Consider the following 288,358-nt stretch of genomic DNA (forward strand, 5'->3'; position numbering starts at 1 on the left):
TTCCATTTGTATCCTGAAATACAAATTTTAAGAGAAAAAATTTTGTAAAAACATTTTAAATGATTCTCTGAAAGAAATGACTGCTTCTTTGTCCAGAAAAACAAACCAAAACAGACCAATAAAAAACACAACATTTTACAACTGGATGGTGATTGCGGATTGGAGGGCAGGGAGCATGCGTGGAGGTGAATAGAGTATAAGGAGGATAAATGGTAGTGAAAAAATTACAATTAAAGTAAATTATTAAGAAAGAATATTGTAAATGCAATAAATACATAAATAAAGTCCTTGTCTAATCTGGAAAAATTAATAAAAATAAAATGATAGAAAATAAAGAGTTTCCTACTTATACCTCCTATAAGGAGGCAGGAAGAAGCACCTCGAGAGGATAATCAAGAGAAAAACAACCAAAAAAAAAAAAACCCAATATCGTAATTTGGAATATTACAAGGCTAGATAGGCAAGAAGAAGTGACTGGTTGTAGAAAATGTCCACCGGATTTCTAAGTGTGCTATAATTACACTTCAATAACTAAAAATCTTCAGTAAATGAGCTTTACACATAAAAACTTGCAAAGCAAGAGGGTCGAGGCAGAGTGAAGGATGGTAATTCAGTTCCCATAGCTCTGCACTTGTATATGTCTTTAAAATTCTTCCTTGAGTCCCATTCCTTTCTGATGTTTTCATTTCCAAAGAGGATTCCCATTTATGTCCAGTAGGCTAAAGAAAAATGTTGGCAAAGCATGCTTGATCACTTGTTTAATTCCAGAAACAATTTCCCTCTGTCTTTCAGATGTATATATATCATTCAGATACACACACACACACACACACACACACACATATCTGGTTGAATTTGTGATAAAGTTATTGCATTTCTTTTATAGAAGGTCATCTCATATTGTGTGTCTTTAATATTCTAATATTGGTGATACAATAAACGTACTATAAAACTAGGCTCTGACCAATAGTCCATGAACCTATGTAAAGATAAATTTCAGTTAATTTAAGACAAATTTGTCTCTCTACAGAAACAGTGACAGGATTCGTCAACCCTGGCTTTCAGTCCAATAGCATAAGCTGCCTACAGTTTATTATCACTATGGGTATGGTTATACCATGGGGGAACTATGGCTTCATCAGTAGACGATTAATCACCTCAGTGGGAGCAGAGTGAGCCAGCAGTTTAGGTAAACAGCAGGTGGAGCCAGATTGCAGGTTGCCACACCTTTTGTGAAGTTTAAGGTCTTTAGGGCAGAGTTTCTCTTGCTCAGAATACATATTTCCATTTCAAAACTTGGAAGACATTGATTTCAATGAAGCATATACATTTCACATTATACAGGGAAGCATATCCTTTGCTGAGACAGTCTGTGCACACCAGTTGTCAAAAGTAATGATCTAGAAATGGCTTCTGTGTATGTGCACCATTTGGCATCTGCAGAAAGTTTTAGTCTAAAACCCAGAAACCAAAATTACCAGAAGACTTTTATTGCCAAGAATTTCACACTTGATATTAAGATACCTGTTACTCCATCGAACCTGAAGGAGAAAGCACCCAAATTAAAGAATTGCCTTCTGGTTGCTTAAACTGTGTTCAAAGCTTCTAATTAGAGGCAACCTCATTTAAATTTGCCAAATGTTTACATTAGGTACTTCAATGGAGTTCCTTGGTGGGGAATATGCTTTCTCCAATATCCAAAGAGGCCAGTTCTCTACAAGGCATCATTTTCTGGAGTTTAAAAGGATAAAGCCAACTGCTGAACCCTTAAGACTGTTAAAGTCTTTGAGGCGCTAACATTTGGTTCCCAAGAAAGTCTCTAAAGTGCCAGAAACTTGAATTTTGTCCTCATGCAATGTCTTTTAAACTTTGAGCTAAGTTTGAACAGGAAAAAAATAATTTTCAAATGAAAGATTTCTAAAGTCATCATGAAAAATACAATTTGGATGTACAATGACCCTTCCTATTGTTCCACTCCAATGAAGTTTATTTAATTTGTGGAACACTCCCGGACTTTATCTCCACTTTAACATTCTTTCCTCAGAAAATTGAGTGGTTTATTTGATTGAAAAAACTTGAGTAACTTTTTGGTTAGAAAACCTTAGAAAAGTAAACTGAGCTATCCTGACTCAACAACTTCAACAAATTAAGAAGCTATCGGAACTCTTAAGGCAAAAGGTACTCTTTACTATCTTTTTTATAATAATTTTAAAATTGAATAATAATCATCATAATTATTCTTTTTTAATGTAGTTAAAATGGTTAAAATAGAAAAAGAATATTTGAGAGAAATCAGATTGGCATACTCAACTGAAAACTCCTTCAGAATCATGACTACAGTAGGAAAAACAGTCAACCATTCATTGTTTCAAAAAACATTTATTGATGGTGTATTGTTTGCCTGGTTTTGTTTACAAAACTGGAAAACCAGCTCCACTGCTGTAATGGAGCCAAACTTCTAACAGTAAAAATCAATAAAGAAAGGACACCTACCTATACACTATAAAATGCTAGGTAGTGATAAGACTAAATACGTAGTGAAGATGGAGCCATACAGTGAGTGTGTGGAGGGGGCTGGGGAAAGATAATGAATGGAAATTGTTCTTCAATAGATATAAAGTTTCTGACCTGCAACATGATTATATTATTATTATTATTATTATTATTATTACTACATGCAGTAATTCCAGAGATCTATTGTCTAACATTGTGCCTACAGTTAAGAATATTATTCTGTGCACTTAAAATTTTATTAAGAGAGTACGTTTCATGTCATCTTCTCACTAAAAGTTAAGAAAATAAAAACAAAAAACAAAGAAAGAAAAATATTCAAATGCCCATAGCACAACAGATACATAGCTTGTAGCCTACTATCTGTGGCAAGCTGCATACTTTGGCTCTCTCTGATCCAGTTGTTTGCTTACGAAGAGTTGGTTGTGTTATTCTTACATTTGTTCATGTCAGTTGTACTTTTATTGCAATTATTCAATTTAAATTTTACAGCATTATCCAGAATGGCCCCATGTCAAATAATTGCTGAATAAATGTACATTTATAAGTTTAAAGCTTAAATAAAACATTTAAATTATCTATACATTATTTTAAGTTTCTATATTATTTTAAATAGCCTTTTAAGTTATATTGCTGGCTACTAGTCCCAAATAAGGATTCTGCTAAGTAGTATCACTTTGTCATTTCTCTGATTATTTGCTGTCAGTGATTTTTTCTGTTGTATTCTTAGAATTCTGCCTATCTCCAGTATCCTAGTCAATCTGTACAATTTTCTACAAGTATTAAGACTTTTCATATGAACTAACATTTAGGAGTGACAAGCCTTCCAAGACTGACCACCAACTAGATAGCTAGACTCTGCTAAGATGGCCTAGGCTACAGATACCAGAATGGGAATGGAAAACAAAAATAGTACAGTATCTCTGTTTTGCCCAAGTCCTGTGGTAAACAGAAAAATATTTACATTTAAGAGAAATAAATGTGGCCTCTGATCAGGTGTATTATTTCTGAGGTTAGGTTAAGTGAATATCAGATTTAATACAAAAGTGAGGAGGGGAAAAAAAGTCAAGCTGTAAGAGAAAGCAAGTGAGCCAGGAAGAGTCAGGTCCAATTTAATTATGTAACCTGACAGCTAACTCTGTGTGTGGGCTCCTCGCTGCAGGGGTCGCGTTCTCTCAGATAGTCCTTCCTGCCCAGGCAAAAGGCATCGGCGAAACACAGTTCCAGTGACTTTACAGTTTGAAAACAGTAAAATAGCTGAAGATGGTGTGTTGAACAAAATAAAATATCACTTCTTATTGTTTTCCTAAAAAGGAGTTTCTATATTAAAAATATGCACCTCAGGCTTATACATTTTAATTTTTAATTTTCTTAAATAAAATATCCTGAAGTCGAATTAACATGTTCAACTTTGTCATATCTTCTGCCCTAAGAAATTAAATGTAGGAACCTGTATGTTTCATCTTATCAAGCATTACCATTTAGGATAGAAATTTTTTTTTAAGTTGTTCTTCTTGTTACTAAACCAAACATATAAAATAAACATGTTTTTTTAGTAATACAAGATTTGAAAAATATCACATTATTTCTAAAAGTAAACCAAATTATGCAAGCAATATCATGATATGTCACCAAACAAAAGAGGATTCAAGTAAATTATATATGTAATGAATTTATATTTTCTAAATAAAATTCAGGGCAGTGTGTTATTTAATGAGAAAATGGTTTTTATTTAGAAACACTATATATTTATTATGAATAAAATTCTACTTACTATTGGTACACATAAGCAAAAGAATTTAAGGGAAGGAACCTAGGTTTTAAATATTTGTATGAGGAATCTCCCTACTGTTTTCCATCAAAGCTACACCAATACACATTCCACCAGAAGTAAACGAGTATTCCCTTTTCTCCACATCCTGATCAACACAGAATGGTGGTTAATCAATAAATGAAGGATAGAGCTACCATACGACCCAGCAAGACTTCTTCTGGGTATCTACCCCCAAAATCTGAAAACACTAATTTACAAAGATAGAAGTAATCTATAGTAATCTATAGAAGTAATCTATAATCATTGCAGCATTATTCACAGTGGTCAAGAAATGGGAACAACCTGTGTCCTTCAATCAATGATTAGATAAAGATACGGTGACACATATACACAAAGAAATACTACTTAGCCATAAAAAGATAAAATATTACCATTTGGAGCAATATAGATTCATTTTAAGAGTACCACGTTAAATAAATAAGTCCTGAAAGGGACAAGAATCATATAATTTCAGAACCATAAGTGGGATATTTTAAAAAAGCAAAAAAAAAACAAACAAAACAAAACAAAAAACTAATAGACACAGGCAACGGTATGGTGAGTGATAGAAGGAGACTAGACCTTGGTGGCATGCAATGCAATATACAAATGAGGTATTATACAAATCAAACATATAATTTTATTCATAAATGTTGCCCCAGTAAAGTTAAATGTAAAAATGTCTGCTTGCATTCTGATGTCATATTAGAAAATAGAAAATCTTTAAATAGAATTCCATCACCCTTAATTTACACAAAGGTCAGTATGTTGTAGCATCCATCCATGATTTTAGCACCATGATTTTCAACCAATATGCTGTGGCAGAAAACAGTTTCACAGAAGCAGTGACAGCCAGATCTTCAGGCTGTCATCGTGGAAAAGACTAGATAAGAAAGCAGAGAGTTTTAAAAGGCATCTTCAGCTAAGGATGAAACCACGACTCAATTCAAATATCTAGATAACACATATTTTCTTTTTCTGTAGTTCTAGGTCCATAAAGTAAACAATGTTGGGAGCAATTTATTATTACTATTGTCCCACCAAAATATTACAATACCAAAAAAAAGTTAATTGAATGTCTACCATTTGGGTTTCATAATATCCTCCTAGAAATTTCAGATATTTCCAGAATGGTAGAGTTAGAGAATTGTGGAGTATGCATGGTTTACTTGAAAATTTCATTCATAGTAAAATAGTACTTATACAGTATTTAACTCAATAGTAGCTAAATTTAATTTCCAATTTAGAATCAACTTTCACCTAATCAGTATAGGGTTGTAAAAAACTTTATATATACATATGTATATATACACATACACACATAATTGTATATATTTATGTGTGTAGAGATATGTAAATATGTATATAAAAATAGTGCTTCAAACTCACGATGTCTGTGTTATATGTGTCAATGTGTGTATATTTATTACTTTTTAACCTGATACAATTTGGTTTTTGCATTTGTGGCATTGGTACCTACTAGTATTTGTATACAGAAAGTGTATGTGGGGAGGAAATACTATCATTTGAAATTATATATACAAAATCATAAGTCTAGGTGAAATAATTAGGCTATAATTCTATCTATACTCTCATTTCTATATAGTACCGTGCTTCCTCTTTCTTGGCCCAATATATAATTGTCCCAACTCTTCTCTTCAAATTTGTTCTCTGAAACTCACATTAACTTTATTCAAGAAAGATATTTTCAAATCATTCTTCACATTTCACAATAAATTTAGAAAAATATGTAGAAAGAGAAGATTTATTGATCAAGTATTTTCATGCTCAAAATACATATCTTTTTAATGCTCAGTGACCTCTGAAATTTTTACTGGACTCCTTCAAAACCAGATTGCCAATGCTGGGTTAACAATGGTGGATAATGCTGCCGAATCTCAGGACCTGAGCAAGATCATGGTAGACATCTGGGCCCCAAATGACTAGCTGGTTCAGAAGAACCAAAAGGAGCTACGCAAGTACTAGTACTAGAAGACCAAGGAGAGCAACATTTACTGATTCTCCCTGGATCTCTCACATTCATATGTCATCTAAATAGATGCACTGACTGCCTTTTGCCTTGCATTCTTTTCACAAATATCCGTATATTGGATAACCTTGTAGCTAGAGATAGTTCCTGTTAGAACAAAGGGCAGGCAGGGTCACCGTCTAGTAAAATAAAGATAATGTGTTCCTATAAAGCAAAAGCAGACAAGGTTACCACACCATATAAAGCATTTTGACTCCCTAAACTCACCATTTCTTTCCTGTAACTCCTACATGAGCACGTGTCATCTAGGCTTCGTCACATAGACCAGAGCGAATGCAATTTTGGCAAACCAGTACAGAAGTCATTGTGACTCTAAACTACTGTCATTGCTGTGAATGTAAAACAGTCCTTTATGCCTGTTCGAGAAACCATGTGTTTCTTATTAGCACCCATGAAACCAGCATTTTTGAAACTTGACAATTTGCAAGTAGGGTACATTCTTAGATATCTCATAGTTCTTTACAGTCTCCACCACTTGGAACCCACTGCCTCGCCCGATGTAGTCGCGGTTCGCTTTTCCAGCCGGACCCTTCGCTCTCAGTATTCTCCTCCAGTCTGCCTCACCATAATTACCTGCTTGTACTTTTACACCCCTGCTACTCTGACCTACTTTCATTTTGTCTCTTCTTGTAAATTATTTCTTTTTCCTAATACACTCTTTTACTCTACTCATTAGAATTTCATTTGATAGATTCACCTTTTAAGTTCTCCCAAATGTCTATTATATTTTTCAACATATTGACCATTTGGCATTCTATTTGGACAAATGAGCATTTTGGAATGCCTTCCCCATATTTTGGAAAATTTTGAGTTATAAGCATGTAATTTGGCAAGACTGGGACCTATAATTCACTTTTTCAGCATTGTGTATAACTATACTAATCATATATACCTAATTCAGAAGTTAGTGAACCTGAAAAATTAGCTCACATGGAGGTTCTATCCTAATGGAGCAGCAGCAGGGCTATTCAGCTTTCAGAGTCAGCAGCGACAGCAATATTAGCGGCAGGGTCCAGATTTCAGTATCAGTAATGGAGTGTTAATGTTCATGCTCACTGACAATAGAAATGTGTCATCAGCAAACATCCCATAGTGTAATTTGGGATATATATCTCTCTCCCAAATAATTCTCTAGTGTTTAATTTTGATTTTCAAGACAACCTAGATATTCACTAAATGGAAACATTTTTGAATATGTAATTTCTGTTTAAATTTTACAGAGTAATTTCTATTGTATTCAATAAAGAAGAGTGACTGATAAAATTTGTACCAAGAATACTGCAGGTAAAAGACTTCCACAGAAAAGGGGAATGGATGAAAGATCATTATATCTGCTTGACTCCAATAACAACAAAACTGCTTTTTTTCACAGAAGAGTATTGTGGACCCATTTCATATCGGGTTAAGCAGTTAAATGTTCACATATGTCATTATAAAGATGAGTGAAATGAAGGCAAGTCTTTGGGAACTAGATATCAACTGATATGGAACATTAACAAAGACATAAATAATTCAAAACTAAAAAAATCAAGCTGGTTTTTTTCAAATATACAGAACGTACACAAAGAAAAGTTGAAATATAAGCTCTGAATTCCTAGCTCAAAACAAATTCAAAGCCAAAGAGATTCTCTCCTGAAAGAATCTTATTTATTTCAGAAATAGCATTCACAGAGCCAAATTTTACACTAAGGAATTGTTTTTGAGGGCTGCCATATTAGGTCAGTTTAATTTCCAGCCTCATTGAATTTACTACATGAAAGTTAAGTCATTTATCAGTAAAGATGAGACTTGACCATTGTAAAGGGTCATAAGAAAAGATTCATGGGACTTAAACCCAGGACCCCCACTGATCACATTTTGCCAGCTAAAGCAGTTCTGTGCGTTGATCCTTCGAATTGTTTGATGCAGACATTTCTGCATTGTTTTAGAATGCTGAACTCATCACACCTGAGGCAGCTAACATGCAAGGAGAATCCAAATAACATTATTTTGCCTCCTGCTAATGTTTCATTTTCTCTAGACATATAAGAAGAATAAGACCAGAACATACTCTTAGGGACCAATTGCAAAGTCAAATCCTGGAAAAGACGGCTTACTCACAAAAAAGAAGAATTGGAAGATTTTTTTACTGTGTATGTGTGTATGGGTATGCTAAAGACATAACATGAACTTACGTATAAAATTTATGAATTTCCAATAAGCTTAACAGGGAAGCAAAAATAATTTTAGATTAGACTAAATATTGATTTGGATGCTGCTGCAGACAGCCTCTTTTGATGAATAAAACCTGCACACTTCTCTGAAGCGTTGCCCTTGGGCAATACAAATCATACAGCCCAGGGCTCCTAGGAATTATAATCCTCCCCACCCCAGGTTTTAGCCACTGACATACTGTGAATTGGGTGGACAGTCCTGGACTCTTGCCTCAAATTGGAACAAGTTCAAAGGCTTGACATATTGCTGAACATTTTAGCATCCCAATATTCTTGGGAGCACTAGAACATCTCTTCCAAGATAGAGTATCAGTTGTTAAACTCCTTACCACTAAAAAGTAAATACAAACATATTGGCTTCTGTAGTTTGAAGGCAATATATTCTACACTTGGAAATGTCCTCAAATCCTTTTGTCAAGTGACATGAATGTCTGTGGATTTAAAATAGAGTCCGATCCAGGGGCAAGCAGAATGTAACTTTGTCCTTGTGATTCATCTGGTACCATAGTAATAGGGTTATCCATGACAGAACTTCTCACATAGTGTCCCCAGAAACTTTAGTGTGAAGCTATAAAATTCTGAAAGTAGAGACTGAGTATCTGGCCATGGGTTGTAAATGACCTTGCAACTTGACCTTCCTATAATAAGCTATTTGCTTTCAGATTCACTACATCAGTGAGTTGCTGAGTAGGCATAGTAGCATCCATCAGAAGACAAAAGTCATAGATTTGGTGCTAGGCTTAGGTAAGATATACAAACAGGCAGTCTAAGTACTCATGTTAATTATCACTGTAGCCATACCTATTGTCTCATGGGATATTCTTTATTGGAGCTGAGGGTAGAATAATAACACTAGAAGCAATTCATGAATAAATTAGCTTGCTATGCTGGTATGGAATAAAAGTGGGCTGCTGCTTTGCTACTGACATATTTAGACGTGACACTGACCCTAGTAATCCATTTGATGTGAATAAAAAGTGTCCTGAGTTAAGAATACAGAGGGCTTCATGTAAATTTACAAATGGCTTGGCTAGTGGGTCCAGGGACTAGAAGTAATATTTTAAATTGTGGATGAGAAGTTTGGAGAAGAAACATAGGGACAGACCTTTAAAACAACATGCAAATGTTGTAGATGCCTTTGTGTTATACATTAACATGTGCCACAAAGCATCCACTGTAGAAAAAGTACTGAAAAAAAAAAGGTTGGTGACAATATCCATTGGGATCTTATTGTCCTGTTAAAACAATACCATGCTTGGAATGGAATACACACCATTGGGAATGGGGAGGAGGTAAGGGTCCTGGTCTTGCATACCATACGTTTTGGTCAGGGGAGTTAGCACTGACAGGCATGAGGAGAAGAACTGGGGGTGGGATATGCCAGACCAGGAACTTCAGGTTCCTAAAGTTGCCTAAGCCCTCTCCTCAACGCCATGTGGGTATATTCTCTTTTCCACTAGTATGATTATCTGATTGCTGTCTTTGTTCCTTCCACTTCCAAGGAGGACCTTATAGCACATATAGAAGTCCTTACTACTACTCTTCACGACAGCATAGATGGAACTGGAGAGCATTATGCTAAGTGAAATAAGCCAGGGGGTGAAAGACAAATACCATATGATCTCACCTCTAAGTGGACCCTAATCAACAAAACAAACAAGCAAGGAAAGTATAACCAGCAACATTGGGAAAAAAAAAGAAACCAACAGAAACAATAGGGAAGGAGGGAGGGGGTAGCTGGGAAAGGAAGGGGGAGGGTCAAATCAGAAAACATGTATGAAGGACACATGGACAGAGCCACGGTGTGGGGGGGGATTGAGGGAGGGAGGTTGGGGTGGGAGGGGCAGGGGAAAGTGGTGGTGGGTAAATGGAGACAAACGTATTTGAACAATAAAAAAAAGAAGTCCTTACTAAATTCACCCAGGTAAACCCTTAAATGTAATCCAACGAAACATGTGCTTACTGAATACTGAAATGTCTCAATTAGAAAAGCTGGCCTCCAAAGTAATATTGCCTTGGACACATTGTTTCTCAAAGAGCCAACTCTGTCATCATCCAAATGGAATATTGCATGTTCATACCTGGTGAATCTGCTAATGTATCATCTTTATTAAATCACTTGAGGACACAGTGAATGTTCTGAGTGGTTTGACCCCAAGCCTGGAGGACTTAATTAATTAGCAGTTTGGATCATGAGGTTCTTGGTGAAAAAATTGTGACATTTTATGAATCCATCTTAATCTGTGTTTTCTCTTGCAGGTGTCTATATTGTTGCTATCAATATTGTGGCCATGTATTCTCTAAACTAGCCTCCTCCATGCTTATGAAGCCACTTGCTAACCACTCAAAGCATATTGCAGAAGAGCAGGAGAGTGTAAGAGTCCAAGAGCTGGTCATCAGGAGAAGGTCACTGAGAGAACATGACCACCAATTGACCTGAGAGCTGGACTCAGACAATTGGAGGCTCCTCACCTAATCCTGCTTTTGGAATGTATGTTCTGCCCACAAATCCCACGAGTGGAAGCTGTTTCCAAGGACCCAGTCCTGAGAGAGTATGTGCTGTCAAGACCATGTGGACTGTATAGGCCTCTAAGTAAATGTTTAAGATTTTAGCAGGTGGATATGGAAATCTACTGGTTTTGTGGTGCCCAAGACAAGACTCATATGTAAGCTCCCTTGTTTATTCAGCCTGCCACTCCTGTTCTGGAGTGCTATCCCTCTTTCTCTGGTCTCTTTTTTCTTTGGTCTCTTCTTCCTCTTCACATACAGGGACCAGATTTCATCAGGGAAACTCCTGAGGTTGCAAACTAACAATTATGCACACCTACGATTTACAGAAACAGTTCATATGGACTCCTTTAAAATTTTCACCATGTTTTGGCACCTTTGACATATAGTCACTTGATATCAACTGTTCTCACTAGCTTTTTGATATTGAAATATTCTGCTTAAAAAGCTAGAAAGTCATAGAGGAATATCCTATTACTTTAAAGTAAAGCCATGTCATCTACTGAAAGTACCTATTCTATTTTGGAGAAACCATTCTTAGCTTATTACTGAGCTACAGAAAGGACTAAATGACTGACAAAGGACACCAGGATTTGAACTGAGTTGTCCATCTTGAACTTGGTGCTATATTATATATCAGGCTATAAAATAGTGTATTATTAGCAGCATTTCATTATCAAGTTGAAGTAATATACATGGGGCACAGCCAGTGTCCTGAAAGTGAAATTAAGTTCCACAAAATGCAGCTCACACTTTTCAGGCACTTTCTTCTGCCAGGTGTCCCATTTCCAAAGCTCACACCCTCCACTTCTGGGGCATATTTTTTTATGATCATTTAACTGAGAAGAAACATTTTTTTCAAATATGGTTACAAGTACAAGATGGTTCTGCATTACTTGGTGACATAGTTGAAACTGAATTTTTGGATATAATAATTGCACTAAAGGTAATTAAACTTGGGGAGGTAAAGACAGCAAGGAAGATAATTTCATTTTTTTATAGGATAAACCTTACCTGTCTTTTGGTTTGGAAGAAAAGATAATCTAGGTAAAGATTTATAGAATTGTATGGGGAAAGACTAATACTTAGGGATTTTTGACAAAAGCTATTATGGGATTAGTTAAAAAGACATTTTTAGAAAAGACTGGCACATTAAGTCAAATGTGAAAACAGGTGTGGCTGAATGTAAACGTCTGCCTAACACTTTCTATCAGAGCAATGAGACAATCCACTCTGTGAAGTCAGTCTTTCTGTGTTTCTTAATGCTTTTGAAATGGATGTGCAAACAGGTTGACCTTGCTGTCATGTGCCCATCAATGCAATTTTCTTTCAGCAATACCGATCAGGCTACCAGTCTTGTTGAGTGCTCGGTATTGCCAACAGGCAAAGAGAAACTAGCCATTTCATTGTGTCGATAGCTAATGAAGGCCAATTGATTCCATGAGATCTTGTCCTTCATGGAAAGTAAAACAGACACTTTTGTATTGTATTGTATTTGTATTGTTCTGTATTGTATTGCATTGTAATTTGTCTTCCCTGCTCACTATTCACTTGTCTAGGTCACTCATTCATCTACCAAAAAGTCATATTCACCACACATTTTATATATAACTTTTATTTCTAAAATACTAATTTTATTGTAGAGAATTATGGGTAATTTTCCTGGGATTTTCTGATTTTAGCTCATACTATATCACCAACAAGGAGCTGTGTTTATAGATAGGAAAAAATGTTAAAAACACTTGTAAATTTGAGATCATATACTACAAGATATGGCTCATGTTCTGAACCAGGAAATAGTATGTATGCTTCACTATTTCTGTGATGGGAAAAATATCAAATGGTTCCCCTGAATATTACAGCTGATGAAAGACAAATATTTTTTACTGTGCATTTACTCCATTATAGTCTCTATCAGATTGTCTTTATAAAGTAAGTATTATGTATTTAAACTAACTTCCCCTTTTTCCTGCACCTCTTTTGAGCACAAGGTAAACATACTTTTATATTTTGAGGATTAGTTAACTCTTAGTTAATTAAGAACACTCTCTCTTTGTGTTCTAATGACTTTATTGTCATGTTGTTGCGTCAGTTTGGGTGAGTTTATGCTGGCATGCTAAGGGGTGGACCATATTGAATAACTCCCAATGTAAGTGGTTGAACAAAAGTTATACATAGCTCCCCTCTGTTTGGTCACAGTTTAACTTATGAGATCCCATGACTTTCAAAAGTAGAAACCAGAAGCTCACTTTTTAAATTTTTAGCCGAGTCTCACTTAGATACTTTTTCATGGAACTCCTGTTCAGAAACTACTGTAATGTAGAAACAGGTCCTTCATTGACTTTATTCCAATGACTATGGCAGCAGGAATATGATATTTAGTGCTGTCCCTGAACGATGCTCACTATCGTCAGTGCTCAGAAGGAACAGTGAAGGGACTTTACTGTAATAGTCCTGTGATGCAATTTAAACAGCATTCCTGGCTGTGTAACTGCCAAACTTCAGTTTGCGGTGTTTTCTTGAAAATTTCCAAGTGACTTAATGCCACTGAATACATTTCTTGTTATTTTCAATTCAGAAATCATAATAAAGACTTACATATAAGTCGCAACACCATAAAAGTCCTAAAGGAGAACATTGGCAGGAAACTCTCAGATATCCCACACAGCAGTTTTTTCACTGATATGTCTCCTAAAGCAAGGGACATAAAGGAAAGAATAAACAAGTGGGACCTCATCAAAATAAGAAGCTTCTGCACGGCAAAAGAAAACATCAGCAAAATGAAAAGGGAGCCAACCGTATGGGAAAATATATTCGCTAATGATACATCAGATAGAGGTTTGATCTCCAAGATATATAAAGAACTCACTCGAAAATGGAACTGCCTTTTGATCCAGGGATTCCCCTGCTGAGACTATACCCTAAGAACACCAAAACGCCAATACAAAAGAACCTATGCACCCCAATGTTCATAGCAACACAATTTACAATAGCCAAGTGTTGGAAGCAACCTAAATGCCCATCGGTAGATGACTGGATCAAAAAATCATGGTACATATACACAATGGAATACTACGCAGCAGAAAGAAAAAAAGAACTAATAAACTTCGCGACAGCATGGATGGAACTGGAGAGTATTATGCTAAGCGAAATAAGCCAGGGGGCGAAAGACAAATACCATACGATCTCACCTATAAGGGGAACCTAACCAACAATACAAAGATGCAAGGAAAATAAGACCAGCAACACTGAAAGGAAAAGAAACCAACAGAGACAAAAGGGAAGGAGGGAGGGGGTCAGGAACAAGGAAGGGAAGGGGAAAGTCAAGGAACATATAGCAAGGACTCATGAACAAAACCAAAGGGAAAGAGCTGAGGAAGGGAAGGAGGGAGGGGGCATGGGAAAGTGGTGGGGGGTAGGCAGAGACAAATGTATTTGAACAAATAAATAAAAAAAAGAAATCAAAATAGCATCACTCTTTTATACCCCATCAAACACATTCCCCCACTACTAAAATCCCCATACTGTACCCTGTCATAATTTCCTATCTCTATCTCCATCTCCTCAGCTAGAATAGAAATTTCACAAGGGCAGGAACTAAATCTAATATTTTGGGGAAACATTTAATTTAATCACTTAATAAAGAGACTGGAAAAAATTGGGCTCTGAAAAAAATATTAAGTGAGGTAAATTATAAAGTTACAAACTTGCATATAAATATTAAATTATTACATGATTTGATTTAAATTTGCTTCACCATAATATCATGATGTGTTTTCTAATGGATAATTCTTATCCAATAATATAGACATTTCTAGTAGAATGTAATTTAAATGTTTCTGTAAACATTGTATTCAGCACAATTTTCTCTAAAATAAAGAGGATTTAATGGGGAAATTGGTTTAGGGGAAGACCACAAAAGAATAAATGTAAATTTGTAACCAGAGCACTAAGAAAAACTAAACAACCTTAATAACATTTTTTTAAATTAAGTGTACAATATAATCTTATTAATGGATGTCACCCAAATAAATGTAATACATTTCCTCTTAAAATTTTAAAACATTAAAATTCTAAAAAACAAACAAGTACCTTAACACACAAAGGACTTTACCTTCAGAAAACAGATGAAACAATTTGAGATTTCTGAGTTGTGGAGAATAAAAGCTCAAAAACTCCCAAAGATTGTATAGTGTCATAAAATTCTAGGACAAAGCTTAAGGCCAGTGTGGGCACAATAGAAGGAATACAGGTGACTGGATATATGACTGTATCCTGCTGCTGCTTGTTGCACTTAGTTGTTTAATGACTGCATTCAGCTAATGTTATTTAATAGCCCAAACATTAGTGAATTAGCAAAAATAACATGAATCAATGCAAACTTTGCACTATACTGACTTCTGACTTTATAGTGACCAGTCACATTCAGTTGTAATAATAACAATATTCAATTACCACTTGATACTGTATAATGTGTAAATTATATGACAAAATTAATATCTTAAAAGTGTTAAAATATCTTATAATGAGCACAATTTTAAATTATTCAAATGACTTTCACTTATGGAGTGCCTACTATGTTCCAATTATTTTACTGGAAACTTTTAGTATATAATTAATTCCCAAACCAAACATGTATATTTACTATTGCCAACAGAAGCTATTTTCAGACTTGAGGCAATTTCTCATCCTGCAAGTTACTTAGCATCCTATTTTCATGCATCAGACACAGAAAGGTAGAATGGACTGGGCAGAGCACTTTAGAATTTTTTTCCAGGCTCTGCTAACACCAAATAACAATGTTCTTACTCCATTTATTCTGAAGCAGGGACATATTTGGACCTGATTATTTGAGTATTAGAAATACCCAAATCTAAGTATCCATCATGTAGACTAACGGCAGACTGGGTACTTATAGAGGCAAAATGATTACCACCCTTTACACTTGCTCTTATTGAGATACCATTTTGTCCAGTTTGTTGATAGTTTGAATTTATAAATTTTGCAGTGGTATCTCTTTGAACCTAAATATCAACCTGTTTATGATTTTACAGTTACTTTTATTTCCCTGTTATATGTTCTGATATATGAAATGCTATACTTCCTGAAACATAAAATGTAATATTTTCTGAAAATATAAAATGTATTTTCTGGAATATTAAAAATTTATGTCTCTGCTTTCCTTTCAGGGATTCAGACTTTTAGATCCACACTCCAAACACATCACTTCCATTAACACTATAAAATCTAGAGCAGAAGAGTAAAATTGCACCTACTGGTAGAAACAAGAAAGTAAAGTACTACCTTCACCTAAGTGTCATGGACAACCAAAAATAATTTCTGATATAAGGTAAGGCTAATGTAAGGCTTGTCTGAGCATCATGACCCATGGGCCTTGTGGTGGCAAAGGTTTTAGTTTGAATATTCCTCTCGAGTTATTAGTTGCATGGTCTGAAAGCCCATAGCCGTTGGTGGGGTGCTTCGGAACGTCATGGGGCAGAGGAGCAGAGCAGAAGTCATAGCAGCAGCTGCTTTTTAGACATTTTGTATAAGGACTATTTTGGAAATAAGTGTATTTCTTCTCTTGGCTTCAGTGAGTGGAAGTACTGCATCACATGCTGCACCAGTTCAGGGTGAGAATTTTCTAGTAAATGTTTCTGATACACCACCACCAATGGAAAAATGTCGACAATGTGTTTAAACTCTCACAATTTCATTGTCCTTATCTGTTAAAGCCAGTAATTATTTAATAATTTTGATTGTATCTTACATTGTGTTAGAACGCCCAGTATTAGAACACACACACATCTATATAGTTTTCCTCTCCTTTCTTTCTTATTCATCCTCCTATTATCTATTCTGTTGGCTTGCACTACAATGCCAATACCTTCCTGTAAATTAAATAATGTCCCTTTGCTATTTATCAACCAAATATATAATCCATTCCTAAAATATACCAGGCTTTGTGCTCTTTATCTCTCAAAATGGATAATTTGCTTAAGATAAAGTCACTTTTAAATTCCAGATAGGTGGAAAAATCAATAAAAGCAAACTTAAGACTAATAGGAACAGGTGAGTTATATTAACACAGATCTTCATGTGCTGCTCCTATTGAAGGAAATGGCTTTTGACCCTGGGTGCATGTTTGAATCTCCTGATAAATATTAAAAATGTCATTGCCTGGCCACATCATCAGAAATTCTAAATTAATTAACTGGAATGGAGCCCAGTGATTCCTATAATTTAAATCTTAGTATTTTATTCAAAGAGGCCTCAGGTTTGAGAATTACTAGGCCATTAACAAGGTATTAATATAATTCTTAATTACTGAAATATCACAGAGGTTCAGGCATGCTTGTTAAATTCTGTGAGGCAATTTTCTAAGGTGTCTCCTGACTTCTGTGCCCTGGTGTACACATTCAGCATATTCCCTTCCTCTTGAGTGTGGGCAGAACTTGTGAATATTATGGGATTTCTCACTCACTTGAATTGGTTGCATTAAATGAGACTCCAATTTAGGAAACTGGATGAAGATATTTCAAACAAATGAGATTCTCCTTCTAGCTTAGAAAACAAAAACAAGATGCCATGTTTTAAGAGAGGCTAGATCCTGAAGATAATTTCCAGGAGCTATGAGCAAACCCTCACCAGCAGCACCTCCTCCCTCTCTCCCAAAAAGAGACAGGACTTCCGACTTACAGCTGCAAGAAACTGAATTCAGCCAACGACTTGAATCAGTTTCAAAGAAGAGCCTGAGGCTTACATGTGGCCACAGGCGTGGGCACCAACTTCACTTCTGCCTGGGGAGACTCTGACCTAAAGACTCGGTTAACGCTTGCCTGGGTCCTGACTTACGGCAACTCAGATTAATCAATTTGTGCTGTTTGAGCTGCTAAGTGTGTAGTGATTTGTTAACCTAATGCAAGTAAAGTAGTTAAGTGAAATGTGACCATATTTTATTGTGCATTGTTTTAGTATGATGTCTTCTTGATCTTTAGTAGACTAATCAAATCAAAGATACTAAAGCAGCACTAACAACTTCTGTGAAATTCAGCATGTATATACATATATATGCACCTATACAAACATATGGGTACGTATCACTATATATAAAAGTAATAAAAATAAAACATTTATTTTCTTTTTTAATTCATTGAATTTAGAGAGAGGAAGGGGGAGAGAGAGAGAGAAATATTGATTTATTGTTCCACTTATTTATGCATTCATTGGTTGATTCTCATATGTGCCTGAACCTGGGACCAAACTCACAACCTCGGCATGTCGAGGTGATGCACTAGCTTACTAAGCTCTCTGGCCAGGGCAAAACATTTATTTTCTTTAGTTTACGCCCTTTAGTTTCACAATAATATCTAGACTTATATAATTTAATAACTATGAAATGAATTCCATAATACATGTTATCATTCAAGGGCTTTTTGATTTCAAGAGATGTGGTTTGCTAACTCAGCACGGTATTTTGAGCGCATTCTGCATTTCAGGAATCCACAGTGCATACATGGATGGACTTAAATATTTGTATACATCCTCTGATAGCTTCTGCAAAATTTTCATATGTGTGTGTTTTGTATATACATTAATGTATATGAGGGAGAAGAAAAAGAGATTCATTACATTTCATATTTTAAACATCATCATTGTAGAGAAATTTTTGGTAACAAAATCTATGACAGTTTAGCTTTACTGAGATTTTAGAATTTAGACTTCAATCATTAATTGCTACAAAAATTATTTGCATGACTTAATTTCCAATCTCTTTTTAAATTTTAATGAATTCAAAAGCATTTATAAGCATTCATGGTCACAGAGAAGTTTTTTAAAATGTACTATTAAAATGATTGTTATTTCCATTCAACCCATTAAAATATTTGCATTTACAATACTAACATTATTGTTTATAAATGTTCTATTAATCATTGTACATAGTTACTGCCATACAAAAGTGCTTAAAATAAGATTAATCTGTTTTTATATAATTTATAATAGCTAAATAAATAAGACATTAAAATATAGGTATTATTTACTTATTTCTTAACTCTAAAACACTTTAAAATTGTAGATTTGATACTTTTTACTTCTCTTCCTGATTAGTGGAAGGGAACTAATATTTTATTTGCACTGCAATTGTGCCAGGACCTTCCAAGTGAGGGCAAAGTTAGTTTGAGCTTGTTCCAAAAAATAGCACAAAAATTCAATATAATGAAAGCATAAGCGTACTTAGGGATATAATAGAAACATAAAACAAAGAATGTTTTTTGGAACCATCTTACAAAAGATTTTAAGTGGAGGGATAAAAAATCTGGGTTTAGTTAAGTCAGTGGTTAGAGACCATCAAGAAAAACTTAGCAGGGCAACAATAGGATTAGCACTGTGTTTTAGAAAGATAAAACTAAGAGCTAAGCAAGGGATGAATTTGGAGCATGAGAAGATTAGAAGAATTAGCCAGTCAGCAAACTTTCACTAGAACAAGGAGATTTACAATAGTGGGAGAGAAAAATGACATTTTATGATTGCACAATGATTCATAATTTGATTTCTTTCTCATTGTGTCATTTGATTTGCTAAGCAAGCTCATTAAGCAGGAAAGGACAGATTCCAAAAAATACAATTTTATTACACTCCCATAGTGTGAAAGAATAAGTGAATTACTTATCTGTAAAGAATTGATAAATGTTTTTCTTTTTAAATCTAGATGCATTTTTTCTCAAAAGAAATAATGTATAAGCAAATATTTAATAAATGGCAAATGATTGTTCATGAGATAAACAATTGTCAATGTTGTCAAAAGGGAGGGGAGAGGGCAAACTTCTGTGAAGTGGGAGAATGCTTACACTGAAACAGAAAGTCCCTGTGAAGAGTTTACGGTGAGTAGAGGAGATCACTTAGTTTTCTTTTGCTTTTTTTTGTAATAAGGAAGAAAGATAAAAATATGTTATATTTGTTGCAGTTAGGTCTTCACTTCAAATATTTTAGTCATGGATTGCCAAATCACATAAGACTATGTACAAGGGAAGCATGTCCAAATGGTCAACTACCCATGGCAAAAGGCAAACATCATCACTGCAATATAAAACCACTTGGAATATGTCAGGGTTTTCATCACATTGCATGGCTGTCTCTAGATAGATAGGTAGATAGATGATAGATAATAGATGCATAGATGATAAATAACAGATAGACTACTCATGACAAAAAAGCAAGTATCACTACAACAAGATGAAAGCAAGTGCAATATTACATATAGAAAGGTAGGTATGTAAACATACATATATGTTTACATAAACACACACCATATATTATTTTTTAATAAAATTAAATCAGAGAGTTCCAAATCCACTCAGAATGCAAAATCCAGAAGAGAATTGAAATTTAAATATAATCTAGAAAGTTATGCATTCTAAATTAATGAAATGAATGAATCAATCAATCCATTCTAAATGAATGAAATGCAAATCCACTCAGAACACGGATGTCCAAAGGAGAATGGAAATGCAAATATAATTTACATACTGTCTGATTCCATTTGAAAAACCTATGAGGACAGTTACCAGGTTAGTGGTTTCAGGGTGGGTGTGGAAGAAGAAAATAACAAAAAGTAATACAGAGAATATTGCAATGATTGAAATGTTCTTTATCTTCATTGTGGTGGTATTTATATAACTTTACATATTTGTCAAAACAGTACATTTAATAAAGATTAATTTTACTGTGTGTGAATAATACGCTCTGCAACCCTAATTTGAAGGAAAAACATAAATGTTATATAGACTCCTTTTGAAGGAAACCAGGTAAAAATGAGGTGAAAACATTTTTTAGAAATTCAACAAAAGTAAACATCCTGAACCTCCAGCTTTCGCTCTTCATGCGAACATAACTGGCATTGATGAGCATCAATTTGACTACTGCTGATGGATTAGGAACTAACAGTTATCTTTCATAAATATTCTATATAACAACAAATACTCTGAGAAGTTTTCAACTTCTACTGGTAATGAACAACAAATTATTACCAGTCCATTACCCCAAAGTACAATGGAAATCTTGCTTTGTGGTAATGTTGAAGAATGAATGGTAGATGTCTATGTTTACCTTATTTCTGGATCAGAAGCATCTTGCTTTACATATTCATTTGTCATCTTCAAATACCAAGAGGTAAATCTGCCAATATTCTATGCCAGGCACTATTCTCAGTGCCTCCATAGCTAGTAAGCCATTTTTATTCCTAACAAGAAGCTTTGAAGGAGAGGTCACTCTCATCAGCTGGAGTTTCCAGTTGAGGAAACCAAGGCAGAGATTGGTAAAGTGAGTTGCCTAAAGCCTCCTATCTTGAGGTGACTCCATCTGCATTTGATCCCAAGGAGACTGGTCCCAGAGGCCACATATGCCTATTCTGCATCTTCTCGCTGTGTCATTGGCAGAGAGTATATATCCCTTTGTGGTGCAGACCACGGTAAACCATGTTTAGCCCCTGGGATATGGTTGTAGAAAAATCAGAGAACATTAAAGTTTTAGATATACTTGGTTGGGATATGGTTGTAGAAAAATCAGAGAACATTAAAGTTTTAGATATACTCCTCATTCCCCTACACACAAGAAAAATCTCATAAATAGGTTTGGGATGCCTCTTCTGCACCACAAAAAGACAGACTGTTTCTTTTGATACTAAATAACCAATACTAACTAATGCATGTGGCACATCAGAAGCTTAGGGCTTTGTCTCAGCTATATTCACTATATCCATACCACCCTAGGACAATGTCTGGCTCAAATGAAATGTTCCATAAATAGTTCATAATGGTTCTTTTTGATTTTCACTGTCAAGTATTAGTTTTTCAGGTTGTTATCTGTGCATCTCTTTTGTTAAAGTAATCAGATTAGAACCAAGACATGCTAAGCCCTGTGTCAGGAAACCAAACTAAGTTTCTGTGCTCGGTAGCCCAGAAAAGGAAAGCCTAGGTCAACCAATCTGAACTTGCCTGCTCAGCAAAAGTTACCTAACCTGGCTCCCAAACTTCCCCTTGCAACATAAAAGGAAAGTAATCTGCTTTAAACCAATCAGCAAATGCCCACTATACCTTCATTTTTTTCTTCTTTCTTTTGTCCGTAAAACCTTCTTGCTTTATACAGCTCATCAGAGAGTTCCTTCCTTCTGACAGATTGGATGCTGCCCAGTTCATGAATTTTGAATAAATGTGTACTAGATCAATAAGTTATCTGTGAAAAAAATTTATTTCAACACTTATAACTTGGTCTTCTGTCATCACATGGGTGTATACTTATTCCTGGTGAGATCTCCTTACTGATTAAGATGGAGTTGGAAAAATATCAATGAATTTCAAAAATTTCATAGAGTTACCATTATTGTATTATAGCAAAACGCACTGTGCTAGTTGCACTGCAACATATTCCTATTTCACAAACATTTAGAATTTTATTAGTGAAAAATCATACTCTAATTGCTCGTTTTTTTAATATTGATTATCCTCTTTATTGATATGCTGAGAAATAGGTAGAGAAAAAGATAAAAATATTCTTGTTCTCTCCTGGGGATGTGACAAAATTATACTCCCTAATCTATTTAAAGTTACGCATGTTCATGGTGACTCACGCATTTCAGTACATAGAGACTGAAAGTAATATATGCAATTTTAAGGTGGAGATTTTTAAAACAGAGAACAAATCACCGTAGTCTCATTATCCTCTTTTCAGTGTCCTTTAAGTTGTGTTGAGTCTGAAGTTTCAACCTTCTGCATCCCTGAGGTCCAAGCATGGTGTCTACAAGTAGAGGCTGTCTTGAAACTCCACACCGGACTTATACAACAAGAGAGAGATTACCTGTATTTTGTTATGTTCCTGAGATTTGGGAGTTGTCACCACAGCCTCTGATGACACAATAAGCACATTCTATTCTGTATTTAATAAAATAGTGTCTACTATTTAAAAAACATCTCCTTCATCCGGTTCTCCTGCCCTCTACCCCCAAATGAGGTTGGTCAAAAGTAACAAACTTCCAGCTATAAGATACATAAGTAGTGGGGGTGTGATATACAACGTGATGACTATAGTTAACACTGGTGTATGGGATATTTGAAAGGTTTTAAGAGAGTGAATCCTAACAGTTCTCATCACAAGAAAAAGAAAAACACTTTTTCTCTTCTTTTTCCTATCTATATGAGATGGTAGGTGTTAACTAAACCTATTGTGTTTCATTTCACAAATTGTGTTAATCATTTCACAAAATATGTAATTCAAGTCATAATGCTACACACCTTAAACTTAACACAGTGTTGTATGTCAACTATGTCTCAGTAAAACTAGAAAAATAGATAGAGTAAAACACATTTTTAAAAATCTCATGCCAGGCCCTGTGTTAGACTACTTACATACCTTAGCCCAGGAATGTTAAATAATCGACATAACACGTATGTGCAATGTGTGTACTTTTATCACAATCATGTGCATTGCCTGGGCACTTACAGTGATTTCACTGTTGTGAAAACTGAAGCTCGTGAGAGTTCTGTGTCTGCCCAAGGCTCTGCACCTAACGGTCTGCCTGACTTCAAAGTCAGAGCTTTTGCACTCTGCATACTGCTCCCTGGCTCACCTCATCCTTCTGCCATTTGTCTTCAACTTGAGACAAGTTTTCAGTTTCTTTTAGAGTGAACTTTGAAAGGAAAACAAATTGCTTACACTGTGCCTCTAAGGAGTGACAGACTGTCCATTGAGAAGACTATCAGATATGGAGACGAAGCAGTTCATTAGTGGTAGCCATGGCTCTGTAATAAGTAGAGAGTTGCTTCTGGAAGTGACAAGAAAAGATGACAATAAATATTTTCAGTTTCTAAAAACAGGCAGAGGAGAATTATCAGATTTTGAAAGTCAAAAATCAAATGTTGTTCCCCAAATGGATATTAAAACTTTAATATTCCCCTAACTTCAAGTAATTAAAATCCAACATAACAGTATACTTTATGACAATGAATGCATTTTTAAAACTAACTTGCAATAAAATAACGTAAAATGTATAAAAGAAAAAATACATAGAGGCATAAATTTGTTGCGAAAATATATACACACTGTGGTGAGATGAATATTTGCCCCAGAGTTATGTTGGCATTCTAATTCTCAAACGGGTAAGTATTATCTCATATAGCACAAGAGAAAATATGATCTTACATGGGAAAAAATGAGATTATATTAGGATGTTGAGAGGAGTTTACACTGGGTTATCAAGAAGTGTCCTAAACGCACATTTTGATACTGACACGTAGAAGAGAAAACTATGGAGAGATGGGAGCAGAGACTGGGATGATGTGACCACAAATCCAGGGATGCCAGCAGCCACCAGAGCCTGGAAGAAGAAAGGAATGAAATATCTTCTAGAGCTTCTAGAAGGAGTGTCACCTCAATACGTTGGTTTGGAATCCGGCCTCCAGAAACGTGAGAGGATAAATTTCTGTTGTCTCTAAGCCACGGAGCATGTGGTAACTTGTTGCAGCAGTCACAGAAAATGCATATAGATTTTAGTTCACATACAACCTCCCAGAGCCTATGAATACACTGTGTAACATGACAAGGGCAATTAAAGGTGCAGTTAGAATTAAGGTTGCTAATTAGTTGACATTGAGATGAGGAGAGTATCTTGAATTTCTGTGAGTCCAATGCAATTACAAGGGTTTTTGTAATTTGTAATTGAAAGAGGCAGTATGAGTATTAGAATAATGAATGCAGCTTGAGAAAAAGAGCCATTTTTAAATGCACAGTTCAATGGTACCAAGCACATACACTCATGATGTTGCACAACCGTCACCACCATCCATCTAGAGAACTCTTCATTTTGCAAAGCTGAAGCTCTGCTCCCGTTCAGCAGTAACTCCCCATTCTACCTTATTTTTTATTTTGTTCTTTACATATATTGTTAGGTCCACGCTACTAATATTTTATTAAGAATGCTTGTGTCTATATTCACGAGAATCATTAGCCTGTAGTTTTATTTCCTTGTACTCTCACTCTCTGCTTTTGGTATTAGGATCATCTAATTGTGAAATGAGAGGACAAGTCGTTCCTTTCCTTTCATTATCTGGAAGACATTGTATAGAACTGGCGCTATTTTTCTTTAAATGTTTGTTAGACTTAACTAATGAAAATCCTTTGCCTACATCCCTTCAGTTGTTTTTTTTGTTTTAAATTGCACTTATTTTAATATAATAAGGCATGTTTAGAATATCTCATTTTCAGTAAGTTTTAGTAGTTTGAGTCTTACAAAACTTCATTAACTTATTCAAAATTATGGATTTTATGGGTATAGAGTTATTCATAATCTTCTCCTATTTTCTTTGTAATGGTTGTGGAGTAAGTTGTATGGTCCCTTCAACTGTTATTTTTTTTTGTTGTTTTTCTTTGTTCTTGGGTAGCCTAGCTAGAGTTTTATCTATTTTATTTATCTTTCATAGAAAACTTTTTTGTTTCAGTTATCTCTGTTGTTTTAATTTTATTGATATCTGCTTTGATATTTCTATCTGATCAATTTAGGTTTAATGTGTTCTATTTCCCTAGGTAGAAACTAGTTTATTAATTTGAGATTTTTTTTTAATATATATCTTCAGTGCTATAAATGTCTTTCTGAGCAGTATTTTGGATGCATACCACAGATTTTTGTATATATTATATTTTTATATTTTTAGTTAAATTTTATTAATTTTTCTTAAGATTTCTTCTTGACATGGGAGTAATTTACAAATTATTATTTAGTTTTCTCTGTAACTGATTTCTAGTGTAATTCCATTTATTCCTGAGAATGTACACATCTCGATTTCTGTTAATTAAAATTGTTAGGGTTTTTTTATTGCTTAGAAAATTCAGGTAATGACAGTCATGGCAGAATTCTTTGTAAGAGTAAGTGACTAACTAGAGATTAATAAAAAGTAAGTATCTGTCAGACTATGCATTCTTTTTTAAAAAGTTTATCCTTTATGTGTTAGTATGAATGGCCATTGACTTTCAAGATATTTTTTCAAGAAAAAAAGGAGTAGCGGTGCGTGTATGACATATTTTGTGTATAAATAAGAGGTATGTGTATTACACATGCATAAAATATTTCTAAAAGAAAATACAATAAATTAATCAATTATGTTCTTATCTAGAGGTGAAAAGAGTAGGTGAGAAGACAGAGATAGGAAAGGGACTAGAACAGTGGCAGGAACTTTCTTGTGATTGCACTTCCATCTCTCTGTTTAATATATGCATGTATTACATATTCTAACATACAATGTGTTTTTACAGTGTCAGAAAATAATTTTGAATCATTTGTCTAATATATATAATATTTCCACCTTTGCTCTATGCATATATGTTAACTCATTCAACCAGTCAATTTCTTTAAAAAATGATATAGATACATTATTTTCACTTTACAAGCAAAGAACTTGAAAGTAGTACAGCAAGGGTTCTGATTTAAGCAGTTAGATTTCACAGTCCAAGTTTTTAGCCACTGTACTTTGGTTAATGCATAAAAAATTCTTATGTATGTTTAACATAATAAAAAAATTACTGTATCTACTTACTCATCATAATCTCAAGCAAAATTGTGAAAGTCTTAGAAGATTTGTTAAACCCACCTCCATTCCACTGAATATAAATGTGCTTTGGAAGCAGCTGTCCTACAAGACACGACACTTCCTAGGCCAACCTGAATGCAGATGGATCCAGGAGACCAGCTCTTGCTAATGGAAAGTGGGTCAAAAGAATGGTTTTCACTTCAACGCTGAAGTGGTTAAAAGCAACTGTGCCTTTTCTATTTTGTTTTTTTCCTCTGAAAGCTGAATATTGACGCTTAGTTGACTTTGATAGTCACATGTGAAGATGGCATCCTTCCAATGGGTCTCTACAAGAATTTGTAAAGCAAAAATTATTCACCCTCAAATCAGTCCAAAACTTCTATTTTGACCTTTTAATAAACTCCCACATATTAATCCATTGAAGTTTGAAGTGTGTTAAGAATCGCCTGTGTTATCCTTCCTATGGTAGATATTGTTACCACTTCCCAGAGCAAGCGGCAAAGAAGTATTTATCAAAGGCTTAGAGATGAATACCCTGTGAATTTGCTAAAACTGTTTCTTGCAATAATGCAAAAAACAGACCTAGCTTTCAAGGTACCTGTAGCTAAGGGGAACACTGAAATCACAAAGATAATAGAGTGCTGATAGTTTTGCTAGATTCTGAAAACTTTTGCATTTTAATGTTAAAACATGTGTCTCTCTTATGCAAATTAATACATAAATGATGAATGGTGTCAATATAATACAGAAGACACATAGGGTAATAATTTTTATTCTCTAGCATGTTAATATTTTGAACCACCTAGTGATAGCCACTGACTGTGCAGTATATTAACAATGCTGAACACAACAGAAAAGAAAAAATTTTCATTATACCCTTCAGCCCATTTTCTTCCTCCTCACTCACTCAGTTTGGCCATGTGGTACATACTGAAAGTTCTTGTTACATGGAATGGGAAATATTTGTATATTTGTCACATTCAGGTTACTTACTTCTTACTTGTGTCTATTTCCATCAGGCTACATTTACCAAATCTTTTTTAAAATCTGTGTGTGTGTGTATGTGTGTGTGTGTGTATCAAAGATAATATACATCTCCATTCTTACTTTACATTTTTTAAATTATTCTTGTTTTCCAAGAAATTTTGAAATTATCATTACCACTGCTTTGATTATAAAACTATTTAGATTTAGACCATCTTTTCTGCAAAATTTCTTTCATCCCTTCACTTAAATTTGGAAAATATTTTTTTCAGAAATCTATTATGCAGCACTGTAACAAAAATATTTGTGCAAGACAAGAAAACTCAGAAAGATAATTGTTATACTCATGAGCATTGAAATGAAGGAGAGTCTTAAAGCTGGAAAATTCAAAGGTTTGAAAAAGCAAAAGTCTTGTAGATTCCAACAGTTTGATATAACTCTAAAAAATTCTCTGAACAACAAAACTTTATTCAGAATTTTCACATATAAACTGCCCAAATTTCAGACTTAGGCTGCTATCTTTCTATCCTATCTTGTTTTTTCAGGCCTCAAATTAAGCTCGCAATAATAAATGAATGTGAGGCTTTGGAAAAGCAAGAGGGAAAAGAAATCAGTTTTAGTGATTATGCCAAGAAAAGAACTCTGGGTATGGTTATATAGACATGGAACCAGCAAATAAACAGAAGCTCATAAATATATGAGCAAAAATATATCGGTAATGAAATTCCTATCTTAAAACCACCATTTTTTTTGTGAGAATGTCAAAATAACTATAGGTCCTCAAACTTGAGCAGGGAGCAATTGGCACAGTCAGAAATAATCAACAAGGAAGTTGCTTCCCAAATAGCAAATAGGGACCATGGATAACAAGTACGTCCCAGAGAGCCAATCATATTCTAATAAAGAGACTTTCTTTTCTTTGGGGCAACGGATTTGATTATTTGATGCATAGGATTTATCCACTCTGAACAAAAAGTAGCATGCGTCTTCCATGTTTTTCATTTGGATTGAAAATTGTTCACTACAGTTGTTTTATCCCTTTACCTCCTTTTTTTGGGGGGGTACGGTGGGGGTTGTATTTTAGTTCAGAGTTTGCTACATCATAGAAGAGCCTGTCTAGAAGTGACAGATGTGTCAGAAGATTTTAGACTGTGTGCATGATGCAGTGAGAGAATGAGATTTCAGGCTGTTTCCTTTGAGAGAGCTTGAGCTGGCTCTAGGCACAAAAGGACAAGCACGCTGGTATGTCTGTACCATTAGGGGAAATTAAAGCTGACTCTTACAGCCCACAAAAAATTGTAATCTCTTGACTGTAGGCTATATTTACTGCTTGTAAATGGCTAACCTAATAGGAACTACTTTGCCCAGCTCCACTTTACTCTCCTCACACCCCTGCATCTAGGTGGGGTTAAAGGACTACGCTGCTGTAAGGAAACATCTGCGGAAGTGGTGTTTCACGTCTAAGCTGAGACTGTTGGGATATGTTCGTCCGAGGCACCCTCCCTTTACTGCTCCATCAGCTGAGTATCCATAAAGCCCCCTGCTGGCGCAGAATTCACCCTTTCCCTCTTTGCTGAAAACCCAGAGAGCCTCATAGGACTGTAATCTGGGCAATTAAAGGGTTGCTGTATTAAACAATTTAAAGGTAGGCATCTCTTTTCACAGTAGCTAGCATTGCATAACTGATAGAATGATTATAATGATAACACTTAATATTTTGGTTTTATTATCTTCATATAAGGACAAGAATCTATATTATAGTTTTATACCACTCCTATCAATTTATAGTGCTAGGCTAATCCCAAATATAGCAGGGTCAGCATAATAGGCATTTTTTAAGGGCTATAATGTTGTATATACATGTGTATGTGTGTAGGTAAGAGGGAGAGTGTCTTATTATTCTGTATCATATGTCAAAAGTGGCACAAATGAAAAAGTTTTTATTATTTGTATTTAATCCAGAGACATTTGATTGATTGCTGTGATGAGCTAAATTGCACTGGGACTTCGGTACAAGGAAATGATACACATCTGTGGCCAGCTTATAAATGGTAGCAGCTATAAAAATTTCATTTGTCTCTTGAAGGTTTGAATGTTATTAAATTAAGGAGTTCTTAGCTATTATTTAAAAGAATTATAATCAGTCAAGTGGGTACAGGTGATTTAACAGTGATCTTTTGAAGATTTGTAGCTCAGAATTTATGTGTGCAAAATAGCCAGGCAAAATTATTATGTCAATCACAATACTTTTTCCTGCATCTTTACAAAAGGAACTATGAATGTCTCCATCATCCATCTATCTATTTATCTATCTATCTATCTACCTACCTATCAATCTACCTATCTACCCATCTATCCATCCATCATCTATCTATTATCTGTAATCTATATTTTGTTCTTCAAGTTTAAAGAAAATCACTTCACCTTAGATATCGTTAAGATACTTTATATTTCCTAGATGTATATATAAATACCAGACACAATCTTTTTTATGTTTTACACTTGTATGAAGTAAGAATTATAAGACTATATAGAATAAAACATTTTCCTGGAGAGCCACTAAGTTAAGTACGAGATATAAATTTCAGTTTCCTTGTTTCAAGAAGAATCACCTTCAACAAAAAACAAAAAAAAATCAATTGATCTTTGTACTCAAGTTCTGGTTTATATATTTGTATGGAATCAAACAGTTACCACCAGTCACACAGACTAAAATTTGAAGGCATTTGAAAATAAAATATTATTTCTGAGAATAGAATAACATAGGTAAATTGGTTCACTGGTATTTAATAGACTAAAAACTGAAATGTTCATTTTAAATTCCTGACATTAATCTTATATAAATACAACAGAAAAAAACATTTAAATTTGATTTTATTTTCTTGCCTCTCAAGCTGTTAACCATTTGATTGACAATCAATCAACAATTTTCTTGCATATTTTTTTAAAACATGTTTATATTTTTAAAAATGTGTTTATTTTGGATGATCTTTCATTTGGTTTAATCTGAGGAAAGTAGAGTCAGAGAAAATTGTATCTACCTTTTCAGTTTTTAACTGTCATGGGTATATTATTATCTATTACAGCAAGGAAGACATAAAAATTTAAGAAGCTCTTTAAAGAGTGCATACAATTATATTTATTTCTTTTTCTTCAAGTATAGTTGTATGGATCCATTGTTAACTATACTCTGTATGTCCAAGAGGAAATATGAAAAAGAAAGGATGATTCTAAGGATGGAGCCATGAGCCCGAGGATAAACCTATAAAATGCAGAAGTTTATTACTAGACCTGGAAGGAAACTTAACACTGTTAGCCCAGCCTGATTTCAAAATTGTTGGACAAGTGACTACTCTTTTCCTTTCATTGTTTCCAATTCTGAAAGGGACTTGCCTACAACTTTTATCCTTTGCATCTCTTACCACAGAATTTTAGGAGCTGATGATTTGTTTTCTAGTTTTATAGCCCACAGATGGGGTAACGTTTTATTTCAAGGGATAATCATAGTTTGGACTATGAATGTTGCTATAATGGTTTGAGAGTTTTTGGTGTGTTGTGTTGGGATGAATTCTTTTTATAATTAATGGACATAAATCTTTAGAGTCCAGAAGGCATCCCCAAATATGTCCACATTCTAATTTCCTAAATCTGTGAATATGTTACCTCATGAGACACAAAATAATTTAAAAACATAATTAAGAATCTTGAGAGGGAGAGATTATTCTTGATGATGCAGTGGGCCAAATAAAATCATAAGTGCTCCATAAGAAAGAGAGATTCAAGAAGATAGAAGTGGCCATGAGCGAAGAATGTAGGTGACCACTAAAATTGAGAAAATGAGAGGAAACAAATACTTCCCTAGAGAATCCAGCAAAAGTGTAGCTCTGCCTATATCTTGATTTTAGGACTTCTAAACTTCAGAATTGTTAGATAATATATTTGTATTGTGTTAAGCTTCAATTTTTATGGTGATTTTATAGCAGCAATAAGAGACTATCAGGTTTAAGAGATATTTATTCCTTCAAAACCATAAATAAAATTCCTTTAATTTTGCCTAGACAACTAATTGTTTTACCTTTCACATTTAAGTATATTATCCACCTCAAATTATATAGAAAATCAAATAACCCAGAATTATGTTATTTCTCCACTCAACTGTAATAGTGACTTAATTGGAAATGGTACTATATATCGCTGATGTGTTTCTGGACTCTATTTTGTTTTATTGGTCCATACTTCTTTCCTCACACTGTATTAATTAATACAGCCTCGTCTCTGATAGGAATTGTTCTCCAGCTTTTATTTTATGACTCACATTTGTCTTAGTTATTCTAAGGCATTTGCATTTTCATATTATATATAATGGGGAAAATAGACAATTTTTTAAAAATACTGCCTAATCCAAGACACTTCAAAATATTCTTCTTGAGACATAAAGTTCTGTAATACAGAAGAAATGATAAGCAAAGAAGATGATAAGCAAGTGGCTGATTCTAAGTAAACATCAACTATATTAAACAACAATATATAAAAACAAAATAAACTAAAATTTATCACAACAATATAACACATACAGGGGGAATCTAATCTAACTTGACTGATAGATCTAATGCTAGATATTATGAATCCCTTATCATTTGATATGCTAAGCATACCTAATAAATTTAAAAGCTAAATAAAATAGCAATAAGAGAAAGCACCACTTTCTAACAAGTAGAGCTAAAAAGTTAATGTAAATAATAATTTAAGTAAAGGGAATAAAAGAAATAGAGAAATAAGTTGAAATAAAATAAAGAGAAAGTAGAAATATAAGATACAGAAAAATAAAAGAAGATAAATGACTTAAATCCATAGATGATTGACACCTGGTAAGCATTGATCTAGGCTACAGTAGGCAACTTTTGGTTTAAACCTTACATATTTTCAAATATTGTAGTTCCTCAACACAATATTTCACATTCCCTAAACCTCAGTGTCTATTATTTAAGCTTCTGATGTGAAAAATACCTTTCTGATATACATGAGATTATTATGGTATAATATTTTGGCCAACAGTTTATTTTTTGCCTAATAGTCCAACAGCTACAATATTTTTGTTTGTTCCATATTTGGTGACTCATATAAATCTTTAGATGTTAAGAGGAAGAACAAACTTTACTAGTTAGAAAATAATGTTGTGAGTACAAAGCATCATGGAAATAGAGAAAAATACATCAAAATAGAATCCTGTCTTAAAAACAAAAAAACAAAAGCTAAGATCAAGTTGGAAAAGTAAAGTGTATGTATTATAAAATAAAGATATGCTATGTGATCAGAATTCTATTATATAAAAAACCCTAAATGTTATGTAGTCCAATATCATTGTTTAGGCAGTTATGGGTAATTTCTATTACTAAATTCAAAGTATACAACACATCATAGGTTGCAAGTTTTATGCCTATTTTGAGATCACTCTTGTTGAAATATAATTGACAAGAACTAGGTCAACCATTAGAACACCGCGTATTTTACCTTATAAGACATTTAAGGACTAGGAAAAATGTCTTTGAATTTCTAGCACAGTTAGTCATATAAAGTGTTTTATAGATATGTACTTTTTTAATAAAAATATATGTATCATCCTAGATCTAAATAAAAGTTTCAAATCAGATTTTCAATTGAAATTCTCAAGATCTTATATAGTGATTTTCATAAACTTTTTTTTTCTGAATTGATTAGAACATAAAACATAACAGAACATTTAAAATGCCTGATCTACTTTCTCTGGTGGACACTGATGTCTCTCCAGAAAAAAATTTAAAATTTTTAAATTTATGGAATAATTTTCAATATAAATACATCATTTATTTTTGCAAAACAGCACAAAAATGTAGTGAACAAAAAGCAAATATATTTACAAGTATGCCAATGCTTCTTGAAGTTAAACTGTTGAACAATATCAAAATAGTATCTATTTTGTTTAAAAATATGTCTTTTTTATTTTTCTTTTATTTTAGAGAGAGGGAAAGGGAGGGAGAGAACCATCAATGTGAGAAAGAAGCATCAATTGGTTGGTTGCCTTCGGTAAGTGCCCTGACTGGGGACCATACCTGCAACCCAGGCATATGTCCTGATGAGGGATTGAACCAGTGACACTCCAGTTTTTGCAGGACTATGCCCAACCAGCTGAGCCATGCTGGCTGGGGCAAAATATGTCATTACTTTAACCAACATGTCTTGGTAGATGAAACATTATATAATTTTGTGAAAATAATCCAAAAAGACTCATGTAAAACTCAATTGATTGTAAGGATCAGAGAGTTTCCATTTTTTTCCCTCTTGATACCCACATTTTGTTTTACCATCAAGGGAAGTATTCTGTACTTGCATGTGTGAAACACCCACAAATGTTTATGCTTATGAAATTTCAGTTTCAGTCATCACAATGTCCCATTTGGATATTTCTACAGAGGAAACAACATATGCTGTAGCATTGTTTTCCTGATTAGCCTGTCTTCTACTATGCATTAGGTCCCTTTCTTAACATACTGTGGCTCCTGAAATAGTCAGTTGCGTTATACAAAGTCCTGGAGAGCAAAATGTATATGTATTTCAAATTTGTTTCCATAGAACTTCTTGTTTCTATGGAGACTGTCTTGTTTCCCCTTAGGTTTACTCATCAATAGTTTTTCCAATGGAATTAATTAGGATGGAGAAATCCAAGATAGCAGAAGAGTAAGTAGAAGCTACAATAACCTGGTTCCGTGACTAATCTGGAATGACAACTAAATTACAGAGAAATCATCCAGAATAATCAACTGAACACTAGCTGGAGAGAAGCCTTATAACCATGGACAGACATAAGAAACCACTTCATCACAATGTGACTGGTAGGGAGTGCAGGAGGGATGCAAGAGGGCTGGCTGGGCTCCCATGGGTGGCAGCTGAAGTTCCAGAGGGATATTTCAGTGGCTTGGAGGTTCCCCCTGAGAAGTGTGGCTCTCAACTCCGAGCCAAGCTCCACAGCCTATAGTACCAGAGCCGGAAAGGACCCAGATAATATTCAGTTGGGAAAAGTAGCAGGGTTTGTCTCTGCCAGAGAGAGACAGCTAGAGACTCAGAAAGCCCCTTAAAGTGCCATAGCACAAAATTTCATATGCAGCCAGTTCTCTGGGCTCTAGCAGTGGGAAGGCAGAGTGGACTAGAAATGTTTAAAGAGAACCTGGGTTTGGTGGTTCTGGGGAGAGAACTGAGGGAACAGCTGTCAGGATCCCTGTGCTGGGTTATTCACAATACTACAGAAGCCATCTTTCTCAGGCAGAGCACTCCTCTCCAAGTGGCATCAGCCTGAGGGGAAGCAATAGCCTTACCCACAGGAATTACTCTGCCCTACATTGTGGTGATTAAACCTGACAGCTGAATACATACTAATGAGTTTAAAACGGATCAGTTTGATGGATGATTACTTTAACATATAAGGAAAAAATACAAAAAAAGCAGTCAAAATGGGAAGAAAAAGAAATAGACCCTGAATGAAAGAACAAGAGAATTCTCCAGAATAACTAGATGAAATGGAGGTAAGAAATTTATCAGATAGAGAGCTTAAAGTAATGATTTTAAAGATACTCAACAGCACGAAAAAAAGACACAGAAACCATTAAGAAAAGGATCAATCAGAAATAAAGAATGCAATACTTGAGATAAATAATACACTGGAAGGAATAAGCAGTAGGTTAGATGAAGCAGAGGACTGAATCAGTGTTCTGGAAGACGAGGTATAAAAAAAAAAAAATCAGGCAGAGAAACAAAAAGAAAAAATAATTTTAAAAAATGAGAACTTAAGAAACACCTTGGACAACATGATGTGTAACAATATCTGCATCATGGGAATACCAGTAGGAGAAGAGAGCAAGCAAGGGATCAAGAACCTATTTGAAGAAATAATGACCAAAAAGCTCCATAATCTGATGAAAGAAAAAGTCACACAAGTCCAGAAGCGCAGAGAGTCCCAAACAAGTTGGACCCAAAAAGGCCTACACTGAAGCACATCATAATTAAAATGACAAGGCTTAAAGCCAACGAGAGAATACTAAAAGCCACACAAAAAAAGTAGGTAGTTAACTACAAGGGAGCACCGATTACACTGTCATCAAATTACTCAACAAAAACATTTCAAGCCAGAAAGGAGTGGCACAAAATATTCAAGGTAATGAAAAGCAAGGACTTACAACCAAGGCTACTTTACCCAGCAAAGCTATCATTTAAAATCAAAAGAGAAATAAGGAGCTTGCCAGACAAGAAAAAGATAAAAGAGTTTGTTAACACCAAACCAGTACTGCAACAAATGTTAAAGGCCTTGCTTTAAGAAGAAGGGAAAAAAACAGAGTCTAACAATAAAATGGCACTACATATGTATCTATCAATAATCACCTTGAATGTAAAGGGCTTAAATTCTCCAACCAAAAGACATAGGGTAGCTGAATGGATAATAAAACAAGACCCATGTATATGCTATCTCCAAAAGACCCACCTCAGACTGAAAGATACACACAGACTAAAAGTAGAGGGTTGGAAAAAGATATTTCATGCAAATGGAAAAGACAAAAAGCTGGGGTAGCAGTACTCACCATATTTTGCTGTGTATAATGCACACCCATGTTTTTTGCATTATACATTGGAATTAGTACTACCCATATATAATGTGGATCCTTATTTTTCCCTCAAAAAATTTTGGTAAAAAAGTGATCATTATACATGGCAAAATACAATATATCTAACAAAATATCTTTAAATCTAAGGCTATAGTAAGAGACAAACAAGGACACAAACATAATGATAAAGGGAACAATCCAACAAGAGTATAACCCTAGTAGTATGGCCTACCCGACAAAGAAGCACCTAAATATATAAAGCAAATCTTAATGGACATAATAGAAGAACAATCAACAGAAATACAGTTATAGTTGAGGACTTTAACATCCTGTTGACTTCAATGGATAGATCTTCCAGACAAATAATCAATAAGGAGACAGTAGCTTTAAAAGACACTAGATCAAATGGATTTAATTAATACCTTCAGAGCTTTTCACCCCAAAACACAAGAATATACATACTTTTCAAGTGCACATGGTACATTTTCTATGATAGACCACTTACTAGGACAAAAAACAAGTCTCAATAAATTTAAGAAGACTGAAATTATTTCATGCATCTTCCCTAACCATAATGCTATAAAACTAGAAATCAATCAAAAGAACACTAAAAACCACACAAAGACATGGAGACTAAGTAAAATATTATTACACAATGAATGGATCAACAACAAGATCAAGGAAAATAAAATAAATAAAAATGAGGACACAGCAATCCAAAATATGTGAGACACTGGGAAAGCAATCTTAAGAGGAAAATTCATAGCATTACAGGCATTATCTCAAAAACCAAGAAAAAGCTCCATTGAACAATCTAACTTCACAGTGAAGGGAACTTGAAAAGGAACAACAAGGCAAGCGCAAAGTGAGTAGAATGAAGTAAATAATTAAGATCTGAACAGAAATAAATGAAATAGAGTCCAAAAAATGATACAAAAGATCAATGAGTCCAAGGGCTAGTTCTTTGAAAAGCTAAACAAGATTGACAAACTTTAACCAGATTCATAAAGAAAAAAAAAGGAGGAATCAAGGTGGCAGAGGAGTGAGTGGAAGTCACACTGACCTTCTCCCAGTATCAACCAGGAATTACAACTAAATTGTGGAGAAATCACCTGGAACAAACATCTGAACAATAGCGAAAGAGAAGCCTTGTAACCTCGGTGACAGAAGAATTGGCTTTAGCGCAATCTAACTGGTAAGGAGTGTGGTAGAGACAAGAGCGACAACACCAGAAGGATATTGAAATGGCCAGGTGGATCCCCCTGAGAAGAGCGGTGTCTAAACCAAAAGTGGAGATATCTAGCCTACAGCACCAGAGCCCAAAAAGTACACAGAAAACAGCCAGCTGCGAAAAAAGGCATGGTTGCTCTCTGCCAGAAACTGGCAGCTGAAGATGCAAAGAACCGTTTAAAGGGCCAACACACACATTTTTATTTGCAGCCACTTACCCTGGTCTCCGGCAAAGGGCGGGGGAGCAGAATGGGCTAGAGACACCTGTGGAGAGACTGCGGAAGGAGGCTTTGGGGAGAGAACTGAGAGAGTAGCCGGCGGGATCCCAGTGCTGACTCTTCCCCTCATACAGCAGCAGCGTGAGAGGACCCAATAACCCCACCCCCAGGAGGAACTTCACCCTGCCCTGAGCAGTCTAAGGTGCTCTGCTGAGTGCAGAGCGAATAGATTAACAGCTGAAGGAGACAGCCACAAACAGTAGATTACCAGGAGTCTCAAACTGGCTGCCTAAGGTCAGACAGGGACAAAATCTAACACCATCAGAGGCAGATCCAGAAAGTAAAAACAGAGGTCTCCTACCATAGCAGTTCATACCACAAAGTCAGGAAATCAAGACAGATCAACTTAAGAAGCAGAAGCCAAAAAGAAGAGTCTCACAAATAATGGGAAGACAAAGAAACACCTCCGAGTCAAAGGGAAAGGAGGAATCCCCAGAAAGAGAATTAATGAAATAGAGGCAAGTAAACTATTAGATATTGAGTTCCAAACAACGATTCTAAGGAAGCTCAATGAGCTCAGTGGGCTCAGAGAGAATAACAAAAAGCTACAGGGAAACTACAAGGCATTTACTTCAAACTATATCAGCATGAAGAAGAACATAGAAACTATCAATAAGAGACAAGAAGAAATGAAGAATACAATTTCTGAATTGAAGAACACAGTAGAAGGAATCCAAAGCAGGCTAGATGAAGCTGAGGACTGAATCAGTAAGCTGGAGGATAAGGTAGAAAAAAGCTCCCCGAAAAAGCAAGAAAATGAAAAAAGACTCAAAAAGAATGAAGAGGCATTTTGGGAAATGGAGGACAACCTGAAATGTAATAATATCCGTATAATAGGGATACCAGGAGGAGAAGAGGATGAGGAAGGGATAGAGAACCTGTTCGAAAAAGTAATGATGGAAAACTTCCCTAGTTGGAGGAGAGAAAAAGTCACGCAAGCCCAGGAAGCACAGAGGGTCCCATTCAAGAGGCACCCAAGGAGGCCCACTCCAAGACACATCATCATTAAAATGGCAAACATCAAAGACAGTCAGAGAATCCTAAAGGCAGCAATGGAGAAAGAGGTAGTAACATATAAGGGAGCCCAGACATGGTTAGAAGCTGACTTCTCAACAGAAACACTGCAAACCAGAAGGGAGTGGCAAGAAATATTCCATGTAATGAAAAGCAAAGGCCTGTAACCAAGACTGCTCTACCCAGTAAGGCTCTCAATTAGAATGTAAGGTGAAATAAGGATTTTCCCAGATAAAAGATGGCTAAAAGAATATACCTCCACCAAATCAGCACTGCAAAATATGTTACAGGGACTGTTTTTAAGATGAAGAAAAAGAGTCTATGAATACTCAGTTCTTTTCACAGTTGCTGATACTTGATATTACCAATATTTTTTAATATGTATTAATCTGATTGTGACAATGATGTGTTATTTTCATTGTTCCTTTATTATTTGTTGAAACTACACCTGTTTTTGTATATTTCTTGCCTCTTTCTATTATTTTTAAAAAGCTTTAAATGACTTTTTTGGTATTCTTTACCCATTAAATGTTTGTAGAATTTTTTTCCCTAAAAAAGACAAAACAAAACAAACCATTAACCTTTTTTTAGATGTGTTGCAAATACTTTCCTATTCTATTACTTGTCCTTTGACTTTTTTATATGTATATTACTGTACAATCTTAAATGTTTAATGTAGTCATATTGTCAATATTTTACTTTATAGTTTCTGGGTTTGAATATTTTACTTCAGGGTAAGAAAATATTAGTTTGTATTTTCTCCTAAAACTCCTTAGATTCTACATATTGATTTTTAACTCTCCTGAATATTTCTAGTATAATGTGTGAAATAGGGCTCTATATTTGTTTTATTTCAACTAATAGTGGTCCATGCACCTTATTTGTTGAATGAGCCTTATTTTACCCATTGATTTGAAATATAAATTTAATCATATATTACATTGTTAGATATATACATTTGTCTCTAGAATGCTCATTATATTTCAATGATCTACTTGATTATTTCTGTGCTGGTGTCATCTTGGTTTAACTGCTGCACTTTATAATCATTTTAAATTTTTTAATATTTTATAATTAACTTTGACATTTAAAAAAATAAAATCAATATGCATTTGAAAGAAAGAAAGAAGAAAGAGAAAGAGAGAGAAAGATGGAACTCCTACCTTTTATGTCCATATGGATAGAACTGGAGAATATTAAGCTAAGTAAAATAAGCCAGTTGATGAAAGACAAATACCATATGATTTCACCTATAAGTGGACTATATTCAACAAAATAAAGTAAAGAACAAAATAAACCACAGACACGGAAACATGGAGCAGACTGAAAGTGACCAGAAGGGATGCGGAAAGAGAACAATGGTAGAAAGTAGGGGAAGGGACTAGACAAAGAACATGTATGAATGACCCAAGGACATGGACAACAGAGTGGGAATTGACTGTGGGAGCAGGGGGTGGGGGTGGGATGGGTGGAGGAGGGTAAAGGGAGAAAAATTGAGACAACTGTAATAGAATAAACATGATTTATAAATTAAAAAAGAAAGGAAGATAAGAGAACAGACCCAAATAAATAAAATCAGAAATGAAAGATGACAAATAACAACTGACACCAAAGAAATACAAAGGATTGTAAAAAAGTATTATGACCAATTTTATGCCACCAAACTGGACAACCAGGATGGAACAGATGAGTTCCTAGAAACATACAACCTTCCAAAAATGTGAGGAAGAATCAGAGAACTGAATAGACAGATTACACCTAATGAAATTGGAGCAGTAATAAAAAATTCCCAACAAACAAAACCCTGGACCAGATGATTTCACAGGTGAAATTCACCAAACATTCTGAGAAGAACTGCACCTCCCTTTCTCAGGGTATTTCATAAAATTCAAGAGGAGGGAAGGCTGCCAAGCTCATTTTACAAGGCCAGCATTATTCTAATTCCAAAACCAGATATAGACACTACAAAGAAAAAAAAGTATAGGCCAATATTACTGATGAACATAATTGCTAAAATCCTCAACAAAATATAAGCAAACCAAATACAGGATGCATGAAAAAGATCATACACCATGATCTAGTGGGATTTATTCTGGGAATGCAAGGTTGGTACAAATTTCACAAATCAATAGATGTGATTCACCACACAAACAAAATGAAGGATGAAAACCACATGACCATATCAACAGATGCAGAAAAGTGATAAAATCCAGCACTCATTTATGATAAAGTAGGAATAGAGAGAATATTCCTAAACATAATTAAGGCCACATATGGCAAACCCACTGCCAGCATCATACTCAGTGGACAAAAACAAGTGTTCCCCTTAAGGCTGGGAATAAGACAGTGCCGTCTGCTTTTATCTCTTTTATGCAAAATAGTACTGGAAGTTTTAGTACAGCAATAAGACAAGAGGAAGGAATAAAAGGCATCCAAATTGAAAAAGAAGAAGTAAAACTGTATTTGTTTGCAGGTGACATAATACTGTATGTAGAGACCCCAAAGATTCCACCAAAAAACTAGTAAAACTAACAAATGAATTCAGCAAAGTAGCAGGATAAAAATTAATATTCAGAAATCAGTTGCAGTTTTACATGCCATTAACAAACTAACATAAAGGGAAATTAAGAAAACAATCCCATTCACAATTGCTTCAAAAAGAATAAAATACCTAGGAATAAACCTAACCAAGGATGTAAAAAACCTGTACTTGGAAAATTATTAGAGACTGAAGAAATGAATTGAAGAAAGTACAAATAAGTGGGAGCACACACCCTGTTGATTCATAGGGAGAATTAACATCATGAAAATGCCCATACTACTCAAAACAATCTATAGATTCAATGCTACTCTTATCAAGATTCCAATGACTTATTTCACAGAACTACAACAAATATTTCAAAAATTTATAGGGAACCACAAAAGGCCCCTAACAGCAACAGCAATTCTGAGAAAAAAAGAACAAAGTTGGAGGAATCACGCTACCTAATGTCAAACTATACTATAATGCCATAGTAATCAAAACAGCTAGTACTGGCGTAAAAACAGATACATAGGTCAATGGAACAGAATAGAGAGCCCAGAAATAAATCCACACCTTTACAGTCTATTAATATTCAACAGAGCAAGCAAATGCATATAATGGGCTAAAGATATATATTCAATAAATGGTGTTGGGAAAATTGGACAGATACATGCAGAGAAATGAAACTAGACCATCTTCTTACACCACACAAAAGAATAAATTCAAAGTAGATCAAATAATTAACTGTTATACCCGGAAACCATAAAAATCCCCAAAGAAAACATAGACAGCAAAATCTTGGGCATTACTCATACAAATTTTTATCAGATATATCTCCCCAGGCAAAGAAAACAAAAGAAAAAAATAAATGAATGGGACTTGATCAAACTAAAAATTTTCTGCACAGCAATGGAAGATATCAACAAAATAAAAAGACAACCCACAGAACGGGAAAACATATTTACCAATACATCTGATAAAAGGTTAATATCCAAAATTTATAAAGTAATTACAAAACTCAGCACCATAAAAACAAACAACCCAATTATAATTGGGCAAAGGACCTGAACAGACATTTCTCCAAAGAGGGCATATAAATGACCAATAGACATACGAAAAGATGCTCAATGTCACTAATCATCAGAGAAATGCAAATTAAAACCACAATGAGATATCATGTCACACCTGTCAGGATGATTATCATCAATAAATAAAAAAAAACGAGAAGTGCTGGCTGCTTGCTGGAGAGGATGTGGAGAAAGGGGGGCTCTTTTGAACTGTTAGTGGGAACACAGGCTGATACAGCCACTATGGAAAGCAATATGGAAATAACTCAAAAAATTAAAAATGGATCTGCTTTTTGGCCCAGTGATCCCACATCTGGGTATATATCCAAGGAATCCAAAACATTAAATCAAAGAACATAAGCACCCATATGTTCATTAGAATGTTATTTATAATTGCCCAGCTATGGAAGCAGCCCAAGTGTTCATCAATAAATGAGTGGATAAAAAAACTATGGGTCAGTTACACAATGGAACTCTACTCAGCCATAAAAAAAAAAAAATTGCCCTTTGCAACAGTATAGACGGACCTGGAGAATATTATGCTAAGTGAAATAAGCCTGTCAGAGAAAGACAAATACCATATGATGTCACCCATATGTGGAACCTAATGAACAAACTAAAATAACAAACAAAAGAGAGACAAGCTCATAGATGGAGAACAGACAACAGCTAGAGGGGGGTGGAGGGATTGAACAAAAAGGAAAAAGGACTCATGGACATGGACAACTGTGTGGTGATTGCTGGGAGCTAGAGGGTATCAGGGGACTAAATAGTAATGGAAAAAATATAATAAATGTTAAATTAAAAAGGAGACCATAAGGAAGGGAAAAATGCATGTACATTATTTCCTGAAAAAAATGTATGTCATAAGTGGACCCAAAGAGTTCAAAATGGTGTTGTTCAAAGGTCAACTGTATCAACTGTATGTGTAATCATAAGTAGATTGCTAAAGAAATGTTAAACTGTGACTTTTAATAATACAAGATGAAAATTATAGGTAATTATGTCTGATGAATTTTTTGAAATGCTCCATATATTTGGATTTTGAGGTTTGGAATAAGAAGAGTTTCCTCCTGCAAATACTGCTATAAAAGCTCTCTATCAAGTGGAAAAAAAGTAACAAGGATATGTTTTTACTGTAACTTGATATTCTTATATTACACTGGAAATGACTTACATTTGGCTATATTCTTCACTGTCATTAAGCTTCAAATTTCAATATCAAAAAGTCATATAAAATTAGTAATATTTATATTTAAGATATAATATAGACCCAGACTAATGCTATGTCAACTAAAATACTTTCCTACACATAATTTTTCACAGACAGAGGTGAAAAAAACTTTTCATAGACAACATAAAAACAAAGTACACACCTATCTTCATTACCAAACAGACTAGAGAAACAATAATTGATGATCTAGGATAAACTAGTTGATTATGAAAAGACTTATTTTCAAGTCTACTTGTTATGAGAGTTTCAGTTTGTTGTTGTCAAGAAATGTGATAATCATTGACCACATCAGAACACAGAACACTTTTAAAAACAGAGTTATAAAAATTACACAAAGGAAATGGGCAAAATAATTTTTAAAATCTTAGGCACATGAATTATGTGCCTGTTTTAGCTCTGTATCTCAAATAAAATTATAAAACAAAGTATTCTATTGCCATCCATTTTTTTGTCAACTTGAAATGCCTTATTTGACATTGCTATAGGTGCAAATTTAATTTATCTACCAGGAGCAAATTCTAGGATTATTTTTAAAAATAAGATTTTTCTGTTCCATTCTGATTTGTTCTAAACTCCAGTTACGGAGCTATAGTTGGCCTCCCACATCTATGAGCTGTGTATCTTAAGATTCAACCAACTGCAAAATGAAAAAAAAATTTTTTAAGTATGTTGTTGCTGATGTGTAGTTAGGCCTATTAAGGTTGTGTCTTTACTGATATGTAGGGACTTTTTATTTTGTAATTGTTTCCTTATTCTTTGAATGATTATTACTTAAGAAAATACCAAAAATCACCAACCCAGAAAGCATGCTTAAATACAGTGCATGCTGGGGGTCAGAATAATGAAAATGCAGAATATTATATCTGACCTATAACAATTTTCTCACCATTTTTGTGTCTCAGAGGAAGCCAGAAGACCAGGTAGTCTTAGGATGATGATCTAATATCAGACAGTCAGATTCCGTAATAGTACTACCTGCCAGAGTTAAGGGTTTTTAACTGTAACCTTCCTAAAGATGAAAACTGGAGAACCTATAAGTGCCTAGCACTTATAAATGAGCAAAGAATACTTCACCTACACTGTGTATTGGCAAAGGTAGATGTTGTATTAAGAATTATATATTCAAAGTACAATAAAAATAAACATTTTAAAGATTATTTAATCCTGTGAAAAATAATCAATGCATGTAAACTAACATGTGAAAAGGTATCCTCTGAGAAGTTATTTTCCTCTAAAAAACAACTAGAGAATGTGTTTTCTGTTATTTTCCTCACAAATTTAAAAAAAGACACTAAACAAAACAAGTATATTTCATACATGAGCCCTACAAAATCATAGGTAATTGAGAGAGAGAATACGTGTTACCAATTTTTGATACACATACAAAATGTTGTTGATGTGTAAAGAACCACAAAACCACTACAGCCAGCTTTGTAGTTCAGTGTTGACAGAACCCAACTCTGGAGTCCAGTGCCCAGGTTCAAATGTCATTTGTCAGCTGCATGAAGACCTTCAGTAAGCCACTTTACTATGAATTCGAAGAGAATTCAGGTAATGAATAGGTCAGTAATACAAGGTCTGTCCAGAAAAAGTCCAACCATTGTTAATATAGCAAGAACAGTTTGTGTGACATCAACATAACCTGGCAGCCAAGGAGAGTGGACTGGAGTGCACATACATGGACAACGATGACTTCACTGTACCAGTCATTGGGGGCGGTAGATGCTGCTGAGTAAGCATGTGTACTACGTGGCTGTTGCATTCTAAACAACAGTGAGTAGAGCAACAAATCTGCATCAGATTTTGCATTAAGCTTGAACATTCCTCTACAGAAGCTATTATAATGATTCAGATGCAGATATGGACAACTCGTGATTAGCAGCTTCATCACAATAATGCACCCACTTGTGCATGACGTCTTGTGCAGCGTTTTTTGGCAAAACATCAAATCACCCAGGTGACTCCGTCCCCCTACAGCCCAGATTTGGCACCTTGTGACTTCTGGCTTTTCCCAAAACTAAAATCACCTTTGAAAAGGAAGAGATTTCAGACTGTCAAGATTCAGGAAAAGAATGGGGCAGACAATGGCAACTGGGAGAACTGTGTGAGGTCCCCAAGTGTCTACTTTGAAGGGGACTGAGGCCTCATTGTCCTATGTACAATGTTTCTTGTATCCTGTGTTTTCTTCAGGAAATGTCTCTATTTTTCATATTACATGTCTGGGTACCTCCTGGAAAGTCCTCATATTAAACTTTGAACTATAAAATTGTGACTATTTCCTCTTCTATGCTTTATGGTATTATTTACCAGATTTAATCATTACCATAACTTAAAAAACTTCAGTGAGTTCTCCATCCATCAGCTGAGATATACATGGGAATAGAGACACAGAAGGAAGAAGCATAGGTCTCCAAAAGTAAGTAAGTTCGTCAAATGTTTCAACCTAATCTGCTTATGTGATATTCATCAATTTACTTGTCTTTCTCCAAAATAAATCAAATTCATTTTCACAAGATATTTTTGAGCCAAGCAGTTCTCCTCTCCCAAAATACTATCTTTGATGGTCTGTAATGTTGTTGGAGATATCTTGATGACCATGATTATTTGCCTTTGCCACCAGGACACAGAAAAAATTGTGCAGGTTACAGTAAATTTTACATCTACAGATTCTTTTAAAAGAATCTAAAGCCAATTTGTAATGTTATGCTTCCTTTTGTTTGTTTTAATGAGTAATCAATGATTTCCTGTATTGCTTTGTTTAGTGTAAGTCTAGAACTCACGCCTAGCCATAGAGTATTTTTTTCTTATTATGTACATCTTCATTTTTTCCATGTATTTGTCTTGATCATTATTGTCAATGACATACTCATAGCACTTTCTACATGTATATTATTCATTCCTTATCCTTCAGAATCCTCCTACTGAGTAATTTGTTTCATTTAATCATTTTCCATCAGTAATTTATTTTACTTTCAATGCAATCATAATCATAGGCTTCTTCTTAGTGCTTTCATCCCTGTCACTGCATCTATACTTTTTAAAAATGATAGAATAAATAATTTCTGTCAAGTCTCTCAAACATTAGCAAAGCACAGCAAGTACTCTAAGGAATAACAAACAGTTAGATGGCTGAGACAAAAATGATCATGAAACATCACTAATATTTGTCAGCAGTGCATAGAAAACATATTTTGTTCTGAATTTAAGCTTGGTTTGAATGCAGAAGAGTCAGTAAAGTATATGCTTAGAAATCATGGGAGATATCTGCCCTATTATTTATGTATTACCTATACTTTGTGATCTCTTTCTTCCTGCCGCCTTCCAGTCATTGATTTCCATGCCTATCTAACTGAAATGGTTTACTATCTCCAAATTTATATGTAAATTTTGGCTCTATTTTAGTTAATTGTCAAACTGTACTAGTTCTGACCTCGCATCAGCATGACCTGTGTAACTTTTATCTTTGCCTAAATCAGCAATATCATATAGCAGTATTAACTACAGCCCCATGTTATACATTACATCCTTTAGTATTTCTTTTTCTGATTTTTTGTACATTACATACCCATGCCTTTTTGATTTTATAACTAGAAGTTTGTATCATAAATATTTTCATATCAGATATTGTATAGACAGCAATATACCATATATACTCATCCTTGTTTTGAAATCACTCTACCATTAATTCTGTTTTCAATGTATTTATAAAGGAGTACTCATATCACCATATCATACTGAAATATTTTGACATCTGTAATTCAACATAATTAGTTTCCTTTGTAATCCCCTATATTTCATAGATTTAAAATAAACATACACATTCTGAAAAGGAGTCCATTATGCCTTAGCAGTCTCCCAAAAGGATCAATGTAACACAAAATGATGAAGGACCACTGATTTAAAGAATCAATTTAAAAAGATCCTAATAAGCCAAGAACAAAGCATGTGTTTATATCTTCAAAGAAAAATGTTTTTTTTAAATAAAACTTTCAGCCATAGCATATGCAATTTTTTTTTGATAAAAGATTTGACAGAATCTATGGTTGGTTTTTATTTCATGGAAAACGTCACTTGTAAATATTAATATATCTACTCACTCTGAATTTCTTATGTCTTCCAAAGTACTATTTTAAGAGTTACAATCGCCTTTCCTCCCAATTATACTGCATCATCTCATTTCCTTAGGTAATGTTGAATTCCAGAAGATATACCTTATTTCTCACCTCACTTTTTCCCTAAGGCAGTGTACATAACTTGAATGCTAACCTCTAAATTAGGTTTCTCAGAGGATAACTGTTATTTCCACACTGGAAAATGTTATAAAGTGATTTGTGAGCTATAACAAATATAAAGTACCATGTTAACTTTCCAAAATTTTTCACTTTTTCATAATACAAGTATTAAAACATTCCCAAATAAAATGTGTATTAAAATGTATGCTCCTTTTCCATTTAGAGATATTAAAATAAAAGTAATGCATATTCAGAATAGTATTTTAAACATAGAAAACATTGTTAGAATTTTCAGTTTGGAATGTATCATTTATACCAGTGGTTCCCAAATGAGGAGAGCCTGCCCTCTTTTAAGGTATATTTGCAATGTCTGGATATATTTTTGGTTGTCTTGTCTGAGAGCGAGTAGCATCATAGTGTGTAGAGGTCAGAGATTCTGCTCTATTTGAGTTACTCAAGTATTTTTTGTGACTGTTTTTTTCCTGACAATCTGACCTAAGATAGACATTTCTCAAAACAATGCCCTCATATTTTTTCTATTTTTTATCTTTCTATTCTTTAAACATTAATATTTGACTTTTAGTGAAACCCTTAAAATAAATGTTTTTTTTCTAATAAATGTAAATTCAGCATTTGTTTGTTTTTGTTATTGGTATTAACCAAGAGATATGCTAGTATGAAAACCAGGTCACTGGGAGAGATGCAGGTATTGAACCTCTGGGAAATAATGGGACTCTGGAATTTTTTTAAAAGGCCTAAGCATAAATCAGGTCTGATGAAATGAAACAGCTAATTAAATTATTCTCTGTACTTACCTAGAATCAAACAAAGATTGAAGTCTAAGTTTGGGGGAAATTCTGTGTGAGGTACAGTAGAAGAGATGATGGATGAATGCAGACCTGCATCATGAAATGGCATTTTTGAAAGACATTGGATAGCTTCAGAGAGAAAATAGCATCCTAGAATCCTTAGATTCTTGAGTGAATGTCTATTTTTATTTGAATTTTTTACTGGAATTAGTATTTCCTCTGTGGGCAAAATATTTTAAAATAGACACCTGCATATATATTTCCCATGAGGTCTATGAAAATTTGTGCATATGTAGGGCCAAATTAAATTACACATGGGTTTTTGACTTTAGGGAGAGTAAGCACCCTCTCACCCCCCGTGTTAGTTCTTAAGAGTTGACTCTACTTAGAAACTTGAGTTCTTATGATCCTTTAAATCACTGTCACTACAAACATAAAACAAAAACATCAAATAATGTAACAGGGTGGAGGAATATCTATGCCGATTTCAAGCCTTTGCCCAAGGTAACCAGAGATTCACAAATCTTCAGTAATTCGTCCCCACATGGTAAAACTTTAAAAATTACAACAACATGATTGTACCTTTGGCTTTTGTTAAAGGTGATTTCTCTTTCATAGTCATAAGGGACATTAGACTTTCTGGAGAAGCATTTATCGGGTTTTCACAAAAAATTTCTATTTGTTTCAGAAAGATATTTTGAAACTTTTATAATCTATGATCTGTTTCCTCATATATAATCCTATCTTGTTTTTTGTCACTTTTCCTTTCAAACCTTCATTTCCCGAAATCCGAATTTTCACATGGGAGATCGTGTTGTATTCACACTGTCTCTCCTTTTCCTGGCTGTGTCAGCTCATGTTGGCGCCCCTCTCCCCGCCTGTGCCCTTTCCAGGACACTTTTATCAATGCCACTTGGCAAAGACATTTCCCATCAATCCCCAGACTTTTTTCTTCCCTCTCTGAGATGGTAGTTGTTTTCTGGTCCTGGTCCCTTAAGCAACAGCCTGCCTTGACCCAATGATGCCGCAATACACAAAGGAGACAGTCCCAGCGAGGGGTTGTGGGAATGTCCGCATGCAGTTCTGGGAGCAGGGAAAGGTGAGGAGAAGCAGGTCTGTGTGTGGAACCTGTGCTAAGTGGCCAGGCCCTGGAGCACCCAGCTCTAATGTCCTCTGTGTGGCTGAAGCCTCATGTTTGGGTGTGTTATACAGTCAGAGATCCTGAGAGAGTAGTCCTTAGGCCAAAGAAGTGCAGAGCAAGGCAGGGCAGGAGTCCGGAGACAGTATCTGGAGCGGAGGTGGGCTAGCCTCCCTGCAGACAGCGGGAGGGGGCGGGGACAAAGATGTGCAGGTGCGTTTTGGCCAGTATGCGACTCTCTCTGTCTTTTTCCTTTAGAGCTGTGACGCCTGCTTGCCTTTCTTCCTGAGGATGAGGGAACACTTGGGAGAAGGGGACGGAGAATGAGGGGGAGATGGAAGGGAACTCAGTTGAAAGAGGTTCAGAGCTGCTGGAGTGACAAGGCTCCGGGTGTGGAGATCGTATTCCAGAGGGAAAGTGACCAGCAGCCTAGGAGGTGGGGTTCACTTCAAGGTTCAAGATCAGGAAGCCTAGGCCTGGCAGCCCCTCATTGATCCTGTCAGAAATGGTAGCCAGCCTCAACACAATCTCAGGTTTGGTGTGGACGGGTTTAACATTTCCCTCAGCCTGACTAAACCTCAGACAGGCACCCTCCTATCCTAAGACCCCTGACCTGCCTGTCACCTGGCTCTTAGAGAATCCACAGTGGTCCTTTCCCTCTCTGTGTTTAGAGCATTCATTTCAGAAAACCTGTTTTTGCAAATTCTTTTGCTGCCCACTTGAGATCTAAATCCTGTGCATTTTTGGTTTTGACAGGTTACGGTTTTGTGGACATATTTTTGGCATGAGCCCTCATTGTTAGTAGGGATCTTCTGCCTCTTGGTCTTTTTTCTTACAATCACTTTATATAGGATGCAATTGCAATCCTTTTCTGTTTCTTACGTTTAGCTGTTATGAATTGTTTTGCACTTTCAGCAGAGATTGGAGAACAGAATTGCTTTCCTAGCTTCAGGGACTCAGAGTTTCCTTTTCAATTGTTTTTAAGAAGTGATAAAAAAAATATATATCTAGCACATTTTGCAGTTTGCCTCCTCTGATTTACTCTCACACTTTTTATCTGCTCTATCTCTTGTCTTTCCTCCATTGTCTCTGTCCTGTCGAATTTAGGTTATACTCCTAACAATATTTCAAGGCAGGCATTTGTCTTCAAAGGGAGCTTTTGTTTGCTAGTTTCCAGAATTCACATCCCATAGTCAGTATCTGCTCTTTCCGAATCTCTGGTTCTACTTTACAAGGCATGTAAATCGGAGCTTGCAAAATTGTGTTATTTGCATAGTTGTGCTTAGATTCTGCCACACACTCTTCAGTGACACCTTGTGGAATATATTCAGGGCCCGCAGTCCCCAACACCATCAGAGTCCTGTTGCTGTCTTTCTGATCCTTCAAGCTAAGGATCTGGTATCAGTCAGACTCTGACGGAGGGAGCTTTGTGCATGTCACACATATTTATGATTTCTGGGTATTATGAATTGAACTGTGTCCCCTTAAAAAGAAAAATGTTCGAGTCCTGCCCCTCACCACCTGTAAATATGATCTTATTTGGAAAACAAGAAAAGGTCATCAGGATGGGCCTTAATCCAATATGATCATTGTCCTTATAAAAAGGGAAAATTTTGTACTTACAGACACACACACACATAAGGAGAATACCATGCAAAGAGGAAGGGAGAAGATGGCTATCTATAATCAAGGAATGACTGTGACTACCAGAAGCTAAGAGAGGGGACTGAATTTATAGCCTTGGACACAGGGTTAAAAAATCTTGCTGCAAATTGAAATATCATCTCAAATGTTATTAATTTTATTCATTAACTGCTACATATAATAGGTGGCATTATCAGATATTTTGTAATTAGGAAATTTTTTTCAGGTATCAATAATTTTATAGTAAGTTGCTTAGAAATTTTCTTCTGCTATGTAATATACAGTCAACCAAGTACTGTAATGTTATAAAGATAATTTCATTGTAAACCTTTTTCATTTTACTTATTTATTAATATTCATATGGACATTAGAAGATATTACCAAGAATAGACAAACATCTGTAGATATAGACTAGCATACACAAATCTAACAATAGCAAATGTAGTCTGTGTGACACCTCAAATATAGGAGCTGGCACAGTGAGAGCAAAAAATAATTTCTTGTCTACAACCTACAGAATTGGCTAGAATCTTTATTAGACCCTGTCAAGAATAAATAAGCTGACATGTACTCTTTTCACTCAAAATGACTAAAAGCCATAGGGGAAAACATTATTACAAGAATAAATTATTTAAACTTTGGAATGGTATCAGAAAATATTACCAATTTTTACTTCCAAAACACCATAAAATATTGTCATTAGAAGGATAAAAATAAGTATTTGAATGTCAGTATTTGGACTGGCTCTCTGTTTCTACTTACTTACGCAGAGAGTGGAGCAAAACTAAGTTTACTGTTGTGAGCATGCACCACAAAGTTTATTCTTGTATTACTGTTTATTCATTATTGTATTATTTTCCATATGAACAAGTGTAAAAGTAGTTTTCCTCACCCTATACTTTTCATTTAGTCACCCAAGGGAGAAATACTACAACAATTTAAGAGAAAAACAATTTTTGTGTGTAACTGTTAATATCTCCAATGTAAGTGAACAGATTCTAAGCCATCACAAAAAGCCATTAAAAGCAAACAATTTTACAGATTTTTTTATGGGCTTTGCACATGGGTGTATGGGAATGGATACTACTTTTACAATGTTGTTTTAGGAAAAATATGTCCAATATTTGTGTAGAATCATTTATCCAAAATAATTTCGATATAATTTAAACTACATTAAATTTTGCCCAACTGTTCATGAAATAAAGGGATCTAGTTTTATCTAATAAGGTATTTTACACACTTCAAAGTGAAAACTGAAACATTTGAATTCTTTATGTAAATAGAATATGCAAACTATTTGGTGATGTTATATATCATAAAAAAGGCATCGATTATTATATAAAATAATTTTTAGTTTTGTGATATATAAAATAAAATAACATCACTGAATTAGTTTTGTCTGTTGTCATAAAAATTGATATTCTGGTGAAATCCGCTATGGAATTTGTAATTCTATTAATTAAGCTCGATTGTTTTTTGTTGTGTTTTTTTTAAATATAAGACAAAATTTTCTTTCCTTGCCCCGCCCCCCGTTTTGGTCCTGCAAACCACTTGGTCTGTAGTTTAATCTCTCTGTCTCCAATAAACTCCTTAACTTCCTTCCAATTGCCTATCCACCACAGCTTCCACTGTGATTGAAGGTGTCTTTAGGGGTGAACTTCTCTACATTCTATTGCAAATAATATTAGTTATTTGGGAAAATAATGGGAATTTTTTACGACTTCCTTCTCCTCTCTGGCAAACAACTCAAGATCTGGGGACAAGACAGTACTATCTTTCTTTTTGTGCGACACCACTCCTTTAGGAGCTTAGGGCTCAGTAAAAGAGGAGCCCAGGAGCCACAGGCCTTGATTGCCCAGAAAGGACAACTGATGCAGCCTCCACACACACGGAGTGGATCTGCAGAACTCTGCAGGCTGTCATACCAGAAGTGGGATCTCATTTTTATACATTTGCCTTCAGATGGGCTATTATTAGTCATATACTTCAAAGCCAAAGATATTCTATATATGAACTATATTATTGAGATGAATATAATTGCAGATTTCTTATGCAGCCTGAGTGACATTTTTGTTTTTATATGATTTCTTCTAGTTATGAATGTGGAGTTTTCAAAATATTAACAACTTCTTAGAATTTTCACAAACAGATTGAAAAGTACCAATGAGAGTATTTTGGGGACTTACCATCTTTTTAAGGTTTGTTCATAATCACAGGCAATCCCAGACTAAGTAGGTAGTAATTCAGATCATTAATGAGAGAAAACAGGTTTTGAAGCATGCCTAATTTCTCTGAATATATAATTTTCATTTCTTTGAAATACTAGAAACTTAATACTTTAAGGACATAAATAAAATTATGATATCTAATGAATGCCTCAGGATAGTTATTTCAGATACAAATTTATAGTCTGGTTAAACAATCCTGGTAAGTACCTTTTAATAACAATCTTAAAGCTTCTGGTTAGCTATCTTTGTTATGATATGTATTGCGTCAGCAACATAAGCGTTCATTACCTGTGTGCCGCCCAGATTATATCTTGGTTATTTTGGTTTCCTTTGTGCCCTTTCAGAAACTGTTATTATTCCCAATTGTGTCTTGGGAATTGAAGTGTGAACTGTATAGTGACCAAGACAAAAAAAGCAGGATACAAACTCACTGGTTATTATGGTGAAAATAAAAAGATTAATGGAATACTAATACCCCCTCTACATATAAACATCCAGATTCTAAATAATTTGAGTCTCTTTTTGCTGTAAAATTTCTAACCACTTTGCACTTCCATTGCACAGTGTAATAAACATAGACTTTTTATACGCCACTGAAATCAGACAGTACTCCACATGATCTCAAAATGTTGTCTATGTGAAGTTAGTGGCATTTTGTATAGAATATGATATAAAGAGGATTTGCAATGTTTAGATTTTTGTCTAAATTTCCACCATTTGAAATAAAACAAATAATAATCTTCATAGGAATCCTGCAATAACTATATCATATTCTAAAAGGTTTCCCCTTTCTTTAAATAATTATGCTGTTTAATTGGTCTTAGACTAAAATGATTTGCGGGAATATTTATATTTGTTTCCTTTTTTATTGTTATTTTTATTGTAATTCTAACTCACAAAGATTGATTAGGATTCAGAAGCATTTTGCTATGGTATAAAATTACTGCCTGGAAGAATAACATGAAATATTTAACATAAAATAACATCATAAATGTAAAATGGTCAACAGAACCCCAGGGTCTGCAGAAATAATAAAGTTTATGGCCTCGAAAAGTTGCCATGTCACATCAAAAAATGTAAATACAGACATAATTATAAAAATGTGGAAAAACAAACTTAATTGACTTGGAGATTCATTCACTCCAGATCTTACCAACTTTCCTGTCATCCATTTAAATAGTGGCATAAAGGCCACAAAAATTTCATATAACTTTCAAAACAACATCACTTGTTGCTCTCTAAGAAAATAATTTTAGTGTCATACAGAATAGGTATGCAATAATATTTGTGAGTTTAAAATTGGTGAATTTTATTTCAAAATGCAGAGAAGAGATCATAAATACTGAGGCATAATGGAAAGTTGCATCCCTAGTTTAGTAAAAAAATTATATTGCACTTGCTCTGAAGCTTGTAAAAAATAGTGGCAAATGTTATGACAAATTTTAGGCACTGAGAAAAAACAGTAGGAGCTGTTGGCAAAATTTTTTTATCAGACAACATGTTGGGCATCACCCAACTACTATCACATTTGTCTGGCTGTAGATTTTTTTCTTTACACTTGGATGAAACCAATTATGTACAGGATATGACTCAGCTCTTGGCACTTTGGTAATGCATATATAAAAAAGACATGGTCACCAGATCTTGATCCATTCATCACTGAAGTGTGATGCTATAGGACAGAGGTTTCTTTAAGTCATTATATTGTGAACTGTAATATAGGATAGAAAAATGCTTATTAGGATGAATATCAATGCAATTATAGTTTGTATACAGCACATAGAAAAATTATACATACATGAAATATTACATACTATCTTGGTCACAGAGTAATGATGTTGCTTAAAAATAGCTTGACTTTTCCCTTGTTATCTTTTTATGAATTAAGCTTTCAATCAACTTAAAAATATCTTGTCTGATTGTATTAAAAACATTAATTAAATGGATAATCGGCACAGGAAACATGCAGAACACTATTTTACTGCTACCTGGTATGGTGAAAGCTTCAATTACTACACTATGAATCAAAGCTTACTCATCTCTATATTGAGAAAATACTAGAAATTAATGGGGTTGCTCTGAAGAATGAAGTGTGGACTGTATAATGACCAGAATATTACGATATGAAATTTCCTGGTAATAAAAATTCACACATGTATTCATATCTATTTACATATGCATAGACATATATGTCTATGTCTATGTATAGACACATATTCATAAGCTTATTTTTATTTATTTGCTTATTTGTTTGTTTATTTATTCATGTGTTTTTTTAGAAGGAGCGCACCAAATTAGAGGTCATGGGGATGGCCATACCTTCAAAAGATAAACCAAACCACATATTTCACTCCTTATATAAGAAAGTTCTTTCTCTTCCATCTCATTTTTCCTTTAAAGCTTCCTCTGTAGTTCTAGTGACCCATCTGGAGACGTGAACGTGTGCCTTGCGGATGCCCCACCTTCAGCATTGACAGCATGTCCCTAGTAGCAGATTCCATGCCCCCCCTGTGAGGCTACCCTCAGTGCTGCCTGCAAGGCCATGAAGGGTTTCCAGGTTTCTCTTGCTTAGGCCTTTGCTCTGATACTCCCTGATGTGGGTCCCTGAGTGTGGGCAATTCGCTGCATGCGGGGGACTAGGAGTTGATTGAGTGCCAAAGGAGTCTTGCCCATTGACCAAGAAGGTGGCAGAGGGAGGATTTTACACTGAGCGTGCAAAAAGCCAGCAAGATAATTGGGTAGAAGAAAAGCCCTCCTCCCCACTTCCAGTATCAGACTAGGGTGGGACCAGTGGAAGGTAGGCACATATGCCATAAAAGTCAAAGTAGTAACAGGAGGTGGTGCTGGACCAAAGAGGCCTATCCGTCTAGCCTGAAGAAAGAACAGACTTGCTGGGAGGCGGGCCCACCTGAAGCATGAGAAAACACCTTGTCTGTCCCTCACCCAAGCTAATGTAGACCCAGGGGACAAAGAAACACTCTTTCTTGATCACTCTTCCACTTGACCTGGAGTAACACGGTGTATTCACCTCTTCTCTCCATGGGCCACAAGGTCTTAGTAGCCATATTGCCCATAGCTTCTAAGAGGAAGTCTCTCTTTATCTCATCCACCTGGTGACACACTTGCCAGTGCGTTCATGCGATCTTGCAGCCTCAGTAGCTTCATAGACTGTGGCTGTGCAGGCTCCACACGGAGACTCCGGGGGTCCGGGGCGGGGAGGGCGCTGCTGAAACTGACAGCAGCTGGAAAGGAGCTAAGCTGCAGGGGTGATCACTTAGCAGCCACTTGCTGGCCACATAGGACCATATTTAAATTGGAACATGAATCCTGCACACTGCCTTCTGTCTTGGTTTGCGGAGGGGATGGGTTTTGTGAAAGGCCACTATTCTCTGAGTTTATTTAAATAAAACTCTGTCCTTTTAGCACCAGCATCTGTCTCCCAGTTTTGCTTTTGCGGGGACAGGCAACTGAACCTTCGCTTTTTTGTTCGGTAACAGTTCCTTAACAATGGTCATTTCTTTTTTTCAATTTGTCCCTTTTTAAAAAATCGGGGCATCATTGTGTTTCATTTCTTGTTATCTGTTTTGAATTTTGAGTTCACCCCCTACGGATTATCTTTCTCTGTTTTGGTCTTTAGTAATGTGATCCACTAGCTTTTTCTGCCTAAACCTATAAACATTTGAGGCATCTGCCCTGGCTCCAGTCTCTGAGCAGACACAACCTTACCTTTCTGGGATGAGCCTTCTGCTTTTGTTCAGTTTTGGTGAGCATAAAAGCCTTTATCTTGCTCTCATTATTAGTTATTCAGAGGAGCCCACAGCTACATACAAATATTGCATGTTCTACTAGATAACTCTTCTCATTAGTTTATAATTCCAGAAGGAAAAAGGGAAACAGTGTTAAAAATATGAATTCTTAAGTGATTCTGATATTTTTGTTTAATTGTACAACAGTATTCTGTAATATATAATATGGAAAATATTTATATAGTCAGGAAATGATAGTGCAGGATGACAACTAGAAATCACTCAAGGCTTCTCTATTATTATCAAAGGAAGAATATTTGGAATGCATTACATATCATTTCCAAGGCTGCAGAGAAGGCTAGTAGTAAAAGAACTAGATTCAATGGCATGACCTTAGATGATAGGCATCTCTGTCTCACACATAAATATTTTTGCAAAGTCTATAAAACATGAATCTAATCCCTTATAACTTTCATTTTATTTAACTAATATGATATCTAGACTTTTGCTCTCAATGATCTTTATGTCTTTACATGACCTTATCATTTATAATAAAGGCTGGTTTCTCATTTCATCACTTATCCAAACCCGTTCTCCTGGTTCCTTTCTTAGTTTTGCACCCTTATACATTCAAATGTTTTTCTAAATTAATAAAAAAAACTTATATCTTCAAAAATAATTAAATGTTAACATTTATGTGGTGGTTACTTTCTTCATATTTTGTTTAAATATTAAAATGCCTTATTATTTTTCTTAATATCTGATGCTTTCTTCTGAAATTAAATTTTTACATTAGCTATTAAAAGCAGCTTGTACATTTAAGATGCGCATGTGATATTTTCTTTTTTACATTTAGCCTTTTTAATTTTTTAAATTTTTATTTCTTTTTTAATTAAATTTATTGGGGTAATAGTGGTTAATAAGATTATATGTTTCAAGTGTAGATTTCTATGTTACATGACCTGTATATTGCATTGTGTCACCACCCAATGTAAAATAATATTCCATCACCATATATTTGACCCTTTTTACCTCTTTTTACCCCACTCCCCTTCCTTCTGGCAACTACTATACTATTGTGTGTGTCTATGAGTTTCAATTTTATACCCCACATATAGTCCTCAGCTTTTTCTTAACAAAATAGAATCAAGCTCCGTCTATGTTGTTGTCAATATAATTTTTATTTTCCAAATATACCTCAACAAATCTTAGGGGAAAATGAAAGGTCTATATAAGCATGACACATGAGCAACACTATGTGTTGTGCAACCCCATTTAAAAAATACATGTATGTTTCCCTAGCTGGTATGACTCAGTGGCTTGAGTGCTGGCCTGCAAACCAAATGGTCACCAGTTTGATTCCCAGTCAGGGCCTGGGCCTGGGTTGCAGGCCAGGTCCTCGGTGGGGGGCACGTGAGAGGCAACCACACATTGATATTTCTCCCCCTCTCTTTCTCCCACCCTGCCCCTCTATAAAAATAAATAAATAAAATCTTTAAAAATAAATAAGTAAATAATACACATGTGAACATGTACATATATACAATGTGTATTTGTGTATATGCACACAGTATTGGAAAGGAAAGCATTTTAGCAGACACAGAATGTTAGCAGTAGGGCCTCTTGGGAGGGCATCAGGAGAGGGGCAGAGGAAGGAGGAAATGTCACTTTCTAATTCCACACTTCCTCTATTGATTATTTTGACAATGAATAGATATACTTTTGTAATACATAAAAGGAGAAATGTAATATTCTTCTAGATATTTCAAAACTATACATTGTTCTAGGAAAAACTCATAACTAAATAAAATCAACTTGTTTAATCAAGCAAGTGTATATTCTACCATATGCTATTAGTGCCCAGCCTCTGTAGCCTGGGTATGCTTTGCTGCTATGTTTTCTTACTGCAAACATCTGGACCTGTACCTGAGGATTTTCTCTGGGCTGAGTCCGGGCTAAGAGTTCAGGGAAGGTAATGTCCCTGGAAGCAGCTCTCTGCCTCTGATAGAATTGAGTTGTTAGATAAATATCCCAGGTTTACATCCCTTGCTGAGGTGACTGTGAGGCATGTTCTGAACCATCTCCTGGAGGTCCCCATCATTGGGGAGCCCGAGATGCTCCCAGGGGTCACTTGCTCATCAAAATCCTACCCAAGGACTTATTTCTCGCATCTGGTCACACTCACTAAACATATTGCTTTCTGAGACTCCCTCCCAAATAAATCACTACCTTCTAATTCTTGTCTCAGAGCCAACTCTAGGGAAGTCAAATCTTAGGCACGTGTGTGTATATGAGACAGGTCTCATACACATACACATGCACACATATAGATGTAAGAAACATACTTGTATAATGGCTTAAAATCTACAGTCTAACTGGCATGGAGAGTTGAAAGAAGTAAACATCCTCCTAATATATTAATTCTAAATACTGAAGTTTTTGTTTAAATAATTCAATAAATTTAATAATTTCTAAGATTCTTTGATAATGTCAATTAGTTTTCATTTGGGTTCTCTGCTAAAAATCAGATATTTCAGCTAAGTATTGATTTCTGCTGTATGTTTTAAAACAGCATATATGTATATTTTAGTGTGTAATGAGGTTGGGTATTAGAAGATCATAAAGAAGAATTGTTATTCTGTAGAAGTGCTGTGTTGCTGAACTGTTATTGTGCAGTGAAGAAGGCATTTCAAAAACAAATGCTTTCTCAAAAAAGTGGACAGTTCCTGATTATTTTCTAAGCTTTCCATTTGAAAAGTTATATTTCACTTTGATATAATGACAATAAATCACTGGAGACAGTTGAAAGTATAACACTTAAAAAATAAAAGTGCTATGGATAGTATACAAAGTCAGATAGCATGTCTTGTGAATATATATGAAAATATGTCCAGAAAAATATTTTAGATAGTGTGTTTGTTAAATAATTATTGAGCAGTTTATATAAATTAATGTCTGTAATTATTTGAACTTTAATTTTATATTCATAACCCTTATCTTTTTTTCCTTGTGATGTGATATTTGTGAAAGTTAAACCCGGGAAATAAATTTATCTAATCAGAGATCTAACACTATGTAAATACTTATTCTTTTTATATATCCTTCATTGAGCCTGTAACTTTTGGTAGAGAAATCCATTTTTCGTATCTAAAACATTCTTGTTTTAATACTATCTTTATTTTCTTGGAAATGAACACAAACAAATTGCCAACATAAACTATTTGTTATCACCTTCTTCTGTTCATATTCCCAATTAATGCTTTGTATTACTACTTAAATCTGCATTCTATATTTTTTTCTAAACTTATTCTAAAACTTTTTACTTTTTATGGCTAAAATACATTTAAGTTGGTACAGATTAGTTTCATTAAATTGCTTAGTATTTTTAGCTATGGTGTTTTAAACTAGAATGGAACATAATTAGCCAGGTTTTGATGCTATTTTAGTAAATTTCCAAGTTATACTCAGTTTTTTATGATAGGTCTCATTTGCAGTAGTAACTGTGCTGAAAGTATTTGCCCAGATGAGGATTTTTCTATATTTTCACTAAACATCTAGAAAATTGCAATGAAAATCTCTCTTAACATTGATATAAGAGAAAGGCAATTTATTATCTAACTCTTAGTAAAAGATACACTAAATAAAAAAGTGAATGGAGATACAGGAATGAAAAGAATAATGATATATTTGTGTTTGGATCCTTAAAAAAGTCTAGTTCTGTCCTTGCAAAAGAATAGAGCATGCGTTCTTTCCCACTGTTCTCTTTTCTCATGCTAACAAGAACACCAGGCATCCACCCTCAAGGTCAGACGAGGTGCATTAAGGCAGCCAGTAAAATATCCTCAAATGGTCCCTGTACTCTAAATAGTCACAAAACAAAATGTCAGAAAGCATAAAGACAAGAAATTCTTATGGCATGCTGAAATTTTGAAGTCAAAAACTCTGCAAGTACTTGGAAGGGGTTAGAGAGAAAGTGGTGGTTGTTTTAACGGCAAAGCCAGGGACAAACCTCAAAGTCCTGCGACTGGTATATATACTTTTTCATTTGATCCACCAAGTCACAGTGACTAAGAAATGGTCAGTGGTTGGATAGATAAAGAAGGACCTTATATAGTACAGAATAACAGTGCTCATAATCAAATCACTGAAATCTAACGGAAACTAAACTATTTCAAACTATTTTTGACTGCTTTCTTTATGTTAGGAGTACTTTTGGTTCATTTAAAACAAAGGCTGAATTATACATTTCCAAAGACACAGATAACGCTTGCTGTTATTCTACTAATTTTACTGCCTCAGTGGTTTCAGTCCTTTGTCTATGATTCCCATCATCTTTTTGAGACTGAGTTATTTTTCTCTCTGTAATCCAAAGTAGACATCCCTCACAACAGATCTGGGGTAAATACAAAATATTTGCTGGTAATCACTCATTAAATACCAGATTTGTATGGATTCCAAACTTTTTATAGGTTCTCTAAAGGAAAAGAGACAGCAGTGATCAATATCAATCAAAACTCCATCACTCACTTGCAGAAGATTAAATTGTAGGACCTTCTGTGTTACTTAGGATCAGCATTCAACAGCAAGTTGCCACAATTTTTATATAGTGATTTCTTTTTTGTTTGTTTGTTTTATACCTTCAATGTTTATTTTTATTCACTTACATTGTTATTATATTTAGTCAGCACTCATTTTTGCATGTCAGATCTTCTGTCTTAATTTTTCTTCTTTGAGGACATCCTCTAAATGTTATTTTAATATTTTTTTAATTTATTTTTTCAAATACATTTGTCTCTGCCTACCCTCCACCACTTTCCCTTGCCCCCTCCCTCCCTCCCTCCTTCCCTGAACTCTTCCCCTTTGGTTTTGTCCATGAGTCCATGCTGTATGTTCCTTGACTTTCCCATTCCCTTCCTTTTCCCCCACCCCCCGCTTCCCTCTTGTCTCTGTTGGTTTCTTTTCCTTTCAGTGTTGCTGGTCTTATTTTCTTTGCATCTTTGTATTGTTGGTTAGGTTCCACTTATAGGTGAGATCATATGGTATTTGTCTTTCGCCCCCTGGCTTATTTCGCTTAGCATAATACTCTCCAGTTCCATCCATGCTGTCGCGAAGTTTAGTACTTCTTTTTTTCTTTCTTCTGCATAGTATTCCATTGTGTAAATGTACCATACTTTTTTGATCCAGTCATCTACTGATAGGCATTTAGGTTGCTTCCAACACTTGGCTATTGTAAATTGTGCTGCTATGAACATTGGGGTGCATAGGTTCTTTTGAATTGGCGTTTTGGGATTCTTAAGGTATAGTCCCAGCAGGGGAATCCCTGGATCAAAAGGCAGTTCCATTTTCAGCTTTTTGAGGAAATTCCACACTGCTTTCCACAGTGGCTGCACCAGTCTGCATTCCCACCAACAGTGGACTAGGGTTCCCTTTTCTCCACAGCCTCGCCAGCACCTGTTGTTTGTGGATCTGTTTATGATGGCCATTCTGACAGGTGTGAGGTGGTACCTCATGGTGGTTTTGATCTGCATTTCTCTGATGGCTAGTGATGCTGAGCATCCTTTCAAATGTCTCTGGGCCCTCTGTATCTCCTCCTTGGAAAAGCGTCTGCCCAGGTCCTTTGCCCATTTTTTTATTGGATCGTTTGTCTTCTTGGAGTGGAGTCGAGTGAGTTCTTCACATATCTTGGAGATCAAACCTCTATCTGATGTATCATTAGCGAATATATTTTCCCATACGGTTGGCTCCCTTTTCATTTTGATGATGTTTTCTTTATCCATGCAGAAGCTTCTTATTTTGATGAGGTCCCACTTGTTTATTCTTTCCTTTATGTCCCTTGCTTTAGGAGACATATCAGTGAAAAAATTGCTGCATGGGATATCTGAGAGTTTCCTGTCAATGTTCTCCTCTAGGACTTTTATGGTGTTGCGACTTATATTTAAGTCCTTTATCCATCTTGAGTTTATTTTTGTGTATGGTGTCAGCTGATGATCCAATTTCAATTTTTTGCATGTAGCCGTCCAGCTCTCCCAACACCATTTGTTGAAGAGGCTATTATTGCTCCATTTTATGCTTCTGCCCCCTTCATCAAATATTAGATGCCCATATAGACCTGGGCTTCTTTCCGAACTTTCTATTCTGTTCCACTGGTCTATGGATCTGTTCTTGTGCCAGTACCAGATTGTTTTGAGTATAGTGGCTTTGTAGTATAGTTTGATGTCTGGTATTGTGATCCCTCCTACTTTGTTTTCCTTTCTCAAAATTGCTGCAGCTATTCGGGGTCATTTATGGTTCCATGTAAATTTTTGAAGCATTCGATAATGTGCAGCACCCATTTATGATCAAAACACTCAGAAATATGGGAATAAAGGGGGCATTCCTCAACGTAATAAAGGCCATATATGAAAAACCTACAGACAACATCATACTCAACGGGCAAAAACTGAAAGCTTTCCCACTAAGATTGAGATGTCTGCTTTCACTGTTTCTTTTCAACATCGTATTGGAAGTCCTAGCCACAGTGGTCAGACAAGAAAAAGAAAGAAAAGGCATCCAAATAGAGAAGGAGGAAGTAAAGCTATCATTGTTTGCAGATGACATGATAGTGTACATAGAAAACCCTGTAGACTCTACCAAAAAACTACTCAACTTAATAAGTGAATTTGGCAGAACAGCAGGACACAAAGTCAATATTCAGATATCAAATGCATTTTTGTACACCAGCAATGAAATAGAAGAAGAAATCAGAAAAACAATACCATTCGATATAGCAAGAAGAAAAATAAAGTACCTAGGAATAAATTTAACCAAAGAGGTAAAAGACCTGTACGCAGAAAACTATACAACATTGAAGAAAGAAATTAAGGAAGGTACAAATAAATGGAAGCATATACTGTGCTCATGGATTGGAAGAATTAATATCATCAAAATGTCCATACTACCCAAAGCAATTTAGAGATTCAATGCAATCCCTATTAAAATACCAATCACATATTTCACAGAAATAGAACAGACATTTCAAAAATTTATATAATGATTTCTCAAAGAACAATGAAAGTACTTCATGTTCTATTTGTTACACGAATTATAAATTCATACAAGTATTAGAGAAAGTTAGACCTGGATGTCTGAGACTTACTAGAAGACAATGAGCAGCAGTCATGTTAACGTACTCCCATCTTTTTCAAAGAAACTGGGGAAAAGCCACTAACTGTGTTGTGAATGGCAAGATTCAAAGCCCATGAAAAAGGATTTAACAAGTGGTTTTAAAAGCAACTTGTTTTTTACTTTACCTACATATCCACATTTATTAATATTTAAGTGAGATTTAAAGCTACATAAAATTTTAAACTTTTGTACTTTGCATTTTAAACATTATAATATCAATATTTTGTTACAAAATGATACTTAACACATAGTATCTAAATTCAGCCTGATATTCCAGTTTATGAACATATAATAACTAGTTTTAACTAATTTCCTATTGTTGAAAATGTCTGATTTTATTATTACTGTGGTGAATATTTCTAGATGTAATATGTTCTTAGTATGAACAAATAAAAGAATTATTGAGGCAAAAGTATCATAAAGTTTTATGTATATTGGCATATTTTTTCATGAAAACTGAGAAAATGGGGGAATTTCCATTTTATCTAATTTTCCTGTAAAATATCATTTTGTATATTTACCTCCCCTGGTCTGTCTTTTTTTTCTTCAATCAACTCTATGTTGAGTTGGCTCTGCCATTTAGATCATCATCATCATCACCATTATCATAATGTGACTGCTAGATGTCAGACATTGTATTAAGTGGTCTTTATTTATTAATGCATTTAAACCCTATTTTAAAAATGGGGAAACTGAGACACCGGTATCTAGTAAGTTTTCCAAGTTTCCCTAATAAACAAAGAGCAAAATTTAGGTGCAAAAACAAAGCAACTAGCTTTAGATATGATATTTGATTAAAACACTGCATGGTCTCTTAGTAAAGCCTCAATACTTGAGTACATTTATGTTTTGTGGGAAACTGTGAGCACTGCTGGAATATGCAAGGGATTGACATACAAATAAGGTTACATGATTCTGCAAAGTGCTTGTTGGATGGTGTGAGGCAGAGCAGCAGAGCTTGGGAGGAAGCCAGCTACCCAGAGAGGACAGCTAGATCTGGGCCAGAACTCATCTGCTTACCCATTGATGTCAGTTATGCCTATGGGCTGGACAATAAGCTAATTTCTTACTTTGAGCCACTTATTGGTCTAAATATGTCTGGGACTCCAAATACAGAATACAGGTGTATAAAACACAAACAAACTAACCATTACAGAAAAACCTCTAAAGATTGTGGACCCAGAATATTTAACATGTATTTTTTAAACATTTTCAGAAATAAATGCTTCTGTATTCTATATACCATTTAAAATACAGAAAATACTGAACTATGTATAAGTACTTGTCAATTCCTAAAATAATATCATAGTTAGAAAAGTAACATGCATTTAATAAATCATATGTTAATAGAATGACACAGTTTACTTTAGCCACAAGAGAATTTTTGGATAGGTTAAGAGGCAACCAAGGTTTTGAATAGTTAAGCTAGAAAGAGGTAAAACCTTCTCAAAATAACATCTAGGTACATATGGTTACATTTTAGGCATCAATCATAGGCAAAAGTTAAAGTGATTCTAAATTTCGTCTATAAAAATAAATTTGTCAAGATGTCATTTCTTCTCAATTTGATCTATAGTTACAATTCAGTTCCAATGAAAATCCCAGCAAGTTATTTTGTGAATATTGTTAAACTGATTATAAAGTTTACATAAAGAAGCAAAAATTCAGAATAGCCAACATTATATTGAAGGAGAAAAACAGTCAAAGAGCAAATACAACCCCATTTCAAGATTTACTCTACAGCTACAGTAATCAAGAAAATGTAGTAATGGTGAAAGAATAGACAAATACATCATTGTAAGAGAACAGAGAGCCTGGAAATAGATCTTTTACAAAGGAGCAAAGGCATTGTAATGGAGAAGAGATAGTCTTTTCAAAGAAGACTGGAACAACTGGAAAGACTGGTACTGGAACTACTGAACATCCAGATGTAAATGAATCTAGATGGAGATCTTAGCATCTTTTACAAAGTCAACCCACATTACCATAGGTAAAACTCTTAGAATATAACATTGGAGAAAAATCTAAATGACATTGGATTTAGTAATGTCTTTTTAGGTACAATATCAAAGCTAGATCCATAAAAGGAAGAACTGATAAGCTGTACTTCATTAAAATTAAGCAAATTTTCTCTAAAAAATATGCTGTCAACAGAATGAGAAGACAAGTTGCAGAATGGGAGAAAATACTTGCAATGGACTTATTTGATATAGTATGATTATCCAAAATATACCAAACACTCAACAGCAGGAAAATAGACAACCTAATTAAAAATAGACCAAAGACCTTAACAGACACCTCGCCAGGAAGTAATGCAGAGAACTAACAAGCATAGGAAAAGATGCTTCACATGTTACTAGATGAGGGGAACCCCATATTATAGAGTTCTCCTGGCCACAGATGAAATGAGTCCTCCTAGACACAATCTGTCTGGTGGAAAAGGAGGTGGTGATTCCCTCAAGTGGAGAATGCGCCGGAACTCTTCCCTGAAGAGGCTTTTATTGGGGTCAGTATGTACAAGGGTATACAGAATGCATACAAAGCTTATCAATCACTACCTAAAGGCTATAGTTACAGAAAACTGATATAGTTTATAGATAATAATTGAAGGAACACAAAGATTTGTGTCAGGTAAGGGTCTGTTAGACATGCTGATGCCTAGATGGTTGTTAAGGCATGGCCCATGAATTCACGAATTCACTCCTTCTGTTTGGAGCTTACACATCCAGTTTATATTAACAAAGCTATACAAAGCAAAGCAAGCTTCAAAGAGTACAATCCATTCTTCAGGCCTGATTTCCCACAGGAAACCTCAGTGCTAGTATCAGATCATGTCTGCCTCCTGCATTCCTGGTGTTCCAGTCAAGACATACAGGCCTCTTTCAAGGCCTTGTTTGTGCAGGGCTATAGTCTCCGATATCACACAAAGTGGTCCTCAACAATTAGGGAATTGCACATTAAAACAATGAAATACTACAACACACCTATCAGAATGTCCAAAATCTGGAATACTGCCAAATACCAAACTCTGGCAAGGATATGGAACAAGAAGAAGCCTGAAACACTAATTCAAAAGAACATGTACCTCCCTATGTTTATTGTAACCTTATTTACAATAGCAAAGACTTAGAAGCAGCCCAAGTGACCATCAGCAAATGAGTTGATAAAAAATGTGGTACATTTACACAACGAAATACTACTCACCCCCCCAAAAAGGAGGAAACCTTACCTTTTGCAACAGCGTAGATGGATCTGAAGTATATTATGTTAAGTGAAATAAGTCAGTGAGAGAAAGATGAATACTGTATATTTTTACTTATATGTGGAATCTAATGGACAAAATAAATAAACAAAATGGAAACAGATTTATAAAGACAGAGAACAGACTGACAGATGACAAAGGAGAGGGATGGTTCAGGGACTGCATGAAAAAACTGAAGGAATTACAGGAAAAAAATCCATATAGACACAGACAACATTATAGTGATTAGCAGAGGAAAAGGGAGTGAGGGGAGGTAGAAGAGGGTTAAAGGGAGATAAATGGTGTTGGAAAGAGATTAACTTCGGGTGGTGAACAGACTAAAGAATATATAGATAATGTATTAAAGAATTCTACACCTGAAACCTATATAATTTTATTAATATAACTACAATAAATTCAATAAAAGTTAAAACTTTAAATTAAAAAAAACTCTCACTTATTGCTAGTAGAAATGAAAAATGGTACGTCCACTTTGAAGAGAGTTTGGAGTTTTCTTTAAAATATGAAACATATTTAACCAAATTATTTAGCAATCTGCTCCTTCATGTTCTTCTGAGAAAGTTGAAAATTTATGTTCATGAAAAACCTGCACACTGATATTTATAGCAGCATAACTGCCAAAACAAGGAAGCAATGAATATGTTCCTTCAGTATGTGAATGAACGAATAAACTGTGGTACAACTATCCAGTAGAATATTACCCATCGCTAATATTAAGAAATGAGCTATCAAGCCATGAAAAGACATGAAGGAAACTTAAACTGATATTAGTAAGTAAAAGTAGCTCATTTTAAATGGCTAAATGCTGTATGCTTCCAAGAATATGATGGTCCAGAAAAAGCAAGACTATGGAGACAGTGAAAAGATCAATGATTTCCAAGGGTTAGTGGAAAAAGAGGATGAATAGGCACAGCACAGAGAATTTTCAGGGTAATAAAACTATTCTGTATGACACTATAATGACAGATATATAAGCTGTATGTTTGCATGAGCATATGTTTGCAATATAGCCTTTCCAATAGGTCAGCCAGGAAATTGCTTGACTAGATGCCTACTAAGCAACCCAGCACAAAGGATTAGACTAGAGTCGCACACAGTAACTGTGCTATTCACTCAGTTTTTGTTAAATGTGAGTTCACTAAAAGTAGAACATCAACATGCATTAATATCCTACTCACACTCTAACAATGTAAGAGAAATATAACACACATACACAGAGCAACCAATGAGGGATAACAAAACCTAGTCCTAGAGTCTCAGCCTGCAGATTCAGGAGACAGCACGGTAGGCAAGGGAGTTGTCAGCATCTTGCAAGGAAAGATCTCTATAACCAGGTGGGCAGCATGGTAGGCAAAGTCCTCAGTCCAACAGGGAAGAGCCCTGGATGGCAGATGCCAAGGGAGATCAGCATGGCTTGGAGCAGCACTCTGGTGTGTGGAGCTCAGCTGTCTCAGCAGGGGTCTGGAGCCTGCCTCAGTTATACCTCGAGAGTGGTGGACTCTGCCCTTCTGGGTCTCTTGATAAATGTCTTTGCACCTCTGATGGCAAATGTGAAATTTCCCCAGGAGCCTGTCTATGGGTGGTCCCACTCTGCAGACACAGCTGTCCTGATCACATGTGCAGATAATTTAGGCATGTCTCCTTGCCAGATGTGTCTAGCATAACTTAGATAGTTTCCTTCTTAAACAAAAGTGCCATGGCTGACTGGCAGCCATCTTGGTTGACATGAGTAACTCCATTTTATTTTCTAATACATTATGCTATCTTGACCAGACCAATGTCATTTTATTGGTCCTGCTCTCCACATTAACACCAATAGTGAATTCTACTGAATGGACATTGAGTGGTAATGATGTTTCAATGTATCTTTTTTTATCTTTTAATATATTTTTATTGTTGACACTATTGCATATGTCCCCCATTTTCCCTCTTTGCCCACCTCCACTCAGCCTCTGCCACCTCTTCCCTCTGGTCATCACCACACTGTTGTCTGTGACTAATAAATGTATCACTCTGGTGCAGGATGTTGATAGCGTCGTGTGTGGTGGAGGCTGGGCAGGGGATACATAGAAACTATTTTTCCCTCATTTTCATTGTAAATCTAAAAGTGACCTAATATAAAATCTGCTTTTAAAAAGTAATCAAAAATAGACATTTTTAAATAAAATGATTTAAGAAATGTGATTAACCCTGATATATATTTACATTTACAGATACATAATAATGAGAAAAAAGAATCATGACATAAGAAAAGTAACAAACATTAATGAAAAATTTTATGAAACAGATTAAAATAATTTTCTATGTTGAGTATGGGATAAAAGCAGGTTTTAAATCACTAATACATGACATATATTTTCAGTAAAAAACTTACTCCATCAAATTTGTTAGTGATAGAAAAGGTATTGATGTACTCTGCAGTATTCACCAAATATCAAAGTATTCACCAAAAACTAATAAAAGAACACTATAGACTTGAAAGTTGAAAGACATACTAACTTAGGTAACAATAACAACACAGGTGAATATTTATTTTATGTAAAACAGGGATCTTCAAATATAAAATATTAGGTTGGCCAAAAATCTGTATTTGTTTTCCATAAAATAAAAGACACATTTTTATTTTTACCAATGTCTTTATTGATTTGGATATTATGTGTATGTTGGCTATCTCATGTGTGGTGCAATGTTGCTTGTTCTCAAGTAATATCTTGATTTATCTTGATAGTCTGTCACTATCAACTTCAACTATTCTACTTCATCATGGAGGCTCATCCCCCGAGAAATCTCCAGCACAAAACTTTGCAAACCACTTTTGACTCGTTCAATCAGTCACAAGACCTTCTCCATACACTACACAAATATTTTTGTGTTTCAGCTACATGTTTACCTTTATTGAAATAATAAACCATAATGTGCCAAAAATGTTGCATATTTTCTTCATCTTCAATATTAAAATGGCTACACAAAAATTCACCAGTTTAGATTTTTTAATTAACTGCATGCTGATATGACAGCTGTCACAATACAATCAGACAAAATTGTTTTGCATGAAGTTAAAGACAACTAAGCACTACTAGAACCATTTATGGAAAAAAACAGACTCTTTGGCCAACATGATATTTACTCTTCGAAATTATAAAAATAGAACATAAGATGTCTAATTTTAAAAAGCTTATATTTTATGAAATGTATTGGGCTGACATTGCATAATGAAATTATACAGGTTTCAAGTGTACAATTCTTTGATACATTATCTATATATTGCATTTTATATTCACTACCCAAAGTCAAATCGTCTATCATTGTATATCTGACTCATTTTACCCTATTCCACCTCTGGTAACAACCATACTGTTGTCTGTGTTTATGAGATTTTGTTCGTTTCTTTCTCTTATTTGTTTTTTTATTGCTTTCAGTTCCTCACATGAGGGAAATCATATGGTCCTTGAATTTTTTTTGACTTATTTTGCTTAGCATAATATTCTCAAGATCGATCCATGTGGTCCCAAAAGGCAGTATTTCATCTTTTCTTATGGCTGAGTAGTATTCAATTGTATGTATATACCACATCCTCTTTATCTAATCATCTATCAAAGGACCTTTTGGTTGTTTCCATGTCTTTGCCACTGTAAATAATGTTGTAATTAATGTAAGGGTACATATATTTTTATGAATAAATGTTTTCAAATTTTTCATTCTCAGATTCCAGCCTTTTTCTCCCAAGAAATGGCTCTTTAACCTCACAGTCATTATCAATTTCTTGTTCAAAGTTAAGAAATTCTTCATTAAATGTAACACTCATGGTGTTATTTTCTATAAATGCATTTTATGACAAGAAATATAATAAATAAAGAATTATTTTCAGAATTATCAGATAGTCCATGGTTTGACTGTATCCTTTATTTATACTTTATTTCTTACTGCTTTATTTAATAAGTATGTAGTTCCAACTCTATTATTTACTTAGGGTTCAATTATGCTGGAAATACCAAATTGGCTCATTGACCTCTCAGGTAATGCTAGCTAATATTGGGGGACAATAAAGAGATTGTCAAACCAAGTGTCTATAAGTGGTCTCTCTATGTAGCTAGCTTCTCACAGCATGGCTGCTATATACAAGGAAGAAAATGGAGGCTGCTATTAAAGGTTATACCCCGTCCTAGCAAAGCAATTTTTGATAAAACAGTTACAAGATCCAGAAAGATACAAATGCCTGAGAGAGGAAATGCATCTCTTAACAAGGAAAGTAGCAAAATCACATTGAAGAAATGCACATGATATGCACATCTTTGGAAAATACAATATTTCACAACCTACCATTTGACTACAAAAATTCTCATCACTCTCATGTACAACATATTCTCACCCCAACTCCCAAGACTCTTACACTGTCATCTTATTTGCTGTGGTTTAAACGTCCATGTTCCTCTCAAAATTCACATGTTAAAATCTTAATGCTCAAAGCAATGGTGTTAGAAGGTAGGGCCTTTATAGGTAATTAGGTCATAAAATGGAGCCCTCATAAATGGAATTAGTGCCCTTATAAAAGAGAACCCTCCAAACTCCCCAACCCCTTCTGCTATGTGAGGACACAGCAAAAAGGTGGTCATCAATGAATCAGGAGTGGGTCCTTGCCAGACACCAGATTTGCTTATGCTTTGTGCTTGACCTCCCTAGCCTCCAGAACTCTGAGAAAAATAAATGTCGGTTGTTTATAAGCCATCCATGCTATGGTTTTATTATAGCAACTCAAACAGATTAAGACAGTTATTATGACATCAACTTTAACTCCAGAATCTTGAAATTTAAATCACATCTTGTTATGAGTAAAGCTTCCTCAAATGCACTTGTGAACAACAACAAAAAAAACATTGTAAATGAAAGGAATGAGAAATAAGGCTGTCCCCAGCACCTGCAACATTATGGTAGCACGGGGAAAGTTAACTGTAAGGGACATCGGGGTTTTTTTTTTGTTTTGTTTATTTGTTTTTTTTTAAGAGGAAGAATGGAAGAGACATGTCAATCACCATGCATAGTAATCCTGAAATCTAGCTCAGCGTATATTGCTAGATTCTTGATTAGGAACTAGTCCTGCTTTGCGTGAGTTTTCTTCCTGCCTCTAGATTTCATTCTTTGAGCTTTTTCCTGCACTCTGAATCACTCTTTCTTTCATTCAGAAATGGCCTATATTGATAGTTGAATAGCTTTTTAGCCCTCTTCTTACTTGAAGAAAGTTGTGGATCCCAAGTTTGCTTTCAATTGTGACCACCCTTTGTATTTTTCATTTCACACTATGGTGCTTCTGTTAGCACAATTCTCTTCAAAACTATGGATTTCCTAAGGAGCTTCTGGTAGTTTACTAAGTTAAACAAAATGTCAACCCCCTCCCCAAATCTTTAAAACACAGGCCCTTTCTACATTGAGCTGTAAACCATGGTGGTGTGGGACCTCTGTAATATTTTTAGAAACCACTTTGTAAATTCTGATGAGTATATTAGACATACCTTTAAGATGCTTTAGAAGTCACTTTATTCATCAGAGACAGTATAGGAAGTGTGCATTAAATTACTATACTTCAATGAAAATTTGCTTAGTTTAGGTTTACAAAGAACTACATTACATACTTAGTGAAGGGTCTCACAGCTACACCCTTGATTTTAAAATTACTCTGAAGCCATTTTACAAATAGACCTTGGATGTGCATTTTTACCTGAGATCATGTTTTACCTTAGAAACATTTAGGTGGGGGGAAAGACACTCCTAGTCCCTCTATATGTCCTCTAAAATATACTTACCTTCTGAAAGGTTCTGTAGTTTATCTCCAACTGCATCTTTTCAGATACTGCTACAACAAATCAGTTGGCTTGAACAATCTCTTTAGATGATTTCACAAGTTCATAAATTTTATTTTTTTCCTGCTGTTGCAGGCAATAATTTTGCTAAAATTTCTGCCCCTACAGATGCACATTACCACCTCTCCAGCCTCTCATCTCAGTGTCCTTTTAGCTTCTATCTGTCTTCCTGGGGTCATCCTTGCTTCTGCTAGTCGTCTGGTGCCAAAGTCATTGCAAGTATTTTAGATTATTTTTATGGCAAAGTCATTGTTTTCAAGGTGTCCTTTTATTCGTTTGCTTGCCCTTGTGGTTTATTACTGAAAGTTTTGAGAATCTATTATGTATCCTAGTTATTACAAAATTTTTCCAATGGTTTCGGGAAAATATGTTTATAACTCACTCTGCTGGGCAATAACTGAGCCCTTTCCATCTGAAGACCTTGTAAATCTAGAAAATACAATACAGTTTCTGCAGTGAGTTTCTTCTTTTCAATTTTTATGTTTTTCTCTTTCTATAATACATGCTATACAGTTGTTGAAATGTCAACATTGATTGATTATCTTATATTTTTCCAGTACTTTTAATCTTTGTCATTTGATTCTATGCTCTGGGAAATTTACCCACTATAGCTTCAAAACTTCCATTTTTTTTCATATTGTTCTCTCTTTGACAGTTGTATTTTTAAGCTGAGTTTTTTCTTAGGCTTCTGTTTCTATTACTTCCTTTTAAATTGCATTTATTTCTGATTATATTAACTTATTCCTTCTTTTCTGCTTTTCAGCCTAGTATTTTTCTTTCATGTTTCAGATTTTTCTGTTTTCTGTTCATCCTTAATAGTATAGTAGTTGTTAAAATTGAGAAAATCTTCATTCACTGTCCTCATGTTCCTAGTCATGAACTTTGGGGCAGTTTCTGAACAAGGTCAGCTTCGATGAAGTGTCTCTGTGTTGATAAATGTTTTAAATAGTTTGTGTAAAATGAATTAAAATGACAGAGTTCCAGTTCTGGGTTTAGTTCCCCAAAGACCTCCCACGCTTCTGCTGTCAGCCTTGTAGCCTCAACTAACTGCCATGGGACACGCTGAGGCTTGCCTAGGAGAGAACGAGAGGGCACTGTGCTGAGATGTTTTGTACTGGCTGACAGCCTGCCAGGTCCTAGAAGGTAAACACAGAAGAGTGACTGAGACTAGCTAATACCATAAGAACCACTCAGCTGAGTCCACCTTAAATTGCAGAACTGCATAAACTGACCTATAGAAATTCCATCAGTTTAAGCCACTAAATTAGGTAGTTGTATTTTGCCGTAAAATTGAAATTAAGCAGTCTCCTGAACACCATCCACACCCTTATAAATAGGTTCTGTTAATAAATTCCCTATCAGATGGTGTTTTCTTGTAACATCAATTCCTTCCTGTTCCCTGATTGACATTTATGAGTCATTGGTAAAATTCTTAGGAGATATTTCACAAAATGCAAAGGGGCCGTTAAATCCCTCAGCGTCACAGTATTCATCTCCTTTTATCTAGATCAACTGTTTCATAAAATAGTTTCTCATTGTTCGTATGATTTTCAAAATACAACTACTCCTTACTTTCCTGGCTAGTAAGTAGAAATATGTTTAGCTATTTTAGGTTCACTACCTAATACTCTCATTTTGTATATCAGATGATTTTGAGTAAATTCTCCGACTGATTGAATTCAGGTATATTGACAGCACTGAGGTTTTAGATAGGGTTTAAGTCTTGGTACAGTGAAGAATACTGGAAAAGACTCCAATTATCCTCACTGGAACACATCATGTCTCATTTTCTCATCTTTCTATATTTATGAAGAAACAATTTTCCTAGCACAAATTGTACAGCACATCAAAAATCAATAGTATGTTATGTAATCTTTTAAAAGATGACAAGTAAACAAACCAATTTATTACTATTCATTCAACAGACACCAAGAGTGATGACTTATGATATTATTCAGTTAAGACTTCTAAAATGCAAATACCGGTAGTGGCAGCATGCATATACAAAGTGTTCTCAACTAAATTTATCTACTTTTATAAGTTAGTAATTGAAAAAGGGCATTTTGAAAGGATATTATGTTTATCTTTTATTTAATTTTAAGAATTCTGCTCAATGGATCATTTCTGTCTTCAAAAAGTCAATTGAAATCTTTCATAAAAATGCCATTTGGCTATTCAACAAAGAATCACATTGAGGGAAATCGCAAAATACTTATTTAAGACCTGACTCATCAGGATTTATATATGCAAAGATTTTATTGACCTCAAAGTCAATGGAACTTCAGGCAGAAATTTTGCCTGAGCAAACACAGCTGAATCAGGACCCAAATGAATTAATTTAGTGCCTATCTGCAATATAGTTTGGCAATCTTCCAAAATGATTATGTAAGTTGAAAGAAGTCTAGTTTATAAATGTAAAACTAAAGTGCTTGCTATTTCTCCTTAGCAATATAAAGAGAAATATACAGCTATATTTAAGGATTGCAGAAAATCTGTAACATAGAATAACTTTATCCAATGATTAAATTAAACCCAGTGTTTCAACTTTAGCTTAAGGTTTTGATTGGTGATGTCATTAAAGGATTTGGTTGGTTCCTAAAGGATATGAATTTAAGGATATACTTATGGTTCCTAAGGGGGGGGAAATAAAAACAGAAATGGAGAATAAAGCAGGAGCATATTATAATAGTTATCATGATAAAAGATTGAGAGAACAAATGAAGAACTTGGAAATGGACAGGGTGCCAGAAATATATGAAATTATTTAAACTAAAACACAAGGCAGTATAGGTCATTGGGGTGTAACAGCTAATGAGAGCTAACATTTACTGAGCACTTAAAATGAGTCATACATCTTCTAAGGACTTTATTTGCATTGACTCAGTTAATATTCACATTGAACTTATGAATTATGTGGTATTAATAACCTCAATTACAAATGAGGGAACTGAACTATAAGGCATTAAGAACTTGTCCAAAATTTTTTAAGAAGTCATTATGAAAGTCAAGATTTAAATCAAAGCGTATGACTATAGAGCTCATATCTTAATGAGTATATTATATTCCCTCTCTCAAACATAAGTCCCTATTTGGCACATGATGAATGAGAAATAGACCAAGAATTAAAGAATAATCTAGAAAAGGCCTTCAAGTAAACATTTTAATGATTTGGACCAGACCTGCTAGTAATTATGTTAATGGTATTTAATAATGGAAAAGGGATTTCTATCTACAAAATTACTTTATCAGAACACATCTGATAACTTCAGATTATAGATAAACATAACATTTATGAATGTATGGTGTATGGCTGGCTAGAGAATAAAACATGTCATATAACTTACGTGATTTAAGGAGTATAAATCAAGATGTGCCAAAATTGGGAAGGTTACCTTTGTGATCAATGTTCCACATAAATTGCTCTCATCCTGAAACTAAGAAGTACCCTGATGCAATAGAAAAGAAATGATTTGGGGAGTTCTCAAGGAAAACAATATTTTGCCTGTTTTCCATTTTGTACTATCATTTATATTATTAGGAAAATATGGGGCTGGGTAACTTCTTTGATTCATGTACTCTATTTTAGCAATTCAGCCATTATACTGACACTTGCTAACAATAGAACTGTAACTTAGAACTATAAATCAGTATCTATGGCAGTTTTTAGTTTATAAAAAAGGGAGAAAATGGCAAGAGTTTTTATGGCTGTATAGTTAGCTATGTATCTTTTGAATGAAGAGGTGAAAATCTTGAAGCAAGTTAAAAAATTGTGTATTACCAATACATTGTGAAGGTAATGGATATATCTTGGAGAAACTGATAAGTCAATAAACACAGAATATCAAGTGAAAAGAAAGTGACAAATATGCTTAGATTGGTGTTGTGAGAATCTCTGTTGAAATCTAGAACAGAAAGTAGGAAGAAAAGAAAATTGAATTCTCCCACTCCTGGAAATCTTTCTAATGCCATCATTATATAGTGTAACAAAGGGTCTGTAGTTTTATACATATAGTTAAATGAAAACAAGAAGAGAAAATATTTAATAAGGTTGATTTGAAACTCCTCACATGGTATGATAATGGCAGAAACCAAATTGGTGAGAAAGGGTCATGAATTTAGCCTTAAACATTACTCAATTAAATCCCTTCATTAATACATAGAAGATGTGTCAAATAAATACTGATGAGAGAAAAAGATTCATACAGGAATTGTGCCCTGGCTGGTGTGGCTCAGTAGACTGAGCACAAGATGCAAAGCACAGGGTGGCCAGTTCAATTCCCAGTCAGGGCATATGCCTGGGTTGCGGGCCAGGTCCCCAGTGCGGGGCACACGTGAGGCAACCACACATTGATGTTTCTCTCCCTCTCTTTCTCCCTCCCTTCCCCTCTCTCTAAAAATAAACAAAATCTTTAAAAAAATGGAATTGTTGTGATGAACATGTTTTGTTTTACATCAGATTAAATCTGGTCATTGTTTAGGTGTTAATGAATTGTGTTTGGCAGAAAATGTTAAAAGACTAGTTGTAAGAAAATGTCAAAGAAATATGAGGTAAGAAAATATTCATCATGATTAGAGGCTGGAATGGAAAGAAAAAGTGAGAAATAATCCTGAAATGACCCTCTTACTGCTGGGAACACACAGGGAGATGAAGGGCTTTATATTTTCTATATAAACATACTAATATCTTAGGTCAAAGTTGTTCAAAACCTTGTGAACTTGATAATGGTATTTTACAGAGGAAAAAAGAATGTCTATCTACAAAACATTTTGGCAGGATACACCAGTTCTCCCTAGATTGTACATCATAAACCTAGAATATATAGGAGAATGGGAGCAGTCAAGTAAGGAATTAACACAGTCAGATGTTTCAGAATAGAAGTGGGTTTCTTAGTGAACCATGGTACTTAATTTGTGGCTCAAAATTTAACCTGTTATTCCAAAATAAAAATATGTCCCAATTTATGAGAAAACTGATACTTTATTAGCTATCTCTAATTGTTTCATTCTTCTTTATAGAAAATACTTTGTCTATGTTTAATGTCACTTGCATATTTTACCAATCTATACCATTTTCTTTTTAAAACTTGTTTTGATCCACCTAACTACAATATTACACAATGTAAAGTGTTAATCAGCCCTATTAATAATCTCTCATTTCTTTATAGTCTTGATATCATGGGGCAAAAAAGATTAACCCCTTTTAAATATTTCTTGTGCTTTTATTTCCATATTCTAAGCAATATGATTGTCTTTATTTTCATTTCTGATTTTTATATACTACCCTTACTTTTGACTATGAAAAAAATTGATTTTGTTCCTTCTCCTAGCTCCGCATCCTCATCACGTGCATCACATAAATCTCTTCCTAAGATTGAAATTGATCACAGTTATTAAGTCAATTTGTTTATTTTACTATAATCTTTAATTACTCACAGATAAACCATATAGTATGTTATGATTAAATTAAATTTACTCACATATTTTTCATTATCTGTAGCCAAGAAATTGTTTTTAATTGTCTAAATCCTGTTTATTGATCACTACTACTTTCTCCAAACTTTTTCAGTATATTGAAATACCTTTTCTTCTTGGAGAAATCTCTCCCGGAATCTGCATCCATCTGTTGCTGGACTGAGCCCAGTTTTTATCCCTGAATTTTTACCATCACCCACCTGGAAATTGCCCTTGCTTGTACAGGTAGTATACATCCTTCAGCGGTTCCTTAGAAAGATGATATGGAAGGTAAAATTATTGAGATCTTGAACACTTGAAAATACATTTACCTTTATACCAGATTGATGAGTTAGCTGGTTTGTGAATTTCTTATTTCCTTTTTCACTCAAAAATTTTGCAGCATTTTTTCACTTGCTTTTTGGGACAATTGCTAACTATGTAACACTTAACCTAGTTTTGTGACATTGATTAAGTGCTAATTCCCAAATAAACATACACTTTTTTTTCCTTTCTGAAATGTTTCAAGGCCTATTCTTATCCTTGTTGTCTGAATTTTCTCAGACGGAAATATAAGATAAGGCATTATCTCTTATTCTAGAAATCCATATTCTTTAAGTCTGAACACTTTATTTTCATAGTATTATAATTATTTACCATTAGCATTTTCTATGACTTGTATTCTGGGAACTCTTACCTGTCTTTTATTAGACATACTTCACTGATCCTCTAAATTTCCTATTTTTGCCTACACATTTTAACATTTAAATAAAACATTTCTGAGATATTTGAAATTTGTGCCAAACATGATATTATATTTTTGAACATTTGTTATCACATATATTTCACTGCTGAAGAAATATTTTTATACCTATTACTGTAGCATACTTTATTTTTTGTTAATGATTAGCACTCACTTATCTGAAAACATTTAAAAAATAACTAGGTTAAAAAAATGTTTTCACAAACTCGTATCTAGTTTGAAATACTTCCTGACCTCTCGTTGTTCACCAATTGATTTACTAAACCAAATTCTCAAAACTTATCTTCTTTGAGCAATGTATTTTAATTATGCTATTTTCTTAATAGTACTCAAAATATCCCTTACTTTAAAAAGTTGTTTTTCAGTTTTTTTATTGTTGTTCAATTACAGTTGTCCCCATTTTCCCCCATTACTCTCCCTTGCCCAACTGTTCCCTTTCAATCCTCCCCCCGCCTCCGCCCACCCATCATCTTTCTCCATGGCTCTTTTATACACGTTCCTTGGTGACCCTTCCTTTTCTTTCTTCCATTATCCCCCTCCTCCCTCCCCTCTGGTTACTGTCAGTTTTCTTTCTTTCTTTCTTCCTTTTTTTCTTTCTTCCTTCCTTCCTTCCTTCCTTCCTTCCTTCCTTCCTTCCTTCCTTCTTTCCTTCCTTCCTTCTTTCCTTCCTTCCTTCTTTCCTTCCTTCCTTCCTTTCTTTCTTTCTGTCTTCTTCTTTCTTTCCTTTCCTGAAATTAAGTAGACACAAATTTTCTTCATGAACTTACTTCCCTTAACTTTGCATAAAATATGGTTATGGGTAAAAATTAATTGAATGTAGTATATGTGTGTACTTTTGTGTTTGTGTAGGTTGTGTGTCTATTGTTAATACAACATTATTTTTGGTATTTTAAATATCAGGTACTTAGAGGTGTCTGAGAAAAATAAACAGTGAATATTAAGGTATAGTTCTATTTATACATAAACAAAATTATCACCAAGAAATAAAAAATTAAAGACAGCATGAAATAAATATACAGTGTCTACTGTAGAGATAACTGAGAATTCTGTGTGTGAAAAAAAGTAGAAAAGAGGAAATGTTTTCTTTGTAAGTATCTATATATGTTCACATATTATAAGTTTCAGTTTATATTTTAACAATATAGGAAGAGGAAAGAATGTAAGGTAAAAAACCATGGGTTGAAAATTTTGCTGACCCTGGTATCCGCTAAGTTGTCTAGGTCTGGGAAAAATGGATGCTTATCAGGTAAAACAAGACAGTTGCTATAAATCAAATCCTGTCAGGATTAAGTCTTAGACGTCAGATCATGTTTATCAGACATGGTTACAGACCAAAGTCTGTGTTGTAGGTTAATACAAAAATTTTGTGAAATATCTCACACACAGCAGGAGCTTAAAAATGAACTAGAGGTAGCTATTCCTATGAATCCATGGATTCTGTCTGACAGAAATATGTAAGCATTTGGTTTACTCCCAGGGTCTCTCTTCATTTCGTGTATTTTCTTCTTCTTATAGACAACTCTTGTTGTTGTTTTCTATTCACTTATTCTTCTGCTGAGATGTTATTTTTTTATGTTGCTCATTGTAAGTACAAGTGTAACTGTTAGCAAACTTTTATATATAACAAAATGTGTACATTTCATGTATATTATACTGTACATATACTGGGCACACATAACTATTATATCAGCTATTATAACATGACACATGTCTATTAATTGCATATATAATTCATATATATAATTACGTATACAATCCCCAGGTATATGAATTATATATGTAATATATGAGACCTGTCTGGGAAAAACCCAGCCATTGTTAATATAATGGAGATGGTTTGCACATCGATGTAACCTGGCTGCCAAAGAGAGTTGACTGGAAGGTGCGTGCAGGAACAGTGACCATAGCTATTGCCTTCTGAATCATCCCAATAGTTTCCTTGGAAGAATATTCAAGCTTAATGCAAAATTTGATACTGATTCATTGTTCTACTCACTCAGTCATTTTGAATACACTGGCTACACAGTACACCTGCTCACTCAATGATGTTGACGGCCCCCACTGACTAGTAAAACAAAGTTGCCACTGTTCATGCATGTGCATTCCAATCCACTCACCTTGGCTGCCAGTTACATCAATGTTGCACAAACCATTGTTGTTCTATTAATAATGGTTGGACTTTTTCCAGACAGGCCTTGTATACCTAAATTTATTCATTTGCTTTTTCTTTTTTAATATATTTTAACATAACCTATATTGTAAATATTTTAGTACAGAATGAGCTTTTTGATATAATATATCACTTTAATGGTATGTAATAAATTATTAAAAATTATATTTTTGTGGTATGCAGTCTGCTTAAAGTTTTATCCTGTCTCTCTGTTGAATGAGTTCCAATTTCTGCCTCTGTTTACTTGTGGTATAGGCAATTCTCTATTAATTATAACAGGGCATTCGCTCCCTTAACTCCAGTGAGTATGAGCTCGCTAATATTTATCAGTGATTTCCCCTGCTAAATTTGTATCTTAATTCTCTCTGTGACATTTGACAGAGTTCAACCTTTTCTTCTCAAAGTTTCTAATCCTTTGACTTTGATGACACCATTCTTACTCAGCTTTCTTCTGTGTGTGCTCTTTCTCCATTTATTCCATGAAATCTTTTTCTATCATCTGTGATTTAAAGGTTGATGTTCAAGTTATCTCTTTAGACCTTTGCCGTTTTTTATTTCTATACACTTCCTGGGTAATATTATCTGAATGACATTAACTACTTTCATGTCTTCAATTGCAAGATGGTACCATGTTGACTCTCAAATCTCTCTTCCGATTTTTTTTTAACACCCCTTATTTAAGCCCTCACTCATTGGACAACATCTATAAGCCTTTATCATTAAACTTTTCTTTTAAATTCCTGTAACCTGTTCTTATTGTTATATTCCCTGCTTGATAAATATCTGTTGACACAAACTACTTTTGATATCTTTAATTCATTTCCAGTAGGTAATATCTCAGTGGTGTCCCTTAAGCATGTCCAATCCTCTCCGTTATTGTTACCAGCACAGACTCATCAAGCCATGAGCAGTAGTGGATGAGAAACCTCCATGGGTGAGGTGCCTGGTGACAGGCCGCGGTCCCTGATGGCAGCAGTGCCCACCGTGTCTTAGTGCAGCCTCCAGGCAAACAAAGACAATCCAAATATAAACAAACATCAACTCTCTACTCAGACCATCTATAGCAACAGTGTCAGCCTTCAGGATCTGTGTTTTTGCAGATATTCAAAACCAGTTAAGAGACTGTAAAGCTTTATATTGGTAAAGAGAGGATTTCAGGTATGCTTTGTTTAAAAGTTGACATGGTGAAGGTGGAGACAGACTACTCTTAGCTGGAAGTATTATGTCTTATGTGATTGGTTTTGTGAAGTTTCACATTCTACAAATGCTATCCCACTCAATCCATTCATAAAGGTTATCCATATATCTCCTTTCCTGAAATCCACATTAGAGGTTTTCAATCTTATATTGTCTCAAACACTGACAACAAGTAATTACAGACACTTAATTCTATTACCCTTCCTTCACAGAAAAATTAAACAGCCAGATACACTACTCACAGTTCTGTTCATTAGAAGGATTTGCCTTTATCCCTTTACATCAGAGACACACTTGACTTGTGTCGTTGAGTTATCAGCTTTCTATATACATGTGGTGTCAGGTTTTATGACACATCATTTACAAACCAGTCATGCTGTTTTTCTTCTTCAAATCCAAAGACTTCTAAGGAGGCCAAAGGTAATAGAGAAGACGAAGAGTCATGGTAAGTGACACTCATGTAACTTATTTGCATTTAAGGACATGATGCTAAAGATTCTGGAGATCAAGCTCATACATCACTTCTGAAAACAAGTACTGGCACCCAGGGCCAATTGCATCATTAAGTGGGCTAGGTAACCTCCAGTTTAAAATGGACAATCTGAACTTGCAGTCATTTGGGACCCCATTGTTACTTCTTTTGTCTCTGTTATAAAACAATAGGAAATGAGTTTCTGTTTTTGTTTTCTTTTGTATTCTTCCAAACCAAAAATAAAATTCCTGTTTAAAAAAACAAACAAACAAAAAATAATGTAGCATTGACTACAGTAGCCATAACAAGCTGTGAAAGAAAACCTCAGCCTGAAACATCAGTGATTTATGATTTTAGCTTAGTAAAATATGCACTTAAAATTCAAGATTAAAGTTCATAATTTATACGTATTCAAAATTCTTCTTTACAAAAATAAAATCTTCTATTAAATGCAGTAAAAAAAAAGAAGACAGAATCTTCTTCGAAGTTTTATTAGAGCCTTAGTTTGAATCACACAAGCATGGCAAAAATCCACCAACAATGAACATAGCTTTGCCACATATTCTTATTCTTACATTTGGGATATGAAAACAAGGATATTATGTACCTTATCCAAAAATTTAGTATGAATTTTATGCACTCATTGGCTCACTTTCTGATCTGACATTTGCTTATAAAAGCATGGAAACCTGGCTTTCACACCTCAATAAAAACCGTGCCTGTGAAAGCACAACTAACCAGTTTGTTGCTAAGGGTAGTTGCCAGGGCCTACATTATAAAACTGTAGATGCCATTAATCATCCCTTAGCTATCCTTATAGAATTCTTTCACTTTACGAATTTTCCCTTGTTGTGTCTTTAATCATTTCCCTTAGACTCTTCTTAATTTATATCAGCCCTTCAGATCTCTTTTTCAAGTTCCAGAATCTGTCTTCTATTTTTTCTACTTTCTCATTTCAGTCATTTATATAAAGTTGTACCGAATTTTTCTGTGTCATCTTTAAGTGCTTCCCCCGTTTTGGCCTTTATTCCATTTACTCATAGTAAAAGCTGGTAGTGATCTTTGAGTATTCTCTTTCACTTACCCCTAAATCAAAAAAAAAAACCCCAAAAAATCACGAAGTTCATTTCCTATTCTTTACCACCATTTAATACTCCGTTGTTGGTACCTTGCTTAATTCATCAAGTCTTTTTTTAAAGATTATTTTACTACCTTCCTGAGGATTGTTTTTTGTTTGTGGGCAAACTATGTCTAATCCATTTATTCACTATCTAATCAAGGAATCTTCTAAAGAAAAAATCTAATGAAGTCACTCTACACAATATAAGCTCATGATTGGTTCCCTATTAAACTCATAACATCATAACATTTTACCATGCATTAGAATGATGTGAAACTTATTACCCTAACAAGAATGCTTTTGTGAGTAAAAGGAATATATAATCATTTACAAGATTCATTGATTTATAACAGATAGAAACCACAGCTCTTCTGGACTATCTAGAAAATTTTATCATTCCAATAACTATATAATTTTACATGGATTCTTTTTAATATATGAGAGTGGAGCAGAGAGAAATTAAGGCCTTACGTCAACAGTAAATCTCTCTATGCCAATGTTCTCATGATTTGACTTAAAAGTGCTCACTCCTCTACAGATAAAATGACATTATATCCCCTAAACCTTACTCGATAAAGTTGAATATTAACTGAAGGTAGCACAAACACCCAAAATACAGAATCAGAAAATAAGGCATAATTAATTAAATGAATGTATTCATCTATTGGCAAAATTTATAGATGCATTTCATAAACTAATATCTAATATCCTAAAATCACATATTAAACAACAGCGCTATTTTAGTAATTTATCAAGATACTATTTGCTACTCATCCAACAAAAAAAAAAAATCCAGATTTCATTTGAAGTTATTATTTTGAAATAACCTAAACCACCTTGGATTTATTAAAACAAATATAAATCTTTGAGCTGTGCCCAGAAGCTAAAATAAAACCAACTCCCAATGTACAATAAGATTAAAAATAATAATAATACATAAACTCTTTCAAATCAATAAGAAAAGACATGTACTATAATAAAAGATGTGGGCAGAAGACATCCACATAAAATGAGAGTCAAACAAGAAAGCAAATACAAAAATACTCACTAGCAATAAAAAAAAAAACTGTAAAGTAAACTCTTGATGAAAAATGTTTCACTTATGATTTTGGTATGATTTAGAAACGCTAATATATGATTGATAAATTATTGTTGGGATAGAAATTGAAAGAACATTTTAGAAATTTTAAAAAGGTTTAAAAAGCCATAAAAATGGAATTGCTGAAGTTAAGCAACATATTTTTCTCTTTTAAAAAGAAGTAGTTTTAGTAGTCTTAAGACTCCTATTTTAGGTATCTCACTTAGCACTCACTAACTAAACTACATGTTATTAAATACTTCATTTTCAAAGAGGATGGTAAAGACTAAATAGTGTCTCTGACCTTAGAAGTAAAATAAATTATTTATCATTCATAGTGAAAATTAAGATTGTTTTCTTAAAAGGCAGAGTTGCGTAGCATTATCTGTAAACTATATGAGCAAAATAAGTAAATACATAAATAAAACTTAAGATTTCAATATTAACAGAAGGTCTCAATATTAATAGTTTGTACTTTTAAATGGCTTACAAAAGCATTTAAAAAGTACATTCAACAACTCTCTTCTCTTAAAGGAACCCCAATATAACAGTCTAAATTATCAAATTATTTTGAAACATAGCATATGCAAATCCATTTAAGGAATTTTTAAATAAGCACTAGTGAAGTATATAAGAAATCTTGGATAATTATGGACACTTTTTCAGGTTTGCTTAATAACTCTGCATTTCTACAACATAATTGATAATTTTAAACTTTCTCTGTTTCAAGTAAAATTTTATGAAATATGAGATAGTTTTTTTCTGAGGCGTCTATCCATGATAGGTAAGATTTCTTTTCCAGAATTTGCAAGGCTAGAGATTATATGACATCACAACTATATAAAATGAATTCTTTTCAATTACACTAGTGTGAGAGTTGTAATCATTTATTATACAAAGACCTTTATCTACATTTACATGTACTGATTTTTGCTATTACCCCAAATCTAGTTTTACCTAATAATGTTAGTAGTCTGGATTTCAGCTTAACAATTTTATAAATACTTGAGCTGTTAAAAATCATTTTTGAAAAAATATGCATTCCGAAGATGGCGGAGGAGTGAATGGGAGTCACGCTGACCTCCTCCCAAGACCAAACTGGAATTGCGACTAAATAGTGGAGTAATGACCTGGAAAACAATGGAACGATAGTGGGAGAGGAGCCTTGGTGCCGCGGACAGTGGATTCGACTCTCACACATCCCAACGGGTGAGAAGTGCAGTGGAGGCTCGAGAGGGTGGGCTGGGTGCCCATGGGCACTGGCACCAGACGGACATTGAAATGGCCAGTTAGCTTCCCCCGAGAAGAACGGGGTCTGAATCATAAACAGGGACCCCTAAACTACAGCAGCTAAAACCAAGAAAATACAGACAAAACGCAACCCCGAAAAGCTTAGGGGCACTCTCTGCCAGAGACAGGTGGCTGGGGATGCAAAGAGACTTTTTTTTCCCTTTTTTTAAATTTTTTAATTTATTTTTTCAAATACATTTGTCTCTGCCTACCCCCCACTACTGCAAAGAGACATTTAAAGGGCCAACGCAGAAATTGCAGTGGCAGCCACCCTCCTTGATCTCTGGGTAGAGGCTGCAACGGGGTGGGCTGGTGCCTGGGAAAAGACAGGTGAGGAAAACTTTGTGAAGAGAACTGACAGGGCGGCCAGTGGAGCCCCGGTGATGGCACGCCTCCCACTCTGCAGCTACCATCTCGCACAGGCATAAGGGAGTCAGTTAACCTGCCTTTTGTGCGCTCCGCACGCAGCTTGTGCGTGTGTCAGCTGGGGGTGCTGAGTGCAGACTGGATGGGAGAACCTTGAGGAGAGACTGGAGATGGCGGCATTGGGGAAAGAACGGGAGGAGGAACCGGGGAGTCCCGACTCCCTCCCGGTTCTGTAGTCACCATTGTGGGCTGGAAAGGCGCGACCCAAAAGAGGCAGAAGAGGGGCGCACAGCAACCAGACTGCCCGCCATTGAAACGCAGTCCACACAGGGGGTGGATCCGTGGCCAAAGGGGTAACAGAACTGCCCGGAGACCCCTGAGGAGAGACTGGAGACAGAGCTGTTGGGGAAAGAACGGGAGGAAGAACCGGGGAGTCCCGACTCCTTCTCCTTGCCGTAGTCTCCATTGTGCGGGAAGAGGCCACACTCCCAAAGAGCCAAAAGCTGAAAAGCACACATAGACACTCCAAAACCACCCAGTGCAGGCGCTCACACTTGCGCCGAGTGGCCGGCGAGGGTGTTTGTGACCCACGCAGACTGGCGAACGCTTGCACCGGCCAGCAAGACCTCCCACAAATTGGCACCCATACAGCCTGCGAGGGAGTGCACGGAGCGGCAAGGGCAGGCGTAAATTGACCCACCTGGCCCACGATTGCAGAGTGTCTCACAGAATTAGTAGATCCCGGGCCGAAGGGGTCACAGAGCTGCCCAGAGTCCGTGGAGGATAGACCAGAGACAGGATTAACCAGAGAATCCTGGAGCTGACTTCCTCCCATTTCCGTAGTCCCCATTAGGTGAGGGCAAGCAACGCACCCAAAGAGCCAAAAGCAGGGAAAACATACAATAGAAGACCCTAAACTGACCAGTGCTAGGGAGCTCGCTGGCCAGGGGGGCCAGACGAGTATGCGAAGTCGCGAATAAGCCCCATGATCTAGGGCAAGCATACGCGAGCCCAGGCAGGTGGGGGATCCTGCCGCACAGGGGAGCGCGCTCCAGGAGCCGGCATGAAAGTGTACAGCGATCCCAAAAAATAGTCCATTCCTGACCGAAAGGGGTCACAGAGCTGCCCCAAGCAGGCGTCAGACACAGACAGTAGACTCCTGGGAGGCTCAAAAAAACAACCCAAGGTTATATAGGGTCAACAACTGACATCATCAGAGGCAGGTCCAGAAAGAAAAGTAAAGGGAAAAATAAATAAATAGATAAATAAAAAGACCCACCTACTACCATAGAAGTTTAATCCACAAAGTCAGGGAATCAAGACAGCCCAATTGAAGCAGAAGCAAAAATAAATAAATAAATAAGTAAATTACTTAACACACTCTCACAAAAATGGGAAGAAAAAGAAGTTAGTACCCAAATGAGTGGAAAAGGGAACTCCCCACAGAGAGAGCTAAATGAAATAGAGGCAAGGGAACTATCAGATACTGAATTCAAAACAATGGTTCTAAGGAAGCTCAATGAGCTCAGCCAGCTCAAAGATAACTATGAGAAACTGCAGAGAAACTATCAGGATCTTACAGCAAAGTATTATCAACCTGGAAAAAGACATAGAAACTATCAAGAAGACACAAGAGGATATGAAGAATACCATTTCTGAATTGAAGAACACAGTAGAAGGAATCAAAAGCAGGCTGGATGAAGCCGAGGATCGAATCAGTGAGATGGAGGATAAGGTAGAAAAAAGCTCCCAGAAAGAACAAGAAATGGAAAAAAGACTCAAAAGAATGAAGAGGCATTTAGGGAAATGCAGGACAACCTGAAACACAATAATATCCGTATAATAGGGATACCAGAAGGAGAAGAAGAAGAGCAAGGGATAGAGAACCTCCTCAAAAAAGTAATGATGGAAAATTTCCCTAATTTGAGGAGAGAAAGGCTCTCATGGATCCAGGAGGCACAGAGGACCCCACTCAAGAGGGACTCAAGGAGGTCCACTCCCAGACACATCATCATTAAAATGGCAACTATCAGAGACAAAGAGAGAATCCTCAAGGCAGCAAGGGAGAAGGAGAAAGTAACATACAAGGGGGCCCCAATACGCCTAGGAGCTGACTTCTCAACAGAAACACTACAAGCCAAAAGGGAATGGCAACAAATATTCCAAGTCATGAAAAGCAAGGGCCTACAGCCAAGGCTGCTCTACCCAGCAAGGCTCTCAATTAAAACAGAAGGGGAAATACGGAGTTTCCCAGACAAGAGAAGGCTAAAAGAATACATCTCTACCAAACCAGCACTCCCAGATATGCTAAGGGGACTGGTTTAAGAAGATGAAGAAAAAGAATGAAACAGAGAGGAACACAAGTACAAAGAGAAAAGATGAGTAAGTTTCTATCAGTAACATCTCTCAATGTGAATGGACTAAATGCCCCGATCAAAAGACACAGGGTAGCTGAATGGATAAGAAACCATGACCCACACATATGCTGCCTACAGGAGACCCACCTCAAAGCAAGAGACCTACACAGATTGAAAGTAAAAGGATGGAAAAAAATATTCCAAGCAAATGGGCAAGAGAAGAAAGCAGGGGTTGCAATACTTGTATCAGACAAAGTAGATTTCAAAACAAAGGCCATAAAGAGAGACCCAGAGGGGCACTTTATAATACTTAAAGGAAAAATCTATCAAGAAGACATAAACATTGTAAACATATATGCTCCCAATATAGGATCCCCCAAGTTTATAAGGAAATTGTTGGATGACTTCAAAAAAGATATAGACAGCAACACACTGATAATAGGGGATTTCAACACCCCACTGTCAAAAATGGACAGATCTTCCAAACAAAACATTAATAAACATATTGTGGCGCTGAATGACATACTGAATCAAAGAGACTTAACTGACATATATAGAACCTTACATCCCAAAGAAGAAAAATACACATTCTTTTCAAATGCTCATGGCAGTTTTTCAAAGATAGACCACATAATAGGACACAAAGCAAACCTCAGCAAATTTAGGAAAATTGAAATAATACCAAACTTTCTCTCAGACCACAAGGCCTTGAAACTCGAAATCAACCTCAAAGAGAAACTTCAAAAACTTGCAAACTCATGGAGACTGAACAGTACACTATTAAACAATGAATGGATCAATAATGAGATAAGAGAAGAAATCACAAAATTTCTGGAAACAAATGAAAATGAACAGACAACAGTCCAAAACCTATGGGACACAGCAAAAGCGGTCCTGAGAGGGAAGTTCATAGCAATACAGGCTTACCTAAAAGAGAAAGAAACATTTCAAATAAAAGACCTAATACTACAACTTCAAGAACTGGAGAAACAACAACAGATACATCCCAGAGCAAGTAGAAGGAAGGAAATAGTCAAGATTAGAGCGGAACTGAATGACATAGAGACGAAAAGAACAATTCAGAGGATCAACCAATCCAGAAGCTGGTTCTTTGAAAAGATAAATAAAATTGACAAGCCTTTAAGCAGACTCATCAAGAATAAAAGGGAGAGGATCCAAATTAATAATATCAGAAATGAAAGAGGAGAAATAACAACGGATACCACAGATATACAAAGGATCGTCAGAAACTATTATGAACAATTATATGCCAAGGAATTTGAAAATCTTGATGAAATGGACAAATTTTTAGAAAAGTATAATCTTCCAACACTGAAGGAGGAAGAAACAGAAACCTTGAACAGTCCGATAACAGCTGGGGAAATTGAAGCAGTAATCAAGAAACTCCCGGCACACAAAAGCCCAGGGCCCGAGGGTTTCACTGAGAATTTTACAAAACATTTAAGGAAGAGCTAACCCCTGTCCTTCTCAGACTATTCCAAAAAATCCAAGAGGAGGGAAGACTCCCAGACTCTTTCTATAAGGCCAGCATCACCCTGATCCCAAAACCATTAAAAGACCCTACAAAGAAAGAAAACTACAGGCCAATTTCGCTGATGAACATAGATGCTAAAATCCTCAACAAATTATTGGCAAACCGCATCCAGCAATACACTAAGAAGATTATCCACCACGATCAAGTGGGATTCATCCCAGGGATGCAGGGATGGTTCAATATATGCGAATCAGTAAACGTGATACATCACATAAATAAAAGAAAAGACAAAAACCACATGATCTTCTCGATAGACACAGAAAAAGCATTCGATAAGGTACAGCACCCATTTATGATCAAAACACTCAGCAAAATGGGAATAAATGGGGCATTCCTCAACGTAATAAAGGCCATATATGAAAAACCTACAGACAACATCATACTCAACGGGCAAAAACTGAAGGCTTTCCCACTAAGATTGGGAACACGACAAGGATGTCCGCTCTCACCACTTCTTTGCAACATCGTATTGGAAGTCCTATCCACAGCAGTCAGACGAGAAAAAGAGATAAAAGGCATCCAAATAGGAAAGGAGGAAGTAAAAATATCATTGTTTGCAGATGACATGATAGTGTACATAGAAAACCCTGTAGACTCTACCAAAAAAAACTCCTCAACCTAATAAGTGAATTTGGCAAAACAGCAGGATACAAAGTCAATATTCAGAAATCAAACACATTTTTGTACACCAGCAATGAAATAGAAGAAGAAATCAGAAAAACAATACTATTCAATATAGTAAGAAGAAAAATAAAGTATCTAGGAATAAATTTAACCAAAGAGGTAAAAGACCTGTACACAGAAAACTATACAACATTGAAGAAAGAAATTAAGGAAGACACAAATAAATGGAAGCATATACTGTGCTCATGGATTGGAAGAATTAATATCATCAAAATGTCCATACTACCCAAAGCAATTTATAGATTCAACGCAATCCCTATTAAGATACCAATGACATATTTCACAGAAATAGAGCAGACATTTCAAAAATTTAGATGGAACCATAAACAACCCCTAATAGCTGCAGCAATTTTGAGATCGAAAAACAAAGTAGGAGGGATCACAATACCGGACATCAAACTATACTACAAAGCCACTATACTCAAAACAATCTGGTACTGGCACAAGAACATATCCATTACCAGTGGAACAGAAGAGGAAGCCCAGAAATAATCCCAGGTTATATGGGCATCTAATATTTGATGAAGTGGGCAGAAGCATAAAATGGAGCAATAATAGCCTCTTCAACAAATGGTGTTGGGAGAGCTGGACGGCTACACGCAAAAAATTGAAATTGGATCATCAGCTGACACCATACACAAAAATAAACTCAAGATGGATAAAAGACTTAAATATAAGTCGCAACACCATCAAAGTCCTAGAGGAGAACATTGGCAGGAAACTCTCAGATATCCCACACAGCAATTTTTTCACTGATATGTCTCCTAAAGCAAGGGACATAAAGGAAAGAATAAACAAGTGGGACCTCATCAAAATAAGAAGCTTCTGCACAGCAAACGAAAACATCAGCAAAATGAAAAGGGAGCCAACCCCATGGGAAAATATATTCGCTAATGATACATCAGATAGAGGTTTGATCTCCAAGATATATAAAGAACTCACTCGACTCCACTCCAAGAAGACAAACGATCCAATCAAAAAATGGGCAAAGGACCTGGGCAGATGCTTTTCCAAGGAGGAGATACAGAGGGCCCAGAGGCATTTGAAAGGATGCTCGGCATCACTAGCCATCAGAGAAATGCAGATCAAAACCACCATGAGGTACCACCTCACACCGGTCAGAATGGCCATCATAAACAGATCCACAAGCAACAGGTGCTGGCAAGGCTGTGGAGAAAAGGGAACCCTAGTCCACTGTTGGTGGGAATGCAGACTGGTGCAGCCACTATGGAAAGCAGTGTGGAATTTCCTCAAAAAGCTGAAAATGGAACTGCCTTTTGATCCAGCGATTCCCCTGCTGGGACTATACCCTAAGAACACCAAAACGCCAATGCAAGAGAACCTATGCACCCCAATGTTCATAGCAGCACAATTTACAATAGCCAAGTGTTGGAAGCAACCTAAATGCCCATTGGTAGATGATTGGATCAAAAATTATGGTACATTTACACAATGGAATACTATGCAGCAGAAAGAAAAAATGAACTAATAAACTTCGCAACAGCATGGATGGAACTGGAGAGTATTATGCTAAGCGAAATAAGCCAGAGGGCGAAAGACAAATACCATATGATCTCACCTATAAGTGGAACCTAACCAACAATACAAAGATGCAAGGAAAATAAAACCAGCAACACTGAAAGGAAAAGAAATCAACAGAGACAAGAGGGAAGGGGCGGGGGGCGGGGAAAAGGAAGGGAAGGGGAAAGTCAAGGAACATATAGCAAGGACTCATGGACAAAACCAAAGGGGAAGAGTTGAGGGAGGGAAGGAGAGAGGGGGCAAGGGAAAGTGGTAGGAGGTAGGCAGAGATAAATGTATTTGAAAAAATAAATTAAAAAAATAAAATAAAATAAAAAAATGCATTCCTTTTCATAAAGACTGTGAGTTTACAGATAATAGAAAAATTATAAAAATTAATGTGATACTTTATAATGCTTTAAACACATTGTAATTAAGAATCCGTTCAAGGCTAACAGGTTTTTAACATAGCTTAGTAGTGTGCATTCAATCTCAAAATAGGTTATTACTTTTTTCCTTTTAATTGAATTTATAGGGGTGACATTGGTTAACAAATTTATACAGGTTTGAGACGGACAATTCTACAATACATCATCCGCACACTGTACTGTTTGTTCAACACCCCAGTCAAGTACCCAACCATCACCATATATCTCCCTTTTACTCTCCTCCCTCTCCCCACCCTCTCCTGACAATCACCACACTGTTGTCCCTGTCCATGAGTAATTTCTCTTTTTTTATCTTGTTTTGTTCAGTCCCTTCACCCACACAACACCTCCCCAACAGCTGTCAGCCTGCTCTTTGTCAATGAGTTTGTCATTATTTTGCTTGTTAGTTCATTTCTGTTCATTACATTCCACATATGAGTGAAAACCTATCTTACTTGTCTTTCTCTCACTGGCTTGTTTCACTTAGCCTATGTTCTCTAGCTCCAGCCATGCTGTTACAAAGGGTAAGATTTTCTTCTTTTTTTATGGCTGAGTATATTCCATTGCACAAATGTGCCACAGCTTTTTTATCCACTAATCCACTGGTAGACACTTGGGCAGCTTCCAAATCTTGGTTATTGGAAATAATGCTGCAATAAACATAGGGGTACATATATAAGAGTGAATCTAAAAAAATGAAATTATCTTTTGGAAGGGGGCTCCTGGTAGGCTTCCTTTACTAGGTGAGTGTTCTAGGAACCCACCTGTATCAGTCTAGTAGCTGGCATTGATGTGAGAGGTGGCGTTGGGCTTCAGTAAGTTTTTTTAAGACTCTTTCAACATGTTTGCACATTTCATGATGGGTAATTTACAAGCACAATTGCACACATTGCGCTGAGTGTTCAGCAGTTTTTGGCCAAAAATGGCATGATCCCATGCCCTACTCTCCTCATTCACCCAGTCTCACCCTGAGCAACACTTTTGTTTCCCTGGATGAAAAAGTCCTCAAAGGGAAACATTTTGCTGATGTGGAAGAGGTGAAACAAAAAATGGCAGAAATGCTAAGAGGCATCAAAATCCACTGTTTTGAGTAGTGGAAAAAATATCTCGATAGGTGTATTACATCAAATGGAGACTACTTGGAAGGTAACTGAAGTTTAAACATGTAAGAGTAAGTACTCAACTTTATAAATAAATTGTTTTTGAGGATCTTTTCCTCATATTCTTTTGAATTTTTGTTTCAGATTTCTTGGGATTAATTCTCAGAAGTGGAATTGCTAGGTCATGAGGCAGATCCATTTTTAATTTTCTGAGGTAACTCCATACTGGTTTCCACAGTGGCTGCATCAATCTGCATTCCCACTCACGGTGCACAAGGGTTCCCCTGTCTTCAATTCTTGCCAACACTTGTTGTTTGTTGATATGTTGATGATATCCATTCTGACAGGTGATTTCCCACTGTTACAATTTTCCATGGACTCTGACTAATATGTATCTTTTAAATGAACAGAATGTTAGTATAAGAATCCTTGGAACTAGATTCAAAAGATACAGACTCAGGCTTTCAGGCACCCCAGACCTGGGAGATTTGCTGACCTTCATCCAGGAAGCCAGGATGATGTGAAGCCAGGATGACGTGCACCCAGGATGACGAAACCAGGATGATGCACTGGACCATCATTTGCCTTTATCGGAATGGGCTGTGCTTGTCTGCACGTAGAGAACTTTTCAACTCCTCTCCTTGATCTCTTAGTCTGTTCCCCTCTCCCTCCTTATAAAAACCTCTGTCTCCACTGAGAGGTGGAGATGGGATTTGAGACATGAATCCCCCATCTTCCAGGTGGCTAGCATCTGAAAATAAACCACTTTGCTTTACATCGGCACCTGACTATTGAACTTTGGCTTCTGTAGCGGCAGGCAGGCTGACTTGTATTTCTGTTAGAAACTTAGAGTTACATAACCTACAAATTAATGCACTGAAAATGTATATAATAAGCCCTAGCTACTGTGGCTCCCTGGATTGAGCGCCAGCCTGCAGACCAAAGCGTTGTTGGTTCTATTCCCAGTGTAGGGAACGTGCCTGGGTTACAGGCCAGGTCCCAGCAGGGGACGTGGGAGATGCAACCACACGTTGATGTTTCTCTTCTTCCCTCCTTTCCTCTCTCTAAAAATATAATAAATAAATAAAATCTTTTTTCTTTAAATGTATATAATAAAACTGTACAACATACAAGGCATTTTATGTTTTTTGTTTGAAAAATAGACTAATTTTCAAAGTAAAAAATATGTAGGTCAAATCATTTCTTTCATTATAAATAATTTAAATGTTGAAGCATTTCTTTTTGTTTTTAAATAAAAATTTGTTTTTGCTAAATGCAAAACCTGAACTATTAATGGAAGACATTTGCAAGCTATCACTCAAATATGTAGCTGAACAACAGTAAATTAAAAAAAAATAAAAAGAATCCTGAAACACTAATTCAAAAATGCATCCCTATGTTCATAGCAATACTATTTACAATAGCTAAGTGTTGGAAACAGCCCAAGTGCCCATCAGTACATGAATGATTAAAAAACTGTGCTACATTTACACAATGGAATACTATGCAACAGAAAGAAAGAAGCCCTACCTTTTGTATATACAGTTCTTGAAATAGTTAAAATGTGTTTAATTTTAAATTATTTTTAGAGTTAATTATCATAGGAATTCATATACCCATATATACACATTAAACATACATTATTTTTTAATTTTTTATTTTTTATTGTTCAGTTAGAGTTGTCCCATCTTTTTCACCATTTCTCACCCCTCCCCCAGCCCCCTACTCCCACAGCCAATCCCCTCCATTGTCCGTGCCATGAGTCCTCATTCTATTCTTGTTCTTTGGATTGGCCCCCCTTCTTTCCTCCGTTACTCTCTTCCCCCCTCACCTCTGGCCACTGTCAGCATGTTCCTCATTTCCCTCTCTCTGATTCTATTTTGCTTATTTGCTTGTTTGGTTGATTAAGTCCCACTTATAGATGAAATCATATGGTATTTGTTTTTCACCCCCTGGCTTAACACATACACCAAACCAAACACATAATTTAGAATCTTAAAAATTCTATTTATCTAAAAAATGTTACCCTAAAATCAAGCTTTGACTACAATACTAAATCAAATAAAACAAAAATTAAAATAAAATAAATTCTTTCATGAAACCTATTATTAATTAACTGATAAAAAATATGTTATATTTTAAGAATACAAAATAATATTTGCATGATACTTTTTATTTATTTTCAAAGAACAAACTATATAAGAAATAATATCTATCATGTATTATCTGATGAGATTAAGAGCTTCACACACATTAATTTATTAAATAATAACAAAAAATTACTCAATTCTGTGATGCATTTAATAAGGGAGATATTAAAAAGTTTATCCAAGATTATGCAACTAGAAAATAGCTGATGAAAAAGTTGAGTGGAGACATTTCCACATGGAGCCTGAGGTCTTTGAACACTTTTCCTGTATAGAGTTCCATCAACACCAACTAGGATTTTTCCTACTATAAACCCAAATAATCTAGTAGTACTCTATAGGATAATCTATGGATTAGATCAAATATATATTACCTTTAAAGATGAATGATTTTATTAAATAAAAAGGGCTACCAAAAAACCCAGAATATATTTATTAAAAAGTTATATATCTAGTCTCATATGTTTAAACTTCAGTCACCTTCCAAGTACTCTCCATTTGATGCAATACACTTATCAATACATTTTTTCCACTGCTCAAAACAGTTTTTGAACTATCAGTTTTGATATTTTTCAGTGCTTCTGCTCTTTTTTGTTTCATCCCTTCCACATGGGCAAAATGTTTCCTTTTGAGGGCTTTTGTCACCTGGGGAAATAAACAAACAAACAAAAAACATCAATCAAGGCAAAATCAGGTAAATAAGAAGGGTGGGGTACTGGGGTCATGGTCAAAAATTGCTGAATACTCAGCACAGTGTGGGCAGGTGTGCTGGTAAATCACCCATCATGAAATGGGCAAACATGTTGTGAAAGTCTTCAGAAAAAAATTCGCTGAGGCCAAAGAGCCCATCACAACAATGCCAGCTGTAACCCCAAAACAGATGGCCTCCATGAATACTCACCTAGTAGGGGAAGGCTGCACTGTAAGGGGCCCACTCTTCAGATGATAATTCCTTTTTGGGGGGCCCCCCTCATATAGTTTTAAAGTTTCAAGTACATAATAAATGTAATTAATTATTAAAATTCTGTATAATTAGACTAATAAAAAAGCAATATTTTTTTGTAATTAAAGCAGGGGTTCTATACATGATTTATTTATTTTTCAAAAAGAAGTTTTGGACTTCCAGTTCCACATGCAATGAGCTTGGAAGTCATGCTCAATCCTAACAAGGAAAGTCTGAAGAGAAGGAAAATCAGCAGCTCTTCTTGGATCAAAGAGAGGTTATGACACAGGGCAAACAGCTGCAGCAAAGACTGTAGTGACAGACATGTGAACACACAGTGCCTTAACATATCAAAACAGAGATTCACTAGTAGAAACCTACTCTTAGAAAACCAGAACTATAATTCATGAATTGCTGTACCTGACTCTGAAAGATAAAATCTCCTGGGGAGAATAGATGTATGGGGGCCCCAAGACTCCGAGGTGTGCCTCTAGGAGCTCTGCCAGTTTTGCATACTAAATATCAAAAAACAAATCCATGTGGCTTCCTGAAAAAGGAGGGTGAAGGGAACCATTTCGACCTATATGAGAGCACTCTTTTCTTAATAAGGCTGGCCCTCTGAGGAAACTAGTTAACTACAGACTAATCTGCTAGGACCTTATCAGAGCCTAACTGAGGGGGTAGAAATATTCAGTTGTAGCTGCAGGTAGCCATGCTGCCCAACTAAAGAGACAGAGGGTGAGGGAAAGAAAATGGGAAAGTCTGAGCCATAAGATATACCAACAGAGTACATGAAAACCAAAAAGAAAGAGAACAGACTGAGAAAACAGAATAGACTATCCAAAGACTGTGGGACAACTATAACAGATGTAACATACTCATAAAAGGAACATCAAAAGAAGAAGAAGGAGTGAAAGGAATACAGAAGTAAAGGTGTTCTCAGACCAATTTCCAACATGGGGGTTGGTTTAACCACAGCATTAAATAATTCTTGAATACTACCTGGGTGCCCTACCATTCAACACAATTCTGACACTGTTCACCCAGAGATAGTACCAGATTCCATAAGTTAAAGGTTAAGTCCCACAAGACTGCCCTTCACTTCAGCTGCCAATCACAAGCCCCAGTGCTTCTGGTTCACCTGTGCTTCTGACCAAATGGCTATAGCAGAGGTGTTCTCACCACCCTCTCCTTTGTTTGATTAATTTGCTAGAGCATCTCACAGAACTCAGAGAAACATTTCATTTTACCAGATTATTCATTTATTATAATATAATATAATTCAGAAATGGCCATATGGAAGAGATGCATAAATTTAACCTATTAAAGCATCCATTCTAAGTCTAAAATCTTATCTAAATATCATCAGTTCAGTATTTTTCATCTGAGTAAATCTAAATAATTTACAACACACATGGGTGACATTCTGGGTATGATACATTTTGGGGCAAATTACATCTCAAGCTGTGGATCTAAGAAACTAGAAAAGGTTTTCCCCCCAAATTTTTCCCCCCAAAATGCAAGGATAGGAAATATAGGGAGCATTTTATAACCATTACCATTTCTAAAGGTGCAAAACTTAAAAATGTAAGGAATCACTATTCCCAAGCAATTTCAAAATCGAGCTAGTTAAATGCTATTAACTTTGAAGGTATGGAGATAACCTTTTGTGGTAATAGGCTTTGCCCACTAGACCTAACAATTTGCCATTTGAGGCCTTTTTCTTGTTTCTTAAAGACAGTACATGTTTGTATTTGAATAACTCTCTTAACCCATTTCTTGCCTATAGAATTTTGAAAGTTTGACGTCCTTCCCCTTTTTTTCCATCTCTATCCCTTTCAGTTCAAACTGGGAAACATTTCAAAAACCTCATGACCTTCTATGTATGTCACAGGGATTCATGTCATTAGACAAGAACATCATCCACAGATCTTTCCAGTATAATCTTGTCTTCATTTCTGGCTTTTGCTGAGAAAGTTGAGTGGATCCATTAGGCACATGCCTAATCTCTTCATTACCAGCAAAAATTTGTCACACCAACCCTTGGTTTCTCTACCCAGTATATTTTGCTAACAGTTGATCTCTAATTTTAACCTCTTCTGCAATCAAGATAGGCTGAAAATTTACAAAACCATCAAATCCTGGTTGTTTTTTTCTTAAAGAACTCTTTATCTCTTTTCTCTCATATTTTAACAAAACCAATATGAGAAAACTTGGTCATTATGTCAACACTCTTCTTAGAACTTAGAACATTTAAAATCCAAGTTCAACATTTTTAGGTTCTGGTGTACACACCAACATAGAACACAATTTAGCTAAAGTTTCTACTAATGTATGTTATATATTGTTTTAGTTTCCAAAAAATATAGCCCACCTTTCCTTTTAAGCTCTCATAGTCAGTGCCTTTAACTTTCATATTTTACCAGTGTTTCATTTGTGATGATATATAAATTCTCTAAGATAATGTAAGCTTTCCATACTCTAATCCTCATTGTTTTACTTCCGCAATTTCAGTCACTTTTTACAATAGCACCCCTCTTTCTGGTAACAAAATCTGTATTCATTTTAAATGTACTGTAACAAATTACCATAAATTTAATGGCTTGAAATAATGGAAATGGTTTATCTTATAGTTCTGGATTTCAGTTGTCCAATTTCATTTTTAGTGGGCGTCAGTTAGGCCATGTTCCCTTTAAAGTCTGCACAGGAGAACCTGTGTCTTGTGTCTTCAAACTTTTGATGGCTGCTGGCATTATTTGGTTTGAGGTCACATCATTAGAGACAGCCAACCCATTAAATTATGAGCTAAATAAAAATAGTTGTTTTTTAAATGTTTTGTTGTTATATGTATTAACTCATTTATTACATACTGCAAATTTTTCAAACAGCAGAGTTTCTACAGATGTTTTTTAATTCCTTAAAATGTCTGATGGCAGACATTTTTTACTTAGTGTTCATTTTTGTTAGGCATGTAAGGGGCAAGATACGTTGCCTGATTTCAATTTTTGACACCATTTTTCTCAAGGAAGTACTATATCACCTCACTTGGTTGAAATGCTACAAAATAATTCCAAGTCCAGAGAGAAAAAGCTAACTTTATAAGTTCAGATGGTTTGTTTTACATCAAAAATTAACTGACAAAGTTTTTTAATGGTAGAAATGAATTCTAATTTAGTCAATGTAGACCCAACCTTCATCTACTTGAGAAAAAAAATCAACATCATCTTCCAATGGTGAAAAGTCAACATTAGAAAATACATGGTATTTTTCATATGTCTATGTTTTTCTCCATTGGGTAAAAAATAACTTTTTCTAATCTTCTATAAATAAGTATCTAGATTTCAATTCAATTTACTCTTCTGAAAATAAGAAGGTTTAATTGCCAATTCCCTTTACTACAGAGACTCTGATATTTAACATGTATATAAATTTATAAAATGCATATATTATTTTATTATAATTCCATGGGTATTTATACTCATTGGGGTTCTAATGTTAAAATCTAGTCTTGAGTCACAGTCTTTAATTTCTAGTATGTTATTGCAGCCACTATACCTAGGATTTTATTGTTCAGTATAAGAACATTGAACAAAAGTATAGCATCCTTCTATTTTTCATGGAAATGAACTTGTCTTTAAAAAAAGATTTAAGGTGTAGTTTTTATTGTGAAGTCCACTAAATTGTCAAAGATGGATTAAAAATTGGTTATTTATTCAATTTCTAGAATAGTCTCTCGTTTTTGTGCCTCAAGGCCGCTATAGCATATAGTTGTAAAAAGAAATGTTCTCAATCTAAAATTGTAGAAACTCCTAAATGCAGTATGTCTTTAAAAGATAGATGTATTTTGGTTCCATTTGGAAGCAAGCTACTATTTTCTAAATATTGTGTTTAGTCTCCATTTCCATGTTGAAAAGCTCCCAGGTACTTTTGAAAGAGTGTTTCTGCTGCTTATGATATTAGAGCCTATTTCAAACCTTTTTACAAAGAAAAATATAGCACACTGAAAAGTGATAAGAAAAATCCTTGAATCTCAATGCATTATTCCATTTTTAGTCCCGTAGAACACTTTTCTAAAATAAAATACATTTTTCTTTCCACGTATTTCTAAACATGTTAGTTATTTGCTTTTCATTTATTTTACCTCTTTCTGGGTAGTCTTCAAATAGCTGATGAAATATCACTCAGAAAGAAATGAGTACGCATTTTCATAAGGTAAACTGAGGTAAATTCAGAATTATTAATTTTAAGTTGAATCGGCTAATGCTTCAGTCATTCTTTAATTGATCTCATAGAAAAAAATTTTAAGCTACTAAAAATGTAATTTATGTTTAAAAAAGAGCAATACTTTTTTTTGGTATTTTCTATTTTATGCTACTTTGCGCAACTCATTCTTGTTTTAATGGCATTCATTAAGATAAAATCCATATACCATAAAGTTATTTTTCTCTTTTTACTTTCAAGATTCTCTTTGATTCTTGGTAGTTTGTCTATGATGTGTTTTGCTCTGTACCCCTTTACTAAAATACATTGAGATATGATCGACATATGAAAAGCTATACATATTTAATGTATGCAACTTGATGAGTTTGGAGATAAGTATACATCTATGAAAACATCACAGTCTATACCCAAAACATATCTACCACCTCCAAAATATCCTCTGTTATTATTTCATAGTTCCTCCGTACCTTAAATCTTCTCTTGCTTTCTTCTTTTGTGATTTTATAATTTTCTATAGTGGTATGCTTTCATTCCTTTATCTTTATTTTTTATGTATTTACTACATGTTGCTTCTCAGTGGTTACCATGAAGTTTACATGAAACATATCAGGACTACAATAACTTTTTTTAAGCTGATAGAATATCAACTTAAATCACATACAAAAAACCTACTTTCATGTCTCTCACTGTCCAACGTTTTTTCTATTGATATCATAATCTACATATTTTATATGTAAATTATATATAAACACAATATTTTATGTTGTGTTAATTATTGCAGCTTTAGTCATGTTTAATACTTTTGGGTTTTAACTTTTATCTTAGAGTTAAAAGTGATTTACACACCATCATTACAGTATTAAATTATTATGACTTTGATTGTATATTCACCTTAACAATGAGTTTTATATTTCCCTATGTTTTCACATTGTTTCTTAGCATCCTTTTATTTCAATTTGAAGCACTCTCTTCAGCATTTCTTTTGAAATGTGGCTTGTAGTAATAAACTCCCTCAGCTTTTGTTTGTCTGGAATGCCTCATTTATGAAGGATGTCTTTGATGGGTATAGTATTCTTGGTTGTCAGATTTTTCTTTGAGCACTTTGAATATATCAGCTCACTTCTTCCTTGCATACAAGATTTATTCACATAAACCCACTGATAGTCTAAGAGTTTTCTCTTGTATTTGAGGAGTCTCTTTTCCCTTTGCTGATTTCAAAATCCTGTCTTTGACGTTTGACAATTTGATTATAATGTGACTTCTGTTCATCTTTTCTGCATTAATCTTGATTTTCATCCTTTGAGTTTCATATATTTGAATCAGTGATATGAAAGAAATTCCTAAAAACAAAATCTTTCAATGAGCTTCTTACACAAATAATGACAGTTTTCTAAGGATGTGCCTTCTGGGTGGTCAAAATCCATTCTGTCCTTTCAGGTGCCTCTTCTCTAGAGAAGAAACACCTGTTACAAAGGATAATGTTATGACAATCAAGCTGAATTAATAAAAAACCAGAATCTAGGTTAAAGGCCTAAGCCTAATGCAAGGTCATAACCTTTATGAAGGAGGGTTGGGTGCAGCACAGATGAGGCTTATACAAGGAAGTCCTCTGGCACCAGCACTTCTGGAGTAGTGGTATGATTCCAGAAAAAGATGTACTAAATATGTTGTAAGTGAAGGTTCTAAAACCTGGAGTAACAAGCATGAAACAAATGTCACACCAATAGTAGATGGTTCAGATTTTAGTTCTCTTATTTGGTATAGGAAAAATATTAACTGCAGATTTGATTTCAAAATCTTTGTGTCATGGTGATAATTGGAAATGATTCTTTCATTCAAGCATAATTTTCTGGTATTGCAGGTACTGTACTAGTAATTTGCCATGCAGATACAAATGTGTCATTAAGGTAGTTTCACAAAAAAACTAATATTCTAGGTGAAGAAATGTGCATATACAATTTCTACAGAATGAGATAAAAGTATTGCTAAAGTTTTACTGAGAATTGTCAGAGAGCTGAGCAAAAGGAAGTCTGAGAGGGCTCTAGGAACTTTGCAAAATTAGCAGTTTCAGATTTCCTAATTTCCCATGAGACATATTCAAATATCATAGACTAAACTGTCTCATCTATGCATTGTATTGTTCTGCAGAAACATTTAAGATGTTATTTCTGAGAAAATTTCATCCATGTAGGATTTTTGTTCATTCTAATGGGTTTTCTACGTCACAGATGACGCTAATTCTCATGTCGGAACATCTTTGTTCTCTTCATCTAGTGTGATTCATCTAATTGCTTTGATCTCAGACTTTTTCCTCTGCATTGACATAATTTTAATAGTTCTTTGCTTCACTGTGTCAGTGGTTCCTTTTTCAATGCATCTGCTCTGTTTTGTCCTATTTGGAATACATTTATTGTTTTGCATTATTGTAATTTTGTCTCCACTGCTATCCAGTCTCTATGGTCATCTTACTGGGTTGTGAAATCATCAGGGCTTTACACTTTTGTTTTATAAATCAATGCTCTTACTAAGTGCTTATAAGTCACTTGTAGAAAATTTTCTTCTATTTATTTGGTGATACAGTCTTAGCTAAAACAGTTTCTTGTCTTTTGCAAATTATACTTTTTAATTTTCTTATTCTAATGTTTACATTTTTGTCAAACCTCTTCTTTCCATCTTTTTGATATATTTTTCCTAGAATTTGGCAAAATTCCCCTTTTTTCCCTACTCCCTTAGCTAAATTCTGCTTTTACTCACCTCTGAAAATATTGCCTGTTCACTTTCACTGTGTAGACAGTGTCTGTGAGGAAGAGCGGATGGATGGCTCAGCCCTATGCAAACACTCATAACAGAATTGGTTTTTAATGTATCATGTAACATTTGTTGTTCTTCAAAGCAGTTTTTTCAAACATTAATGTCATAGAAATTACATGAGGACCTTGCAAAAATGTCGAAGGGTGCCCATGGTTCGACATTTGTTACAATCTCCCAGAAGATGCCAGTGTCCCTACGTGATGGTCATACTTTGAGTCACAAGGACCTAAAGGATTCACCACACTAACAAATGCAAAATCTAATTCTATTAGTGAGACAATTTATTAATTAAATGTATTCAATGCTTTTTCAATTTATTTAGGATGCTTGGAATTTAGGCTTTTATCAGGAAATTTCAACCCCAAGTGGTCCTCTCAGTCAATGCATATCTCATTCATAGGCATTTTCATTCTCTGCCATCCAGAGATGGAAAAGATGACAATATTCTCTAAGGCATTCCAAACAACTTGGGGTCATTTGTGAGGATTTTCAAGGTTAAGACATCATTCTAATAGCTCACTTTGGGTGGAGAGTTGAGGAAGAACAATATTAGGCTTCCTTTAACTTGGTTTTTTACTTTGATTTCCATCTTGTGAAGATTAAAATATGAGATTGTGGCATTCCTCTCATTTGTTATTTTCTAAATACTAAATTCTACTTTATTTATTTAGTCAAATAGTTAATCTTATCAAATACTAGCAGACAATATTTCAGTAAACAAACTCCATTCTAAATCTCCTATTGAAAAAGATCAAAATTACTTTTTCATGTCTTCAATGTTCAATGGCTAGGAGTATTTTCCTATTTTATGAGGTTACTACTATCTCCTTAATAGTCAATTAAGAAATTTCAATTTTCAATCAGTTAATTATTTTATATTATTTTTTGTAAACATTCAATTATTTTTAAGGAATATATTTCTAAAAATGAAACCTGAGTCAAATATAAACACATAGAAGAAAACTTAACTACTATTCAATTACCTTGCAATGATGTTCTTCTATTGCACATTTAAATAATAAGTAAATAAGCATCCAATTATCATAAGTGTGTCAGAATTATATATTATCCAACTTTACCTTGTGATGATATAAAAAGTAAAAAATGATATATTCTGTTTTAGGTTTTTTATCTATTTGTAATAAAATTTTAATGATTGCATATGACCATTGGCCATGTGTATTATTATTATAGGAAGTGTCTGTTGATTATATTTACTAGCATCAGTTTGTTTGGTTTTTTTACCTATTGTTTTAGGAGGTTATTTAAATTTCAAAATATTAAATCTTTACCTATTTATATGCATTAAATACATTTTCTCAAACATATTTAATGATATATCAAAACTCAGTGTAACTAAATCAGAAACTCAGCATTAAGAATTGAATAAATATATAATTTTTAAAACATGTTGCTTCTTTCTCAAAATATTCTATATCACAGGATCACACAATGAACATTTTATGTGACTATATCACCCAATATATGCCACTAAGAGTTGAGCATCATAAACTGTTACAATAATATATGGTGATATGGAAATCATTTCATAAAATTCACATAGATAAATATACAGTTCTAGCTCTTCTTTTATAAATTATACAGTTCTGGACACTTTACTTAGCTTACTCAGTGCAATGTAGCCTACATTCATAGAAATACCCCTATTTTTTTTCCCACAGTGTATTAGTCTGCTTGGGCTGCCATAACAAAATAATATAAATTGAGTGGCTTAAGCAGCAAACATTTATTTTCCTCACAGTTCTGGAGGCATGAAGTACACATCAAGGTGCCAGCAAATTCTGTTTCTGATGATTGTTCTCTTTCTGACTTGAAGATGGCCATCTTCTTCCTATGTTTTCATATGGCTTTTTCTCTGTATTAATGGAGAGATAAAGAGAAATAGCAATAGACAGAGAGACTATGTTCACCAATATCTTTTTATATCATAACACTAATCCTATCAGGGCCTTACCCTTATGTCTTCATTTGATTGTAATTATTTCCTCAGAGGCCCCATCTCCAAATACAGCTATGCTGGGGATTACGGTGTCAATGTATGAATTGGGGAAAATGCTAATGTTCAGTCCATAACATGGAGTCCCAGAAAGTGTTCAAATGCATTTATAACCTTTTAAAGATAAATTAGCCTTAGATGATACATACAAGCAACTTTCTCTGTTGCATTATCCAAGTGACATCAATGAAAATAAAAGACACAAATGCGGAACTGCAGACAGAAAAGTATTAACATTTTTGCTTCTCACAAAATTGCTAAAGTGTGGAATATTACCTGAGAGTTCAGTAAACTTTTTGTAACAAAAGCTACAGAGAAAAATTAGTTGGACTTTCACATTTGCAGGTGTTCATTTTACATATTGATTGTTGCCAGTGAGTTAGATATACTTCATTCAAAATTGAAAACATTCCTTTAATTATTTGTTAAAAACATTTTTAGGCAGATGTGTTGAGACTTTTCAAAGTGTCCCTGAATGTTAAGCATGCCTTGCTTTATACAAGTGAACAATGGCAATAGATTCAGGATAAGAGAAAACAAGAGGATCCTTTCTCCTTTTTCTATTATATATTTTTTTCTTTTCCTGAGTGAAAGGCATTCATAAGTCTATTCTTCATTCTAAGTGTTAAAATAACAACGTCAATCACACACACACTGAAACAAAATGTTAAGAGCAGACTACACAGGAGGAAATTTTTTCGTTTAAGACTACCTTATTTATTTATTCTATAGGCCATTCTCCTCATAAAGTAGAAGGTAAAATGAGAAAAGCTGTGTGTTTTACTGAGGAGATATTGGAAAATGGATGCAGAAATGTCAAAGGACATATTTTAAAGCAGGTTTTAACATGGACATTATATTTTTTTTCCAATTTAAAGAAATGGAATGAAATCATTTTTCCTTGCAAAAATATGCATTCTGCACTAATAATAAATTCTTAAAAAATGATCATTCCCAAGAAAACATCAATTTTTTTTCCTATTCAGTTGTATTTTCCATTAGAAAACAAATTTTGTAACACGACCTTGAAGTTAATTATTTTTCATGAAGAAATCTAGAAGGCTCAGTAGATATTCCACATAAAATAATGGATTAAAATCCCCTGAAAATTACTTTGTAGTTAGTAATTTTGCTAGTCAGTTACCCATTGTCTTTCAACTTCAAATCCATCCCTTATACTCTGCTCTGAGATGCTGGAGCTCTGACTTCAGAAGCTGTATTTCTCAGTCCATTTACCCATGCCAATGTCGATGGGAGACACTGGAGAGAGGGATGAAAGAAGGGAGGAAAAAAACGCCTCCTGTTTATTTGTTCTTATTTTCTTTGTGTTTTATTTTCTCCTTTCAAGTCAGTATTGCTCCAAAAGAGAGAGTTGCTCCAACTCCAGCTGCTTTTCCAGTCCTGCTTTTAGCCTCGTTATCCTTCATTTTGGGCATCAACAACGGCTAAGAAGTGTCTGTCTCTTCTTCAGAGATCTGAACACCAACACCACACACAGGGCCTCACCAATGATTCCTGCTTTCTTCTGTTGCTGCCTCTTCCTCCATTTCTGTTTTCATCAGTTACTGTCTCTGGTTGAGCTCAGTTCTCCCTGTTTGTTCTTTTGCTTCTCCAGTTTCTATACAATCATTTCGCTCTTTGAAATCCCGCTGTTTAAAAATCCTTAGTATGATTTCTCTTCTCCTGAAGGAACGATGGCTGCTATAGTACCTTAGACTCAAAGGTTTTGGTACCAGTATAATCTTTGGAGTTACCAGTAAAATGTTTTGGGGTAGTAACAAAATCTAGGAGAGAGACCAATTGTGCTGACTTCACAGTATACCAAGAGAGTTTTCCAAAAACTTTCTATACATCATGATCTTTAAATTTTCTTTAATTATAGGAGGTATTCTAAACCATTTTGAGTATAAGTTTAGGATGTTCTATTATTAATTAGGTCAAAACAAATAATAAATTAAAAATTTGCCTATTTGACCTCCATTTCAAGTTTCCTCACATACTGCATTGTGTTGCAGCAATTCTAGTCAATGTTTGCAGATGCTGGTAGCACTCCTGATATTGACCTTTTGAAATTATTGAAAAACTAAAGCAAAATAAATCTTCTTCCTGGAAGTTCTAAACAGACCCCTACTTTCAAATGACCTTATTTGATGCCTGATTTTCTCACCTTGCCTGTGACCAGTCAGGGCCTCCCACTCAGCAGAAAGCAGATCGTTTATTTTCTTAGCAGGAGATCTCCCCCAAGTCATTAATGATTCATATAGGTCATGTTTACAAGGGGCAAATGTTTCCAAATTTGCTGCATCATAAAGCAGCAACTCTCGTTTTTCATAAATATACTCCTAGAGATTCATGTTTAAGACAATAAAGAGTGATCATTTACTTTCTATGCCTTTTTGATTTATTAGATGACAAAAAAGTGAAAGGAAGAAACATAAATTAAGAAGAATTAGAACCCTAAAATAATGACCAGAGTCAAGCATCCATAAATGTGCTACAGAAAACCAGGGGAGGTTTTTTTCGTTTTATTGATTTTTAATTGACAAATAAAATTATAAGATGGTTAAAGTATGCAAAATATTTTTGAAAGAAAAAAGTCTATGGGGCCTCTTCCCATTGAATTAACACATCGATCACTTCACAACTTTACCTTACAAAATACAGTGTTGACATCTGTAGTCACCATATTATACATCCACAGACGGTATTTCATCCAACTGAAAGTTTGTGTCCTTTTACCAACCTCTCCCTATTTCCAATTTCCCACACCAAGCCCCTGACAACTACTTTCCTACTCTGTTTCAGGGAGTTTATATTTATATATATATTCCACATATAAGTGATACCATCCAGTATCTCTCTTTATCTGACTTATTTCACTTCGTATAATGTTCTCCAAGTTCATCCATGTTGTCAGAGATGACAGGGTTTCTTTCTTTTCTTTTCTTTTTCTTTTTTTGAGGCTGAAAAATATTCCATTGTAGGTATTTAACACATTTTATTTATTCATTCATCCATTGGCCAACACTTAGCTTGGTTTTCCATACCTTGGTTATTGTGTAATAATGCTGCAATGAACTTGTTAATGCAGTTACCTCTTTAATATAATGGTTTCATTTCCCTTGGATATACCCAGAAGTGGAAATGCTGTAACATAGAGTAGTGGTAATTTAATTTTTTGAGGAACCTCCAATGTTCTCCATATTGGCTGCACCAATTTACATTCTCACCACCAGAATGAGTGATTCCCTTTTATCCAAATTCTCTCCAACATTTGTTATCTTTTGTTTTTTTTGATGGTAACCATTCTAACAGGTGTGAGGTGATCTCTCATTGTGGTTATTGTTTGTATTTCTTTAATGATTAGTGATATTGAACACTTTTTCATGTATCTGTTAGCCACTTGAAAGTCTACTTTGGAAAAATGTGTATTCAGTCCATTTTCCCATTTGATAAGCAGGTTATATATTTTTTGCTTCCTATTAAGTTGCATGAGCTCTTTATATATTTTGGATATCAATCCTTATTGAATTATTTGAGTTTGTAAATATTTTCTTCCATTCCCAGGTTGACTTTTCATTTTATTGATGGTTTCTTTTGTTGAATAGAAACTTTTTTATTTGCTGAAGTCCCACTTGTTTATTTTAGCATTTGTTGCTTTTATTTTTGGTGTCAAATCCAAAAAAATCATTATTAAGATCAATGATGTTTTCTCTTATGTTTTCTTTTAGAACATTCACATTTTCAGGTTCTACATTCAAGACTTTAATTGATTTTAAGCTGATACTTATGTCTGGTATAAGATAGGCACCAAGCTTCATCCTGTTCTATTTGGTTATGTAGTTTTGTGAACACAATTTATTGATGAGACTGTGCTTTCCCCATTTTGTATTTTTGTCTTTTCTTGTGAATTAATTAACTACAGAAGCATGGTATGCCTCTGGGTCTTTATTCTCTTCCATTGATCTATGTCTATTTTTATGCCAATACCATATAGTTTGATTCCTATAGCTTTGTAACATAGTTTGGAATCAGAAATTGTTATGCCTCCAATTTTGTTCTTTTCAAGATTACTTTGGCTATTTAGGGTCTTTTGTGACCCTAAATAATTAAATTAAAATAAAAATAAAAAATTATTTTATATAATAAAATAATAGGAATAAAAAATTAAGATTGGTTTATTTTGGCTTTTAAAAAATATTATTGGAATTTTGATAGATATCAAATTAACTCTGTCAATCTCTTTGGGAAATATGGAGATTTTAACAATACCAATTATTTCAATTCATGAATCCATGAGAAAAGAATATGTTTCTACTTATTTGTGTCTTCTTCAGTTTGTCACATTAATGCCTTATAGATTTCAGAGTATAGATTTTTCACATCCTTGGATAAATGTATCCACAAATATTTTATTCTTTTTAATGCCATTGTAAACATAACTGTGTTTTTAATTTCTCTTCCTGCTAGCACATTGTCACTGTATAGAAATGCAACCAATATTTTAATATTGATTTTCTACTCTGCAACTTTACTGAATTCATTAATCAGTTCTAAACATTTTTATTGGAGTCTTTAGTGTTTTCTATATATACTATATGACCTTCAAATAGAGACTTTTACACCTTCTTTTCCAATTTGAATGTCTTCTATTTATTTTCCTTGATTAACTGCCCTGGAAGTTGCAAAAGCTTGGTCACAGACATGTGCACCGGTTCCTAGTAGATACTGGTAATTTGGAGCTGGCTAGAGGAAGATGGCCCAAGGGGTGTTTGCCAGATTCCTGGTTTCTGAAGAGGAGTGCAGCCTTCCCTTAAATGTGTGCTAAACTAGAAGCCTGAACCTTCAGACAGCAGGATTCAAAGTACACAGGTGGTCCACTCTCAGGGAAGGATTAGGAGATAGGCGACTTTCCCGGCTTCTTTGCCTTGAGAAGCTGGGGTAATAGCTATGGCAAGTGTTCATGCATCTGTTAACAACTGCTTCTTTATTTGCTATAGTTTGGTGGATTTGATGGACATAAGGCTTGTTGACTTTCAGAGCTAGATGTTATAGGGACCTACTCTTTAGGTAAGAGTCTTAAAAGCTGGGTCACTAAACATGCAGTACGCTTCTCCTCTCAGGGAGAAGCTGGGTGTTGGAAGTTCCCTCCCAATTATATAGCACTGTACTGTGGAGTAAGAGTGTGTATGGTAAGAGTGTGTCTCTGCCTTTTCTACCAATTTTTATGTGGGTGTTTTCTTATTTACCCAGTATGTGTGAGTCACTCAGTTCATTTCTGAATTTTTTAATAGGTTGTTATTGTGTATGTAGCTGTACATTCTGTGTTTTATTGGAGAAGGGGAGTTCAGGAGCTTCTTGTATTGCCATCTTTGTCAACCTCTTCATTAAAAACTCAGGGAAGATTTTAATATGCTTGAGTATGCAGATTGAAGACAAAGTTGTATCAAGCACCAAAAAGAAATAATATGACTATGTTCTTTACTAATTTCTTATTTTTCTTTTATTTTTATAACTTCCTCCTTTTATACACATTAAAGACATTTAATTCAAGCACCAACTCCAAAATATTATCACTGTCAATCAGACTTTAATCTTAATTTTTATATTTCATAGAAAAATGTTCATTATAGAAAAATCTGCAACTAAATCTTATTAATGTTTATATCCATTTTTCTACACTTTAGCTGTGTGCCTATTTTTTACAATAAAAATGTGTCCCCTTGCATACTTTTTTCAAAATATTTATACAAAAGTTAACTTCTCTCATATTTCTAACTTCTTCTTCCTAATTAATCAATGTCCACAGACAAGTATCAGTGTGTCAACAGCTACTGTAAAGCTCTTGAATTCCACACAAATAAAAATAAATATGTTTTAATATATTCTGTTCATTTCAAATTGCTGGTAATTCCAAGCAATGTTGTTTCATACATGTTTAAATCAATAGATTTTATATTGATCTGTGTACTTTGGGGCATTGGTTTTCAAAACTGTGTTTGCTAAGTAAATTATATTTGTATCTATAATTATAATGTATAGTATTAAATTAATTTATTAAAACCTGTAGTACTTGCACTTGCCAAAATTTTTACTGATCAGCCTAAATTAGGCCATTGCTTTTGTAATGATTTGGGGGTGTGAGGGTAGCTTTCCTGAGGCTTCCATATATGCCCTGGCCATCATTGTTTAGCTCATATTTGGCCTAACTAGCAGTCATTGCAGTGCCTTTGAAGGAACATTTGACTATGGCCATAGATCATCTTTTCTTAGTTTGGATTTGTTGTTTATGTACGTCATGCCTCTACCAAAAACCACATATGAGTGTCTTATATCAACCATTTTTATAAAAACTGATGATTGTGTTCTACACATTTTTTTCTGTTCAAAGAATATGCTTTAGAGGGAAATGATTAATTCTATGGGAAAATGCTCATGGGATCCATTGTACTTGTTATGTACTATATCATAGAGAAGCAGTGGATTTTAAGATATATAGAAACGGCTTCTAGAAAACTGGAGTTAATACTGTGTAAGTGTAGTTGCCATCCAAAAAGATGCAATATATGCTCTCAAACAATAACAAGTGTTATGAACCTTCTCCAATTGGCATAACACAGACTTCTGGGCATTAATGAAAAAAAATTCAATGTTGAAAGTTTTTTTTTTAAATTCTGAATGAAAGGCAGTATTAAATTATATATCAAGAAAATATGCAAAATAGATAAATTGCATCAATAAGCTTATATATATCATTAGAGGAAGTGTATCTAGAAACTGAGCACTTATAGATATTTGAAAAATATTATTTCAGAGTAAATTTTCTATCTTTGATTTAAAAAGTAACATGTTGATTGATAAAGCTGACACAAAAGAATTATATGGAAGAATATAAATGAACACTTGATGTAGAGATAACAACTGATTTTTTTTTCTTTTGCTATTTTTTCACACTAAATATGTTTTGTCTGAGAGGCACTTTATCAGTTAATAATACATTAGTAATATATTCTTTTCATAAGAATTTTGAAAGTATTTCATGTTCCAATATTTCAATAAATAAATTTAACCATTTCATCATTTTTGACAGATATGCATTTGCACTACTATATATATTATTTTGTTGTCTGCCTATAACTGTACAATTGAAAATTTATAAATTGTTTTCTTGAGATAAATTAGTTAATTAAAACAAGAAGTATTCTATGTGAAAGTACCCAAATATGTTCTCAGCTGTTGAGCTACTTTTGTGTTGTTACTGTTCTCATACAAACATTTTAGACATTATGACTAAGAAGGTACAATTTATGATCTTATATGCAGTGTGTATTTCAAATGAGGAGACAATAAGCTGCAACCTTTTATACCACAGGAGAGTTTGTAGCATGACAGCCTAATAATTACTCTATTTTATTACCTAATTATTTTGTAAACAATATTGTGTCTGTCATAATCCGTTAACCCAATTTTTCTTATTAAAAAAGTGGTATATATTATTATTTTATTAATGGCCAGATTGTCACAGTAATAAACCTTTTGTCTCAGGCTATTAAGGAGCCAATTTTTGCTTTGTTAAAAATATTTTTATAGGCATCAAAATCAAAAGGCACAATAAGATATCTTCAAAATGGTATTGAAATGTTTTCCAAGTACATTCTAATCAGTAAACATGTGAAGAACTATCTGACATGTTAACTGTCACTGCCAGCAGGTCACTGGGGAATTTAATCACAGAGGCAGAACTTGCAAGAATGTGTGATGATGTTCAAGTGTTATATAAGCCCAATTATTGACCATAATTGAGCAGCTGCCAAAGGCTTCATGATTCTATCTAATATTTGGAAATGACTTCTAAAGAGCAGATTGGCTCTCAATTCTCTTAGCATCCCCAGGTATTAAATCTCTGTTTTAAATCATCTGAAGAAGCACCTGCACAAATAATCTCATTCCCCAAAAGAAATGTCTTCACTGGATTTCAATTTAACTTTGTTTCCTCAGCCACTGTTGAGTCCATGCAAGAGTCATTCATTTTTAACAGTGTATTAGTGTCAATTTAAGAACTAAATTTGAGGATAATACTGAAAATGTTATGCAAGGCTATTACATGAAACTCACAACCTCATTAATAGTGTGTTAAGTTTCAGGGAAAAATTTGTGTTTTGAGATTCATGTTGTGCTTTATTTTGTCAAATCACAAACTTTTTCTGTGGATATATGATGTTCCCATGGTTTACAAAATATATTCAAAACATATTCTCATTTATTCTCACTAAAACATAATGAGGTAGAAAGGTCAGATACACTGTCCCTAGTCACATAAAAGCAAACAAAAAAAATTAAAGTATGATACAATGAGTTAACATGACTTCTGCTGTCATGAGGGTCTGAACTGAAACAAGATTTCAAATATTTTATTATACTATACAAAGTCTGTCCATAAAGTATCCAGCCATGTGCTATGAAATATAAAGACATTTATTGATGGAGATACAAGATACAAGAAACATTGTACATAGGAATATGGTATTTCAGTCCCCTTCAAAGTAGGTTCCTTGAGACCTCACACAGTTCTCCCAGCATCTCTTCCAGTGTTCAAAACACTGCAAAATCCTTTGTTGGAACAGCCATTGGCTGCTCCATCATATTTTCCTGAACCTCATCAATGGTCTGAATTCTCTTCCCTTTCATAGGTGATTTTAGTTTTGAGAGAAGCCAGAAGTCATATGGTGCCAAATCTGGGCTGTAGGGGAGCTGAGTCTCCTGGGTGATTTGATGTTTTGCCAAAAAACTCTGCAGGAGATATGTTGCATGAATAGGCACATTGTTGTAATGAAGCTGCTAATCACCAGTTGACCATAGTTGCGGGCGTTTTCATCATATTGTATCTCTCAATGAGGGAGAACATTGACGTATTACTCCTTATTAATTGTTTCACTTGGAGGGGTGTATTCATGATGGACAGCACCTTCCCAATCCAAAAACACAGTTAACATGGTCTTGATCTTGCTGTGACTTTGCCACACTTTCTTCAAGAGTGGAGAACCAGGAGACTTCCATTGGGATAAACTGGGTCTTTGTTTCTGGATCATAGTGGTAGACCCACTATTTATCTCTAGTTACTTGAGAATACCTGGTTCATTGGTAGCGGTTCCAATCAAGTTGTTAGCAACTGCAGCACAATGTTTCTCCTGCTCTGATAGCAGAAGCCATAGAATGAATTTTGCCACTACATGTTTCATGCTAAGATCCTGCTTCAAAATCTCAGACACAGTAGTTTTTTGAACTCCCAAATCAACTTCTAGTTCTTGCACTGTCTTTTGCCAATCTTTGTTGATTACAATTCCCACATGTTCAACATTCTCAGGTGTTCTGCTTATTGCAAGCCTTCGAGAACATGGATTACTTTCAAGTTTCTCAACCATCTTTGAAGCATTTATGTCACACTTTTATTTGCACTGCAAAGCCTTCTGAATCATCTGAATAGTTTCTGCAGAGGAATGCTCAAGCTTAATGCAAAATGTAATGCAGATTCATTGCTCTACTCACTCAGTGACTTTGAATACAATGGCCACACAGTACACATGCTCATTCAACAGCGTCTACTGCCCCCACTGACTAGTACAATGAAGTCAACATTGTTCATGCATGTGCATTCCACTCCACTCTCCTTGGCTTCCAGGTTATATGGATGTTGCCCAAACCATTCTTGTTATATTAACAATGTCTGGACTTTTTCTGGACAGATTTCTTATTTATGCTTTCAGAAAAATTTTGTATCATTTTGTAACTATGAAGAGAAGTGAAAAAATTACTATTCAAGATTAAAGTTAATTTGTTTCAAATAGCTATGTGTCTCCTATATTTGTGTTTCATTTTCAAAATCCTCCATTAAATTTTAAATTATTTTAAATTATTAGTAATTCAATGAATTTATAAACATATTGAATCAGATATTTGTTTTTCTGATGAAAGAGAGAGATATGAAGAATGCAAATATGGCTTCATAATTTAATTTTCTCAACATTTTCTTAAATGCATATAAATGCTGATCACTTCTTATGAAACACCCCTTGCTTTCTTTCCAATTATATATGGAAGAATGTAGATGAAATGTATCTGTATCAAGAAAAATTTTGTAAGTGAAGTAGAAATGTTAGACAAAAACATCTTTCTTGTGACATATAAGATTTTTCACACTTGCTTGAAGAAAAATATCACCTGGAATCTTTGTGGTTCATTAAATATACCAATTATGAAATCCCATCTGGAGGGCCCAACTTAGGCTACGTGGAAGTTCCTAATTAACAAGGTTTCAGTGACTGGAAGGTCCCAGTTAAGTTTCACAAAAAGTATTTAGGAAGTTTGCAAACAATGCTCTTGAGTGATGGTGAGCATAGGGAGGGTCAGCCACACATCACAAGTATGAGCTCCCACATGCTGCTCACCTGATTTCTAGGATTTCTTTCCAAGCACAAGACAAATGAGTGAACAAAGCAAAAACAAACAAACCCTGCACTTATGTATAACCACATGGATTATTATGAACATTGGAAAACACAGTAGCCAGCAACAGCTAGAAAGGTCTTAAGTAGGTGAAAACACTTTTTTTCCCCTCAGGAAGATAGACTTAATTTAATTTTGATATATGATAGCATGATAAAAAGTTACATGGATGCATGTATGGAAAATTCTTTTTTTTTTTATACTTTTCTCAGGGACAAAATTCCTTCTAAATGTATCTGAGTATGGTACCACTTTTGATCTCCCCCACCTCCAGCCCTGTGAGCATGTGGGTACTTCTTTGGCATATGGTTCTTCTTAAAATGCCATACCATAAGGATGACATCCCATTGCCATAGCAATGGGAAGTAAACTATTTGCAGTACAGTTCTGACCTGATCATTAGTTCTACTTGATCTGATTCCCACCATAATCTTGATAATATTTATTATTGCTCTTATTTTTGAAGGGAGGGATGAGGAAAAGGATTATTCCTTTCTCCTCTAAATACCTTCTCCTCCCTCTCCATATGGATTTTCCCCCTTTTTTAGAGAGTTTAACTTGAATTTACAGATTTAATTTTAGTTTTAATTCTTAAACATTTTTTCCCTGCTTTACTATAGATTTATCATCTAAGCAATATGTTGCACTCCATAAATGGAAATGCATGAGCTGTGAAACATAGCAGGAAATAAGTAGAGTACTATGGGAAACCCAGAAAAATTTGTTAAAAAAATCATGTGTGCCTAGGCCTTACTTAAACAACGTTTGCTTGGCTTTACTAGCCTGGTAATATATTAAATCCCCCTAGCATTAAGTCTAAAACTTGGATATAGATTATTTCTGTTCATTATCACTGCCTGGTATTTCTAACTGCTCTTAGTTAAAAAATGAAGCTGTGAAATTAAGGCTTAGTTTATGGAAACATACAGACTTGTTTTCTAAAATACTAAAAAAGAAACAGATAAGTTTTCTGTTCAATAAGATAGCTATTAGTAAGTAAAAACAAATAAGGAGTACTAGAAGTAATCAGAAATAAACTTGAATTTATTTGTCGTTTGGTAAAGGAAAGCCAGGTTATTCAGAAATTAGCTCATCAAATCTCTGTCAACAGAATATGAAGGGTTGTATAAGTAGATATGTACATTGCAAGATTATAATCTCTTTTAATGAGTGATTAAGTACAAGTTTTATATTACTCAGGTTCTAAAGTGTCTGTGATCAGTTATGCAGAATTCTAACAAGCCTGGAATCATTTACCGTGCATACGTGTCCACTATAAATCTAGGAAGACTTTTTTTTAAAAGTGATGTGGTAGAACCTGATGGGCTTCACAGAAATCAAATCACCCAATAACTATTGAGGGCTTTAAAACCTTCCAAAGCCAGGGAAACATAAAGGAGGGCAAAAAATAGCCTGTGCTTGGTCAACCCCTAAGATGGTCTTGTGGCCACAGGCCTGCAATGATAAGAAAGCATTTAACTCAAAATGAATTATGTCAAAGAGGAATCAGTTAGAAGACCTCCTTAAAATGTTTCTATAGAAGAAAAATAAAGGAGATCAAATTGCCAACTCAAATCATTGCTTGGAATCTAAAGCCATAGACAAAGTCATCGGATTGCCCTTCTAAAAAAAATCCACACTATAATTTATCTTCTGTATTTGTGTCCTTTTATGTTGTTCAATCATTTTCCCTTTCTACATGCGAAATTTTTAAATGTTATTATCCACTTTTTTCTTTCTCGGTCACATGCTATATATATGTTGGGAGGTTTAATTTTCATTTAGGGCTCTTGGGTGCTATACTAAAGATATCAGCATCCTCTGTAATGGAGGAAGGAAACCAGCTTGTACTTAAAGCCAATGTCATGAATGCACATGATTGTTCTTTTCTTCCTTTGGGGAGTTTATGAGAGTCACTTTAAGTGCAATGATTGTGGATTTTGTATTAGTTTCCTAGGGCTGCCATAACAAATTACCACAAAGTGACTTACAAAAAGAGAACTGCATTGTCTCATAATACTGGAGGCTAGAGATATGAAATCAATGCATTGGCAGAATAATATTCTCTCTTCAAAGTCTCTAGGAGAGGCTCCTTCCTTGCCTCTTGCTAACTTCTGCTAGGTGCCAGCAATCCTTGGCATTCTTCAGCTTATAGATACATCACTTCAGTCTCTACAAAGGGAACATGTACATTTTGCACATGTTCCCTTTGTCTGTGTGTCTGTGTCTTTGTGTGCAAAGTTTCCTCTTTATAAAAGGACAGCAGTCATGGGATTAGGGCCTACCTAAATTAATCCTCTTAACTTGATCACTTCTGCAAAGATAGTGTTTCCAGATAGAGTCACAGTTGCAGGTACATAGGGTGAAGGGATTAAGAAATACAAACTGGTAGTCACAAAACAGGTGTTGTGAAATACAGCATAGAGAACATAATCAATAATATTGTCATAACTAGACTTAGTCAAATCCACTCAAAAATTATATAAATGTCTAACTCCTATGTTGTACACCTAAACCTAATATAAAATAATATTGAATGTCAGCTGTAATTTAAAATTTTAAAAATAAAGAACATCTTTTCATGGGCACAATTCAACTCACAACTTTCTTTTTTAATAGACTGAAAAATCTATGTATGTGAGATGACAAGAAATATTACAGTATAATGGAAATCTCTTCTTTTAGCCTATTTCACTCTCTATCTCTTTTCAATACAGCCTTACAATCTCCAGCCAGCAGAATCTAGTTTGGCTGCCCCTCTCTAAACTACCTGATAAAGAATTGGTCAAAAAGTTCCATTCACATCAGCCAAATTTTGTGTTTCTTCATTAATAGCTTTGGTTCAATGATAAAAATGTTACCGAACAATTGGACCCGTGGGGAGGGGGGCCCAGATGCTATTACCGAAACGACACGCCCCTGCCCTGGGGTCCCTCGGTTGTAGGTCCTTTGCCCCCCGCCATTGGAATTATGGCTCCGGATGGCAGAGTTTGGTGAAAAGGAAAAGGAACTATTTATTCAAAAATTACAGGTTTGATTAATGGTCGTTTTTAAATCTCAAAATCCCTTTAAAACAACCACCAACACACACACAGTCCTGCCTTTCCCCTTTTGCCCTTCAGGCCAGTCAGGCGCATTGTCCTTCAGAAGAAAAAGAACAGAAGTCCGGGGCTCGGTTGGGCAGGCCTCTTGCAGTTCTCAGCACCATCCACTGCGATGCCGCAATCTCCAGTTCTTAACCCAAAACCATGTGGCACCTTCTCATGGCCCACAAGCCAGAGTCCTTTCTCCCCTTTTTTCCCCCTGTGGCCTTCCCGTTGTTCCTCAGAATCTGTGTTCCTCTGCCTCTCCCGTAGTCCCTGTCTCTCCTCCTCCTCTTAAGTCTTTCAGACCTTCCTGATTAGCTTTGGTGATATGCAAAATAACCTTCTTTGCATTTGAGGAATGAAGTTATCCTGTTATTGACATGCAAAATGACTCAATGGCCCTGTTCCAGGTCTCCCATTCCCCATGGCAACCTGCCTTGGGGTGGGGGGAATATATTTTTCTTGGACACCCTAATTTCTGGACCCCATTACAAATACTCTTTGGGGGGGCTCTGGATGCACCCCATTAAAAATAATAAATATGCAAGCCAATATAGAGTATTATCTTTTTTTTTCAATTTTCAGCCAAAAAAATAAAGGAGACAATTCAACTCAATCTTGGAAGAATAGGAATGTACAAGTTGGAATGTTTGAGGTCATTTTTCCCTAAACAAGCAAAATCTCCTGTCAATATTAGGGAAAAATGAGGCAAGAGGCAATTCTGTAATGGTAGCATAAAGACCTCTCAAAATCCATTCATTCATAAAAGTGTCAACGTAAGAAGTACTCACACCTGTAGACAATTTTTGGCAAGTTTATTTGAGCCAAACTGAAAATTGCTGGGAAGCAAAATCTAAGTGGATTGAGAAACATTCCAGAGAATAGTAGTTTAGCACCTTATTTTATACCTTACAATCAAAGGAGGAAACATTAGGCGGTTACCTGAAATCCACGGGTGATAGGTTAGGGAGACAAAAGAACTGGATAAAAGGTAAAATGATAGACACAAACTTCTCTTACATAGGTGCATAAAGGATAATTAACAGTCAACAATTAACATGATAATAACAAGGGATTTGTGGTCTCAGCTTGTGCCCAAGAGGCTTGGGGGAAAAAAAGGAAGTTACCTTGACATTCGGAAGATATGTTACCATAGATGCAAAAAGACAACAAATTTAGTTAAGGTAAAGATTGACCTTTGTTACGGAAAAATACTGGCCTTGGACAAGATTACTTGCCCTGAACTGCTTTTAATTAATAAGTTTTAATTTCAGATCATCTTTTGTAGTTGCTTCAGGTCTTTGCGTTTGTAAGGCTGCCTCTCTGACCTGACCTGCTCCGAGCTTGTCAGGTTAATGTGCAGCCCCTTTTCTTCCATAAAAGCACCAAGATCAGGAGCAGAAGAAAAGACATCTAGTTGTTTGAATATACAGAAACAATTTATATTAAAATTAAACTCTAGATCACTCTGATTACCCATTCACCACTCCCTCCAAAGAATTTTTCAAGCTGTAAACAATCTGGGGGCAGATTTTATTTGGCTTATATAAAGGCAATTTTTCTCATAGGGATTAATATTAATGATTAACATTCATTTCCTCTAAAGTTACATTTCATTTATAAATAATTCTCTGTCTTACTAATGACATGTTAAATAATTTGCTTGATGTACATCATTAGGTCTTTGAGGCTGCACAATAACATAAAATTATTTTTAAAATATGGAGGAATTGAGCAAAAAAGAAACAGGACTCACAGACATGGACAAGAGGGTGGTGATTGCTGGGGGAGGGGCCATAAGGAAACTAAATGGTAATGGGAAAATATAATAAAGATTATATATTTAAAATATTTTGTAATAAGCACTGCTTTACAAGTTTTATTCTTTGCTTAATTTTTTTCATTATTCATTCTTTTTAGAATCAAACTATAACTAATATATATAATTATATTACTTTCAGGTATACAACATAATTCAGTATTTGTGTATATTGTGAAACTATCACAGTGATAATTCTAGTTAACATCCATCACTGTACATACTTATAATATTTTCTTATAATGAAAACTTTTAAGATCTATTCTCTTAGCAACTTTAAAATATGCAACACAGTATTCTTATATTTACCATGCTGTACAGTACACCCGCACAACGTTTACTTTATAATCGGAAGTTACTTTTAACCCCTTTCACCCATTTCTCCCAACCCCTGCCCCTGCTTCTGACTACCACTAACCTGCTCCATGTATTTATAAAGACATTATTCATTCTTGACATCTTCTTTGTTTGTTTGTTGCTTTATGCTGTCACAGTTGTTCCCAGTTTTTCTCCTTTTTCCCACCTTCTCCCATTTCCCTACTCCAGTTCCCTGCAATACAATTGTTCCCAACAATACCATATTATTGTTGTCCATGCCCACGGGCTGTGCATAAATGTTCTTTGGTTAATGCCTTCACTATCTTTCATCCCATGTCACTCTGCTTCCTTTCTGGCAGCTTTCAATCTGTTTAATGTATCAAAGCTTCTGTTACTACTTTGTTCATTAGTTTATTGTGTTCATTAGAGTCCACATATAAGTGAGACCATGTGGTATTTTTCTTTCATTGATTGGCTTAATTCACTTAGCATAATTTTCTTCAGGTCAACCCATGCTGTTGCAAAAGGTAAGAGTTTCTTCTTTTTACTGCTGCATAATATTCTATTGTGTAAATGTACCACAGTTTTTTATCCAGTCATCTACTGATTGGTGTTTAGATCGTTTCCAAGTCTTGGCTATTAAAATCTCAGATAGTCAATGTAGAAATGTTTTTGCTGATATATCTCCTAAGCCACGAGAAACAAAGTAGAAAATAAACAAATCTCACTACATCAAATTAAAAACCTTCTGTACAGCTAAAGAAATTATCAGCAAGAAGAATAAGGAACCCACTGTATGGGAGAACATTTTCACCAATGATACATCTGGCAAGGGTTTAATCTCCAAAATATACAAAGAACTAATACAACTTAATGCCAGGAAAACAAACAACCCAGTTAAGAAATGGGCAAAAGACACTTTTCTAAAGAGGACATACAGAGGACCTATAGACGTATGAGAAAATGCTCAACATCACTAATCATCAGAAAAATGCAAACTAAAACCTCAATGAGATATCCCCTCACATGTGTCAGTGTGGCTACCATCATTAAGTCAACAAGCAAGTGTTGGTGAGGATGTGGAGAACAGGGATCTGATAGTGGGAATACAGTCTGGAGCCTCCACTGTGAAAATAACATGGGTTATCCTTAAAAAATTAAAATGGAACTCCTTTGTGACACAGCATTTCCACTTCTGGAAATATACCCCAAAGATCATGAAATACCAATACAAAAAATTATATGCAACCCTATGTTGATATCCTTTATTAAAATTTTTCAATTACAGTTGACATTCAATATTATATTAGTTTCGGGTGTGTAGTATAGTGGTTATTTTTATAACATACGAGGTGATCCCCCCTCCAATAAGCCTAGTGCCCCTCTGACATCATCCATAATTACTACAATACTATTGACTATATTCACTATGCTGTACTTCATACCCCCATGAGTATTTTGTGACTAATCGTTAATAAAAGTATGTAAGTTTCAGTTTACAATCAACATCTTAACAGGGATAATTACACTAAAGATTTTGACTGCAAGCACGTTTATAAAAACACACTATCAAGGAAATGTGACTTATTTGATTGCATGATGGAAATTTTAAGTTGTTAAAGATATGTCGTAGATAATAAATCTTTGGAAATTATCAATGTATATAGGTGAAATACATATATATGAGAGAGAGAAATAGAGATTCTATAATTTACCATAGGTTTTGGGTTACATTTTGTCATTTCTCGATAGAGAATTGTTGAGTATCTTATAAAATTAATTTCAATTAGCTAGTGTTAATAACTTCCGTCCTTGTTTTTCCTGTCTGAATTCTGAACCGTTCCATAAACCCCAGAAGAAAGATATAATGAAATCAAAATGTGAGCTTTATGACTCATAGAGCTGTTGCCTTGGTGTTGAGTAACAGGGACTTCCTTACACTACATCCTAATTCTCATCGCCCTTATTAAGTCATATATAGATTGCGGACTTTACCACTAAATTTGTAACATGGCAGAGGGTAGATCAAAACTCATGCTCAGTGAAGGCTGACACATCATAAAGACAACAAAGGTGGGAGGACATGAGGTCTGCTAGTACATCTTCCAGTGGCACCAATCATGGAAGTTGCTCATGCCTCCTTTATGAAAGACAGAGTGAACAAGGGGACTCTAGTAGACATTTCAATGTCTTTCCATATGGAGTAGGATGTGTCCTTGTCAACTGAAGCTCAAAGGAAACACTTTCTAAGCAAAGCAGGAAGGTTAAAAAAAAAAAAGAAATAAGAGAAACAAGACATGTGGTGATAACAGAATTGTTTCTTGTTAGAAGAGAATTTTGAGAAGAACGATAGGATACCTTAAGGATTAAGCAAGGGAATTGCTCCAATGCGAAATCTGTGTAATTCTATTATGAGAACAAAAACATAAATTGAATATTTTTATAGATTTTGTCTAAAATAGTTTTAGAGTCAATAGTTCCTTTTATGGGCCTCAATTTTTAAAAAATGACTCCAGTATTTTCAATTAATTAAGAAATAAAAATGGTAACATTTTCTTTAAATGGGACACAAATATTTCTTTTCATTCAACAAAAAAAAAGATGCAATGTCAGAAAAAAATAAATTTCCAAAGTTAGTAGTTTACAGTAAGCAGTGAATATTGACTGTAACACTTCAACATAGGTAATATCAGAATTTAAAATACAAACTGAGATATTAAAATGTATGTCCTTATACCTTCAGAAATTAACATTTCTATCCTTAAATTTTACTTTATTCTCCATGCTCTCCAACTTCCTATTCAGGTTTTCTGAAGACATTAAAATTAGTCACATTAAATGGAGACAACAAACTAGCTAATAAAATTAAATACACAGTGTGTGGAATTCGGTTTTGTTGGACAATTTGTGATAATTAAACTTACATTTTTAGGAAGGAACTATTTTTGCATAACTTCTTCTGATAGAGATTATTTAGAAGACAATAGAGTTGTTGGAGTTAAAGATACCAAGATTACCATTTATTAAAAAAAGATTTGTGAAATGATGTTGGTGTGTCAAATATACTTTGACAATTATCATACATGGCTGTGAAAAGTGGAGTTACCAGAATGAGGGGCATTTTGACTGCTGAGGAGGCTTTAGAAACATTAAAGTGCATTTGCAACCATCAAAGACGTGCATGTAAGAGATTTGTACTCATTTTGTTTTAATTAGAGCAAACAACTTCCCTGTGGTTATCTAAACTTAGAATGAGTTTCACATCACAACACAGTTTATATTCTCTACAGACATATTAAAGGAAACTAAAAGATTTTTGTTTTGAGATTTCAAATCACAAAACAAAACAGTCCAATTCACTTCGGATTCTCAGTGGTGTATTTATTTCTTCAGGGTCTAACATACCATATCATTTCGGCACTCCAAGAAAAAAAGATTATGGTTCAAAAGTTCACATTTGTGCCATCTTGGCAGTTTTTCTTTAGACATGTAGGCTTAAAACTCTTCTAAAATAAAAGTTTACTAGGGGATGCATTAAGATAGGAAGCATAATTGTATAAAGTAAGTACTCATCAAACACATCAGAACTTTGCTAAATTTACTTGCTAAGTGGTCATGGAAAAATAATTTTTGTTTTAAATTCTCTAAAAGGCAAAATCGCTTTTGGATATAGGAACATTTGCTCCTTCCTATACAAACCAAAACAAATATTATGTATAATATGTGAACAACATATTTTGTCCATGTATATTTTAAATGAACCTTTATATTTTAAATGGGATTATATTGTTCATATAATCTTGTTGCATTGTTTTAGAATAAATAAATCTTTTCTTGATTTTTAATCTTAATCAATATGTATGAGATGATAAATTTGGATGACAGTAACTCTAAAATAATTATAGAATATGTTGAATTGTAATGTTTAGTCAAAAGTTATTATGGACATTAATCAAAATCATTAGTTCTCTTGTATATCCTTTACTCTGTAAATAATTATTTTTAAAAAGTATATGAATTTATCTTCTTAAGTGCTATCAACTTGTTCTCCAATTTTACTTACACACTTTTTCTGTGAATTGATATAGCATTCCACTAGAAATGGGTGTACACTTACATAGATTCCCATTCCTCATTTTCAACACTCTTAAACCAGCCTACTCTCACCCAACTTCATTCTAGAGACAAGCGTTAGAGTATTTGGCTTTCAGCAGTGCTCTCCTGAAGAAATTCCAAATATTGTATCAGAAAATAGAGATAATTTGACTATAAAAATTCTCTTTATATTTATGTATATATGTGTGTTCACCTATATTTGAGACACAGCAAAAATTTTACTTGAAAAAAATAGCTGTCACATTAAAGACATGCTAAAGTCTAAACGTTGACATTTCTAACTCTATAACCTTGAGGTCAGTTACTACTAAGTCTCATAGTTCCTTATTTTCTTTAGCTTTCAAATGAAGATATAGAAGCTATCTCAAACTTTTTTTCTAGAAGATTCCAAATTCCTTTTCTCTAAAACCCTGGTAGTTTTACATTGAGGTAATGATAAGTATGTTTTCATTCATTTAGAAGTTCACTATATAGAAAATGTAGCATTTGAGTAAGATGACTAGGATGAAATTAAAATGCAAAATTTTAATGAAACTTTATTTTTATTACCCTTGGAAGATTTTATTTTCCTATGAAAGACATTGAGAAACTGTGCTAGTTTCTGGTCATGGATCACATAAGAAGATAAAATTTTATTATTTTTTGAGTTATTTTATTTTTAAGGAATGGAATAATTCATTAAATGGAGACTGAAATGTAACTTTGTTTTGACATTCCACTTAAGATATTTTAATAAAATAATATCTTATGCGTAATAACTTCTATATAGCTACAAAAATCATACAATAAAATAGATGTTGGGTTGGCCAAAAATTTTGATCATATTTTTGTAAGATGGCTCTAGTATCTCTTCATTGCCTTTAAGTTAATTCAAGACAATTTTTGTTCAATTTTATTGTGACAGCTGTCATATCAGCACATGTTAAAAAAACTTACCAAAATTGGTGAATTTTTGTATAGTCATTTTAATATTGAAGATGGAAGAAAATATGAGACATTTTTGGCATATTCTGCTGTATTATTTCAAGAAAGGTAAAAACACAACCAAAACACACACACACACACAAAAGAAGATGGAAGAGGTGCTGTGACTGATCAAATGTGTTAAAAAGTGGTTTGCAGTTTCATGATGGAGATTTCTCACTAGACAATGCTCCATGGCCAGCTGAAGTTGATAGGGATCAAATCAAGACATGAATTGAGAACAATCAATGTCATGCCATGTGGGAGAGAGACAACATACCCATAATATCCAAACCAATAAAGTTATTGGTGAAAATGTGTCTTTTATTTTATGGAAAAAAACTAAATGGACTTTTTGGTCAATCCTATAGATAGCTATTAGTCTTAAACCCAACCAAATAAATAAATCAGTTAAGTAGAAATTATGTAAACCTACATTTAAATGTCAGAAATGGTCAGATTAAAGACCAAGGCCCAAATATATGCATGTTAAATATAAAGACATAATTATGATACAAATACAAGGATATTCTGCTAACATTAATCAAAAGAAAGCAGGAGTGCTATGACAGTATTACACAATGTAGGTTTCAAAGCAAAGACTATAATCAGGTTTAAATAAATTCATGTATTAATCACCAAGAGGTCAACTAAAAAAGTCATAACATTTTGAAATCCTGACCCACCTAATAATGAACTTCAAAATGTGTGAAGAAATCTGACAAAACTACAAGGGAAAAAAAAAAACACTCAACAGAGATTTCAATGCCCTTATCTAAAAAAATAGATACGAAGTCCAGATACATATATAATAATCCACCAACAGTAAAATATACATTATATTCTTGAATGCAAAATATATTATATTCTGCTCGATAAAATCAGTTTCAATATATTTATAAGAATATAATTTATACAAAAAAATATATCTAATAAAATTAAATAAGTGACAAAAAACTCTTAAAAATTTTCAAAGAATACAAAACAAAATAGGGCACTTCGAAATAACTAAAGGGCCAAAACAAAATTTCAAGAGATATTAGAAAGAATTTGAAACCAAATCAATTTAAAACCTATAAACTTGAATCATAAAAATTTCTTATATGTTGTTAAAACAGTACTTGCTGTGAAACTTACACTATTAAATTCCTATATTAGAAAAAAAGATACTAAAAACAATGTCCTTAGCTTTCACCTCAAGAAATTATTTAAGAAAAGAACAAATTAGACCTAAATAAGAAGATGAAAGGAAATAATCAAGATGAGAGAATAATAAAGATGAATAAGATGAATAATAAAGATGAACAAGAATAATAAAGATGAGAAGAGATGAGAAGTGAATCAGAAAACAGACTGTAAAGGTAATAAATGAAACAAAATCCTAGTCATTTATGATCAAGAAAATTAACTCATAATCAGATCGTTCAGAAAAATATAATAGATACCTGCCCGATGTCAGGAATTAGAAAGAGATGGCAGTATGCCAGATAATTTTGGATGTCAAATGATATTAAGAAACATTGACAGTGTTATGCCAATAAATTTTATAGTTCAATAAATTTATTTATTCAATAAATAAAATGAATAAATCACTTGAAATAAGTAACCTATCAAATCTCAGAAAGTATAATCTGAATAGTCTTATAATTATTAAATGAATTAAATTTGTAATTTAAAGTTTCCTCACAAAAACTATAGGCCTATATGGTGAATATATTAAACATTTAAAGAACAAATAGCCGCAATCCAATACAAAATCTTCTAAAAAATTTCAGAGATAAAATTATTTATCAACTCATTTTATGACGTTACAATTTCATTGATACCAAAAACAAAGAAAAAAGCTCCAAGGGAAAAAAGAAATATATCCATCATAGATATACATGTAAAAACTCTAAACAATCCATTAGCATGCAGAATTCAACGACACTAAAAAAAAATACTACACCAAGGTCAAATAGGTTTTATCCCAATAATATAGGCCTAGAATCACTCTTAAAAATCAATGTAATTTACCATATTACAACACTGAAAGAAAAACCACATGATCATTTCAACAGATGAAGAAAAAATATTTGACCAAAATGTATTATTATTCTTTGTTTTAAAAATATCTTTGCAAGCAAGGGATATAAATGTATGTTTCCAACATACTGAAGGCCACCTTAGAAAAATGTGGAGCCAACATTATATTTGATGTTGCAAGCGTGAACTATTTCTACCTAGGAGCTGGATCAAGGTAAGACCCAAAGTGAGGCCTCTGCTCACTTTACTTCTCTTCCACATTGTATTAAAGATTCTGGACAACGGTGTTACTCAAGTAACGAGCCTGCCTTGCTAACTTTCACCTACCCTTATATCTGCACACTGGTTTTGGTAATTTATTCAGTCCTCTCCCATTTGAACATATTCTTGGGAATAACTTGAATCCACCTTCATTTTCAAAGACCGCTGAGCTAAAGTAATCCTAGGATTCTTGCCTCTTACTGTTAGTTCATAAAATGGCATGCAACCCAATTCTGGCAAATAGAACACCAGGGGACCCCTGCCCATAAGTTCCAAGAGAAAAATGAGTTTGTTTGTTTGTTTGTTTTTCTTTAGAGGATCCACAAGAAGAAACTCTTTTTGTTCTCGCGGTGACCGGAGCACCTGGACCAACCATAGTCATCTGATCTCAGCCTAAGGACAAAGCCACCACTGACACTGATAGAGACACAGAAAAGATTAACATGGCAAATGTAATTTACTACATCAGCCAATTTTGAAGATTTCCATTTATAGATTACCGATTATATCTGATAATATAATATATTGATATTTGAAAGCCAGTTTAAATGGACGTTTAGCCCTTTGCTACCTGAAAGTATTCTTATGTCGATTTGGGCACCAGAAAATGGAGAGTGGCAGGTGACAGGTGCTGCAAAGTGAAATTCAGGGAATGGAGGATTGGGCCAGAGGAAGTTAGGATGAGACATTTTCTGACTACGAACTTGGTGACACTTGTTTTATATTGACAAGAGTTTGTTTATAGACACAGAGGATCACTAAACAAGTGAGTCACTAAAGTTCACCTTTGATATGGACACAGAGAAAATTGAATAGTGAAGAAAAACTTTTTCAAGAATGCAGAACCAATCAATGTCCATGCTGCACAATTTGACCTACAGAATATTTGGTCCAATTTATCCCTTTTATATTTGGATGTTTATCATAATTATTCTTTTTCATAATTGAATATATTATTGGTAGACAAATGTTTCTAACTATGATTCTGTATGAGCTAGTATTTAACCAGATTCTAAGCCATTAGTCATAAAGGAATGTCTTCTGCGAATTTTGGTAGAAAGTATGTCATCCCCACAGAAAGAAACATAAACAAAACATTATATGTTTTTGTCCCTAGAAATTATCATGCTTAGATGATGCATGAAAATTTAGATTCCTGTCAATTCTCAGAATTCTAGCAACTTCATGATTAATTCAACACTGATGTTAACATAGTAGTAGAAAAAATAATCTGGGTCAAAGGACATTATTACATCACAGAAACAACCATGTATGATTTTGACCCACCATTAAACTACTTATGAGAAAATTCACGTAATCATATTGATAATAGATATTTTTTTGCAAACAAATATATCCTTAGAAAGCTAGCACTGTTTGATCAGAACACACACTATGGTGAAGAAGTAAATCACTCTAAAATTTTCTGAAGGCAATTTGGCAATAAGCAATTGAAGACTAAAAATCTAGCTCTTCAATAAAATTTTAATCTAGAAATATTTCATTAAGTAAATAATTAAAACTGAATGCAAATATGTATGCTAAAATAGTCACAACAGAATTATTTGTAGTAGTGCAAACTTATACAAATAATAATTGTCTACAATAGGGTGTCACTGAAGAGACACATCCATAAAATAACTCAATAAATATTTTAAGATGTTTTTGAAGTTAACTGAATTAGCTTGGGGACATATTTAAGGTTTAGAGTTTAGAAATATGGAAATGCAATACATATAGTATTGTTATAATAAGCTTGTCTATGACTTATAGTAAGACAACAAAATTATAAGAACAAGATTACTCACATTATATGTTAAAATACAATTAAGCACAGTCATAATTTAAGATTCATAAGGGAAAAAAATGATTCACTAAAAGTGTTTTTTCTATTCACCCACACCTCTAATAATTATTTTTTATTTTAAATGAAATATAATTTATACCTGTTGCATGTTCTTATGAGTTATTACTTATTCTGATGGCTCACACATAAATTTCTAATTACTATAACAAAAAAAAAAAAACCCTGACATTTGTTTTATTATGCATTTCATATATTATTAAAATAACACTTACATAACATTCACAGTCACTTTAATAGACCGACATTAGGCTTAGGCAATTCAAAATCCCAAGTAGATTTGTTCGTTTATATTTCCATTCAATGTAGTTTATATATTGTAGAAACTAGTCTTCATCTTCCACATGAATAAGTCTCCAAGGGTACTCTCCTCGTTAACCATGATTAGTATCATTTTTCGTACTCAGTCAAGATTTTAAATGCAAAAGGGTTTTTTTTGAGAAATATTTTGCGTGGTCCTATTGAACTAAATCGCATTAGGAAAACATGGACCAAGTTGGATTCGACTTATCTGCCTAGCACTAAAAACCGGCCCCAGGCGGATGCAAAACCCCTGCACATGGCTCAAGTACAGTTAGGAACCAAGGTTACATGTAAATGAGAATGCATGGGCAGCTTTGCCATCTGCTTGCAAAGTCCTTCCTGATTTGTTTGTTGAAAAAGTTGCAGGCTTAGTTAAAGCAGGCAGCACCAGGGTGAAAACTGAAGAAGACAGCTGCCTCTTCTCTGTAACAGAACACGGCAACATTCACTAATAGGAGTTGGGACCTGTCTAGCCTAATCACAGAACTCTCAAATGGTTTCTCAGCAGTCTGTCCATCTGTCACTGACACAGTTGAATCCTTAAAAATTTTTCTATGAGTGAGTAATAGCTAATCTTTTTACTCTACTCAAATAAAATTTCTTCCCTTTTATAGATCATAGGCAACTTCAATAAAAAAGAGAAGATGTTTGAAGTGCATTTGGCTTTAGATTACAAGAGTAAAATATTACACAACATGCACTTTAATATTAAAGATATATAATAATTGGGGTATTTCTATTATAGAGACTGACATCACTCCAAATGTAGTGTAAATGACTTAGACTCTGCAGTATGATAACTTAAACCAGTATAATTTTGATGATGGTTGAAGAAGTAAACTGATGGTTTCAAACATAGTGGTTCCAGGTTTCACCTATTATTAGTCATATTAAAAGATTTTTGTCATGTTAATATAAAAATTTATGGTATTTTTTTCTTACTCAAGCTATGGAACATACCACTAGTGTGTGAACTGAGAAATGTATCTCTCACTGTTGAGCAACACTCTATAGACAACCAACCATTTTTTCAAGCATTCTTTTCAATATTTTTTTACTGATGATGTCACTTATAAAAACATAGACACCTAGCTTGTTTCCTTTAACACAAGCTTTAACCCAAATAAAAGCATTTGAGGAAGAAAATGGGCTGTGAGCTAAGATTTTTTTGTCAGGCAAAATTACTTAACGTGTATCATCCCATGTGTAAAGTAACACCAATCGTGCAATGTTGTATTAAATAAGTGACAATTAAGTTTCCAGCATATAGAAAGTTGTCAGTAAATGTCATTGTTCATCCACACATTCATCAAATAAAATTTTGAGTTCCTGTTATGGAATAGTTACTGTTACATTCTGAGTACTTAATATTATTAACAAATAAACATGAACAAATTGGAGCCATTTTTCTGGTATTACCAAACAATTGGTTTACTAAGCAAAGGACCATAAAGTACAAAAATTAGAACAAAACACTACCAAATATTATCAAAAGAACAATAAGTCTATCATATAGAATTTAGATGATCAATGTAATCTGTTAATCTATGTCAACATTTTCTATTTTTAAGCATAATTAATTTTAAAAGGATCATTAAAAATACCAAATTTTTCTAAAATGCCAACTTTTTAAAAAAACACTTGTCCACTGTATTTGTGTATAACATACTAGCAATTCATATTTAACATAAAAATAATTATTTTACTTAAAGATATAATACAGGATTTCCTTCATAGAGTAATGTAAAGGATTCTGTAACATCTAAACCAAACTTCACTCCCATGTCTATCTAATTAGTAGCAAAACTCATACCTTTATTAGTTTATACAACTATTCTACTGTTCTTTTTAAAAATAAGCAAGTTTTTTATTCTATTATACAGCTGCCCCATTGGCTGCCAACACAATACAAACATATATCTTGTTTCTTTCCTACACAGTGCTGATTTTGTTCCGTTATCCACCCTTCCACCACGGGATATTCGAGAAACTTATTCTGACTGGTCCAAGACTGCCATTAAACTAATTTTTATTGTCATTTGTTGAATTTGAAAGCATGCATTAATGATTATGACTAAGGAGATATGAGGAAAAGGCTTTTGTGTTGCTTGTTGTTTTTTTTTTCTGGGAAATGTGTCCTTGATCCTAACCTGCAAAACAAATCCAAAAATTAAAAATCCCTCCTGGTTATTGGCATATTACTTAGTCTAAAGGCAAAATCTGGAAATACTTGAAAAAATATTCCTTCTAGGTTAAAGCTATAAAATGGACGAGAGCAGGAAGAAATAATAAGTAAGAGATTGAACCTAAGGATGTTTGGAGCCTGCCTGACATCTAAGCATTCTAATATATCACCTAATGTACATTCCAACTGCTAATTGTTACCACAATGCAAAGCAGTTTGATCATTTATTTTCAAGAATAGAACAGTATTGGCATCGAGGATATTGGGAGACTGGAAAGTGGTAGGTTATAAAGCAATATATGGAAGCAGCAAAGGAATATCAAATCACCTCTTCACAAGTTCTTGTAACACATGTCCATTAACCAGCCTTGTATTTTAAACAGGTTTTCTTCAGAGCTAACATCAAAGACCAGGTTCTGCTCTACACATTATCCTAATAAGATTTATGGTGTTACATAGAAATTGCATAATTTTAACATTAATCTAATAATCTCATTTTCAAAGGTCTACATTTGCATGTGTTACAATTTAAATCTAGATTTAAAAATTTTTCACTTTCTCACAGACTTTCACAATTTCTTGCATATTGAAGAACATATTGTAGAACCAAATTACTTATATGATCTCCATAAAATCAAGTTACTTCCCCTCTTAATGACCAGATTTCTACCCTAGGTGTTGGAAACATTCAGTCTGTTGTTACATTTTCATATATGTTTTTTTCCATTCTCACAATATCATGTTTCATATATAAAATTTCAAAAAGAAAAAAGAAAATACTATTAAAACTAGGTTAGAGAAAGCAAAAGTAGAACTCTTTGAAACCACTCGTCTATAAAATTTCAGAGAGCCCACATTAATGTCACTTTTTCACTAAATTTCCCTAAGAATTTTGTGACAGGCATTATAGATTGGTTACTCCAAATTCACTCATAACTCGTGTTCTCTATTGTAAAATGGGAAACCTAATGCTCATTTTTCCAGATGCCAGAGTTTTTTGTGCAACAGCATTAATGTCTAAAAAAAAAAAAAAAAAAGTGTATGAAAGGAAATTCTGTTTGGGGTTTAAAACCTACAGTTTTGACCATTTGCCCTTTATTCTTTCCTTTCTGCTTGCTTGGGACACAGACTGCAAGCTTTCCCAAAGGACAAAAGAATCTGATGTGAATTTTTCCCCCAGCTACTATAATGCACATTTTATATTTCATATTTAAATGTTGCACAAAATGTTTCCTGCCCTAACTGTTCACACTCCATCCCAAACATACAAAATGACAAAAGGCAAAAAAATATCAATGTTGTCACAATAGAGAGGAGGTCGGAGTATATAACTCGTATGATGTGGAAATGGCATTTCTATCTGAATCCCAGAGATTAAGATTTACCAATTCAGCCACATATTCTGTCACCATTCAGTCACAGTTCTGCTAGTTATGGACGAGTTTCCCCCATGTAGATGAAAGGTCTAACTAGGCGAGACATCAGCCAGGACGGAGACAATAAAAACTGATTCTCCCTGTGAATAGATTTGTTTCCAAAAGGAAGCAGGTAGGGTTAGGTTGCATGTGTCTGGTTCATCTTTGTAAACACCATATCAAGGAGGTGAAGCACTTTAAAAGGCCAGCCCCCTTCTGGCAGATCAGGTAGTGGACAGTGGAGAATCAAGGGTTACTTAGATAAAATCTTTCAGCCTAGAAAGCAGGAAGGTGTTTTAACCCATAAAAATGATATTGATGTTATGTATTAATCTGACAGATACTTATTCACTTTTAAAAATAATTTTAAGCCTTTATTTTATCTTCCTTTAAACCATATTTAATTATATAAAAAATTTGCTTTATTCCCTGCTTATATTTATAAAGCCATATTTTCTCCATTAAAAATTTTACACTGATGAATAGCAGCTGTAATTATTGACATTCATTGGCTAATATTCAAATTGCAAGAATAGATAAAATACATGATTATAAGTAAAAAGAAATGTGTATGAACAATATTGAGAAAATTGTACCACTTGCTTATAGAACATAACAAAAGATAAGTATGATATATTTTTGGAAAAATTAGATGAATCCCTAAATTCAACAGAATTATTCCTGAAACCACAGTAAATTTTCATGAAACTTGAAAAATATTTTCTGAATATCTTACATAAATGCCATATAAAAATTAACTAAAATAATATTTATAATGATAACCAAAGGGATTTTGTCTTCCAACTATCAATATTTCATAACAGGAGCCTTTACAAGTCTTAGAGGGGTGCTGAATTAGGGCTGTATCCCAATTCCTAGTGAGCTCCTGTGTATTCCATCATTGGCTAAAAGTAGCCAGCGGAAAGCCTGGTCACCAGGAAAACATGGTAATGGAATTTAGAGCATAGATTGGACTAAATTGTAGAACCAAATTACTTATATGATTTCCATAAAATTAAGTTACACATAACTTGGTTTATTTACACATAAATAAAGAGAATGTGTAAGGCACATTCTCTTGTCCCCCACGTACTTTAATGAAGAAAAGATATACAACCAACACATAAATGAAAAAGTAATAAAAAAGAATTTAAAAAAATGTTTTTAAAATTGGGATAGGAAGTATATGTTTTAAACTAGTAAACATGAAAAACAAAGATAAAAAGAAATGTATTAATACTTGGACTAAATTAAAAATGTAAACTTTTATAAAGTAAAAAGCAAAATTATTAATAAAAAGTGGCATATCAGGATAAAATAAGTATAATGTATGTAATATAAAACATTAAGTATTTGAATTTATACAGAATTTTCCAAGTCATAAGATAACACGTCACTTCATGAAAATGGGCCAAGTATTTGAATGTATAATTTTTCTAAAAAGACATGTTTCAAATACCAAATAATATTCTGTAGTATTTCACAGCTTACCCTCAAAACACCTAGACAAGCTAAAACTAATATATTAATGGCACCAAAGAGCTCTGGATGTAGCTCAAATACGCAGAGATTGAGAGATTGACACTTTCCCCCTCGAGATATTTGGGGAATTCTGAAACTGTGCAGGATGCTTGTTACATAGCTCAGCGAAAACCTCTGAAGATCAGACTCAGTGTGCCAACATGTACTTTGCAAGGAGGAAATGAAAACCTGCCAGGCTCACCACCAAGGGGATCCAATGGCCTGTCCCCCGCACTTCGTTTAAGGGGAAAAGGAACAGGAGGGATAACCTCCATCTTCATTTTCATATTCAGAAGAGACACATGGACCTCTGTGCAGTCTTTTGGTCATGTGATCATATCTAATAGTTCAAATTTTGTGGAGAAAAAGAATAAATTAAAATGGATAAGTAATAGTTCCTTTCCTTATTATCATTTATCAGGGAAGAATCCTTATTTTTTCCCAGGCAACACAAAATATGTCTAACATTTTCCTCTTTGAAAAATGGCTTTCCAATTTTTAGATCATACTTATAATGTAGTACTCTCAGGCGGAAATGAAGAATCAAATACATTTATTAGTTCGAATGCAGTCCGTTAGTTAAGGGAAACAGTTAACAGAGTTTTGTTTTGTATTTTTGGTAGCACTAGTGAAAGTAAACTTACAAAAAGTGCTGTAGAAATAATAAAGTAAAAGAAGAGCAATGCTAACCCTCTATAGATTTTATGACTTGCCATTTTGCATGTTTGTTTCTAAGGCGCATTTAGCAATATTGCAGCCTCTTTACCTTTGTCTCTAAGGACTGAGTAAATTACTTTGAAAACTTTATCCACATTGCTATTAAGTCATAGAGGAAATAATTTTTATTTTTTTCTGGATCTCTGCTCCAGGAATACCTAACAGTATGTGACTTAAGGTCAAAGATCAGAATTAAACAAAATAAGTACAAGGCATACATGCACATACAAACACACGAAATCACAGAAGTGTGTTCTTACCTGGGGACATAAAAGTGCAGAGCTAAGAGAACAGAATGTATGTAGTAACCTGAATATCCAGCTTACTGACAATTCCGCTAACTCCCAAGAAAGCTGTCAATCCATGATTAATGACGAGTGATATTTTGGATTCACTAACTCGTATCAGATGTGTCCTTGAGGAATTCTAGTTGAAAGATCCATGATGTAAAATTTGCCACTAAGTAATGACTACATTATTTGGATGAATGTGTAGCAAACTTCAATATGAAATTCATGCAATTAATATAAAAAACTTTAAAATATATCTTGACTGTTCAGAAAATTAGAAATTTTACATATACCTTTCAAATTTGTTAAATTAACTAGAAGGAATGATAATTTTATCCTCCATTTTTACAGTGTTATTTAGCTATTATTTCCAATCCATACAAGAACCTATCTTAAACCAGTTTTTTTAATAGGAGAACAATTTATTAATATTTTCATTTTCATTTAAATAATGGTTAGCTTAGAAAATAGTTTAGTCTGACTTACTGAATTAAATGATGATGATGATAAAAGCAACTAACATAAACATGCTCTGTTAACTTGCATTCTTAATGTGATTTTCCTATATTATTTACATAAATGTTCTCATAACTTTCATTTACCAAATTAGAAAGATGAATCAGGTAAAATAATTAAAGTAACATAATCAAGATTATATACAATGACATTCGAACCCAAGCAGCCCTGCTGGAAAGGCCATGCTTTTAGCTGATCTAGTACTGCTTCCTTCATTTACATTAGTCAACTTATAAAACAACAAGTTGAAGCATATAAATATATATGAAAGTTACAATAAAACATTATAAAAGTAAAAGACACAATTAGATAAATGAATCTTTAACTCATGTTTTAACTGTAACATTTTCAAAGTGACATTTCATTTTCAGTATTTTAATTATAATATTTTAAAACAGTAATATTTTAATTGATGCTTGTAATAGGATGAAGTTTTACAAAAAAAAAAAAACAAACCACTAAGATACTTTTATAATTTTGGAATAAAACAAGCAACTTTTTTTGGCAACCATTCAATTTATACAAGGAGTTCATTTAATATTCTTCTTTAATTAAATTCCATTTCCTTTTTATCTATGCTCATTTATTTCTAAGTCTAAAAGAAAATTAATAGCTTGAACGCCCATTTGATTACCTGCTTTACTGACCTTGTGTCAGTATCTCTACTTAACTTTATTATTTTTCATGTGAGACCCAACTCCCTGGTAGACTAATTTAAACAAATCCATGCACAGTATTAATTAGATGTATTAGGGAATGCAAAAGCCAAAGTTTCTAAAGTTTGCCAAAGATTCTCTGTTGCAAAAGATCAATTTTCTTCCTTTGACAAATTTATGCTTTCTTCTAATGTGGTCTCTTTATACATAGTTTTCTTAATCCCCAAATATAAGTCAATCATCCTTAGGCTGCCTCATATATTTCCTTTTTATCTGATTAAGACTAATTATTGCCTAGAGTAGACAATAATCTGATCACAGACCATTATTCTTTGGAGAACTAGAAACTGAAGATAATAAGAAGCTTTATAAAGAGTAGTGTTACATGAAACACTACATTTGAATAAATATGGAATTCTAAAGAGGTTATTCACACATAAAACAAACAAAAAATATGTTGTTTGTATGTAGTAATCTTTGTCTTAGTCAAGTGATTATATGGAAGCAACCATTACTTACTTGAATTTTAATATAATAATGAACTATAACATTTGCAATCAGACAAGTGTGATACGTATTTTAACTTGAAGTGTCCTATATACTTTTATATTTGAATATTAGAAAATTGACTTGCTATAATCAAATTCATATAACATGTGTCTATATGTAATTTTAAATACATAATTCATAACATGTTAATTATTGTCATCAGATGATTCTCACCTGAGGTGAATAGGGCTTCCTGCTTTCTTTCCTGCTGCCTTCCTGACCTACAGCTACGTCTTTCTTCCTCTCTCTTTACTTTTTCCCTGCACCTTTCCTTCCATTTTTCTCTTTTCTCTTATGTTTTCTTTCTTTCTCTTTCTTTTTATTAGTTTGATAAAGAATTTAAAAATCTTAAAATTCTGTATTAAATATAATTTAATAAAACAAATCAATTTAATAAGTTTAATGAAAAATAATTACTTTGCCTGAACCCATCAGAGAACTGAGGTGACACTCAGAAATATTGAGGGAGAGAGAAAACTATAGGGAGAAACAGAGCCTGAGCATTTTCCCACCTGGAACAAATATCCCCAAGTGATACACAGCTGGCCCTTGAAACACAGCTGGGGTAAGGGACGCCTCCCCAACCTCTGCCACTGCCTAGTCGAAAATCACCGTATCACTTTTGACTCTACAGTCAGTTTTGGCATCCTCAGATTTAATGAACAGAAGACACAAACTCAGCATTTCCAAGTACACCTGAAAATCTGCAGTTGGATAAGCAAAGACATGATTTTTCATCACTGGTAGTCAAATCCCTGGATAGAAAATACTTAGATATGAAGGGGCAACTGTATTTAATGAAAAAAAAATTCCCATGTAAGTGGACCCCTGCAGTTCAACCCTGTGTTGTTCAAGGGTCAACAGTAAATAGCTAAGTAAGACTAAACTAGAAAATTTTAACAATTCCCTAAAGCTGAGTATAGACTAATGAGAGAGTGTGAAACCATAGCAGGCAGGAATCGCACATACTAGAATTAATCCCTGATCAATACTCACAGGGAAGATCAGGATGAGTCCTGAGAACACAAACCCCCCAAGGTGATGGCCTGGCTACTGTAGCAGCAACCTCAGCCTCAGATCCACTCAGAACATTCTCCCTGAAGTCTGCTCATGCTTAAAGGCTTAAATCCATGAGGAGAAGTCATCAAAATTTATGGCCTGAGACCATCCCTGGAAACCCATGGCAACAAGAGGAAAGAAAAAGCTGCTCCCAGTGAAAATCAACCCATACTTTTCTTCCATAAGGTGTAGGAGTGAAGGCTTTCAGACCCCAGTCCAGGGTACTAAAAGCTCCAGATGAAACATAGCTCTGCAGCCACCTTGATTTTAGCCAATGAAATACATCTCAGACCTGTACACTTGTAAGATAATTAGTGTATTGTTCTATGCCACTGGATTCATGGTAATTGGGTAGAGCAGCAATAAGAAACTAACACAGAGGTCATTCTAATATTTTACAAACTCTCTTGAAACTCTACTCACCTTCAACTTGGGGAAAAATTTGATCATGTCTCAACATTTTCAGTTTTTACGTGAAAGATTCACAACTAATATGGGTACTAGTTTCTCCAAATCTGTCTCTGCCTTTCTCCATAACTTTCTTCCTTACCTCTTCTATTTTTCTTTCTCATCCAGAATAACATTTATTTCTTTGATTCCAAATTAAGCTCAATTTTCAACTTCTACTCTTTGTCAACCAAATATACCATCAAGTGTCTCTAAACTCCCATTTCATTTATTATTTGCACTATTTAATTCATTATATCACATTAATGAATTTGCCATTTTTCCTTTATCTGTTTATCTTAACCTAGTATATCTAGGGACATTATTTTGTTTGTGATATAAGTGTAATTTTCAGTTTCTCATTTATCTTTTGAATTTATTTTCCTGGATAAATCTTGGTTTTGAAGTTCAAATTTGACCTGAGTTATTTCCACTTATTTAAAAATATTTTAAAATTAGCTGTGAAAAATATTAAGCTGCCTCTTTAAATATAATAGACAAAGTTGTTTTAGAAAATCATAGAGAGAAGCTCCCTTTAAATTCAGATATAAAAAGAGAATGAATTTCCTTTATCTTGGTTAGTTTTGTACCTAACTGATATGATTAAGGGGTAGTGATAAATTCTTGATAAAGTATAGAAAGAGAGAGACTCTTTTAAAAGACTGAGTTGGTGAAACTTATGGCAATAATAACAATATGATCAACATCCAGAGAAAAGATTGCTTCAGGGAGGTCAGTCAAGATTTCAAAAACAGGCCAGAAAGTTAATCAACCCATTCAACAAAATCAGAAGGCAGGAGAATAAAGAGTTTTGTGTTGGTGAAATGCTTTTTGCTCACAGGCAGGAAGGGTGAAAAGGGTGACTATGAGATACTGTAAATGCAATCTAAGACACCCCATTGTAGTCAGGTCTCATAACAACAAAATGGTGTAACCCCGACTTAGGAAAGCAGCAAAGCAAAGGGCACTTCTTTCTCAGAAACCTAGCATCCCAAGAGGCCTTGTTGATCATAGAAAGCAACATGCAAATGTCAACGATTAACATTAGAGCTACAACGTAGGGGCCTGAAGAATGGACCTTTGATACCTTTGCAATGCCTTCAAAATTGGCAAATGGCTAGTTTTGCATTTAAAAACAAAAGCACATAGATAAAACACTTTCTTATAGTCTATCCATCTAAATATAAAAATTAATTGAGTTTACCTTGAGAAAGTTTATCACAGGGTGTCGATATCAACAGCATTCATGAAAAGATCAGTGTTAGAATGGGAATGAAGCTGCGAGACTATGGGAAAGGGGCTCCTGGTAGCAGAGGGAGACGCTGGTGCCAGCAAGATGGCAATTCAGTGAAGTCCCCATCAAGCTAAATACCAGTTTCAGAGCAAAAGAGTCTGAGGTTTTTGTTATCATTAAATAGCTATTGTTCAGGGATCCAGTTCCTTGGTTCATTTATCATCATCATCTGAAGTAGATTATGGCTAATGATGGGTAAATATGCAGCGGTGATTCGATTTTTGAGGATGTTTATTTGCCTGTTCAACATGAAGTTTTGTTAACACAGTCATTTTTCAACCTCCCCCAAGTTGCAGTGATTTATATCTATGTACATTTTTTTTAAAAAGGTGAAAATTAATTTCATGTCATCAATTTACTTTTCCACTGAGTAATTAAGGATACAAGATGTTAGCTTAAAATGTACAAGGAAGAAAATGAACTCCCAGCAAAGTAACTTAGCCATTAATTTAAACTTCATTTTTCCATTAAAGAGAGAACTTTAAATGTATATGAATTTTTAATTTCCCTTTAAAATAATATAAACAAAGATTATATTTATTTCTTATTATATACATCTATAATACTGAAATGTATGTCATTTTTCCTCATTTTATTCCTTATATCAGTTTATATTGTTTTAGACATGACTTTGTTACCAAGTACATTTGTATACCCCCCTATCATATATCAGGGATAGATTGTTTTAAAGTTTTTAAAAATTATTGATTCAAAATAACAGAATTCTGCTTTTAGTGTGACACTAATTTTTCACTATATAAAGATACAAAAATGAGTTTGGAGATCCATTCTACTCTTCAAATTACCAGTGAGTTCTTCAGAAAATGAAATATTGATCTGATATTTTGCCTTACTCATTGAGCTAAATTACACTAAAAAAAGTTGTTGTTTTATTTAAATTAATGTTTCCCATTTCTTTATTCACTGGTTTATCTGACATACCCAAAGATGGAAGAAACTTAACAACGCATACCTTTAAAGCAAAAATTATGCAGCACACTTGTGGATAATATATATCCTCATCTTTACAGATGTATATTTTCATGTCTACTTTAGCAATGAAATGTTTCAGGTCAATGGAAGAAGAGATAATTATCAAGCATTAGTTAAAGAGATGTTAAAACAAATACGATGTTCTTTAAATCATACCTAGAGTTTCCGCCTGTGTTTATTGTTATCACTGTTTATTGCAAACATAGATAAAATGCATTAGTCTTTAGTGTCTTCATTAACATATTAGAGGCTCAAAATGTATCTAGGAAAACTATGAATGTATGAATGTATTTTCCACAAAAATGGAGGTTTAAAAAAAAGAAAATGTCTTTCCATACAACTTTTCCATTAGAGGTTACAAATGCTAATCTTAGGAGAAACCTATCAGGTAATATTTTATAACCTAACGTTCAGTAAAATAAGTCACATCTAGATCTTCTTTCAGCCACTTGATGAGGATGTTTAGAGATAAGGAAATCCAATTTCGCATGACGTATTCGCAGTATCCTTAGACTGTGCATTATTTTCTGTTTCCAATAACTACATCTTTCACCAATCTGTTTACCTTTCTTGGGTATTCTGAATTGTTCCAAGGCCCTGTTTAGTACTGAGATATGTGGAATACACACTCCTATTGCCTTTTAGACACTAGTCCTTTTTTAATATAACCACAAAGCTCATCATCTTTTTCGAAAATTGTCATGATGCTACCAATAATTGTATCTATTTTCTTGAGCCATAAATCTATTGTCAATTATATTCTCTACTCCTATCATATATTTTCATATTGCATTTCCCTAAAGACAGTATATACAGAATATGCTCCTTCAATGCTAGCCCATAAAGTCTATAAAAGTAAGTAAATGTCACGCTATGTTCTTTTCATCCTCAGAAGGAAAATTCCAAACCCTGAGTGTGGAGATTTTGAGGTTAAGTCTGAGATCTGATGAATGAAAGAAGTGACTGTTGCCATGTTCAAACGTAAGATAGAAACTCGGGAAACCTATAGAATAAAAGGTGGTCTTGGGAAATCTTTATCTCTGGAATTAAGAAAATTAATTTGTGAAGAGGAGGTGTCCTTTGGAAATTTAATGAAGATAAGAGAAAAAGAAAGCGTTTCAAGACAGAACTTTCAAAAACAAGTTAATATCAACAAACCAGAAGGCTCACCATTTTCCAACAGTGTTTTATTATGAAAACTGTACTTTGACGTAGGAACAAAGAAATTGAATAAGCCTCTCTTCCTTTCTCCCCAAATGATTGCCTTATATCCAGGTCTGTAAAAATAATCACAAATACAAAAAAAGAAAAGAAAATAGAAAAACATGAAAACAAAACCTCATATCCATTCAAAGTTATTAAATCACTTAAAATATGAGAATCAAAAATTTTTCAGCAGATAAAAACACTCTAACATAATCTTAACATAAAAAAATTCAATGCAACATTGCAATATCAAATATAACAAACAAGTTACTGTAATATGGGGAAAAACAGGACCAGAACTCAAAAACTACGAATAAAACACAAACTGAAACAAAAGTATAAAGGAGATATGGACAGTTATATTATTCTATGCAGGGCCCTGCCGAGTAAGGGGGGTACAGAGGTTATACCACCCAATTCATAGATATCGGATTTGGCCTTTTAACTTGGTCTGGCAAATCAGTCGTGAGCACAACTTAACATTGCCGTCTTTAAGAAAAAGTTTTAAGATCTAAGATACGGGCTTTTATGCTCTGTTTTGCCCTATGCCATAGTGACTAGAGGTTGTCCTGATAATCTCAGCATGGAAGTAGAAGCAAAATAGCCAAGGTTGAGCCTGATTGGGTCAGGAAATATTAGAGAACTGCTTCTTACCTGCTTTAACTGCTTCGCTACCCTTTTTCTCTGCACATTTATGGCATTGGGATGATTCCTCAAATACTGAATAAAAAGAAAAGAGCAGACCAAGTTTACAGATGGAACAGAACAGCTTATAAGTGAAAAGGTGTTCCCCTAAAAGCTCACTTAGATGAAGCCATGGGGAGACAATAGTAGTAAAAAAGTCTCCCAATGGGAAAGACTTCAGATGATAGAATTAAACGCACCCACACCGCCCCCTGCCCCGACCCCCACACAAACACACACACACAATTTCCCCTTTCCAGAAGTACATAATAAAGCATTGCCCTACAATTATCATTTTGGAAGAACTGGTTCTAAGTGAAGGACCCCAAAATTCTAAAGCATGGTGGCTTTAAAGGAGACAGAAGCTCTTACCATCCCTTCCTGGGCAAAGTTTAAAGAAATCTTACCACCCTACTCTCGGTTCTTACCTTAGTTACCTAAATAAGTGTTTCTAGGAAAGATTTGACTAATACCTTCCTCTTTAGAACCCAGAGAAACAACCATGGTCCTGGGTCTCATGACCCCTTGAAAAGGAAACACACACCTTTGGAGAGGAAAACCTCTCTAGAGTTCTTTTCTATCTGATTGATCATAATTTAGCTTCTAAAGATTGTTCTGTAATAAATATTTTGTCTTCAGTCACACATCACCTTCCTTAGGAAGTTAACATGCAGAGAATTACATTGATGAGCAGCCCTGCTTCTGAGGTCTGCTTGGGTTGGTAAGTGCAGGACCCTGACAAGACAGGTAGGGAAGCAGAATGAGCTTGCAGTGTTTTTACCTTGCTCCCTCTTGAGGTCATTTTGGCCTGGTAGTGTCCTTGTGGCTGAAAACCACTGTTTCTCTCAATGTAGCCCTCTACACAGAAACTATTCCTTCCCATTTTCAGTAACCTCTGCCCCCCCTTAACCATTTGAAGTTAGACATGATAAATTTCCATTTTGTTAATCCCACCTTACTGCTTTCTCTATGCCTTGTGGTTTCTCTATGTACATGAATACACTTTTTAAAATAACCTTTTATAAATAAATTCTCATAATATCTTTGAGTGAGCCATCTTCCTATTGTGAGCATCTCATTCTGTCCTATTTTTAAAATCATCTTTGTTTATATATATTTTTAATTAGCCAAAACACATGTAGGATAAACACATTGAGTTTTTCATCACTGATTTCTTTTTCTTCACACTGTATATATTTTTTCTTTAGTGATGTATTCTAGCTTCACATATTTAGGAGCATTTGTTTTAATTTTCCACATATGAAAGTGATCACATCACCCCTGATTTCCTGTTTTGAGAAAATTAGCTGAGTATTCTTTAACACTCCCTGCTCTACTTGGCTTCAGCTTCTTCCCTTGTCCTAAATTTCCTTGGAAGATATATTAGTCTGCTAGGGCTACTCTACAAAATGCCACAGATTGGGTGTCCTAACCAACAGAAAAGTACTTTTTTCCAGCCTTGGAAGTGAGAAGTCCCAGATCGAAGTGCCTGCTGATTCAGTTGCCGGTAAGAGCTTGCTTGCAGGCTTACAGATGGCTCTTACAGCTGTGAGCTTGCGGGACCTCTCCTCTCCTCTCCTCTGTGTGTACACTGAGAGAAGGCTGGATCTCTGGTGTCTCTTTGTATAAGGACATTAATCCTATCAGGCAGGGCCCCATCCATAGGACTTTATTTAATCTTAATACCTCCTTAGAGGATCCATCTCCAAATATAGTCACAGTGGGGTTAGGGCTTCAACATATAAATTTCAGGAGGACACAAACATTAATTGTAACAGAAGACTTGGCAGCATTTCAGAAAACACTAGTCTCTATTCTAATATTTTGAGGTGCAGTGGCTTTGGATCCTTAGGGCATTGGATGACACAAGCTTAGGGTCCTGGGCTTTGCCCTCTGTTCTAAGACCCAGCACCAAGATCTCCCCCATTAATCCAGGAGTTTTTTCCACTCTTTTGAGTGCCATCTTGTATGCTCCACTATCTCCAAACATCCAAGGATGTGTATTACATTGTTAAGAGTATATTTTCCAGAAATATTTGTAAGCATCTTCCATCAGGAAACTACTCTGGAGAATCTTTTTCTTATTTTTAAAATGTAATATATATTTTATAACTGCAGTGACTATTGAAATCAAATAATGCAAATCTTTCCTAAGTACCTAAAATTTAAAAACAAAATAACAATAAAATAATACTGCACTCCTCCGTCTGCTTATATTTGTGTTTAATGTGCCAAATTATAATCTGCAGACATAAATTGGTTTTAAGTTACAAAATTAAACTTTAAAACAAAAAGACTTCATTTGCAAAACACTAGTGCTGACTTAGACATTATTGGCAGTAAAATATTGGATGTTGGAAGGAGGGATAGAGCAGTGTGGAAGATATGTCACAAATAACCATCTAAGAAAGTGCTACATAGTATAAAGGACTCTTGTCATCTCCCTGGCAGCGTCTCAATGTGTCTTAAGTCTCTTTATGAGCAGTAAATAATCCTTTATGGAATTTATTAGATAAAAAATAACATTTTACTAGTAGTATAAAGGACTAATCCAAATTTTATGTGTTGCAAACAATAGAAATGTTAATGGCAAATGCCTATAAAAACACATTTAGTCAGAGAAGACAAATAAAGATGCGTGCCCACAGACTTTACCCTCATTATGTGTTATTTTGGAAAGTCTAAAGAAGTTATTTTGTGCTTCGCTTTTAATTTCATTTCACTAAGCTCCTTTCTAGATGGCTTTTACTTATTCATTTTTCAGTTTGGACAGCCTAATTCTGGATTACCTTCAGAGAAAATGTGTGATATTCAAGGAGGAAGACATCTTTACACACAGAGGTCAATGGCTGTGCTGAAGGCAGCTAGAACATCCTGGTTCACAGGAATATAGCTCTATTTCATGGAGCATTTATTATTACAACAACTAAATATGGCATTACTTCAACTTGGCAAAAGTGATAGAGTGCCTCCTATAAATATTAATAACGGCGCTGTCTTTATCTTATACATACGTTTCTCCTGATATGTTTAAATTTATCTAAAGTATTTTTAGAATTATTACCTCATAACAAAAAGCATATATTTAATGTGGATTCTGAGTGAAATTATAAAAACGTTTTCAGATCCCTAAACATTTTATAGATCTCTCAAGACACCACATATCATTTTGATTTTCTACAAAGTGATTCCTTTGCCTGTCTGTAAATATCTGAGTGCTTTCTCACAAGTGCATTTGAACTGATGAGTTTATGACAAAGACTTCATTTATGTTTACTCTCTCTTATCACTTTCTATTGAAGAAAACAAAAAGCAGGGTACTAATTTCCACAAATCCAATGGAAATTGACACAAAGCCAGAGAATATGTTATTACTACACTTTTAAATAATGACTGAAGCTTTTGTGGATTATTTTCCAATGCATTTTGTATGTCTCTTACGATGTAAAAAATCATGTCAAGTTTTTAAATGAGTTTTTATTATATCTCAAGGCTTTTACTGTGTATTTGCAGATATATATGTATACATGCACACATACCTTGCATGTGTATGGATATAAGTAATATTGATATAGAGATGTACATAGACATAGTTTATAGAAAACAAAGGTGTATGTCTTATTTCATGATACAAAACCAATAAATAGGAAAGGAAAAATATATATTTATTAATGTACATTAACTACATATAACTTACATTTATTTATAAATTATTTAGTATTATAAAAAGACAATATTTTGTATATTTTTATTTTTAAAGTGAATTAAGATTATATTGACACATTTTTTCAGAACATGTCATTAAGTGTTTGAAATGACCATATATTTTATTTATTGATAATATATTTACTTATTCATTCATGTTCTATTTAATATTAATTATTTAATTTAGTTTAATTTGCTATTGAATACCAACAATAAACAAGTAGAATTTGAAATTAAAATCACAATACCATTTACATTTGCATACAAAAAAAATGAAATATTTAGGTTTAAGTCTAATACATATATAAGATCTATATCAGGATAACTAAAAAATCTGATGAAACAATTTTTAAAAAACTAAATAAATGGAGAGATATTGTATATTAGTGGATAAGATTTCATATTTTCAAGATGTCAGCTTTCAAATTCATCTATAAATAAATGTAATCCCAATAAAAACTCCAGAAAAGCCCAGAAATAGACTTTCATGAATACAGTCACCATATTGTTGACAAAAGAGCAAAGGCAGTAAATGAGGCAAAGATAGTTTCTTCACAAATAATGCCAGATGAACTAGAACATATAAGAAAAAAAAAGTGAACCTAGACAACAGAATTTATACCCTTTCAAAAACTGACTCAAATGGACTACTGACCTAAATGTGAAACACAAAACTTTAAAACCCCTAGAATTTTCTCTTAGTGGAGAAAACTTAGATGATTTTGTATACGGTGATGTCTTTTTAGGTAAAACTCGAAACAATCCATGTGAGAATTAATCAATGAGCTAAAATTCATTACATGTCAAATTTTCTGCCCTGCCATAGACAATACCAAGAGAATTCGAAGACAGATTATAGAAAAGGGAATATTTACAAAAGACATACCTGATAGAGCACTTATCAAAAATTCACAAATAACTCTTAAAACTTAACAAAAACAAAACAAACAACCTGATGAAAATGAGCCAAGATGCTTTGCCATAAAAGATATACAGATGACAAACATGAAAAGATGTTCGGCACCATATGGTGTTAGGGAAACGTATATTAAAACAACAAAGGAATACTGCTATACACCTAGTAGAATGTCTAAACATCGTAACACTGACACCACCAAATGCTGGCGAAGATGTGGACCAATAGGAATGTTCATAAATTACTGGTGGGAATGCAAAATGGCACAGCCACTTTAGAAGACAGTTCGGAGGTTTCTTATACAATTAAATATACTGCTACCTTGTAATCCCTCAGTCTTATTTTTTGTTATTTACCTAAAGGAGTTGAAAATTTATGTCCATACAAAAAACTGCACATCAATGTTTATGGAAGGCTTATTCATAATTTTCCAAACTTGAAATCAATTAAGATAACCTTTATTAGGAGAATAAATAAACTGTGGTACTCTAGACAATGGAATGTTATTCAGCTCTAGAATGAAATGAGCAATCAAACCACAAAAAGACATGGTGGGAAAGTAAATGTATACTACCAAATGAAAGAAGCCAGACTGTGCTGGCTGTACATACAGTATGATTCCAACTCTATGATGTTCTGGAGATGGCAAAACTGTGCAGACAATAGAAAAATCAGTGGTTGTGGGGGTAGAAAGTGACTAGCAAGAGCACAGAGGATTTTCAGGGTAGTGACAATATTTTGAATGATGTTACAGTGATGGATATACATCATTATACATTCGTCTAAACCAATTGAATGGACACCAAAATTGAACTTTTGGGTAAACTATGGACTTTGGGTGATTTTTATGTGTCAATGCAAGTTCATCTTGTTTCCTCCCACCTCCCATTGGTGCTTTTCTGGTGAGTGGCAGTAGTTACTGGCCAGTGGTAGGAGGCATACAGAAAATCTCTATCATTCATGTTGGTTTTATTAAAAAGTCTAACTTGTCTTTAAAAATATATTTCTATAAACAATTCATCATATCCATGAAGTAGAAAACAAATAAAAGACAGCATTTAGAATACTAGCAGAAAATATCTAATACCTAATACTTAATACATTAATCATCAGGGAAATGAAAATCAAAGTAACTTTTTCTTATTTATCATGGTGTAGCTAATACTTGCTTCTTCTGCCTTCTGCCATTCTAGTTGGCTAGAAACATAACACCCATTGTTCCATTGTGAAAGCCAAGAATGCTGACAAGCTACTAAACCCATTTTGAAATGTCTTGAACTTTTACAACATAGTCAACTATCTATGAATTGTGCTTTGTGACAATAACATCAATTTTTATATCAGGTCCATCTGAATAGCATATTGATTTTAAAATTACCTCTACAGAGTTCTGCTTAGCTTGTATTGTCTCTCCCCACTTTTAGATTGCCTTGAGTAGGAGAGAGTTGTTCCTAATTTTATTACTACATAACACATTTTTCATCTGGGTCTTTTAACCCGCTCCCATCAGGACTTGAACTAAGTATTCACAGGTGTATATTAGAGAAAAAGATCTAATCTTTAGCACAGACTTTGACATATTATTCTCAGAATGCATCAACTATTTCTACTAGTAAAATTGCAAGTACTTAGAATATCTTCCCCATACGGTATAACATATCTAGCCCTGGCTTTCTATCAAAATAATGACTTTGCTCTCCTCCAACTTTACTCTTTCATTCAATTATTAAGTATTCCTGGTGTCTGCTAGTTGTAAGCCATATGAAAGCATGTATTATATTTTATTCATTTGAACTAAAGAGATAAATATTATAGGAAAATATGTTTCAGGCAGATGGAATATTAGGAAGACTCTGAGATTTTAAAAACTGGCAATCTAAGGAACTAATTTTTTTTTTTGTGGAACTGATACAAATTAAGCAAGAAGATATATTTGGACAGTTAGGCAAGCATTCTTGTAAGGTATACTTAGAAAGATGGTTTTAATTTAATTTTAATTGGATACCATGGACAATATTTAAGTGGGAGTATTCCATTTCAACTTTTACATTTTAAAAGAACATTTTAGAACTATATAAAGAATGCAAGTAGGTATGTGCAAAAACAGAAGTTACAGTCTTCGGTAAAGAGACGCTTTATTCCTGAATAAGTACATAGCCATACGCGTGAACATAAATGGACATATTAATGCTAAATTATGATGTTTTATTGAGAGAAATAACGAATATATTGGGAATAGTTTAAATAAAAGGAATCAAGTTAACCATTCGTTCCACCTTAAGTGTCTAAGCAAATTGGTGGTAATTTTCTTAAAACAAAGATTAAGGAGGTACATGTTGAGAGAATAAAACAAAAGTTCATATTTTGTTTAAAATGTGACTCCAAGGAAATGTGACTTCAGAAGAAAGTCATCTTTCCTCATGCTAAGAGTAAAATTAAATTTTTAAATTTATTAATTCAAATATTTCTAACATTTATAAAATCAAAAATATAATTACTCCAATCCCAAGATTAAATAATCTTCACAATAATATTTTGTATAAACCCAATTCAAGATAGAATGACTTGTGCACCAGAAAGTTAATTAGGGGAGTTTTAATAAGAAATACAACTGCCAGCAGGAATGAATACACACTTCTTCTGGTCAGCATGATTTCTGTCCAGAGAGAACAGTGAGATGCCAATTTATAATCCACAGATTTCATGGTAAACTGGGAATTCGGATGTAATCAAAATGTAATCAGACTAAAATAGGGATATAACTGCCTTTTGATGGATAAAGAAATAGCTGGATTGAAGAAAAATGATGAACTGAGGATGGCAGTTACTGTTTTTTGGTTTTGTTTTGTTTTTTAGAACACTGATTCAATATAGTTAGAGATGTCTTTATCCCTGTTATAGCTAAGTGAATGTTGGTACCTACCAGTTGTTCATCATACTATAAAGCAAAAATTAAAGTGAGAAATATTCCTGAGAGTTTTGATTCATCGTAATAAGCATAAGAGCCTGCTTGATATTTCCTCAAATCTGAAAGATAAGTATGGGTTCCTTTCCAGAGTCACATTATAATTCTACCTGCTTTAATAGTAGGTGAATAATGAAGGCTTCTCTCTGTGAGTGGAAACTGATTAATTGGTTGAAAATAAAGGAACAAGGAAGAATCATCTTTATTTTGAGAACCTAATGATTACATGGCTTCTTTTCAGTAATGAAACCTTCCTTTTCTCAGACAAAATAAAGTGTTTTATAAACAGAAGCCTAAAAATCCATATGAACACTCAGAACAAGATGGTACAGAGAAGAAAAATAGTAATTACTTGTGATTTCAGTTCTAATGAAAAAGATTTAGTTTCTTAAAAACAATAAGAAGAAGCTATTATCGGAGCCCACTTTACTTATTATTGTAATAATTACATATATACACTTCTTTTTGGTCACTTGGTGTTTTTTATTTTGTTTTGCTGTCTTCAGAGGGGATTTATATTGGTGCTTAAGATGAAAAAGTGGAACTGAATACTAAAACTAAAAGTTGGTTTCACATTTATCACATATATTCATGCTGTTTTTCATTATTTGCTAATTATCTCCTGTGCATTAGTCATCCCTCTTTAATTAAATTGCAACATTTTGAGAATAAGGACTAAATCTAATGCTTCTTTTTTTTTCAATACTTTTTTTCTTAGTAGTCAGCATGTGTGAAAATCTTAGTAACAATTTGTTAATCGATTAGTTAATATATATTTATGGATAAATGTTCCAAGGGGCTAGAACATGATTTAATAGAAATGTCCAGTACTCTAGTTTTATGGTAGTCTATCTCCAATTCCTTTCATAAATTTGCTTTTTGAAAAAAAAAGAACAGATTTATACTTTATTGTGCAATCTCGTTATAATTCCATTTTAACAATCTTAATTGAAATATGTAAATTTTATTCACCACAAAGTAATTACAGATACCATGTAGGTGATATATTTTAAGGAATATAAGATCTTTCCTTCACCTTAGACAGCTGAAAATATTGTGTCCTTATACAACCATTCTTACCTACATGTATCTGTATCAAACACAAACTCAAATTGGTAATTGAAAAATTGAATTAAGCATAAAATTTTGAAACACCAAACTAGAAGATAAATACTCTTTCCCCATCCCACATTTTAAGACAGTTGTCTTCAGATTTACTGATTGCACCCATTGCTATTTTCATGTTTTCTTGTACTTGTTTTGTTACAACAAAAGAACCCATGGAGGGGGGGCGGTGCCCAGATGCTATTATCAAAACGACACCCTCCTTCCCCGGGATCCCTCGGTTGTGGGTCCTTTGCCCGCCGCCATTGGAATTATGGCTCTGAATGGCAGAGTTTCCTGAAAAGGAAAGGAACTATTTATTCAAAATAGTTCTCCATTTTACGGGTTTGATTAATGGCTAAATGTCACCCTTACACCTCAAAATCCCTTCAAAACAACCACCGGCACACACACCGTCCTGCCTTCCCTCCTTTGTCCAGTTAGGCCAGTCAGACCAGTCAGGGCACCGTCCTTCAGAAGAAAAAGAAGAGAAGTCCAGGGCTCGGCTAGGCAGGCCTCTTGGGGGTCTCGGCACCATCCACTGCATCGCCGCGATCTCCAGCTCTTAATCCATAACCATGTGTCACCTTCTCATGGCCCACGAGCAAGAGTCCTTACTCCCATCTTTCTTCCCGCGTGGTCTTCACACAGTTCCGCAGAGTCTGTGTCCCTTTGTCTCTCCTCTTTCTTCTCAGTTACATTCCTTATTAAGTCTTTTAAACCTTCCTGATTAGCTTTAGTGATATGCCAAATAATCCTCTTTGCAAATGAGGAACGAAGCTATCCTGTTATTGACATGCAAACTGAGTTCTCAATGGCCCTGCTCAAGGCTCCCGTCCCCCTTGGCGGCCCGCCCTGGGGTGGGGAGAATATATTTTTCTTGGACACCCCAATCTCTGGACTCCGTTACAAAATACCCTTTGGTGGGGTGGCGGGGGGGCCTTGGCTGTGCCCCGTGAACTCTGGACAAATCTTAATAATTGTCCCTTTAAATAGGCCAGGTAGAAAAAGTAAGTTTATTTGCAAGTGAAGCCTGAACTCAGAGTTTAAATATTTTTTTCTAAAGAAATAAAATGACTTGGTGAAGAGGTGCAACATGCTAGGTCACATTAGCAAAAACAAAGACTTGTTTTTAGGAACCACAACATTCACCTTCACCCTTGCCTATAAATGACACATGGCTGCTATCTCATGGGAAAAGGGACATTTGTTTTTAGGTGGCACTGCTTCCTCCTGCTCCTAAGGTCCTGGGTTGCCAGCCTTACCAAACTCCAGGAATATACCTAAGTTTCTTTTTCATGTGTCTAAACTACTTTCAAAGGCACTGAACTAAACCTTATTTCTCAATACCCACTCTATTAGTTTTCTATTACTGCTGTGATAAATTATCTCACATCTAGAGACTTTCAACAATACTTATTTATCACTTATTTATCCACCGGCAGTTTTATGGATCAGGAGTCTGGTGCCAGTCATCCTGGTTTTGATCTGGGGTCTCTGGAATACAATTAATTTACTTCCAGGCTCATTCAGGCAGTTGGCAGAATTCAGTTCCATGAGGCAGGACTGAAGCCCTCGCTTCCTTCCCGGCTGCTGGAGGGAGTACATTCTCAACTTCCAGACAGGTTGCTGCATTTCCCTCCTAGTTCATATTCAAAACCCTCAATGGCTGATCCATTCTGTCTCTGGCTTTTCAACTCCCTGACTGATTCTTATTTCCTTTTCTGCTCTTACAGGCCCCTGTGATTTCTTTGGTCCTATCTGGATAATCCAGGATAATCTCCTTTTCTAATGTCATCTGATTAAGAACATTAATCCCCTCTTTTCATCTTTAAAATCCCTTCACAGCAGTACCTAGCAGTTGCATTTGATTGAATACCCAGGAGCCCCAAATCCTGGGATGCCTTTAGAGTTAAGCCTACCTGCCAACACAAACCCCATATTTAAAGGCTAAGTGCTCTCAGATGCCTTCCTATTTGTTTCTTGCTTGAAATCTAATAAACATGCATCAAATTTGCTTGCTTTATATTTTCATCCAAGTAAAGAATATCTACTTAGGACTAAATAAAGTACTAACTGGCTGAAGAATGAAGACATGTAAATTCATTGATGGACAGGAGAGGCTCACGCTTACATTCTGTGGCCAGCTGTTGTCAGTGGGAGTGGACCAATCACATTTACTTTTTCTGAACACTGTGTCCCATACATCACTCGGGTAGCTGAAAATTAGCCTCGGAAGGACAGTTTATACCGTGAAGAGCTAATCCTTTTCAGAGGTGAGTTGCCAGCACGTCACTGCAAATTACAATATGTAATGGTATGTGCTGTGAGGAGGATTTGCAGAGGGTAGAGAGAGCAGCTAACAGGCAGGTGAAGTGGTAGAAGACAGAGTATTTCTTTACAGAAGCAACACAATAGACATCTTTAAATCCTAAGTATGGCTTTTACTAGTTTGGAATTTTTTTATTGAAAAGGTCATAGATTTTAAAGATAGGATGATTTATCATCCTTTGAGGTGGTTTGAAACATGATCTTTGACCTTTTTCAAAAAAGTTATTAAATTTATTGGTGTGATATTAGTTAATAAGATTATATAGGTCTCAAGTGAACTTTGATACATGATATATTACATTGCATACCCACCACCCAAAGTCAAATCTTCTTCCATTACCATATATTTCACCCTTATTTCTACTTGGAATTGCTATTAGACCAGAGTGCATCTCAACTGGCACATACTGGCTAAATGACCTTAACTGAGTTAACCGAATTTGCTTCAGCCTCCAAAACTGTGAAGTTACCTCAGTGGGTTTTTGGTTTATTCTTCCATTAACAAATTCTGAAAGATTTCCATGTATCATGTGTTATACTAACTCTAGGAATAATATGGTAAGAAATAAATATTTTTTATTAATTCAAAAAGTGTTTAATCCACAGTGAACAGAAATTGAAACTGAATAAACAGATAAAATTTAGTGACAATAATTTTATGTATTTGGACCTCTTTAACAATTTAAGGAAGCTTGAAAAACTTCCTTGAGAAAAACATTTATATGAATCTATGCAAACATTTATACATACAATTTTAAGAAATTTGTGGGGCATTCCATATCTATTCATGGACTTACTTTGTATCCTTGCAACCCATATTAAAATTTTGGAATTTTACTGGGAAAATATGGAAATAATGTAACTCTTCATTTCGAATGACATAGTAGGGAATATATTGAGACCATAATGCATTAGGTGTAACTGAGTCATAGGATGCAGATGTGGAAAAAAGCACAACATAAAAAGCAGTAGGCAAAATAAATTAAGACCATGTATGTCTTTGTGTGGAAAATTCAGTGTATTAGATTCATTTTTGGGTTACAGTTTTTTAGATTTGTGTCTTGTCCTCTGTGTAGTATTATAAGAAGGACCTGAATCTTCCTTTCATTGTGGAGGGAATTTGCCCTAAGAAAGCCTGGGAGTACCTTGTAGAAGTTTTCTAAACCTTAGGGAGGAAGGTACCATTTTTCCATTAAAGTTATTTCCCTTGTGATTTTTCCCTAGTTTTTCATTCCAAACAAATGCTAAGTTCAAAGAAGAACTTCGTGTAGTATTAGAGTTATTTTAACTGAGAGTCTTCAAAATATTTAAATGAAGCATTTTAACTGGCTTGCAGCTTTTAACTCTTAAATCTTTTCTTCATAAAACAACCAGTGTTTTCATTGCTTTTCCCAAGCCTGAGGCAGGAAAACATAAACTTAATTATGAAATTGGTTTTGGAACTCTAAAGATAAATACAAAACAGATTATATTTTAAATAATAAAAGCAAAATCAAGAATTTACCTTCAGGCAAATTAATAGTTAAATAAATTTTTTGTTTTAAGCTTCTTCAGAATGAATATTTGAAAACCCAAAATTGTTCCATTAAAAAATACAAGGTCAACTTTGTCAAAATAAATTTAATATTGAAAAGAACTTCTCAAATTATATGGCATATTTTAAGTTGCAATTTTTATTTTGAGAACCAGTAACTTTAATTATTTTTAAATAAAAATTAAAGTTATTCTAATTGTTACAATACCTTTATATTGTTCATTCATTTATGTTTGCTCTCTAACTCCAATTACATAAATATACTATGAAACTATAGTTTCTCTTAAGCAAATAAGCACTATTCTTTTAATTTATGTATTAATTCAATAGTTGTAAACATTTCATTGCAATAAACATTTAGAACAAGTTGTTTTTGATGTGAAACTAAATATAAATAGAGAAAAAAGTTATGTTTGACTATTGGAGAATAACAATGTTTAATATTATGAAGCCCTTCACTATGATCTCATAATTTATGCCTAAAAAGTCTTTAATAGCAGTTATTTAAGCTATTTATTCTCATTCTGAATTACTCCATCAGTATGAAAATGTATTTAAATATCCTAATGATTTATTGAGAACATAGAGCATAATCTACATTTAAAAAATTGGCCAAAAGCATACATAACAAAAGCACACATAAATTTTAAAAGTATGAACAGTTATTTCAATATTTATCTTCATATTTGGAATGGAAGACTATAATGATTGAACGATGGAGAGACTGACTTAAATAAGGTAAAACCAACCACTTCTACTGGTCTTAAAATCTACATCTCCCTTTTTAAAGGATTACAGCTTTTGATCCAACAATATTTTATGACAAATTCAACTCTAATTTTAAAAATAAAATTTCTCTGATATATAACCCTTTGATATATAAAGGGACTGAAAAAACTGTGAGACTTTGAATTATAATCAGGTGGGATTCTTGGGGACCTGGGGAGAGATCAATGGTCCTGCTCTGCCTGACCCAGGACATGAACCTCTTTGTCCAGCTAATTCAAGCTGTATAAGCTGCCCGCCTGAGAGTCACTTAGTCACAATCTCAGTTACCATACTGGTCATCAGAGAGAGAGAGAGAGAGAGAGAGAGAGAGAGAGGCCACATTCACATAGCTTTTATTACAGTATATTTTTATAACTGTTCTACTTTATTATTATTTACTGTTAACCATTCAATGTACTTAATTTATTGAGTAAATTTTATCATAGGTGTGTATACATAGGAAAAAGCAGAGTATATATAGGGTTTGGTATTTTCCACATCATGGTTTCAGACATCCACTGAGGGTCTGGAATGTTTCCCCCAGGGGTAAGGAGGAACTACTTATTTTGCAAATGGGAGAGACAGGAGTCATTGGGACTCAGATTGGATGAGGATCCTTTGGGGAACTGTCTAGAGCACATTCTTCTTCAATATTAGATCTGTGAGATCAAAAAGAAAAATTATCTGCCCCACTCATACCCAATTTACAATGATAGGAAATGTATTATATTATAGAATTTCTAACTTCTATAGAAATTCTAGTTCCAAAAGGGAAAAATAGAGACATATTTATAATATTTCCATAGAAATTCTGAAATTCACCTCAACTAATGTTAAACATTCCTGGGTTAAATTTCAGCCTGGGAATATGGGACCTTTTTTCTTTAAATTTCCCCAGTTTGATGTATAGGTTTAGTGTAATTCCAACTATAATCCCAGCAGGCTTTTTCTTAAATAAGTTAACAAGCTGATTCTAAAATGTATATGGAAATAAGAACAATAATAGTAAAACAATATTTTAAAGGAAGTACATATGAGAAAGACTTACAACATATTTTTTAAGACATTATAAATACAGTGTAAAATTTCAGAAAAGACAGATAAATACAGCAATCAGATCCCAGGAATAGACTTATATTAACATGATTAACACATGGGGGCACACATGCTCCCCAAAAGCTTGCTTTTTGTTGAAGAAACATATATTGACAAAGCTCCTGAATCAACTGGATATCCCATTTATAGCTTGGATAGTTTCCGTTTGGAAGATCTAAAATATTTTTCATATGTACCTTTGTGATGAAGTTACACAAATACATACCCCAACAAATTAAGAGGGTAAAGAAGAAAGAAGACAAAAGAGAGGGGCCCTGGAAAGGTCAGGATTATCAAATGTTTCAAAAGCTACTGGGATTAGAGTTCTGATTTGATTATGGTGAAGGAAAACTCATAAAAAAGCTGCCTTATTGAAAAAGATACAGATTATACTTGAGCATTTAGAATACAGGGTTAGGAGGAGAGATTAACTATGTTTGAATATATCAAAGCAAATGAACATATGAGGTAAATATCAACTCTAGAAAAAAACTAAAGAAACATTTTTAATTAAAAAATATAATTACAGTTGCATCATTTGACTCAACAATAAATATTACATGTCCATTTGATTAAAACTCAAGTTAGATGTAGATATGTATTGTATAATATCAAAATTTTATATTAGAGAGTTTTGAGTTCTAAATAATTATGATCTTAGGGAACAAAAATCTCATGTCTGTCTTTCAATTCATTACTATCTAAATTCTTTGTATTGCTTTATTGTTGTGTGGTGCTTCTGACTCCATGATACAATGTTATACATTGTGTTCGATTGCCATGATTGATCACAAACCTCAAACTCATTCACATAATCATTCACATAACCATCCAAGAATTCCAAACTCAATTTCTGAGAGCTTTATGGACAAAATGAGTCAGGACTTTACTGAGCCTCTCAGAAGCATTTAATATGAATATCTATATTTCTTTTTTGCTAAAACTATCTCATCTCTTGATGTTTGTGACTTACAAATAATTACTTGGAAAAATAGATTAACTAAAATGGGAGGATACCAATTTGTTGTGTATTTTAAGGAGATTCACTAATTTCTTAAGAAAGTTCTATTAATATTGCAAATACTGCAGGGAGATATAAAAATGTAGGTTAAACTCAATGAGTGATGATTTAAGCATATTAATATTATCACAGGTACTACATATTTCCCAGATCAATCAATTTGATTGACAGAATTTCAGTCTTTTTGTTGATAGGTTTTCAAATCCTAATTTAAGAAATTACATTGCACACCTGACCTATGTCCTTTATAAAACCCTCATGCTCTCAGTCATAGGTTCAGTTTATGTGCCTAAGGAGAATAATAAATAATGAAATGATGCAACTTCAGTTCATATATCTGATAATCCACTTATGTTTAGAAATAAGACTAACCTATAATCTATTTGGTTATATTCTACCATATATGGACAAATTTGAGGGATTCATGTTATAAAACATATGTGTGCATTCCATTGTACATTTCACAGTCTCAAACATATGAACTGCAAATATGTGCAAATGCAAAAATCACTGCAGTAAATTAGGGCACTAAAGCAATGGAAAGTTATATTTCTCAATAGGTCATTGAGCAAAATATTTGATCCATGCCAAGTACAAAATCTTTTGTTAAGGCTGATTAGATGGCAGATTATAAAAGGTCTTGATAGTGCTAATAAATTAGAGCCAGCTTTCTCAGAAGAAACTGACTGACAATATTTTGTTGCTGAGTTAAATAGAATAAATGTCTCAGAACTTGGCCAGAAGGCTGAGATTAATTAATTATTAAGATGTTCAGGTTAATGTAAATCAGATTTGCCTTTTCTAGCTAAAGAATCAAGATTGACAATGACATTAAATCTTGAATAAAAACTAATTTGCCAGCACTTGCAAGAGCCTGCCCTGAGAAACAAAACAAAACAAAATTGTTAATGGAGTATTTTGTTAATTATCAATATTTTCTTTTGTACTATGTTAATCAGAAATATACCCTTTCAAAGTAGATATTTATATACTGATAATGAAATAAAACACTTTTAAAACTGCTTATTAAAGTTGTGATTACTCTTGCTTTTTCCTTCTATTTTTTAATTTCCATTATAATAACTAAAAACAAATTTCTTGACAGTATTTTAAAATAAGGTTATGCCTGTTCACAAATTTAAACATACTGCAATTCTTGATTAAGGAAAACAATCTATCCTTTTTAACATTTGTAATTAGAGGCACTTAATTTCCAGTGTACCCTCCTACCTTGCTGCTTTGTAAATATATGTATGTTCAAGTTAAATTTTATAAATATCTGATATTTAATGGAACTGAAAAGGAAATATTTTTGTCTTTTTCCCTTTTTTCCTCTTTAACATTTATGTTCCTTTTACATTCTAGATCTATAAATAGCAAGACATTCCATTTATTAATTCACCTAGTCCTTATGCAATGGCATGTAAACAGTGATGAGATATATATGACAGACGAGGAACCCAAGGGGCATAGTTATTTTGTAACTTGCCAAAGGAAACAAGCTTGTTATTCAAAATGATGGCATTTTAGAATGATTGTATAATGTACCAAACCAGAACAACTGAGCCTAATTACTAACTCTAATCATTTTTGTGAGATAAAATGAAATAATACACATAAATAAGTTGACAAGAGCTATTAACATATCATCTGTTTAATATGTGTGATTATATTCCTTATCTGGCTGTTTGTTTAGGTTCTTTCTATTACACCATCACATTGTATATAATGACTTTTTATATATCCAAATGACATTACTGGAAATACATATTTTTTAAAAAGATTTTATTATTTATTTTGGAGAGAGGTTAGGGAGAAGGGAAAGGGAGAGAGAGGGAGAGAAACATTAATGTGTGACTGCCTCTCACATGCCCCTTCTTGAGGACCTGGCCCGAAACCCAGGCGTGTGCCCTGACTGAGAAATGAACCAGCGACCCTTTGGTTGGCAGGCCAGTGCTCAATCCATTGAGCCATGCCAGACAGGGAGTAAATACATATGCAATTAACATAGCAGAGGCTGGACTTCAAGGAGTATGGCAGTTGCTTTACTTGAAGATGATGCTCAGTGAACAGCATCCACCACTGTGTAGGTCAAAGAACATGGCCGAGTGAATGAGTATGTGACACGGACACAATGGGTATTTGAAAATACTAAGTATTCTTAGTATTTTAATATGAATGTTAAAGGTTAGTATTAAAAAAAGTCCTGGTAACTTAGCAGGGGTAGCTACTTACAGTTTACTGGTCAGACTATTAGATTTATAAATATTGATATTATATTTGTTCTGATCATTATATACAGTGAGATGTTCTTGAAAATAAGACAAAGGCTGGGCATTGATTGTATAACCAGGATCACTAGAAAGTAAATATTGTATTATTTCATTTTGTTTTCTTATGGTTAACCCAGAGAAAGCTATGTGGCCTAAATTCTGATTTAGATATAGGTATGAAAAACATGTACACATTTAGCAGAGTTAAAATACTTAACAAAATAATCCTGTGCTGGTATTACTTGTATAGTGAAGCCTAATTTTATAAATAAACCTCTTTCTCAGCCTGATAATCATGATTTTAAAAGCGATGATGCCATTGCAGACAAAAGTAATAATTACCTACATTATTTTAGTTGGTAAAGTTTAAATACAACAATTTATTTGATAGTATTTGAAATGCATTTGAAAATTAAGATAAAATATTTATATATCAATATCATTAACAAACATGTATTTAATAGGTTAATAAATAGTAATATTTGAATAAATGTAGCACTAAACAATGGGGCAGTGTTTAAAGAAATTTTATTTCAATGTTTGATGTGTTTTTGAACCCAACTTCTATTTCCTACATTTAATAAAGCCTTAATAAGTGGCTATTTTTGTTAAAAGTAATTGTTGATATTTTATTTTTTCAGTTTGAATTTTATTTTTTATTGTTGTTCAATTACAGTTGTCCCCATCTCGCCCTCATTATTCTCCTCCGCCCTACCCACCCCCCACCTCCCACATTCAATCCTTCCCCTGCCCCGTTGTTTTTGTCCATGAGTACCTGTCCCTTTGTAATCAGGCACAGCCAGGCCGTTGCTCTTTATTTCCATGTCTCTGGTTCTGTTTTGCTTGCTTGTTTTGTTGATTAGGTTCTGCTTGTAGGTGAGAAAGATCATTGGTCTTTCACCACCTAGCTTATTTCACTTGGCATAATGCTGATTTTTTAAAATAAGGACACATAACACCCCTTTACAGGTGTAGCTTGCTCTGGTACCCCATTGTGTCCGTGTCACATACTCATTCACTCGGCCATGCTCTTTGACCTACACAGTGGTGGATGCTGTTCACTGAACATCGCATCATCTTCAAGTAAAGCAACTGCCATACTCCTTGAAGTCCAGCCTCTGCTATGTTAATTGCCTCCTCTCACGCATCAGAAATCTCTTAGTGGTTTATCTGCTCCTGGATGTGACCTAAAGAAGTATCCTCTTCTCATCTGTTGCTAAGCAATAGAGGTAAACTCTCCTGTTTCTTCTGAAGATACTGTTTATATCTTGTGCCTGAGTCTCACTCATGGACCTCAGTGTGACCCACTGATCTCATCCGAAGAAACTTTGTAAGCCTGGTCATCACTTTCCCCCAGGCTGGTAACCATGGTAGATTTCCATGATGCTGGGTGTTGTCACTGTGAGCCAAGTGCCCGTGCCCCACAAGCAGTTCCACATCTTAGATGCTTTATCTCCTAATTCAGCTTGAAATCTATTACTTCTGCCTTTAAAATATATTGGTTTGTATCTTTGTGCTTTTACAGTTTGTAGGATCTCTTCCACCTACATGTAAATAAAATCCAATCAGTATAGTCTCCCAACCAAAATAATAATAATAATAATAATAATAATAATAATGAAAACAATAATAAAATTTTAGGTTCTACAAAAGTATTTCCTACATAAACCCTTAGTTAACTGCTCAGAAATGAGTTCTTCAATTGACTATTTTACTTGTGTTTGAATTTGTGCGTCCTCATCAGATTGTTAGTTTCTCAAAGATGAGCTTGAGTCTTACAGTATTTCTGTATTCTCTTTTGTCTCTATGTGTTTCAAAGGAGTATCTCAGTTTTTCAAAAATTTTTAAACAATTAAAGTAATGGAATAATTAATACATGCTTTAGGCACATAAGAACAGAATGATTACCAGAAAAATTTATTTAAACAGGTGTTTCCAAAAAAAAAAAAAATCTGTGCTATCTTTCTAAATGCCTTTTTATCAAGAGTTGCAAGGAAATGACAATGGGAAGTATGACTTGGTAAATATGTGAATTCTTCCTTGAAGTATTAGCAGTAGTTTTTAGTTAATTTTCGTTGTCATGAATTTACTGATTTTGCTGGTTATTTCTGGTATTCAGAGAAGAAGGTAGATGTGAATCAATGAAAAAAGAGCATTTTAAGGATGGTTTTTAACTTACATAATTGGGAATTGCAGCCTGAATCTTAAATCCAGAAGTCTTAAGCATTTTATTTTTACCCTACCGATATGACTGTGAGAGAGCTAATAGACTTTAATAGCTGTTCTAAAAGCTGAATATTTTACTTATGCAGTGTTAAAGGTAAAAAGTTTAAGGAAACATGGTTCATAGACTGTCATATTCAAATTATGTGTGTGCATGTTAGTGTGTGTGTGTGTGTGTGTTATGTGAAAAGCAGATGCAAGTTGCCAGGTTAACATAACTGGAAGGCGTTTCCCTGAGATGCCATGATTTCCTGTCTCCTGGGTTACATATTAGGAGATGAAAATGTTTTCTCTTTGAAATGTCTTTGTGGTTTAAAATTCAAGTGACATCAAATGCAAATAGCCTCAAGCAAAGCTACCTTTGATTGTTCCCTTGCCTTGAATGATCTAGTCACTTGGGAAAAGGCAGCTCACATCATAGGAAATATGTTTAAAAATGAAATTTGGAAGAAAAATTAAAAAGAAAACAATGCAGACTTTGTTGCTGAAATAATGATCAACCTACTGACTGTCCTGGAATTAATATTGGCTTGACCAAAAAGTTAAGTTTTTTCTTAGTGATGGCTCTGGTAGTGCTTTGTTGTCTTTGACTTCATTCAAAACAATTTGGTTAGATAGTATTGTGACAGCTGCCATATCAGCATGCATTAAAAAAAAAATCAAAATTGGTGAATTTTTGTGCAGCCATTTTAATATTAAACATGGAAGAAAATATGCAACATATTTGGCATATTATGCTGTATTATATCAAGAAAGGTAAAAACACAACTGAAATGAAAAAAAGGATTTGTGCAGTATATGAAGAAGGTGCTGTAACTGATCAAAAGTGTGAAAGTTGGTTTGTGAAGTTTCTTGGTACTATTGACATTCTGGTTAAATAATCCTTTGCTATGGGGCTGTCTTATGCTTTGGAAGATGTTTAGTAATATTTCTGTCCTTTAGCCAGTAGAAGCCAATAGCAGGAGATAGCCAACATACTCAAAGTATCCAAACCAATAGTTATTGGAGAAAATGAAAAAATGTGTCTTTTAATTTAGAAGAAAAAACATATGGGCATTTTTGCCAACCCAATATTTCATTTTGACTTCCGAATTACATGTTATGTTTAAACACTTTATCAGTTGTCATTGTAGCAATAGTATTATATAAAGTGTAATGTTACATCCCTGGTTGGTAAGGCTCAATGGGTTGAGTGCTGGCCTGGGAATCAAAGGGTTGACAGTTCGATTCCCAGTCTAGAGCACATACCTGGGTTGAGGGCCAGGTCCCCAGTAAGGGCTGCACAAGAGGCAACCACACTTTGAATTTTCTCTCTCTCTCTTTCTCCCTCCCTTCCCTTCTCTAAAAATAAATAAAATCTTTAAAAAAAATAAGGTCTAAAATTATAGAGCATGAAGTCATTTTCTCTGGTCTCAACATTCTGACAGATGACAAAGCTATGACCTGGAAAACATAAGTAATTTTTCACACCACTCATTTCATTAGTCAGATGGACTTCATCAGTTTTAAACTAGTGCTCACACTCCTGCACCATCTTTTCCCAAAGCAAGGTATTGAGAACAAGAATCACAGCAGTGCTCCAAGAACTGCAATTCCTCTTGGGTAATACAAAGAGCTGCTTTCATGTTAAAAGCAGTGAGAAACATAGGAAGCAGGAAAATGTTGAATTGGTTGAACTTGTGATTTCTCAAACTTATCTGACCACCTATCTCATTTTTTTCCTACGTAACATCTGTTAAAATCCAGTAGGTCCTGTTTCTTTCAAATACATTTTGATAAACCTTGGAATATCCCATGCTAAAAGAAAATGAGTCTTGGAAGAAATACCCCAGAAAATGGGCAGTTGATTTTCACTGATAACTAAGAATCTTCTTATGCATCAGTAAAACCTACCTTTGATCATGCAGTATACAGCTTTATTTCTGTGATAGTATCAAGACAGTTTTGGTGGGATCAGTTAGTATTTCTTATAACTCATAACAACATATGGATATATATTTGTGTTTCCTTACTCGAAGTAATTTGTTTATAATTAAGAACCTTTATATACATATACATATACATATAAACGTGTGTATGTGTGTGCACACGTGCCTATTGTGGAATTTTAAATATTTGAGAGAGAGAGAGAGAGAGAGAGAGTTGCACAATGCATGTTCAATGGGGATAGAAAACTTTTTTCTTCATGATGCTAAAAGCAAAATTTCTATTTTGCCTACTCTTACTGAGAATATAGCTTTTGGGGCTTCTCATTAATGTTGATGTTTTATAGCATCTGCCTACACACTTTGCAGTTGCATGTAGAACACAAATTGAATCTATTCATTTGCACAACTCTTATTAAGTACTAGCCTGGGGAAAGTACTCTAGTGGCCTGTCAAGCAATTGCTCTGTGACAAACAGCTGAATCATTTTACTTTGTCTTAGATGAGCCATTTTCACTTGCATAATCTGCCTCATTTGCTGCTGTCAATTCATCTATGATACTTTCGAGGAGTTCTAACTCCTCATACAAATTTTTATATTATTTAAACCTCTGTTTCTCATAATTATATACATCATAATACATCAGTAATATGATTTTAATTAAAATAAAATGTATTCTGTATGGTTAATATTTCTTAATATGAACCCAAATAGGTGTTAGACAGTATCTCAGTCAAAAATGTACATTTGTTATTTATATCTCCTTAATCAGAAAATTATAAACATAATTCAAAGGATATAAACAAATTAAAATGATAAGTTATTGAATATTAAAGCTAAAATGGGTTCTGAGAGATCCATGGCTTTATTAAATCAATCACATCTAATAGAGGAGAAAATAAAAAATTGCAACATACTGTGATATGCACTAGAAAAAGCTTACAGCCTAATCATTAGGAGACTTCAAAAGAAACACATATCACCCATGTGAAAACATGGAAGCTTTCCTGAGCTGTGGAGATGGGAGAAGAGAAGAGATGCACTTTTAGTCCTGAAAGGTCAATCAAGATTAGCCTGGTAAAAACATTTCACTCACAAGTACAGTCTAGTCAAAGCTCTTGCCAAGGTGATAGTCTGTGTTGAGTGAAGTTTAAATGCCCAAATTTCTAGAGTAAGTAATCAAGAAGTTAAGGAAAGTAGATATGCTTGAATGGATCTAGTATGAGTGTGGTATGTATACTATGATAAATAATACAACAATGTATGTTGCATCATATAATGCATACATAAAGAAGGCAGTACAATGCCTGGTAGGCCTTTTCAAGTTCCAGAGAGAACATACTCTGCATCTAAGGATAATGTCTCAGTGGTATGTATGCAAGGTCAGAGTGCATCCCAGAGTAGCAAAAGGTTCTGCAGAAGATCTGGGCTGCAATGCAAGCAGTCTTGCCACTTGGATCATTGAAATCAGCACAGCCTATGATGGGAGAGGTACCAGTGGGAAAATTTGACATATAGTTTGTGACCAGTGAATGAGTGAATTACAACTCTTTCTCTTGTCTCGCTGAAGCAAGGTGATGTCATCTGCAGTGCAGAATAATATGCCTGTTGACAAACAACTCCTGACTTGCAAATGAACTCTAATAGAGCTGGAGTTTCTGGTCTCAGGACACCAAAACCCAGAATTGCCTATCATGAGTAGCTTCTTCTTAGATCCACAAAGTCATTGATTCAGATGGCCAAAGCAACAATCTATTACACGGTGGGACTGTGACATCAGGGATTAAGCACTAGCAACTTCTGTGGTCGGACAGACCAGACCCACAAAACCAACAAATGACTTTCCAGGTCACATGAGATCTGTATGAAGGATATTGTAAAATCATTAAGTATGAAACACAGCACGAGCTTAATTTTAAAATAAGACTCTTCAATATTTAGATGCAAATTGAAAATGAATGACAGATGTATTAGACTTGTGCCAATGAGTGGCCTTGAAAGACAGTAGTGAGGGAAAATCTCTATCAAGAGAACTCTGAACAGTCACCTGTGGATAAAGATATGGCTTGATATTAAAGATATAGTGTCAAGTCACTTGATAACAAAGATATGGCTTTTGTGTGGATAAAGATATGGCTTGAGATTAAATACACATATGAGTAGTGGGAAATGGCCTGATCGGCTGATTCAGGGCATAGAAGGAAAAGATTGGAAGGTAGCAGACAAGGACAATTGAGTTACATGCATGTGGATGGACATAAGGGAGTAAGAAGAAAAAGTCTGAATATCTTTGCATCACATGCTACTACCCCCCAGAGAGCTCTCACACTTGGCAGAAGCACTAAGAAATTAGACAAAATGGTCCTCTAGTTATATCAGCCAGCCCAGAGCTAGCTCATTGGACTGATGAACATGATAGAAAATATGAAGGCTAAATATAGTCCCAAAAACTCATATACCCTCTTACCAAGGCTCAGGAAGTGCTGACATTGTCAATTTTCCAAACTGCCAATGACCAAGTCAAAAACAGCACACAATGTATAGCAATTTCTTCAGTAGTTATGTGTCCACTTGATAGTAAGCTAATTACATTGGGATACTTCCACTTTAGAAGGGCCAGCAATTTATTCTTATAGTAGTAGGCATACATTCTTTGCAAGATGTTACCATTTTTACATGTAGGTAAGATAATTTAAAGATAATTTTCAACAGGGTGATGGGGTTTTAGGGAAGCCAAGAGAGGTAAGTAAGAATTTACACGTTTGTGTTTGCATCTCATCTTGCATTTGTTTTCTATTCATCCCTACTTTTTGTTCCATTCTTCAGTATAACATGAATTCCTTCTTCTAATATAATTTTTCAGGGATGAAAGAAGCCTTGATCATTTTACTTCCATGAAGGATTTGCCAGTTTTTGAAAATTTAATTAGATTGTATTTTAGCTCTTTGAGGAGATATTTTTAAACCATAACTTTTAGCTTGTCACATACATTTTGGTTGTTAGAATGAAAGTAATGGTCCCTTGTGATTTTTCTCTATCCGAATGAGAAATGGAACTGACATATGCTTACTGAACCTATAAAAATGTTAAATACACCCACCAAACACACTTTGTGTAATATATAGTCTCTTTTTTGATGTTTCAAATTCATTTGATATTAAATATAATTTTACATTATTTTCAGGTATACAGCATAGTGATTAGATACTTATATTATTTATAAAGTGTTCTCCCGGATAAATCTGGTACCTTGGTACCATACATAGTTTTTACAGTGTTATTGACTATGTGCTATACTTCACATTCCTGGCACTATTTTGTAACTTCCAACCTGTACTTTTTGATCCCTTCACCTTTATCATCCTCAACCTCCCTGTCTCCTGACAACCATTCATTTAATCTCTGTATCAATGAGTCTGTTTCTGTTTTGTTTGTTCATTTATTTTATTATTTAGATTTCCACATATAAGTGAAATAATAGGGTATTTAATTTTTTCCTGTCTGACATATTTCACTTAGCATAATACCCTCTAGGTCCATCTGTGATGTGACAAATAGTAAGATTTAATACTTTTTATGGCTGAGTAATATTCCAATGTGTACACACACACACACACACACACACACACTCTTTACCCAAAAGTCTGTTGATGGGCATTTAGGTTGCTTCCATATCTTGGCTATTGTAAATAGCGTTGCAGTGAACATGGGGTGTATATATCTTTTCAAATTAGTGTTTCAGATGTGGAATTGTTGCGTTGCTTTGTGATTCTATTTTTAGTATTTTAAGGAACCTCCATACTATTTTCTGTAGTAACTACACTTGGCATTCCCACTAACAATGCAGGAGGGTTCCCTTTTCTCCACATCTTCACTAACACTTGTTTATTGTTTTCTTAATGATAGCTATTCTGACAGTTGTGAGGTGGTATCTCATTGTTTATAATTTGCATTTCTCAGGACCAATTGTTCTATGCCATTATTATTATTTTCATTGATGCTGTTTATAATGTATGTCTATGTTCAGATTCTTTTTTTTCAGATTCTTTTGAATTGAGGTGAGTTGGGAAAAAGATACCACTAAATAGGTGGTTAATTATTATTTTATTAAATACACATTGTTATATTCAGCATTAGAATAAATTAAGGTTTTTCTTTTGTATTTATTAGCAATGCTAATATATTAGCTTTTTGTCACTATGCTAATGCTGAAAAATAGAAAAAAATCACAAATTTGGAAGCATAACAATAAGCATGCATTTAACAGGTATTTGGGATTTAGCTGAATGACACTCTACATCTTGGCTTGGTTCATTCATTTGTGCAAAGGTGTTAGCTGCATTTTGACTGATCTGGTGTTATTCTGGCTGCTATTTAATCCACATCCATGCTCAGATTTTGTAAGCTGTTTCAAAAACATCCTTCTAGGCATTTAGTTTTCCCCAGTTAAGGCTCCAGTAGTTATGCATTGGGTTTGTTGGCTATATATCCGCAGTATTCTTTATTTGCAAACCTTTTTCAACTTCACCTTATTTTCGCACTTATATTATAGAAGTATTGAAGAGTACAGTCCATTATTCTGTAAGATGACTTTAAATATTTTTATTTTTTCCTATTTTATCTGTGATTAGATTTAGCTTATGCATCTTTGACAGGGACACCACAGAACAGTGGTGAAGCTCATGTTGATCACTTGGATGAAGTATGTACACCAGGAATCTCCTATGTACATCTACTATTTTGCTCTCTGTAATTTATTAATAAGTTGTGGTGAAATGCTTTGAGCTCATGTAAATAATTGATTCCCATGGAATTCTTTTTAAACCAAAATTAGCAAACCAATCTGTTCAAAAACATATGGTCAAAGAAGAAGCCAAATATTGGATACAGTAGCAAGTCTGCTGCTCTTGTAATGGAAGTAATGGAAGCTCATGCTACTGGGAATTACTAAAAACTTAAGAAGTCTTGCTGAAATTATCAGTCCAAAGATTGGGATTTTAGAATATTTATATCTTGGCTCACATACCAAAATGGTTGACAGTACTTTTAATAGTGTTAATTTTGGGCTGTGGCTCTCCTGGGCTGAGCTCATAGAGAGAAGCAGAAATATATGAAATCTGAAGTATATAAAATCTGAAAGTATATAAAATCAGAAATATATAAAGTCTGAAGTAGGCACAAAAGGAACATACTGTAAGCATGCACAGATACAGATGAAATCAGAACTAGGCCAAAGAGATGTGATACGTGATATCAAAAGCATCTGCTGTGTAGTTCATGGCAGAAAAGAACACCAGATTTCTCACATTATCATCATATTTTTATAAATATCATAACACTTTTTTATTGCATAGGGCCACCACTTTTGTAAAAGTCAGAGATTAAGGTGTGTTATTAAGTTTAGTATAACTAATTGAAAGGGCAAAATCTCTTTTGAAGAGCAGGGCTAGTCACAGTAGCCTTTTTCATTTTCAGTTTCTTTCAGAGAATAAAACATGTTTCTCTCTGCACACATTGTGCACATTCACTCATACTGGGTTGAGGACAGGATGCTAATTTTATCTCTATAGTATAATTACATCCTTTCTCTGAAAGAAGGAAAGCATCCTAATCACCAAATATATTAGAATTCCCAAGCACCATTAAAGACCCATTCGTATTAGTGATTATGATGTAGGGATGCTAATTGACCTGCTTCAGTTGTTTATACCAACAATACTGAGGTGCATGGGTATACATATGAATAATTTGAATAGTAGGATTCACCACAATTTAGTATTGACCAGGAATACAGGTCTCAGATTGAAAAGGACAAGAGGTTGCAAAGAAAGTGACACTAGAGAGTGCCAGATACTGTTGATATTAGAATGGCAGTCCATAAGGTCTTATGTGGAGGGAAGACAGGATTGCTGAAGATGATGGAGAGAGAGCAAAAGCACATTTATGTTTTTCTAAGTTGCAGTGATAACTGTTATAACAGAAGCAGAGCCAGAAACTATTAGCAGGGTCAGGGGGACAGTGGGGATCGGGGAAAAGGATAAAAGGGGAGAATTTACTTTTTATTTTACATAATCATGTGCATGCTTTACCTTTATAGTTATACATCTTGCACATCTTTCCAGGTGTAACTCAAATGTTACCAGCCTGTAGATATAATTGAGATCACATTTATACTTATGCCCAAATTGTACTGGTTCTGAGTCTCTATTTGCCCATTTGGAAACTTAGCCCAGTTTTTTCTGGGCACTCCCAAAAGTATCCCTCTCACATGACCATAACAAACACTTTCAGCTCCAGCCACCATGATCTCTTTACTGTGTTCTCTTTCCTGTTTCTTGGCATTTGATGTATTTTTTGCACATCGTTATTATTTCCTGATCTTCACAAAATCTTCAGGTACTTATTGTCTCCCACTCAAAACCTTCAACTCAAAAGTCAAACTTCAAATTTAGAGAAGACAAAGAGGTAGAGGAACAGGCTAAACAGCATCAGGAAGAAACAGCCTAACACAATCAAGGAGGGCGACAGCCAGTAGGACACCTGGCTTAGCCTCTTCAATCTGTCTGTAGTGTGGCTGTGTTACATTCAAATCGAGACGTACGGGACAAAAGCAGATGCCGGGGGGTCCTAGGTTCATAGGGCATTTTGAGGTCACTTGGAAATTTGAAGCTCATCTAGTTATTTTATTGCATGAAAACTGGATACATCTAACATGGAAAGGTAGACTGTTGAGTAAAAAAGCAAGTATAGTGTGATCTCACTTAGCAAACACACACAGAAAAAGATATAAAAGAATATACACTAAAAATTGATAGTGGCTGTCTCTTGTTAGAGGAATATTTTTTTGTAAATTCATGTTTGTTTTTATTTTCTAATTTGTTACATATATGCCACTTTTGTAATAATAAAAGCCTATAAATTTCCTCTTGAAAAAAAAGAAAGTAACACGGTCAATATTTGGAGAATCTTAGTAAAAATGTATCAAATTATTAGAGAAAATATAGGAGTTATATATTTGAGTTTTAGTGAACTCTGTTCACTTGCCATGTAGAACACCAAAATTTCTGAGACCCTACCCCTGCCACTCCCCACTCCTTACCTCTTTCTCTAGATGCGCTTTCTCAGTTTCCTCCTCTAGCTCATATATCATTAGTGATAGCTGGGTGTGTATACACAACTGCTTATGAGGCATTAGCTTAATGAGCCAGTTCAAAATATGGTCCAAGAACTTTTATCCGTAACTTTTTTCTCTGCATTAGTTCCTGTTATTCATGAAAAAACCAATATTCATCCAGTAACCCAAGTCAGGGTCACGTTCATTGGCATTGTCACAGCTTATGGTCAACTTTGTCGCAGCTGTTCTGGGTGAAATAGTACAACTTCGTGGATGAGGACACACAATCTATAGCTAACTTCATGGATGAGAACATGCAGTCCATAGCCAGGCTTCATGCTTTTTCTAAATACATGAACTTGGGCTATTTATGGAATCACTCTGTTGACTTAATCTCACATTTTCTGAATTGTGATTGAAGTAGAACCAACACAGATGGGTTTTGTGCAGATTTAATAAATTAAGACATTTAAATCTTACATTTACTGTTTAATCCATTGTGTGTTGATTTTTTAATATGGTGTAAGAGAAGGATCCATGTTCATTATTTCATATGTAAATATCCAGTTTTCCTAACACTATTTATTGAATAGCCCATCCTTTCCCAGTGCTGAACCTAGAGGACATTGCACTAAGTGACATAAGCCAGACACAGGAAGACAAATACTGTGTGATCTCAATTATATATGGAGTCACGATAGTCAAACTTGCAGAAGCCAGAAACAGAATGGTGATTCCCAGAACCTGAGGGAAGGGACAAATGTTGAAATGTTGGTTAAAGGGTACAAAGTTTCAATTATAAAAGATGAATAAGTTCTAGAGGTCTAATGTACAACAACGTGGCAATAGTTAATGATACTCAATTCTATTTTTGAAATTAGCAAGGAGGGTATATCTTTAAAAAAAACTAAAAGATTATGGTGACTGAATGACTTGATAGATATGTTAATTGGCTTGGTTTTGGTGATTATCTTATATTGAATATATATATATCAAACTATCAATTGGAACATATCAAATAATTATTATTTATCAGTTGTACCTCAATAAAGCTTGGGGAAGAAACCCTATATAATAACATGCCATTTGAGAGAGTAGCCTGGTATCGAAGCCATCACACAATATACAGGTTAAAAAAAAAGTAAGATTGCATCCTGACTCGGTCTAGAATCAGTGACGACCCACTAGCAATTCATTGAAGCTCTTTGAGGATTACTGTTGTTATCTGAAACATGAATGGGTTATCTAACAGAATTGACATCATTTTCAGAACTGTCACTAAATTTATGAATCCCTATGTAATAAATTAAATAGCTTGTAGCTACTATACTGAACTCTGATAAGCAAAACAGCCCCAACATTGTAGAACTGACCTGATGTTTACAGGTGTATATAAGTATGACTCAGTGTTATTAAAAACAGGCTTGATGTTCACAGCTAGACCATGTTCTTGTCCTGGTGAATGTGGACAATATTATACTGACATTGGGCCAGCTTGAATGGATGACAAAGTGATACAAAACAAAGTCAGTGTGCAAGCCATAAAATATCAAACTTTCCTTTCTCTCCGATAAATACGGAGAGAAATACGTAACAATGGCCTCTTACCTAGTTTGCCCTTCCTAAAACTAAGATTTATTGAGGTAATCATAAAATGTTCCCACTTCCTGGCAGAATTCAATCATAAGCAAAGCCTGACTTCCTTGGACCTTCCCAAGAATTATCCAATCAAATGTCAAATCTTCTAATAGATCTCGCTAACACCCTCTTACTGACCAAATAGCTCCCTATGCCATGTGTTTTTTGCTTGTTTGTTTTTTTAAGCAAAAGAAATAAAGCCAACTTGTTTATAGGTATGTTGCCAGTAGTATTTCTCTGGATATCTTAACAACTAACAATTATCTAATTTAAAAAAAAGAAAGAAAACCCTGATGCTTTACAATGAGTGCTATTTGAAATCCAAATTGATGGTTATACAAATACTTCTCTAACATCCCTTTTATTCATGAGATTAATAGCAATCTGATATGTTTACAATGTTCTACATTTACATCTATTTCTCCTTAAAGCTTTAATTTATGGTGCTTTATGAAACAGATGTTTTGTTAGTATATTTATGAAAGTTTTTATATGTTTTAAGTCAAATCACAATTAGATTTTCATCCATAGACCACATTGATTATTTTAACAAAAAATCTATATTACATCAATTCATTTCAGGAAAAAATGTGATAATAGTTTACTTAGCTTATAATTATAAATTTAATTCTATTGATCTTGAAATGTCTGAAACATGATTTTTCTTTGACTTCTTTGCAAAGTTGTAAATAAGAAATTACATTTCTTTAATTCTGAATTAACTATTTGTAAACAACTTCAATTTTTAGACAGTAAAACGTATAAGTCTGTGGTTGCATTATTTCATTACAGAAAAGCTGACTGTGTCAGGATGTTTCTAACTGATACACTCCAGTGTGACTTTTATGTTAATTATTTAAAATGTAAGATGCCTTTTGCTCATATTGACAAAATTAAATTTGACCAATTTTCTCTTTGTTCATGGCTGACTAAAGATACAACAAAGATAATTGTGTGCATCCTCAATAGAGGTCATCATTGCATCTTTAAAATTTAATTATTAATATATATGGGAATATTTTGACATTTTTCTTTAAATAACCAGTTTCACAATTCCTTTGTTGCATAAATAAAAAATATTTTTTAGGAACTATGGAGTAGAAATTAGAGAATCATTAGTTCTATAAACAAAGCACATATGTGAGATATATATACTATATTTGGTCATGTTGATTTGCTTTTGGCATGAAAATTCATCAACTTTTTCTTGAGTCTGTATCTTAAGGAAAGATAAAGCAAAACAATGACAAGCAAAGTCCTTCTAAGAAGTTTATTTCTCACTTAAACTAAAAAGTTTAAAAAGTGACACAAAGATAACTAAGCTAGTAACTGACACATTTGAAACTAAAAATAAAATGTATAATTATATATATATTAACAGAAAAATTATTTAGTAGTAACAGATGGAACTAAAGGGAAGGAAGGTCAAAGTAACAGCAGATGAAGGGTCGTGATGAGTATACCCGGCAAATTTCCTATAGTGGACATAAACAAAGAATAGAAAACCCAGGCATGAGTAATTCCATGTTTGATAGGAAACAAAAAGCTCAGTTAATGAATAAGACATGGTTCCATTTAGTGCTTAAGAATCAGATGATGTAATCCACCTTCTCAGATTACTGAATAAAATATATTTTAATAAATATAATATATTTATATTTTATTTGATGATCTCACATCAGTATGAAAATAAAAGTCATAAAACATGTCATATTAATAATAAAAATGTCAGTATGGAAACTAGACATATAGGATTTATATGCTTACATTTATTATTTAACTTAAATCTTTCTTGTACTCTAAATATTTTTTATTTCCTTAATAGTTTGTCTCAGTTACTTGTCATGCCCATGATAAGTAGTAATCATTTGTAATATCATATTATACCCTTACTACAAATATTACAATGTATTTATCCAATTTGGCTGCAATTTAGATTTTACAAGTATTTCAGATTCATCATATATTTTGAAATGAATTTCTTTTGTCTCAAAAACTGATTCCTAGAAAAGGATTTTGACACATAAAGAAACATTAATTAACCCTAAATAGTCTTAGCACTCGAGAAAGAACAAAGTTGATGGTATCACGCTAGTGATATCAAACCATACAGGGCCATAGTAGTCAAGACAGCATAGTACTGGCATGAAAACAGGCATATAAATCAATGGAACAGAACTGAGACCCAAGAAATAAACCCAAACCTTTACAGTCATTAATATTTGACAAAGGAAGTAAGTGCATACAACAGGGTAAAGACAATTTATTCAATAAATGGTGTTGGGATTTTGGTCAGACATATGCCAAAAAACAAAAACAAAAACAAAACTAAACCACCTTCTTACACCATACAAAAGAATAAACTCAAAATGGATTAGAGACTTCAATGTAAATCATGAAACTATAAAAATTCTAGAAGAAAACATAGTAAAACCTCAACATTTCTAATAGCAATATTTTTTCAGACATGTTTCCTTGAGTAAAGGAAACAAATGAAAAAACAAATGAAATTATATCACACTGAAAAGCTTTTGCAGAGCAAAGGAAACCATTAAAAAAGTGAAAATGTAGCCCACTGAGTGGGAGAATATATTTGCCAACGATATATCAGATAAAGGGTTTATATGCAAAATTTATAAAGAATGTATACAATTCAACACAAAGGAAACACACAATCTAATTTTTTTTTAAAATGAAGGAAGGAGCTCATAGATCCTTCTGCAAAGAGGATACAGATGGCCCATAGGCATACAAAAAAATGTTCAACATCATAAATCATGAGAGCGATGCAAATTAAAATACAATGAGATGTTATATCACACCTGTCAGAATAGCTATCATCAATAAATCAACAAATAGCAAGCCCTGGAGATGTGGAGAAAAGAGAACCTTTGTACATTTAATGGGAATGTAGACTGGTACAGCCATTGTGGAAAACATAATGAGGTTTCCTCAACAATTAAAAATTAAACCTATGATCCAGACATTCTACTTCTGGGAATATATCTGAAGAAACCTGAAACACTAATTTGAAAGAATACATCCACCCCCATGTTTGTTGCACCATTATTTACAATAGCCTAGAGTTGGAAACACTCCAAATACCCATCAGTGGATAACAAAACTGGGGTAAATTTACACAATGGAATACTACTCAGCTGTAAAAAAGAAGGAAATCTTACCATTTGCGACAGCATGGATAGACCTGGAGTGTATTATGCTAAGTAAAATAAGCCAGTCAGAGAAAAACAAATTGCATTTGGTGTCACTTATATGCGGAATCTAATGAACAAAATAAACGAACAAACAAAATAGAAATAGAAGTATAGTACATGGAACAGACTGACAACTGTCAGAGGGAAAAGATTGGGGGAGGCTGAGTGAAAAAGGTGAAGGGATTAAGCCGAAAGTAAATACATAAATAAAAGAGCCAGACAATAGCATAGTGATTGCCAGAGGGGAAAGGGGATGGGAGGAGGTGGAAGAAGGCAAAGGAGCAATAAATGGTAGTGGGAAGGACTTGACTTCAGGGTGGTATATGCATGATGCAGTATGCAGATGATGTGTTATTGACTTGTATACTTGAAACGTATGCAGTTTTAAAACCAATGTTACCCCAATAAATTCAATAAAAAAGAAAATGTTAATGTAGATTAATATTTAAGTAAGGAGAATCCATACCATTTTTTTAGGAACTATTTTAAAAGGATACAAAATAGTCAAAGGGATATAAAGTACAGCACAGGGAATATAGTCAATTTTATTGAAATAACTATGTATGGTGCCAGGTGGGTCGTGGAAATATCAGGGGACACACTTTGTATAATATATGATTGTCTAACTACTATGCACATACCTGAAACTAATAAAAATTAATATTGAATGTAAACTGTAATTGAAAAAAATTAAAAACATTCTAAACCAAGGGATACTTAGAAAAAATAAAGATTAAATTTCAAGCAGTAACTTGGGCTTATGTCTAGTGGAAACTCTTTAGACTAGGCTTAATTCTTGAGCTATTCTCCTCTGTCATGTATTACAGTTTCTAGTTACAGTTCTCTCCCCATGTCTGTACCTCTCTTCCTTATTTGGTACAGATACACCAGAGACAATATTTGCTGTCCCTTAGTGTCTTTCCTGTCTTTGACTTTGATTGCTGAACTCATTTTTTTCTCTGCTCCTGAACCTACCTTTGAATTCATCACTTGGAACCCTAAATTCAAATTCTTAAGAAAAATTTGGTTGGTTTCTTCCAGAATTTTGGCAAGGTCTCCTTTAAAATATATATACACTAGATATATTGAGAGTAACCCAGTTTTGTGTAACTATTCTAATGACGAGATTACAAACTGGGCAGGGACAAACCCACAATGTAATTACTCTATAATGTAGTGAGTTTTATCAATTAAAACTGAATTTCCTGGATATTTGATAGTTACTTAGTTTAAGAATTTGTGTATTTTCTATATGATCTCACCTATAAGTGGAACCTAACCAACAATACAAAGATGCAAGGAAAATAAGACCAGCAACACTGAAAGGAAAAGAAACCAACAGAGACAAGAGGGAAGGGGGGTGGGGGGCGGGGAAAAGGAAAGGAAGGGGAAAGTCAAGGAACATATAGCAAGGACTCAGGGACAAAACCAAAGGGGAAGAGCTGAGGGAGGGAGGGAGGGAGGGGGCAAGGGAAAGTGGTGGGGGGTAGGCAGAGACAAATGTATTTGAAAAAAAAAATAAATAAATAAAAATGTGGGAAAAAAAGTTTTTTAAAAAGCCTACACAAAATAAACTTGTAAAATAAAACAAAAACAATAACAAAACAAAAAAAGAATTTGTGTATTTTGAGATATAAATGGTAAAACTTTTTATGTGAATTGGCTGTTTTTCATATATTTTAGAAAATAGTTTTTGTTTATATTTTCATTTATGTATTTCCATCCATACACAATATATGTGTATATATATTTTTCCTTTATAGCTGCATTGTGAGTCTCATTTAATCTCTCATTTTTAAACATTTGGTCTAGATTATTTTTAAAAATATGTATAAAGAAATCTATTTGCATTATATTAAGTGAATGTTTATTTTAAAATTATTTTAATAAAGTTGTTCATTTTCTAATCGTTTCAATACAGAGGCAATTCAGTTAGGAGAAGAATTAATTGTCTAGTGGTGCATAATAAATAACCACAAACTTAGTGGCTTAAAACTATATATATAGTTTTAATATATATAGTTTATATATTTATATAATGTGTATATATAGTTTATGTATTTATATAATGTAAATTATACATATAAATATATAAATGTTTATATATAAACTATATATACACACATATATATATTCTCAGTCTGTTGTTCAGGACCTCAGATGTCGCATGGGTGCATGAGGATCTCACAAGACTAAAACTGAGTTGTCAGTCCAGACTGGGGTCTCTTCTGAAGACTTGACTGAAGACCTTTGAGCTCACAAAGTTCTTTTAAGAATTCAATTTATGAAAGCTTTTCAAACAAAAGTTTGCCTTTATTTTTTTCCTTTCATAGAAAGAGTTTACTGGCAAGATAGAATTCAGGACTTTTGGTAACTGAACCACAGAAGAGGCCTTTCATCATACTTGCTGTATTCTATTGGTTAAAAATAAGTCACTACTGGAACTGAACAACAGTAATAAAAATAAATAAATTTTCAAAAGTCAGTCACTAAATAATCTCACATTCAAGGAGAGGGTATTAGACAGGGGGATGACAGCAGAGGATCATTGATAGGCCATCTTAGAATACTGCCCACCACAGATAAAATTAAAAACAATGCTAAGCTGGTCACGATATTTTACACATTACAAGTTGATACAGAGCTATTGCTATGTTAATTTTAGTGCCGTGCTAGTAGCAGATGGTTCCAATGTTCTAAGTTAAGAAGGGTATTTATTTAAAACTTTTTATTATTAAAGCTTCTTATACTCATGAAGAAAATATTTGTAAGTCATATATCTAATAAGGGTTTAATGTCCAGAACATAAAAAGACTTTCTATAATTGAACAACAAAAAAACACAAAAACTGAAATTAAAAAAGAGGCAAAGGAATTCAGAAAACAGTTCTCCAAAGACAGACAAATGGCCAATAAAATGACAATATTTCTAAGCACTTAATTTGAGTTTTCAGCTTTATTGAGACATTATGAAGTAATCACTACAGGTAAGCTAATTAACATATCCATTGTCTCTCATGGTTACCATAGTGCCAAATAGTCTAAGGAAATTTTATGTCTATAGAGAGCACACAGATATTGTAATTTTCTTTAACTAACACAGAAGTGCCTTTTTGTAAAGTCATAAAAATTTATCTAGAAAATTTGGCATAAGACATTGTTGCATAGATTTTTTAGAAGATATTTCAGATGTTTAAAATAATGGTAAAACTGAAGATAAGTCGAAAGAGAATTTTAATTTTGTCTTCTTCAAAATGTACTCTGCTTGTAAGAATGCTTGCCAATGTAAGTTAGAATATTATAAATTTACAGAAATATTTTCATAATTATTTTTTACAAATGCTACTCTTGACCATTAAATCAATTATACCTTAGTTCAGTGACCTGCAATATTCACCTTTGTAACCTCCCTCCCAAGCAAAAAATCTGCCACACATTAGGTATTCAAAGATTTCACTTGAATAAAACAGGCTAATTCTTCCCTCTGGAATTTCTGAATACTATCTTTTTATTTGTCTTTAAAATAGCAGAAAAATATTTTCTTCCTCTTTATTCACCATTCAGCCAATACCTATTGGATGTTTTTGACATACTGGACAGAAAGGAAGCACTGGGCATATAGAAAAAAACAAGAAAAAAATAATCCCTGTCCCATGGAACATTTTTATACTCAGTCAAATGTATTGTGATTTCTTAATCCTGAAACACTGTTAATGATTTGATGTTCATCAAGTTAATTATAGATTTTGGCAAACAACCACTTACATGCATACTGTTTGCAAAATGCGTTCTTTCAGAACAGTAAAGTGAAAAAAACCATTGGATTTTGTTAAATTCAGAGAATTTATTATGTACCATATTTATATAAACCACATTAAAAAATAGTCTCCATAATATGATGGATATAAGAAAAAAATAACTATGAGCAATCCCACATAACTGAAGTCAAATGTCAATGGAAAGAGAAATGGTTACTAAAGATAAATTACAGGTCATTAACTTCTATTTTATTAAATAACACAAATAAAAACATGGAACACTAAATATATTTGTAAGTATATATAAAAATAAAACTATTCAAGAAAGTTTTCTTGTTGATTCCACATTTGTTGCTGTAAGCAGCTACCATTAGAATGACAAACATATATAAGAATTTGGAGTCAAAACATGAAGATGTGAAATGGAAGTGGTTATTTTTATACTAGGCTGAAATTAGTGCAGTTGTTTTAGCTAGAAGCATTTTTTCCCTACCATTATGACATTTTGACAAATTACCAATGAAAATGGCTCAATTAGCTATACAAAGTGTGACTCAATGCATTTATGTTGTAAAAATGTGTTATATAAAGTACATAGATACTTCAGGAAGATATTAAAGGAATTTTAAGATGTAATTGTCTGGTGCTTAAACTATTCAGTGAAGTTGTCATACCTGCTCTGGAGCAGAGCCGTTGTAGAACATTCCAACTATTACTTTCAATTTAGACCATCAGCTTCGGTCCATTTACCGAGCGGTAAAACCAGAGCAATCGATTCTTCTGAATGTCTGCCAGTTTATACCCATAGTTTATCCAGACCATGTGCATTCAGCTGAGTGTTATTTTTGGACTTCAACAAGAATTGCTCTACCATCAACTAAATAAGCATATATTTAGAATGAAGTTCACAATTTGAAGGACTGAAATTGCTTACCCAGGTAACAAGTGACCCTTCAGTAAATTACAGATAGAATGTTATTTTAATAAAGACCAGTGAGGTATGTAACACCTCATAACAAGGTTATTTGCCAGTTTTGTATTACATTCATACAAGCATTTTTTGTGAGTGTGAAGGATATATTGACAGTAACAAATACTGTCACAAGTTCCTGTCACTTCATGATCCATCGATTAAAACTATGTTATATTTCTACATAGTACATGTGCACACTAAATTATTATTATCTTTGTATCTTGTTAGGTAATTATAGTAATCTGTGGACTATTTTACAAATTGGTTGAAAGGGGAAGCTTAAAATAATATTGATCTCTAATATAATTTAAATAATGTATGAGTATACCATAGTAGTTATTTTTCTTTTAGAAATATTATCTTAAAAAATTACATCATTTCAGACTAATTCAAGTGGGTTAAACATTTTTATTCTAATGATATGACAGTTTAGCTGATACTATATATGTATATTTAAAATATATACGTGTATATATATGCACACACACATTTACACTAGTGTATATGTGTATATATTTATTAAACAAAGGGAGGATCAGAGTAAAATAAAAATGTAAGACTAAAGCAACTTATTTATAGCCTATTAACTATTAGTCACTGGACTTTATAATTTATTTATTTTTAGAATATTCTCATGATTTAATAGTAACATTTTATATATTCAAGAATACAGAAACATGTGAACACTTTACTTAATAATAAAATTGATGCCTGTATAATAACCATCAATTACTTAGATATTTTCATCCTTTCTCATCTGTCCATACTGTTGTCAGGAGGCAGTGCTCCATTAATATTTTCATGTCTCTCCATAGTTGATGCTTTCTGAGGAAGCATCACACAAAGACATGTAACCTGATCTAACACAGATACACTATCTGCACAGAAACTGTTAGTGGAGCCACTTCTTAGTGACTTTGAAATTGCGCACTCTCATCCACCATGCTGTTTTTTTGGATGCAGACAATGTGGAGTGGAGGTATGAACAGGAGTCCCAGCCTTTCACCAATTAGATTGCATCTTTGATGCTGATGGGGTTTTCTGCGGTGACCTTAGGTTAACAGAATGAAAGACGGTGATGCCCTTCTCTCCAACACATCATACATAATTTTGGAAAACAAAATAATCTCTAGGCCTACCAGGGAACAAGGCTGCCCTATGGGCTTTCTACCTTACTTCTTCTCTCCACTCCATCATTTCTTTTTCTTAGAACTTTGCTGACCAGTTAGAGGAGGAAATAAAAAGAAAGAAGATAAAGGGGAAGGAGGAGAGAGGGGACAGTGGGAGGGTAGAGAGAAGAAATGATATCAGGCATATAAGAGGGGATTTATTAATAATACAAACAATAATAGTAATAATAGAATAATGTGATTTTATGTACAACTTTATGCCAATTTTTTTGAAAATCTATGTAAAATTAAAGCACTTCTTGAGACATAATTTACTAATACTGAAACAGTCTGGGTAGTTCTATATCAGTTATTTGTATGGAAAATAATACAGTAATTAATAAATTATAATACAAGAATAAATTCTGTGTTTTGTATGCTCACAACTAAAAACCTACTTTTGCCCCACCCTGCATAATAGAATCCTTCATTTAGGCCTCTCCATAAAGAAAACTCCAGGATCAGATGGACAAAGTAGTAAATTTTCAAAACTTTCAGGAAAGAAATAGTATGGTCTTATACCAACTTTTTCCAGAAAATACAGAAAAAGAGTATATTTTCTGATTTATTTTATGAGATAAAGTTAAGCTTGATTCTAAAACCTATAAAGAATATTACAGGAAAGACAACTGTAGGCTAATAATATGAAAATAGACACCATTATTCAATACAAAATAACAAATAGGATTTCATAATGTATAAAGCAAAAAATGTTATTTACTTTCAGAAAGCAAACTTTAACTACTCAAAATTAATTATCATAACTAGTTAAATTATTGTTTTAACAAGTAAAGTATATATACCAACATTCAACACCTAACATCCCACTAAGTGGTGAGATATTGAATGTTTTCTATATGATATCACTATAAAAATAAATACGTTCATTATTTCAACTTCTACAAACATTTACAAGTTCTTAGCTGGTGTGATATGAAAAAATGGATTCAAGATTGCAAAGAAAAAAGTAAAACTGTCTTTTATTCTAAGAGAGAACTGATGATATAAATATATTTTACATCACAAATTATTAATTTAATAAATTAATTTAGGAAGTTATCGGAATGAAGTTTAACAGTTCAACTAAAAAATGGTAGAAACTAAGGAACTGCATGGGTAATTTAAACCCTATGTATTTTAGGGCCACCGATTGCATTTGTATAACCATTTAACAAGACAGATCAAACTAGACATTAAAATCTGCATTTTTTTTTGTTTGTACATGACACATAAATCATACTGATTTAGGAAAAAATAGACCTAAATACAGTATGTTAACTTTACCTGTAGTTTCAAAAACTGCTAAGGAGTACCATTATTTGAATGTAGGGAATGGGTAGATGGAGTTGAAGCAACATTTCTTTATGGTTAATGTTTGTTGGTTTTTAAATTAAGTCCTCAAAATTTATTTGTAAGTTGACCTATTTTCCCATAAATAAATTAAAAATATTTTTCCATGAAACCAATCCTAAGGAAGATTAACACTGTTTAGTTCAACAAATATTTATTGGACTCCCTGCAAGGCACCAGGTGAGGGTCTAAGAGCCAGAAATGTTACAGTTGACCCTGGAACAACGCAGAGGTCAGTAGCGCTGATGTTTCATGCACTTGAAAATCTGCATGTGTATAATTAGAATGGGCCCAGTGCACACATAGACTCTCTGCCACAGAGTTGACCTTTTAACAACAAACATATGAACTGCAGAGGTAAATTGAAAAAAAATCTGCATGCAAATGGACCAGTGTAGTTCAAACTATTATTGTTTAAGGGTTAACTGTACAATGAATATAAGACAGAATACTGTTCTCAGAGATTTACAAGGTAACAAGCCAGAATGTATACATTATTTTTAAGATGATTTTTATTATGGTAAGAATACTTAACATGAGAGCTAACTTTCTTAATACATTTATAAGTGCACAATACAGTACTGATAAATATAGGCACTAAAATAAATGGCAGATTTCTGGAAGCTATTCATAGTTGTGTAACTGAAACTTTACACCCATTGAAAACAGCTCCCAATTTCCTGTGCTTGTACGCTCTGCTGGACAATTTTAGATATTTCTTGTAGTCTTATACACTATTTGTCTTTCTATGATTAGCTTATATTTTAAAGCTGAATAATATTCAATGTGTGTGTGTGTGCATGTACGTGTATATATATTATCTATTCATCTGTCAAAGGACATTTAGGGTGTTTTCATATGTTTTACTAATTATAATAATGCAACATAAATTAGCATAAATAATGTAGACAGAAATTACCTCACTTACATCATTAATCCTCTTGTACCCTCTCAACCTTCGTTCTGAGGTAGAAGACTCTCAGAGGTTCTAGGACACTTACCTCCATAATTACATGCATATGCCATATGACACTATAGCACCAACTTCCCCACCTGACCAACATACACTCTTCGTTTTCCCCTACCTTACCGTTTCAGGAGTCAAGAGGTGTAGGGTCAGGCGTCAAGGCTACACTCTGGCAGTGGGTAGCAGACCTCAGCTGCAGCAGCTCCAACGCTCAGATTTGGCTTGTACCCTCCCAATTCCCGTTTTTCAAAGAAAAGCCAGGTCTTCAATGTGCAAGGAGGTTCGGGCGGGGGCGGGGGGGGGGATTTGAAATCGCTCAATGCATTGTTTACTATTACATTTCATCAGAAATTTCATTACCTTTGGCTCACTTTTCTTGTAAAACTATAACTAATTTAATCACTCTTGATCTTGCCCTCTTTTGAGATAATACCTGGAGAAATAATAATTATTATAATAATAGTAATAATAATAATAATAGTAATAGCATTAACTAATATTTATTAAACATTATCTATGTACCCTGCACTGGGCCAAACTCTAAAGATTTATTAATTCATCTCACTGATGAAATGACTGAGGCACAGAGGTTTCTTTGTTTCCTAAGCCACAGAACAATTAATTTGGGACCTGGAGCGGATCCTGAATCTCCTGACTCTAAAGCCAAATCTCCTAAATGCAATATTCTAAGTTTTTTCCACTTCAATATATGTTTTTTTTAAAATATTGAGTCTCATCTTGTTAGGTATTTTCACCAACTACAAGAATGATCATAGTATTTTTTGTTTTTTATCTCTATTAATATTAATTAGATTGAGGGACTTTATAAAATGGAAAACAGAGGAAAGAAAGAGAAAGGGAAAGACAGTGAAAGGGAGAGAAAATAAATCTAAAGAAAGCTCTTTCACAGCAGAATGCTTCTGAAATATAAAAGAAAAGACAGGATAAAAATAACAACTTTGAATTCTCGATGAAGAGATTGACTCTGACAAGGATCGTCCATTAATGCTAAAATAATTGGGGAAAGTTGATGGGAAGAGGCCAGAGGTCTAGAGGTCTGGAGCATCCACACCGGCTATCACTTCGTATTTATCAAAGTAAAGAGGTACTTTTGTAATGGAGAGTTTTCACAGAAACCATCCAAATCAAGTGATTCCATTGGGTAAGTTTACAATATTTACCTATTTAACCATGCAATAAAAAAATTAACAATACAAGTTCTATTGTATTCTTGAAAAAGTTGAATCAAATCAAGTGGAAGAAATTAGACATATCCCAGTAGTGGAAGATACTAGTAAACAAGTAGTCCAGATTATTCAAACATGTCAACGATCCAAAACAAAACAAGGGGAGGAAATCACTCTGATTAAAAAGATTAAAGGAACACAAAACTCAGTTGCAATATATGATTCTTGATTGAGCCCTCAACTTTTTAAAAACAATACATGAAATATATTTGAGGGAAATTTGATTATAGACTATAAATTGTATAATATTACCATATCAGTAAAAAATGTTTAAGATATAATAACCTTATAGTGGTAACGAAGCACAATGCCCTTGTTCTTAGTAACTAAATGCTGAAATATTTGTAAGCAAAGGGTCATGATGATTGCAACTTAATTGTAAATAATTTAGAGAATAAAACTTTCATATATATTCACACACACATATACATATATATGTGTGCAGAGACAGAAAGGGGAAATGAAATGAATGAAGAAATATATTAACAACAGGTGTACAGTATATTAGACATTATTATATAATTATTTCAAATTTTCTGTATGTCCAAATGTTTCCAGGATAAGGTGGAATAAAAGAAGTTATACATGTATTAAAGCACATTGTAGCATCTCACTATTCAATATTGAAATCTCCAACACTCTGTGCTCAGGATAATTGGAAAAGTACAAGTAGTGCCAGGATGCACTTACTAAAGAACAACAACAAAGAAAAAAAATCAACCATTTGAAGTCTTTCTTTTTCAGTTGTGATGGTATTTAATAAATAGGCAATAAATATTTTATAAAACCATATGTTTAGATGAGTGTTTAAAATTACATGGACATTTTGCTTATCTCCTTTTTCTTCATTAGCTGTCTCAAGGATTTTCATTATTTTCCTCTTTCATTATTTATCTTAAGGATTTATTTTTTTCTCCTTTGGCAAGATAGGTTTGCTTTTTTTACACCTCTGAAACCTGTTGTCCTCACAGGATTTCAAATTCAGTATTTCCTTTTTTTCTGGAAAGCTATCGTAACTATTACATGTAGCTAAATGGAAAAGCAGGGTAAAATTCAAAGTTACGGAAAACATTTCCTGATTTATAATGGCAACAATGAAGCTTTGAAAGTGGTCTATTTTAGTGCTCTTGACTTCAATAGCTCTCATAGTGGATGGTGTTTAGTTAAAAGTCAGGCCAGAGAATAAAGCCTCAAAGAATTTGTATTCATACAAACTTATTTTCAGTATTACTATATTCAGGGAATGTATGTTAATGTGTAGGCGTACATAAATGTATGTGTAATGTAAAATGTGCCTTTCAGGGGAATACAATAAACAGATTTTTTTTTAGCTCTGTATTTGTTATCCTGTACTTGTATATGAAAAGTAAATGCTCCAATGCTGCTGGTGGGAGATTGGCAGACTGTGCTTCTAAATCAGAGGCAATAGTGTCATAGAGATAAGGGGCTCTTAACATCTACAATTAAAGAATTGGCAGGCATTTTATATTTATTTAAAGGTGTCACCTGCAATCTGGGTGATAGGAAAACATATTAGTTATGAAAAATATTTTTATGATAGAATAAAAAATTTCGATCAGAGGAATTACTTATTTACAAGAATACCTTACGTAGAAAGCATTGAAATACAGTAGAATGAAAGCTATCTGGAGTCTTGTATCTGTTTTCCATTGCTGATTAATTAACAAAATTACCACAAACTTAGAAGCTTAAGACAATATAAATACATTAACAGAGTTCCCAAGAGTTTAGATTCCAGGCATTGGTTAGCTCGATTCTCTCTCACAGGTCTCACTAGCCCGAAATCAAGGTATCAGAGAAGGGTCGGAATTTCATTTTGGGCTCAGGACCTTCAAACTTCCAAAAAAAGTTTTCCAGTCTATTAATTCAATATCGAAACTATCCATCCAATACAGAGTTTGGGGGGAAAAAGGGTACTTTCTGACACAGATTCTCAAAATTGTATCTTCCCATTCTTCTAAGGAAGCTCTTGGAAAGAGGGAACAGCAAATGAAGATATGCTATTCATGAAACAGAAAATAAAAAACTTTGGAAATGGAAGTAATGGCAAGTCCTTATGTGCCGTTTTACAACAGGCCTGGGGAGAGGTTAGATCTTCAGTAAAATAAATGGCACTAATTGAATACCTAGGCCTCTTGACCATTTAGTGAGCATGCTGATGTTCTTATATCTGTTGGAACATTTAAGAAATTTAAAATTGGAACCATAATAATGTAACTACAAGAAAAGGATATTATAAACTTCAGGAATAGTTTTTTAAGTTGCATAAGAAAGAAAACTTCCTGGGCTAGCAGTAAATAATAGTCAAATATTCACAATAATAGTATCACTGATTATTGATTTAATCAAAGATGGCTGATATAACACTATTTCAATAAGAGGAGGAGGTAGAAGATTACTAAAGAGTTAAATCTTTATTATCACAGTGAGTTAATTAATAATGCTCAAAATCAATAAACTGTGAAATGACTCTAAAGCATACATTTAGAAAAATGGGGGAAATACCAAAAGAAAAAGAAAAAGTATGCATGAGTGATTGTTTCAGAGAAGCAAGTCTGGGAGTTAAAATGTGCTCACTTAAAATAAGGCCATTTTTATAACTTTTAATACCATTTAATGTTTATAATATGTGCATTTATTAATTTGATTAACAATTAGGAACAACACTATTTTTTAAGATGACTATTAAGAATGAAAATTATTTCAGAAAGTCCATTAGTTAATTAATATTTTATGTAGCATAGATTTCTTCGTTCAGCAACCGGTTACTGAATTCCCATTATATGCGCATCATAATGCTAACCTTTGTAGATACAAAGATAAATAAATGAAATATGTATCAGGTTCTCCTTAACCTTAAAGATAATCATTTTCTGTATTGTTGTTTGCTCATTTTATATCCATCTATTGTTTTCCTCACTTTGGATCTCTAGCTCTGCACTAAGAGAAAATATTTATCACGAAGCAATATAAAATTCACACATAAAGAGCAATCATCACCTTGCCTTCATCAGAAAAGTTTTGAAATTTCAAAGGTAATAAGTATTAATTAGTCCAGCAAGCTGGCTTTAGAAAGATAAATCTGTGACCAGAGCAGCTAAATTAATGAGATTAAGAATACATAGCTAGTTTGTCACTGAGAACACTTTTGATCATCTAGTGGAAAATATCTATTTCCTTAGTATCAGGACACAACTCTTGTTAGAATGACCATATTAACATGACGAGTAAATGTGCTCATACATGTGACATCACTTAGCCCTTACATTTAAAAAATAAAGCCATTTTTAATATACAGTAATATGATACAAGGTAATATTATTTCATAATTCATGTTGGTAATAATAAAACGTCGATTATTGAATATTTTGTCAAAGGAATTCACATCATTTCTAATTTATTGCATTGAAAAAAAGCAGACAATTTTTAAAAATCACTAATTGACAATTCCAGCAAATATTTTAGGTTTATGGTTGAGTCAAAGTTAATAATCAACTTATTTGAAAACATACCTTTTCATTTATCTGTACATAAATGTTTTCATTTCCCCTCCAAATATTGTGGGTATAAGGGAAATACATAAAAAATAACCGGTTACTGAAATAAATAAAAATTTTCACAACATATTTTTGTATTTAGGGGGACAGCAATTACAAATATCATAATTAACAAATGCACTGTTTATTTCGCATAAATACAATAAATGGTTTGAACACCTTATTGCATCGTAAGCAGTGGAAGAAATTATAATGAATTTATGGCAACATACCAGTTGGGGCGCTATAGTAATACAAAATATGATTTGTTTGGTGATCTGTTGACCCTTAAACTATCCAAAAGTTCATTGAATTTAAACAATATAGAATTCACTCCAAACCAATTAGTTTATTACAAATTAATGGCTCAAGATCTCTATTCTATTTGTAACAATTTTAAAATGTGAAACAATATGATCAAAGATAGCAAGGCAGACACAGTTTTGCAGGAAAATACAACTGTTATTATACAACTGAGAACTAATATTTGTCTTTCATTCTGTAATTTTTGAGAAACTTCTGTAAAATCCTCTTTCCACCTCCTTCCTTCTCTCTTTGTGTTTGCCCTTTTAGAGGTCGCTTGTAAATGCCTAATGAAACTTAGGATATTTCTGTTCTCTTTACAATTTATATAGGCTAATTTTACATAGAAATACAGAATAAAATTAAAGCACAGTGAGAAGGTACTTAAATTGCTGACCTTCATTGTCTTTACTCCATGTTGTCGGTCATAGTCTCCCTACTGAGCTGCATAATCTGAGGTTCATTTTTATGCCATAATTTCTATGCTATCAAATTGAAACCCTCTCAGATGGTAAGCCCATCACTACACGCACCATGTGGTGATAGTTTCAATGGACTCTGAAGTCAGTTTGGATGTGAAAAATGTTCCCCCATCTAGTAACTGTATCACCTGATGCTTGTTTGACAGCTCTGGGTCTCAGCATAACCATCTGTAAATTGTAAAAGCAAATATAGTATTCAGGGGTTGGTGGGTTTTGAATAGGCGGGACACGGGACTTTTTAGAGCAGTGAAAATACGTTGTATGATACTATGATGATAGATACAAGTCATTTTACATTTGTTCAAATCCATAGAAAATAAAACATCAGGAGTGAACGCTAATGTGAACTGAGGCCTTTGGGTGACAGTAATGTGTCAATGCAGTTTCATCAATTGTAATAAATGTGCCGCTCTGGTGGGGAGCGCTGTTGATGGGGGAGGCTATGCCTGGGTGGAGCAGTGGGCATGTGGGAAAGCTCTGGCCTGCCCTCTTAATTTTGCTGTGAAGCTAAAACATCTCTAAAAAATAAAGGTCATAAAATACATTATAAAATATAGCATTGTCTTTAAAAAGAATAAATGAACAGCACCTGCCCCATGAGGTTGTTATAAGAATTAAAATAAGATTTTGCATAAAAGTAAAATATTATAACAATCTCTGAAACTGTATGAGTAGGTGCAATCTTATTCTTACTACATTAAAATTAGCAACACTTCTCAAGCTCACACAGAACATTCTCCAAGATAGTTCTGTTAGGTCACACAAAAAAAGTCCCAACAGTTTTAAGACAATCTTAAACCCTTCCAAAAAATAGAAGGAACACTTTCAAACTCATTCTATGAGGCCAGCGTCACCCCGATACCAAAACCAGGACAAACACCACAAGAAAAGTACAGGCCAAAAATATAACCAGAGACATTGAAATAAAGAACAAAGTGACAATACCCAGAAGCGAGGAGGAAATGGGACAATGGGGGGAAAAGGGGAAGGGTCATCAAGGAACATGTATAAAGGACCCATGTACCAAGCCAAAAGGCAGTAGGATTCAGGATGGGAGGCGAGGGGTAGGTGGTGGCGGGGAAATGGAGACAACTGTGCTTGAGCAACAATAAATGTTTTTTTTAATTTTTTTAAAAGTACAGGCCAACATCTATGATAAAAATAGATGCAAAATTCCTCAATAAAATACCAGCAAATACAACATACCAAAAAGATTCTACACATGACACAGTGGGATTTACCCTGGAATGACAATCAAGGCTGTATGAAGAAAGGACTAGATGGCTGAGTTTGGGAAGTCCGACGTCACGCAGTCCACGTTGCTCCTCCCCAGCACTCCCCCCGGCGATGTTCCCTGTACGCTCCAACAGGCTGTGACCTCGCTGGCTCTGTCTTCTAGTGTTTTCATTATAACCAAGTTATCATTCATATAGGTCACTGAAAAGAGAATGGAAGCTGGTCTGAGGTAATTAGTCACACTGGCATGGAGGCTAAATCTCCTTTTTTCTATTATATATTGAAATTCGTCTGTCTTATATGTTGAAATACAGAAAGTCAATTATTGTATTACTAAAAGCTTACAGTAAATAGGTGTTGACTTAATAATAGAAAAACAAACATGTGGGAATACATTTCACTTCCTCTGAGTCCTTACTATTCTCAAAGCATGTGAAGGAGGCATGAAAGAATGCAACTGGGATCTTCCAATTGCGGAGAGATAAAACACAACATTCCACATTTCTCTCTCTCAAAGTACTGCTCACTGTATAGGACAATGCTTATATATTATACTGGCTCCATAATCCTTTTCTAGAATCACCAGTTAAAAAATGCTACTTCTTTTCACATACCGAATTGTATTACAGCAATTATGATATCACAGATACAGTGTCATAATCATCAGTTTAATCAATTTGCAAGTGATTATAATAAGACTAATACACATGGCAGGAAGGATTACCTTCATAATCCAAGACACTCAAATTTCCTTTTTACTAAAAGAGCTTCTTTTTAAATGCATTATTTTATTTCAATTTATTCTATAGTCTCAAAATTAACAACGGTGAAAAAAAAATACAACTTGTTATTTCAGAGACTTATTCAAACACACCCAAACCTTCCCATTTCTTAAAAACCAGATTCCAAGTCTTCTTTCTGGCATGTGAAAAAACTAAAAATAGGGTGTAAGTATTTCTAAGAATCCCTTCACATAGCAATCCAGGTATCTTTAATGACATGCACGATGAAGGCAAGTGGACCACAAGGAAGACAGAGCAGCTCTTATATTTCCACTTAGATTCCTGCATGCCTCTCTCTAAAATAAGATGCACTGTGCCATTCAAAAATTAACTTGAACATAACCTTTAACATGGCTGATCCCTACCCTCAATCTACCTCCTGACATTGCAGGATAATTGCTGAAACTCCACCTCACAGGTTAGAGCAGCTACATGAATTTAAGGTGCCATTTCTTGATATTAAAGCAGTCTTTAGGTCAAATGTATATAATAGCTTCACCTTTCAAGAAAAAAAAAACATTTTTTCTTTTATAGACTAAGTAACAGTGCTGACCTTATTCACATAATAAAATGTCACCCTGTCACATAAGCTTGCAAACATTCCAAAACTAGCTCATTAGCAAATAAGGATGCCAAAAGAATAACTTTTTAATGTCAGTAAATACATTTAATATCCTTCTGATAATTTGTGAAAAGCAGCATAATTATCAGAGCTATATATCTTTCTCTGTAGGAAAAGAAAAAAAATTCAAAACAAAGTTATATTTAAAACATAAAGCAAATCAATGATTCTTCTTTCTCCCAATACGACAGATTTTTAATGAGTCTCTAAACCTTAAGTGACCTGGTTACACAGACTCTACTGCTATATAATGAGAATGAAAAGGTAGTAAAAAATGTTAGCAATACAATTTCTGATTCAATCCTATGCCTCCAAATTACCTCAGAAATACTTCTCCCTACTCAAGTCTACACACACACATACGTTCACACATCGAAGCACTGAAGACAGAAGTGTTGAAAGAAAAAAAAATCAGCATGTCCAAATGACATCGATTTTGTTTACTATTAACTTTGAAACATGTCGGGCACATCAGTGAGAAAGTGCTGAACTGTATGTATACACTATGGCAACTGTCCAGTTCATCAAGTTTTCCAAATACCCACATGTGATTACACTGTTTTGTGTTGTTTTTTTTTAAGCTGTGGTTAAGTAGAAATTGACACTATAAACAGATTTTATTTATTAAAGTAAATAAATATAGTTGTAAAATCATATAATGCAATAAGTAGTTGAAACCTTCCTAAATGAAGCAATACTTTAGTAATCTTTGAGAATCATTTGAAGTAAATTAAATAGAGATGAAGATTGGAGAAACTACTCCATAAATAAGAAACTGCACAATGTATACAAGGAGACATGGAAAAATACAGAATCTGCAAGGAAAAATGAATGATACTTTTCAACATATGTTTGAAGAATTTTATCAGTCTAGACTGAAATAATGCAAATAGCCATTATTTCTATACTTTTTAAGGGTCAAGATCATTTTTCCTAAGATTTTGAAGAGCATGAAAAATAACCATACCAAGGAGAGTAACTTATGAAAACAATAGTAACATTGTGTATATCGAACAAATAATCCAAATGAAAGATAAATTAGTTTATTGTTTGGCAGATACACATATCTCACTGCATATAGTGTTATAAATCATTTAGAAATACATTATAGATTTGTATGACTGCTAGGAGACAGACATATTTGACATTCAATATGATAAATGTTAAAAGACTTAAGAGTAAATGCCTGCATAAAGTTTCTAGGTTAAACAGTGATAGGATTAGAACAAAGCTCTTATATAGTAATAATCCTCATGTGTTTTAACAGCTCCAGTGACCCCAAGCAGAAGTAGGTAGTTGTGACTTACATGAAATACGTAAGTGGCTCCACTCACTTTTCTACTTTCTAGCAACTTCCCTATATTCTGTTGTCTAAGATTCTAGACCTTCTAAAATCTCCTCAAGGAATTAAAAGAGGAGAAATATTTATAAATTAAAATTACTTGATTTGTCATTGAATAAAATGAAAAATCACAACAGGTTCTATGAAATCTAATATTTCATGTCTTGCATAAGATATGTATTATGAATATTTTGGTTTCAACTTTAGAACTTTTCAAGGAGAAATGGTATAAATATAAATGGATGTAAAAAGATCAACAAGATAACTATACTACAAATCATGGTAAGCAAAACAGTATCTTACAGGTATAAATACAGATACATAGATCAAGGGAACAAAATCAAGATTCTAGACACAAACCCTCCCATTTACATCCATTAATATTTGACAAAGGAGCCAAAAAAAAAAAACCTCTCAATGGGAAAGACAGTCTCTCCAGTCAATGATGTTAAGAAAACTGCATACATAATCACAGGCAAGACTGGATCCCTATCTTGCACAACTCACAAAAATGAACTCAAAATGAATAAAGACTTAAATTTAAGACCTAAAACCATAAAACTCTTAGGGAAAAAACATAGGGAAAATGTTTCTTAATATTGACTTTAGCAATATTTTTAAAATATGGTACAAGAAGCACAAACAATAAAAACAAAAATGCATAGGTGAAACTACAATCAACAAATTGAAAAGACAACCTACAGAATGGGAGAATGTGTTAAACTCAAGAAGAATAGCTCTGAAGCTCAGAGAAGTTGGTAGGTGCAATGTGTATAAAATTAAACATATTTGTAGGAGGATATGAGACATTTGAACGAAGTTTAAAACCGGAAGGAAGAGCTACTTAGAGATAAGGATTTGGAAGATGACTACAAGAGAGCTAATTCCGATAGAGCCAGGATATCTACTAGATCCAGGATACCAGAACATTTATATCACCTTGGGGATCTTACAGCCACTTGACCTAGTGGAAAGGAGGAATGCAGGGGAAAAAATGAGCATAAAGAAATTTTTGTTCTTATGTTGGAGGCAAGAGGTTGAGTAGTTCTCAATTTATTGCTTGTACTTTCTTTGTGGGTTCTGAGGCAACATTATTCAGAAAAGACATAGGGAAATAAGAGGGATTGCTTTAATGCAAAACCTAACTACACTTGAAATAGCTTACATAGACAAAGAGATAGAACACTACTTAGGGAATGCAGCAAAATTATTGGTGATAATTACTTTATTGTGGTTTATGGTTTTTGGAGGAGAATTTACACACATGTCCATCTCCAATTTATAAAAGTTAAATAACCATGATTATTTCAAAGCACAATGGCAAATATTGTACTTTGAAGATATTTGATATGAGCCAAAGATTTCCATATAAAATGTGAAGTAAGAATAAATACCAGGCACTGCCCCTCAATTGATGTATGAGTTCAAAATAGTTGATCATGTGAGAGGTGGGAAAACTGGAGAAGAGTGGGAGATCTAATATAACAGTAGGATTTATAAGATTCCATCTGATCCAAGCCAGGACAAGGTCATGGTAACTATGACCATGTGAGTGGCACCTAGTGTATGGTAAAAACAAACATTCTAAAAAACAGTAGCTTCTTTTGCCTCATACTTGTCCTAGGATCCCATGTGGCCATATCTCTTGGAGGGGATGGAAACAGCCATGTCTCTTTCAATTATCTCATGACGTCTTTCATGCCTCTCTGACTCCAGTTACGCGCAATATTTTAAAATGTGAAAAATGAACTATGGAATTGCATATTTAAATATTCTTTCAAGATAGCTGTTAACGATACATTCCTCAGCCACTTTAAAAATCACCTGAAATAAGAGTGCCTGGCACGCAGCTGATAGAAAACTGATTAGCTTTATATTTCTTCGCCAAATGAAATGGTGGGGAGTATGACCGTGGATATGATGACTCTTTTAGGAAATGCAATCTCGGCTAGGTAGCCATACTGGATGCTTGCAATCTAGCTTATAAATTGTTTCCCTTGAAAGAATATGTATGGAATTAATTTTTAGTAGTAACAAATTACAATGATTAAACTGAAAATTTGGGGTTATGATTTTAGATCATTATTTTAATTGATATCGATGGACTTTTAGACTTCTTTCAAAAAGTATGAATATATTATGCATTTTATAATCACAAGTTCATGAGAGGAAATTACTCTAGCTAAGCTTATTGTTAATGTATCATCACGTGACTGCTTAAAAAACCTCACAGTAAAGCCAAGCATTCTCGTGTCGGTACTTGACGGTGACTCGAGACTTTTACTTTTTTATTTCAAGGCTACTAGAGGTATTCTGAGAAATCCACATCTCCTGACTACAAAATTATAGAACTTAACTAGGACAGAATTAATCACTCCATATAAATTTGAAACCTTGAAACATCTTCCTTCTCAAAATACCTGCTGGCATTACCTGCAAGGTAGGTGGAATATATGAACAAGCAAATAAACTTTTTGAGTGCATTAATAGACTTACAGAGTAGAAAGGAATCTCTGTTTTTATTTTTTTAACATATTGTTCTGCTCTGAATGCCAAGAGTTAAAAAGTATAGTGAAAGGCAACCAACTTTGATGAAAAGCTGATACAATACAGTTTAATTATAATGATTAGCAACATCATCGCCTGAAATAGATTAATGATAGAACTAGATGAGAGTTTAATATCAAGGTACACCTCTATATGTGTCTCTTAAGATGCTAGGAAAATTTGGGAGATTGACACCGTGCTACACATGCCCACTCTGTTCTGAGAAGAATCTGTGGTCCGTGATCTTGGCTTCAGAATGACAAACTCATGACATGCAATAGGCATGTTCACTCTATGAGTAATAAAGTTCACTTAATATTTCAAAAAGCAAAAGAAATATTGCAGTACCATTGTAGATCTAGTACCTTATGTAATTATGCCCTTGATACCTGCATAGGCGTGAGGGGCTAGGCTGAATGAGGAAAACCTCAGATCAGAGAAGACGTCGTTTTATACCACAGCTCTCAGACAGGCATGAGCAACCTTCATTCTCCTGTTTCCCCTGAATCCCGTCAGCATGGGTTTCTCTTTACTCAACAAACAGTCCTGAGCATGAAGTCTCGATGCTTAGTCTGGTACCTACGTCTCAGCCAGGTTTTCAGGTTGTTAGATAAACTATGATATTTCAAATATGTTACAAGGAGAATTGACCAAGGCAAATGGTCAGACACCCCCAGAGCTAGAGAAAAGGCCAAAGAACCAGCTGTTATTGTAAGTTAAGTTACAAGGGTATGATTTAAGCAAATAAATAAAAAGTATTTAAAATGTTTTCTATTTATCAGAGAATTGTTGAAGACAAATTTAGTGATCTGTATTAAATAGATACAGTGATCATAACATGAGCCTTAAAGTAATTTGAAATTTGTGTTTAAGTGATTGGTATGAAATCTGTTAAATGAATGCACCTATTTGATTTTTATTTCAGTTTACCTCTTAGCTAAAGAAGATAGTAGCATCTAGTTTCTTTTTTCTTTTTTTGAAATTCATTACATTTCTTTGCGCACTAGCAAACATTCATAGACTTCTAGTGTGGACAAGGTATGTATTAGATGGGAAAACAATATGAATCAGAGTCCTTATCCTTGTGGAAGGGATGCAGGGGGAGATGGAGCGATGCCCGTGACATCCAGATGCAGGAGGCTGCAGAGTTGAATATATGAGCCTGGAAAGCAGAAGAAAGATTTTCCCTAGAGTTATAGAGCTGGAATAACTAAATGATGATCTTAAAGAGGAAGAGCTAAAAAGCAACAAAGTAAAGTGTTTTCTTGCCTTTTCTTAGAATGACCTACATCGGGAGGATAGGCAGGCAGGATCCAAACAGAAATCAGGTTGAAATTTGTGGTGTGTATTCCTTGGAAATATCCATTTTATGCAGGCTAGTCACTGCATAAAATGATTCGGTAGAACTTTTTCTTTGTAATTTTTAGAATGAGAAAAATTATCGCCCCTCACCCTAGCTGCAAAACTGGGGCTGGTTGTGGTTCATGAAAAGAGTAGGGTGAATTAGGTACCTGTCAGAACTAGCAACTTGTTAAACATCAACATTCCTGTGACAGAGGGTATCTTTCTGAGTGTCTTTTCTCAGTTCTTAGCTGAGGGGAATGTAGCTGCCACCAAGAGAGGACAGAATGGCCAGCGCTGGTGGAGCTGCGTGGGCCGGTGTGTGTGGGGCACTTGTGTGCTGTGGACTGCTCACACTAGAAGTTTACGTTCTTTCGTCTCTCAGAACTGTCTGAGAAATTTTGAAATGAATGGATTTTCACCACAAAGGAACATATACAGGTTTTGCATAAACATTCAGAGGATTTCTCGACTTCTTCAAGGCCATCTATGCACCTCTTTTTTCAAACTATGAGAAGAAAACATTAAATATAGGCTCACGAAGGAAAGATTATATAACTACATTCAAGAGAAAAGTATACTAGAATTGTAAAGGGTAAAATTTCAATTTTCTTAATTAATTAATTTATTTTTCCCAATACATTTGTCTGCATTCCCCCCCTACCACTTTCCCCTGCTCCCTCTTCCCTCTCCCTTCCTCAATCCTTCCCCACTTAAGCTTTGTACATGAGTCCTTGCTATATGTTCCTTGACTTGCCCCTTCCTTTCCTTTTCCCCCGCCCACCCCTCTCTCCTTCCCTCTTGTCTCTGTTGGTTTCTTTTTTTTTATTCAGTGTTTCTGGTCTTATTTTCTTAGCATGATGCTCTCTAGTTCCATCCATGCTGTCACGAAGTGTAGTAGTTCTTTTTTCTTTCTGCTGCGTAATATTCCATTGTGTATATGTACCATGGATTTTTGATCCAATCATCTACTGATGGGCATTTAGGCTGCTTCCAACACTTGGCTATTGTAAATTGTGTTGCTATAAACATTGGGGTGCATAGGTGTCTTTTGAATTGGTGTTTTGGGATTCTTAGGGTATAGTCCCAGCAGAGGAATCGCTGGATAAAAAAGCAGTTCCATTTTCAGCTTTTTGAGGAAATTCCACACTGCTTCCACAATGGTTGCAGCAGTCTGCATCCCCACCAACAGAGTACCAGTGATCCTTTTTCTCCGCAGCCACGCCAGCACCTGTTATTTGTTGATCTGTTTATGATGGCCATTCTGACCGGTGTGAGGTGGTACCTCATGGTGGCTTTGATCTGCATTTCTCTGATGGCTAGTGATGCTGAGCATCCTTTCAAATGCCTCTGAGCCCTCTGTATCTCCTCCTTGGAAAAGCGTCTGCCCAGGTCCTTTGCCCATTTTTTGATTGGATCATTTGTCTTCTTGGAGTGGAGTCGAGTGAGATTTTTAGATATTTTGGAGATCAAACCTCTATCTGATGTATCATTAGCAAATATATTTTCCCATATGGTTGGCTCCCTTTTCATTTTGTTAATGTTTTCTTTAGCCATGCAGAAGCTTCTTATTTTGATGAGGTCCCACTTGCTTATTCTTCCCTTTCTTTCCCTTGTTTTAGGAGACATATCAATGAAAAAAATGCTGTGTGGGATATCTGAGAGTTTCCTGCCAATGTTCTCCTCTAGGACTTTTATGGTGTTGCTACTTATATTTAAGTCTTTTATCCATCTTGAGTTTATTTTTGTGTATGGTGTCAGCTGATAATCCAATTTCAATTTTGCATGTAGCCGTCCAGCTCTCCCAACACCATTTGTTGAAGAGGCTATTTTGACTCCACTTTATGCCTCTGCCCCCTTTGTCAAATATTAGTTGCCCATATAGACCTGGGCTTATTTCTGGGCTTTCTATTCTCTTCCACTGGTGTATGGGTCTGTTCTTGTGCTAGTACCAGATAGTTTTGAATATAGTGGTTTTGTAATATAGTTTGATGTCCAGTATTGTGATCCCTCCTACTTTGTTTTTCTTTCTCAAAATTGCTGCTGCTATTCAGGGTCATTTATGGTTCCATCTAAATTTTTGAAATGTCTGTTCTATTTCTGTGAAATATGTCATTGGTATCTTAATAGGGATTGTGTTGAATCTATAAATTGCTTTGGGTAGTATGAACATTGACAATATTAATTCTTCCAATCCATGAGCATGGTATATGCTTCCATTTATTTGTGTCTTCCTTAATTTCTTTCTTCAATGTTGTATAGCTTTCTGTGTACACGTCTTTTACCTCCTTGGTTAAATTTATTTCTAGGTACTTTATTTTTCTTGTTGCTATATCAAATGGTATTTTTTTTCTCATTCTTCTTCTTCTATTTCATTGCTGGTGTACAAAAATGCGTTTGATTTCTGAAGATTGACTTTGTAACCTGCTGTTTTACCAAATTCACTTATTAGGTTGAGTAGTTTTTTGGTGGAGTCTACAGGGTTTTCTATGTACACTATCATGTCATCTGCAAACAATGATAGTTTTACTTCCTCCTTTGCTATTTGGATGCCTTTTATTTCTTTTTCTTGTCTGACTGCTGTGACTAGGTCTTCCAATACGCTGTTGAAAAGAAGTGGTGAAAGCATACATCCTTGTCATGTTCCCGATCTTAATGGGAAAGATTTTAGTTTTTGCCCGTTGAGTATGACGTTGGCTGTAGGTTTTTCATATATGGCCTTTATTACATTGAGGAATGCCCCATTTATTCCCATTTTGCTGAGTGTTTTGATCATAAATGGGTGCTGTACCTTATCAAATGCTTTTTCTGCATCTATCGAGATGATCATGTGGTTTTTGTGTTTCCTTTTATTTATGTGATGTATTACATTTATTGATTTGCGTATATTGAACCATCCCTGCATCCCTGGGCTGAATCCCACTTGATCATGGTGGATAATCTTTTTGATGTATTGCTGGATGCAGTTTGCCAATATTTTGTTGAGGATTTTAGCATCTATGTTCATCAGCGAAATTGGCCTGTAGTTTTCTTTCTTTGTAGGGTCTTTACCTGGTTTTGGGATTAGGGTGATGCTGGCCTCATAAAGAGTCTGGGAGTCGTCCCTCCTCTTGGATTTTTTGGAATAGTCTGAGAAGGACAGGGGTTAGCTCTTCCTTAAATGTTTTGTAAAATTCTCCTGTGAAACCGTCCAGCCCACGGCTTTTGTGTGTTGGGAGTGTCTTGATTACTGCTTCAATTTCCCCAGCTGTTATCGGTTTGTTCAAGCTTTCTGTTTCTTCCTCCTTCAGTGATGGAAGACCATACTTTTCTAGAAATTTGTCTGTTTCATCAAGGTTTTCAAATTTCTTGGCATATAATTTTTCATAGTAGTTTCTTACAATCCTTTGTATTTCTGTAGTATCAGTTGTTATTTCTCCTCTTTCATTTCTGATATTATTTATTTGGGTCTTCTCTCTTTTTTTCTTGATTAGTCTGCTTAAAGGCTTGTTGATTTTATCTTTTCTAATAACCAGCTCCTGGATTGGGTGATCCTTTGAATTGTTCTTTTCGTCTCTATGTCATTCAGTTCTGCTCTAATCTTGATTAATTACTTCCTTCTACTTGCTCTAAGATTTATTTGTTGTTGTTTCTCCAGTTCTTGAAGTTGTAGTGTTAGGTCTTTTTTAGGTAAGCCTGTATTGCTATGAACTTCTCTCTCAGGACTGCCTTTGCTGTGTCCGATAGGTTTTGGATTGTTGTATGTTCATTTTCATTTGTTTCTAGAAATTTTTTGACTTCTTCTCTTATCTCATTATTGACCCATTCATTGTTTAACAGTCTTCTGTTCAGTCTCCATGAGTTTGCAAGTTTTTAAAGTTTCTCTTTGAGGTTGATTTCCAGCTTTAAGCCCTTGTGGTCTGAGAAAAAGCTTAGTATTATTTCAATTTTCCTGAATTTGCTGAGGCTTGCTTTGTGTCCTATCATATGGTCTATCTTAGAAAAACTTCCATGTGCATTTGAAAAGTACGTGTATTTTTCTTCTTTGGGATGTAAGGTTCTATATATGTCAGTTAAGTCCATTTGATTCAGTGCATCATTCAGCACCACAATATCCTTGCTGATGTTTTGTTTGGAAGATCTATTCATTTTTGACAATGGGGTGTTAAAATCCCCTACTATCAGTGTGTTACTGTCTATGTCTTTTTTGAAGTCATCCAAGATTTTCCTTATATATTTGGGTGCCCCTATTTTGGTGCATATATGTTTACAATGTTTATGTCTTCTTGATGGATTCTTCCTTTAAGTATTATAGTGTCACTCTGGGTTTCTTTTTATGGCCTTTGTTTTGAAATCTATTTTGTCTGATATAAGTATTGCAACCCCTGCTTTCTTCTCTTGCCCATTTGCTTGGAATATTTTTTTCCATCCCTTTACTTTCAATCTGTGTAGGTCTCTTGCTCTGTGGTGGGTCTCTTGTAGGCAGCATATGTGTGGGTCATGTTTTCTTATCCATTCAGCTACCCTCTGTCTTTTGATTGGGGTATTGAGTCCATTTACATTGAGAGTTATTACTGATAGAAACCTATTCATTTTTTCTCTTTGTACCTGTGCTTTTCTCTTTCTCACTCTTTTCCTTCATCTTCTTAACCAGTCCCTTTAGCATATCTTGGAGTGCTGTTTTGGTAGAGATGTATTCTTTTAGCCTTCTTTTGTCTGAGAAACTTTTTATTTCCTCTTCTATTTTAATTGAGAGCCTTGCTGGGTAGAGCAGCCTAGGTTGTAGGCCCTTGCTTTTCATGACTTGGAATTATTTGTTGCCCTTCTCTTCTGGCTTGTAGTGTTTCTGTTGAGAAGTCAGCTCCAAGGCGTATCGGGGCCCCCTTGTATGTTACTTTCTCCTTCTCCCTTGTTGCCTTGAGGATTCTCTCTTTGTCTTTGATAGTTGCCATTTTAATGATGATGTGTCTGTGAGTGGGCTTCCTTGGGTCCCTCTTGAATGGGGCCCTCTGCGCCTCCTGGATCCATGAGACCTTTTCTCTCCTCAAATTGGGGAAATTTTCCACTATTACTTTTTCAAAGAGGTTCTCTATCCCTTGCTCCTCTTCTTCTCCTTCTGGTATCGCTGTTATATGGATATTATTGCATTTCAGGTTGTCCTGCATTTCCCTAAATGCCTCTTCATTCTTTTTGAGTCTTTTTTCCATTTCTTGTTCTTTCCGGGAGCTTTTTTCTACCTTATCCTACAACTCACTGATTCGATCCTCAGCTTCATCCAGCCTGCTTTTGATTCCTTCTACTGTGTTCTTCAATTCAGAAATGGTATTCTTCATATCCTCTTGTGTCTTCCTGATAGTTTCTATGTCATTTTCCAGGCTGATATAGTTTGCTGTAAGATCCTGATAGTTTCTCTGCAGGTTCTCATAGTTATCTTTGAGCTGGCTGAGCTCATTGAGCTTCCTTGGAGCCATTGTTTTGAATTCAATATCTGATTGTTCCCTTGCCTTTATTTCATTTAGCTCTCTCTGTGGGGATTGCTCCTTTCTGCTCATTTGGGGGAAACTTCTCTTTCTTCCCATTTTTGTGAGAGTCCATTTTATTTATTTATTTTTTTGTTTCTTTGTTTCTGCTTCAATTGTCAGGAAAGTCTAGATTTCCTGACTTTGTGGATTAAACTTCCATGGTAGTAGGCAGGTCTTTTTATTTATTTGTTTTTTCTTTACTTTTCTTTCTGGGTCTGCCTCTGATGGTGTCATTTGTTGATCCTATCTAAACTTGGGCCGTTTGTTTGAGCCTTCCAGGAATCTACTCTCTGTGTCTGTCTCCTGTGATTGTCAATCTGTTCACTCTGTCCTCATCTGTCAGGCTTAGGCACCACAGGGCGGAGCAGTGCCTCCTGATGGTGGGACTATTGTCCTCTTATAAGTTGCTGTCACTCAGGAGAGTAGTCCGCCTGAGTGAGATGGAGATCGTGGACGAGGGAAGAGTTAGCACCAGGACTCCCCAACGCCTCTGTCTCCAGTCTCTCCTCCAGGGTCTCTGGGCAGCTCTGTGACCTCTTCTGCCCGGGATCCACTATTTCTGCAGAGCACTCTGCATTCAGGGGCCACGCAGGCACCAGTTTACGCCTGCCCTTGCCAGGCTGTGCACTCCCTCGCCAGCCCACATGGTCACAGGTCCACACACGCCGTCACCAACCCTCGCCGGTCACGCACCTGCACTGGGTGGTTTTGGGCTGTCTATTGTGTGCTTTTCAGCTTTTGGCTCTTTGGGGGCACACCCTGCCCGCGCACATTGGAGACTACAGAATGGAGAATGGGGAGGGAGTCGGGACTCCCCGGTTCTTCCTCTCATTCTTTCCCTAATGCCTGTCTCCAGTCTCTCCTCAGGGGTCTCAGTGAAGCTGTGTGTACCCTTTGGCCAGGGATCCTCTATTTCTTCCAGCCAGTCTGCACTCGGCCCCTAGTCCACACGCCCACAAGCTGTGTGCGGAGCATGCAAAAGGCAGGTTAATTGATTCCCTTATGCCTCGGCAAGATGGTAGCTGCAGAGTGGGAGGTGCGTTATCACTGGGGCTCCGCTGGTCCCCGTCTCAGTTCTCTTCTCAAAGTTTTCCTCACCAATCTTTCCTCAGGCACCGGCCCACTCTGCTGCCACCTCTACCCAGGGATCAAGGCAGGCAGCTGCCACTGCAAATTTTTGTGTTGGCCCTTTAAATGTCTCTTTGCATCTCCAGCCGCCTGTCTGTGGCAGAGAGCGCCCCTAAGCTTTTCGGGGTTGCATTTTGTCTGTGTGGTTTCCTGGTTTCAGCTGCTATAGTCTAGGGGTCCCTGTTTATGATTCAGACCCTGTTCTCAGGGGGATCCAACTGGCTGTTTCAATGTCCCTCTGGTGCCAGTGCCCGTGGGCACCCAGCCCACCCTCTCGAGCCTCCACCGCACTTCTCACCCGTTCAGATGTGTGAAAGTTGATTCCACTGTCTGTCTGCAACTCCAAGGCTCCTCTCCCTCTATCATTCCATTGTTTTCCAGGTGATTTCTCCACTATTTAGTCACAATTCCACTTTGGTCTTGGGAGGAGGTCCACGTGACTCCCATTTACTCCTTCACCCTCTTTTCTCCTCCTAGTTTCTTAAGAAGACTAACTTTAGCTCTCTTTCCCTTTCTCACTTTCTAATTATATTCTCAGTGAATGCATCTTATAAATACTTTATGATTTACACATATTTAATGAATTATATATTTAATTGACATTCCTGATATCTAAAAGATAAAAGTTTACATGTAGACATTATCTCCAATTTATAAATTTATAACCAAATTTATAATTTAGTATTCTATTGTACACAGAAAGCAAGTTGTGAAGTCAATTTACTGTTTTACTCTAATTCTTTTGTTCTTTTTATTCAGATATGTTGCTTCCCTGGGGAAAATATTTTAAAAATCTGGGAGAACAAAGTCTCAGTCTTCTAGAATATAAATGATCCCTGGAAAGAAAAAAAATTTAAATTCAGAAAACAAAGATTTAAATTCAGAAAATAAGGATTACACCAAGAGCTGAGATTACATATAATTAACTTCATATACCTATCACTGAGCTTGGGACAGTATAGACAGTAAAACTTATTTTTTACCTTACAGGATAAACAAATATATTCTATTTCACACAAAAAAAGTGTATGTCCATCTTCTGAACTGATTTTTACAATAACTCTGATGAAAGGAGTATAGATTTTGATTTTCTAAATGAAAAAAGTAAGCTTAGCAGGTGAATGACTTCCATATTTTCCTCTTCTAGTTTCAACTTGTGCCAATATTTACAGATTCTAATTTAATTCTTCAATGATTTTTTAAAAAATTATATTCTCATGTTAAATAAATAATGCTGTAACTTTACAAAAGAGAAATATTTGTGTTGCATGAAGATGTTGAGGTTAGGAAATCCAGTTTTTAAAAATCTGCATGCGTTTCTGAAATCTGGATGCATAAATTGTTTGATATTGCACTTAAGCTCAAGAAACACATGACTGTATAACTTTTCATAATTTTCAGAATATGATCATACAACGTTATTAAATTTTATTTACATAAATTACCCCAATCTATTATTCAAAGTTGTTTCTGTAAGTGCTAAGATAAAACTATATAATGGAATTCAAAATGCTCTTATCCTTAATAATAAATATTTATCCTAAGTCTTTATATTCATTCTTGCAAATCACCTAAATCAATAAATTCATATAAATTCTTTAAGGCTATTTAAGAAAAAATGAATAAGTCTTGAGTTTCAAATCCTGTACCAGGATTTCTGATACTCAGTCTCATCAAATGCACCATGAAGAGTCCTATCAAATTCTTCACTGTACCTCATTATTTCCAAGGTCATTCATGCTTATCTAGAAGACATGATAACAGACCACTAGGATATATGACAGTGAAAAACAAGAGCTCGATTTACAGGTGCTTTAGATCACAAGACATTGATCTCAAATGGTACATGTTTTTCATGTATAAAAGAAAGTGTATTGACTCAATGCATTCTCTGGTGAGTACTGACGTTGGTTAATCGCACTAATTAGGTGCTACCTGATGACATTCATTTATGATCCCCGTTCTGAGCACTGTCATAAGCAGAATTTTCCACAGCTCATTAGTGCATGTCTCTGTTATCACATCTTAGAAGGGTTTATAATTACCTTGTATTCTTTCAATGTAGTGAAACATTACCCCTACAAAAAGAAGACCATTCGAGAATACCTATGCTGAATCTCAGATGCTTTTAACCAGTCATTAGTGTCTCACAATTTTTTCTCTTCAAAAGTAATAGAAGTTTGAATTCCCAAGTAGTAACAATTTCTTTTCCTTATTCTTTTTTGGTGTTGCTCTTAGGCCTGCCATTAAGGACGACTTCTTAACAACAATTAATGTTTATATTTTCTAATAGTGACATAGACAATACGATATGCATTACACTCACCTGGAGAATTTTTAAAACATACATACTGGTGCCTATTTAGCATGACTAAAAGCTCGCCTTAAGGACATTTGTATTTTCTAAAAATTCTAAATATGTATAGTCATCCATAAAATGATATGACCTATTATCTTGTCTGTCTTGTTTGCTGAATTTAGTATTTCCACAAATACCCAAGTCATGCCTACTATATTCTGTGTGCTTGAGATATTTCAGATGAGGATCTGACCTTCACAACTTAAATTTAATAGAAGACATGCAAACAAAAACATAATTAAATCATATAAAATATTGCAAGAAATGAGATCCTTTTTTTAAGAAAATGCATAGCATTAAAAAAGGCCAGTTTCAACATGTAAGAAATTCACTGGCACAGACATATGCACACATACATTTACATATATGTTTATAACAACACACATTTAATAATTCTCCAAGGGAATTAACAACACACATTCTTGCACATATTTACATCCACATATATGTGTATATGTAATGGTTTATCTATACATTATCATTATGACTGTATAAACATTGCTTAATCCAAAATCAAACGTCATACTATGGTAAAATTTCCTTTTTACATAACTGCTTCCCTCATAGAATTCAGTTAACAAAGGCATTTTTTTCTTCTCACAAAATCTTCCTTGTAATCCTCTAAGGCTGCCATAGAATTTTATGTTTGTCAGTGCTCCATTGCATTTTCTTCTCTGTTGTAGTCCCCCTGAAGACAACATACATTGCTCCTCAGCTCTGTGCTGCCTCACAGCTGCCCTAATGTTGACTTTTCTGCTGCTGGGTTATAAATGTTTTCTTGGTTCTCTGTCTTCTTTTGTGTTTGATGTCTAGTTTTGATGGAGCACATCATCATGCAATTTCTTAACTAATTACCTGGCATATTATTCCTACATAATATTCTTGACCATGACATCATCATGTAATTTCTTTATTCCACCTTCACATTAGCTTTCTGGTTTTGTCAGAATTTGAATTCCGGGCTGATGAAAATTTTAAGATTCAAATGAAAATTGCTACGTTTTGTCCTAAAAGAGCATTTAATGTTGCTGATGAGGATACGAACAACTGCCTGTGGGAAGGCAGCTCCTCATGGGTCTGATGTACGTCTTACCTGTGGGAGCCCTGGCCACCCCTCTTTCTGTTCACGGTTACTTGTAGAGTACATCGCTTTGGGATACAAAGATAGTGTCTCCTTCTTGTGCAATGGATAGGCATGCTACTGACCACCATAAAAAGAGTCCTGTTCCCAAAGTACCTCACTGTGCATGAAGTTGTCCCAGAGCCCTCTGCACCTGACTTTCTAGGAATTGAGGCTCCATGAACTGTGAAGAGCACACTGATACTATGGCCGCTGCTATTGCTGCGAGTAGCGGTCTTTTTTGTCTGACCCAGAAGCCTTATGTCTTCTGACAGCATCCACAAAACTATGCCAGGCAGACATGCCAGTCTGCAAGCAGGGCAACATTTCAGACTCTTCAGGTCTGTTAACAATGTCTTAGGTGCCCCCACTTCTGCCAGCACCACCACGCCACCTGCCCATTCCAGGCATGACTTTCCCAGGCCTTCCAGAAGAAAAGGTATCTTTTCCAAAGGGCAATCTCTCATTTCCTCAGTAAGTATTTCTGAACACACAATTTTGCTGATTATAGGAACTACCAGTTCCCTGTCATCTTCAAGGGAATTATTTTTTATTCATAGAATTTCAGATTCTGAAATGGAGGCTTTACAAACCTTTTTAAATTTTTAACACATTCTTCTGATATCTGTATTTTTAATCTTTCTATGACTTATTTTTATCTTAAGTACTATTTCAATTTATTAGTTTGGATTAAGACTAATAAAATTTTATTATATGTACAGTAAAATATAGTATATTCTAGCACTTTTTCAAATAATAATGGATCTCAAAATTACTCCAATATTTACTTTAATGATAATGGGTAACACATATACTACTTATGTTTGAAGCACTGTGCTAAATACTATAAGTATGTGAATAAATCCTTTAAATCTTAAAGCTATTTTATAAATTAAGTACTTGTTTGCTTTCTCATGGGCACTAATTTATAAGAAAAACTTTCAAAAGCACATTTCTAAAAACATTTATATTATTATGTACAATTTAAGACAATGTATTGCAATTTATTATAAAGCACTTTGTCTCTATGAGACATGATGCAAACTTTTACAGATATGTAAAATTTTATCACAGGCTCAGTTTAGGAGATGGGAGAATTTTTGTGTGTGTAGACTGAAATAATCATAATACCTTCCACTAAAATTTAATTAAAAAGTATCAGATATTGTGATACAGATATAAAAATAGAAATTATCTTAGTAGGTAATAGAAAAAGAAATAAAAACCTATGCAGGATTGGACTTACAGGTGATATTCTACATTTACAGTTATAATCCTGATTCTCCAAATAACCGTACAAGTATTTCATGCTTAATTAATGATTTCACTTTACAAATTGAATAGTCATTTGCTGAGCTCTAGGAAAATCTTTTAAAACAAGCACCTTTTGAGTTTATTTGTCCCTTGTGTTTTTTAAGCTTAGTTAGGAGTTTGGATCCATGTTGAATAATGTATCAAGGTGCATATAGACCCTGTGAGCAAACCTGTCTCTTGGAAACGCAATGAGATATCAACTCACACCTGCCAAAATGGCCATAATTAATAAATCAACAAACAAAAAGTGCTGGTGAAGATGTGGAGAAAAGAGAATCCTAGTGCGCTGTTGATGGGAATGCAGACTGGTGCAACCACTGTGGAAAATAGTATGGAATTTCCTCAAAAAATTAAAAATGGAATGGCCTTTTGACCCAACTGATTCCACTGCTGAGAATATACCTTAAGAATCCTGAAACACAATTCCAAAGAATTTATGTACCCCTATGGTCATAGCAGTGCTATTTACCATAACCAAGTGTTAGAAACAGCCCAAATGTCCATCAGTAGATGAGCGGATAAAAAGGTTGTGGTACATTTATACAATGAAATACTACACAGTAGTAAAAAAAAAGGAATTCTTACTTTTTGTGACAGTATGGATAGAGCTGGAGACTATTATGCTAAGTGAAATAAGCCAGTTGGTGAAAGACAAGTACTATATGATCTCACTTATAAGTGGAATCTAATGAACAGAATAAACCAAAAAGCAAAATAGAACCAGAGGCATAGAAACATGGAACAGACTGACACTTGTAAGTGTGGGACGGGGTGTGGATAATGGTTGAAAGAAAGTGAAGGGATTACTCAAAGAACATATACGAATGCCCCACCGATACGGACAATGGTGTGGAGACTGACTGTGGGAGTGGGGGGTGGACTGGGTGAAGGGGGGCAAAGGGGGGAAAGTTGGGACAATTTTAATAGCATAAACAAAAATATATTTAAATTTTAAAAAAGAAAGCAAATAAAATACCATAAACAAAAGCTTGTTCGAGTAAACTTCACAGTGAGGGTTGGTGGAATGGATTCTAGGAGATGGTAGAGCACTGTCCCAAGGAAAGAACTCTGAAAGTATTTTTGTGATCATGCTCTTTAGTATTACTCAGATATGTAATACAATGAAGAAGACATGAAAGAAGAGGTAAGGTCCAGGTCATGAAAGATTTCTGTACTGTACAAGCCATTGAGTATGCTAACCAAGAGAAAGAAAGGTTCTTTCTCTTCCCTATATGCTTAACTATCCCATTATTCGGTAAGAGGAAATTCAAGTAGACTTACCTCATACCCTCCTGAAATGAAATGTAGCACCTGGCCCTGTCTAGCAGGTTAGGGAATAGCTGGATTCTGGCCACCGCAGGGGTTTCGGTTTGGGATGTGACTCAGGATATGTCTACCAAAGGCCCTTCTCAGATTTTTTCTTCAGCTGTGAGGGAAGCCTGTGCTCCAGAACCTGTGAGGAAATATGTAAGCCGGACAGTCAAGAAGTTTGCCGTAGGAGAGAGACATCCTTACAGAAAACAAAGACAACGAAGGAAGGGCCAGCTGAGCCAGGGAGAGAGCAGAAGGACCCTGGTGACATGATTTGAGTTCCTAAGATCCAACCTTATTCACCAAATCTATAAATTAAAAGCCACTATTATATTTTTATTGTTAAACTACTCTTAGTTAGCTTAATACTGCTTGTGAATAAAATAAACCTGCCAAATATAACTCGATTATTTAAACAGTTCAGTGATATATGAATGATATTTTATTTTTGAACATATGGCATGCTAAGTACACTGCACGCATTGAGCTCAGTTAATTTTTCAAACTATTGTTTAATTTCTAATTAATATCCCCAGCTTATTTTTATGTTTATGTTATTATGACTGTGAGAGCAGCTGGAATGTGATGTCAGAGGCCAGCACTAGCAGAGCAGCATGACTGTGAACTTGACTGTGTGACAGTCTTCCTGACCCCCACCCTCTGTCTCAATACCTGAAGAGTGGCCCTAGACCTCATTTTAAAAATGAGCACATTGAGGCATATCGTCAGTCATATAGATCATTATCTGTGTAGCCACAATACAACTCAGGATTTTATTCCTACAGAAACCTTGTTTTCACATGCTTACTGGAATTCCTTCAATTTCATATATTAAATTATGAAAAATAAAATTTAATATATGAATATACCCAAGCCTCCACATATATGCAGCCCTGAGAACTTTCTGCTGTAAAGGTCACACATTCAAATCATTTTCCAAGTTCAAAGTAAATGAATCTGTTTGTTTTCCAAAAAAAATCACAGCCAGTATCATGTAAATTCTGTTTAAGATTTAAAGGATAATTATAAATCTCAGCCTGAAGTGTCCTGGAAAAAAAAACTAGAGCAGTAAATTTCTCAGCAAGGAATTTCAAATGATCCCATAAGAATATTTTTTAAAAGATAGAAACACCTTTTTTTGCCTCTAATCTTTTCACAATAAATACAGTCGCAGGGCAGTATGGATAATATTTCTATCTCAGAATATGGAAAAGGAAAACAACGGTTGAAATTTTTTCCTTTTTATTCTTTTTTAACCAAGGGAGAATATGACAACAGTCTCAACAGAGTCTATCCTATGAGGAGAAATAATTAAAATGGGTCCCGAAAAATTCACAGAATTATTTTTCTAAGTCCTACGATTAAGCTTCAATATTAAAAAATTGCCAAATCTATGCTATAAAAATCCCCTTTACTCTAATCCAGGTATCCTGAAAAATTCCTTAAGGATTTCAACACTGGTTTTTATATAAATTCATGACTAGTTCAGTTGTGTTTGGATGGCGGGCGAGGTCCTGGGAGGCAAGCAGATAGAACATTATTTAAAACTCAAGCTCTTGTAGGTTTTTGTAAATGCTATCCAGAGGGACACAATTCATGTGACCATAACATTGTTTATATTATCAATTTCTTTCATTTGGCAAATTGATAAAGTTTAGCCTTTGCATTCATTTATGAGAATTTCTTCTTTGGGGAAATCCTTTCAGACTAATAACTGTATGATATATGAGTGCTTGATTAGTTAAGAAAAGAACCAAGAGAGGCCAGAGTTATAAGGAAAGTCAGTTCTTCTGGGGAATATCCACCTTCCCTGATGGAGTTAATTAGAGGGAATGAAAAGGGACTTTGAAGTCCAGAAAAATGTTCTTTTGGGCCTCAACATGTAGGCTACCAACCAGCATCCCAATTACTTCCAATTCAGGTAGTGACACCTGTCCTTCAGAAAGGTACAAAAACAATCATGTCCCTTTATCTTTGAGTTACTGGATGCCTGTCAGGAGATAATGGTCAACAAGTAAGGCTGTCTGCACCTTTCACCCAGTGACCTAGGACTACGTGCACATTTGAGAGACTAGGATCCAACTCAGTACTACTCACTAGTACCGACTTTTTGCTCTAATCTCTAGGAAGCTTTTTTTTTTTTCAAATACCAAAATTAAATAAACTTTATTGGCAGGGGTAAGGGAAGAATTGTATAGTATAGATTATATTTGTGTACTATCATTATATAAATGCTTCTTGAATTGAGTTTATTGCTTTATTTCATTTATTCATTCTTTCAATTAACAAATAATGCTTGAGTATTGCTGGCGAGGCATGGCTTTGGTTCCTATGCAAAGAGATAAAAAGCCTTTTTCATAGAGCCAACTATTTTCAGCCATACTCATTTTGGAAGCTGTGAATACAATTGCCCTTTAAGAGTTCATAAGTATAATGGGAATAATGAAATAGAGACTTTCATCCTTAATTTAGCACTAATTATTTATTTTCAGTATTTTTGCCAAGTCTCTTCCCTTTTCACAGGCCAGTTGCTAAAAATATATAATAGATACTATAAAGCACTATTTTTCTTCATAATCAGTAGTATTAAAAAGTAGTTGGCTATTTGTATGCGGTGTGATATGTAAAGAAAAAGTACCGATTGCCGTAGACTATGACTACTTAGGTAGAATGTATATAAACAAATTCATAAAATTATTTACCTGCATATAACCACTTTTTCTAAATGTTTCTATTATCTTTTGAATGGGGCTGAGAACACAGTGCTGGTACAGAAAAGAAAAAGAGTATAATTTGTAAATATTTACAAAGAGAAATTCTAGATAGAAAATAGATATCAAAGAAGATTAAATATGCAAAACTAATGAACATCAATAAACTAAAAAAATAATTGAAGCTACAGAATATTTGGGCAATATGGTCTAGACCAGTGGTTCTCAAACTTTCGCATACTTAAGGAACATCTGAAAGGCTTGCATGTCGTGGGGAGCAACGCGTTGCAAGGAGTGCCGTGGTGGAGCGCGGGGACCCTGGTTCTGAGGCTGACTGTCCAGAGCCAGCTGAGGAGGGAGCGGGGCTCTGAATCCTGCAGAGCCCGTCCCAGCGTTGTCACAGATGGGGGAGTAAACACGAGTCGTCTCAAACACTTCTCTGATTGCCAGGAGAGGGGACACGGCTCTTCCCTCTAGGGGAGAGAAGGCCCCAAACTCGCATGTCCAAAGGCTTTTATTGAGAACCACATGCACAGGGGTATACACCAAAGCTCATCAATCAATGTCAAAAGGCTATGTTTAAAGAAAACAGAGATCATGGATAACAATTGGAAGAACACAAGAGATCTGCCTCAGACCAGGGTCTATGAATAACATAAATCTTCTTCCCAGTATGAGCCATTATCATAGCTTTTGAAGGAAGAACAAGCATGCTTAGAGGGACTTACTTCTAGGCCAGATTTCCCGCCTGAGAACAGCCTGATCCAGTTTAGGGCTGTACCTGCCTTTAGTATTGTTTCAAACCTGAGCCAGGCAGTTGGGGCAGAGGCACCAAGAGACAAAAAGACTTCTCTCAGATAGAATGAGGACTCTGGCCATGTCCAAGACAAGCCGAGGGGTGCAGGCCTTTTGGCTCTTTTTCCATGTCCCCCAGGTCCTTGTCTGCTGCCCATACCGGCCGATGTCTGTCTTAGGTCGCCTCTCCTCGCAAGAGAACTTACCCATTATCAACAACCAACCATCACAGGGCCAAGCAGGGTGAAGTGAGGGAGGCAGGGACTGCGCCCCTGCCAGGGGGACAGGTTTCATCTTCTCAGGGGCCTGTTTTCCCCAGGGCCTCCTTGATTTGCTCCATCCTTGGGGCCCTCTCACCTGTCGGCGGGGCTACAATACCTGGTGAATTATGGATCGGTGGGCCTCTAATCCTAAAATATCAGCAATGGGATTTGAAAATGTGTATGTTTGATGAATTCCTACTGGCCCAGAGAACATGCTTTGAGAAATATGTGCTTTGAGAAATATGTAATCAATTACAGGGCAATGTAGGGAGGTAATAAAAAGTCTCTTAAGAGGCATCCCAAGCATAGAACAACTTCCAAGGTGTAGAAGGGTAGAACCCTATTTAAAAAATTAGTAACCTTTCATGAGGGCATTATGCCAAGTGAGATAGGTCAGAGAACACAAATCCTGTATGATACCACTTATATGTGGAATCTTAAAAAAAAAGCTAAACTTGTAAACATAGTGAATAGAATGGTGGTTACCAAGTGCATTGGTTAGGGAGAACTGGGGAGATATTGGTCAAAGTGCACAAAAATGGAGGTAGAAGATTTATAAATTTTGGGGATTGAATTCACAACATAGTGATTATACTCAACAATACTGTATTATATACAAAGTTTCTGAGAGACTAGATGTAAAATATTCTCAACACAAAAAGAAATGAAAATTATGGGAAAAATGTGGATGTTAGCTAATGCTAAGGTAATAATCATATTGTAATATACAAGGATATCAGAACAACATGTTGTACACCTAAAACTTACACACTGTTAAAACCAACATTGAGTAAATATTGTACAATATGACATTCCATTTTAGAAAATTAATAGTTACATTTATACCTATTTTCATATATGAATTATGAAGATTATTTTTTAAATACAAGCTTGCAAAGATTGCTTAATCTAGCCATATTTCTTTCTAATTATGAATGCACAATTGATAACTATATAGTTATTTAGTTTTTTAACAAAAATCTGCTTGAATATTAAATTCAGGCAATAAAGCGATAAAGCAAAATTGTTTATTTTGAATGGATAAAATAATGGCAAAGCACAGGTGTTGAGCCTTCATGCAGCTCATGGTAACAGATTTCAATCTTGCTCTGTATCCAAATCACCTGGGTATCTGAGGTTTTAGATGCTCCCTAGAGTATTCCATACTGCAGCCAAGACTGAGAACTACTAAAAACTCAGCATCTATTTGCATTAGTACTGCAGAGTGTAGCATACATTTAGGGGTTTTCGCGACATGGAAACAATAGTATATCCAACAAAAATCAAAAAATTGAAGAAAGAAAAATTATGGGAAAATGCTCTGACAGTCATATTTTTAGATGGTATGCTGGTCATGGTGTCCACAATGAATACACAATATTTATAGGCAGTGCTCAGCATTGGCTCTCAAATTTGCTTATGTACTAGATTACCTAGGCTTTAAATATGACTGAAAACTGTATCTTGCCATCTAAGATTCTCAATTTACTTTTCTGTGAAATAGCTTAACCATCAGTAACTTAAGGCTCTCTGCAGGTGATTTCTTTATAAATATTAAACCACAGAATCTGATAGCAATGAGTATAAAAATTTGCATGCATTTGAAATAAGGTTTGTTAGGAGAAATGGATAAAGATCTGGATCCATAATTCAATTACAAAGTACATTTATAATAGATCATCTTTTCAGATAAAAACTCAGACAAAATAAGACTTTTTTTCTACATATATTATTATACTTGAGAAGGCAGTTTGAGCACAATAAAGGTGTACACATATAGTATGTTTTATTTAGTAATATTTACAAAGTATCAAATAAATCTTAAAAACTATAAAAATCAATAAATTCATTTAAAATTTTGGCCTTGGCTGGTGTGGCTCAGTGGATTGAGCACTGGCATGCAAACCAAAGGGTCACCAGTTCAATTCCCAGTCTAGAGCATATGCCTGGATTGCAGGCCAGGTCCCCAGTAGGGCTGCAAGAGATGCAACCCCACATTGATGTTTCTGTCCCTCTCTTTCTCCTTCCCTTCCCCTCTGTAAAAGTAAACAAATAAAAATTCTTAAAAAAATATTAATGCCTTGAAGACATATGAAAATGTGTTCGGCTGCCCCAACATGCTCACTGAGCCTTATTTGCCTGCCCGGCGATGTGTCATGTCATGGTGATGTCTGTGTGATGAGTTTTGACAAGGAAGATATAATCAAATTTGAGTGGCCATTAACACCTAGGATTCCCTAAGCAACAATCACTTCCTAACAGGTTTTAGCTATTCTACTAAAATTACATTAAAATTATTTTCTGCAATGGATAAATTTCATTAGTCAACATTTTACATGTTGTGATTATGGGATGGCAACGGATTTCTTTTTATAGTCACGAGTTTATGTTCCTTTATATATCACCGAATCATATAAGCTTTGTGTTAGATGGAAGATTAATAATCATTTGTCTGGACCTTCAGCTAGTACAGTGGTACTCTATCTCAGACAGGTCACCATTCCATCTCTTCAACTTCAAAAGGAATTATACATACAAAAATATAATTTTTGTCTTAATAGTGTAAATGATAAAAAAGTACATTTTATGAAGTTAATCATGAAGAGACTGCTAAAGCATGATCCTAAACTCTGCAGCCATGATGAACACATGTGAACTTTTATAAGTGTGACTTAGAAAAAGTTATACAGATATATATTTAAAAGTGATCCCCATTGGAAATCAGTTCATGTGAAATACAAATAATATTTTAATGACATATAATTCATTCCTATATGAATCTAATATGCAATCTAACTGTATATGTGCAATCTAACTGTAAAGAAAAGAAGCTACAAATTAAGATAAAAAATGTATTACATATTATGAATTTTTAAAATACCTGTTCACCCTGGAATTACTGAAAAGGAAGACTCTGAAGCTATGAAAGCTTTGATAACATGCTAGGAATACTTCTGTGATTTATCCTCTTGTAATAATATCATACTTAAGTCTCCTCAAATTCTGTTTATTGCCAAACTTAGAACATCCCTATAAATTCTTTAGAACAATGTTCTAAGGAATTCTCTTTGCAAACATTTATCTTGGTTTGCAGTGTGGAGCTTTAGTTCTGGAATTTACCTTTCTGTCCTGCACCATGAAATTCACAGTTTGTCATGAAGACAGGGAGTTGACTTGCTAAAGAAGCCTCACTACACTGCACACTCCAGCCATATGGTCCTGAATTTTCATTCATTTTTTTCCATTTTTCATGAGCACCAGAGGGCTCATTCTAAATGAGACTAATGGACAACCATCCCCAGACATCAGATTGGAGAAAAAAATGGAAAGAAGAAAGCATGCTCGATTTTCTTAAATTTTAGTTCCAACAATCTGCTTGGAAACCTCATTGCTTATTTATTCCAATGACTGTTTTGTTTGCTGGCAGGGCTGAGAAGACGCCCACTGTCTCAAGCAAATGGATGCAAATCTTGAGACTGAGGCCTCTAGGAACCCAGTCACTCCTCAATACTCATGCACTCTTGGCTTTGTTCACCACAACTACCTTTAGAAAACGCTTTGTATACCTTGTATATCAGATATCTAACTATAGTACTCCAAACGGTGATGTCAAGACTCCACAGTCTGCCATCATATTTTTTATATTTCCAGAAAAGCAATCATGTTAAAGAGTATTGCTTCCTTACACAGACGGGGAAAATCTGCTTTTCTCTCACTTAGTCTCTGAAGTACACATTTCTGGCAGAGCTCTGCTAAAACCTTGAGCAGAGGAGCTCTGTGGATATAGAAACCTTGTGACTAAAATTCATCAGGCCTGTATCTTCCCATATAAGGAAGGTAGTTGTGCAACTCATGCTGCCTAAGCCTAATATTGACCCAATGATGTAGTCTTCAGAAGTTTCTAACTACATCACATATGCTATATTCCCTAGACCTGTTTTGCATTGAGTGTGGTGTGAGGGAATAAAAATAGGACTAAGACAAGACTATGTGCTTTAATCTCTCATGTATATCAAAAATGAAATCTAGAATAATGTTTCTGATTTTTTTTTCATATGGGCATAACTTTTTGGTCTACAAAGCAGACCAAGTGTCTTTGAGATGATTAAAGATTGTATCTAGCACTTATGATGTTAGTTTTTATAGCACACCTGAGGAAAATTTCTGTTCTAGGCCTCTCTCCTTAGTCTTGGATGAGTATCTTCTCTCTGTGTCTCTTTACACAATTGTCCTTTAGGCATGTTTACCTCTGTGTATAAGATTCTCCCTCTCATACAGACACCAATCATAGTGCATCAGGGTCCAGTTTTATAAGCTCAGTGTAACTAAGTGTATCTGCAAGGACCCCACTTCCAAATAAGTTGATATTCTGAGATTCAAGGTGTTAGGACTTCAGCATATGAATTTTGAGTGGACACGATGCAGATTATAACACAAGAGAATATATAAATCTCTAGCCCTCCCACGCTCTTCGATGCAGCTTTATCATCCTCCTGATTCCCATATTTGTAAGTGAAATGCATTCTGGGCACATATTTCATCTATACAAACATGAGAGTTGAATTTTAACATCTTTCAAAGTTTATACTTTGAAAGGAACTCGCTGAAGTTTGCCATAACTTTTAGCTTTATCTCCATACATGTTATGAGGCAAGGTTCCCAGTCTTATTTTTTTAAAAAACCCATTTTATTCTTCTCAATAGCCTATGTCGGTGGCAAAACACATACCGTCCCTTCCCACTGCCTGCCCAAGTAGCCACAGGAACGGGGGGCTTTCACTCACTAGGGCAGTAGACATCTCCCTTCCCTGCCTTTGAAGGGAGGAGAGTTTTGCTGATGAAAGTGTTAGGAAGAGGCACTACTGGAGAGCCCCCATTTCCCTCTGAGGGTCCTGCCCCTGCCTCAGCAGGGATTAGCAGAGTGGACTGCTGGCTGCCTGCTGCTCGCGTGTCTGTGCCGGCAGTGGTCAAGTGAGAAGGGATCAGCAGAAAAGACATTCTGACTTTTCCTGACTTGTCTCTGCTTTGCTCACTTAAAATTATCAAAGAAGGAACAGTCGCTTTATCTCGTCAATGATTTCGAGAGAAAGAACAAAAGCAAGCTCAGCCTGCTGCTTCGTACTCTTTTAAATCTTTCTGCCTGCAGAGAAACTGTTTTGGTTTTTTTTTTCTGTTCTGATATGGTTATACAGGCATTATTTGCTCCTTAAGGCCTATATACCCCTAACTTATTTATGACTGGTATGGACATGAAAAAAGGGGTGCTATGAAAGTAAGCTCACAAGGTGATCTGATCATAAATTCCTAACTGGGCAAGGTGTGATGAGTAGTCACGCCCCAGGTCTATAACTTCTTTAGTGACAGACTTTTAAACCCTGTCCATTAATCTGGGATATCTAGGTTAGCATACTTTTGAGGTGTCAGAAATAACACCCCTGGAAGGCATAACCACCCTTAAGAAACCACATAATCATGTCCAATCCCCTCCTTGCTTTCTTCTGCCCTCATGTAATCTTCCTTATGTTCCCTCTTTCATTTCAAATGTATAAAAGAACTGCAAAACTTTATTCCCCAGAGGATCTAAGATCTTTCCCCTGGCATATGTCACCAGTTTGGCTCAGATGAACTCTTGTAAAAATTCTCTGCAGGCTTGGACGATTCTTGGTCGACACTGGTTAAGTGTTAATTGTGGATGAAGTAAGAGGAAGCCCTTGCGGTTGCCTGCTTTAACCATTCGTTCTCTACAACCCAGTCTCCTAGGCAGCCTGGCTGCCATTTTTCTCTATTGCATTCTGACTTCTGTGACTAATCTCTCAATTGGTTCTGAACACAAAAGAGGAAGAAAGGCTATGATCGTTATCAGTCTAGGACTCATGGTACAAATGATCTAACAAGTTAGGATTTTTCTTTATTTTTGGTAATGTTATTGAATAAGTTCTACTTCCCATATAACATACATTAATTAGTATAACCTCTTATCTGGTATATCAGACTAGGGTTAGTAAATATGTTTTTTTCCCCCTTTTTTAATTTCTTTCTTTCTCTACACTGCGTTTTCTAGAATCGGCACCAATTAATTTCACTTGCATTTTGTGAGCTGCCCTTTCTGACCTCTGTATGAGCTCATTCACCTCCATTGCTTTCGGGGAGAGAGTAATTAGTTAACTGAGGGCCACTAGACAGATACTCTTCTTAAAACCAGTTGCTTTTCAGAGTCTTGTAAAATGCTCAAGTAATTCAACTGCTCATTACAAAATAAGTGCAATATTCTATGCCTCTCTTCTTACAGGGAGTTACAACATATATTAGAATATCAGTAGTTTTAAAGGGATCCTACAACAAAGTAACTAATTTAATATTTAATCTAGCAGTTTCCAAATATTTTTCACAGTGGAGGATTTTGTGGTGGGGGTGCGTGTATGTGATAGGTAGGTGGTCTATTATATATGTATTGCTTTTTTTTAAATTGAACAAGCTTTCTCATTATACTGTAAATTCCTCAAGATAAGAACTTTATCTGTTGAGTTTTCTCTTTTATCACCAACATTTAAAAACTTGTTTTTCTATAGCAAACATTGAAACAAAAGAATCAAAGAGTGAGTGTTTCATGGAGCATTTATTATCAAATGCATCTGTCTTTCTTATTTTTATATTGTTAACACAGTACTATATTATATCTCATTAAGAGTATTTAAAACTCTATTTCAACACTTCTCAACAGCTATCTGACAGATGAAATTCTATTTTCTATACCTCCTTTCCTACTAATATGTAAACATGACACAAGTATTATAAGCCTACAGAATAAAATCTATAGTTAATAAGTCAAAAGCTTCCTGTTACTTAATTTGCACTAGAAAACATGATTTAAAACATATTTTGTCCACATCTTCTTTTTGATAATATTTTAAAATTAAAATAAACATCTTTTGGATTTTTTGGTCCTATTTTTCTTTCCTTCTTTGCCAGTGTCATTTCAGAAAGTTCTAGCAGAAACTTTACCCATTCTATTTCATGAACCTTGACAAATTCTCTTTCAGTCTGAAAAAAACAACAATTTCGCAAATCAGATTAACTTGCATTTTTAATATTTTGGAGGTAGTCTCAAAAACAAGAATGACATCGTTAATGAGAGAAACTCTCAGGAATTCGGTTCTTCTTGCTAATTCAGTAAAGGATTAGAGATTGACAAGCAGGATTTATTGGTGATCCATTCTCATGGAAGAGAACGGGGCTGGGTAAGGTGAAGATGGGGGGCTGAGAGGCATGGATTCAGAGCCAGGCAGAGTAAGGATGCGAAGGAAAGGGCAGCCAAAGGTTGGGGTGGCAAGGACACATGTGGCCAGAGGCCAGGCAGCCAGAGAGCCAAGAGGGTGAAGCCCCAAATCCTTTGTCCTGAGGACTTATAGAGTTGGCGGGATGAGGGAGAGTGAAGACGTTACATATTGATTGACAGATAAAGGTGGTACTAGCTTTCAAGAAAGGGAGCATGAATACCCAATGGTATCAATGGGTTTCTTCCTTTAGGTACTATGGGCCCTTTCTGGGATGAAAGCACAGTTTCAAAGGCTTTCCTTCCCAGATAGTGGAAAAGATACACAGAATTTCAAGGACTGGTGAGTCAGTGGATGGGACAGGTATCCCTCCTCTTCCCTGCCTTTGTTTCCCCACTGGCTGCTCCTTCTGCCAAAACAGAATGGCTGAGCCACCCAGGCATAACAAGTTCAGGCTCTGCTTAACTTGTTGTCCTCTCCTGCTTTGCTTCTACAAGTAATTTGTCCAAAAGTTAAATGGGGAAATTAACAGGCCTTCTTTTTTTATAAAATATTTCACTTCATATCTGAGCACAACCAGTTCTCTTGAACTGTAAATAAGTCCTCCTTCTTTTTAGTTAAAACACTATTTTTTAAATAATATTATAACTTTCTATAATATTATAGTAAAATATTATTAAACTCCTGATGAAGTTTCTCCAGAAAAGCCTGTGTTTATGCTAATACTAAGATTTTGCTTTTCATTCATATGTAGGAGAAAATGCAAATCTTGCTAGGTTTCTGTCTATATTTATTTAATAATGACTCCTTTAAAGTTCTTACTTTTACAAGAGCACAGAAATAGAGATATTTTGTAGATTGTTGCCAAAGTAAATGACACTATGTTTAAAACAGTTTACAAAGCCTTTTTCTTCCTGCATTTTCCATAGATCTGTTTTTGCATGTAAATATATTTTCTGTTTTAATTCATTATAGATGCCAGAACTTCAAGTCATAGTAGAAGGGCAAGCTGGATATAGAGAAAGAATGTGTTTAGCAAGTTGAAGTCATGATTCTCATGACTTCGTTTTACCTCATTTGAATAGGTTTTATGGTGCAAAACATTCTTCCATTATAGAGCATGTCCAATTTATAAAAAATAAATAGAAAAGAAAGTAAAAAGAAAGAAATATTTTCTATCCAGAACAGGAAGTTTGCTGACTTTCATTTATCTCCTTACTAGAAGGCCCATTTTAAAAATTATTTTTTCTGGGAAAGTTTGTGTGCTCTGAACAAAAATGAATCAGTTTGATTTTAAAGTATTAAAGCTTTGATATTTGTTTTTAAGACACTTGCTCATAACAATGTTACTTGAGATGGAAGTTAGGAAGGAATAAAGGTTAATACCAGAGTAACTCTCTCAATTACTCTCTCATATACCTGCCTCTAAAACGCTTTTAGATTACACATTTGAGAAATAATACTCTGACCCATATTCATACTAGAGCTCCCTTCTGTCTTTCATCGTACTCCTGTTCTCTCGAAAAGGCTCAAATCCTTGAGATCACATAATACATTCTTTTCCGTGCATAATGCATTCTTGTTTCCTATTGTATGACAGAAAGAAAGAAAAAACAGGAGAGCCTGTATAAATTAGAGAGCTATAATTCATATGTTTTGTGAGAATGTTGCCTTGATTACCAGAGAAAGTTTATTATATATTTGCAGATAAAATAAAGTGTATTAGTCAGCTTGGATGGTTATAATAAAATAACACAGACTGGGTAGCTTAAACAACAGAATTTCACTTCTTGCAGTTCTGAAGCCTGGGAAGTTAAGATCAAGGTTCTGGCAATAGAGGTTTTATTCTGAGATCTCTTGGCTTGTAAGCAGCAGCCATCTTTCTGTATGATCACATGATCTCTTCTTGTTTGCTTGGATGGGGTGGGACAAGCTCTCTGATGTCTCTTTTTATAAGGGCACTAATTCCATCAGACCAGAGCACCAACCTCAGGGCCTCATCTAAACATACTTACCTCCCAAAGGCCCCATCTCCAAACAATATTACATAGCAGATCAGGACTTCAACATAGAAATATTTGAGGGACACAAACATTTATTCCATGACACACAGTATCAGCACTTTAATAATGTATTAAGTCATAGACTAAGGCCTTTATTTCTTGTAAGTTATGAGTTTAGTGGAAGTATGTGTCAACTTGATCCTATGGGAAGCAGACATTGAAATGGAACCCACACAATTTATTAGGAGATAACAACAGTGAGAGAGGAAAAAGGAGAATTGGAGAAGGAAATCCTTAGACCGAGATGCATATCTGACACACGAGAAAGGATTAAGAAAGAAAGATTGAGCAACCAGACTAGCAGACTGCACTCCAGATCTAACAAAGTCACTTCAATGTCAAACTCCAAAGCAAGGATTGTCTGACAAATGAGTCCTGCATTGGACAAAAATAGCCAGTCTGTAGTGTATTTACCATTGCCATTTATTGGCTCAGGCTATCCCAAAAGAGAAACATCCCTTTCCAAAAGCAAGGGAAGCTCGTGAAGACACTGAGGTGAGGCTGTCCACTCAGTGCACAACTTTGATGAAGACCTAAGTGGTGCTCCACCTTGTGGTTGCCACAATTTTACTCTTGGGCCACGTGAACCTACTTCTACAAATACATTACAGGAGCAGTTCCTTCAGAGCACTAGCAGGCTTCCTGTTTGGCAGAAAATGTACAGAAGGGTGATTAATAAGATATATTCAGCCTCAACTGCTACATTTTGCTCGGTGTCACAACTTGTACTCATACCAGCCTTGACACTACACATTGTAAATATGTTGAACTTAACTATCACCTTTACGGTGTTCACTGGAATACTTGCTAGTAAGACCCAACTCTCCTTCAAGAGGGAGCTTGGTCTCTGATTAACACAAATTTCTCAGGTAATTTTTTTCTACACTTTTCTACTCCCAGTCACAGTTGGGTAATGGAGTAACAAGAAATTCCCCAGTGGATGACCTGAGTTCCATGCATTTTCTTCCTTGTCCTCAATGAGTAGCAATAGCCCTACCTCCTTCAGCTGATCAGGGTCAACTGCCCCCACCAAGAAGGGTCACATCTGCTTTTCTGGCTCCCTGAACACAAGATGCGAAGTGCCTAATTGGCAACAGTAGTTTGTAGTTCAATGTAACTCTTGTTATGCCCTCTGGCAAGCATGTACAACGCATAGGTACCATGGTCTCTAACCCTGATGAGAAAATGACAGTAAGTAAGGCCACCCCTGCTACTGACCATTCATTATCAGTGTCCTGTCTCCTTCCTCTCAGGAACACAGCTCGACACTTAGGTCCTGATTTAGTGTTTACACTGAATCCTAGAGAACAACACTTCATCTCCACAGACTTTTGGCTCCATGCTTGTACTTCAGTTGTACCTTTATGCCATTACAATGTACTGTCAAACCAGCTACATCTGTTTGCAAGATTACAGGATAGAACCAATAGGTCCCATTGTCATGAGCCCATACCTGTACATCCTTTGTTATAAAGTATGTCCTTAGATAGGGCACTCTTTTGTGTGCTATTTCCTATTTGTCAATTAAGCACTCCAGTACCCTGGATGTTGGTGCTGGCTGAGGATCGATGAACAGCAAAGTCGAAACTACATCCAGAATAATTGTTTATTTACTCTTATAGAAAAAAATTTAATGGCCCTTACAGAGAGAAGAACCACAATATAGCCAGGACCTTTCAGGAATAGTGTCAAAATGGTGGCTCATAGCTGGTCTCTGTTGCTGACAGGTTAGTGATTCAGAAGATAGAGCAGCTAGGTTGACCTTAATATTTGGAATCCATGGGGCCCACATACACTCTCCTTCCTCTGTGGCCACTCTATTCTTGTACCTCTCATACCACTTGTGGAATTGGTGAAGAGAGCAGCAGAAAGATATCAACAGACGGTAATTTTGTCTACTTGGTTATTCAATGCCTTCCCATGATAGATGACTTCTAGTGGCAATTAACGTATGTTGGAAATATATTTATCCTTTCTACTTTCTCCTATTTATTCACATGGCTATGTCCCACACCTCTTTGTCTCTGATCTTCCCCTATTTAAAATATCAGTCCATCTATATTCTGAAGATGTACAATAAAATGTAATGTCTATGGAATTAATTACTACTTAAAATATGCAACTGAAACACATTCTGTAAGAAAAGGACTATATTTTCCTCTAATGGAAAAGCCAGTCTTACTAATATCTAGATGGATTTCTGCAAAGTCAGTGTATTAGGGAAGACTGTAAAAAGACAGAAGATCAGTGGTAGGGTTTTTAGTCCCATAAAAGTGGATCAGTGAGACATGAAAAAGAGGAGAAAATTCTAGAAGAACTCTCTCACTCCCTTGGTTTTTAGGAGTGAGAACAAACATGGTGGCTCAGGAATCACTCACGACACTTAAAAAACACTCGGAATGGTTTAGCCTTTCTAAACACATGTGACCTTGTTTCTTTAAAAAAAAATTCTACCACTCCAAACAAAAGACATTGTAGGACTGTGGAATTTTCCTGCAGATTTCCCCAATGCAGTAGCATGCTTCATTAAAGCAGTAATTCACTTTCTTGACCCTCTGGGTTATTGAAACAAAAAGCTGTCAAGCTTAGCCATATTGATACCTGAAAAGGAGAACAGCAAGCAAATAAAAAGCCTTGTAGAAAGCTAGTTCATAGCAGAGCCGTTATTGTTGTTTTTTCTTTTAACTAACCTAGAAAAAACATTTAAGTTTTTAATTTCTCAAAATCTCACCCAGAATGCTTTGACCTTGAACTGGAAATATACGTTTGCATAATTTATCCATCTAATATAGTGTTATATTGTCTGTGGTAGAATTCATTTTAAATACCCTTCAGTATAAACAGTTTTATATAGTGTGCATTAGCGGCTCTAATCTACAATGTAGTAGAGAATGATTGATTAGTCTTCGAAACAACTCAATCAGTGAAGCCTGCTCCAGACCTTGTCCATTAAGCACTTCAAATAGCATTACCAAAATTTCCATCATACTGTTTGTTAATTACTATGAGAGGTATTAAAGAAAATTTAGAGAAATAGTGGTTTTTAAAATATGTGGTCTGGTAGAAAGTCCATCCATGAAAAAGAAAACTAGGGAGATCAGTAACTACTATTTTTGAATTCATACTCCCAATACAAAGCTCTCTTGGTATCTGTGACCTCTGTCTGCTGATCCAGTTCAATTATTAATGGGTATAATATTAAGGCTGTATTTAAATTGCCTTTCATGTAAGGTACTTGTTATAGTTCCTTAAGAGAAAGAGTAAGATTTCCCTGAGCCTAGAAATAAATGTCCTTTGAATTTTTTGCTAGCTTTCTAATACACTGTATTTATTTTGCAGAACTTGGTCTGAAAAGGTTATTATGAGAACATATAACATTATAGTAATGGATCTATATCACTCCCCTATGTACCTCCAATTTTTGAAGACATCAATATTTAATAAAAGATTCTAATAAATGTTAAATAATTAAGTTGTCTCAAGTTCACAGCACACATCCCTAAAGAGGAATTTTTCCTATCAATAACCAGTTGTTCAAGGAGGAAAAGGAAATGGCAATTCAGCCACAACTTTGTGGAGTTTTCTTTCAGAATTAAAGAAACATACACTCAAACACCTGCATGCGCACAGAGACCCACGCACACAGAGTAATAGATTCTGAAGAACATATTCTGAAACATAAAAGAAAAAACACAAAACATAGGACAACAGAAGGAGATAAAAAACATAATGAATCACAAAATAATTGCTAAAAAGAACTGAAGCAAATAACAGATATCATACGCTTTGCACTTTTTCATTGAATAAAAGTACTGATGTAAGAAATTAAACATTATTTTCTAAGATGATTGTAATAAAAAATGTGCTAGCAGCACAAAAATTTGTTTATATTTTTCTTTCAAACTACTTTCTCCTGATTATAGACCTCAATCTCATGGCATCAGGTGTGAGCTGGTAATGATAAAACCTATCCATCTTTAGCTAGTGATTGGTCTAGAGATGGACATATCAGTAAAGCAATGTCTACAAAAAGTCTTCCTTAGTTTTTTGTTTTTTGTTTTTTTTTAATAGAAGCTGGCAGTGAAGTGCCTATTTTCATTTCTTGGATGCCTGAGGCTCCATGGACATGAGCCTAGAACTATCTGTAGTTGTAGATGCAATCTTGCTTGAGCAGCTGGCCTGAGAAAATCAAGCCAACCAGCAGAACGAAAGACATACAAAAGAAGGAAAAAGTCTCAAAAATATTCAAGATTAATGAACCTCAAAACCAGATTCATCCACCCCATAACTGAAAAGCAGAAATGAATACAAATCCCAACATTCCTTAATTTAGTATGTAAGCTTTCTGTCCCTCAGAGATTTGACTAATACAAGCAAGAAAGGGATGTGTTGGTAATGTTAGGCCATAAATGGGGGATTGGCTGAATCAAGGCATTGGAAAATAGGGTACCATTCCCACAAGTTGAGATGGTGTTATGGAGTGAATTGTGTCTTCCCAAAATTCATCTGTGGAAGTCCTAACCGCCCCCCCCCAAAAAAAAACTTCAGAATGTGATCTTCTTTGGAAATAAGCTCATTATGGATATACTATTAAGTTTTTAAACTTAATTGGAGTTCATTCAGGAGGTCCCTAATGCAGCATGATCAGTGTTTTTATAAGAATGGGAAATTTGGACATTGACACGCATAGAGAGGAGACATGTTAAGAGATACAGGGAGAAGAAGGACATCTACAAGCCAAGGAGAGAGGCTTGGAACAGATTGTTCCTTATTGTCCCCTAGAGAAGCAAGCACTGCTGACACCTTGATTTCAGACTTCCAGCCTCCAGACCTTTGAGATATTGTTTCTGCTGTTTAAGCCACAGTTTGTGGTATTTTGTTTGGCAGTCCTGAAAAACAAATGCAGATGGTAACAATCCAAGTCCTGCGGCAGTAACGAGCTCTTAAAATACCTCTGTGATTATCTGGGCACTCTGACATCTTTCCAACTCAGTCTCTTTAGCTGTCTTTTTGGGGGGGTGGGGAGAGGGAAGGAGATTGAAGGAGATTACTCACTTCTTCCCTTTTGAGTAAAAAGTGTTGCAAGTTCGAAACAAATAAGAATAAAAATTAAACGTGGCCTGTCTGGTAGGGAAGAAGACACAGCAAGGGAGATCTACAGCATTGTTGAGTCGGGTTGTTTCTCTGTAATGTGCTGAGCTCAGGAGGAACAGCAAAAACCCTGGCCCATTACTAACACCAGCATCTACAAATCCTGGATAGGCTATGACTTGAAGTTGTTGACTTTAGAGATTTTCTGGCACTGTTTTTTAGTCAATAAAGTTGACATTCAGTCAACTTAATATTTTAAGGTTCTTGAATTGCCAGAAAAAAATACCTCTGGATTCCTCAGAGGAATCAATAAAAAAGAAGTCCCCAGTCTCTTTATCCACTCAGTCAGAACAGGAGAGGTCAAAGCTTGTCAGATCTAATTGGACAATTTTCCCTGAGCTAATGTAAGGAATTAGGCTTTTGTTTGTTTGTTTAATTGGACTCATATGGATGAAAAAGTTTACTAGGATCAATCCTGATTAATAATTTCAGGTGTCTAAGCAATGAAGAGGCCCAGATAATGAAGGAAGGGGTCTATAATATTATTCATGATTTCCCAGGTCTTTCCTTTTCACATGAAACACACACTCTTTGGCCCAGGATCATGGATGAAATCTCTAATAAGGTGTAGAGGTTAGTGTCTTACATAGTCAGAAACATTTACTTTATGGAAAAAAAAGTTGTTTTCTACCCAGATAATCACCTAGCTTGTGTAATAGTTTTCTAGAGCCACGAGCCTTATAGCCACAGATGCAAGCTCAGTTTACCATAACCAACCCTAAACCAAGGGTGCTCTACCAGAAGCATTCCATAGATAAGAAATTCCCCGCTATGAATGTCATCCATCTATTTACCAAAAGGCAAATGTCTTCAAAATGATTAAACAGGCTACCTGCTTCCTTTCCTTCAGTGTGCTCACCTTCTCATTAGGGAGTGATTAACCAGCAGAGGAACGGGCCCAAGGCCGGCTGCTTTATTGCCATTCTCCCAGCCCCGATGGCCCTCTCTGGTGAGCAGGAAACAAGGAAGAAAGGGAATGTTTTCAGTTGACAGGAACTGGGGCAATTTAGAGAAGATATTTCATTCATTCCATTTCCTTATAGAGTATGCTTCAGTTTCTATTTTATCTGGCCTGTAGGATGGTAGGAGCACTTGAGGATGACAGTTGGGTGATATCTTTGCTTCTAGTCTTTTCTGGGTGGCTGTTTTTTTTAATGTGCCCCAATTTTGGCTATATAAAAAGCAGTGAAAAGTATGATATAGTTCATACATTTCATGATGACATAGAAACAAATCTAGACCTGACTGACGATGATGTAGATAACATTATCATACTAGGGCCAGTGAGAGGGCTGGATCTGAACTAGGGGTTTCTCGTTTTTTGTGAGTGTGTTGTGAGTTGTACGTGGGATGATAGATAGCTCAGTATCAGGTAAAAGTTTGGAAAGATATTAAAGTATATTGAAAGGTGTGCTTAAGGGGTGTGTGCATATATGTGTGTGTTGTTTGGTCAGTCAGAATGTTGAAAGTTATGGCTGTCGCTGCCATCTGCCTAATTCTTGCTCACCTTTATCTGACAGCATTACTGCTTCCCTGAACATAAGGAAGAGTGCACACACAGGCTAGACCAGTCATAATGCTCATAGTGCCCAGAATGATGAACACAAAGATAGGTACGAGGTGGAACTGAACTCCTACAAATCATTTTCCAGCCAGTGAGAGGCTTTCTGTTTCCTCACTAGTTATAAAAAAGCCTTAGGGAGTCTTAGCTTCAAGATGTAAAAATCCAACACAAAAAGGCCAGAATAAGAGTTAACACCTTTTGTAGCACTTTCTATGTGCTAAACAGAGTTATATGGGCTTTATTACATGCAAAGACAATTTATTCTAATAGCGACCCCATGGGGTGCATAATAACTGTGATGGTCTTTTGATGTATTAACTTTCCTAAGTTCTAGTCTCCAGTTATCCATTCAAATACTAATCTAGGTGTTGCTGTGAAGACATTTTGTAGATTTGATTAAAGTTTATAATCAAGTGTTTTTAAGAATAGTACCCTAGATCATTTGGGTGGGTCTGGTTTTAATCAAATGAAAGATCTCAAGAACAGAACTGAGACTTCTATAAAAAGAAAAAAAACTTCTTTTGTATCTGTGGACAGCAGCCTCAGCAGAAACCTGAGAGCGCCAGCATGCCCTCCCCGATGGCCCACTCTAGGGACGTGGAATCGCCTGCCCAGACATCACGGCTGTGTAAGCAAATTCCTTGCAACAAATCCCTAAATATATGTCTCCTGCTGATTCTGCTTCTCTGGTTGAACCCTGACTGATATAGATTTTGGCACCAGAAATAATTCTAGAGAAATAGAATCTTAAAGATGAGTTTCCAAGTAGGTTCAGATTTTTCCAGACAATTTTGGGCATAACAACCTGGTTAGATTTATAGGTTTCTATTGCCAGGGGTGAAGAGGGCACTGATAGCCCATGGCATGGTGTGACCGTAGAGATACATAAAATACTGGTAGAGGATGCTTCTAACCACATACTCATAGAATACGAGGTTTCTGGTTGAAGCTGTATTTACTAACTTGGAACATTTTCACCAGATTGAAGAGTAGAATGGTATTGACTATTTCTAACTGTGCTGCAGAATGTGGGGAAAGAAAATGATGAGCTGAGCTTTAAATTTTCAGTGCAAACTATGTATAAATCACCTAAAGTTTCTATTACTGCCCTGAAAAAGAGTGTTTGTTTCTCCTGTAGCTACACGGGGGTAATTTCTGTTAAAAACAAAACAAAAGAAAACCAGCCTGATCCTATGAGTGACTGAATTACAACACAAATTGAATTCCCAGGGGTACAGAGTGTGTTCTTTCAAAGTCAGGACATGGATCGGGAAGGAATGGAGTCCTGGAATTTGAAATGAACACATATGGGCAGATACCGGTGAAGCTGCAGACGTGGAACATTTCAATGCTGACGCATCTTCTCTGCTGCAGAAGCGGCCCCTCCGCCCCACCTGCAGAGGTCAGCCCCTCTTTGCGGGAAAACACTTGTGACGGCTTCCCGGGCAGTATTTGCCTTCCAAGACACTGCTGATTCTTTTCAGGGCCTATTCCCCCATCTTTGCCCTTGGCAGGCCCCGAAGAGTGAGATACAACGGGTAATATATAAAGAGGCGGCTGCGCATCATAAAAGCAGTAGGTGTTTCTGCTTTGTGCCAATAGAGCTCTCGCAAACATGGTGAACTTACCTAAAACCCACTGAACTTTCTGAAAAAAGTGTGGCAAATATCAACGCGCCCCGCCCCCCGGCCCGCCCCCAAAGTACCACAGTACAAGAAGGGCAAGGATTCTCTATATGCACGAGGAAAGCGGTTTTATGACAGGAAGCAAAACGGTTACAGTGAGCAGACGAAGGTGATTTTCTGCGAAAGGGCTAAAACTGCAAAGATTGTGATGAGGCTTGAATGTGTTGAGCCAAACTGCAGAGCTAAGAGAATTCTGGCTATTAAGAGATACAAGCATTTTGAACTGGGAGTAAAGAATAAGAGAAAGTGCCAAGTGATCCAGTTCTAAGCTTCATGTTTTGTTTTATTATGTGACAATAAAATATTGAGGATATCATCACTTCATGTGTTTGCAATTGGTCTATTTGGGAGGGAAATAAACTAGCGTTCCACAAGGAGTAATTTATGCTTTAAAAACCTTGTAGGTTTTTCCACCTTATTTAGATAGAAGTCTGGGAAGTACACATATAAACAGATATTAAGGGTGTGGAATTTTGGTGATAGGAATATAAAGTTGAGTCAGGCCAAAATTATTGGTCTGGCCCACTAAGCAGAGATTCTGGACATTTAAATGGTTGGCAGGAACCATGCAGAGGGACTGAGATAAAGAGTGTTTAAACCTAGAGAATATTTGAATGTTATTAATTTATTTAAAAGTAAATTCTACCCTAACTGGTATGGCTCAGTGGATTGCTCTCTGGCCTGCGAACCAAAGGGTCACTAGGTTCATTGCCAGTCAGGGCACATGCCTGGGTTGTAGACCAGGTCCCCAGCAGGGGGTGTGTGAAATGCACCCACACATTAGTGTTTCTCTCCTTCTTTTCACCCTCTCTTCCCCTCTCTAAAAACAAATAAGTAAAATACTTAAAAAAAATTTTTTTTTTAAAAGTAAATTCTGAGGAAGAGCTTTCAGAGGAATTTTCTAACAGTGAGATATTGAAATTATAGACAAACTCAGGATCTTCTCTATAAACTAATATAGTACCTTGTTTAGAGTATACTACAGAAAATAATGTATGTAATGTTTATGCACTTAAAAGCAACAAGTAATTTTTGAAGTATTCTACAGATTCTACCTAAGTTGTTATATTTTCTTCCTTTGAATAAATCCAAAAGTCTATGGAATCAATCTAAGCGGATTAAAGGATAATGCCCTTGCATACTAAAATTTCTCCTTGTTGTATTTTTAGGCACATTTTCTCACTCTTAACCAGAGTAATAAAATCAAATGTTTCCAGGGACCAAGAATGCAAGATAAATAATTGAATAAGTCTGTTGCAACAAAACCAGGAGTGGCAAATGTTGTGGTCAATTAAATGATTCATTTGAGGATATGACTCAGACTAAGCAAAGCATATGGAGAGAACAGATGAAACCCCTGCCCCTCACCTTTATCATCCTCACTCCCAAAAGTTATGTTTACGTTATAGTCCCAATTAAGCACACTAGAATATATTTTATCAATTTAGTCAATTAAATAGGAGGGGGAAGTAAGAACGTGACACAAATTAAAAATCTCTGCATTCTCATGGAAACATACAATAGAATGGTGGGTGGGTGGGTGGAGACATGGGAGATGCTGGTAAAAGGATACAAGCTGTCAGTTATAAAGTGAATAAGCTCTAGGAATCTAATAGCACAGCAGGCTGACTATTCATAATACTGTATTCAGAATTCGCTGAGAGTAAACTTTAAGCACTTTCATCATACACACAAGGTAACCATATTAGATGATATATTAATTAATCAGATTGTGGTTATCATTTTGCAAATTATGTATGTTGTTCAATCATACTGTACACTTTAAATATATACAATTTTATTTGTTAAAAATACCTGTCCAACAATGGTCATTTGGTGTCAATTCAATGCCACAAGAATCCCCAATTTGGCGTACAGTGAGGAAGGGGACTTCATACAGTGCAAAACAGCTCCACTGTGACACAGCACAGCTGTGAGGCAGCCCTGGGGCCAGACCCTCTTTGGCTAGACAGCCCTGTTCTGCTCCTTGCTGGTCTGCTCTGCCCTGTGCTGGTCTGCTTCGCTCTGCTCCAAGGACATACCTTCAGTGTTTCAGCTCAGCCAGGAAAGCACAGTCCCGTCTTCCAGGAAGTGCACTCGCAGAGCCAAAAAGGAGTTGACTTGTATAAACAGAAGTCCCTGATCTTGGTTGATTGGTCTGAAAGGCATGGTCTTGATTGGTGGGAATGGATCACTGTGGTCAGTGAAGAAGCTTTTTGGTGAAATAGCTGCGTAGATCTGCTTGGAAGGGAAAGCCTTAGTGGTATTTGCTGAAACAGGATTCCAGGAACTCCTGTCTGGCTTGAGTGGCAGAAACACCCCAGGCAGGCAGTTCAGCGCAGAGGCAGGTAGTTCAGTGCAGGCTTCTCCCTGAAGTGCAGTTTGCAGTTTCAGTGTGAGGACCCTGTGTAGAAATGGCTGCTAGGCTCCTGTTTTGTTTTGTTTTGTTTTGTTTTGTTTTGTTAATTTGAGCCTGGTTAGCTACCAGGAGCACTTCTTAGTAGGTATTTTCTTTCTCAGAGTCCATATACCTCCAAGTTGACAAGACCATAACAGCATAACATGAAAAAAAACATTATTTTATTCTCCATTTCCATGAAATAAATATATACACAGGTGATAAAGACACATGTACACCCACAGCTTTTTTTTTAAGAATCACACAGCGAATACTTTGTAAAATACACAGTTGTCTGACCACTACACTGTAGACCTGAAACTAATACAAAATACTATTGAATGTAAACTGTAATTGAAATATAAACTTTAAAAATACCCTAATGTAATTTTAAAAATATTACTTTTTTCATTTTTTTACTGTAATATTGATTTTATTTATTATTCTTTTTATTGGTATAATTATATAGAAATAAAAAGAATCACACAAGTACATATATGGCAAGAGAGACTAGAGAAAATTAGATCATAGGGACAGAACTGCCATATTGTAAATATGAGCAACAACACAATAGAACATTGAATTAAACTATCTGTATTTTAACATAATGGAATGGAATTGGGAAGAAGAACACAAGAGCTTCTAGTTGTATTATTTTTCAGTAAAACATGAATGGTAAAATAATAATAATAAAGTATGTATGGCTAAAAGATTTGATGGTATCCAGTGTATTTCATGCTTCTACTTTTCTGGAAATTGAAATATTTAATAATTTATAAAATAAATAAAAAATCATTGAATGCATTGAATCATTGAATACATTGAATATTGATGGAACAAAGCTTTTTAATATACTTAGTAACACATGAACTATGTAGTTTCTACTCCACTTTTGCCTGACAATCTTATTTTAAATTGAAGCTGATGAAAAACATTTTAAGACCCAATGAATTTCAGTTAACGGATTCTCTGACCTTCTTTCATTCCTCTTAAAACTGCTTATTTTAATTGGCTTTCATACTTGATATGGATTCTACATATCACCTTTCTCCCTTTCTGCAGAATTTTCTTATATTTATATGAAGCTTCATATAGATGAGTAAAAAGATTCAAATATATTTATATTCGATAGACATTTATTGAATACTGAGGATGACCCAGGTACCGTGTTGGGTGTTTTGGGTATCTGGGAGCATAGAAACTGGCAGAAACCCCAGTTGAGTCCCAATCACAGGGTGAAGACAACAGGTTTTTAGGAGGAAGGAAAGGAAATAGTTACATGAATAGAAGAAAGAAATTTCTGTTGGTGTTAACAGAGTTACTCTTCAGGTATGTATGGCTGGTTACTTATTCTAAACAATGTCCATAATATCAACTCTTGTGGTCAGGATGTCTTCTTTCCTATTAACTTTACAAATAATTGTTTAGAAGACAATGTTGCTTTGGCCCAGTGCAAAGGTTTTTTTTGCCCAGTTTAAACAACCCAAAGGTTCAAGGAGCAAGATGTTCAAAGCAGTTCCTTGGGAACAACGGCTCTGGATCTACTTTAAAATCGTTCCACTTATGTCAACTTTTTGCAGCTGAAAAATATATATCAGAAGAAATTAAAAATAAAATCCAGGCCCTTTATCTCTCAGGGCTGCACTTTTATTTCATTGACTGGATGACCTAAGTGAATATCAGCATAAGGGTAAATGTATCCCAATTATGGCTTCTGACTCTCTTACCCCAGCACTGACACAATGATGTGTATGGAATATTTTGTTTAAGAGTAGAACCTGAATAAAATAAAAAGAAATTATTGACAAACTCAAAATGAGACAGATTTTTATTTTAAAAAGAGAGATGTAGTTGTTTTTTAAAATAATAATTTCAAAAAAGGCTGAGAAATACTAATTGAGATTAAAAGAATTGACAAATAAGGGCAATACCTGATCTTAGACTTGATCCTGTAATGGAAGTAAATACTATAAATAATATTTGATCAGTAGAAAAGTTGGAAAATGGACAGCAAATTAGGTAAAATAACTGAGACAGAGGAACTAAAGCCAGCCACATGAGCGTCCCTTGCCCTAGTGATTGACCACCCCCCCCCCCCATCAAGGGAAACACTACATCCCAAAGTTTGAGTCTGCTTCCCCAGTTTACAATACTTTGCACAGGTTATTGTAATGCTGCTAATAGAGTTAGGTGTTGTGTGTATGACTCCACTGGGAAAGCACAACAGGATCCTGGGTGTGGCCTTTTCTAAACTCCATCTTGTGTGCCTTTTCCTTTTGCTGATTTAATTTGTATCCAATAACTATACAAAAACATAACTGAGAAAAATGGATTTTCTGAGTTTTATTAGTCCTTCTAGTGAATTCCCAAAAGAGAGTGATCCTGGGGAACTCCATAACACTTAGGAAAAATACAGAGACATATTTAGTTTTCAAAGGGCATGATATCTATAAATTGTTTTCAAAATCACTTATAAATAAAGATATGTATCATATTTGTATATATATTGCATTTATATAATATGCAACGTATCATATAAATATGTTGGCATTAAAATTGTATTTATAAGTATATATGTAATGGGAGGAAGCCCTCAAAGTGGGAAAGCGTGGAGAGGCACTGAAGGTGCCCTATGCGTGCATTGCATCCCCCCCCTCCCCCGCAACCTGACATGTGACGTGTGTTAGGGGCGCATGGCACAGCTAAGAAGTATGTATGACTGCCGCCAAAAGCTAGGGAGGTGATTGGATGGATGGGAGTCACGCGGGAAATACTTCCATCATATGGGGAAATATGGAGGTTATTAAAAAGCTGATGGCTCGCAAATGGTGTGCACTTCTTCTCCCCCATCACCTGCCTGTTGGATCTGCCACTGGGGCCGAGGTTCCTGAGTCAGGGGACCCAATGGGAGGGATTCCCCGTGACCCTGCTGGAGTGTTCCAAGACCTGCCTGGCCGGGAGCCCAGCAGGTTTTCGGTAAAAGGGCAGTGGGGAGGCTTAGGCCAGGGCAGTGGAATCAGAGAGGGTGGTTGGCTGGCAAACCCAGCACCCCTTCCCCTGACAGGAAGCCGAGACAGCTGCCACACCCTCCTCCCTTCAACAGGTGGGAAGCCGTGGCCACTGCTGCCAGCCCACGGCCCATACCAGTGCGGGCCAGTCTGGTAACGCCCCAGCGCAGCCAGGGGACAGGCCCTGCGTCCCTCCCTGAGCACTCAGGGCCTGGTCAGGAGCACCCCAGGGTCTGGGTGCTAGGCTGCCAAGAAAAGGTTGGTGTAGCGGGAAGCTCGGGCTGGCAGGGCCTAGAAGGCTGGTCTTGGAGGCAGCGTGGCTAGGCAGCAAGCCCCGTGCCCCTCTGCCTTGCATAAGGCTAAGAGAAGATGACTTAGAGGCCGTCCTGTAGCCGTCTGCGTGCTCCTCCACAGGCTCGGGGCCCCATCAAGAAATCTGTTGTGTATATTTTAAATTTAACAAAAAATTCCTTTTTTCTTTCCACTGGACTCTGTCTCCAGAGTTATTGCCAACGTGTGGCAGGCAGCAGGATCCCACTAGTTGTTCGAGTACATATATGCATGTGTATTTGAATGTCTACAAGTCAGAGAGAAAGAGAGGATAAATAAAGATAATCTCATGATTTTCCTTCCAGTGTTAATTTTTTTGTTATATAATTATTTATGATCCATTTTGAAACCATATGTAATATGGCAAATGAGTCAATACAATGTTAATTAATTATATTAACATATAGGCGCCATGTTGTACCACCTTATTATTTCTCCTTTAATTACACTGGCATTTTTGTTGAAGTTTGTTGAAATCATATATGTGTATAAGTCTTGATATCAGTTAGTGTGAGTCCTTCAACTTTATTGTTTTCAAAATAGTGTTATTTATTTTTTTGTGGAATAATGGATACTTTTTATTTTGGATTTCATTTAATGGTATAACTTTTACTTTATCTATTACAAATTTTACATTTCTTTTTAAAATTTTTCATTGTTGTTCAATTACAGAGGTCCCCATTTTTCCTCCATTACTTTCCCCTGCCCCACCTGCACACCAACTCCCACATTCAAAATATTTTTCGATGTCATATATAGATCTTTTACTTTTCCAATCGACTTTAGAATCAGTTTGTCCATTTTGAAAATAAGCCTGCTGTGATTTTGTTGACATTATTTTTCATTATAATGCTAAATTCAAATTGCTAATGTTTTATTTAGAATATTATGTAGAATATTGGTGTGTAGTTGTTTCTTCTTGCTCAGAATGTCTTTGTGTGCATTTAGTATAGGGTAATGCTGGCCTAAAAAAATGAATTGAGTAGTAATTCTTCCCATTTCATTTTCTAGAAGAGTCTGAGAGGACATATAATTTTTCTTCCTTAAATGTTTAGTAGAAATAATCAGTGAAGTTTTCTAGACTTAGAATTTCCTTCAAGGAAACATTATTATAGACTATGATTAAATTTCTATAACTTATATAGAGCTTTTCAAGTTACTAATTTTCACTGAGTTGGCTTTTTCTTTTGAGGGATTTGTCTGATACATTCAGAATAGAAATCATTGAAAGGATTTTAGTGGAATGGGATGTGATATGATTTCCAACTTAATAAGGTTATTCTGGCCTCTAGATAAGAAATACTGTATTAGAAAGTAAGAGTGAAAAGAGGAGACCTTTTGATTGATGTATTTTGTAATCTCGGTGACATATCAAAGGAGATTTAGGTAAGGGAGAAAGCAAAGAGTTTTATCTTTATAAGAGTACAATAAGTCAAATAAATTTTTTATATGCTGTAATATATGGTGATTTTATAAATGATAATCATAATTTTCTGATGGCTATCAATTATATAGGTAAATCTGAGATTTACAGAGAAATGGTTAATTCATACCAATACTTTAAAACTAATTATAAACAAATATTTAATATCATGTCATTATTTTATATATACTTAAAGACTATTAAAATATTCTAAATATTAATTTAATTTTTGTATAGCTATTTTATTATATAATTCATATAAATATGCATGTTCCCACAAAGCATATAAGGACTTATGATAATCAAATATTTGCGTTACCTATGTTAATAGGTGGTACCTATATGACCCTGGAGCTGCTATTGGATAATGAGATGATGGCAAAATATGCACAGGTATAAAATTTCCTTTTAAATATGTTATTTCTTCCAGTCCATCCCTTTCCCACTGAATTAGTTAAACAAGTGACATATAATTTAATACATATCAATTTTACTCTTCATTTTTTTATTCTAATCAGTTTGGAGACATAGTGGATAGCAGTTTTGAGACTATAGTAGTGTTACCAAACAAAAAGGGGATTCATTTGCTTGCTTCCACAAAAGCCAGACTTGTGAGGCAGTTGCTGGCGAAAATGGAAAGAGGCCTTATTCAGGTGCTGCACAGCCTGGGAGAATGGCAAACTCCCCGTCTCAAAGCCTGTCTCCTCCACAAGACCAAGACAAAATCCAACCATCCTCATCAAGCCCAAAACAAAAGCCAGTGCCCAGAGTTCTTGCTCCACTTTAAAGCACCATTTTTGGAGCCCAAAGCAGCTGCTAAGTAATTCAAGTAGTTCAGCTTGTTCCTGGTGGCTGTTCATTAATGGACTCCCTCCTGGAGTCTGTGTGTGGAGCTCACATGGCCATGAGCCATGCAGCTGCTAAGGCCACAGGTCATGTACTCCTGAAAGAGAGTGCACAAACACACTGGCATATGTATCACCACGTGGGCAAGAGGGCAAGAGAGGCTCCCTTCTGGAGGCCATGGGTCATGTGGCTGCTAGGGTCGCAAGGTCATGAGCTCCCAGGTAAGAGCATGCAAACACACTGGCTACTGCGTCATCAGGTCAGCAAGAGGGAGAGAGATAGAGTGACACTCCTGGAGGCCATGCACTACGTGGTTGCTAAGGCCACATGGTACATAGAAAGGACAGATGAATGTACCATGTAAGTGCTGGTCACAAGCAAGCCAGTCACAAGCAAGAGAGAGCTTTCTTTGTTCCATGGGATTATATTAGTTTGTGGGTGAGATGGACCAAACAGTTTCTCAAAATGATCAATCTACTTCCTAAACGTTCCTACTCAGGCAGATCCACCTCCCCACCAATCGCCTTCTTCCTCAGGCTAGACTGAGAGGACTTGTTGGTCCGGAACCTCCCCGTGCTGCCATTTTCACTTCTATAGCACATGTGCCTGCCTGTTTCTGGTCCCACCACCCAATCTGGTAACTGAAGGGTGAAGGAAGCGTGTTTAGTGTGTTTAATGTGGTCAGTGTTAGAACCTCTCCCCAGCTCCATCTTGGCAGGGGTAAGTGGGGGACTCATGCTCTGACCAATGTCCAGTGGTGACAATAAGACTAATGTTTCTCAACTGAAATATTCAAAAACAAAAAAAAGGAGGATTTTTAGTCAGGATATTTCAAATATGTTTTGAAAGACATATGAGACAAATCTGTGTAGAACTAATGAGCTCTTCAAGGCCAGGATCATTTTAATCTCTTTCCTAAATTCTGAGTTCCTTAAATTTGAAGCACTATGTCTTTCAAAAGTTATCATGTTCATTTATATTCCAGATATTACAAGATTTCCACATTTCACTATCATTGTCATGAAACAAGTTTAAGAAGTCATTGTGATAAAAAGTAAAAAGAAAAAAAGGTGTTTTAAGACGTCTCTGAGTTCTTTGAAAATTATCTTCTATTTATTCTTTAGAACTGGCACAACTACTCCTTAAATAAGTATTCAAAGAGCAGCAGAATCTGGGTAAATTTTAACATTACCAGTTTGTCAGTGGAAGTACATGAATTGTTCATGAAAAATCAGTCTGCATCGTAAGATCAATGGGACCCTCAAAGCACTTGATTTTATCATTAAATTATTTTGTTTAATGAAATGCTTATGTGAATGAAATAATTGATGCATTTTTGTGGTAGATAATGTTCATTGTCAAGAAATAATAGATAGGACTCAACTACAATGTGTTGTGAACATTTTTCTTGCACAGAGAACACAATAGAATGGAAGAATATCTTGAACATTAAAAGACTGTAACTTTTGTAGCAAAACTGAAAGATAACTTCAGATAGTATTGAATTATAAATCAACCATTTCAATTTTCATTAGTAAAAAAAAGTAAAATTATAGGATTAAAAGATGAAAAGTAAGGCGTTATTTCTATTTCACTATCTTAGGAGAATCTAAGCACAGGATTCTTAGAATAAAACTTGATCTTTGAAATATGTCTATATATGGTTAATTTGTGTTTATATGAGTTAAATTCACCAATTACTGTCTGTAATTGCTGTTTTTCTCCATGAAAAACATTGTATAATTTACTCTTATTTTTCTAAATTACTACCATTAATTTTTCCTTTATTTCAGTGCACTTTTAGCTGTTTGGTATAGATAGACACATGTAACCTAGCTATAGACATTTTCTCTTTATGTAATTTAGTATCTTTTTCCAATTACCTTTTTTATTCAATCAAGATCATTATAGATGATTTACCCAACTATATTCCAACCTATTTATGTCAGTGTGTCACTTATACCTTCCCTTTAAGCTCTTTTTCTGCATTTGAATAAGAGTTCATCTAAATGAAATTCTAGAGTCATAATTCTAAAAATAAACTAAAGGAACTACCTCTGAAACATCCTAAGTAGAGGAGATTTTAAAAGATCTTCTGAGATTTTTTCCCCTAAATTTCTTGCTCACTTATTCAGGCATTCATATTGTTTTCATTCCATTTAGATTAGACAGATTTTTTAAAAATCACAAGGATATTTTCACAGTGCATCCTTTTTAACATCATACATGAATTTAATTTTTAAATATATATATTTTTGTATAGCTTTCCTCAAAGATGAACTGACAATAACAAATGATAGGACTCTGGCTTACATGAAATTAATTCAAATTAAAAAATGTAACACTTCAAAGTACACTCACAAAATTAGATTTAAACAAATTACAAAATGTACTTAAGGAAAAAAAGTTTGAACTATAGGATCTTCCTTTGTAACTCAAATAATTGGACCATTTTAGATAATGAGATGTTAACAGGCTTTCAATGATTGTGAACAACTTAGACCTCTGAGAAACCTAACAAGACTGTGGAAACTAATAGAAAACAAATTTCTTAATGATATCCAATAAGCTTACTGTGGTCAAAATGAGCATCATTATTGTGGGACTAATGATAGAGTATACGGAATATTTCTGTGTTTATTAAACAAAGCAAGATTGAATGGAATCAATCTTTTTGTTACATTGTTTCAGACATATATAGGGGAAAAAACTGATCAGAGAACTACATGTATAAACTTGTTACGCTAATTTCTAACTAGTATAACCTATTCTCATTTACTGGTTTTTATCAACATCTTAGTGATCAACCAAGAATATGAATATCACAAACACACACACACAAACATGCACACATAGAAATTGTGTATGTATTATGTATATAAAATTTCCTACTTGATTTAAGATTGACCAAAAGAACTATAGTATATAAACTTCATTTGTTTAACTCATTAGGGAATTATTTTTCTATTTGATATTTTCCATTAACTCCAAAGGAGACTAATTTAAGAAAGAAATATCATCTATAGTAGAGGCAATAACACTTGTTTCCTTTATCTAAAAGAATTTCCTTGTCACAAATGGCAGTGTTTTAAGTTTCCTCATGGCTGAATAGTATTCTATAATATACATGAAGTCTGTCCAGAAAGTTCCCAGCCATGTAATATGAAAAATAAAGACATTTATTGAAAAAGATACAAGATACCCAAAGCATTGTAAGTAGGACAATGATGTGTCAGTCCCCTTCAAAATAGGTACCTTGGGACCTCTCACAGTTCTCCCAATCACCATCAGCTGCCCCATAATATTTTCCTGAATCTTACTGATGGCCTGAAATCTGTTCCCTTTCAAAGGTGATTTTAGTTTTGGGAAAAGCAAAAGTCACAGAGCACCAAGTCTGATCTGTAGGAGAGTGGAGTCACCCAGGTGATTTGATGTTTCCCCGAAAAATCCTGCATGAGACGTGATGCATGAGTGGGCACGTTCTCATGATGAAGCTGCCCATCACCAGTTGCCCATAGCTTCAGCCTTCTGAACCCTGTAGATTCGCTGCTCAACTCAGCCAGTCATTTTGAATGTGATAGCTGCACAGTACACATGCTCTCTCAATGGCATCTACCACTGACTAGTACAGTGAAGTCGTCATTGTTCACACATGGGCATTCTAGTCCACTCTCCTTGGCTGACAGGTTACATTGATGTCACACAAACTCTTCTTGTTATATTAACAATGGCTGGACTTTTTCTGGACAGACCACATATGTACCACATCTTCTTTATCCAATCCTCTGTCAAAGGGTGCCTTAGTTGTTGTCATGTCTTGGCTACTGTAAAAGATGCTGCAATGAACACAGGGGTATAATTATCTTAGCAAATAAATGTTTTTGAGTTTTTCAGGTAGATACTCCAAAGAGGGATTATTGGGTATGTGGTAACTCTGTTCTTAATTTTTAAGGAACCCCCATACCGTTTTTCACAGTGGCTGCACCAGTTTATATTCCCACCAGCAGTGAATGAGGGTTCCTTTTTCTCCACAACCTTTCTAACACTTGTTTTTACCATCTTACTGATAATAGCCATTCTAGCAGGTGTGAGTAGATATCTCATTATAGTTTTTATTTGCATTTCCCCAACAGCTTGTTAGGGCAAACATCTTTTAATATATCTGTTTTCTGTTTGTATTCCTTCTTTGAAGAGGTGTCTGTTCAGATCCTCTGCCTATTTTTTATTTGGATTGCTCATTTTTTTTGTTGTTGAGTTCTATGAGTTCTTAATATATACTGGATATTGACCCATTAATTGTTGGAATTGTTTGTAAATATAATCTCCAATTTGGTTGATTGCCTTTTTGTTAAAGAGGAAAGAGAGCCAAATTTATGGTGGCTGAAGATGATTTGACTTAGGTTAGTGGGCACACAATGCAATGTGCAGAAAATGTATCATAGAAATATCCATTGAAACCAGTATGATCCTATTAACTGATGTCACCCCCACAAAAAAAAAAAAAAGGATTTCCTGTTTTAAAGACCTACATGAGAAAATTATTTTAGATCTTGGGAATAGAAAATATTATTGCTTTCTCTTTTACTATTTTAAGAAAATTAAGTAACAAAATAGAATTTAAACATAGATCTCTTTAGTATTTTTAGTAGGAATCCCAAGGAAAATTATATTACTCTTACTAACATCAAATAGTACCTATTTTTATACTAACTTTATTCTCTACTACATCTAATTTTCTATTGTTATTTTTTCCATGTTTTAGTTTTCCTTATTATATTGTGTTGGACAGAGAGTCCTTTATGTTTTTTCCATACAGCAGTTCTAGTAGTGCTTCGTTTTCTTTAACTTCATTTAAAATAATTTTCTTAGATTGTACTGTGACAGCTATCATGTCAGGGTACATTTAAAAAAACTTATGAAAATTGGTCAATTTTTATGCTGCCATTTTAATATTGAAAATGGAAGAAAATAAGCAATATTTTTGGTATATTATGCTTTATTATTGTAAGAAGGGTAAAAACACAACTGAAATGCAAAACAAGGTTTGCGCAGTGTATGGAGAAAGTGCTGTAACTGATCAAATGTGTCAGAGGTAGTTTGTGAAGTTTCTTGGTACTGTTGACATTTTGACCAAATAATTCCTTGTCTTATGCATTGGAAGATGTTTATCCGCACCTCTGGCCTTTCCCCACTAGAAGCCAATAGTGGGCAATAGCTGACATACCCAAAATATCCAAATCAATAATTATGGGTAAAAATGCAAAATGTGTCCTTTTATTTTATGAAAAAAATGTAGCAGACTTTTTGGCCAACCCAATATCTTGCATGGTATAGACTACTGTAGACAAACTATTTTATTTTGCTATTAGTGGTTTTATATACTTTATTATGTAGTTGAAGAAATATTGATTATTAATTTTTTTCAAAAATATGTTGGACATATTTAGCTTTCTTTCTACTTACACACTGAAGACTTTTTTAACTCCATAACATTCGTTCGGTGATTAGCCAGGCTGAACACATTTGCTGGATCATTTTGAAGCTGGAATATAATGCGGGTGCTCAAACGGCAACAGAATATCTGCCATTACTTAAGCATGGCTCTAAGCCAGGAACTGTTCCAGCTTTTATATGCATATATCTAATTTTATAAATGCCACAAGAGTGAGTGCTGTTTTCAGAGTTATGATGCTGATAAATGACCTACAATACAAAATTGATCCAAAATTGATCCACATTTAACAAAATTGATGCCATACCAGTCTGGCATGGTTTTCTGCCTGCCATCTTGCTGTCTCAGTGATGCCATTGGTGCTTTATAATTGAACTGCTTTATACTCGTTCCATACTCAAATTGTCTAACTCATGAAATATTACTTTTTCAATGTCTTTCCTTTTAAAGTAAGAAAAAAGATGAGCCAAACAAAGTCTTCTATTAGATTGTTTACCATGCAATGTATATTCCATGTATAGATCCAGGAAAAATAACGACTTACATCTTTAAGTCCAAAGAAAAAAATATCTCCTTTAGAGTTATGTATGTCAAGTGATTTCAGTTTTGTCTAGTGAATGTGAAGACAGGGAGTTTAGTTTCAATAAAGGTTGTCTCCATTTCACTTTATGAAATCATTGGGAAAAATTTACTGCCCATTATAAACCTAAACCCCATCAGTTTTAGGTTGCCCTTGACTGCTTCTAACTTATTGTGTTTTTATTTGTAAATCATAATTCTAATAATTATTACTACACAATATCTTCTGCTATCATACTTTTTGGAAAAACAATTCAGTTCCCCAGTTAAATTATCTGTGGTATTGGATGACTTTTTACAACAAATATTTGAAAATACATTATGATACCACTATCTTTTTTTGATATTTATAGGGAAAGAAACTAAAGATGTCCAAATACTGATGTTCTTACTCAGAACTATTTTGTTTCAATTTTTATAAAAGTAGTTGCTAATATTTACTTCAATATAAATATCTCCTATCAATTTAATACTTTTCACCAGAATCAAACTTTGTTCAATTAATTTTTCTCTCTATTAGTTCTTAACAAGAAATACACAATACATGCTTGTTGTAAACATACATGAACTTTCACATCTTATGTCTGTGAAAGTTAGATATTCATTATTGTGTCCATAATATAAAAATAGGGATATTGTAAAGGTAAATGCAACATTCGATGGCAGAAAATAGTTCTTCCATCGGAGAGGGGAGGGAAAGACATGCCATTTTGTCTGAACATTTACTCTGGAAAACTTTCGGTCTTTCTCTGGTCCTCTGAAATGTATGTCAACCTCTTTGGAAGTTACACAAGCCCCTGGTCAGTGTTACAACCCAGGAATGTTACCCCAAGGCTCTGGCAGCGATACTTGCGAAGTGCCATTGCCAAGGGTGATGTCTCCGCCTTCTCCCTGCTACTTTAGGTGAGAAGTTTCTTTTTCCTTTGGGAAAAGCCAATTAACTAACACAAATGGTCATTTTAATTACCAGGTGAATTTGGGATGCACTACTTGTGACAAATGGAGCTGTCAAGTTCTCTTCCTGGAGGACTAGTTATTATTTTTCTTGACAATTTGTATGCAATGATTTACCTCAGCTTGACTATATAAAAGGGTGATATTTTGCATCGAATCCTGTTTGTAAGTTTATTCGATAATAAAGCTGGGTTTTTTTCCTTCTACCTTTGTAGGGAGGTTTTCTAAGTTGACAGATTTTTTAAAAATTGTATTTCCCCAACAATCTCTACATTACTTTATATTGCAAATAGTCCACCTGGCTGAGATATTCAAAGATAGGGACAATACACTATTCAATTATTTTTAGTTGAAACTGGAACTTGCATCTCTTAGAAAATTTTAAATATCTGTGATTTAATATAGAATTCAATAAGTTCTATGTTTTAGTTATACAAAAGAAAGATCCCATGCCGCTAATGTTAAGCAAATTGTGTTTGATTGTATGAAGACAGACAGCAACACAGTACCTACTCTAAGCAAATATAAATTCATATATGTACAATGTCATGCATGTCCTTAGTGGACATCCGGATCTATCTAAGACAACATAAGGCCGTTCGTTTTTTGTGTGTTTTGTTTGTTTCTTTTTTGTACTCGCAGGACAACAGTATTTCAAAGGTCTGAAAGAAAATTTCCAAGTATAGTTCAAAGAGTGGAGCTCCGGAGGTGATAATTTTTGTTTTGTTTGTATTATAGGGTCGAATATAAACCACTCTTAAGAGGCATTTAGATTTTAAAGAGTAGTCTAGTATCATCTGAAATAGATTTCTAATTGGGATGTGTAGGATACCATACACAGGAGTCACTCCATTTCTTTCTTTTTTTTTTCTTTTTTTTAAATTTATTTACTTTTTAAATACATTTGTCTCTCCTCCCCCCCACCTCTTTCCCTTGCCCCCTCCCTCCTTCTCTCCCTCAGCTCTTCCCCTTTGGTTTTGTCCATGAGTCCTTGCTATATGTTCCTTGACTTTCCCCTTCCCTTCCCTTTCCCTGCCCCCCGCTTCCCTCTTGTCTCTGTTGATTTCTTTTCCTTTCAGTGTTGCTGGTCATATTTTTCTTGCATCTTTGCAATGTTGGTTAGGTTCCGCTTATAGGTGAGATCACATGGTATTTGTCTTTCACCCCCTGGCTTATTTCGCTTAACATGATGCTCTCCAGTTCCATCCATGCTGTCGCAAAGTTTAGTAGTTCTTTTTTTCTTTCTGCTGCATAGTATTCCATTGTGTATATGTACCATAATTTTTTGATCCAGTCATCTACTGATGGGCATTTAGGTTGCTTCCAACACTTGGCTATTGTAAATTGTGCTGCTATGAACATTGGGGTGCATAGGTTCTTTTGTATTGGCGTTTTGGTGTTCTCAGGGTATAGTCCCAGCAGGGGAATCGCTGGATCAAAAGGCAGTTCCATTTTCAGCTTTCTGAGGAAATTCCACACTGCTTTCCACAGTGGCTGCACCAGTCTGCATTCCCACCAACAGTGGACTAGGGTTCCCTTTTCTCCACAGCCTTGCCAGCACCTGTTGTTTGTGGATCTGTTTATGATGGCCATTCTCACCAGTGTGAGGTGGTACCTCATGGTGGTTTTGATCTGCATTTCTCTGATGGCTAGTGATGCTGAGCATCCTTTCAAATGCCTCTGGGCCCTCTGTATCTCTTCCTTAGAAAAGCATCTGCCCAGGTCCTTTGCCCATTTTTTGATTGGATCGTTTGTCTTCTTGGAGTGGAGTCGAGTGAGTTCTTTATATATCTTGGAGATCAAACCTCTATCTGATGTATCATTAGCGAATATATTTTCCCATAGGGTTGGCTCCCTTTTCATTTTGATGATGTTTTCTTTCACTGTGCAGAAGCTTCTTATTTTGATGAGGTCCCACTTGTTTATTCTTTCCTTTATGTCCCTTGCTTTAGGAGATATATCAGTGAAAAAATTGCTGCCTGGGATATCTGAGAGTTTCCTGCCACTGTTCTCCTCTAGGACTTTGATGGTGTTGCTACTTATATTAAGTCTTTTATCCATCTTGAGTTTATTTTTGTGTATGGCGTCAGCTGATGATCCAATTTCAATTTTTTGCATGTAGCCATCCAGCTCTCCCAACACCATTTGTTGTAGAGGCTGTTATTGCTCCATTTTATGCTTCTGCCCCTTTTTCAAATATTAGATGTCCATAGAGACCTGGACTTATTTCTGGGCTTTCTATTCTGTTCCACTGGTCTATGGGTCTGTTCTTGTGTCAGGACCAGATTGTTTTGAGTATGGTGGCTTTGTAGTAGAGTTTGATGTACGTTATTGTGATCCCTCCTACTTTGTGTTTCTTTCTCAAAATTGCTGAGGCTCTTCGGGGTCGTTTATGGTTCCATATAAATTTTTGAAATGTCTGTTCTATTTCTGTGAAATACGTCATGGTATCTTAATAGGGATTGCGTTGAATCTATAAATTGCTTTGGGTAGTATGGGCATTTTGAGGATATTAATTCTTCCAATCCATGAGCACGGTATATGCTTCCATTTATTTGTGTCTTCCTTAATTTCTTCTTTCAATGTTGTATAGTTTTCTGCATACAGGTCTTTTGTGTCTTTGGTTAAATTTATGCCTAGATACCTTATTTTTTGTCTCGCTATATCGAATGGTATTTTTTTTTCTGATTTCTTCTTCTTTTATTGCATTGCTGGGGTACAAAAACACCTTTGATTTCTGAATGTTGACTTTGTATCCTGCTGTTTTGCCAAATTCACTTATTAGGTTGAGGAGCTTTTTGGTAGAGTCTACAGGGTTCTCTATGTACACTTTCATGTCATCTGCAAACAATGATAGTTTTACTTCCTCCTTTCTTATTTGGATGCCTTTTATCTCTTTCTCTTGTCTGACCGCTGTGGCTAGGACTTCCAACACGATGTTGAAAAGAAGCGGTGAGAGCGGACATCCTTGTCGTGTTCCCGATCTTAGTGGGAAAGCTTTAAGTTTTTGCCCCTTGAGTATGATATTAGCTTAGGTTTTTCATATATGGCCTTTATTACGTTGAGGAATGCCCCATTTATTCCCATTTTGCTGAGTGTTTTGAACATCAATGGGTGCTGTACCTTATCGAATGCTTTTCTGTGTCTATCGAGATGATCATGTGGTTTTTGTCTTTTCTTTTATTGATGTGATGTATCACATTTACTGATTTGCGTATATTGAACCATCCCTGCATCCCTGGGATGAATCCCACTTGATCGTGGTGGATAATCTTTTTCATGTATTGCTGGATGCGGTTTGCCAATAATTTGTTGAGGATTTTAGCATCTATGTTCATCAGTGAAATTGGCATGTAGTTTTCTTTCTATGTAGGGTCTTTATCTGGTTTTGGGATCAGGGTGATGCTGGCCTCATAGAAGGAGTCTGGGAGTCTTCCCTCCTCTTGGATTTTTTGGAATAGTCTGAGAAGGACAGGGCTTAGCTCTTCCTTAAATGTTTTGTAAAATTCTCCTGGGAAACCGTCCGGCCCTGGGCTTTTGTGTGCTGGGAGTTTCTTGATGACTGCTTCAATTTCCCCAGCTGTTATCGGTCTGTTCAAGCTTTCTGTTTCTTCCTCCTTCAGTGTTGGAAGATTATACTTTTCTAAAAATTTGTCCATTTCATCAAGATTTTCAAATTTCTTGGCATATAATTGTTCATAATAGTTTCTGATGATCATTTGTATTTCTGTGGTATCCGTTGTTATTTCTCCGCTTTCATTTCTGATATTATTAATTTGGCTCCTCTCCCTTTTTGTCTTGATGAGTCTGCTTAAAGGCTTGTCAATTTTATTTGTCTTTTCAAAGAACCAGCTTCTGGATTGGTTGATCCTCTGAATTGTTCTTTTTGTCTCTATGTCATTCAGTTCTGCTCTCATCTTGACTATTTCTTTCCTTCTACTTGCTCTGGGATTTATTTGTTGTTGTTTCTCCAGTTCTTGAAGTTGTAGTGTTAGGTCTTTTATTTGAAATGTTTCTATCTTTTTTAGGTAAACCTGTATTGCTATGAACTTCCCTCTCAGGACCACCTTTGCTGTGTCCCATAGGTTTTGGACAGTTGTCTGTTCATTTTCATTTGTTTCCAGAAATTTTTTGAGTTCTTCTCTTATCTCATTATTGACCCATTCATTGTTTAATAGTGTACTGTTCAGTCTCCATGAGTTTGCAAGTTTTTGAAGTTTCTCTTTGAGGTTGATTTCGAGTTTCAAGGCCTTGTGGTCTGAGAAAAAGTTCGGTATTATTTCAATTTTGCTGAATTTGCTGAGGCTTGCTTTGTGTCCTATCATGTGGTCTATCTTTGAAAAACTGCCATGAGCATTTGAAAAGAATGTGTATTTTTCTTCTTTGGGATATAAGGTTCTATATATGTCAGTTAAGTCTCTTTGAGTCAGTGTGTCATTCAGCGCCACGATATGTTTATTAATGTTTTGTTTGGAAGATCTGTCCATTTTTGACAGTGGGGTGTTGAAATATCCTACTATCAGTGTGCTGCTGTCTATATCTTTTTTGAAGTCATCCAACAATTTCCTTATAAACTTGGGGGCTCCTATATTGGGAGCATATAAGTTTACAATGTTGATGTCTTCTTGATAGATTCTTCCTTTAAGTATGATAAAGTGCCCCTCTGGGTCTCTCTCTATGGCCTTTGCTTTGTAATCTACTTTGTCTGATACAAGTATGGCAACGCCAGCCTTTTTCTCATGCCCATTTGCTTGGAATATTATTTTCCATCCCTTTACTTTCAATCTGTGTAGGTCTCTTGCTCTGAGGTGGGTCTCTTGTAGGCAGCATATGTGTGGGTCATGTTTTCTTATCCATTTAGCTACCCTCTGTCTTTTGATTGGGGCATTTAGTCCATTCACATTGAGATATATTACTGATAGAAACTTACTCATCTTTTCTCTTTGTACCTGTGTTCCTCTCTGTCTCATTCTTTTCCTTCATCTTCTTAAACCAGTCCCCTTAGCTTATCTTGGAGTGCTGGTTTGGTAGAGATATATTCTTTTAGCCTTCTTTTGTCTGGGAAACTCCGTATTTCTCCTTCTATTTTAATGGAGAGCCTAGCTGGGTAGAGCAGCCTTGGCTATAGGCCCTTGCTTTTCATGGCTTGGAATATTTGTTGCCATTCCCTTTTGGCTTGTAGTGTTTCTGTTGAGAAGTCAGCTCCTAGGCGTATCGGGGCCCCCTTGTATGTTACTTTCTCCTTCTCCCTTGCTGCCTTGAGGATTCTCTCTGTCTTTGACATTTGCCATTTTAATGATGATGTGTCTGGGAGTGGACCTCCTTGGGTCCCTCTTGAGTGGGGTCCTCTGTGCCTCCTGGGTCCATGAGAGCCTTTCTCTCCTCAAATCAGGGAAATTTTCCATCATTACTTTTTCGTGGAGGTTCTCTATTCCTTGCTCCTCTTCTTCTCCTTCTGGTATCCCTATTATATGGATATTATTGCATTTCAGGTTGTCCTGCATTTCCCTAAATGCCTCTTCATTCTTTTTGAGCCATTTTTCCATTTCTTGTTCTTTCTGGGAGCTTTTTTCTGCCTTGTCCTCCATCTCACTGATTCGATCCTCGGCTTCATCCAGCCTGCTTTGGATTCCTTCTACTGTGTTCTTCAATTCAGAAATGGCATTCTTCATATCCTCTTGTGTCTTCTTGATAGTTTCTATGTCCTTTTCCAGGCTGATATAGTTTGCTGTAAGATCCTGATAGTTTCTCTGCAGTTTCTCATCGTTCTCTTTGAGCTGGCTGAGCTCATTGAGCTTCCTTAGAACCACTGTTTTGAATTCAGTATCTGATAGTTCCCTTGCCTCTATTTCATTTAGCTCTCTCTGTGGGGAGTTCCCTTTTCCACTCATTTGAGGGGAACTTCTTTTTCTTCCCATTTTTGTGCGAGTCTGTTAAGTATTTTTGTCCTTTACTTTTCTTTCTGGGCTTGCCTCTGATGATGTCAGTTTTTGACCCTATAGGGCCTTGGGTTGTTTGTTTGAGTCTTCCAGGAGTCTAATGCCTGTGTCTGACTCCTGCTTGGAGCAGCTCTGTGACCCTGTCGGTCAGGGCTGGGCTATTTTTTGGGATCTCTCTGCGCTCTCACGCGGGCTCCTTGAGCGCGTTCCCAGCGCAGCAGGGTCCCCCACCTGCCTGGGCTCCCATGTGCTTGCCCCAGACCAGGGGGCTTATTCGCGACCTCCCGTACTCATCTGGCCTCCCTGGCATGCGAGCTTCGCGACACTGGTCAGTTTAGGGTCTTCTATTGTGTATTTTCCCCGCTTTTGGCTCTTTGGGTGCGTTGCTTGCCCTAGCCAAATGGAGACTACGGAAATGGGAGGAAATCAGCTCTAGGACTCTCCGGTTAGTCCTGTTTCTGGTCTCTCCTCCAGGGACTCGGGCAGCTCTACTTATTTTGTGGGCCGCTCCGCAATCGCGGCGGGCAGGTCAATTTACGCCTGCCCTTGCCCCTCTGTGCACTCCCTCGCAGGCCGTATGGGTGCCAGTCAGTGTGAGGCCTTGCCGGCAGGTGCAAGCGTTCGCCAGCCCGCGTGGGTCACACACTCGCTCGCCAACCCTCGCCGGTCACTCGGCGCAAGTGTGCGCGCCTGCTCTGGGTGCTTTGGGGGTGTCTATGTGTGCTTTTCGGCTTTTGGCTCTTTGGGGGTGTGGCCTCTTCCCGTGCAATGGAGACTTCGGCAAGGAGAAGGAGTCGGGACTCCCCGGTTCCTCCTCCCGTTCTTTCCCCAACACCTCCGTTTCTAGTCTCCCCTCAGGGGCCTCTGGGCAATTCTGTGACCCCTTCGGCCAAGGATCCAACCCCTGTGCGGACTGCGTTTCAATCGCAGGCAGTCTGGTTCATGCGCGCCCCGCTTCTGCCTCTTTGGGGTCGCGCCTTTCCAGCCCACAATGGAGACTACCGAACGGGGAGGGAGTCGGGACTCCCCGGTTCCTCCTCCCGTTCTTTCCCCAACGCCTCTGTCTCCAGTCTCTGCTCAAGGCTCTCCCAGCCAGTCTGCACTCAGCCCCGCAGCTCACACGAGTACAAGCCGTGTGCGGAGCGCACAAAAGGCAGGTTAATTGATTCCCTTATGCCTGAGCGAGATGGTAGCTGCAGAGTGAGAAGTGCGTTATCACCTGGGCTCTACCAGCTTCCATGTCAGTTCTCTTCACAAAGTTTTCCTCACCATTCTTTTCCCAGGCACCAGCCCACCCTGCTGCCGCCTCTACCCAGCGATCAAGGAGGGTGGCTGCCGCTGCAACTTTTGCGTTTGCCCTTTAAATGTCTTTTTGCATCCCCAGCCACCTGTCTCTGGCAGAGAGCGCCCCTAAGCTTTTTGGGGTTGCGTTTTGTCTGTATTTTCTTGGCTTTAGCTGCTGTAGTTTAGGGGTTCCTCTTTATGATTCAGACCCCATTCTTCTCGGGGGGAGCTAACTGGCCGTTTCAATGTCCCTCTGGTGCCAGTGTGCCCGTGGGCACCCAGCCCACCCTCTCGAGCTTCCACCGCAATTCTCACCCATTGGGATGTGTGAGAGTCGAATCCACTGTCCGCGGCACCAAGGCTCCTCTCCCACTATCGCTCCACTGCTTTCCAGGTGATTACTCCATTGTTTAGTTGCAATTCCAGTTTGGTTTTGGGAGGAGGTCAGCGTGACTCCCATTCATTCCTCCGCCATCTTTCGATCCCTCTCCATTTCTTTCTTGTGCATCTTTCCAAGATATTGATTTTTTTTAAGTTAATAAAGCTGCAACTTTAAAAAAAGAACTATTTTTTGCTTGGTGCTCATTACTTTATTGTGTAAACTCTGCCTTTAAGATAAAACTTGGTGATTATTTTAAATATTTTACCTATAATTTTTCAGTCCATATGGCATATTTTATTTGAAAATCAAAATCTGATTAAATTTAGGCATAGAGCAAAAAATATGTTAAAATTCAGCAGAATATGTTTCTTGCTCTCATCTCACCTCCTGCACCTATGAGCTCTCTTACATTATATTTGTTTCATAGCCTGATCACTTTTAAGCTGATAAATAATTTACATATTTATTACATTTATTTTTATGGTTTCTCCTCTCCAACTAGAAGGTAAACTTTATGAGGGCAGATATTTTTGTCCATTTTTCTCACTAGTGCATTTTAAGTGTCTGGCACACAAATGTGCTCAACAATGTTTATGCAATAAATTTTAAAATAGCATGGGCTCAATAAATGTTACTTGAATTTCGTTATCAGTTAAAATTATAATTAATCTTTAAATCATTTCCTATTAACAATGACTGTTCCTAGATTTATCCACTTACATTTATTAGATATGATCTCAATAAACCTTTTTTCAATTGAAAAGGACCTCAAAAGCCACCCAATCAACTTCATACCAAGGTTGCTGAAAGTCACATAACTTCTGTTTGAATGACTTCGCAGAGCCGTCTACTTCACAACATTGCGCACTCCAGTTTTTATACAGCTATATTGAAAATGTCAGTCTTATAGTGTGCCACACTCCCAGTCATGACTTCTTTTCAAAATTGTTAAATTCTCACACCAGCTTTCAGCGATGAATGAAGGAGGGAGCATAGGGCTTAGCCAGGGCAAGTGTTAGAGGTGAGACCAGTGTGGTTTTGATCTCAGAGGTGCTAGATCTAGCATGGTGTAGAACATCTGAGCAATCAGTCCCTTAGAAAATTTAAGGAAAATCTGAGTGCCAGCTTTTGGAGGTAGTGGATTAAAATGATTGCTTTCAGACTAGGGGAAAGGCTGAGAACAGACTATAGGCTAGAGTTTAAATGGTGTCCTTCCTCAGATCCATAAGTCACTATAAAAATCCAATTTTTTCACTGAATACTCCAGGTGAACTCTAATTAAGAGGAAACTGTAGCCTCCCTGAAATTCAATAATACAGTTGTATTAATTAAGACTTTATTCTTGATTATTTAACGACCATGTATTACTGTCAGTAAAAAGCAGTTAATATTGAGCAAGCAGATAATTAATTCCAATAGCTATTTTCATCAGGATTTACTGTTAAATCAGGATCTCCATAGCCTGACTTTGTGCAATTGAGTTGTTGAGTATAAAACCAGGGCTTACATTTTTTCCCATTTCAAATCATATTATTGGAGACTATCCTCTTGCTTTACCAAAAATTATGTTTTGATTCTCACAACCAATATTTAGCTAGTCTTTCTAGATGTGTATTCATGAAATATATTAGATATGCCTTGCATGTTTATTCAGTGATAAAATGCTTAAATGTTGGAATAGATGTACCAAAGAGAAAATTTATTATCCTCTTACTGACCTACTATAACATGGCTATACCAAATACTTAACTATGTGCTCTACTTTGGTTATTTTGTGTAACTTCCACATCACTGTGAGTAGATTAAAAATAAATAAATAAATAAATAAATTCCCAATAAATTTAAACAACTCATTCAAGGACCATTTATTTAGTTAGCAATTGAGGAAGAATTAAATCAGGTTCAAAACCAAAAGCTCACATTTCATTATATTTTATCTTTCTTTTCTATTCTGTTCTATTCTATTTTTGGTTATATTAAATTGTTTAATTTTCCCCATCACATTAACATTAAGGAAAAATCAAATTAAACTTTATATTTACAGACAATGATATTCAAAACTACAAGTAGCCTTTTGATCAAATTTAAGTGACCTGTTAATTATGGAAGAATTATCAGTACACTTGAATTGTCTTTTCAACTGTGACATTATGCTACCTGTCATTGTATTATAATTTTGCTTCAGAACATAACAAGTTCATGTAATTGAGGTACTGATGCTACAATTTCATATCCAAGGATTTGTGTTGATTTCTCCCAGATTACTGACACATCATTTTAAATAATGATTGCATTTTTTTGATTGTTTAAACTTGGGTTATAAATCACTGATCCTAGAAGCAAATTCATTTAAAGCCACAACATTCCCTGTCACCATTTTCTCCTCTTATCCATAAATTTAAAAGCTCTTGATCAACTCTATAAATTTAAATGAAATTGACCTATGTGTGAAAGTTAATAGAAAAGAAACCTGTGGATTAGGTCTGTTTAATGTGTCATCTACTAACATTGCACCATCTGCAGTATATCCACTTCTCACTTTATTGTTTTGAATAGGCATCACAAATTAACTGATATTTAAGCAATTCGCATTAAAACTAACATTAAGCACAGTAAAAGAGTAATTCAATTATGTCTATCCTTTGATATTCCCAGTGGAAACAATTGTCTAAATTGATTAAGCTGTGACACTGGGCACATTATTCTACACAGCTCAATGTCAATTAAAAGGTAAATTTTACATTGAGTTTTAAGTGTAAGTTTAAAAATACACATGAAATAAATGTTTGTTGATAGATGGTTAAAGAAATGTGTGTATATATAATGTTATAAATATATATGCATATCTGTTACATTATCTATGTAATTATGTTTCCATGAAAAAGAAGTCCTGCTGCTTGCAATAATACGGATGAACCTGAGGGCATTATGCTAAGTGAAATAAGCCAGCCAGAGGACAGATACTGCACGGTATCATTTATATGTGGAATTCAAAAAAAGTCTCGCTTACAGAAACAGAGAGTAGAGAGGTACTTGCCAGGGGCGGAGGGGGAATGGGAAATGGGTAGGAGTGACCAAAGGGTAAACACTTTTACTTATAAGACGGATATGTCATGCAGATCTGATATACGGCATGGTGACCGTAGTTAATAATGCTGCATTTTCTACTTGAAATTAAGTAGATCGCAAGTGTTCTCACCTCACACAGGTACACACACACACAGCAATTACATTTGGTGATAGATGTGTTCATTAGTTTGTGATAATCATTTCACAATGTATATCTACATCAAATAACTTCACTGTACATATTAAATGCATGCAACTTTTATTTGCAATCATATCTCAATAAAGCAGGAAAAATAAATTTATTGAAAGAAAAAATATTAATACATTAATTTTTCATAATTTTAATAAATCATTATTTATGTGATAAACAATTTCCATCTTTACATGTCAAGAAATAGAAAAACAAATTTAAAGTCATTTTTGCTGAATTCTATTGCATGGCTGGATATACTACATTATTATTAATAACTTGTTACATATTTGAATAATTTTCCTTTTGGAGGTATTAACATCAAATTTCAGTAAAAATTTTTGTTTATAATTCAGTGTTGATTTGATTGACGGATTACTTAAGGATTAATTTATGATATTTGAATGTCTCAGTCTTGTTATTACGGTTTAAATTTTGAAAATGCTACTAAATAACTACTCAGAAATGTTCTGACACATTATGTTGCAAACTGCAACATGTGACCAACCACGTCTCCAAATTATAGTCAAATCCCGATATTCCTGTTGAAAACAATATTTGGTAACTTATTAAATAAAAAAAATCTCTTTCTTCTTTTATTCGTTGTATTTAAGTACTAGTAAGATTAACTGTTTTTGCATATTTGTCTCACCGTGCCTTCCTACTGTGTGGAGTCAAAGTGTTCTAAGACCACTAGTTTGCCTGGTTCTCCAAACTCCTCTCTGACATCCAGACACATAATGTGGAAGAATTACTGAGTCACAATCTCTAGAAATAACTAATGTAAAAAACTAATATTTATATACAAAATAAAATTCAGGTAATAAAACTGATACTAGACATTATTTTTCTCTTTGAAATCTTCCCAGGCAAATAAATTTAGTATTGCCAAAAATAAATATCAGAAGGGAGTTTTTCAACCATTGTTGAAATGCTGGTGCTACAGCATTTAAATAACACAATGTATCAGTTACAATAAAAATCTAGTATACTAGGAATATTTCAAAAACAATTGATGTATTCCGCAAAATATAAAGACAAAAATTTAAATTTATTAAACTGATACAGATAGATAAAATTCAACTATATGGGAACAAATACACAATAACTGGAAAAAACAAAAAAACCCTCCTGCACATTCTTTCTGCTTCTTACCTGTTCTAAAATGTTTCAGGTTATTTGGGTATCTCATGCTCTCTCAAAATGAGGAACAGATACCAAATCCTTCAACTTCTAAGTTTCCCTGTCTTTTGCAATGAACACCTGTTTTACACCATCCATTTGCCCGAACTTCCACATAAGAATAATCTCAGAGATGGAGAAGACTTTTACAAAAAACAAGACAGACTGAGAACGTCTGTTAATTTTGATACCAAAACAGTTACAAATCTCATTTCACTAACATACTTAAGTAAAAATGTGTATTTATTTTATTCTGACAATTGTTTTGCCTTCAGAGAAATGAAATATTAACGTGTGAAGAAATAGTTGAAAAAGTAACAAACGACCTCAGCTGTGGCTCAGTGTAAAAGCGGCCCCACTCAGTCTCCTCTCAATGCAGCGCTGGCCTTTGCTCTCACCGCCCAAAATGAGAAGTCAGAGGTGGGTGTCTCTGCTGGCCAGCTGTCGTTTTGTTCCTGACCCAGGCAGTAAGTGCAGTGATTTTGGTCAGCTTTCTGCCGAACAAAAAGGCTATTATCCAAAATAGTCCCTGGCCACTAACCTGCCCAGCAGAGTGAGGATCAGCTCTCCAATCTCTGTAAAGTTCATATTATTTTTATTGTTCTGCTTGGGAGCTCATAACATTTTTTCTTTGTCCTTAGTATTCGGTAGCTGTAGCAGGATATGACTAGATTTGTACTTTCTTACCAAGCGTCCTGGAACTCTGCGAGCCTTTTCAATTTGCTGATTCTTCTTTAATACCAGGTGATTTTCTAGTATTATTTGTTTTCTTCTCTTACCTCCTCAGTTCCTCTGTTCTTTTTATTTTCTGACATTCTATTATTCACATGAGCATTTTCCTGGATCTGGGAGCACATATGACACAAGTCTGGACACCTGTGCTATGTGACCGGCTCCCATGGAAGTGCATGCGGGGTGGCCCTACTTAATGGACATCTGGATTCTTTTCCATTTTGAGGTCCAAGTCTGTGTATTTTGGATTTAAATTTTGTAATTTTTTTAAAATTTAATTTTCCAGGTCACCAATTCAGGTCTTAACATTGACCATCCTTTTTTTCTAGGCACCCACTAAAATGTTTGAACATTTCTGCTTTAGTTACATGGAATCTGTGCTAAAATAGATTTTTACAAAGGGCCCTTATCATTGATGTGGTTACTGTTGTTTGCATGGAAGCTAGCTATTTTTTGCTCATTTGTGTTTCTCCACGAGCAATCTGTTTCTGCACTTCCGCTTGTTCTTCTCCACACTGGTTGTAAAGTGCGGGTCAGCGCGCCCTCATTGCCTAAACCCTGCAGAGGCAGTGACATTAGCTTGTTGGTGCACTCCAAGCCCTGGGAATCCCTCCAGACAGTTGGCTGTGTCTCCACCCTCTTGGACCTGCAGCGCTCCAGGCAGCAAGTTGCCGAGAGGGGCCCCAGAAGGAAATACCTTCGCATCTTCACTGGTTCAGATGCAGAAGTTAAGGCTCTTTCAGTTGGCAGGAATAGAAACTGCTTCAGTTTCTTCTCCTGTCCTCAGGAGCCAAGGACATGAAGTGATCGTCCATGGGACCCTCTTACTGGAAGAGTTACACCTTTATGTGAGTTTGCACAGGTGTAAAGTTTTCCCGAATCAGTGTTTTAATCATCTCCCGGTCACCCCCTCCATGAGAGAGGGATTGTCGCTCTAAGATTATGGGAACGTGGAACATGGACAGTGGACATGGTATCAAAAGAAGTTGACTAGTCACATATATTCACATATCACATATATTTACAAGCTAGGGGAGGAGGACATTGCGTCCTGCAGGGCCTCGTCGGGGTGCACTCAGAATGAATAGCTCGGGAAATCAAGCTTTGTAGTACAAGAGGCTCTGGTGCCCCCGGATTCCATCAGCCGATGTGATTAAGGGCGTTCGAATAACCATACATGCTGGCAGGAAATTGAAGCCCACTGCTCAGGGATGAGTGGGCACCATGCTTGCCTGGCTAGAAGGCGTTTTCTGTGGGAGTGGAGCCCGGAGAGGAACTTGCACTGAGGCCACCCAAGGCCTTCTCATTTTACCAGATGTCAAGGCAACTCTATATTGGGCCTTAATTACAGGTCTTACATCACACTGTTGGATGTAGACTGGCTGCTTGCCACCTGTGATCATGTCAAGAGAGAAGCTGAATCCTGGACACTTTTTTCATCAGTCTAGATAATGCCTTATGTCTGACTTTTAACTCCAAGTCTCTGTTTCCTCAGGAGCACATGCAGCTACTCAGCCAGAAGAAGCTACTGGCAGTTAGTTGAGTTTGGAGGGCACAGGAGGAGACCGAATTCAAGCACCACTTATAAGTCCCCAAAGGCTAACCCAGGGATTCTGTTTAAGAATCACATAAAAATACAGCTAATAATCTCTTCGTTGATACTCATGTTACCATTCACTACTAGATAAAAATTGAACAATCAGTAGCCCATTGTTTAAGATAAATTTTTTCAAGTTAATGAATAATTTCATCTACGTTCTAATACAGAGTGTCTCTTAGGATGGGAAACATGTTTTTGTCAGGTTTTTTTTTGATAATTACTTATTAGAAACTTTTCATTTGACATAAATTCTGCTCATTTGAAATGCTTATTCATTTGAAATCCTATTTCCTAACAACTATTTTTTAGAAAATGAATTAATTTCACATTCTTTTTTTGTTATATTCTTTTCCCCACCCTTTCTTTACCTTAGGGCCTAGATCTTTTAATGAGCTAGACCAGTAAATAAACTAGCTTCACAATAAACATTGTATTTATTAATGTCATTCTTCACCCAGGAAGAAAAGTACTAATAAATTATCCTGAAATATAATATGTTCCTTGCATACTACATAAGGTGGATTAATGAAGAAAGTTCATTAAAGGAATTTAACTATGAAATTAAATTATAAACTGTGGTTATGAAAGCTGCTTTTATTTAATTTTTAATTAATACAATTAAATTATGCTTATTTTATGTATAAGTACATTATTTTACTTTTTTAAAAGTTTTTTTAAAAAGTATTTAACTTACTTTTTATATATATTATTATTATCTTTTCCTATCCAATCCTAATGATAAATGACAAACACTTAATGACTAACATTTATTTTTTAAATATATTTTATTGATTATGTTATTACAGTTATTATTGCGTAGACATAAAATTCATGGGAATATTCTATAAGACTTCTTTTATTTATCTGCCAAATTTTATATTTCTTCTCATTTTTTCCTCATGCAGTGCTGTGTTTATTGAAAATAAACTGCAAGATAGCAGTTATCTCTTTTCCTATCTTTTATAGCATAGGTTAACTCTGAATAGATACACTGAAGCAAATTCTTAGTAAGCAATTAAGAGTCTATACCTGGAACAAGTGGCTATCACACAGTAGAAATCCTGGCAAAATGGAACTGTTGTGTTTTTTTAATAATGTGCATATTTTTATTTTTTATTTTTAAGTGTGTTTTATTGATTATGCTATTACAGTTGCCCCAATTCCTCCCCCTTTGCCCTCTTCCCCCCAGTACACCGTTCCCTTCAGCAATTTGCTGCCCCCCCCCGCCCACTTAGTTTATGTCCATGGGTTGTGCATGTAAGTTCTTTGGCTTCTCCATTTCCTATACTATTGTTAATATCCCCCTGTATGTTTTGTACCTACCAATTATGTTTCTTAATCCCTGTACCTTTTTCCCCATTTCTCCCTTCCCCCTCCTAGCTGATAATTCTCTGAATGATCTCCATGTCTATGATTCTGTTCCATTTCTAGTTTGTTTAGTTTGTTTTTGTTTTTTAGATTTAGTTGTTGGTAGTTGTGAGTTTGTTATCATTTTAACATTCATAGCTTTGATCTTTTTCTTAAATAAGTCCCTTTAATAATATATGTAGTAATGGCTCTGTGATGATGGACTCCTTTAGCCTTATCTGGGAAGCACTTTATCTGCCCTTCCATTCTAAATGATAGCTTTGCTGGATAGAGTAATCTAGGTTGTATGTCCTTGCTTTTCATCACTTTGAATACTTCTTTCCAGTCCCTTCTTGCCTGCAAAGTTTCTTTTGAGGAATCAGTTGATTGCCTTATGGGAACTTCTTTATAGGTAACTCTCTGCTTCTCTCTTGCTGCTTTTAAGATTCTCTCTTTATCTTTAACTTTTGACATTTTAGTTATGTGTCTCGGTGTGGTCCTCTTTGGGTTCTACTTGTTTGGGACTCTCTGTGCTTTCTGGACTTATATTTCTATTTCCTTTGCCAAAGTAGGGAATTTTTCTTTCATTTTTTTTTTATCTAAGTCAATTTCTTGCTCTTTCTCCTCTCCTTCTGACATCCCTGTGATTTGGATATTGGCACACTTGGAGATGTCCAGAGTCGTCTTTAAATGTTCTCATTTTTAAAAATTCTTGTTTCTTCTTTCTGTTCTAATTGATTGTTTATTTCTTCCTTATGTTCCAAATCATTTATTTGAATCCCAGCTTCCTTCCCTTCACCGTTGGTTCCCTGTAGATTTTTCTTTATTTCACTCCATGTATTCTTCATTTCTTCCTTTATGTGGTTGCTGTACTCAGTGAGTTCTTGGAGCTTCCTGATCACCAGTGTTTTGAGTTCTGCATCTGATAGGTAGGCTATTTCATTTTGTTCAGTTTTTTTTTGTGTGGGGGGAGGGGGTTTTCTCTGTTCTTTCATTTTGGTCATATTTCCTTTTCTCCTCAATTTAGCAGCCTCCCTGTGTTTGTTTCTGTGCATGAGGTAGAGCTGCTTGGACTCCCTGTCTTAGTATAGCATTGCCTATCGTAGAAAAGGCACCTGTAAATTGTGTGGGGCAGAGACTCAAGTAATCACCAGGCTGAGGCAACTCACTTCACCACTCTCTGACTTTGTGTGGGGGGAAGACTCAGAGAGTGACTGTGCTGCTGCCTGACTTCTGGGGGTTTGCTTGGCCCTCATCCCATTTCCAGTCACGTCATCCAATTCGTATACGTGATTGGCTCCCTTTCAGCTGTTGCCTTGGTGTTGAATCCCAGAGTGGGTGGGTTTGCATGTGTTTTAAGACTATGTGGGCCCTTTAAGTCAAGTTTTCTAAAAATCCAGCAGTTTCTTCTGCCGCCCCAACCCCCAGTGGTTTTTACAACCAGAAGTTATGGGGATTTACCTTCCTGGTTTTGGATCCCTGGGCTGTGTGGTCTGGACTGGACCTGGCATTGCTCACTCTGAAGGTATCTGCTCAATTTTTCTCCACCACAGATGAATATGGGACGACCCCTGCCCATTCCACCACCGCTGCCTCTCTGCACCATACCACATCTCCTTGCCTGTCTACCGCATCTCTGCAACTCTGCCATTCTTACCAGTCTGTTGAAGGTGGCTTCTTTAAATCCTTGGTTGTTGGACTTCCATACAGTTTGATTTTTTGACAGTTTTGGGTATTATTTGTTTTGAGATTTCTTTTTGTAATTTCTTTTTTGCAGTTGCATGAGGAAGTGAAGCATGTCTACCTAAGCCTTCATCCCTACCAGAAGTTAGAGTAGATACACTAATGTGGCAGTATGTGCCCCAAGTCTCTCTATTAAAGAACCTATTCTCTATTTAGTGAGCACAGTATTTCTTAATAGTTTGTCTGTATGTATGCTTAACAAAATGGTGATGTATGTAATATGTAAAATCATGTTTGGTTTAATTTAGTCATTTCAGTTTGATGAAAGGTATTAAAATAAAGCTAAAAAAACCATCAACAAGATGAAAAGGGAACTCACTGTATAGGAGAACATTTTTGTTAATGATACATATGTTAAGGGTCTAATCTCCAAAATACACAAAGAACTACAACTCAATGTCAGGAAAACAAACAATCCAATTAGAAAATGGATAAAAGGCCTGAATAGACTCATCTCCAAAGAACATATGCAGAGGGCCCATAGACATATGAAAAAATGCTCAACATCACTAATCATCAGAGAAATGAAAATTAAAACCTCAATGAGATATCACCTTACACTTGTCAGAATAGCTACCATCAATAAACAACAAGTGTTGGTGAGGATATGGAGAAAAGGGAACCCTAATGTACTATTGGTGGGAATGCAGACTGGTGCAGCCACTGTGGAAAACAATACAGGGTGTTCTTAAAAAATTAAAAATGGAACTCCCTTGTTACCCAGAGATTCCACTCCTGTAAATATACCCCAAGAACCCTGAAACACCAATACAAAAAAAAATATGCACCCCTATGTTTACAGCAGCGCTCCTTACAATAGCCAAGATTTGGAAACAGCCTAAGTGCTCATCAGTGGATGAGTGGACAAAAAAGCTGTGGTACATTTACACAATGGGATTTTACACAGCAGTAAAAAAGAAAAAACTCATACATTTTGCAACAGCATGGACTGAACTGGAGAAAATTGTGCAAAGTGAATTGAACCCGTCAGTGAAAGAAAAACATCACATGATCCCACTTATATGTGGAATCTAATGAACGCAATAAACTAGCAAACAAAATAGTAATAGAAGCTTAGATGCATAAAACAGACTGACTGCTGCCAGAAAGGAGGAGTGGGGTTGGGGAAAAGGATGAAAGATGGTGAAGGGATTAACCAAAGAATATTTTTGTACAACCCATGGACATAACAACAATATGGCTGTTGGCTTCTGGAGGGCAGAGGATGAGGCTGGTGGATGTGGGGAAAGGGAGAAAAAGCAGGAACAAATATAACAGCATAAACAATTAAAATAAAATTTATAAAATGAAATAAGATCTAATGTGAGACATTCAATATTGATCTTTTTCCTCCATATTAGGCTTCAGCAATAATATCTTCCTAACTGATCATATAATACATGGCAAGTATTGACTACTTTTTAAGATCCCTCTTCTGCATTTGTTAAAAAACCTATTATGTGGATGTTTAAGGCTCTTTTATGCAGTCTGGACCCAAAGCTTATGCTATTTCTTGTGTATATATATTGTGTATATTTCAAAGTTTTCTAAATATTTTTCAAGTCATATTTAAAATAATACAAGAAACAATATTTCAATTACATTTTTAATCTCTGATATTTTTCACATCTTATTTCACATTTAAAGATAAAATATTGCTAAAGTCTCTATGAGTATAATATGAGCTTTGGAGGGGATGGAGAGTTGTTACTTTTCTCGTTACACAGTTAACAATGTGTAGGATCTTTTTTTCCCCCTGCATTCATATTGTCTTTTTATTTGTTGTTACTGGTTTACCCATTATGAATGACAATTTCCTATTTTCTGTTTTTAATTGAAAGCAAAGAACATGTTGCTTCCCTAAACTCATTATATGAAAACTTACTTTCAGGTACTCAGATTAAGAAGTCTAATAGATCTTGCTTTAAAATACACTATTGAGGAGCCAGGTTTCCAAATTACAATTTATGATATTTATTCTTGGTTATCAAAATATCCCATGAGATTGTTTCAGTTTATTCAGAGATTAGCCCTCCATTTTTCCTAGAGATCAGGGCTGGACATTGAGAAACTAATAATACAAATGGACAATGCCAAACCAGATCTAAAAATAAAATTCTGACCCACAACCTCTGTAGAAAGCAGCTGGGAGACCAAACCACAACCTTAGCAACAACTGGTCCAACAACCAGAATACTGCCCTTTATTCTTAGAGGGCTGATATTTCACATGATAAAATAGAAATGGTAACACTTGCTTAGCACAGTCTCTGAAAGTTATTGTGTATAAAGTTCTAGTGTCATGACTGTCATCAGTACATTCTATTATTTACGTCCATAAACAAAAAATTATAACTTACCTGAAATTCATAAATATGTGAGTTTCATTCAGAAAATGAATATTCCATTTAAACAGTGAATTGGTAAAATTGCCTTATTTTATGTGCAACCATTTTGCATTTTATTTTTTATTCATTTATTTCAGCATTTTGCTTTACCTCTGTTTTTCTGTAGATAACACCCAGTTCATAGTTTCTCTTACAGTTTACAATTACAGAGACCAGAGAAATATCTAGTATAAGTGTTGTAGCTGTACATTGATGCAGGCTGAGAAGCAAAACAGAGACTCTCTCTATAAAGAGTTACACTATTATACAATCAACAATTCACCAGGAAATATGATAATTGAGGAACAACCTGCTAGAATTGAACAAACTCTTAGAACTGAACATATCATGTTGGATTTTTCATCATGATATACAAAAATAATTTGAATAAGTTTATATATGTACAACTCTATAAGAAAAATATTAATATCCATGTCTGTTCTGAACTTTCATTTTGGTCTTATTAATTCTGGAACACTGGCTATTTCTAAGACAAAATGTATCTATGCTGTTAAGGCAATTTGTGCTTACTATAATTTAATGTATATATATTAAATTATATTTAATTAAAATCATGCAAATCCATTAAGCCTTCATAATTTGTACTAAAGAATTGAGGGAAAATGCTAGCAAGTTAAAATAGAAAAGAAAATTCTGAGGGTCTTAATAAGAAAAATCTTTCTGTACATTGTTTAAGAAATATTTTTGTATAAGATTACTCTTTTCCAAACATCATAATCTCTACTAACATAGGATATATTTTATGAAATATATCTGACTGTTGTACATGGTTGTGAACTTTTTATTAATAAAATGCTGCTTCTGTAGGGTACGTAGCATTAAAGATTTCTATAGTCTGTGATAAAAGTTTCCAAATGAATGAAATTATTTTCTCCATAAATATGTATTTTATTTGAATTCTTTCCCCACGGATAAATATATTTTTAATAAAATATGAGCTATGTGTATTCGTTCAAATATTATATTTTAAATAGATTGAAGAATAACATATAGCAAGCATTGACATTTGTCACTTTTAAACAATACATGCTCAAATTGTCAAAAATTAGTTTTACAATTTAGTAGTAAGGAAAGAGTGGAGCAGTCAGGAATGCAATGAATGTTCTCATGGTAGGCATCTATAAATGAAAAGGAAGTACAGACACCAAAATAAATTAATCTCTTGGGGACCATGAAGCCATATTTGATTTTATAGCACAAGTAATAATAAAGTGATGTATTCTTAAAGTTATTAGAGAAGCCTGACCTGAAGTGGAGTGTACGGCAGCAACTCTTACAAGAGAATGTAAGTTCAGTGTTTTCATGAGGCTCACAGTTCAGTAGCCTGCCAAAATTAACCATGATGGTCATTAGAACCATGCTTTGAATATTACAGAGTATGAGTGTACACTTCAGCAGATCTGACCTCATGTGACACTGGGCTGATTATAAGCTACTTTCTCTTGGCCCCAAACCTATCCCTTACACTCTGCTTTGTGATGCCAAGACTGCGACTCTGTAAATTACAGCTCTCTTCTCCAGCAGACTCTTGGCTAGTCTGTGCTGACAAGTAGCACAGAGCAACACCGGGAGGCAGGAGCAGGGGTGACTTCTGAGTGGATTTCTGATGTTCCCGTCAGACTCGCCTCAGCAACGGGCTTCACCACAACAGTACTTCCCGAACCAGCCTCACTCCAGCAGCAAGTCAGTTTTTCTGCTCCCTGAGATGTCTCACTTCCATGGGGAACCTCTCCTGAACCTCTGGATTTTGATAATAGCCAAACCTTCCTCTGTTTCCTCAGTCCTGGGGATAGAGGCTGCTCTGTATAGTTATTTCTCGTTTACATCAGTGTTTGTGTATTTTCCCTTTCTCCAGTTCTGGGGCTGTGAACCCATATATAAAATTCATTCTGTTAAAATATCCACTATTTATATTATCTTCACTATACCATCTAGGATGACTAATGATGTCTTGCAAATTTAATTAAATATCCTAATATTTCAAACCCTTGCTACCATTATCATTTACATGGCTTACAAAATGAACTGGCTAGCCAAATGTATTTTGCATGGTTTAATCTATTCTCTTTCTTGCTATTACATAGAAATTGTCACTGAAAAACTCTGCATCTCCCAATTAATTTTGATCAATTGTTTTCATTTCAAAAATAGTGTGGTTGTTTGGCTTATTTTACTCTTTGTAATTGATAGCCTCAGTGACTTAATAATTCTAGTGTTTTCTTGTTCAGAAATAAGATCCATTGCTAGTGCATCAGCTATAAACTACAGTTAGGTGTCCTAAACATATATAAATTTTGAAAATAAGATTACTCCAGAGAGATAACTGCAGTAGAAATAGAAGCATAAGGACAGTGATAGGAAAATTAGATCTAAGTCAGTTTATGTAGAGAATAATGCTTATTATAAGAGTAATGCTGAATGATAAGACTGCAGAATGAGGCCAAACTGCAGAGGTTCTTTAATAGTGGATTTACATTTCTAAGCCAATTTAACAGACAAAAAATATTGTGAATAGCACAGCCTTATCATTCCCAGAAACTGAATAATATAGTGAATCGACAATAAAAATTAAGTTTGTATCTTTTATGGGAATAAGGGAGGAGCATTATTTATACCTCTAGTGAGTGGTATGGGCAAATTCCAGATCTCTCCTTCCAAGATGGAAATACTCTGGAACGGCTGTTAGAGTTGCTGACTTGTTGATACCACAGGCTCAATTGTTGCTACCACAGGCTAGATCGTTGCTATTATCTCCATACCCAAGGAAGCTCCCTGACCCAAGGTTACAAAACCTCCCCACACCAATGACTTGATACTGGTATTTGAAAACCACCCTAGTGACTTAACTCGGAAGAGTCTGAGACATAGCTGAGAGCTCCCTGAGACATAGTTCAAAGGTCCATGTGTTAGCAGCTGAAGATTCTGTTTTAACTGCATCAGTCAAATTTCTTTCTTTGCCTAATCATGTGTTCCAATATTTCCTTATCTTTCTTAATTCAGATAACATTGAACTAACTGATCTGCATGCAAATCTCTACCTCAGAACCTGTCTCCTAGGGAACCATGCTTGTGGACCGAAGAACCAGGTGTGGTCCCAAGAAGACCCTAAAGTGTGACTGTGGAAATGAAACCTGCAAATGAGGATCTCATCACTAGTTGAAGATAGGACAATACTATTGCTACTGTCATGTGATAGTGGGGCAACTGTTAAAACTTTCACTGCAGGCACATTGCATTGATTAAATGGAAACAAGATACCTGATAGGTGTGATATCTCAGGGAGTCAAGCAATTGTGAGCAGTGTTATTTGCAAAGACTAAAGAATCAGGTGGCTCTAGCAGGAGCTGTCAGGGCATAGGAAAACAGTGGAAGGTTATGGAAGCTAAGGGAAATTAATCAAAATCTGAAAGCAAAATGTGAGAATCAGAGGACTTTGCAGCTTATAAAAAACTTAACTCTTACAAGGCAGAAAAAAAGTGAGGATAAGGTCCAGGGCAAACTATACAGTAAACAGAGCTGAGACGAAGGTTAGATGATCAAAACGAGTCAACTCTGAAAGCATTAGGGTGCTCATGTGGGGTGAGATTCTAAAATTTTGGTTGGTTTGGAAATGAATAGGTTATGCAGTTGAAATGATTGAACCCCCAGGTTTCCTGTGCCCCGTGGGACTCCAGGGTCCATTCTTTATAAATAAATGTGGTTCACATCTAACAAAAGTGAAGAGCTCCTCTTTTGTTGGAAGATGATGCAGAAATTTACACATTCCACGATAATGGGTGCTCTCTGCCGTTACCTCTCCTATGACTCACCAGGCTATTAACTAAAGTTAAATTACAACATGACCCTGTTTTGGAAATCATGGATCAGCTAAGGAGAAAATAGCTATGCCATAAAGGGGCCAGAGCACCTAGTCAACACTGATAGGCAGTGTCTAGCAGAGTAGACATCGAAATGGCTCCTAAGGGGACCAGAACAAGGAAGACAACGTTAGATTAAAAAAGGGAGAGTTTAACAGTATGAAAGCACTTCCCATGGTACAGAACTTAATATTATGACAAAAATCTCAGGATTTGCATATTGCAGCAATGCAAATATGCTGCAAGATGGCTTTAGAGCACTTGAAGTTAGTGATGACAGACACTTAGTAAAATAGAAATGTCATAACCCCCATGGCGGAGAATGAAAAAAATGTTCAAAAGAAAGGAGAATGCTGTGTAAGACCAGGAAATCCATCAGAGGACTATGTCCTCTTGGTAAGGCTGGAGGAAAACACATTTGCCATAATAATTATAAAACAACTGAGAAGGGCACCAGTGTCACTTTGCAAGCTTGTTAGTGGCTCTCTGCAAGCGAGGGCTGAACAGATGAGATGCTGTTGCTGACTTGGATTGCCTGATAGCGATAAGAACATACATCTCTGAAATCGAGCGGTCAGGAGTGGGGATGACTCATCAGAAATAAGATGAGCAAAATTATTTTAATGAGTAGCACCATCTGATTGGCATCCAGGGGTGCCTGACCTGCAGTTTTGAGGATGGTTATAAAAAATACAGCAACTTTAGGGCAAGAATGATATGTATTCAACAAAAGTAGTGCTCCATCCAAAGGAAGAAATCAGGATGAAGGATCTGTAGGTTAAACGCAGCTGGGCCAATTAAATGCAATCAAAATCACTCGTCCAGTTGTTTTTTTTTTTTTTTTTTCCTTTTCTTTGAGTCAGCTTTTAGACTCAGATCCCTGTGACTAAAGGAGAGTGCAGATCATCAGGACAAAGGATCCTACAATACCATAGCAAACAAATGCGGCAATGACTGAACTTACTCTTTCCCAAGGAGACATGCAGCCTTTATAAGAATAAACTGGGGAAAGGCAGATGCTCACACATTTTAGTGACTGTATAGAGGGTGAAAGTTGACATAACCACACAGGAAATTAAATATCATGGTCTCCCATCGAAGGGGTATATTAGCTTCCTATGGCTGCTGTAACACATTATTAAAATCTTGGTGGCTTAAAGCAAAACAAATATATTATCTTACAGTTCTAGAGGTCAGGAGTCTGAAACAGTCCTCACCAAAAAAATATAGAGGTCACTTCCAGGGCTGTGCTCCTTTCTGAAGGCTTTGGGAGAGAATATGTTTCTTTGTTCCTCTTCTAGAGGTCTCTCACATTCCTTGGATAATCTTCCATCTTCAAAGCCAGCAACTCATGGCTGAATGTGCATTTCACATTTATCTGTCCTTGCTTTCATAACTTTGTTGCATCTCTTTTTCTTACTCGCCTCTCTGCCTCTCTCTTCTATTTTTAAGGATTCTTACAATTCCACTGGGATCACCCAGATAATCAAGGATACTCACCCCCATCTCCAGGTCAGCTGATTGTCAACCTTAATTTCATCTGTCACATGCATTCCCTATTACTACATAACATAAGGTATTTACAGGTTCCAATGGCTAGGACATAAACACTTTTTGAGTGTTTTTATTCTGCCCAACCCAAAGAGCTACCATATTGATCTAGCAACAAATTGAGAACCATGTGTGGCCATAGGAGGAATCCAGTAGGTCCACGTAACCACTCCCTGGTAATTTTCCTAGGCTTCCAATATACACTTGGAATGGGCACCCTATAGAATTGGCAGAATTGTCATGTAATTTTTTTGGCTTGTGAACAAAGAGCTAATGCAGTGGAGAAGACTCCAGAGAAAATGGCTCTGTATGTTAATAACCTTAAAGACCCACATGATTGAAGTATGGTATATCCCATTGCATCTCCACTTAATTCACTCTCTTAGCCCCTAGGAACCAAAAGCATCTAGAAGGTGACAGAGCACTGCACATGCTTAAGCCTCAGGACTACACTCACAACGTTGGAGAAATTTAGTGTCAAAGGAACTGAACCGTACGTTCCGTCCACAAAATGACATAGTGTTCTGCTTTGATTATATTGTATTATTTGAACCAAGTGATCAATTATAATGTATAATAAAGGTATTGGTGAGATAATGTGCTCCAGAGATTGAAAGATAAATCCTATGAAAATTCAGAAGAGGAATGAAGTTTTAGAAGGTCACCAGTTTCGGAATGCTGAAAAACTTCCTCCAAATAAAAGCCAAAACATGGTGTCTCAGATTTTCCTCCACTAAGAAGAAAGGAAAATTCTTGATAGGTCTCTTCAGGGAGTGGCAGCAACTTGTCACATACCTGGAAATATTGCTCCAACCCAATTACCGAGTGACAAAGAAGGCTGTCAGCTTTCAGTGAGACACGAGGAAAGCATTCAGTGGCGGCAGGTCCAAGCTGAGGCACAAGCATACCGCCTTTTGAGCCATATAACCTGGCAGGCCCTATTATAACTGTGATATCCGTGGAAGGATGTGATGCTATCAGCATTTATGACAAAAGCCACTAGGAGAATCTCAAAGATCACTAGTGCTCCTGCCATCTGCATCACTGAAATATAAACCATTTGAAAAACAGAAATGCTTTGGAGGACTTTATTTTAGAAAAAAAATTGAGTTAAAAAATACAGATTTACCTTTCCATTTAATAATACAATAACAACAAAATATATAAAGCTTTTTCAAAACCTAGATATTAGGAAATAAAGTACAAAAATCCTTAAGAAGAGGGAAGAAAACAAGGCAGGCCCTATAATTGCCCTAGCTTTTTGCCTTGGGAGATTTTGTATATATCCCCCTAGAGAGTTTTACATGAATATTCATGGTAGCTTCATTTTAAATAGCCAAAAAACAGTGGAAATGATGCAAATGTCAGTCAACAGAAGACTGCATGAACAAATTGTGCCTTACCCATACAATGGAATACTACATAGCAGCAAAAATAAATGATCTATTGATGCACACTGCAAGAAAGATGAATGTTTTTATAATTGTGTTGAGTGAAAGAAATCCAACAAAAAAAGAACATACTTTATGAGTCTATTTACATAACATTTTAGAAATGCAAATGAATCTATGGTGACAGAAAATGGATTAGTGCTGCTTAAGGTTGAGAGAGGCAGGGAGAAACAGGAAGGAGGGATCATAAAGGAGCATGATAAAAATTGGGGGTTTAAAGAAATGTTCACTGTCTTGACTGAGGCAGTGGTTTATATATATACACATTTTAATTATTTTTCCAGAGTTGTTACATTATAACTAAATTTACCTAGTTACTGCTTTATCCAAGTAGCTACAAAAATTAAAAAGGCAGTTCTTCCAGCATTGTAAAATGAAGCAGGAGTCGCCATAGCCCGAGTTCCCACTGACCCCCTCTATTTCCAGGGGACCACCTTTTATACAATGGGCACTTATTCTCTATGAAGGACTTGACTTATAGCACACATGCAGGGTATGAATTCTTTCAGACACTAAGTCTTTGCCAATGGCTCTCCCAGATTTTTATTCTATGGTCGCTTTAGTAGGTTTGTTTCCAAGATTGCCATTATAACAAAGTGTTGTACCTCCAGCATCCCAACATCAACATATGAATCTGGTGGGATTTTTTTGAGGTTTTTATTTTTTTATTTTTTACTTTATTTTATTGTTGACACTATTACAAATGTCCTCACCTCCCCCATTTGCCCACCTTCATCCAAGCCCTGTCCCTGCCCTCCCAGATCCCCATCATTGGATCAGAAACTAGCTCAGGAAACTAGCCCTCTTCTCTAGACCATTATAAGCAAAAGGAAAGAGAAGGTGTTCGTTTGTGGTGAAAACAAGTGTGAGTAAGGTGATCTCTTTTTCACTTATAATTACCTTTCTCAATGAATGGCTAATGGCATAATAATTACTGTATCATACTTGGAATGACTATTTTAGTAAGTGAAACCTCTTCCACTCTGGCTTCCTCGATTGGTTCTAAGTTACATCTGATACACAGACAATGTCTGACCATAACCTAGGGTAAATGAGTTGTTTTTGTTCTTTTTTTAAGTAAAACATAAAAATAAAATATTCTCAAAAAAAAGTTGTACACATAATCTGCCATGTGCTTTATATTTTTCGATTCTATCATGACCTCATAGAGAGCTTTATTCCTACATTATGCTAAAGTTATACAAGTACCAAGTGACTCCACTTCAATATTTGCACAATAGATAAAAATTACTACTCTTCTATTTATGACGATGGTGATGTCTCTTCAACAAGGTCAAGGAACAAGCAGAATGTTATATAATTGTAACTGAAATATTACAAAATGTGTATACATTCAGATGGTACTGTCATATAAATAAATTTGATGGAACACCTCTTCCAGGTGGCATTAAACTCTTTCACAACAAAATTCTTTATCAGAATAGATTTGGTGGCATTTATCTCTCTCTTTTGGTTCTAAAGCAAGATCATTAGCACCAAACTCTCAATATCTATATCCTTAGATTGCCTTGGTCATATTTGTAAGAATATCCTACTTGCTTAGAATTATAAAGAGTATCTTGAAAATCTATTAGTATTATGAACCTAAAAATAATTAATATCACTAAATTTGAATTGTCTTAATTATAAATAGAGACTACAGAGACTAATTCACAGTAGTATTGTGAGATTTTTATGAGAACATTTTAGCTGATAAATATTAAAAAGAAAAAGGATATTAGATAGTGACCCTGAAATATCCAGTTTTATGTTGTTTATTGGCCTAATGGGAGTACTCATCACCTGGGAGAAATCAATTAATTAAGGAATACACGAAGGACAAATGGTGAAACAAATAAAGAATATATTTGTTGGAGTCATGGGCTCTTCTATGGTGAATAAATCAAGGAGTGTTTTGAGTAAAATCTGCCTCAAACAATTAATGTTTGCTTATGTCTTCTCTCCAACCCCCATTTTACCCCCCACCCAAGTTCTTATTTTCATTTATCTGACAGTATCCCCTTTTATTTTTCACAAAAAGAATAATTAAAAGATTTTTTAAATGCTCATTTGAATAAAGGTACAACCAGAAGTTTTTAAATGTCAGTTTCTTTTGGGTATTTAGTATGTTGCTATTTTAAAATATCCAGACAAGTAACAATAAACATTATAAACAGAAATTGATAAATCTTGCTGACAAGAATGGGAACTGTAGAGTTCCCTCCTTCCTCCCATTCTCTTCTATGGTATCTTAAGGCAGGGAAGTTTGATATATGTCTGTACTGGTATATGTCACAGACAGGTATATGTCTGTATGGACATTACATTTTTCCTACTATTTTGGTCTTGTTCATTAATTTCAAACAGGCCTAATTAAACATGTATATCTGATACACTCGTGCCTAAAATTTTTAAAAAGTCCTAAGTTTACAGGAAGACTGAAGAAAATAGGCATACACATGTATACACATATGGGCATGAAATGCCTACAGTCAAAACGTCATTTAGAAAACTACAAATTTCCAAACAAGATGCTAGATCACCTACAAAACAAACAGAATCAGATTAACATTGTCCTTTTGAAAATCTTATTTTCCATTGTTGATATTACTAGTGGATCAGAGGGGGAAAAAGGTTTCCTTTATTTTCCTAGACTAGTATCTCGATTTCCTTATGCAGTTAGCATAGAAAAAGGAAACAGTGATCAGCAATAGCTTCTGCAACATAAATTTTATAATTAATTTTATTTTGATGCTCAGCAACTATCCCCAAAGATTTGGGATTTACATGGTCAAGCATTGACTTCTTAAATATATTTACAGGTAAATTTTATAAACAACAAATGTGGAGAACCAATAAATATAATACAAAAAATTAAACCTCACAAAAAAAAAAGGAACCAACTGAACAAACATTAGAGTATGGGAAACATTGTCAATGGTTAGCAAAGCGGGTATTGCATGCATGACCAGGGCGCGTGAGGCGTTCTCTCCTAAGCTGTGTCGTCCCCACGTACCCCTGACACTGAACAAAAAAGACATAACCTGGGGGCTGGGATTTAGCTCAGTCTTTAGTACATGTCTAGACAAATTCAAAGATATGTCGTGGGAAAACAGACTTGCAGACAAAAGAAAGTATATGTTCTTTAAATACCTTGAAGAACATCTGTCATTACAAGGAGAAATCATCCACTGAATAATCTATGTGACATATTAGAAATCATGGAGCAAAAGATGAATAAAACAGGACACGATAAGCAACAATTCAAGGGAGGCTATTGGTATCATAAAGTAGAAATAAGAAATTATGTATGTGTATGTTAGAAATAACAAATTGATGTAACAATTATGTCATAAATGCACATAGGTTTCATATACATATAATATGTATGCATATATTGTTGCTGGTGATTATGATAGTCAAAGGTTTTTAAAAAGAAAAAATAAGGGGACTAAATGGTAGTGTAAAAAAATACAATAAAGATTAAATTAAAAAAAAAACGTAAAGAGGACAAAGAACAAAACAGAAATGACTAAAGACAGTCATTTGGAAGGTCAAGTCTACAAACAGTTCCATAGGTCGAAGGAAGCAGTAGTCAGGGATAATCTTTTTAAAACAAGCTATATAATATAGAGAAGTAAACATGCTAACATCAAGGAAATAAACAAATGACAACAAATGAGGGAGAGGGTTTTTGAGTTGTTAGTTCTTCATATACCAAAATAGTCATCTGTGTTAAATTTTTGTTTAAAATCTTCTCCTAGTCTGTAACTTCTTGATTCATTTTTGGGTTTTTAATTTTTTTAATTTATTCTATTTTTTCCAATACCATTAATCCCCCTATAACCTTTTCCACCTTCACCCACCACCTCAATCACCCTCATTCACCTCAGTCACACTTCATTCCCCTCAGTCACCACACTGCTGTCCATGTCCCTGAGTTCTTCGTCTTTTTTTTCTTTTTTTGCTCGATCCCTCCATCCCACAACCTACATTCACACCCTGAGCTGCCAGCCTGCCTCTCTAAGTCTGTTCTGTTTTGCTTGTTAGTTCAGTTTTTGTCATTAGATTCCACATATGAGTGAAATCATGTGGTACTTGTCTTCCTCTGACTGGCTTATTTCATTTAGCACAATGCTCTCCAGACCCATCCATGATGTCGCAAAAGGTAAGATTTTCTTCTTTTTTATGGCCAAGAAGTATGTACAGTGTAAATGTACAATGTAAAATGGCTGTTTTATACACTCATCAACTGAGGGACACGGGCTGGTTCCAAATCTTGGTGATTGTAAATAACATTGTGATGAACATGGGGGTATGTATATTCTTTCAAAAGAGTCTTTTCAGTTTCTTCAGATTAATTCCCAAAAGTGGAATCAGTGGGTTATAAGGTAGTTCCATTTTTTAATTTTTTGAGATAACTCCATAATGTTTTCCACCATGGTTACACCAGTCTACATTCCCACTAACAGTGCACAAGGGTTTCCCTTTCTCTACATCCTCATCAGCATTTGTTATTTGTTGATTTATTAATGTTAGTTATTCTGATTCATTTTTTAACATTGTGGTTTAATGAATAAACTTTTTTAATGTTGATAAAGTTAAATTTTTAATTTTTAATTTAGGGCTATTGGTTTTGATTTTTTTTAACCTAAAAATTCTTTGCTCACTCCTAATCCCAAAGACATTCTCCTATGTTTGATTCTAACATCTTTATGGTTTTTTAGTTTTAATATTCATGCCTATGCATCAGTAGAAATTAATTTTTTGTTAATGGTGTGAGGAAAAGATCAAGATTCACTTTTCTTTAAATATGGATAACCATATTATCTGAGTACCACTTGTTGAAAATCCATTTCTTTTTCCATAACATTGGTGCCTTTCAAAAATTATTTGACCATGTAAGAGTGGACCTATTTCTGGTAACTTGGTAGTCAATGACATTGACAATACCTGTTACTAGCTCTAGTGCTTATTTTGTAGAGTTTTTTAAAAGTTTCTGAATAAATAATAATGCCACCTGCAAATAGAGAGTGTTTTGCTTTTTGATTCTGACCTGTAAATGCAGTACTTTTTTTTGTTCCTTTATATAATAGCTAGGATCTTGAGTAAGATTTTCACTGGAAACAAGATTAGTTATGAATCTTTACTTTTATCCCTCTTAACCCTCTTTTGTGGTTTTCCTATATATTCACTATTATTGATACATATGATGGTACCTACAGAGTGGTTCTGTTGTTATTGTTTGGAAACAGAGGTATTTTTTAAATTTTTAAAAGAAAAACTTATATGCAATTATAAGTCTGCATATCTCTAGTAATTATGATTTAGAGGTCCCTGGCAGCTCATCTTACTAGAACTGCAGAAAGAAAAATGAAAACTTGTTAAAACAATAAAGCCATAACAAGACTATCTCAAAGGACTGAAATTTGTATTATGTGATCTTATAAATGGTCCCCTTCATCTTCATTTTAATGATCTAGTAGAGTACTTCTCTATTAATGGGATGAGTTTACTTTTTCTTCATTTTGGTCTTGTGGGAAATATTTTGACTATAGTGTATATTTACATTTTATTTTTTTTTGGGGGGGAACTATTATGTCATCAGTAATTGGCCGAGCATTATAGGGTAATTTGTATTAATGTTTATGTAACATAAAATATAAAATATTAAATCATTACCCCTTCTAGTTTGAATTAGCTGATTTATATCCAAATATCTTGTTTCTTCAACAGTATTTTTTATTTTCCTTTTTATTTTCTATCAGCACATTAGTTAAACTTGTATTATTCTCTTCAGTTACTTTTCATTGTGGAAATTAAAGCTATACATGACTTTTAAAATATCCTTATCAGTGTGTACATCAGTAAACCCCAACTGCAAGTGTCTGGAACCAAGCTAATCAAGATTAATGCATTCATTTAACAGATGGTTACAATGTTATTAAAATGCAAATGATTGGTTTCTGCTAATTGTTCAACATCAGAAACAATTAATCAGGAGAGTTTTTTTTCATTTTCTAATAGCCTTTGTAGAGTTTACCTCCAGAGATTAACATAAAAGACAAATATGTAAATTTCTCTCACTAACCCCAGGAGAGTCAATCAACTTGAAAAAAAAATAGAATAATGATTATATATTTATGGTAGTGGGAATATTCCTTTGAGTACTATAATATGCTTCTGAATTGTTCTGTATTCAATTTAACTGGTATCCATATAACTATGTTTACTGGAATAGCTATTTAAATATAATGGGATTTGGTGCCTTACTTTGAGTTAAAAAAGACAATTTAACTGCTTGACTAAATAAACAGTTATGATAGTGGTTCTCACCAGAATAGTAGCATTGTAACAATGAGATAAAGAATATTTCAAATACACTAAATAATGTGAAATTAAAGTCCAAAATATTTCATTCATTCCTTCTTTCACTCAATAATAGTATGTTTAATCTATTTGTATCAATTTACATCTTTACTTTCAAACTATACTTAATGACTTTGAGAAGATAAATAAATACATACATACATACATACATACATACATAAATAAATGGCTAGGATTACTGAAGTTGAGACCGGCATATTTTTATGCAACAGGTAGACACTTGAAATAAACATATCGTTTTACAATGATAATTATTTCAAGCAGTGCACACACTAAGATGGGCGTGAGTCATGTATTTTTAATCCCTTAGAAAGCCCACAGTACAGGAATCCAAATCCCCCCAGGTGCTGAGCTGTTAGCAGGAATTAAAATACAGCATTTAGATTGATGTTAAACCTAACCTAAAAAGGAGATCGACTCACTGAATTTATATCAAGAATCATCTTATCTTTAAAAAACAAAAAGACCAAGGTTTCTGTTTTTGTGTTGGTATGACTAAGTGTCCATGACAAGACTTCTGACCAACACATTCTTTGTCTAGGTTTCTAAATATTTTAAAACAAATAACCTCCAAGAGCTGCAAAAGGTTATGTTTCTAGAATATGCCAGCTCTCTATGGATACATTTAAATTTGCATTCTAATTTCGATTCTAATCTAATCACCTACACAGATACATGCCACAAAAATAGAGTTTTTTTCAACTAGACTATGAAATAAAAGCTTTTTTTAAAGACTTTTCATTGTTATCCTATTACAGTTGTTCCAACTTGTCCCCCTTTGCCCTGCTCTGCCCCCACTCCCCACACTGGCCCCACACTGTTGTCCATGTCCGTGGGTCATTCATACACATTCTTTCTCTACTCCCTTCCCCTTCATTCTACCATTCTCCCCCTCTCCTCTCCCCTCTGGCTGCTGTCAGTCTATTCCATGTTTCCATGCCTCTGGTTCTATTTTGTTTGTTAGTTTATATTGTTCATTACATTCCTTTTATAGGTGACATAATATGGTATATGTCTTTCACCAGCTGGCTTATTTTACTTACCATAATGCTCTCCAGTTTCATCCATGCTTTCACAGAAAGGTAGGAGTTCACTCTTTCTCTCTTCTGCTGCATAGTATTCCACTGTGTAAACGTACCACAGATTTTTGATCCACTCATCTACTGGTGGGCACTTAGGCTGTTTCTAGCACTTGGCTATTGCAAATAGCGCTGCTATGAACATTGGGGTGCATAAGTTCTTTTGAATTGGTGATTCTGGATTCTTAGGGTATATTCCCAGCAGTGTAATCACTGGGTCAAAAGGCAGTTCCACTCTTAGGTTTCTGAGGAAATTCCATACTGTTTTCCACAGTGGCTGCACCAGTCTGCATTCCCACCAACAGTGTCCTAGGATTCCCTTTTCTCCACAACCTCGACCTAAAACTTTTAAATAAATATTCATACCTTCCTTTATATTCATGGCATATAGTATTATATTAATTGTTTGACAATAATGAGAAACAGAGACTTATTCAATATAGCAAATAGTATTTCCAGTGAAGGCCGAACAACTTCAAGACCAATTAAGAACAGCTCAAGTCCAGCAGAAATGGCAGATACGTAGCTAACAAATCTGTCTAGTGTTACTCACGCAAGATTGAACAATAAGTAACAATTAGTTGTAATATAAATATAGGAAATTTCACACTTCTGGTGTACCTTGAAAAATGTAAGCTATTCGGCAACTTTGGTCCCTTGTTACCACTTGGGAGTAATGTGTTGGAACTGACTTTGGGTTGTTCCGTTTATGTGGTGAAATGTCTTTTATGAATGTTTCATTAATGTATCCTACAGGCCAGCAATTTTCAAACTTTTTCATCTCATGACACTCATAAACTAATTACTAAAACTCTGTGTCTGACAAAAAATATATTTTTTGCCAATTGAACAATGTATGGGTATGATTTTGATTCATTTACACTAAACAGCTATTGTATTGTTGGCTGTTGTCATTTTTTATTTGACAATCTAACAGAAAAGAGATGAGTGCCTTTGACTAAATAGTCAGATATTGCATATTTTAAAAATTCTTGTGGTACACTCGTGGAAAATTGCTGGCATGGACACTTGGAATGACGTTCAGTGTTAAGTTTTTGGAATATCCAATATTTATAGCACACTTGATTTTAAGCATGCTGCTCTAAAAGCAAATTAGTATTGCTAAATGATACCATCCAATTATTTAAAACTTTTTTTATTTTATTGTTTTTATAGTTTTGTTTGATATTAATATACTGTTGCTTTTGGAGGGAAATGAATTCTTACTTTTAGTCAATGAATAGTACTAAATGTAAAGCAAGTTTCTTATAAGCAGCATATGCTTGAGCCATGTTCTGTTTTGGTTTTTAAATCCACCCTGCTAATCTCTGTTCTTCAGGTAGTATATTTACACCATTTACATTTAAGTTAATTATTGCTATTAGGGCTTAATATGTAATTTTACCACGTGTTTTCTGTTTGTTTCCTCTGTTTCTCTTCTGTTGCTTTCCTGTGTTATGTGAATATTTTTTAAGGACTCCTTGATTTATTTCTAGTGTTTTGAGTGAATCTCTTGGTAGAAGTTTTTTCAGTGATTGCTCTGGTTATTTGTCTACAACAAATTACTTTCCATAGGCTAGGTAGCTTAAACAACAAACATTTATTTTTCACTGTTATGGAGGCTGGGAAGCTCAAGGTACCCCTGGGATTCTAGTGATACAAATGTTGGATCTCTTTTATTTTCCCACAAATCCATGAGACTGTGTTTATTTTTACTTTTTAAAACATTTATATTTATTGTATTTTCCAGTTCTATAATTTTTAATGTTTATAACCTCTATTATTTTTCCTGGAGTTTCTAGGTGCTTTTAAAAATTTTGTTTCAAAAGAATTTAACTGCTTTTTCAATGGTTTTTATGATAATAGCTCTTTTGACACTCTGGTCAGATAATTCCAAGATTTAGATCATCACAATGTTGACAGCCGTTGATTGTCTTTTAAAATCCCAGTTGTGATTTCCTACTTTTTGGCAGAATAGATAGCTTTATATTATATTCTAGACATTTTAGCTATTATTTATGTGAGGTTTGGATCCTATTTATTATTAGTTTTTAATTTTAACAGGCTTTCATCCTGTTAAGTTTTATGCAGGTGATGGCCTAATTCTGTGGGCTGTTGGGACAAGGACAATTTTCAGAGCCTTCATGGCATTTTGTTCTGGTCAGTTTACTTCCTACAGCTGATTCTCATCCTTGCTCCTTAAGGGTGAAAGAAGCTTCTCCAAAATATCTCGACTGTTGCCTATAGGGGGCATAAGGGTCTCCAACTCTCAAAAATGGGAGCGCTTCCCATCGCAGGTGTCTTTTGTGGCTGAATGCCCCTCTGCCTGTGGCAGACAAAGAGCTCTTTCTGAGCTGGGCACTTTGGGAGGCTAGATCGCGCTGGCCAGTGCCCGGGCCGCATAGTGTCTGCGCGTGAGAGGGAACCTTGGGGTGTGATAGGGAAGAAGAGGGCTCCTCCTGGCTGTTCACTGACACCTGTGTCCAAGCGGTTCTCCTCGTCCTTCTGCCAGGCTCGCCTGCTATTGTCGTCGGTTCCCCCACTCAGTCCAGCAGATGAATGAGTCTACCAGGGTCATATTCTGTTGCCAGGTTGGGTGGCTAAAATGCCAGGCCTGTCATCTTCTGCCATTGTCCATATTAAACTTCAGAGTGTAGGGAAGATTTTTCAAATGACTTTCCAATATGTTGTTCCTTCAGTCTTTGAGTTCCTAATCCATTCTCCATCTACTTTCCAGTGTGCAGAGTTCTCATATAGTTGCCTGTTGCACTGTTTTCAGGGATTACCCTTATATGAAGGGGAAGCCAGCATGGAGAGGCCAGTCTATGCCATCTTGTGTGGGCCAAATGTAGCTTTGTTTAACTGTCATTGGCACACAGATAAATTTTCTCTTTTTGTTTTGTTTTATTTGGTTGTTTGTCTGTTTATGGTGGGTTTTCTTTTTGGGTTGTTTTATATGAGCTAAATTTAGTTTACATTAAATTTAGACATAAATATTTTAACAATAATTAAATTCATGTTAGATACCCGTGACTGTTTTTATGGAGTATTTTTTTCCCCATTTTGAGTCTCTAAAAAGGGTTAATATATTACTTCAATGTGAGAAACATTACATTAGACACAGTAGATGTATTAAAACCTTGGCTTCCTTGATATATTAAATCATATTACAGTAAGATTTTGCTGACCTAGGAGGCATTAATCTCTTTAAGGTGACTTAACATTACTTCTCAG

This window comes from Pteronotus mesoamericanus, unplaced genomic scaffold (genome assembly GCF_021234165.1).
Source record: "Pteronotus mesoamericanus isolate MK-2021 breed Mesoamerican mustached bat unplaced genomic scaffold, CSHL_Meso_final contig_50, whole genome shotgun sequence".
In the NCBI taxonomy this organism is placed as follows: domain Eukaryota; kingdom Metazoa; phylum Chordata; class Mammalia; order Chiroptera; family Mormoopidae; genus Pteronotus; species Pteronotus mesoamericanus.